At 49.6% G+C, this 251,838-nt stretch overlaps 1 protein-coding gene and 1 pseudogene across 3 annotated transcripts; one reads left to right on the forward strand and one right to left on the reverse strand.

The window, feature by feature from the left end:
- Positions 1 to 10,542: 10,542 nt before the first annotated feature.
- Positions 10,543 to 11,396, reverse strand: LOC127484631 (guided entry of tail-anchored proteins factor CAMLG pseudogene; annotated as a pseudogene).
- Positions 11,397 to 59,865: 48,469 nt separating this feature from the next.
- SMOC1 (SPARC related modular calcium binding 1) lies at positions 59,866 to 232,227 on the forward strand. 3 transcript variants are annotated; one of them, XM_008248569.4, is made up of 13 exons: positions 59,866 to 60,265; positions 136,423 to 136,588; positions 137,873 to 137,985; positions 163,470 to 163,569; positions 165,646 to 165,693; positions 183,283 to 183,372; positions 185,286 to 185,366; positions 209,503 to 209,695; positions 210,168 to 210,250; positions 214,118 to 214,223; positions 225,994 to 226,238; positions 231,285 to 231,338; positions 231,845 to 232,227. In XM_008248569.4, the coding sequence occupies exons 1-12, from the start codon at positions 60,167 to 60,169 to the stop codon at positions 231,317 to 231,319; spliced, it is 1,359 nt and encodes a 452-aa protein (XP_008246791.2). In that variant the 5' UTR covers positions 59,866 to 60,166; the 3' UTR covers positions 231,320 to 231,338; positions 231,845 to 232,227. The 3 variants fall into 3 exon arrangements, with proteins under 3 accessions (XP_008246791.2, XP_008246793.2, XP_008246792.2); XM_008248571.4 differs by having other exon boundaries at positions 183,316 to 183,372; XM_008248570.4 differs by lacking the exon at positions 231,285 to 231,338.
- Positions 232,228 to 251,838: the final 19,611 nt, after the last annotated feature.

Raw genomic sequence — 251,838 nt, forward strand, 5'->3', positions numbered from 1 at the left:
GAAATGACCATTCAGTACAATAGTAGGTTACACCACAGCCCCAGTGCTGTTTGAAGTCAGTAGAATTCTGAAACCAAAGAATTGTGGTGTAATGTTATCAATGACGGATGACTGATATCTGCATTTTAAGTCCTTACAGTTGCTCCTCAAAATATTCCCAATTAAGAGAATTAAAAAGGAACATATGAGTGACTATTGAACTTGAAACCTTTAAAAAAAAAAAAAAAAAAAAAAAAAAAGGAACATATGAGAGAAGAAATCTCAGAAAGTTGGAAATATTTTGCAGACTAAGTCAGAAAAAGAATTTTCGAGCCATTTTGGACATTGCTTTTTTTAAAATAGATCATTTAAAATGATTTATTTATTTATTTGAAAGTCAGAGTTAGAGGAGGAGGAGGAGGAGGAGGAGGAGAGAAAGGCCTTCCCCTGCTAGTTCACTCCCCAAATGGCCACAATGTCCAGGGCTTGGCCAATCCTAATCCGGAGCTAGGAGCCAGGAGCTTCATCTGGTTTTCCCATGTGGGTGCAGGAGCCCAGCACTTGGGCCATCTTCCACTGCTTTCCCAGGTGCATCATCAGGGAGCTGGACCAGAAGTAGAGCAGTGGGGACTTGAACCATTGCCCATAGGAAATGCTGGCGGTGGCTTAACCTGTTGTGCCACAGTGTTGGCCCTTGTACGTTGCTTTATATTTACTTCTTGTAAATGGTCTCCTTATTGGGTTAAATGTGAATGATTTAAGCTTTGTATCACTACCTGTAGGGAATTCCTTATGTGGGCCTAAGGGATTGTACAGTTTTGTTTTATTACATGGAGAATCCCTGCTCCTACAAAGCACATTAAATAGATTTGAAGGAATCCCACGTTATCAGCTGCCCAGAAGCCCTGATGTCACCATCTGATTCTGGAAAGGAGTGTGGGTTTTCCACCTTGCATTGCTGGGAGCTCCTAGAATGTTGTTGAATAAATGACAGAGTTGTGTGTGGTGGATCAACATCTGGTTACTGGAAGAGCCAAACCCCCGGACAAAACCTTAGTTGCTTTTCCCAATTCTGCCAGCAGATGGCAGTACGTCCCCTTTGATGAGATTGCCTTGCGCAGCTGGGACTTGTGGAGTTGGTGGCCTGGAGCTGCTAGATGTGGGGAAAGGGAGGGGGTGATGTTTGGGTATGGAGACTCCTTTGAGGAAGAGGGAAATAGCCTCACACAATCCACCGCTCCTTACAGCATGGCATAAATACAACCTTGCTAATTTTTCTATGCACCCATATTTCCCCTTGGTAGTTCTGAAATAATGTAAGATTCTCATGCTTACATGACTCAAATCTTTTCTTTCAAACTCCAAGACTTCTAATTGGTTCATAAGAGACGTCTAAGGATAGAAATGTGCCTTCTTCCCCATTTAAGGAGCATCTGTAACGTTGATTGAGGACCTACTGTGTGCCGGGTGTTTTGCTATAATGCACCTTTTATTTCTCACAACCACTCTGCACAATGGTTACCATTAACCTCATCCGAGGAAGAGAAACTGGAGGCGCAGAGAGACAGAACAGCTACAGAACAAGTCGGTACAGAGTCAGTGTCCGAACCCAGCCAGTCGGCTCCACCCTCAGACTGGCGTCCCGCGGCTGCTCAGCCTCAGCACCGCTGGGCAACTCTTTATTGGAGGGAGGCTGCTGTGTGTTGCGGGCTGTTTGGTAACATCGTGGGCGTCCACCCTCTGGATCCCAGTAGCTCCCTCTCCCCCAGTTGGGACAAGTGTAGTTTCTCCAGACGTCGGCAAACGTTCTCCCAGGGCCATGCTCAGTTGAGAACAGCCGATGTGTATGCAGAAGCTTGTGACGGCTCCCAGTGTCGCCTTAGAGCATGGTGGGGGGAGGATGCAGGGGCCTCTCCAGGCCTTCTCGGGTCTTGCTCTGTCTTCCTCCAGCAGCTGCCCCCTTACACGGTGAGGAGTCTGGGGAGCCGAGGAGACAGCCTACCCACTGCACCTCCCACCTTTCTGCACCATATCCCCTCTCCCAGGGCCTCCCTGGGCTTGATGCCAGTTCTGCTGGCCGCTGGACTGTGCACTTCTAATCTTGGAGTCCAGTTTATTGAGGGAGGAGGGTCATAGATGGGGGTGGGGTGGGAATTTGGTTGCCCAGACACAGGTGTGCACACAGGCTCCTCCCGTGGTTCTCCTCCCGATGGTGTTGGAGGTGGGATGAAAGGGGTGGTGGGCTATTGGCCAGCGGTCTCCACTTACATCTTGACTTCGTTTGTGTATTGTCGCTCCCCCTCTTCGTGGAGGAACGACACAGGACCCTGCGCTGTTCTTTCTGTCTGCTCGGCCCTCCCCGGGTTTGCTGCTGGTTCCTCCCGGGTTGGCCACCATCCCTTCCACCTCCGTGGAAGGGCAGTTCCCCCTGGCCGCATTCCCCACTTCCGCAGGGGAGCGGCACACCGCCGGCCGGCTCTCTCGGGGGCTGCACGGGTTCCCTTAGATGTTCCCCATAGATGTTCCTGGTGCATGCCGTCTCTCTCCTCCTTTATAGTCGTCCTCCGCCAATCCTAACTCGGCTGCCCACACGCCGAGTACGCTGCTCTCCTCCAATCAGGAGCAAGTCCTACAGTTAATTGGTTGAACTGGAGGCAGCTGTGCGGAAGCTGTTTACTTCTCTCCCAGCGCCATATTGTGGGAGAGCAGATGCATAGAATAAGTCTTAATTCCAGTAACAGTCTAGTCCGAGCTGCTCCCCACAGTGTATGAAGTAACACCTTGACAGTAGGGACTCCATTTTGGAGAACCTGAGACTCCATTCTGGGAAGGCCCCCCACCCCCCACCCCGTGAGACTCTGGTCTGAAACCATGATCTAAAACAGTTGAACAGTAGCAGTCCACTACACCACACTTGGCAGAGCATAGAAACCCCCTAGCATGATTGCTCAAGCTTGGAAGTGGATAGGCTGCACCTGGTTAATGATAAAAATGTAATTTGTCTATGTCCTACATATGATTTAAGCTAATACCTGGATTCATGTCAACATTATAATTGAAATTGTTAAGATTGTAACTGGTATTGTCAAGATTATAATTGATACTAGTTTCCCATAGGTTTTAGGTCAGCTTGACCCCAGTAACCATGTATTCCCCCCCGATCCTAGCAACCATGAATTCCCCTCCCAATTTTGCGGTTTTTGCCTTTATAAACCCTGTTGCTTTGGGCTTCAGGGTCAAGAGTTCTTAAGGGCATGAGCCCACTCTCCACTGCCGGCAATAAAGGACCGTCAAATTTTATCAATGTGTGGTGCTCCTTTGTTTACACTCACTCAGGTACAACACGTACAAAGGTATCAAAATTCTGTGCAAAAATATGGACTGAAGAGAGAAGTTTATTTCAGTGCTTAAAGTTGCAGGGTTACTAGTGTGCCGTAGGAATGGTGTGCTGTGTTGAGCACCCATTGCGTGTCAGGGGCACCAATACACATTTTCCCTGAACATTTTGAAGTGCACCTGCTGCTCGGGTAGCTGGCAGGAGATGCGGTCTTGCAGCTCACGCGTTTTTGTCATATTAGCGTCAAAACCTCAGAATCACCATATCTCTCAACACTGAAGGTTTGGGGGCTCCAGGCTTTCTCCTGAATCATACTTTTTAAGAGAAAATTTCACTACATTATACACTTGCTGATCATCTGCAAACAGTCATCATTTTATGGGCAGATAGGAGCCAAACAATGAAAGAACGTGGAGAAGGGGGCTCAGGCAGGCTCACCCACCTGCTGAGGGACCCTTGGCTGCAATCGCCTCTGGCCAAGGAGAGGCCAAAACCACAGCTTTTATCTGCCTTTACCAGGTGCTTTGAAATGACTTCAAGGTATACTCGGTCATGAGTAGCACTCGGACAGGTGTGGAAATGTGTGGACTCATTTGGAATCTCTTAAACTACAAAGTCTACTCATAACCCCCATTTGTGACCACTTATAATGCTGAGTTCAGTTTCCTGAACATTATAAATGATATAAAGGTACTTGAAAAAGCTGGCAGAAAGTGAAATTAAAAGCTAACTTTATTTGGGTGTAAAAATGTTGAAATGCATGCATACAAGGTTCTCAAATGTCCATGGAAAATGCATACTATGAAAAAATTGTGAATGAATTTCATTTTTTTGTGCTATATTAAATGTATTTTTTTTGACAGGCAGAGGGGACAGTGAGAGAGAGAGACAGAGAGAAAGGTCTTCCTTTTTCTGTTGGTTCACCCCTCAATGGCCGCTGCAGCCGGTGCTCTGCGGCCGGCGCACCGTGGCCGGCACACCGCACTGATCTGAAGCCAGGAGCCAGGTGCCTCTCCTGGTCTCCCTTGCGGGTGCAGGGCCCAAGGACCTGGGCCATCTTCCACTGCACTCCCAGGCCACAGTAGAAAGCTGGACTGGAAGAGGGGCAACTGGGACAGAATCCGGCGCCCCAACTGGGACTAGAACCCCGGGTGCTGGTGCCGCAGGCAGAAGATTAGCCTAGTGAGCCGCAGCGCCGGCCTAAATGTTTTTTTTTTTTTTTTTTTTTTTTTTTTTTTTTTTTTTTGACAGGCAGAGTGGACAGTGAGAGAGAGAGACAGAGAGAAAGGTCTTCCTTTGCCGTTGGTTCACCCTCCAATGGCCGCCGCGGCCGGCGCGCTGCGGCCGGCACACCGCGCTGATCCGATGGCAGGAGCCAGGAGCCAGGTGCTTTTCCTGGTCTCCCATGGGGTGCAGGGCCCAAGCACCTGGGCCATCCTCCACTGCACTCCCTGGCCACAGCAGAGAGCTGGCCTGGAAGAGGGGCAACCGGGACAGAATCCGGTGCCCCGACCGGGACTAGAACCCGGTGTGCCGGCGCCGCTAGGCGGAGGATTAGCCTAGTGAGCTGCGGCGCCGGCCTGTTTGTTTTTGTTTTTGACAGGCAGAGTGGACAGTGAGAGAGAGAGACAGAGAGAAAGGTCTTCCTTTTTGCCGTTGGTTCACTCTCCAATGGCTGCCGCGGCTGGCGCACCGCGCTGATCCGATGGCAGGAGCCAGGTGCTTCTCCTGGTCTCCCATGGGGTGCAGGGCCCAAGCACCTGGGCCATCCTCCACTGCACTCCCGGGCCACAGCAGAGAGCTGGCCTGGAAGAGTGGCAACCGGGACAGAATCCGGCGCCCTGACTGGGACTAGAACCCGGTGTGCCGGCGCCGCAAGGCGGAGGATTAGTCTATTGAGCCATGGCGGCCATAAATGTATCTTTTAATTCTATTTTCCACGCACTTTGTGAAGTCCCCTTGTACATGTCTGCCAGTTGAAGATCGCTCATTATCTTACAGAACTTCTGCATCCCGAAACCCAAAGCTAACCCCACAGCCATCATCAACTGTGGGATGAGCCAGGATTAATGTCTTCATTCACTCACATAACAACTATAGAGATTTATTTATTTATTTGAAAGGCAGAGTGATAGAGAGGGAGGAAGAAAGAGCTAGAGAGATCTTCTGTCTGCTGGTTTATTCCCTAAATGGCTGCAATGGCTGCGGCTGGGCCAGGCTGAAGCCAGGAGGCAGGAGCTCCATCCAGGTCTCCCACATGGGTGGCAGATGCCCAAGCTCTGAGGCCACCTTCCACCGCTTTCCCAGGTGCATTAGCAGGGAGCTGGATCGGAAGAAGGGCATCTGGGACTCTAACCAGTGCTGGGATACTATCGTCACCAGTGGCGGCTATCCTGCTGCACCACTTGGCAGCTCCAAGAACTATATTCTGAGCACGTAGTAGGTATCGATGCCATATTTAGCACTGTATAATGAAAACATGTGCTCTGATTTGCAGAGATGTTTATCGTAGAACATGAAGTTTAAAAAGCCAGCTTGGAGTGTGTATTACAGCCACACGTGTGGCTTCAGATAGTTATATGAAAGTCACAGTAACAATTTACTGATTACTGGGGTTCACTGTGCAGCAGATACTAGGCTAAGTTTTCACACACACGATCATTTAATCCTCGCCCATATGAGGTAGGTGTTAGTATTCTTTCCATTTTGCAAAAGAGACAGCTGAGGCTTGTGTGGGGCTGACACCGCACACGTGACCTTCAGCTGCAGAATTGGGGTCAACTCCGATTACAGAGCCTGAGGTCTTGTCTCCACCACTGTGCTTTTCCGAAGAAGTACGCACGGGGCTTCAAAAGCTCGTGGAAGTGGAATTAAAAGCTAAAGTCATTTTGGTGCCAAAGTTCTGAAATCCATGCATAGCTTTTTGCACAGATAACCATTCCCGTGAGCTGTCTGAAGATGCCTCACACACTCAGAAGACAGCAGAATGAGTCTGGTGAGAGAAGTTATCTGTGCTGCGGGCGATTAGGGGAAGTTGCAGTGAGGACACTTTGCATTTTCTAAATTTTTAATGAATGACGTAGGAAATTTGTCAAGTTCCAGAAAAAGTTGGGACTCTTGATAAAGATGGCATTTCATTTGTGGAGCACTGTGGGTAAAATTGCTCCCTGGACGTGCATGGCGGCCTAGTCACGTCATTTCTGCCGGCTCCTTTTTCTTGCAGTCCTTTACGTCCTGGTTTCAGTGCAGTGCGTGGATCTCATGCGTGTCTTGTTTAGTCCTAGATATTTCATTGTTTTGGTTGCTATTTTAAAATAGATTTTACCCCCATAATTTTCTTTTCTAATTGGATAGTTCTGTTCGATGTCAAGGTAATTGGTTCTTGAATATTAATTTTCTACTCAGTACTGTGTCGAACATCTTTTTTGATTAAGGTGAAATTCATGTAACATAAAATTAATCATTCTACAGGGAACAACTTAGTGAGAATTCACAAGCCATAATGTTGTGCACCACTGTCTCTGCCTGCTTCCAAAACATTTAATCATCTTCAAATAAAACCCGAGCCCATTATGCTGTTCTACTCTCCGCGAGCCATCTCCTTTCTTCGAATTGATTTTCTAGAAACTGGGGCTGTGAAACCCATGGATACCACCCAGTTCCATGGCATTACCCAGGGGAGGAGGGGGCTGTGTGGTGACAGGCTCGGGATCTCTGTGTCTCCTAAGGGTAGGAACGTGGGATTTTTCCACCACGGTGCCTCACTCAGATTCTAAGCTTCCTTCCTGGAAGCCAGCCCTTCCGGCTTCCCAGATAAGCTGAGCCTTGCTGGGCCTGTCCCCCGGGACTCCTTGCTTCTTCTCCTTTTAAGATGAATTCCTCGGAGCCTGCCTGGGAAACCCTGCATGTGAATTTTGCTATGAACCAGCAGGGAAAGCGAAATGAGTCTTAGGTTTCTCAAGTCTTAGACACAGCCCTACCCCCATCCTCAGCCTGCTCGGAAATAAATAGTTCAATAAATTCACACTGAGATGGCCTGCAGACCTCCTCTGTCCAGTCACGAGCCTGGGTCTCACGGCCAAGGGTAATCGGTGCTTCCGCACGGCTGGAGCCGAGCTACGTGCTGCCAGGGCTGGCCAAGAACCCCTTGGGGGCTTGGGGCAGGCGCAGGGGTGGGAGTGAGGGCGAACAAGCCTGGAAGGCCAGTTTGGTTTGCCGTGAACCATCCCAGGCACCAGCATTTGCACCAGGGGCCAACATTTGCATAAGGCTCTATATTATTTGTCTGAATTGAAAGTGAATCTTCAAAGTTCCTACATTCCTTAAAACATTTTTACATTTCATGACACAGTAATGCATGGAACCCTTTGCAATGTTTTGACTGCTATTGCAAATCTCTATTTTAGTCCATTTTCTGTTTGTCTATCGCTGGGTCCAGGAGTGTGTGTGTATGTGTGTGTGTGTGTGTTTTGCTCGGGGTACCATACCCTGGGCTAAGGCTGGCCTTTGTGGTCTCCCATTAGGGAGCACTGGAAACCCCACTGCCTTTAATACAAGCTAGGCAGGGAGCCGGTGAGCAGAGAAACTGAGAACCACACACTGCACCACCTTCTTCCCTATCAACCCAACAGGGCTGCAGGCTCTGCACACCCATTCCCCATCGTGCACCCGAGCCTCACCTCCCACCGCTCTGATGGCCATGTGTATGCCCACATGGAGATGCCATGACACCTTCTTGGAGACCACCATGTACACGGAAGGCCTGCCTAAACTCTGCCCCATTTGAATATTCAATTAAGGCATCCTTTGTACCCTATAAAGGGGTGACCCACACTTTGGTGAGTGCAGGAGCCAGTATTTTCTCATGGAGGGATATTGCCTGCATACACGCGTGAATGTGTACTACCTCTTTATTTATTTTATTTTTAAAGATGTATTTTTATTTATTTGAAAGACTTATAGAGAGAAGTAGACACACACACACACACACACAGACACACACAGAGGTCCTCCATCCACTGGTTTACTCCCCAAATGGCAGCTACAGTCGGAGCTGAACCCATCTGAAGCCAGGAGCCAGGAGCTTCTTCTGGGTCTCCCACGTTGGTGCAGGGGCCCAAGGACTTGGGCCATCTTCCACTGCTTTCCCAGGCCATAGCAGAGAGCTGGGTTGGAAGTGGAGCAGCTGGGACTTGAACTGGCATCCATATGGGATGTTGGCACTGCAGGCTGCGGCTTTACCTGCTATGTCACAGTGCTGGCCTCAAGTGTACTATCTCTTTAAATACATTTTTCCTTTCTGCACCTTTGCCTATGTCTCTGCTTTGAATTCTTTCACGCCTGAGACAAGAACTTGAGAATAAACCGGATCCCCCCGCAACACCTGATTTCAAGCTGATGCGCTGATGGCTCTCTTCGTCTATACCATGTGACTCTTCCCTCTCTTTCCACAGATAGAGCCATGGCCACGGTTTTGGCTTAATCACATGCAGCGTAGCTCAGGCGTGTGGCGAGGTGAACTTAGGTGAAGGAAGAGTCAGCTCACTGTGCCAGGACACTAGCGACTTCTCATACGTGTGTGCTGACCCTGGACCCTCTGAGCACTTGCCTTGGGTCCCCCAAGACTCTACAGTTGATGTCTTAGGTGTACCAAGGACTTGGCTCTGGGTGCCACCTGGATGCGGGTGGGAGTTCCGGGGTGGAGCATGGTGCTAGAAGACATTCTAGATCACGCCTGCACGGGGGTGCATCTCCCTTGCAGAGCAAACTCGCAGTCCCGAGCCACTGGCCTTTCTGGGCGACTGATCGCATAGTTCCTACCTTGCTCTCTCATTCCCTCCCTGTTTTCCAACTCCCTGTTTCCAGCTCTGTTTTCCAACCAGGTATTTTCTTTATTGATCATTTACATTCCAATTTACCTTCCAAATTCTTATTTATTTGAAAGGGAGAGAGAGGAGAGAGAGAGAGAGAGAGGTCTTGCATCTGTTGATTGATTCCCCAAATGTCCACAATAGCCCTGCCTAGCCAGCAGCCCAAAACTCCAAGTTTCCCCCATGGGTGGCAGGGACCCACCAACCTGAGCCATCACTGCTGCCTCCCAGGGTGCACATTAGCAGGAAGCTGGAGTTGGGAGTGGAGTCGGGGTGGGAGTCAGGACTCAAACCCAGAAGCTGTGAGAGGGGATACTGGCATCAGCTGGGCCAGATGTCCACTCCTAAACGGAAATCTCCATAAGATGTAGTGTGCTGATTAAATAAGGTTTCAACAATTTACCCCGACTTTCTGACAGTATTGTGGAAATTAATATCAACAGCAAAGCTCTGAGTGATAGAAAACAGAGTCGATGAAGGCTTAAAGCTGGATGAAGAAGCAGGAGGCTGGTGTGCAGCCCAAACACTTCACAGAGGGGAGAAGTAGAATCTGGGGCCTGGGTCATTGGGGTCTTAGCTATACAAGGTACCCCCCCTCACACAGCCCAGGCAACAGAAGATTTCTAGGAACACCTTTGACCATGATTTTAACTGCCATAGATTCACAATTATCTCATGTCATAAAGTGTTTGTAGAGAGCTGGTTCACTTCCCACATGGCCTCAGTAGCCGGAGCTGAGCTGATCTGAAGCCAGGAGCCAGGAGATTGGGCCATCTTCTGTTTTCCCAGGCCGTAGCAGAGAGCTGGACTGGAAGAGGAGCAACCGGGACTAGAACCAGCGCCCATGGGGTGCCGGCATTGCAGGAGGAGGATTAACCAAGTGAGCCACAGCGCTGGCCCATCTAATGTCTTTTTTACATTTCAGTTTCTGATCTTTTTGGTATACATCCTGGCTTATGGTAGAAGGAAAGGTTCCAACTGTATCTTTTCCTGTATGGTTACCTGGTCTCTCTCTTTTAGCTCCTTTCATTTGTAAAATGGCTTCATTTCTCAGGACAGATTGACACAAACACAAGAACAGTCAGAGGACTCCCTGAGACCCTTGTTTATCTGCTCTCCTAAAAGCACTAGCTCAGCCCCCAAACGCAGAATTACAGATCTGAGAAGGCGGGAAAGGCGTGGCCTGGAGACTCTATGTAAAGTAAGAAAAATCAACTCATGACACTGGGATTCCAGTCTTTGTGCCAGTACAATACAGCCCCAGGCCTTTTAAATCAGGGGACCTGCCATTTCATGCCTAATAATAAAGTGGCTTCACTAACCCGAAAGAGTAGCAGAATTCCATAAAGGTGTAAGCTAGTTTGCCTTCTTTAAGGACGCAGCGACACGGAAGAGAAACTGGGGTCCTGTGAGCTCCTTCTGCCATCTGCAGGCATCGCGGTCCTTCGGAGCCCAGCAGCCGAGCCGTGACGAAAGATCACCGTGAATGAGTGGACAGAGATCTGTGAAGACTTCCCGCGTTTTGCCACAGGTATCCATTGCTCCATTTATCATTCAGCCGGAATTCCAGATAACAGAAGTGCAGCAGCCCCCGCTGTTGTCTCGCTCTTCTTTTCACTCTTGGGACAATGCTTGACCTGTGCCCTGGACGCGAGCTGTAAGAAACGCAACTGCAGCAAACGTGGAGAAGTATTTGCAAACAGAAGCTCTGACGGCAAGAGCGAGAGGAGCCCCCGCCACCGATCGAAGCACTCGGGGCGAGCCGAATTCGTCTGTTGCACTTGCCTCGTCCTGACTGGGTTTTTCGTCCTTAGCTTCATTGCTTCTTCAGCTCTGGAGAGGCACCGTTCCAGCCCACGGTGAGAAGCCCTCTGCACGCCGTGTGCTGCCAGGTCGCCTCTGGTCCACACTCAGGTGGCTCACCAGAGTCCAGTTTGTCTCCCAGCTGAGTCCCCTTACCTCGGCCACACCGTCCTGCGGGTCGGTGTGACCGAATCACCCAGCAGCACTCGCTGTGGAATGCTGTAAGGGTTCGGTTTCTTCCTGTCCTGCTGCTTTGATTTTGCCTGACTTTCTCCTCCCATGCCGCTCCCAGGCCTGTGACAACCCACGAAGCTGTTGATGCGCTGGTCCGAGCGCGCCAGCAGCTTTCTCCACCCTGGGTCGGTCCCCGCTCCACGCCTCAGGCACAGTTTGGTTTCATCTAACATAAATAATGAACCATGATATTACTATAACTACATTACCACTAGATTACCATTAACGAGAGTCCATACTTTCTTAAGCTTTCCTTAGGATTCCTAAGGAATGCGTCAGAGATAAAGTGCCGCTCTCATGCCTTTATATCAAGGGTCCATTCTGTCAACGGACCTTGAGCCCCCGGACCAAAGGAACCCTGTTTGGTTTCTTCACTCTGAAGTTCCTTTTCTTCCTCTCCTCCCTTATAGCACCTTCTTTGGAAGGACGTCACGGTGCCCCACACTCACGTAGTGGGAAGCTGTGGTCCACCTTGTGGAGGGCAGAGTGTTCCATATTCTGCGTGGGATGCCCGTCTCTTCTCTAACATCTGTATTATTTATTCTGCTATTTATTTATATCAGTAGAGAGTCTGATTTTATACTTGTGGTTAGTCCAGTACTGGCTTATCTTGTTGATCCAATTGTTCCAGGCTGGGCATTGGTAGCTCTCTCAGTTGGTTCCCGTGTCCCTTCGACATCATGGTGCGTGTGTGTGTGCGTGTGTGTGCACTGCCTTTCTTTCTAGATGTTCTGAGCTCATCATTTGTTTCCTGTCTGAGTCTTTTTTATTTTTTTTATTTTTATTTTTATTTATTTATTTATTTTTTGACAGGCAGAGTGGACAGTGAGAGAGAGAGACAGAGAGAGAAAGGTCTTCCTTTGCCGTTGGTTCACCCTCCAATGGCCGCCGCTGCAGCCGGCGCACCGCGCTGATCCTGGCAGGAGCCAGGAGCCAGGTGCTTTTCCTGGTCTCCCATGGGGTGCAGGGCCCAAGCACCTGGGCCATCCTCCACTGCACTCCCTGGCCATAGCAGAGAGCTGGCCTGGAAGAGGGGCAACCGGGACAGAATCCGGCGCCCCAACCGGGACTAGAACCCAGTGTGTCGGTGCCGCAAGGCGGAGGATTAGCCTAGTGAGCCATGGCGCCGGCCCTGTCTGAGTCTTAGAAGTAGGGTTTTCAGAATTTTTCCTAGTGCCTTTGTTGGAGGACAGTATTAGAAAAAAGAGTTGGTGACAATCCCTTCTGGGCCTCCCCGCTTTCTCAGGGTACTGTTTTCTTCCTTCTTCACTCGTTGCCTGGATCCCATAGGCTGGACATTTCTGTTGCACCTTCTTCAATGTCCTCACCCCTGCCGTGCCCTGGCCATGCAGTGTGCTTGAGCACACAGTCATCATCTTGGACCCCTTTGACTTCGCTCCTGCCCTGAGGTTGCCAGGTGCTGAGATGTGTTGAGGTCTCAGCCTGGCTGGACACATTTCCCATTCGCTCTGAGGCTGTTCCATGCCACTGTGCCTGTCCTCCACCCTACCTCCTGCGCTTAGCAAGGATCATGGCCTCCCACTTCACCAAGAAAGTGGCAGCCAGTAGGGGGCGCAGTCTCTAAATTTCCCTCCCTGCAGTTCCAAACTCAGCTGACCTTTTTTTATCTACCTGCCACCCTCCCTGCCCTTCCCCCTCCCTGCCCTTCTCTTTTCTCATCTCAGACATACTTTTCTTTTTTTTTTTTTCCCAAAGAATTATTTAATGAGTACCAATTTGATAAGTACAACTTTAGGAATACAGTGATTCTTCCCACCATACCCGCCCTCCCACCTCCACTCCCACCTCACCTCCTCCTCCCTCTCTCATTCTCAGTCCCAGTCTCCATTAAGACTCATTTTCAGTTAACTTTATACACAGAAGACCAACTCTATGCTAAGTAAAGATTTCACCAATTTGCACACACGGACACACACAAAAAACCCTGAGAACAAGTTTTACAGTTACTTCTCATAGTACAACTCATTGAGGACAGAGGTCCTGCATGGGGAGTAAATGCACAGTGATTCCTGTTGTTAATTTAACAATTATCACTCTCACGTATGACGTCAGTGATCACCCAAGGCTCTAGACATGAGCTGCCAAGGCTATGGAAGCCTTTTGAATCCACAATCTCCGTCAGTATTTGGGCAGGGCCATAGCACAGTGGACGTTCTCTCCTCCCTTCAGAGAAAAACACCTCCTTCTTTGAGGCCCCTTCTTTCCACCGGGGTCTCTCTCCGAGACCCTTCATGGAGGACATTTTTTTTTTTTTTGCCACAGAGACAGCCTTTTCTGCCTTCCCTCCACGCCAATACCTGCGCCAGCTCAGATCACCGGGAGGAGGTTTCTGTCTTTGTCTCAGCTGCTCTAGAACTTGCTTCAGCAATGATGCACTTCCATGCACCCCCAAATGCTGCTGCACCTGCGCCTTTGTCTCTTTGCCCACAGCCGTGCCCGTGCCTGCCTCACCCTGAGCACACCCACCTGCAGGAGGTCCTCACCTCTTCTCTACTCTACCATTTCCCCTTCCTCCTTCCCTTCTTCTACCCCACTTTCGGAGAAAGCAAACTCCGTTAGCCAGATCATGGCCATAAACTTGTTTCTGTCTTTTCTGCCGCTTTTACAAGACCATGTCCAGCGATGTGCCACTGTCCTATGGGATCCCTTGCGGGACAGCCCTGCCCCTCCAGCCTCCTCCTCCTTCCAGGTTTCCAGGACAGGTGCGCCCCCTCCCAGTTCTCCTCTGCCTCTCTCTCTGCTCCACCTTGGCCTGTTTCCTTGGACCCTCTTTCTGGGGCTCTTCCTGAAACATCAGGCTGCCCGTTTTGATTCTCAGCCCTGTTCTCCCCGCACCTCCACTTCCCACTAGAGGAGATCATCGACTTTGAGGATTCGGAAAACACCCATCAGTGGTCCTCATCCTTGACAGAGCATCTGAATCCCCTGTTGAATTCCAGGTCCTTTGCTAGATCCATCAGATTTCCCGTAGACTCAACCCAGGTATCTCTGTTATCAGATCTCCCGAGGGGGTGGAGATCTCTGACTTCTGGGTTAATGATTCCCTGGAGGATCCCCCCACGCACTTCTCTCTGCTGAGCTCCAAACACATATTCCCATCTACTTAGAAGAACCTCGGGTTGGTGGGCCTGCAACAGAACTCCTCCTCCCCGGTCCCCCAGTCTCGCAGCGATCCGTGCCCTTCCAGCCCTTCTCTAAGACAGAACAGATACTCACCCTTGGCTTGGCTCCCCCTGCACCCCACTCCCACAGCCAGTTGCTGAACATGCCCTGCTCATTCTCAAATATTTCTCCGGCTCTCTGTCTCCTGGCCATTGCTTTAGGTCAGGTGCTCACCATCCTGCATCTGCGCTGTAGATTACGCCCCTCACTGGTCCGTCGCCTGTGGTTTTTCCACTCCTTGAACTCAAGCTTCCCTATTTTTCCATTTAGAATGCAAATCTAATGATCTTCTTCTTCCACTGTGAAAAGTCCTAGGACAGCCATCCCCCACCTGCTGGCTGTGCTCCAAGGGAATTCTTCAGCCCCTCGCATCAGAACGTGCTGTGCACTTGTTAAAAGGTCCATTCCATTTGGGGAGTGAAACAGAGGGTGGAAGGTCTCTCCCCCCCACCTCTCTCTGTTACTTTGCCTTTCAAATAAATAAATAAATCTCGGACAAATGCAGCTAGGCTTCAGCACAGACCCTGCCTTGCTGAAGAAGCTCCCTGGCAGGTCCTGACGTTCGCTGGGACTCCAGGAAGAAGGCCAACCTCCGGACCTGGCCCATAAAGCTGTTGCACGCCTGGGTGCCAGCGCTGGACGGCTTGGCCTCCATGGATCTCCGCGATGACCAATTAGCAAGCCCATGTCCTCCCTACCAAGGATTAAGGTCTTGCTCTGCTGGTCCACTTCCTTTCCCTTGAAAATGCCTTGCCCTCGGCTGTCTCTGTCTCCTTGCTCCTCTGCCCAGCTCCGAGAAACAAAGACTCAGGGTATCTAAAGCCGAGCAAGACCCCAGTTAAGCACAGGTTTGTCTTACCCCTAAGCACTGGCCGTGCTGGTTCTGGGGACTGATAAATGAGCTGAGTCAACACTCCACACCAGCCCAGCTCGGGCTCCTCCCTCCAGAGCCCCTCTCATCCAGGGGTCATGCACGTCCTTTTATCTTCACTTTAAACGGAAAATATCTACTCTTCCTCCCCGTCCAGAGGTCAGCCTGTTTTCCCCTTGCCCACCTCCTCCCATCAAGTTGCAAAGAGGCCCTGTGATGAATGAGAAGGGAAAGCGGAAGGAGAGGGAGGGAGGAGAGGGAGGGGAGGCAGAAGCAAGACAGGGTGAGGTGGAGTGCGAGCCGAGCGCCAGACCTTAATTTAATCACAGGCCCCATGCTCAATTGAACAGACACAAGGGCTCAGAATGGGTCCCTGGGTGGCGGTGGGGCAATCAGCCCGCTGCAGTTGCTGGGCAAGCATTAATTGCAGATGACAATGTGTAAACAGTGGGGAAGAATGGGGTGTGCAGGTGTGAGCGGCTGGGGCCGGCCTGGGCTGTTTTCACACACACTGCGGCTCCTCCAGGCTCCTCCACCACTGACCTGCTCCCAGATCTGGCTGAGTGGCTACAGTTGGGAGACTGTTGACCGTGTTGGAGCTCAGTGTCCAGCAAGTAGCCGGGGGCAGCGTGGAAGAAGGGAGGCATTGAGAGGGTAGAGGCCTGGGTGATGACCTAGGGGTTGCATGTGTGTGTGTGTGTGTGTGTGTGTGGTGTGCTGCCTGTGCCTGACCTAGACCGCAGCCTGGCCACTGGCTGTCTGGACAGCAAGGCAGGATGTTCAATAACAACGAAAGGTGTCAGGTTCTGCCATCCACCTCGGCAAAGGGAGCCAGCTGGCTGGGAAGCTGGAGAGAGTTCCCAGATGCCCTGTCTTCCTCTGTCTCCCAGCTGAGCTCTGAATGAGCTTGGGGAAGGCTGGGCAAGTCTGAGGCCCCCCTGAACCTGCACGGGAACCCTTTGTCTGATTAGGGAGGGAGTGTTGTTGGAGCCAAGTGGTGGGGGAGTGGGAGAGTTGCTGAAAGAGAAGTCCAGAGAAGCCTGGATATCTGAATATCTTTCATCCACAAAGTTCAAGGCTCTTTTCCAAACTATCTCTGCAAGCAAGCGCTGAAAATGAGGTGCAGAGTGTAGAAGAGGCGTGATTCTGGAAAGAGCCACTTAGAGCAAGCCCCACTAGGTGTCATAGAATGATGACATCACACCATATAATAATGATGAGGGGCTGGCACTATGGCATAGTGGGCTGAGCCTCCATCTGTGGCGCCAGCATCCCATGTGGACACCAGTTCGAGTCCCGGCTGCTCTACTTCTGATGTAGCTCCCTGCTAACGGCCTGGGAAAGTAGTAGAAGATGGCCCAACTTCTTGGGCCTCTGCACCCACATAGGAGACCTTGAAGAAGCTCCTGGCTTCAGATCAGCCCAGCTCTGGTTGTTGTGGCCATTTAGAGGGTGAACCAGTGGATGGAAGACCTTTCTCTCTGTCTCTCCTTCTCTCTGCCTGCACCTCTGCCTCTCAAATAAATAACTGAATCTTTAAAAAAAAGTGATGATGATAATTGTTACTATGAATGCTATTTATTGAGCTGTAATTAAGTGTTAGACACGCTGCTCAACACACTACTTACACCAGAGCACTTCTACAGGTTTGCACACAAAAAACCCAGGAATGAAATGGTAAGTTGATTTTGCTGCAAAATATTTTGAAATCCATGCATAGCTTTTTCATTCTATACATTTTCCATGAGCATTTGAGGGTCTGGGTTTGCTTCATGTGCAGCTTCCTGTTTCTCTTGTCCTCATAGCTCTATTGCAATTCTCTGGGAACAAAGGCAATACTCCCCCCCCCCCCATTTATCTTTCCTCTCCCATGATCCTTGGAATGAGAGATCCTCAGGAATCCTGGAGGTTCAGGCTTCATCTGTGGGCAGCGAGGGCCACAGACTATTTGAGATAGGTGGTTGTCCTTGGGGCTCAGAAAGATAATACTGCCCTCCACTAATGGCTCAGAGAATGGAGGGATGACTTGGAAGTAGAGTTTGAAGGAGTTGTGACAATGGAGTGAGGAGGGAGGAGGGGCTGAGCTGTGTGGACAGGTAGAGGCTTGGGGAGGAGCGGGCAGATTTGAGAGCCATGGAGGAGATGGATCCTCAGGGCTTGAGGCCTGGGAGGCAATGGGGAGTGAAGGGCCGGGGTTCTGGTCGGTGCGACTGGCTGGAGTGTGCAGGCAGCACCCGTGTTCCTGGTAGGGGTACAGTGGAGGAGTCGCTTTGTGGGCGAAGATGATGAGCTCTGATGATGACTGTGCACTCAACAAGGTGGTAGTGAAGAACTGAGACCCCAAAGTCCCCATGGAGACTTTCTGGGAGAGGTTCCGAGCGCTAGGTTCCCCGTGTCTGTTTCTTGGCTAAGGGCCAAGGTGAGTGCTACAGGGTGACGGGTGCTCCTGGGTGATGCCCATCTCATTCTGAACACCTGCTGGGCCTGGCCCTGAGCTGGGGAGAAGGCAGGGTAAACCGACCACACAAGCTGCCGACAGGCTCAGAGGAGGAAAGAAAATGAAGCTGGCTCTAAAACAGCTCACGCACATCCAAGAAACGATGCCAACGGAACTCACTACCATGGATCTGGGTTTTCTTTGGGTTGTCTGTTCAGTCCCTCCCCCTAGCTTGTTTTTATTTTCTGTTTGAGAGAGAAAGATTAATGGCTTTTTTTCCCTAAGGCTGAGGCACTTGAAATGAGATTAAAAACTTAAGTGACTGGGCCGGCGCCACGGCTCACTTGGCTGATCCTCCACCTGCAGCACCGGCAACCCTGGTTCTAGTCCCAGTCGGGGCACTGGATTCTGTCCCGGTTGCTCCTCTTCCAGGCCAGCTCTCTGCTGTGGCCCGGGAGTGCAGTGGAGGATGGCCCAAGTGCTTTGGCCCTGCACCCGCATGGGAGACCAGGAGGAAGCACGTGGCTCCTGGCTTCGGATTGGCACAGCGCACCGGCTGCAGCAGCCATTCGGGGGGTGAACCAACGGAAGGAAGACCTTTCTCTCTCTCTCTCTCTCTCTCTCTCTCTCTCTCTCTCTCTCTCACTGTCTAACTCTGCCTGTCAAAAAACAAAACAAACAAACAAACAAACAAAAAAAACAAAAACAAACCCAAAAACTTAAATGACTTTCCAATCGAAGGAAAGTGAATGGTGAATCAGAATTTAAAAACCCGGTTGAGAAGCCAGATATTATACTATTTGTGTTTGAGGGTCCTTTGCCTTTTTTAGATTCTTTTGAATTGTTGATCTATGTATTTGAGAAGCAGAAACAGACAGAGAGGGAGAGAGGGAGAGAGAGATGGAGGGTGAAGAGGGAGAGAGAGAGAGAGAGGGAGGGAGGGAGGGAGGGAGGGAGGGAGGGAGAGAGCTAGCTCTATCCACTGGTTCACCCCCCAAGTGCCTGCCACAGCTGGAGCTGTAGTGGGCCAAAGCCTGCATCGAAGCTGGGAATGGGGAACTCAGTCTGGGTCTTTCATGTGGGTGGCAGAGACCCCCTTACTCAATCCATCACCACAACCACCCAGGTTCTGCATTAACAAGAAGCTGGGGTCAGGAACCAGAGGCAAGTATTGAACCCAAGTACTCTAATATAGGATATGGGCATCCAGACCAGAGTCTTGACCTCTGGGCTGGAGCCCATTCCTTTAGTTTTTAATAATGATTTCTAGGTTAGTGATTATGGATCCAGAGCCTGAGATCATATCCCCACTCTACCACTTGCCAGCTGCCTGACTTGGGGCAAATTAAGTTCTCTATGCCTCAGTCTCCTCACCTACAAAATGGGTATAATAATACCTTCGACAGGGCACATTTGTTGGGATCAGATGAGTTCATACATAAGCTTGCTGGTAGTCAGCACAAGTTTATATCATTACGAGCACTCGGGGCTTCCAGACCCTCTTTGAGCCTTAGGGCTTCTTGGGGAGCACTCTTGGTTTCCTGCTCCATTGGGCCTTGTCCAGGCAGTCAGATACGTTTCTTGAGCTCTTAAGATGAGGTTTAAACAGAGAGCTGGATGGTCTGCAATTCATTGTCCCTGACTTCTCACCAAGGAGGCTTTAGTGCTAGGGCCAGACTTGGCAGTGGCTCCTCCATGTTGGTGTTTCTTGAATTAGTTATCAAAACTGATGGGTAGTTATAGATTAGCAACTTAATTTGTCAAGTAGGGATATTATTGTTATTAAGATTTATTTATTTGGAAAGCAGAGTTATATAGAGAAGGAGACAGAGAGAGAAATATTCTCCATCTCTCCATCTGCTGATTCACTCCCCAAAGGGCCACAATGCTGAAGCCAGGAGACTGGAATTCTATCTGGATCCCCCATGTGGGTAGTAGTGGGTCAAGCACTTGGGCCATCTTCTGCTGCTTTTCTAGGTGCATTAGCAGGGAACAGGACCAGAAATGGAGCAGCCAGGACTCAAACCGGTGCCCATACGGGATGCCAGCATCGCAGGTGGAAGCTTAACCCACTGTGCCACAAGGCTGGCCTCACAAGTAGGGATATTCAAGAAAGAATCATCACCATTTCATATTACATTTTTTTTGACAGGCAGAGTGGACAGTGAGAGAGAAAGACAGAAAGAAAGGTCTTCCTTTTTGCCATTGGTTCACCCTCCAATGGCCGCCGCCGGCGCGCTGCGGCCGTCGCACTGCGCTGATCTGAAGCCAGGAGCCAGGTGCTTCTCCTGGTCTCCCATGGGGTGCAGGGCCCCAAGTACTTGGGCCATCCTCCACTGCACTCCCTGGCCACAGCAGAGAGCTGGCCTGGAAGAGGGGCAACCGGACAGAACCCGGTGTACCGGTGCTGCAAGGCAGAGGATTAGCCTAGTGAGCCACGGCGCCGGCCCTCATATTACATTTTAGCACCAACATGTTGAAGGGGGCATAGAACAGTGATGGTTTTGGTCACCAAGCATCCGTTCTCCAGTTTTTCAGTGTGTCCATCTCTGTCCCACAATGAGCTCCTGACTCAGAGCTGAAGCACGTGGCAGATTTTAAATCAGTGAGGGCTTCTTGACATAGGGCTCAACCAGAAGTCAAGAGGCCCATGGGACTTCCTGGGAGTATGGGAAGAAGCACTGTTTCTTTCTGCTGAACTCTAACCAGACAGGACACAGTGGTGGAGGCCTTGCTCATATTGTTATCATGTAGAACCCAAGGCAGAGCCAAAAAGGTAGCATTATCGGAGCACTCAGTGCCACCAGCCTGATGCCCCTGGCTTTTATTTTTAAAATACTCCCTTTTATTAATAGCTCTCCCATTATTAATAGCTTACAGTAGTAGAAGATGCTTGTCATAATCAATACACTGATATTGATGCCTTATTACAAAATAAAGCTTATCTATTACTCGGGTTTTCTTAGTTTTCTCTACTTCCCGTTTGCTGTCCCAGGGTCCCATCTAGGACACTATGCAGTTGCCATGTTTCATGAGGCTCCTCTCGGTTGAGATAGTTTCAGATTTTCCTATTTTTTGGTGATTTTGACAGTTTTGAGTAGTGGTAAGGTATTTTTGCAAAAATGCTCATCGGTTGGAATTTGTATGACATTTTCCTCATAATTAGACAACTATATTGGTTGCAGGGAACCGAGTGCTTGAGTCATTCATTACCTGCTGCCTCCTAGGGTGTGCACTGGCAAGAAGCTGGAATGAGGAGGGAGGCTGGGACTGGAACCCAGGAGCTCCATATTGGGATGTGGATCTCCTGAGTAGCATCTTTTTTTTTTTTTTTTTTTTTTACAGGCAGAGTTAGACAGTGAGAGAGACAGAGACAGAGAGAAAGGTCTTCCTTCCGCTGGTTCACCCCCTGAATGGCTGCTACAGCTGGCGTGCTGCACCAATCCAAAGCCAGGAGCCAGGTGCTTCCTCCTGGTCTCCCATGCAGGTGCAGGGCCCAAGCACTTGGGCCATCCTCCACTGCACTCCCGGGCCACAGCAGAGAGCTGGCCTGGAAGAGGAGCAACAGGGACAGAATCCAGCACCCCAACCGGGACTAGAACCCGGTGTGCCGGCGCCACAAGGCGGAGGATTAGCCTAGTGAGCCGCGGCACCGAACCGAGTAGCATCTTAACCACTACATCCAATGTCCACTACCCCCACCTCCATGTCTTTAGTAAAGTATTTAAGTGCAAATCCTCCACCTTGCGGCGCCGGCACACCGGGTTCTAGTCCCGGTTGGGGCGCCGGATTCTGTCCCGGTTGCCCCTCTTCCAGGCCAGCTCTCTGCTATGGCCAGGGAGTGCAGTGGAGGATGGCCCAGGTGCTTGGGCCCTGCACCCCATGGGAGACCAGGAAAAGCACCTGGCTCCTGGCTCCTGCCAGGATCAGCGCGGTGCGCCGGCTGCAGCGGCGGCCATTGGAGGGTGAACCAGCGGCAAAGGAAGACCTTTCTCTCTCTGTCTCTCTCTCTCACTGTCCACTCTGCCTGTCAAAAAAAAAAAAAAAAAAAAAGTATTTAAGTGCAGACTCCTGGGTGTTTCTTTTATATTTGACTTGTTATCTAATACTGCTTAACTTTGTTGCTGAAATTGCTGCAGCCCTGAGCATTGGGAGATCTTTGAGTTGGCTACTGTGTCCCTTTGACAAGCCTCTCTCCCATTGCCACCCGCGCTTTGTGGTCAGCTAGATTTTTCAGCTCACATGAACTATCAATTCCTCTGTAATCTAATTCAGTTTAAGTTAAGTGTTCTGTCACCTGTAACCAAAGGATTCTTAACAAATCTTTAAAGAAGAGAAGCATCCTTATTAGGTAGAACATTTCATCTTGTTATTGTTATTATATACAAAAACCTTGCATTGTTTTTTATGTCAATGCTGCTGAATGATGATTTTAGATTGGAAAACACAGATCTTCATTGGGCTGTGGTGAGCACTTGCTGGGCACTGAAACAATTATAGTAGGCTCAGGAGACTGAGGCTGGGTGCAGTTCAAGTTCCAGCCTTGTGAGCTTGGGCTCCTCACCTAACCCCTGAGCTGGAAAAGGATCAGGTGGCACCATTTACTCTGATGTGATCCAGAGGCCTTTTTTTTTTTTTTTTAAAGATTTATTTATTTATTTATTTATTTGAAAGGCAGAATTAGAGAGAGGCAGAAGCAGAGACAGAGAGAGAGGTCTTCCATCCGCTGCTGGTTCACTCCCCTGTTGGCCGCAACAACTGGAGCTGTGCCGATCCGGAGCCAGGAGTATCTTCCGTGTCTTCCACATGAGTACAGGGTCCCAAGGACTTGGGCCATCCTCTACTGCTTTCCCAGGCCATAGCAGGGAGCTGGACTGGAAGTGGAGCAGCCAGGAAATGAATCCGCACCTGTATGGGATGCTGGCACTGCAGGTGGCGGCTTTACCTGCTATGCCACAGTGCTGGCCCCCAGAGGCCTCTCATCTGTTGAGCTGGCTGCTGGGGAGTGTAACAGAGCCTCCACATTAGGGTTGCCAGAGAAATACAGGTTCCAAGATTTCCTTTGAATTTCAGACAAATGATGAATAACTTCTAGTACATTTTTAAAAAAGATTTATTTATTTATTTGAAAGAGTGGCACAGAGAAAGAAGGAGAGGCAGAGAGAAAGAGAGAGAGGTCTTCCATCCACTGGTTCACTTCCCAATTGGCTGCAATGGCCAGAGCTGCGCCAATCTGAAGCCAGGAGCCAGGAGCTTCTTCTGGATCTCCCATGTGGGTGCAGGGGCCCAAGGACTTGGGCCATCCTCCACTGCTTTCCCAGGCCATAGCAGAGAGCTGGATCAGAAGTGGAGCAACCGGCATTAGAACCAGCGCCCATATGGGATGCTGGCAATGCAGGTGGTGGCTTTACCTGCTATGCCACAGTGCCGGCCCCCTCTAGTACATCTTTAAATATTGCGTGGGGGTACAGGTATTCTAAAAAAATTGTTGTTTGTCTGAAACTCTAAGTATTTTTATTTGCTTAACCTAGCAACCCTATCCCAAATGCCCTCCCATTTTTCATTTTTAGGTTTTTCTGGACGTATATTGTGGGGTTGGGGAGGCTGTCACTCCGCAGCTTCAACCTCACTGAGAGATATGGTGTCCTGGGAAGAGCAGGCCTCGGTGGGCAGCATCGGATCTCTGCTCTACCACTTCAGCAAATTGCTTAACCATCTTTCTATTTAAAGACTGTATGTATTTCAGAGGTAAGGATGGTGGAGAGTTGAGAGAGAGAAAGAGACCCATATGCTGTTTTCCCTCCCCCTAAAATGCTGCACCGGTTAGGGCAGGAGCTGGGAACTCCATCCAGGTCTCCCTGTGAGTGCCAGGAATCCAACTACCAGAGCTGTTGCTGCTGCCTCCCAGGCTCTGCATTAACGGAAGCTGGAGTTAGTATCTGCAGCTGGGTACTGAACCCAGGCAGCTTGAACTGTGGCTTAACTGCTAGGCCAAACACTCACCCCTGCTTAACCATTATTGTGTAATGGGTTAATAATTCACAGATGCCATTGTTAACACTTTGCAGGGCCGGGCTTCTGATGGGGATTCAGTCAATGGGGGCTGTTACTGATGTCACTCTTATCTGGACAAATAAGCAGAAAGTCCTGAGACGGCAAGAGAGGAGACTGAAGGTCACAGCAAGGCAGCCCCTCACTCCTCGCCAGTGAGAAGGCCCGATCCCAGAGGCAGCACCTGGCAGCGTGGGTGCTCTGAGGCCTGGGCTCTTGGCTGAAGTTTTGCATCTCATCCAGGGTCTTGCTTTCTGAGGGCTCCAGCTTGAAAGCCAAGCGAGGGAGTTGTGCTGATAACGGTGGGCAAGGGGCCAGGCCTGGCAGAGGGGACAGGAAGCAAGCTCCCGGGTGGGCGGGCCTCACTCTTCACAAGCAGGGTAGGCAGGCCCCCAGCAACCACAGCCGACGTTCCCGAGAACTTGGTGTTAGGCAGGAAGTTAGAAGTTAGCCTGTGCATGCCCAGCTCGGGTTTTAAGTATTACTTCATCAACACTTCACACCTTCCTACTATATAGGCAGGGAAATCGAGGCACGGAAGGACCAGGAAAAAACTGCCCAAGGTATACAGAGTTGGAAACGGGACAGCCAGACGGCTGTGTCCCTGTTACAGCTCAGCACACCGCGTTCTCGTTTGCTTGCCTTCTCAGGCAGCCGGCGGAGGTGGGTGTGATTGAATCCTCACTGTGTAGTGGAGATGCTGAGGTTTCTACAATTTTCCCAAGGCCATAATTCACGGGGGCCAGGGTTCCAATGTGGACGTCCAACTTGCAGGTGCCTGGAGGTGTCAGGCAGGGGAGCAGGTGGCCGGCGATGACCTTTCCCCTCACGCCAGCCCTAGGAAGAGGTGGAAGTGCCTGCCTTGTGCCTTTGATTTATGATGGGGTGGGGGTGGAGACCCAGCTGTCAACTTGGGCAGCCACTTGAGGATTCTATTAAAAAAGTTGCCTTGTGATTTATATTAGTGGGTGAAAAACACCACCACCACCCAAGCAAACAAGAAAACAATCTCAAAAATGGACAATGGCAGACCAGTTAAATTAATTGTGGTACCAACCCACGATGCTGGATTTTGCAGCTGTTTAAAACTATCACATTTTCAGAGACTATTAACATAGGAAAATGCCTCCAGATAGAAATAAAAACAGGAGATAAAACTGTATACACAATGTGATCCCAATTAAGCAACAATAATCTTGTAGATGACTCCGTGTACACAGAGAAAGACAAAAGGCAATTTAAATTTTCCCAATTATTCCATTCCGTGCTTGCCACATGTTGTAACCATCAGTGAGCGTATTGACTCACAGACCACTGTGGATGAAAGGCGCCCAGGTGGCATCCAATTGTAGCATTTCAAAGATGGGGAAACTGAGGCTCAGGTTTAGGAACGTGGTTCAGAGTGGCCGGGAAACCAGGGGTCTGCCCAGCGGACTCTGGGTGTCCAGAGGCGATGCCCACGCCTCCAACTCCGGGAGCAGCGGGGTGCGCTCCCCAAAGGGCACATCCCGAACAAGGAGGGGTGGGTGGGTGGAGGGGAAGAAGGGAAGCGAAGATTGGGGAACCTTTCAAAAATGGAAACCAGATGAGCGGTTCAAAGGGGAGCAAATTCTCCACGGCGCGCTCCTTTGTTGCGAGCGTGTGAGGCGGCGGCAGCTGCGCGCCTCGCCCCCAGCCCACGGCGCGATGGGGCGGACACGGATAACTGCATTAGATGCACTCAGCTCTTTTCAATAAAATGCCCTTGTTGGAGGCACAATAGGGGGAACGGGGCAGCCACCCCAGGCCGGCCCCGGGGGCGCCCTGTCCTCCCCCGGAGAGCAACGCCGAGCGCACTCATTTTTCAGGGCTCCGTTAATTGACGTTTGGCTGCCGCCGCCTTGAGTTCAAAAGAAAAGACCCAGCTCCCCAAGTCCACTTCCACCGGAAATGAGGCCGCCCTGGGTCGGTCTCTGGGGGCCCAGCCAGGGACCACAGCGCAGCTGTGGCGAGGGAGCCGGGCCGTGCGAGGTTTTCCAATGGGAGGCATCCCGAGCCTTCTCCCAGCCTTCCAGTGGCTGTGTGGGAAATACAGCCCCAGGAAGGGAGCAGGTGACAGCCGCACATGTAATCGGTGGTCTTGGGGCTGGAAGACTTGGTTAGTGATTACCCAAGTGCCACCTTCTGTTAGAGATTCCTATAAAGGTATCCCAGGAAATTCTTTCAAGTTAAAAAAAAGGAGGGGGGGGGAAGAATTAGTATTTCTTGGACTCCTCCAATGAGGTTGCTTTAACTAGGAGTGAGGGCTTTATCCTCCCTGTTTTATGGATATAGACACCCAGGCTTAGGTTCCTAGCTTGCTGAAATTGCTCAGGGAGGAGATGGGAGGAAGGGCTGGGGTTTGAACTCAGGTGTGTTTGCCTTTCAAAGCACTATTGACATTGTAGCCTGGGGTTGTGGGGGCTGTCCTGTGCAGTGTTGGATGTTTGACAGATTCCCTGGCCTCTGCCCTCCAGATGTGGTTGCCAAAAATGTGCCCAGACATTGCCAGATGTCCCCTGGTGAGAACCACTGTGCTAAGAAACCCTGGCACATTGCATGTGCTGGCACGCTTGTAGTTGTGGGCTCGGCAATTCCATCTTTTGGGGAAGCGAATTGACTAGCCAATTTTGCTTCTTAAATTTCAGCCCTGTGGTTTTTGGGGGGACAGTGTCAGGAGAAGAGTTGGCTGACTCAGACAAGGCCAAACAGTCTGTGTCCCAGATGCCAAAGGATTGTTGGGTGCAAGAAGCATTTTAAAATCGGTGTTCTGTCCACGTTTCTTGGAGTGCATTGGGTCAGCGTGACCCCAGTGCCTTCACCTGTTCTCCCCACGTCTGCCTCCAAGACAGTTCCCCACAGAGGGTGAGCCAGCTTTTCTTCCCCGCTCATGCCTAATGTCGAGAGCAGCCTTGGCTACTGGCGGAGTGCAGATGTCCGGGAAAGGAGCTGGGAAAGGCAATGAGAAGGAAGGGGAGGGACACTGTGCAACAGTGGAGCCTGGGCCCTGTCCTGAAATCCGTAGGGCGAGGACGCTGCTGACCCGCCATGCTTGGAAGGGGGCTTAACCTGATTTTCATTTTTGGCTGCAACCTGTGCAAGAGCCTGCCTCCACCTCCTCATATCACTGTGGTCTTCTGCGGCTTTAGCCTACTGGACAGCTCACTCTTTGGTCCCCAAAGCTACTTGGGCCACCCAAACGCCAGCCCCAGGCCCTAGGACCACACTGAGCTGAGCCTTGTTGCAGTTCAACTGCCCTACTCTCTCCCAGAGAGAGAGAGAGAGAGAGAGAGAGATTTATAACCAGGTTCCGCCATATGAGGGTAGTTCAAAAAGTTCTTGGAAAGTGGAATTAGATAAATTTGGTGCCAAAAATGCAGGTCTGCACAAAGGTCAGGGGAAGTGTTGTAATGAGAGAACTATGCATGCGTTTCCATCTTTTTTGGCACCAAAGTAAACTTATCTTTTAGCTCCCTGTAGCCCCTGATGATGTTTAGAAGTGCCTGCACGCTGTGTTTGTTTTTCTAATTCTGGCCTTCCTCCTCTGTGGCTGGCTGGCGCACTTGTGATTGGAAATGCCATGGACCAAGGGCAGCTCTGGAAGAGCAGCAGGGAAGTTAGAAGCTCTGAGGCCTGGGGGCCCTAAGATTTGTCCCCTGCGCCCTCCCCGGCTGCTCTTTATTGGGCTCGTTCATGGATCGAGGGTCCAGAGCCGTGGGGGTGGGGCTCATCATTTTCCTTGGAGGCTTCTCAAGAAAGCATAGAGGATGAGGGCTTTAGGAGTTCAAAGAGAGAAACAGACATCTGGAGAGAAAAGGAAACGGGAAATTGGCATCGTGCAGCGTAATCAACCTTCCAGATAATAAAAGGCTATGACTTTTAATCCTGGAAGTTTGTATCGCTCTCTTCCACAAGCTTTCGGGATAAGCATAAGCCCCCCCCCCCCCCGCGAGGGGGCTTCAAAAAAGCTCATGGAAAAGGGATGGAAAAACCAAGTTTATTTTGGTAAAAGGAATTTTGAAATTCATGCATAGTTTTTTCATCATGCCCATTTTCCATGAATTTTTTGAAGTCCCTTCTGTGTGCATCACTCACACACATGTGCACATGTGCACACACACACGTATGTTTTACTTGATCTGGTCTTCACATCCTTTCTGTTTCCCTTCTTAGCCAATGCCACCTGTGTGGTGGCTACAGTTTGCTTCTGAAAGGACCATTTCCAAAAGGAGGACACGCACACGCGTGTGTGAGAATGTGTGTGTGTCCACCGCATGCTGCCTTCTCCTCCCTTTGAATGCACCTCCTCTCGTTTACATTTGCCCTCTTTTTGCTGAGATCATTTGCACTCTCCAACTTCATTAGCTGCAGCCCCCGCCTGCCCTGGGACAAAAAGTAGGGCCGAACTGTTCAAAAGAACACATGGAGACCCCATTAACGATGGCCCTAATTGTGCCAATTCAACCCCCTCAATAACTCTAATTAAAACCTGTCTTGTACAGGGGCTCAATGGCAACACAGCTGCCACGCCGAACAATCACATCACAGGGCTTCGAGGGACAGGGTCTCTCTGTGCGGCTTTCATGGCGGTTGTTATGGGAAGGGTCAGTGGGCGAGGATTAAGGCAGGGGCGCAGTCCGAGTGGGGGACCTTGAAAGGGGCTGTGATGTCAGCTCACATTTGAAATCTGAAGACCTTTAGCTTTTTCCCTCCAGCCTTTCCCTCCCCCCGCCAGCCCCCCTCGCCCCCACAGGAACACCTGCAAACTGCCTGGAAGGGGCCGTGACCACCAGACACATGGATACCACAAGTGGACTGAAACCTCTGAGAGGAAGGGGAAAAAAATCCCAAAACCCATGTGCCCCCCTTCCAGCCCCCAAAACCAACCAGTAAAACCACACCCCCAAAACTCGGAAAGAGTTTTTTTTTCCTCTGCTTTCAACCTTGTCTTTTAGGATCCAGCTGCACTTTGCTGGGCACCATAAATAACTCTGCAATTACATTAATTGGTTGCATATTTGTTGACACTGAGGCAGGGCCCCGAAGGGTGGGGGAGGTGGCTTTCAGCTGGGGCTTAGCCCTGCTCCCCTGTGCTGTGCCTTCACGTCCCATTTCTAACCAACCCATTTAGTTTTTCGGGCCTGGAGGAAAGTAGTGGCTGACGGGCGCAGTCAGACTCTCGTCTCATCTCTTGGCTGTCCTGCACCTGTTGTTCCATTGTGCTTGGGAATTCAGTCCCTCTATGGGAGGGCTTGAGAAATGGATTCCAGGAAACACTCCATGGGGTTATATTTTCCTCTGGGGAAGGGGGTGTGGTGGGTTTACTGATGTGTATGTTGTTTGGAGCAAATGGTAACCGACCAGAGCTTTAGTCTGGATCCCCAAACTCATCTTGGATTCCTCCAATGGCTGGACCCACCCTAGGGGGTCCCTTGGATTCTGTTCCCTGGAGAACAATGGCATCCTGGTTACCTCATTCACTCTATTTCACTCAGTGGGCAAGAATTGGAGAGTTGAGCTTAAAAACCAACTCTTGGTTAGCCAGGGAGACTTCATAGAATGGGAGGAAGTGTTGAGTGGGGGCAGGTAGCAGAGACTGAGCCCCAGTTAGCAGCTCAAGGTTGGCAGAAAACCAGACCCAAGTCTCACTTTCCCTATGCCACAACTAAGATGGGAGGAATTGCTCTGGGCCCTGGCCTGGGGCTCCCCAGGAGCATGAGAAAGCATGAAGCCTGCTGACGATGTGTGTTTTGGAAGCTGTACCCACAGCTGGCCCTCTTGAGTAAGATCCTTGGGAAGTGCCTTGTTTGTTTTGCTCATCACCTTGTCCTTGTGGCATAAGCCTGGCACACAGAAGGCTCTCCGCTAATATCTGATGGATGGATGGTTAAATGCCTGGAGTTCTGGTTTCCAGGTGCACTGCGCTCTTAAGAAGGAAGGAATTACATCAATCTGAAGTCATATGGTTTACTTTTACATGGTACGGTGGAAAGAGTACAGGCTTTGGAGCCAGCCGACCATAACTTTAACACATCTACTTTTCAGTGCTGTTGCAAGAATAAATAAGCTTGTATAAGTCAACACAACACAATTATTTCTTTTCATTTCTCTGTGAAACCAGGGAAGAGAATAACTTTCTGAATCTAGTCCTCTGATTTTCTCACTGCAAAATAAGGATAATATAGTTCTGCTAATTAGCAAAGGGCAGCAGGCTTGAGAACTTACAAGCACGGGCCAACCTGGGCTGCAGGCATATTCTCACCCAAGAATGCTTTGGATAAGGGGTCTTCAAACAGTTCCTGGGAAATGCACAATATGAGGCCAGTGTCGAGCGCAGCAGGTTAAGCCGCCACTTGTGATGCTGACGTCCCACATCAGGGTGCTGGTTCGAGTCCCGGCTGCTTCACTTCTGAACCAGTTTCTAGCCAATGCTCTTGGGAAAGCAGTGGAAGACAGCTCAAGTGTTTGGGCGCCAGGCACCCCTGTAGGAAACCCAGGTGGAGCTCTGGGCTCCTGGCTTTGGCCTGGCCCAGACCTGGCTGTTGTGGCTATTTTTTGGTGGTGGGGGGAGTTAACCAGCAGATAGAAAATACCTCTTTTTCCCCTCCCCATCACTCTCCCTTTAAGTAAATAGAATAAATCTTTAAAAAATAAAGAAAATATATATTGTGAGAAAACTATACATGTTTGCACCAAACTTTTTTTTTAAAAAAATTATTTTAGAGGAAGAGAGAGAAACAGAATTCTGATTGGCTGATTCACTCCCCCAAAACTTGTGACAATCAGGACTGGGCCAGGCCAAAGCCAGGAACTGGGAGCTCGCTCCTGGTCTCCCACGTGGGAAGTAGGGACTCAACCACGGGAGCTATCAGCTGCTGACTCCCAGCATCTTCATCCGCAGGAAGCAGGAACTGGGGGCAGAACCAGGATTTGAACACTCGCCTGACCCAGGGCCCAGGCATCCCAGTCCACAGCTTAATCACTAGGCCAAACAACCTCCCCTAAGCTCTTCCTTTAATTCTGTTTTCCATGAGCTTGTTGAGGTAGCCTCTCATTTGCTCTTCCCTTGCCTGGAAGGCTCTTCTCCCAAGTCGCTGCCTGGCTCGCTCCCTACCCCTTGAGGCCTCTGCTCGAATGTCACCTTATCAAAGTGGTCTTCCTTGAGGACCTTACCCAAAACAGCAACGTGCCCTCCCCATCACTCTCCTTCTCCCTCACCGGCTTCATTTTTCCCCATGGTGCTGAACGCCTCGACACATTGCATATTAGTTTATTATCTATCTTTGCTTATTGCATTCTGCGTTTAATGAGAGTAGAAACTTACATTTTTTGTTCATGGCTTTATCCATATTACCTAGAGCAGTGCCTGACACATAGTAGATGGTAGTATTTCTGGGATGAAGGAACAGGTGGTGACACTCTCTGATGACCCAAAGGAAGAGACTGCCTGGCCTTAAATATTTGTTGGGTCAAGTTACTCCACAATGATTGGGTTGTGAAAGCGTGGCCCTTTTCTCCTTGGTTTCCAGCCTGGGGGGCCCTAGAGCAGTGATTAAGGTCATGGCCTTAGGAGCCCAATAGATCTGGATCCCAATAGATCTGGATTCCAATAGATCTGGATTCCAATGCTGGCTCCTCCCTTCAGTGGCAGTGTGAACTTGGGATGATTACTGAGCACTTTGAGCCTCAGGTTATTCATCTGAAGATAAGAATAACTGTTGCCTCACTGGAGGATTGGGTAAATTGAGATAATGTTTGAAAAGTTCTTGGCACAGAATACCTGCGCAAGTGGTGGATGCCATTGGCATTATTAGAGTCACTGTCATCCTCATTACCTTGACATTTAGGACCTCCCTTTAACTGAGAGTGGGGCTTATCTCATGGTTTCCATGGCACGCCTGGCCACACCATGTACTGAGCTGATGGAAGAAGTGTAGACTTTTATTCTGAAATACTGCCTCCCAACTAATCCCACTTAAGGAGGCCGAGTCAAGCCCTGTTTGGACGCTTCCATTCCTCTGCTCCCTTCTTTTTGAAACTTGCACTTGGTTGCCAATCACATCGTCACATAGAGACAGAAGGGCCACAAATTCCTTACTGAGTTTGTTTCCTGGAGCTTGGACAGCTGGTGCAGAAGCTCCCAAAGTGGTATTTGGGTCATTTTCACCTTGAAAAAGACTCTGATTCTTCTTCAAATCAGAACAGGTTTCTGTCTAAGACCAGAGCAAATGCCATCCCTTTAAAGAGGCCAGACTGATGAGTCAGGCGTGGACACATCTGAGTCTTATTTTACAGTTTTGCTGGAATTTTATGAGTTGGCACAATCTCTTTCTCTTGCCAGCTACCAAGAACCACCAGTTTTAGGAGCCTGCCCCAAGGGCTCTCTCAACTTGACAGTCCCTGTGTGGACTTGTGTCTTTTCTGGGTTGTGTCAACCTCACCCTAGTACAGTTGTTCATCTACCTGTTGCTTCATGTTCAACTACTTTGCATGAGTGTCTATTGTTAGACGTGACCCACTGGTGTATTTTCATAAGAACTCAGCTTACCCGTAGGACAGTCATGATGCCAAGGCCTGGTCCCCAGCTGCAAAGGGGGCTAAGTGGAAAAACCCAAAGTAGATCAGCTGATGAGCTGCTTAATGGTTCTTGTTCTCTTGTCTCAACCATGTGACCACAGAACGCTCATTACAAGTGCTCTCACATACCTGCCTGTGGGGAGCAATCCGGACTGGACTGAGTTGCTGAAATCGAGACTTATTCTGTGCATCTGCTCTCCCACAATATGGCGCTGGGAGAGAAATAAACAGCTTCCGCACAGCTGCCTCCAGTTCAACTGATAAACTGTAGGACTTGCTCCTGATTGGAGGAGAGCAGCGTACTCGGCGTGTGGGCAGCCGAGTTGGGATTGGCGGAGGAGGACTATAAAGGAGGAGAGAGACGGCATGCACCAGGAACATCTAAGGGGAACATCTAAGGGGAACACCTGTGCAGCCCCCGAGAAGAGCCGGCCGGCGGTGTGCCGCTCCCCTGCGGAAGTGGGGAATGTGGCCAGGGGGAACTGCCCTTCCACGGAGGTGGAAGGGATAGTAGCCAACCCGGGAAGAACCAGCAGCAAACCCGGGGAGGGCCGAGCAGACAGAAAGAACAGCGCAGGGTCCTGTGTCGCTCCTCCACGAAAACGGGGAGCGACACCTGCCCTTGGAATTGCTCAGAACAGATTTTTCTGTAACCACAGTATAAGCACCCCCTCCTCTATCCTACCTGCCCAGCAACACCCAACCCCCAGCGCCCCCCTCCCCTTGCTGTAGGCATCCTATGGTGTTTAGTTTGTGCCTCCCAAGTTACTCAACCAGTGAGTAACAGGAGAAGGGACCTCTGAGTGAGAGGGATAACAGAAGCTGCATGTCTGAGGGCAGTGCCTGCTTCCACCCACTGGTCACCACTCTTGAGATTGGGTGTAAATAAACACCTTGCTCTCTGCTTCCTTCGTGCTTCTGAGTCCAGCACTTGGTGGGTAGGTGGTCTCAGGGGGGCTTATTTCCTACATCTATGCATGTATGTTTATGTGCCTGTATGGGATCACATGACATACACACATGCCACAGTCATTCCTTGCTTTCGTTGAGCTGGAAACTGTAGGCTTTGTGCTGGTCTAGACTTCTACTTCCAATTCTGGCTTTGCCACGTGGTAGTTTTGTGAACCAGAAGCATAAAAAGATGGGAAGTCCAAGGTGGCCTCAGTTGTGTAAGCACCCTCTCACACAGCAAAACAGCCTTCTTTCCTCCTGTTTCCAAGTAGAAGAAGGGTTGGTGGAGCAAGGGGAATGTGACACCTGCTTTGGGAAGGGAGGGACATGAGGAGGAGGTTGGTATGGAGGAGGTTGTGCAGATGAGAGGGCAGTGGAGAACCATCCTTCAGAGCAAGATTGCCACAAGCTCTGGCCCACGGTGTGAGGCTGGACGCTGGGGCCCAGATATGGCTAAGGGTGCTAACGTAGCTCACCCTTGATACCTGCCCTTCACAGCTGGTAACCCTCAGTGCAAGAAGCGATTTTGGCTGTGGCTCAGTTCACAAGTAGGGAGTGTGGGCCAGCAGCAGGTGGATCTGAGAGCCAAGACGGATTCTGTCTACGGATGTACTGGAGAATCAGAGAGCTTTATTGATTTGTGGATCCCAGAGCAGTGGTCACTGAGGACGGCTTCGTGACCACCTCCGGGTGATGGGAAAGGAGTAGCAGCACATCTCGTATTTCTATCTAAAGCAAAACAAGAAACCCATGATAGATCCCAGAGTGCCCCTTCTTTCCCTGCTCCGCCCACACCTTAGACAGGTGCACACCACGCAGGATGTGTGGGTGGAAACACCCCCGACTCCACTCAAGAGTGGCTGCCCCCTTCCCTCCCTGGCTTTTCAGCCTGTTGTGATGTGTTACAGTGTATTTGTGCCTGTAGTACGTTGTTTATGTTTAACTAGCACCTATCCTCATAAAGTAGATAGGTAGCCTGAACAGTTTCTGCAAGAAACATTTTTAATATTGAATTGCAAAATCATGTTAAAACAACAACACTTCTCAAATGTCTCTTTTGAAGTCTCCTTTCTCCATAGCATGAGCTGAAAACAGTGATTTGGCAAAATAGCTGTAAGTAAAACAAATTGCAAAGATCCTGCAGTCTGTTTGGATGGAATGTGGATTTACAGCATCCATCATCCATGATGAGTCTTGCCCTAGCTGAAGATTTTACCTTGAAATATCAATGAGTGATGAATTGAAGGCATCATGATGAATAAAGCATAAAATTGTGGTGCATTTCATGTTTATTTGATTCTTTAAAATTCTCTATGCATTCTGCACATGGTATGTCTGAAGATTGTAGCAGCATGGAGTTTTGTTGTTGTTTATAAGGATATTATAGCTCCTAGCCTTGAAGCATTTGCTATGGATCATGGGAACAGCTTGGAGTGTTTCTTTTCCCCTCCGCGTTTTTAGCTATATCTATTTAAACAACAACAACACAAAGGAGGTGGCAGCGCCTAGGCCCAGATTCTCTCCGGGAAATGCTGATCACTCCCAGAGTGAGATTCTTTAATGGCAACACTTGTTCAGTAACAACCAATATTTGAGTTGCATTTTATTTGCTTCTATTAAAGATTTTCAGTGTCTTTAATACAGTGCCTTTAGAGAGGTTATCCTGTACCCTTTTTAGAGCCTAGTGTATATCCCAGAACCTAATAAAACGGAATTTCTTTACAAATATTCCATTTCTTAGGGTTTTCAGTAATCCCACTGCTTTCCTCAGTTAGGAAAGAAAGAAAAAAAAATCATTTACAGAGCTCAGAAAGTGCCGGAATGGAGAGGAGGCTGCGGAGCCAGAGCTGGAGGGAAGGAGGCAGGGGAGGAGTGGGAAGGGCACAGCAGCCAGAGGCAGAGCAGAGGGGAGGCCGAGCCAGGCCGTCTGGGAAGAGGGCTGAGCTTGCACACGGCTCAGGGAGGAGCAGGGGCCGGGCAAGTGGTGGGGAGGGGCGTCCCGGGAGGAAGGGCTCCGGGCTCACTCCCTCCCTGCTTCTATTAATCCAATTAAAGTGTTGAAAATCAGATCCCATGTGGGGCTTTGAACATGAACTTTTCATTACAGCCTTGGGGTGGGGAGGAGGACGGGGCGGAGTGGGGAGGGGAGGGGAGGGGAGGCACAGCAGCCTGAGGCGGGGGGTGGGGGGCGGGACAGACAGGCCTCCTCGTCTCCCCCAGGACTGACTGCTGCTCTTCTGGACTCATCAGCAGCTCTGGGCCCTCCCTCCCTCCCTCATGTAAATTCTGCCTTACTTTGATTTTCTTTGACTCACGCCAACTCCATGGTCTGGTGCATGACAGGTAGAGTCAAAAAGAGCCACTGAAGGCCCCCTGCTGTGGTCTCAGAAGGGACATCTCTGCCGTCTCCCCAAGGCTCCCCCCAGCATGAGGACAGTGAGCTCCCGAGGCAGAGGAGAAGGGGCTGAGACTCCAGTGCCCACTGCCATGCATTTAACACCTGTTTGCATCAAAACCTGGCGTGGGGGCAGCAGTTAAGCTCCTGGCTCCACTCCTGACTCCAGCTTCCTGCTGATGCGCACCCTGGGAGGCAGCAGGTGATGACTCAAGTTGCAAGTCCCTGCCACCCACGTGGGAGACTTGGCTGGGCTATTGCACGTATCTGGGGAGAGAACCACTGGATATGAGATCTCTTTGTCTCTCTGCCTCTCAAATAAATAAGACAAACAAAAACAAAACAAACTATTTGGTAGAGAAAAATAGTTGAGGAATGCCAAACACTGAAAAAATATCCCCTTCTGCTCTTGAGAAGGCTGCCAGTAGCATGACAGAGTGCCCAGGTGGGAGCACTGGCTCGTCCCCTGCACACCTGTCCTCCTGCAGTGCACCTTCCAGCCCACTGTTCCTCCCACTGAATAGTCTTCCTGGAGCCCTGCGCTGGTGCCTGGCACTGGGCGAGCTCCTGGGTCCCTGGTGCCGAGCCACACGGCAGAGTTGGACATTGTGGTGAGGCCGAGACACACCAGGAACAGCAAAGCAAACCAGCACGCTCCCTGCAGCTTGTCATCTCGACGGCACGGAAGAGAACCCATGCACGTGGTTCCTCTGCCTTTTCAGTCTTGGGATGCGGCCTCCCAGATTGGAAAAGTTGTCAGATGGCAAATGAGGCTGCGCACTGCCATCTGTGCCTGTGAGGTTGGCCGGTGGGATGGGGTGATCCCTCGTGTTGGACACACTACTCCTCAGGCTTCCCTTCAAACTGCATTTGCCATGTGGTCAGTAAATTTGTTTAGATTACAAAGAAAAAAAAATAAAGTCAAGGGGAGAGGCATGCTCCACCACATTCTATCAGCACCCCCACTCCTACCCCACCCTGGCCTTGCATTTGACCTCTGCCTCTGTCTGGGCTGACTGCAGGTGGATCTGAGGCTTGGCTCTGGGTGGATGGGAAAGGGCAGGGTTTCTCCCCAAACTCCCGTCTCAGCACTCAGCTTTGCCTCTGCACCAGGGGTTTCCCTGCCCACCTTCCCCACCACGTCCTCCCCCCTCACCATCCTGCCTGGGGTTTAATCTCCGCCAGGCCTCAGCACGCTGGGCTGCTGGTGTGTGGTCTTTCACACTGATGTGCCCCAGCAGCTGCAAACAGTGAGGAGGGAAGGGGGGACTTCCAGCATGAAACCCTGGCACTTCTCAAAACAAAACCAGCCACGCCAGCTTTTAATCAGTTTAGGGCTGCGCAAGAATTGTGTTTGGTTTTGCAGAGACACAGTCCTCTTTAGGTCTCTGCTTTCCAGGAAATCTGTGACAACCCTTTATGCAAATGACCCCAGCAGCAAGGGCTGGTGGGCTGTGGCTGCAGGGGCATGGGGGCGGAGAGTGGACTTTGTGGGGGGAGGGACAGGGTGGGAGGTGGCAGTGTGGCCTGCATCTGCCAGACCTGCTTTTAGTTGCTCCCCTCCTCTGGCTCCCAGAAGCCAGCAGAACCACAGCTCTGGGGCCATGGCCTGTTCTGCCGTGAAGTTTTGACAGGTGAGCTCATTCAACAGTGGGCTGCAAATTTAAGTTTTAAAAATTAACATCTGTGTCAAGACTATTAAAGGAATTTGCTATTTATGGAAACTCAACTGTAAGGAAATCAGTGTTTAGAAGAAGATTTATTTATTTGAAGAAGACACACACACACACACACACACACACACACACAGAGACAGATCTTTCATCTGTTGGTTCACTCTCCAGTTGACTGCTGGTAGCTTTGGGATCTGCAAGGAGAGAAGGCCTATACTTCTGGGAATGGAGAGTCCCTATTCGCACTTCCGGGGATGAAAAGTCCCTGTCAAGGTCCCCACAGGTGCCTAAAGGTCAACCAGTGAGGATCAGACCTGCCTCAACCTTTAACCCCCACGCCCTGTATCTATAAAAGGAGCCCTCCCAACCTCTGACCCCCGCTCTGTTGGGACCCAGGAACCTCGCCCGGGAGCGGAATCTCAACAAAAGCTTGTGAATTAATTGATTCGTCTGCCTGGGAAGATTTGTTACACGCCCGACACCCTGCAACTGCAACAGCTGGGTATGTTCCAGGCAGAAGCCAGGAACATACCCATCTGGGTCTCCCATGTAGGTGTTGGGGATCCAAGCACTTGGGCATCCTCCACTGCTTTCCCAGGTGCATTAACAGAGAGCTGGATCAGAAGCAAAGCAGCTGCCAGCATTGTAGGGCGCAGCTTGGCTCGCTGTGCTGCAACGCTGGGCCCAGAAAGAACCAATCTGCAAAGCAAAACGTCATGTTTCATCCTCTGCTCCCCAACCACAGCTCTCTAGACTTTTTGCAACCTGGTTGTTCTAGAATCTGCAATCATTCTAACGTTTCTTGATACAAAGCACTGAGGATGAGCCATGTATCTGGCCCAGGACTACCAGATTTAGTAAACAAAAATACAAGATGCCCAGTTGAATTTGAGTTTCTGGTGAACAATGAGTATGTTGTTAGTAAAAGCATGTCCCATGTAGTAAAATAGGGCTATACAATGTTTGGGATATACTTGGACTAAAAATGTTCATGTTGTTTGTCTATGTTCGTATTTTCCAGGCATCCTGCATTTTATCTGACAGCTCAGCTCTGGCACCCCTGCACACCCTCTTCCCTCCTGTCTCCCTTTTCCTGGGGTACTTTATGGACGTGGATCTTCCTGGGGTCCTATACTTCATCTCTCTTTCTGTCCAGTTGTAATCCCCTCATTTTGGGTCCAGTGTTGTGGCACAGAGGGTTAAGCTACCTCTGGTGACGCTAGCATCCCACCCAAGAGCGCTAAATTGAGCCCTGGCTGCTCCTCTTCTGATTCAGCTCCCTGTTAATCTGCCCGGGAAAGCAGTAGATGATGACCCAAGTCCTTGGGTCCCTGTCACCTACGTGGGAGACCTGGATGGAGTTCCTGACTCCTGGCTTTGTGCCATTTGAGGAGTGAACCAGCGGATGGAAGATCTCAATTTCTCCCTCTCTCAGTCAATTTGCCTTTGACATAAATAAAATAAATTATTTTTTATAAAAAGATCCCTTCATTTCTCACACGGGGGTTCTGTACTCTCCCTCTTCTCCTATCCAATCCCACTCGTAGGTCCTGGGTTGGTCAAGGCTCAGCTACTGCTTCTGAGGACGAATGGCAGCGACGGTGAGATCGGCAGCGTATTCAGCCTTCTTGCTCTGTGGCAGGTCCTGTTAGCTGCTTTACCAACATGAATCCACTTAGCCCTTAGCACAAAACCCCAAGGAACACATTTTTTAAGCTGTAGTGAAATGTATAAAATTTACCATTTTAATCTTCCTTAGGTGTCCAGTTCCGGGTGGTACGTATAATTGACTTTATTTGCAAGTGTCACCACTTCCATCTCCGGAATATCTTTATCTTCCGAACTGGAACCCTGCATGCATGCAGTCCATCCTCCGCTCCTGCCAGCTTCTCTTTTCTGTGTCTCTGAACTGGAAGAGCAGACGCATACAGAGTTCCTCTTTTTGGATCTGGCGTGTGTCCCCCAGCGTGATGTCTCCAGGGCTTATCTGTGTGGTAGCGTGTGTCAGGCTCTGCACCCTAAAGGCTGCACAGCATTCATTGAACATCTGCACCACGTTTTGGTTATCCCTTCATCTGTCAGTGGGCCTGTGGCTCGTGTCTACCTTTTGGCTATTGTGAACAAGACTGCTGTACACATTTGTGTATGCGTGTCTGTTGAGTCCAATTCTTTCGGGTATATACCCAGGACTGGAGTTGCTGGATCACATGGTAGTGCTGTGCTTATTTTCTGGGGGAAATGCTACTGTTTTGCATAGTAGCTGTGGTGTTTTAAACACTCTAACTAGCAATACACAAAAATTCTAATTTCTCTACATCTTTGCCTGTGTGTGTGTGTGTGTGTTGATATAAGTGTCCTAGTGGGTGTGAAGAGGAAGCCACTTTTTAAAAAAAGATTTATTTATGTATTTATTTGAAAAGCAGAGTTACAAAGAAGCAGAGGCAGAGAGAGAGAGAGAGAGAGAGAAAGGTCTTCCATTTGCTGGTTCACTCCCCAAAAGACTGCAATGGCCAGAGCTGAGCTGATCTGAAGCCAGGAGTCAGGAGCTTCTTCCAGGTCTCCCATGCGGGTTCAGGGGCCAAGGAAATGGGCCATCTTCTGCTTTCCCAGGCCATAGCAGAGAGCTGGATGGCAAGTGGAGCAGCCGGGACTCGTACCGGTGCCCATATGGGATGCCGGCAGTACAGGAGGTGGCTTTACCTGGTACTCCACAGCCCTGTCCCCAGGAAGGCACATTAAATTATTATTTCACAACTGAGAAAGCTAAGGCTCAGAGAGTGGAGTGATTTGTCTGTGGTCAGCCGGGCAGTCACAGAGATGGAATGTGAATCAAAGACGAATTCCCAAACTGGGGCTATTAACCATTATGTTTTGTTTTCTGCTTCTAATACAAGCATCCAAATGCAAATTTTTCTGTCTTTGGACAGATGTCTAATCGTGCAAGACATCTGGTAAAGGCATAAATATAAGAACAAAATATGTCCCAGGAATTTTTACATGTTATTGAAACGGCACCTCTCGTATGGGAAAACAGCAATAACAAATGATTTATTCTTAATTGCATCTCATCCTAGTTCATTTAAAAATAATCTGTTCAATGTGGCCACCCTGTAGTCCTTTGCTGCAATAGCCCCTGGCTATTTTCATGATCTAGCAAGTGTGTTCAAGCAAGGAGGTGGACCTTAGTGGGAGGGTAGGAGGATAGAGAAGCCAGAAAATAGAGGATAAGGCCTCACATCTCATTATGTTTGTGGTCCAGCTGGCCAGAGATATGGCCATCTGAGAGGTATTATCAAGCAGCACAAACATGTGGCCCACAGGAGGTACTGGGCCACTTGGAGGAGGAGATTCAGAAGGGCTGAGGCCTTGGGGTGTGGAGGAGTGGTTGCAGTGTGCTTGTGAGGCAGAAGGGTTCCTGGCCAAAGACACAGCTGCCTCTTTGGCTGGGTGCAAGGCCTGGCACGATTCCACAAAGTGCACTCAAGAGAAGGAGGCTGCGGCTGGTGTTGCCCTACTTCCCAGGCTCTGGTTCCTTCCGGAGTGCCACTTTGCCCAGAGGCCATGGCCCTCGGATTGCACCATGGACTTTGAACCAAGGTCCCGTGAAAACCACTTGGCTCTTGCCTCTGGTGCCAGCTGAGCCTCTGGACTGATTCTTAGGAAAAGTTCTGTCTGGTTGTCCAGTTCTTCCATCAGGCTAATGGCAGAGAACATGGGCTTGGGGTAAGACATGTTCAAATTCATAAACAACTGTTACTGGGGACTATGTAACCATAGGAAAGTGTCTTGGCCCCTGAGTTCCAGCTTCTTCCACGTCTTAAATATGAGAATAACATAGGGGATGATTGGATTGTCATGAAGGTGAAATGAGATATTTATAATATGTTATAAATGCTCAATAAATAACACCTGTTAAAATACATATATCTAGGAAGCCGGCGCTGCAGCTCACTAGGCTAATCCTCCGCCTTGCGGCGCCGGCACACCGGGTTCTAGTCCCAGTCAGGGCGCCGGATTCTGTCCCGGTTGCCCCTCTTCCAGGCCAGCTCTCTGCTGTGGCCCGGGAGTGCAGTGGAGGATGGCCCAGTGCTTGGGCCCTGCACCCCATGGGAGACCAGGAGAAGTACCTGGCTCCTGCCATCAGATCAGCGTGGTGCACTGGCCACAGCGCGCCGGCTGCAGCGGCCATTGGAGGGTGAACCAACGGCAAAGGAAGACCTTTCTCTCTGTCTCTCTCTCCCTGTCCACTCTGCCTGTCAAAAAAAAAAAAAAATACATATATCTGGGGCCAGAACTGTGGCATAGTGTGTTAAGCAGCCATCTGCAGAGTCAGCATCCCATATGAGCAGTGGTTTGAGTCTTGGCTGCTTCACTTCTGGTCCAGCTTTCTACTAATGTGCCTGGGAAAGCAGTGGAAGATGGGCCAAGTACTTAGGCCCCTGCACCCACATGGGAGACCTGGAAGAAGCTCCTGGCTTCAGCCTGACCTAGCCTTGGCCATTGCAGCCATTTGGGATGTGAACAAGTGAATGGAAGATTCTCTCTCCCTCTCTCTCTCTCTCTTTCTCTCTCTCTCTCCCTCTCTCCCCACTCCCCTCTTTGTAATTCTGACTTTCAAATAAATAAATAAATCTTAAAAATACATATTTATGTTAAACAGGAAAAACCATTAAATTTACCTTGATTTCTCCCGTCGTTGAACAGTTTGTCTATTTGCCTTCCCATCGCGGTCCAGCTCTGCGGGAGGAGGCTGGTTGCCTTGTTGAACAGCAGAGAGGATGACCTAGGGAAGGGGGGAAGCTGAATTCTATAACGTGTGCACCGTGCAGAGTGGGCACTCACTGGATCCACCAGTGTCTCTGTGGGATGGGAGATTCCTGATGGGGACTCAGGAGAGGGAGTGGGACAGAATTAATAAATCCATGTGCAGTGGGGAGGCAGAGGAGACTGGATTTGATCTTTCCTTTTTACATTTTAAATAACACTTCTGCCCTTATCACACATGTAGCATATTCCCATTGTAGAAAAAATAAAAAGTACAGGTTACGAGAGATCCTTGGACAGGGGAATGGTACGATAGAGATGAGTGTGATGAGACCTTTTTTCAGGAAACCCTCTGGAACTTGGGAAAGCCACACGGCAGAGTTGGGGGCAACAGATGCGGCAACTGGAAATGTCTGAGCAAAATGGGCAGGAGTTGGAAGAGATGAGGAGGGAGAGCTTTTGCGCCTGGAGGGTCAGGTGTTGGGAGCCACTGTGGGCAGTGGCCCAGGAAGGGGGGGAGGTGAGACTTCGGCGGGGCCATCCCCACGCACTGTGTTTACATGCAAGTTCAGGGAAAGAAGACCAAATAGAATGAGGAGAGGACTGAAGGGAAGATGAGGCACACGGGCTGAAGGCATTAGTGGAGAATCTCTAAAGCACATGTTGTCATTGAGGCTATGACAGTGAAGGAGCCTCCCGATGAAGGCAGTGAACCTAAGAAGAGAGAGAAAGGCCTGGAGTTGGTGACACTGCGGAGACAGGAAAGAGGGTGGGAGGGAGTCAGAAGGGGAAATGAGGTGTGGTGGAAGATAGGAGGCTTAGTAATGCCCCTTCCCCCGAAAGTTCACTGCCTAACCCCCAAATCCATGACTATGCTAGTTTATATGGCAAGAGAGACTTGGCAGATGTGATTAGTTCAATATCCTGAAGTGGAGAGATTGCCTTGGATTATCTGAGCAGGCCAACATAGCCACCACAGGGCAGTTCTAGGAGGGAGGCAGGAGGATCAGAGCCAGAATGGGACTGGAAGAGGCTGTGTTGCTGGCTTTGAGGGTGGAGGGTGGGGCTGTAAGCCAAGGGATGCAGGCAAGCTCCAGGGAAAAGGTGGGACAACACTTTCCCCCGAGAGCCTCTAGCAGGAATGTGGTCTCACAGACGCCTTGTTGAGGCCACTTACTCTGGTTTTGAACGTCCGGCTTCCACAACTGTGTGTGTCATTTTGTGCCACTAAATGTGTGTTAATTTGTTACAGCAGCCATAGCAAACTAACATGTGGATGGGATTAACACACTGAACACTGCCCAGGCATGGTGTGGGGCTTCACTGGGTGTATTAGTCAGTTTTTCATCATGACAACACAGTACCTGCTTGCGAAGGAAGGAAGTGTATGTCACCCCATGGTTTTGAAGGTTTACAGGCCAAGACTGGGTGGACGCCATTGGTTGCTGTCTGGTGAGGATGGAGTATGCCGATAGTAGCGTAGGTGAGGAAGATCAGTCCCACCATAAGCCGGGAAGCAGAGAGAGAGTGACTGGACCAGCTCGAATTTTATAACCCAACTTCTCACGAGAACCGCTTTCAGAGGACACATCCCCAGTGACTAAGGACCTCCCACCAGGCCCACCTACTAGACAGCATATTCTTTCTTCTTCTTCTTCATAATCATCATCATCATAATAATATTTTATGTGTTTGAAAGGCAGAGGTGCAGAGAGAGAGAGATCTTTCATCTGCTTGTTCACTCTCCAAATGGCTGCAACAGGTCGAAGCCAGGAGTCTGGAACTCCATCCAAGTCTCCCACATAGGTGACAGGGGCCCAAGAACTTGGACCATCTCTGTCACCTTCCCAGGTGGATTAGCAGGGAGCTAGATCAGAGTTGCTGCCACCGGGACTTGAACAGACACCCAAATGGGATGCAGGTGTTGCAGGCAGCACCTTAACCTGCTGGGTCCACAATGCTGGTCCCTAGAAAATAAAATTTGTTTAAGTTTTCATTCTCTTGGAACCCTCAATTTATCACTTTGGAATTTAACCATCTGCATGAGTCATGGAGCCAAACCCTATTCAAATAGTAGCCCTGGGTTACCGAGATGTCTTAGTACAGTTTGGGGGTATGGATAGAGCTGGAGACCCAGGGAAACCAATGGTTTTATTCTGTACTGAGCCTGAAGACAACCAGAGGAGCTGACGGTGCAGCTCCAGTCTGCCGGCTGGTGTCTCTGAAGGCCATGGGATGGCAAGAAGCTCCCTAGCTCAGGAGAGGCCAAGCCTTTCTGTTCCCTTCAGGCCATCAATGAATCAGAAGGCTCCCCTGTGGGGAGCAACTCGGACTAGACTAAGTTACTGGAATTAAGACTTATTCTATGCATCTGCTCTCCCACAATATGGCGCTGAGAAGGGAGTAAACAGCTTCTACGCAGCTGCCTCTCGCCAATTTGATTGACTGAGCTGCAGGAGCTGATCCTGCTCCTGATTGGAGGAGAGCAGCGTACTCGGCGTGTGGGTAGCAGAGTTGGGATTGGTGGAAGAGGACTATAAAGGAGGAGAGAGACAACATGCACCAGGAACATCTATCTGAAGGAACACCTGTGCAGCCCCCGAGAGAGCCGGCCGGCGGTGTGCCGCTCCCCCGCGGAAGTGGGGAAAGTGGCAGGGGGAACCGCCCTTCCACGGAGGTGGAAGGGTCGGTAGCCAACCCGGGAAGAACCAGCAGCAAACCCGGGAAGGGCCAAGCAGACGAAAGAACAGCGCAGGGTCCTGTGTCGTTCCTCTGCGAAGAGGGGGAGCGACACTCCCCCCACCTCGCCCCAGCCCTGACATCGGGGAGGGGGGGGGCAATCTGCTTTACTGAGTTGACTGATTCCAACCTCACCCCCAACACTGTCACAGACACACTCAGAATAACGTCGGGCCTGATGTTGGGACACCTTGACATGGAAGATCAGCCAGCACAGTGAGCGTGCCTGGGGCTGTCGTGAATATGCCCTCGCCTGCTGGGAACAGCAGCAAGTCTCCAGGGAGGCCATTCTTCCTCCTTTCCTACTATGCCCCTAGGGATCCCTTGGCACTTGCAGCCTTCACGTGGGGAGGAGTCACATCTGCCCCTTGGACTTCTCCGTGACTGAGAGACGCCAGAGTGACCGGTACGAAACTCAGAGAGGAAGGAGAGCGTTAGGTGCCTTCATCGGTCACCGCTGAAGAATGCTGGTTGGAGAGACCTGGAAGACCAGGTGCTTGTGCCCATGGAGCACAGTGCACAGGGTGCTCTGCGTGGAGAGGGATGTGGATAAGGCAGCCAGGAGGAGGGAACTCAGCAACTAAGCTGTGAGGTCCCCGGGGAAGAAGGCAGAGCGTGGGGCTGGCTGCTGCCCACCAGGCTGTTTCAAAAAGTCTTGTTATAGGGGCCGGCGCTGTGGTGTGGTGGGTAAAGCTGCCAGCTATGGTACCGGAATCCCATATGGGAACCGGTTCAAGTCCCTGCTGCTCCACTTCCAATCCAGCTCCCTGCTAATGTGCCTGGGAAAGCAGCAGAGGATGGCCCAAGGGCTTGGGCCCCTGCACCTGTGTTGGATTCCCAGAGGAAGCTTCTGGCTCCTGGCTTTGAATCCGCCCAGCTCCAGCCATTGTGGCCATTTGGGGAGTGAACCAGTGGATGGAAGACCTTTCTCTCTCTCTCTCCCCACCCTTTATTTTTCTCTCCCTCCCTCTCTCTCTCTCTTTGCCTCTCTGTAACTCTTTCAAATAAATAGATCTTAAAAAAGTCTTGTTCTAAGGCTTCTCTGCCTACTGACCCTTCATTTGCATAACAAAGGTGCCAGGTGACTTCCCAAACGAGGAAGATCTGCTTTGAGGTGATTTTTCTGCTCTAGCCCACATGCTAAGGTAGCAGGCAAATGTTTTGCTAAGTAAGATTGAAACACAAGCTTAACCTCTTGGAGGATTTTGCTGTAACCCATGATTTCATTGGTTATCTGCACCCATTTTGTGAAGACTTTCTAATGCTCCTTGGACTGAGGCAGCCATTGACATCAGAGGCATCGGCTGGAGCCAAGTCCTCCTTCCCCATGTTCAGGGCTACTCCACTGCCCCAAGCCTGTTTCTTAAATTAGAGCAGACTGCCCTTCCTTTGCCGGAGGAGCCCACTCCAACGCTGGCCGAGTGGACAAAGCGTTTCTGACAGCTCCTTGTCCTCCTGACCTTGGCAGGCAGGACTTCTGAGCTGCACTTGCCCAGTCCCAGCTGGTTTCCCTGCTGACGGGCTTCCCGGCTTCGTCCACTTTCTCTCTTCTGGACTGGTGGTGTCTCCAGAGCAGCCTTACCGAAGGTTTTATTTTATTTTAAGATTTTATTTATTTATTTGACAAGTAGAGTTACAGACACAGAGAGAGGTCTTCCATCTGCTGGTTTACTCCCCAAATGGCTGCAATGGCTAGAGCTGGGCCTATCTGAAGCCAGGAGCCAGGAGCTTCTTCCGGGTCTCCCACGTGGGTGCAGGGATCCAAGCACTTGGGCCGTCTTCCACTGCTTTCCAAGGCCATAGCAGGGAGCTGGATTGGAAGTGGAGCAGCCAGGAACTCGAACCTGCACCCATGTGGGATGCTGGCATTGCAGGCAGAGGCTTAGCCCACTACCCAGATGGCTATAATAGCTAGGGCTGGACCAGGAGCCAGGAGCGTCATCTGGATCTCCCATGTGGGTTGCAGAGACCCAAACACTTGGGCCATCTTTCACTGCTTTTCTCAGGCTGTTAGCAGGGAGCCAGATCAGAAATGGAGCAGCTGGGACTCGAACTGGTGCCCATATGGGATGCCAGCATCTCAGGTGGTGGCTTTACATGCTATGACACACACTGGCCTGGGTTTACGTTCTCTTGAGTAGCAGATTCTGAGACATGGAATTTTGGTTCAAGTAGTTTATATATGGAGATAATGCAAAGAAGCACAGTAACAGGGTGGGAAGTGCCCCAAGGAAGGGAGAAAGCCATTTAATTGTCCACTATGTGGGGAACTGGGGTTCACTCTTACAGCGACCTAAGGAAGTTAAGGGATGTGTCCATTACCTATGGTTCCCCATTGGTCAAGGTGGCTCCTGGCTTAATAGCTTCCAGGAGCTTCAGGCTTCTGGCTTGCCCTATGGATGAACACTGCCTGTAGCCGGAGGAAACGTCAGGCAAGAGAGGAAAGCATGAGAATTCAGAAGCTTGCTAGGGAGCTCGTGGGCTAAGGGGACGTGAGTGAGGCATGAATAGGTCTCCCTCAGGTGTGCCAGTAGGCCCACTTCTCCCAAATCCTTAGAGGAGTTCTAATACCACAGTTTTATCGTCCATTGGACCCAATTTTGGTTGATTCTTTAAAGCACTTGTAACTTTTGTATGAATCAATATTTCTTGTTACTGATTCTTTTCTAGATATCTTCCATGGTAAAGCTATGAAGTTTGCTTATTTTTTATTTTTAAAATCTTTAAAAAGATTTTATTTTATTTGAAAGGCAGAATTATATATAGAGAGGAACACACACACATACATACAGAGAGAGAGAGAGAGAAATTCCATTCCCTGATTTACTCTCCAAATGGCACAACAGTTGGAGCTGGGTCAGACCAAAGCCAGGAGCCAGGAGCTTCTTTTGGATCTCCCATGCAGGTGCAGGAGCCCAAGCACTTGGGCTATCCTCTACTGCTTTCCCAAGCACATTAGCAGGGAGCCGGATCAGAAGTGGAGCAGACAGGGCTCGAACCACTGTCCAGATGGGATGCTGGTGCTGCAGGCCGTGGCTTTACCCACTATGCCAAAGTGCTGGCCCCAAGGTTTGCTAATTTTTTAAAGATGGACTAAAACTCATTCTATCTTGTAATTATGACTTTGGATCATCTTTTAAATGTAAGATATGTAAGAAAATCTTAGTGATCATATTTTTTCCTATGTCTTGAAACATTCAGTTGTTTTGTCATCTTTGGGATCTTGTCACGATCAATTATTAGCCATCAATTATCAATTAGCCATCAGTTATTTCCAATTGTGCCCACAAAAAAGATGAAGATAAGCAATCTAAAGAATGATGGAATCACCTAGAATAATCATGATGGCAAATCATTGGAACTTTATTATCCTTTAGTTCTCCTAATGCACTGCCTAAAGTTTAAGAACATGTAAAGTAAGACAGAGGGCACCATCTTTACAATCAGCTTTTAGATTTCATTGAACAGAGCTGGGATGCTTGATTTTTACATTTTCTGCATATTACAGCAAAAACAAGAAAATTGATAGAGGAAGAGGTTTTACACAATCATTAGCTAAATAAAAAGATGAATTAAAAGAGATGGAAGGGTGAGTGGTATAAGAGTCAGGATGCTGCTTGGAATGCCCGCGGTCCACAGCAGAGTGCCTGGGTTTGAGCCTCCTGCTAACACACACCTGGGGAGGCAGCAGGTGGTGGCCCGGCTGCTTGAGTCTCTGCCATCCACGATGGAGACCTGAATGGAGTTCCAGGCTCCTGGACATGACAGTGTTGTTTAGTTTGGAAGATTTTCATGTAAAATTTATTTGAAATGGTTTGTAAATGGACAAAGGCTATAGGCAAGTGTGTATGTAAAGAACATATATGTGATATAGGCAAGAGAATATGAATTGGAGGGGCCGGCTCTGTGGTGTAGTGGGTAAAGCCGCCGCTGGCAGTGCCAGCATCCCTTATGGGCGCCAGTTCGAGACTCGGCTGACTTTCAAATAAGTAAATAAATTTCTTTTTTCAAAAAGAAAATATGAATTGGATTAAAAATTTTCAATTGTGATTACAGGGATCTAAATGTAAGAAATGAAAATGTTTTTGCAATGATGGGGCATAGAAAATGTCCATCCTCTCTCTTTTTTTAAAAAGATTTATTTATTTATTTGAAAATCAGAGTTACACAGAGAGAGGAGAGGCTGAGAGAGAGAGAGATCTTCCATTTGATGGTTCACTCCCCAACTGCTGCAACAGCCGGAGCTACACCAATCAGAAGTCAGGAGCCAGGAGCTCCTTCCAGGTCTCCCATGCAGATGCAGGGGCCCAAGGACTTGTGCCATCTTCTAGTGCTTTCCCTGGACATAGCAGATAGCTGGATAGGAAGCTGGATAGGAAGTGGAGCAGCTGGGTCTTTTTTTTTTTTTTTTTTTTTGACAGGCAGAGTGGACAGTGAGAGAGAGAGAGACAAAGTGAAAGGTCTTCCTTTGCCATTGGTTCACCCTCCAATGGCCGCCGCGGCTGGCGCACCGCGCTGATCCGATGGCAGGAGCCAGGTACTTATCCTGGTCTCCCAGGGGGTGCAGGGCCCAAGCACTTGGGCCATCCTCCACTGCACTCCCTGGCCACAGCAGAGAGCTGGCCTGGGAGAGGGGCAACCGGGACAGAATCCGGCGCCCCGACCGGGACTAGAACCCAGTGTGCCGGCGCCACAAGGTGGAGGATTAGCCTAGTGAGCTGCGGCACCGGCGCAGCTGGGTCTTGAACCGGTGCCCATATGGGAGGCCAGTGCTTCAGGCCAGGGTGTTAACCTGCTGCACTACCACCGGCCCCTATCCTCTCTTGAACAAAATTATGAGCCATGGAAGCTTTCAAAAGTATTGTCTTGCGATGATCCAAGTGTAAACACAAGAACTGCACGAAACGATAAGCTAGAACCAATTAGACATTCATTTGAAATCTAGAATAAATATTTGCAAGATGAGTGTGTTCCAGGCTCATGGTATTTGATGAGTGAGTGGATGGTTTTCATCAAAGTTTGTTTATTTCAGGCATGTTATCTTCAAAACTAGGACAATCTAGACTAAAACTTGAGTTTATTGTATTTGAATACTTGTTAACATTTTAAACAAAGTTGTCTTGCACTATCTGTGTTGCTCAGCTTCTGAGACAGCCTCCAGTGATGCTAGCTGCTAGGTACTTATGTGTTTGTCTTGTCTCATGCTGTATGGAGGTTGGTCTGGCAGCTGTTAGAACATGGGAAAGTGAAGTGCTACAGCCTGTGTTTCTTCCCCCAAAACTCATACTGACATTTAACTGATGTTGGGACAGTAGTAAGAGAGATCAGGCAGGGAGGGGTCCACCCTCAGCGGTGGAGTTGGTGCCCTCCTAAAAGGGCATCCCCCTCTTGTTCTCTGCCCTTCTGCCATGGGTGACACAGCACGAACACCCTTACCAGATGCTGCCTCTCTGTCTTGGACTTCCCAGCCTTCAAAACTGTGAGCCAGTGAATTTCTTTTCATAATAAATGACTTGTCTCAGATACTCTGTTCTAGCGGCAGAAGCTGAGCAAGACATGGTGGACCAAGTGTTGATGGTTTATCACTCTCCTGATTAGGTTACAAAAGACTGCAGCTTCCACCCTGGGCTCTCTGGCCAGCTGCTCTGGGCAGGAAGCCAGATGCCCTGGTGTGAGATCCGTGTGGAGGGGAACAGCAGTATCCGGCTAGCAGCCAGGGGGGAACTAAGGCCTGCTAACAAGCATGTAAGTGAACTTGGAAGTGGGCCCTACAGTCCTGGAGGACTGTGGCCCTGGTGAATGGTTTGCCTGCACCCAGTACTGGCTCCATAATTTATGGGTTCAGTGCAAAATGAAAATGGGAGCTCCTTGTCCAAAACTTATTAAAAATTTCAAGACAGCAGCAGCAGAGTATTGAGCCAAACGTGGGGCCTTTTGTGATTGCCCAGAGACCCTGAGCCAGAAACTGTGACAACAAAAACAACAACAAATGCTTGTTGTTTGAAGCCACCAAGTCTTGGGGCTGATTTGTTATGTGGCAATAGATAATGAACATACTATCCTACTTCCGTAAAGTATTTTAAAAAGAATTTAAAATATAAGAACATGAAGCCGGCGCCGTGGCTCAATAGGCTAATCCTCTGCCTGTGGCGCCGGCACACTGGATTCTAGTCCCGGCCGGGGCGCCGGATTCTGTCCCGGTTGCCCCTCTTCCAGGCCAGCTCTCTGCTGTGGCCAGGGAGTGCAGTGGAGGATGGCCCAAGTGCTTGGGCCCTGCACCCGCATGGGAGACCAGGAGATGCACCTGGCTTCTGCCTTCGGCTCAGCGCGGTGCGCTGGCCGCAGCAGCTATTGGGAGGTGAACCAACGGCAAAGGAAGACCTTTCTCCCTGTCTCTCTCTCTCACTGTCCACTCTGCCTGTCAAAAAAAAAATATATAAGAACATGAAATGGGCCCATCAAACTCAGATGGTAAATGGTGATAACTATTTTTTCATGGGCTACTGTGGAATAAAGGGCTACAATGATCTAGCTAGTCACAAATGTCATTCTTTGTTCTCTCTCTGTGGCAGTGCCCTTGCATTTGCTGCTTGCGATGTCCAGAATTCTATCTTTGCTTAAATCAGGCAGCCTTCAGGTCTCAACTAAGATATTACCTGCTTAGGAAAGTTGTTACTGACTCTTCAGACTGAATTAAGTACATTTTAAAACAAAATAACTCTGCTAGACACCCCGAACCTCTTTGCAGTAATGTGTGTGGACATGTGTAATGAGCGAATCAATGATTGATAGTTAGGTAACCTCTGTCTTTCCAGCAAGCTGTAAGTTCCTTGAAGTAAGTTGCCTTCTCTCTTTGTTCATGCTGTATATCTATCTTGTACTTACTGCGGTACTTGGTGCACAGTAGGGCTGAAAAAAGTGTTTTAAAATTTCATATGGCAAATTTATTCTTATAGGATGCTTTAATTGATGTTTAAAATTGATTCGTGAAACTGCATATTTGTGGAGTTTTGATAAATGTATACATTGTGTAATGCTCACATCAGGATAACCTATCTCCTAAAACATTGATCATTCCTTCATGGAGAAAGCAAAGTCTTTTCTTCTAGCTTTTTTGAGATACATTTGTGTAGTACATTATTGTTATCCATTGCCCCTCTCTTGTGTCATAGAATACCAGGACTTCTTTCTCTTGTCTATCTGTACCTTAACACCCACTGACCAACTCTTCTCCCTTCTTTCCTTCCCTTGGTCTGTCCCCAGCTTCTGGCAACCACTATTCCACTCTCAGCTTTATGATATCAACTCTCTTAGATTCCGTATGTGAGTGAGATCATGCGGTGTTTGCCTTTCTGTGTCTGGATTATTTCATTTAGCATAATATCCTGCAGTTCCAGCTCCATCCATGTTGTGACAAATTATAGGATTTCATCCTTTTTCTTGGCTGAATATGTTCAATTGTGTGTGTGTATATATATGTGTGTGTGTGTGTGTGAGTGTATATAATATATATATTTATTTATACACCGCACTGCCTTTATCCATTCATCAGCTGATGGACACAGGTTGTTTCCCGTTACTGGCTATTGAGCAGTGCTACAATAAACACGGATGTGTGGCTGTCTCTTTGACATACTGATTTCATTTTCTTTGAATATACACACCCAGAGTGGGGTTGCTGGATCATAAGGTAGCTGTATTTAATTTTTTGAGCAACCTCCACACTGTTTTCTATAACAGATATACTAATTTCTATTTCCACCAAGGGTATGTTACCTTTTTCTTTTTGATAATAGCCATTCTAACTGGAGTGGGGTGATACTTCATTATATTTTTGATTTGCATTAACTTGATTAGTCATGTTGAGCTTTTTTCTTTTCTTTTTTTTAAAAAGATTCATTTATTTATTTGAAAGGCTGAGTTAGAGAGAGAGAAAGAGAGGCAGAGACAGAGAGATCTTCCATCTGCTGGTTTTCTCTCAAAATGACTGTAACAGCTGAGGCTGGGCTGGAGTGAAGCCAGGAGCCAGGATCTTCTTCCAGGTCTCCTGCATGGGTGCCAGGACCCAAACACTTGGGCCATCTTCCGCTGCTTTGCCAGTCACATTAGCGGGGAGCTGGATCAGAAATGGAACAGCTGGGATATGAACCAGTACCCGTATGGGATGCCAGCATTGCAGGCAGCTGCTTAACCCACTATGCCACAACACCAGCCTGAACATTTTTTTCCATATATTTATTGGCCATTTTTATGTCTTCTGTTGAGAAATGTCTATTTAGATATTTGTCTATTTTTAAAAATTTTTTTTGACAGGCAGAGTGGACAGTGAGAGAGAGAGACAGAGAGAAAGGTCTTCCTTTGCCGTTGGTTCACCCTCTAATGGCCGCCGCGGCCGGCGCACTGCGGCCGGCGCACCGCGCTGATCCGAAGGCAGGAGCCAGGTGCTTCTCCTGGTCTCCCATGGGGTGCAGGGCCCAAGCACTTGGGCCATCCTCCACTGCACTCCCTGGCCACAGCAGAGAGCTGGCTTGGAAGAGGAGCAACCGGGACAGAATCCGGTGCCCTGACCGAGACTAGAACCCGGTGTGCCGGCGCCACTAGGCGGAGGTAGATATTTGTCTATTTTTTTAAAAAAGTTTATTTATTTATTTATTTGAAAGGCAAAGTTACAGAGAGAGAGAGGAAGAGAAAGAAAGAGAGATCTTCCATTCGCTGGTTCACTTCCCAAATGACTGCAATGCCGGAGCCAGGCCAGACCGAAGTCAGAGGCTGGGAGGTTCTCCCTGGTCTCCCATGTGGGTGCAGGGGCCCAAGCACTTGGGCCATCTTTTGTTGCTTTCTCAGGCCATTAGCAGGGAGCTGGATCAGAAGTGGAGCAGCCAGGACTTGAACTGGCACCCATATGGGATATTGGTGCTGCAGGTGGAGGCTTAAAGCTACTATGTCACAGCACCAACCCCACCCCCCCAAACCTTTTTTAAGGATTTATTTGAGAGGTAGAGTTACAGACAGAGGACAGAGAGAAAGGTCTTCCATCTGCTGGTTTACTCCCCAAATGGGTGCAATGGCCAAGGCTGGACCAGGTTGAAGCCAGGAGCCAGGAGGGTCTTCCAGGTCTCCCACCTGGGTGTAGGGGCCCAAGCACTTGGACCATCTTCTAATGCTTTCCCAGGTCATAGCAGAGAGCTGGATCAGAAGAGAAGTAACCAGGACATGAACCAGTGCTCATATGGGATGCTGGTGCTGCAGGCAGAGGCTTAGCCTATTATGCCACAGCGCCGACCCATCCAGTCCCTTTGTTTTCCATTTCTATGAAAACTGTTACTAACATTTTGACAGGGACTGCCTTGAATCCGCAAATTGTTTTGGGGAATATGGATGTTTTAATCATATCGATTCTTTCATGAATATATCTTTTTTAACCTCTTCAATTCTTTTCATCAATGTTTTATAGCTTTTATTGCATTTAAAATTTTTATTCTTTAAATTTATTCTTAGCTACTTTTAATAGCTTTTGTAAACTGGATTTATTTTCCTGATTTCTTTTTCAGATAATATACTACTGGCATATAGCAGTGCTACTGATTTTTTGTATGTTGAGTTTATAATGTGTAACTTTGCTGGATTCATTTATTAGTTTTAATAGTTTTTTTGGTGGAATATTTGTGGGTTTCTACATATAAGATCCTGTCATCTGCAACAGTGGAAAATCGCTAGTTACTTTTTGATTTGAATGCCCTTTATTTCTTCCTCTCGCCTGATTGCTCTGGCTGGAACTTTCAGTAGTATGTTGAATAAAAATGAACATGGGTACTTTGTCTTATTCCATATCTTAGAAAGTTTTCCGTTTTTTCTCCATTTGGTATATTAACTGTGGATACGTCATGATATTTGTTTGATTGACTGGTTTGCCTCTATACCAATGCAAATGATTGTGATGTGCAATGGAATATGAAGTCCCAGGCTGAATGAAGTCCCTGTAATAATGCTTTCTCTGGAGCACCCAAACGTGGAGGTTATGGAACTGGAGGCATGAGAAAGACCCCTTGTCTAATGGGCTCTGTTATAAATAATACAGGCCAATAAGGCAGGCAAATGAAAGATACAGTAGATTAAATACAGAAAATTCATAAACATAGAAATACAAGTGGGAGTTAAGTGTTAGTAATGCACAAAATATCATGTACAAATACAGCACGTGCTTCTGCCTCTTAGGAATGATAGATATAAGAGGACGCCAAAATTTTGGATTTGTCCAAAACCTAAGGACAGTTGTTGGTAAGGTTAACCTCTCTAGTTAAATGCCTCATCAGGGTGCCAGCTCTGTGGTGTAGTGGGTAAAGCCGCCGCCTGCAGCGCCAGCATCCCATATGGGTGCCGGTTCAAGACCCAGCTGCTCCACTTGCCATCCAGCTCTTCTGCTATGGCCTGGGAAAGCAGTAGAAGATGGCCCAAGCCCTTGAGCCCCTGTACCCATGTGGGAGAATTGGGTAAACTTCCTGGCTTCGTCCTGCCTCAGACCCAACCCTGGTTGATGTGGCCATCTGGGGAGTGAGCCAGAGAATGGAAGATTGCTCTCTCTCCCTTTGTCTCTGTAACTCTGACTTTAAAAAAAAAAAAAAAGAAAAGAAAAAGATCATATTTTTTAAACCCTTCTTTGAAGCTAGATGTGGGGACATCACTAAGTTCTAGCCAAAAAAATAAAACAAAATATGATTTCTGGGAGGTAGCATTGAAACGAAGAGTGTGCTCCCCTTTTTCCCTTTTCCTTCTGTCTATAAAGTAGATGTGATGGCTGGAGTTTGAGCAGCTATCCTGGACCACCAGGTAGAGCTGTTTACTATGAGAGAGAAACAGTAGAAGGAGCCTGGGTGAGAGGGAGTTGCTCTAGACTTTGAAAGAAATTTGTGTATAAAAGACATGAGCTTCTAAATCACCTGTTACTTTGATTATTTTTGTCATGTGTATTTAAAAGGTAAGGAGTGGTCTTGGTAAGAGTAACTGCTGTCTGTGTCAACAGTTGCTACGAAGTCTAATGCTAAGATTATAGCAAATCAACCATAAATCCAGAAACAGGACCCAGGATTCTTGGTGTTCCTAGCGTTTGGGCTCTGTGGTATATTTGACAAGTGTCCTGAACCTTCGACAGGGCTCTTCTCTCCCTGTTGGTGGCTGTTGTAACAGGTGAGGCCAACAAGAATCCACTGGGGTGTATACGTTACAGAAACTGTGCGCTACAGACCTGGCCAGGGTGCACCTCCTCCACTAGACTTTCTTGCCCATTCACTCGTGGTGTTCCTAAAACACATTGCAGCCTTAGCTGTTAGATATGGGCGCCAGGTGTCTGCTCTGTGTGAGTGTGTGTGTGTGTGTTAAAGATTTATTTATTTATTTGAAAGTCGGAGTTACACACAGAGAGAAGGAGAGGCAGAGAGAGAAAGAGATGTCTTCCATCAGCTGGTTCACTCCCCATATGGCTCCTGGCTTCAGATCAGTGCAGCTCTAGCCATTGCAGCCAGTTGGGGAAGGAACCAGTGGATGGAAGACCTCTCTTTCTCTCTCTGCCTCTCCTTCTCTCTCTGTGTAACTCTGACTTTCAATAAGTAAATAAATCTTAAAAAAATAAAATGACCATAAAATAGAGCAGTTGCTTGGTGCAGTGGTCACCACTTGGGACATCCGCATCCCATATCAGAGTGCCTGGTTTGAATCCTGGCTACTCTGCTTCCAGTCCAGCTTCTTGCTAATGTCCACCCTGAGATGAAATAGATGATGGCTAAAGCTCTTGAGTCCTTGCCACCATGTGGGAGGCCCAGATGGAGTTCTGGGCTCCTGGCTTCAGCCTGGCCCAGCTCTGGCTATTGAGGGCACTTGGGGAATGAGTCAGCATATGGAAGCTCTCTCAGTGGATCTGCCTTTCAAATCAAATGAAAATAAATCTAAAAATGTAAAAATCGAACAGAAAGTGCTATTCTGAATGTCAGATAGGGAAAGACTCCTCGGGATTGTGCAGAAACACAGATGGATTTGAAACTGGCATTCTTAGCTGGTACTAAATATTTGAGGCCCCAGACCTCAATATGTGATATAAAGTATGATTTTTCTCTTATGAAAATATCCCTTTGGAAATAGAAATTCTGCAGGACAAGGAGTACGACAGAAACTGGACAGTCCAGATGTGTGTGTTTTTTTGTTAGATAGATAGCTAGATTTACTTCTGGACTGTCAACCTGGCCTCCATGGAAAGAAGGAACTTGTCAATTTCACTTTTTGCTTGGATCAGAAGATTGAGCCTGGCAGAGAGATGCTGCCTGGGACTCACAGTTCTCTGGAATTTCTAACCTTCTCTTGGCGTGGGAGGAGTTGGGAGAAGAAACGGCATCATTTGAATGATGACCATGGTTACGACAGGGCCTGCATGCCAACCAGAGGGAAGGAAAACACTGCTGAGCAAAGTAACTGGAAGACAGTTGTTCATATTTTCACCTAAGCTCCATGGTTGAAATCCAGGATAATTTAGACGTTTGGACCAACGACCACTTGGAAATCAGCTTTCCTGGCTGCAAAGCAGTGTGTGGGGTTGGGGCTGGGGAGGTCTATTACAGTGCTTTTTCCCTAGGTGCTTTGTGCTGCCAGATACGGGGGGCCACCTCAAACATGTCTATGCTCCAGCAGATTTCTCAGCAAGTCCAGCAACAGAAAGCAGCAGACCAACTCGATGGGTGTCAGGCTGCCAAGCCGGATCCCACGAGCCCCTGTCGGGTGAACGATCAAGAGGGGACATGGAAACTGATGTAAGTGCGGCACGAGGTGCAGTCTGGGGCGGGTGTCTCAAGTCCAGAGTCCCGCCTTGCCAGATCACAGGGGCTGTTTCCTGGCCCGTGCTATCGACCCCCTCTTTCTCTGCAGCTCAGTGAGGTACCTTGCAGCCCCCCGAAGCAATGCCCACAGCACACAGCGAGCATCTGAGCCTGGAGATGGCAGTCACCACATGACACAGGCAGAATTAGACCCCCAAGCCCCAGCCTTGAGTCTCAGCTCTGTCACTGAGCAGACACAGGAGGCCGGGCGAGTCATAATGTCAGGGTGCCCCGTTCTCCTGCCAGGGGACTCACACAGGGAGAGCGGGGAGTGGGGAGGTCCTCGGGGTATGCAGTTCTTTTGCAGGAGTTCTCTGGGATGATGGCCTGAGTCCTGCAACAGTTGGCCCTATGAGAGCTGCCAGGGGGCAAGGTGAGGCCAGTGCTGGGCACTCAGCCCCTCAGAGGGCCCCTGTGGCTATGGTAATGCCCACCCTGACCCTGTGGGCCGCGCGCTCCGAGACTGCAACCCAGGTGTGTTCCCGTTCTGAACTGGGCAGCCCCTCTGTGACCCAGCATTTACTAAAGTGGGGATGTCTGACCCCGCTGTTTCTGAGGATGAAACGAGACAGAGCCTTTGCCCTGCCCTTCCCAAAAGCCAGCCATTTCTAACTTCATTCCAATGGTCTCATAGACCCCCTTTCCTCAAATCCCAGCGACATCTCCTGGCGTGGATTCTCTTTTTACTTGCCATTTTATGGAGGAGACAGGACCAAGGAGTGACGGCACTCGTTCAAGGTTACGCCACCAGGGGGCAGACCCAGGACTTGAGCCTGGCTGCCTTGCTCCAGAGTCTGACCCACTGCGCTAATTCACAGGAGGCGGAAAAGAGACGATTCTTTTAGACGTGCTCTTCGTTTGTATTTGGAGAACCGCCAAGTACTAAGTTACCGTCCCAGCTCCCAGCCCGAGAGCGCTGGGGACGGGCGAAGCCTGTCAGCGGAGGGTGGTGCATCCGGGGTTGCCGTTCAAGAGCGCGAGGACCCTGAATGGGGCCAGTCCCAGCGGTGGGAAAAACTGAATGCATTAGAAGAATTTGCTCATCTAATCCAGGAGACAGGCGCGACCAGAGCAGAGCTAATCCTCGGCGGGACCTCGCCTGCCAGACAGGAAGGAGTTAAATTCCAGCTGGAGCCAAGACTCCCTTCCCGGTGAAGTGAGTGGCCAGTGGCTTCGAAAGTTAAGCCCCGAGGACTGTGCCGAGGAAGGTAGCCTAGGCTCCTGGGGTGCAGACTCTCAGACGAAGCTGGGGCCGGGCCTGGGCAGGGCCCTCCAACGTCCGCTGCTGAGCTGCGGGCGGGCTCTCACTTCCCTCCCCCGCCCCTTTAATAGGATCTCTGCACCCACAGACTGTCCCTTGTCCCCCTTTCCTCCGGCCCACGGCGGATTAGGCCCACTCTGACCGCCTTTCCCAGCGCTGTAGATTTCAGAGAGGGGAGCTAGGACACCCGGGCTGCCGTCCCGGAGCACGTGGGACACAGGGCCACGGTGGGCATCACCACAGCCACTCGGACCTCCTCAGGGGACGCAGGCCCAGGGCGGGCTTCACCTTTGCCGCTGGAGAGGCGGGGGCGGGGCTGCAAGACTCGGGGTGTCACACCCAGGGAGAAGAGACTACTCCCACTCCCCACTCCCCAACCGGGCCACAGCCCACCCAGTGCTGCCCCACCCCCCACCCCCGGTGAAGTCCACGCAGCGGGAAGCGGATTTCTCAGTGTCTTCGTGCACGGCCTTCTCATCTGAAAAATGGGGCTAGGAGCACCTTTCCGCCCCCTCTCTGGGCTGTTTTGACAACTCCCGCACTTGAGGTAAAAGCTGTGACTGCCTGAGGCGTTTTTTTGCCAGCCAGGTGGGAAGCTGGCGCTCGCCGACTCCCTCAGACGGAAGGGCCAAGAGAAAGTTACGCTTTATCCCGGTCTCTCCTCTAGCCCTCTGGGGCGGAGCGACCGGTGTCGCGGCTCCGTGGCGGGGCTGGGGCGGGGGGGTGACCGCGAGTCTCCCCTCCAGCCCCTCTCCCATTGGCTTTCACCTGCCACAGGCTCGGCTGCTACAGGCCTCTCGGCCTGTCAGTCAGGCCGGCCGGGCTCCGCCCCGCCCCTCCCGGAGGTTTATAACGGGAATTCCCATGGCCCGGGCTCCGGCATCCAACCTGCTGCCGCTGCGCCGCGGCCGAGCGGAGCGAGCCCCGCGCGCCGAGCACACGCTCGCGCCGCACACAGCCCCTCTTCTCTCCTTCGCGGTTCATGACCGCGTCTCTCGGCCGCAGCCTCCGCGAGCGCTCGCCTCAGGACCGCTGCCTGTTCCCCGCCGCCGTCGCCGCCGCCAGGGCCCCGGCTCGCACCCAGGCAGGAAGGCAGGCGCGGCGTGCGCCCCGCCGAGCCCGCGACCCCTGCCCGCTGCCGGCTGCCCGGCCCGGCTGGCACCATGCTGCCCGCGCGCTGCGCCCGCCTGCTCACGCCCCCCTTGCTGCTCATGTTGGTGCAGCTGTCCCCGGCCCGCGCCCACCGCACCACGGGCCCCAGGGTAAGTGCGCCCCCCGGCCGCGCGCCCATCTGCCCGAGGGGGAGACGCGATCGCTGTGCCCTGCATCCCGGGGGTCGAGGGGAGGGGGTAGGGACGTGTCGGACCTCGTCCCCCACCCCGCCCCCATCGCTAACCCAGTCGCCCGCGAGCTTCACGAAGTTGCTGAAATAAAGTCTTCTCCCATTGTCTGCCCCCGCCCCCGGCCCCGGACTGTCACCGGTGGGGTCCCCTGCCCAACCTCTTCTCCCGTGGCATTTCGCTCCGAGACCCTCGCGGAGAAGGTCGCCCTCGGCTCGGGCAGGGCTTGCCTGGGTCTCCCCCAGCTCCCGATCCTGCGCGCCGGCGTTCTTGGCCGGCGGGGGGGGGGGGGGGGGGCAGCTCCGCCTGCAGAGTTTTAGGTTACCCGCGAGCTACACAAGGACCTTGTGTTGTTGTTGTTTTAAAGAGCGATCTCTGCTCGTAAAACCCACAGCAGATAATTTTAATGCTCGCTCCTGCTGGGCACGCACGGCCCTGGAGGAGGGGAGGAGGTGGGGAGGCTGTGTCCGTGTGCGTGTGTGTGCGCGCGCGTGTGCGTGGAGTGGGAAGGCGGGGAAGAGCTGCGCGCTGTTCACGGGGCTCTTCCCAGGCGGGGAAGAGCTGCGCGCTGTTCACGGGGCTCTTCCCCTGGCCTCGGCGCTGGGAGGTTGGATTACTTGTTGAACCTTGGTCCGATTGGAGTTTCTGAACGTCACGAAACGTGCCAATTCTGTGCACAGGACGGGCTGTCCAGGGCATTGTAAAAGTCTCCTGGAATCGACAGCATTGTGCTCATTTCTGGTCTAGGTCATCTCCCCCCCCCCCCCCCCCAGCTGTTCGAATAAATAATTTCACTTCCTTAAGAACCGACGTTAAACTATCTAGTGGTGCATCTGGCCGGCCTTAATCTTAAACGGCATCAGTGTACCACAAGGCAGTCACCTCTCCGCATAGCTGTTTGCTTGCTTGCACGGCCTCCGTGTGAAATAGCGGGGATCTTTGTGAATACAGCCTTGGCTCTTCAGACAGCTCAGGCTTTCCTGCCTGGGTATCCCTCGGCCTAGTCCCGTGACCACCTGTTCAGACGCAACTTCTTTATTCAGGGCTTTTGCCACGAGAATCATCTTTATAGCTGTCGAGGGTGGAGCCTTAATGACTGCCCAGATGCTGGGCTGATTGCATCCCAGCCCAGCTATCACTGTGAGATCAGATTTGCAGCCACTTAGGAAAGAAAAGTGTTTGTCCCGGTGTTGGGCTGCCCTTGCTTTTATGACCAGATGTGCAACAGCAGATTAGATCCAGGGTGTGTCATAAATCCTCGACAGCAGGCATTCCCCCAAGCCGGGCGAGTCAGGGCTCCGGGAGTGACTTTTATGGATGCAGATGAGGATGCCTTTTAAATGAAGCTGCTTGGTTTGATATTAGGGCTCTAGCTCTTAAACTCAGAGGTCAGGCGAGCCACGGCATTCCCTCCAATAATTAGGAACAGTCAAGACAGAGACGCAGACCAGAGCACCCCGGCTAAAATCTGGATGCCCGCCCACAGGAGGGTCGAAAGGAGAGCGGCTGGAGACAAATGGTGGGGGGCTCCGCCGCTGCTGGGCTGGCCTTGCATCTCAAGCCAGATGGCTCTTCTTCTGCGCTCCTGAAATTGAAGGAAGCAGCTTTGGGGGAGAAGCTTGGGGCTTCAGGGGAAAGCGGAGATGTGGGTTAGGTTTCCTTTTAGCTTCTTTAGTTTGTTATTTGATGGAAGAGACAGAACATACGCAGGGACTTAAATAGGCTTGTGTGTGAACTGCTTCTCTTTCTTCTTCCCTGCCTCTCTCTCTCTCTCTCTCACACACACACACACACACACACACACTTTTTTTTTTTTTTTTTTTTGAACCAAGGGTAAGCTCCTGTCTTGAGCACGCGCTTACCTGGCTTCATTTCTGTGCAACACCAGGTGCTGCCACGCATGAACCTTTGGGCTGGTCTCTGCCCAGAAGGGTGGGTCTGTTTAGTGCCATTTTGCAGATGAGGAAGCAAGACTGGAAGAGGCTACATGACATGCTCCAATCACCCGTGGAGCCAAGCCCAGCTTGCATGGATTTGAAGGTTGTGTGCTTTCCACACCGCCAGGCAGCTGGGGGTGTTCATCGGATCTGGGCTGCTGTTCCTGTCGAAGGAGGAGATGGCCCAGTGAGAAAATGCAGAACCAGGTGCATCACGGCAGTGTGCAGAGAAAGTATTAGGAGCAATCAGTTTTTAGTGTCTGCACGGCTAAAGGGTGAGGTTTGAATTTCAGCCTATCCCAAAAGACTCCAGCTCTCTCCGGCATGGCTTCTTGGTGGCCCCGGGTTGAGAGCGGTGGCGTCATAGGAAGAGCAAGAACATCTGGCTCGTTGCAGAATTCCCTTTGGGCACCCCCAGGTCTCTTCTGTTAATCTTTTGAGTGACAGCGGCTTAAGGATTGGCATCTTTTCCAGCTGGCTTTCTAGGAAGCCGAGAGCATGCCCTTTCAGTTTAACTCTATCTGGCTCACTAATTGAGCTCCCTGGAGGCCTAGACTTCAATCCTTGCCCCCTTATTTGCTTCCTGCCTTCCTTCATAAAATTCCTGACATTTGTTTGACTCTGGAAACCAGCAGCTATCAAGTATCAGATTGGAGACTATTATGTAGGAAGCACCTGATTTTGGGGTCTCTTGGCTCTAAGCAGCCGCTTGGCTTACCTGGGACGCTGGTCAGGATTCTTTCAATTACTGAGAAGCAGCTATTTCTGTAATCGTGCACAACTGACCAGAAACATTTCAGGGGGATGATAGGCTGGGGGAGGGGCGCTCTCCCATGCTGGTGAAGTCTGGCTGATGATGGTCAGGCCAAAGCAACTGTCTGTCTTTGTTGAATTCTCCATCTGCTTTTGAAGTCAGGGAACCTAACCTGATGAGGGCAGGAACTGTGCCCGTGTTGTCCCTCCACGTACTCTCAGAGCTCAGCACAGGGCCCAGCACCTGGTGGAGACCACTTTGTTAGTTTGGGCGATGAATGAAGAGATGCAGATAACGCGTGGTTAGCAGCGATCCGGGAATCTACTTCCCTGGTGCGTCAGCGTCGCTGGGAGCAGGAGAGACATCTGAGAAGTTTGAGAAAGAGAAGAAAATGGAAAGGTCAAGAGGTCTGAGTCAGAAACTGATTTCTTAATTGTTTTAGGCACCGTCTTTGTTTTCTCTCCTCTCCAGGACTTGGGTCGCCCTTCAAAACCCAGCTCTAACATCACTCTCTGGGAACTTTTCTATGCTTCCCAACTTCTGGCTAGAATTGGTCACTCTGACCGTGGAGCCACTTCCGGCTGTGATCCCCCGTGGCCTGACTTCTACTGGTCCATCTGCAGTGAGCACTTAGCATCAGGCCAGCATCTGCATCATCTTTGCAGTAAGCTGCCGCTTCCGCGCTTCTAGTTGAATGAACAAACCTGCAAGCCCCTTGAGGGCAGAATAGAGCTCAGGTCCACAGTGTGCTTGTTACCTTGCAAAGCACTCTATACATATTCTTTTTTTAATTTTTTTTTATTTTTATTTTTTTGGACAGGCAGAGTGGACAGTGAGAGAGACAGAGAAAGGTCTTCCTTTGCCGTTGGTTCACCCTCCAATGGCCGCAGCGGCCGGCGCACCGCACTGATCCGAAGCCAGGAACCAGGTGCCTCTCCTGGTCTCCCCTGGGGTGCAGGGCCCAAGCACCTGGGCCATCCTCCACTGCCTTCCCAGGCCACAGCAGAGAGCTGGCCTGGAAGAGGAGCAATCGGGACAGAATCCGGCGCCCTGACTGGGACTAGAACCCGGGGTGCCGGTGCTGCAGGTGGAGGATAAGCCTAGTGAGCCGTGGCGCCGGCTCTATACATATTCTTGAGATGATTGGATTGTATGGTGATGTCCAACCCAGACACCCTGCTCTCATTTAAGCTTGGTTACCCACAAACCGGATGTTCCATGTTTTGTTCTTAGTTTGAAAAAGAGCGCGTATGGTGGTACTAGGGAGGCTGGGGGAGGAGGATGGACTGGCTGGGAAATTGGCTTTAGCTCTGCTCCAGTGTCTTTTCACATCTTGCATTTCCTGAAGGCGAAGTGGTGTCTGTGGTGTTTCCGTCAACGTGAGTCGCCTGCCCTCGTGTCTGGACTGCTTGTGTCCCATGTCTGCTCAGATGCCCTTCTTGGTGTCCGTGTGTCTGATAAGAGCCCTCCTTCTCTGTAGGGGGGCTTTATCTGAGATGCTATTCAGATGTTAGGCCAAGAACATGATTTAAAATTTCAGGAAGCAAAATTGAGGAGGCTAGGATGAGGAAGCAATCATGTGGGAATCTCTTGGAGAGGCAATCACGATAGATAGGGGATGGGTGTTTTGCCCAGTGGTTAAGATACCACTTGGGGTGCCCACGTACCATGTGGGAGTACCTGGGTTTGAATCCCAGATCTATTCTCATTCCATCTTCCTGCTAATTCAGACTATGGGAGGCAGCAGGTGGTGGCTCAAATCGATGGGTTCCTACCATCCACAGGGGAGACGTGGATTGAGTTCTTAGCTCCTGGTTTTGGCTTTGCCCAGCCCTGACTGTGCAGGCGTTTGGGGAGTGAACTAGTGAGTGAAAGATCTCTATCTGTCTGCCTTTCAAATAAATAAAATATAAAATGGAAAAGACTTTGGTATTATACTACTCTCTCCTGGAGTTGAATCTTAACATTTTTAATGAAATAGCAATTCTACCCTTGGGTATAAATACCCAGAGAAACTCATGCAGGAGACACGTGCAACTGTGTTCGTCATACTACAAGCCAGGAAAGAGCCCAAATGCCTGTCAGTGTGAGGGCGGATGAGTAAACTATGATGTAGTCACACAGTGGAAAATCATATAAAACTAAACAAATGAACAACAGTGCCAGGCAGAAATCTGAATGACTGTTGGCCATATGAAATTAAGTAAAAGAAATGTACCAGAAAATAGAGTAGTATATCTTTTATAAACTCATTAATAATCAAAATTTAAAAAAAATTTAAGAATGTAAGTAGTCTTCAAAATTCATGGGAAATGGGCATTATGAAAAAACTATGCATACATTTCCAAAAAATTTGTTGTGCCACAAAGTAAACTTATCTTTAATTTAATTTAATTTTTCATATTCTAAGTACTTTTTTTTGACAGGCAGAGTTAGACAGTGAGAGAGAGAGACAGAGAGAAAGGTCCTCCTTTTCCCGTTGGTTCACCCCCCAAGTGGTCACTACGGCTGGCGAAGCCAGGAGTCAGGTGCTTCTCCTGGTCTCCCATGTGGGTGCAGGGCCCAAGCACTTGGGCCATCCTCCACTGCCTTTCCGGGCCACAGCAGAGAGCTGGACTGGAAGAGGAGCAACTGGGACAGAATCTGGCGCCCTGACCGGGACTAGAACCCGGCGCCGCAGGCAGAGGATTAGCCCAGCGAGCCGTGGCGCTGGCCTTGAAGTACTCTCTTACATTTAGTTGCAATAAAATGATATGAGAAGCAAAGCAAGGTAATGGTGGACACAGATTTTGGGTGAAGTCAGGGTGAGGCAGGGTGATGGATTGTTTGGGAAACCATGTGGTTGATGTGCGTTAGTGTCAATATTTTACCTTTCGGGGGAAAATGGGAGATGAGTTTGAAGATACTTGTTCACTATTGCAAATCTAACAGCTGATCAAAGACAAAATAAAAATGGTCTCTGCCTAAAGCAATGTTGAGTGTGACATGAAGCAAACATGATTAATTTAATTCTTTTCACCTGAGGTCAAACAAACAACGATTCCCGGAGTCAGGGACTCCTCTTTATACCTCGTCCTACTCTCATCTCCCCCTTTTCCAGATGTGCCTGTGGTCCTATCTAAACTTCCCCACTGGGGAATGATTATTGGCTTGTGCTTTAGTTGTTGCCTGGTTAGGCACAGAGCAGGCCCAGACCCTGCATGAACATGGATATCAGCGGGCTTGAGGCCTCCTGTGTAAAGCGGAGCCGGCGGTGGGCAGTCTCCATCTCCCTTGCTCAGAGGGCCCGAGTCTGTGTGTCTGAATCCTAGCGCTGCAGAGCAGAAGCCTCCACTAGCTGGTGTCTGGGTCAGAAGCCTAATGAAAGCATTTCAAAAAGTCCATGAAAAAATCAGATTAAAAGATCAATGTATTTGGTGCCAAAAAAGAACCTGAAAACCGTGTGTGTTTTTCATTGTACACATTTTCCATGAACTTTTGGAAGACCTTAATAAATTTACCTTTTTTTTTTTTTTTTTTTTTTTTTTTTTTTTTTTGACAGGCAGAGTGGACAGTGAGAGAGAGAGACAGAGAGAGAAAGGTCTTCCTTTTGCCGCTGGTTCACCCTCCAATGGCCGCCGCTGCAGCCGGCGCACCGCGCTGATCCTGGCAGGAGCCAGGAGCCAGGTGCTTTTCCTGGTCTCCCATGGGGTGCAGGGCCCAAGCACCTGGGCCATCCTCCACTGCACTCCCTGGCCATAGCAGAGAGCTGGCCTGGAAGAGGGGCAACCGGGACAGAATCCGGCGCCCCAACCGGGACTAGAACCCGGTGTGCCGGCGCCGCAAGGTGGAGGATTAGCCTATTGAGCCACGGCGCCGGCAAATTTACCTTTTAATTGCATTTCCACGAACTTTGTGAAGCTCCCTTGCATCTGCCAGGGGAGGGGGAGGTGCTGAGTGGGGCTTTCCAGTTTGATGCCTGTCTTCATTCCCACCGCTCCTTCTCACCCGTCTTCGCAGGCACTGCTGCCCGGGAGGGGGTGTTGCAAGGCCCTGCTCAGCAGGTACAGGGCCCCCTTTCTCTCCAGACCACATAGAGATGTATTGTTTAGGCAGCCAAGTTCTGGCATTGCTGCTGCTGGTGGGGGGGTGTCAGGTGGGGGCCCCCTCCATCCGTGTTTGTCACTATGGAGCTGTGTGGGAGAGGACAAGGGTTGAGTGGCTGATGAGAAATTGATCGAAGCAGCTTGTAAGGCTTGCCAAATAGGTCAGCGCTGTATACAATGTGTGCTCTGCCCCAGCCCTGAGTCAGCCAGGGAATAAGAGAATTGGATCTCCATGGACGCTTCCAACTGCCCCCCAGACCCCAAGACAGCGCCGGTCATCCTAGCAATTAATCGGGTTTTCCTTTGCATCTGACACCATTCTGAACTCAATTGCTAGATCACAAAGTCATCTTACCTTTGGCCACCACTGAAACTTGTGAGTGATGGAGAGCTGTGTCCTTCCTGGACGGTGCCTTGGTTAATCTCAGCCTTGTGTTTTGGAGCCAGAGTGGGACACAAGGCAGGGAAGGCCACTCTCATCTCAGCCTAGCCTCTCCCTGCTTGGAGGAGGAGCAGGACAGAGTAAGGCACTGGGAGCTAAGGTAGGGGTGCTTGGACACCAGACGGATACTCTACACACACACGTGTGAGCAGCTCGGCTCCTCCGCGCTAAAACCCTTTTGCACGACAGCACTGATGGCATGCTGCAAGGTAAGGGCTACTTTTTTCTTAAAATATTGACAGTAGAGGTGAACAGAACCTCCTTGCCAGAAGTGGCTATTTTTAGGACCAGATATGCATCTTTAGAACCCTGGTGGGAGTTCTCAATGCTGTCTGTAGATGTTTATTGTGCATCTGCTCTAGAAAAATTCTGTGAAGCCCCTGGAGATGACACAAGAGCAGGTGAGGAGAGGAGAGGGTGCAGCAGGGAGCGTCGTGACAGGACGTGAGGCCGCTGACCAGCTCAGGAGTTCTGTCACCACAGCGCTGTCCAGTTGAGCCTCTTGCAGAGGTAGAACATCACCCGGTGTTAGTCATCTGGAGCTACTGGCCACTAGAAATGGGATGAGTGTAATCAAGGAACTGAATATTCAATTATTTAATTTTAATTAATTAATTAATTTTTAAAATTTTTTAGATTTATTTATTTATTTGAAAGAGTTACACAGAGAGAGGAGAAGCAGAGAGACTGAGAGAGGTCTTCCATCCACTGGTTCACTCCCTAGTTGGCTGCAATAGCTGGAGCTGCGCCAATCCCAAGGCAGGAGCCAGGAGCTTCTTCCAGGTCTCCCGTATGGGCACAGGGGTCCAAAGACATGGGCTGTCTTCCACTGCTTTCCCAGGCCATAGCAGAGAGCTGGATCGGAAGTGGAGCAGGTGGGACATGAACCAGCGTCCATATGGGATGCCAGCACTGCAGACAGCGGCTTTACCTGCTACGCCACAGCACTGGCCCCGAATTTTAATTGATTTAAATGTAAATGTTAGTGGTTGCCCATGGCTGGCGGCTGGTGTATTCAACAGCACTAGTCTCTGGCGGTGCCCAGCCCTCCCTCCCATAGACACTTCCACCAACCCCAGGTTTCAGTTGCCTTGAGCCATTGAGCATGTCCTGATTCCTCCATCCCTCCCCTTTTCTGTTTGTTTTTTGTTTTAACTTCCTTTATTATTTTTAAACTTTATTTGCTTGAGAAGCAGAGAGAGATCGAGAGAGAGAGAGAGAGCTAGAGAGAGCTCTCATCTGCTGGCTCATTCCCCAAATGCCCATAACAGCTGGGACTGGACTAGTGCTGAAGCCAGGAGCTGGGAACACAGTCCAGATCTCCCATGTGGATGGCAGGAACCCAATTACTTGAGCTGTCACTGCTGTCTCCCAGGGTCTGCATTAGCAGCAAGCTGAAATCAGCAGCCAGAGCTGGGTAGGGATTGAACCAAGGCACTCTGATGTGGGATATGGGTGTCTTTTCCACTAGGCTGAATGCCCTCTCCTCTCTGCCCTTTTCTGTCTGTCTAAATCCTGCCCATCTTCCTAATGGTTCAAATCCTGTCTCACATAGTGCCCCCAGACTGGCCCTCGGTAGAATTCTGTGTCCCCACCTGCTCTATTTCAGCCAACCAGGAGTAGGGCAGCCCAGATTTGGGGGCAGATGGACTCAAGTGTGAATCTGAATCTGCCACTGTGAGCCTGGCTTTGTAATTCAACCTCTTGGGTCCCTAGTTCCTTGATTTGCCCAATGGAGTTCACAGCAACTATGTTCCAGAGTGGTGGGGAGGATGGATAATGTCTATTGTATTAGCTTGCTGTTGCTGCTGGGACAAATTGCCACCAATTTCGTGGCATGAACAATACATGTTTCTGGAGATCAGAAGTCTGACATGGGTCTCAGTGGGCTAAAGAACCAACAGGGCTGAGTTCCTCTCTGGAGGCTCCACGGGAGAACCCAGTTTCTTGTCCTCTCCAGCTTCGAGGTGCTGCCCAGTTCCCTGGCTTGTGGCCCCCTTCCACCTTCAAAGCTGGCAATGGCCAGTCAAGCCTGTCTCACATGCCCATCTCTACCTTTGGCCTCCCTCTTCCCCACTGAAAGATCCTTGTGATGATATTGGATCCACTTGGAGAATCCAGAATCCAGACTAGCCTCCTTGTTTTCACATTAGCTGATTAGCAATTCTACTTCCATCAGTAACCTGTGTTCCTCCTTGCGGTGTAACAGCATTGGTAGGATCAGAACACGAACATCGTTGGGGGGCATTATTCTGCTTCCCACCTTCCTTAAGTATCTAGTACCATAAGGACAGAGCATAATCATGACCTGCATCTGGTAGTTTCTTTCCTTTAGAGTGGGAGTCTCTTAGTGGTGAAGTTGCTTAGTTTTCTTTATAGAGTGCTGCCCGAGAGCAGGTGCTTAGTAAATGTTTATGGAATAACGGAATTCTCAACAAATGTAGATGGTTTCTTTCCTTGTAAAGACCTATTGGACAGTAAAAAGGAGTAAAATGTAAACCAGAATATATGATCCCTTTGTGTAAAAAAGTAAGGTTGAGCTGTATATTGAAAAATCTGGTGCCTTGTGTGTTTGGGGAGGCTATCATGAGACTATTTGATTTCTATGAGGTGTATCTTAGTAATTGTTAAAATAATTCTTAGTGGCAAATAACAATCTTAGAGGAAAATAACAAAGTTTTTTTTATTATTATTATTTTTTGACAGGCAGAGTGGACAGTGAGAGAGAGAGACAGAGAGAAAGGTCTTCCTTTGCTGTTGGTTCACCCTCCAAGGGCCGCCGTGGCTGGCGCGCTGCGGCCAGTGCACCGCGCTGATCCGATGGCAGGAGCCAGGTACTTCTCCTGGTCTCCCATGGGGTGCAGGGCCCAAGCACTTGGGCCATCCTCCACTGCACTCCCTGGCCACAGCAGAGAGCTGGCCTGGAAGAGGGGCAACTGGGACAGAATCCGGCGCCCCGACCGGGACTAGAACCCGGTGTGCCGGTGCTGCAAGGTGGAGGATTAGCCTAGTGAGCCGTGGTGCAGGCCACAAAGATTATTAAGGGCTGGAGTTGTGGCTCAGTAAGCCACTGCTTGCAACACTGATATTCTATATGAGTGCTTGTTCGAATCCCCACTGCACAGCTTTCAATCCACATCATTGCTAACACTCCTGGGAAGCAACAGAAGATGACCCAATTGCTTAGGTCCCTGCCACCCGTGTGAGAGACCGGTTGGACATCTTGACTCCTGACTTTGGCCTGTACCAGCCCCAGATGTTGTGGTCTTTTGGGGAGTTCACTCCCATCCAGTGAATGGAAGATATCTCTCTCTTTCTCCCTTTCTATGTCCTTCTCTCTCCCCTTCTTTCTGCCTTTGAAATAAATAAATCTTTTTAAAATATGCATGATTAGCATCCCCACCACACACACACCTGTTGCAATCCAACCTGATTCCTGAATAACCCCTGGATTCAGATTACATCTGAAGAGTGAGCCTGTGTGTATGTTGGTATGTTGGGCTGACTTTTAGGGCTAGTAACTATTAATACCAGGCCTCCTACTCATTTCAGCACACTTTGAACTCTGTCTGCTTTAGAGGAGAGTTTTCAATTAACCTCAGCAGGACATAACTGTAAAAAATGTATTTATTGCTGCTGGTGGGAATATAAATTAGTACGATCACTTTGTAGAATTATAGCTGGAGTTGCCCAGACTCTTTGACCTTGTAATTCTGCTCTGGTGTATCCCCTCGAGGAATGCACTTGAATGTATATGATGTTCAAGGACACTCATAGCAGCATTCTTTTGTGACAATGAAGCACTGGAAAGTAGCTAAATGCCCGTCAACAGGAAAATGGAAATATAAATTAAGATATATTGAAATGGACTACTCCATAGAACTAGCTATATTTATCATGGGTCAAATATTGAATGAAAAAAAGCGAGCTGCAAAAGAAAATACACATCATGCTACTATTTATATAAAAGTTTAAGTGGGGCTGGTGCTGTGATATAGTGGCTTCGGCATCCCACATGGGCACCAGTTCGAGCCCCAGCTGCTCCACTTCTGGTACAGCTCCCTGCTAATGCACCTGAGAAAGCAGCAGAAGATGGCCCAAGTGCTTGGGCCCTTGTACCTCTGTGGGAGACCAGGATGAAGCTCCTAGCTCCTGGCTGCTGGCTTCAGACTGGCCCAGCTCTGGCAGTTGTGGCCATTTGGGGAGTGAGCCAGTGAATGGAAGATCTCTCTGTTTCTGCCTCTTTCTCCTTCTCTCACTCTGTAACTCTGCCTTTCAAATAAATAAATAAATCAATCTTTAAAAAAGTTTAAAGCATGCAAAAACTTTATGTTGTTTAAGGGTGCAAACAGATGTAAAAATGTATGCGGCAATGAAAATCAGGTTCATGGTTACACAGGATATGAGGTGAAGTGGGAGAGGAATACATGAGAGAGGCACAGAGAAGGCTTGGTTGAATTGGTAATGTTTTTCTAATTGGGTGGTGGGTATTAAATCATATATGATAAAGTTTTCACAAAAGAGTAAAATATTGTTAGGTCACAGTGAAGTTTTAGGGACAAGTAATACAAGTGATGCTTGGGAGAATTTTCTCTGCTCAGTGATGCTAAACGTGTCTTTCCTTTCTCCAGAAGGACATGCTCGGGGACCTTCTACAAAGTTTACAACCTCTATTCCCCCATCTCTCCTGCTGGCCACCTCCTCCCATCCTCTTGAGGCCCTGAGGCCACACCTCCCCTGAGCTCTGTGTCAGGTGCAGCTGCTCCTCCTGTCTGCCTGCCTGGGCTGTGCCATGCGGATGTCCCTCTGCTTGTCCCAGGCCTCTGTTCTGCCCCTGGCTGATTATGAATGGCGCTCATCATGTTCTCAGTAATTGGCTGTAAATTTCGGATTTACCAAGTTAGAAAACAGAAATGCAGAATTCCCAGTTAGAGTTTCAGATAAACAACAAAGGACATTTTAGTATGAGTCTGACCCAATTGTTCACCAATTATCTGAATTTCAAATTTAATGAAGAACCCTCTCTCATTTTGGCTGAGGCTACATTAGTTCCTTTTCTTTTGTGAATTATCTGTCTTAAATTTTTGCTAATTTTAAAAATAGGGAAAGTAGGGTTTTCTTTTAAATAACACTAAGGATGTTTGTTTTCCTGTCAGATCTGGCCAGTGCCTTTCTCAGTATGTTATATACAAAGGCAGTGATTTTTAAATACTAAATGTACCTACCTTTATGTGGCTAATCATTACAGCTTCTATGTTTGCTGTCAGGCTGAGAAAAGCCTCCCCCATGAAGAACACAGAAATTAAGGTGAGGATGTTTCTCCAATCTTACATTGCAGAAACAGCAACAAACATATTGCACTCAGGTCAACTGGTCAACTACTGATGTTTGCTTTGAGTTTATATAGCATTTTCTGGGAACTAAACTTAATGTCATTCTATGGAGAGAGTGCTTGTTCTGTGTTTCAGAAATTTCCAAAAACATTTGCAAATATGTGTCCATTGGAAGTAGTCTGTGAAGGCAATTACAAGGGGGAAAATTCGTGTAAAAAGTGTTACTTACTAAGCAGGCTATGTTGGAAACGATGTTGGAACTTTGGAAAAGAATTAAGATACCCCTTGTTTTTGGGTTCTTTCCAACCATTAAAGAATCTTTTTAAAATTATGAAAAATATCAAAGATGTGTAAAAAGAGTAGTCTAATAAATCCCATGGCAGCCTCATATCACCAGCCTTGTTCCTCTAAACCATCTCCTTATTCTCCTGCTCAGTGTTTGAAGCAAATCTGACGTTACATCTTATCATTTGTAAAGATTTTCATGTGCAGATGGGCCCTGCCATAGAAGTGAACTGCATGAATTAAAAACCATACGCTGAATTTTGTCTTTTTTAAAAAAAAAACTATTTATTTATTTTATTTGAGAGACAGAGATGGACAGAGAGATAGAGAGAGCTTTCATCTACTGGCTTACTCCCCAGAAGCTTGCAGAGGCCAGGCCGGGCCAGGCCAGACTGAAGCCAGGAACTATAAAATAATCCAGGTCTCCCACGAGGGTGTCAGGGACCCAATGACTTGAGCCGTCACCTGCTGTCTCCCAAGGTGCACACTAGCAGGAAGCTGGAATCTGGAGCAGAGTGGGACCCAACCTCATGCTGTGTGATATGGGATGTGTTTGTCTCAACTGCTTTCCTGATTGCTTTGCCGAATGCCTATTCTGTAGTTAGAACGTGAATTTTGATCTTCCCCAGGGTTGTGGCTGTGTGGGTGGAAGTGTGGGTCTGCAGGGTAGGGCTCTCTCAACACACTGGGCAGCCCCTGCAGCTCCCCATCAGCCACACAGTCCTGAGGGAAGCAACCGATACTCTGCAGTGTACCTTGTTGCTAAGGTGTGATGTTCAGTAGGTGAAGTATAGTAAATGCATTTTCCACTTATGATATTTTCAACTCATGATGGGTTTATTGGGGCTCATTGTAAGTCGAGGAGCATCTATGTAGCTCTGAAAGTTTAGGTAGGATTTATTAAAAAAAAAAAAAAACTAACTGCAATACCAAATCCTAACCAAAGAATATTAACAATAATTCCTTAATATAATACCATCAGCTACTCAGTCAACATTCAAATCTTTCTAGTTGTCTCTTAGACGTGCTTTTCTGTTGGTTTGAATCAAGACACAGATAAATTCCACACATTATACTTGGTTGATCTGAATTTTAATCTATGAGTTGTCCCTCTACTACCTTAGTACTTTGTATTCTATGTGTTGAATAAAGAGGTTGTTCTAGGATTTTCCATACTACATTTTGCTTCTTGCATTCTGATGACACATTCCTCTGTCCTTTCTGTTTCTTGTAAAATGATAGATCAATAGTTTCGCTCAGGTGGAGATTTGGTGTATTTTTATTTTTGCAAGTATGTTTCATGGGAGTTGGTGTGTGATGATCATTGCTGTACCCAATAATTCATTGATTTTTAGGCGAGGAACAAACCGTGCTGAAAAGGACTCCTCTAACTTTTTTTTGTGGCATTGCTGTCCTCTTTCCTCCTTGTTTCTGACCTTGCCACAGGAGGGGGCATTGGTGTCAACGTTCCCCTCTCAGTGGTCTCTTGATGGGAGAGGGGCTGCATGCGACAGCAGAACTGTGAGAGGGAGGCCCTGGCCTGAGTCCTCGGCGGGTGGCTGTGGATGGGGAGCCACTGTGTTTGCTGGTGGCAGTGGTAAGAGCACTAGAGGGCTGGTTTTACTCTCTGGTGCTGATTGAGAGACTTTTAAGGTGTAACTATAGGTCAGCTTTGTGTGTGATCTTTGGTATATTTATATCACTTGGGAATTTATATGACAAGAAACAGATAACCCATTGTGAACTGACTTACACTGTCCATGACTTTTCCTTTCAAGGATGCCCTGGAACACTTGGAAAAGTGGCAGAATTCCAGCCAAGGGGAGGAAATAGCTTGAATTTTTGCAGCGGATTGTGTTTCTGAGTTGCCTTTGGCCAATTCAGCAATTTCCAGTGGTTGGGACGTGTGGCCAAAACCTCAGGACATGTGGAATCTTCACCATCCTTGTCACCTGACCATAAATGCATTTCATAGCATTCCTGTTGCCCTAAAACGGGCAAGTTTCTGGTTTCTGGAAATGCTGAGAGTTTAAGTAAAGAAGCATGAAGTGGAGCAGATAGAACAAGTAGCCAGCGACACAGTTTGAAGAAGTACAGGCTTAGTCTTGATGTCACACTCCCAGTGCTTGTTAATACCAGCGAGACCAGTGCAGGCATGCCCCAAAACCGAGTGGCAAATCTGGAACAGAAGGGACATGTTTGGTGGTCGGCGTAATGCTTTTCTGGGGTGGTTTTGAAAAATTCATCCCCTCCTTGGAGCAGAAGTGGGAATCCTTTGTTTGTCTTGAGTGGGGTCTGGCAGCCTCCGGGGCCTGCATGCTGTGGGCACTTCCTCCTGGCTTCTTGGGCAGTGGCTTCAGGACAGGACACAGCATTTCCGTCCTTCTCGTCTTCTCCCTGGCTTGGAGGACCAAGCTTGCTCCGGGTGCCTCATCAAGGTAGAGGCTCAGAGAAACACTGGGCTTGGAGCCTCCACCCCATCTGTTGCGGATTCCCAGGTAGTGCCTTGCCTTAAAGCCGCAGCTACCTGGGGAGTGACGTATACCTTGCATCTAACGGCTAGTGTCAGCAAAGTCTCGTCCCATACGTGGTCTGGGGCCATAAAGGCCTGCGATTAAGTCATAGCTCTGCTGCTTTCTGGCTGTGTGTTCTTGGGCAAATTCACCATGCTCTGAGCGTCAGCTTCTGTACATGGAAGATACTCTTTACCTCCTGGTCGAGCTTTAATGAAATACTGGCAGGATGGTTTGTAAATGTTAACTATTCATAAAAATAACAGATGTAGCCAGACAATGTGTGAGATCCACATGGGAAACCAAACTGTGGTTGTTTCTCTTTAGTTCCCCCCCTTGGAATGAACGCTTTAAAAAACCCGTCAATACATGGAAGATTTATAATCTGCGGGGTTATTCTCTTTTGTTTAAAATGAAGCTAGCTGGCTTTCTTTTGTTTTTGTGCAGTAAGTCAAGTTCCTTTCCTTTCCTAGCATGATATAAGTCAGCAGGATCCTCTCAAATGGAAACTGGTGGAGGAAGAATGCTCGTTGGCCCTGTCTCCCTCCACGTGCTGTGTGGCTACGTCTTTTCCTCCCGGCAGCGGCACCTTCTGTCTTTCCTGAAGTCTTTCATTTTTCTCTTCCTGGCATGGTGGCTTGTTCTCTGGATTTCTGCTTCTGCAAGAAGCTTGAGTTGTCTTGATTATCTTCTTGTAATTTCTGCGAGACTGTGAGAAACGTAGGGCTCTTGTTGTGGCACAGCAGGCTAGGCTGCCACCTCTGACAGCAGCACCCCTTATAGGAGTGCAGGTTGGAGTCTTGGGTGGTCAGCTTCCAAGCCAGCTCCCTGCTAATGCACCTGGGAAAACAGCAGGTGACCCAAGTGCTTGGGTCCCTGCCTCCTTCATGGGAGACGCAGATGGAGTTCTAGTTTCCAGGGAGTGAATCAGTAGATGGAAGATTCTCTCTCTCTCTGTCTCTCTCTGTCTCTCTGTATCTCTCTCTCTCATTCTGCCTTTCAAATAAATAAAACAAATCTTTAAAGAAAAAAAAGGCCATGAGAAACAGTTTGGCTGCTGGGGGCGAAGTGGGAACCCCCTGTGATAGTTCCTCCTGGGAACTTCTGGATTTGGGAGTCTGCCGGGTAGCTGCCAGTGTCTCCCTAGTGTCTGCCTGTGGTCTAGGAAGATCCCATGGAGCTCCAGGAGCAGGGCCTGGCTTTTCTAGCCCTCCTTCTCCTGCTCTCACTGCAATGGAGGCTCCCCTTTGTTGGTGCTGGAAAGCCCAGAACAGCAGGGGCTGTGGGTGTACCAGCGCAGCGTCTCCCAGGCTGCTTGCAGAACCCCAGGTCAGAAGCGGAACTCCTTGCTGTCAGCGAGACCTGCAGGAATGGTTCCAGAGAAGGTGGCTGATCCCAGCCACACTCACTTTCTTTTCCTTCAAAAATCCTAGTTGGTACATGTAATCCATTGACATGTAAGGTGATGACTGATGCAGTTCAATTAGTATCTGGCGTATTTGTCACCGTTTTCTATTTATTGCTCTTATTCTTTGTTCCTGTTTTTGTCTTTCCACATTTTCTGACTTTTGTGCTTTTAACTGAGCATTTTATATGATTCCATTTTCCCTCTTAGCCTGTCAGTTATACTCCTTCCTTTTTCCTTTTTAAAATGGGTGTCTGGGTTTGCTTCCTAGCTCTGCTCCTGGCTTCAGCTTGACGCCAATGCAGACCCTGGCAAGGTAGTGGTGATGGCTCAAGTTGTTGAGTTCTGACACGCACATGGGAGACCTGGATTGAGTTCCTGGATCTCAGCTGCAGTCCTAGCTATTGCCGACGTTTGGGAAGTGAACCAGCAGATGGCAGCTCTGTCTGTCTAGTTTTCTGCCTCTCAAAACAAAACAACAAAAACAAAACAAGCAAAAAAAAAAAAAAAAAAAAAAAAAAAGGTTGCCCTAGAGTTTGCAGTTAACATTTACAACTAATCCAAGTCCACTTTCGATTGACACTATACCACGTCTAGAAGAGTGCAAATGTTTTGCAATCCAACAAAGTATTCCTAATTCTTCCTTCCTGTTCCTTGTATTATTGCTGTCATTTATTTCATTTATATATGTCGTTTATTTAATTTAAACATTCACTATAACCATTGAATACCTTGTTGGTATTATTGTTTCCAACAAGTCGTTATCTGTTAGGTCAATTAAAAATAAAAAAACTAAAAGTTCAATTTTATATTCACTTACTCCTTCTCCGATGTTTTTTCTTTATATAGAACTAAGCTTCTGACATGTATCAATTACTTTCTCTATGACAGATTTATTTATTTTTTAAATTTATTTGACAGATAGAGTTAGACAGTGAGAGAGAGACAGAGAGAAAGGTCTTCCTTCCGTTGGTTCACCCCCTAAATGGCCGCTATGGCCGGAGCTATGCCTATCTGAAGCCAGGAGCCAGGTGCTTCTTCCTGGTCTCCCATGTGGGTGCAGGGTCCAAGCACTTGGACCATCCTCCACTGCCTTCCCAGGCCACAGCAGAGAGCTGGACTGGAAGAGGAGCAGCTGGGACTAGAACCCGGTGCCCATATGGGATGCAGGCGCTGCGGGCGGAGGATTAACCAAGTGAGCCACAGCTCCGGCCCCCAGACTTATTTTTTAAACACTTCTTGCTAGTGAGATCTGCTGACAACCAGTTTCCTGTTTTTGTTTGTTTGAAAAAAATCTATTTGTCCTTCACTTTTGAAATATAATTTTGTGGAACAAAGAATTCTAGGTTGGCATTTCTTTCTCTCTCTCAACATTTTCAAGTATTTTACTCTATTCTACTTTTTTATGATTTATTTTTATTTATTTGAAAGCAGAGTGTCAGGGGAGGAGAGAGAGAGAGAGAGAGAGAGAAAGAGAGAGAGAGAGAGAGAAAGAGAGAGAGAGAGAGAGAGAGAGATATCTTCCATCTGCTGGTTCATCCCCCTAAATGGCTACAACAGCCAGGGCGAGGCTGTGACAAAGCCAGGAGCCTGGAACTGTATCTGGGTCTCCTATGTGGGTGGCAGGGGCTCAGGTATGTGGACCATCTACTGCTGCCTTCCCATGGTGGGTAAGCAGGAAACTGGATCAGGAGTGGAACAGCTGGGGCATGAACCAGCACTCCGATATAGGATGCTGGTGTTGCCGGCAGCCGCTTAACCCATTGTACCACAATATTGGCTCCTGCATTCTATTTTCACTTGTGTAGTTTCTGAGTTAAAGTTGGATATAATTCTTATTTTTTGCTCTTCCATAGGGAAGGTGTTTTCTTTTCCTTTGTCTTTTTCAAGATTTTGCCTTATCTTTGATTTTTCTGTAGTTTGAATATAGCGTATTTGGAATGGTGTTTTTTTAAAAACCATTTATTTTGCTTGGTGTTTTCTGAGCTTCCCAGATTTGTGGTTTGGTAACCAATATGAATCTGGGGAAATTTTCAGCTATTGCTTAAAGTATTTATTTTGCTCTTTTCTTTCTTTCTTTCTTTGTGTCTTCTCCATCTAATATATGCATTATGCATTACGCATTGTGCCTTTTTTAATTGTCTCAAAGTTCTTGGAAATTCTGTTCTGTTTCTTTTCTCCTAGTTTTTTGTTTGTTTGTTTGTTTTTCTTTGCTCTTTAGTTCTTCCTCCTCTTCCACTTTTTCCTCCTCCTCCTCCTCTTCTTCTTCTTTAAAGATTTATTTATATTTGAAAGTCACAGCTGTGGGTGGGTGGGAGAGATATCTTCCATCCACTGGTTCACTTCTCAATTGGCTCAAGTCATAGCTGGGGCTGGGCTAGGCCAAAGCCAGGAGCCAAGAGTCTCCTCTGGGTCACCCCCATGGGTGCAAGGGCCCAAGTACTTGGGCTGTCTTCCACTGTCTTCCCAGACACATCAGCAGGGAGCTTGATCAGAAGTGGAGTAGCTGGGGCTGGCTTCACGGCTCACTAGGCTAATCCTCTGCCTGTGGCGCCGGCACCCCGGGTTCTAGTCCCAGTCGGGGCGCCGGATTCTGTCCCGGTTACTCCTCTTCCAGTCCAGCTCTCTGCTGTGGCCCGGGAAGGCAGTGGAGGATGGCCCAAGTGCTTGGGCCCTGCACCGTGTGGGATACCAGGAGGAAGCACCTGGCTCCTGGCTTTGGATTGATGCAGCGCGCCAGCCGTAGTGGCCATTAGAGGAGTGAACCAACGGAAGGAAGACTTTTCTCTCTCACTGTCTAACTCTGCCTGTCCAAAGAAGAAGAAGAAGGAGAAGAAGAAGAAGAAGTGGAGTAGCTGGGACTCAAACAGGTGTTCATATGGGATGCTGGCATTGCAGGTGGTGACCCAACTTGCTATACCACAATGTTGGCCTCTGCTCTTCAATTCTGGAAGTTTCTATCGATATATCCTCAAGCACAGAGATGCTTCTCTCTGTTATATCCAGGTCACTAATGAGATCATCCAAGGCACTCTTCATTTCTATTATAGTATTTTGATCTCTGGCGCTTCTTTTTTATTCTTAGAATTTCCATTTCTCTGCTTACATTATCCATCTGTTTTTCATGTTGTCTATTTTTGCATTGGAGCCTTTAGCATATGAACAATAGTTTAAAAGGATTCCTGATTTAATACTCCCCAAATTTCTGAGTCCATATCTGAGTCCAGTTCTGGTGCTTGTGCTGTCTCTTCAAATTGTGATTTTGGCCTTTTAGTATGCCTTGTAATTTTTTGTTGAAAGCCCCACATAATGTGTTGGGTAAAAGGCATCGTGGTAGATGGGACTTTGGTGGTGTGTAAGTAAGGGAAGCACTCTGGAATCTTATGATTAGTTCTTGGTCCTTGGTGAGTCTGGACCCCTTGGTTTCACAGTGCTTCTCAGTGTTTCTCCCACTTAGGTGGGACAGGCAAGCTAGAGTGGCCTGGAGTTGGATACTGCCATTTCTCCAGGTAGGTTAGGCTCTGATAAAACTCCAGTAGTCAGGGCTGGCGCTGTGGTATAGTGGGTAATGCTGCCGCCTGCAGTGCCGACATCCCATATGAGCCCTGGGTCAAGTGTCAGCTGTTCCACTTCCGATCCAGCTCTCTGCTATGGCCTGGGAAAGCAGTAGAAGATGACACAAGTCCTTGGGCCTCTGCACTCATTGTGGGAGCCCCGGAAGAAGCCCCTGGCTCCTGGCTTTGGATCAGAACAGCTCCAGCCATTGCTGCCAACTGGGGAGTGAACCAGCGGATGGAAGACCCCTCTGTCTTCCTCTCCTTCTCTCTCTCTGTAACTCTGACTTTCTTTCTTTCTTTCTTTCCTTCCTTCCTTCCTTCTTTCTTTCTTTCTTTCTTTCTTTCTTTCTTTCTTTCTTTCTTTCTTTCTTTCTTTCTTTCTTTCTTTCTTTCTTTCTTTGACAGGGAAAGTTAGACAGTGAGAGAGAGAGACAGAGAGAAAGATCTTCCTTCTGTTGGTTCACTCCCCTAATGGCCGCTACGGCTGGTGCACCGGTCAGAAGCCAGGACCCAGGTGCTTCCTCCTGGTCTCCCACATGGTGCAGGGGCCCAAGGACTTGGGCCATTCTCCACCACCTTCCTGGGCCACAGCAGAGAGCTGGACTGGAAGAGGAGTAACCGGGATAGAATCCGGCACCCCAACTGGGACTAGAATCCGGGGTGCTGGCGCCGCAGGCAGAGGATTAGCCTAGTGTGCCGTGGCGCCAGCCATGTAACTCTGACTTTCAAATAAATAAATAAGTCTTTAAAAAAATAAAAAACTCCAGCAGTTAGGGTAAAATAGTTTCTCTGGAGGGCAGCCTTGTTAAGAACAAAATGTTCTGGTGGTGTTTTAAAATGACTACTTCCCCTCTCCCTACTGGAAGCACAGGGGGATGTTTCTCTGGCGCTCATTGTGGGTTTCTGGTAGGGCTCCTGGAGGTGAAAGACATAAGAATGTGCAGGTCTCTTTAAGTAAGAGTGTGTCCTCCTGGAGTTTTTAATCTCTCAGGCCGGTCCACCCCAGCACATAGCAAGTCCTCAGTTCCTGTCCAGGTTTTGTTATTTGCCTGTTTAGGTTCAGGTACCAGTATAGGGTGTCCTGGCACACTGGTCTTGAGCAGGTTTCTTCTTGGTTGCATTATAATTCTCTGTACCTGCCCGGCTGTCTCTCCAATGCTGGGCTCATGGTTTGCCCTGTGACTTCACTTCTCTGGTGGATCTGAGAAGAGATGTTGATTTTCAGTCTGCTGTGTTACTTGTTGGGCTGGAGGGAGACTCCCAAGCTGCTTCTCTCTAAATGTACACAGAGAGTGTGCTCAGTAGTGGGTCATGGAACCCTTGTCCCAGTGCCTTGTAAAAACTTTATGAAAAAGGCATTGCTATCCCCACTTTAGAGATGAGCGTTCTGAGACACGGGGATACTCGTTGACCTGAGGCACTCGCCTTGGGTAGCAGGTATTTACATAAAACTTTAGGAGACAAACGTTCTTGCCTGTCCACAACACCCAAAGCTTCTCCCCTTGGGTTAATTACAAAGAAAAAAAAAATCCAACAGCTAGGTGTTACCCAGTGCTAAGTCGCTGTTTACTGTTTATCATTTCGAAGTGTACTTCCCCATCCTTGTGCTCACCCCCGCTGATTAGGCTTGTGACACTGTCACAATGGCCAGGTCAGACCAGCCTGTAACTGGACATGGTCAGCAGAATGTTGACTCTTAACCAGTGAACTGAAGCTTTGCAGTTGAGAATCTTGCTGCATCCTATGGACACATATTTTTCAGAGTATATTTCCTAAAGTATAGTCTAGCTGACTCAAGATACAGGGCCCCAGGAACTGTATTTATAAAAAGTGTTGCGGGTGATTCTTATTCACACTCTAAGACTGCTTCTTTAGGTTAAAATTGTAGAATGGAATAAAATCAGGCAGGAACTGGAACCCATGACCCATGCAGCTGTGACTTAAAAAGAACATGAATGACTCCAGGTTCTGTTTGCTTTTGCCAGTAGCTCCTTATATATGCCAAGACAAGCTTTCTTGGAAGAAAGGGAGCCCCTTGAAGTCTCTGGCCTCTTCTCTCCAGATGGTATGCTTATGTTTGAGTGTAGCGGAACATCTTGCTTTTAGGTTGGAGCTGTTCCTATACTGACATGAAACTGGGACTCTTAGCTGGGTAACCGCAGTTCTAAAAGAATGATGCCCAATTCCATGGAAGACCAAGTCTCCAGGGCCACATGCACCTGCTATACCATAAGATGAGATTTAAAATAAGATGTTTCCTTTCTCAGTTCCTTGTCCCATACGCAGGAGATGTCCAGGAAGATGAGAAGAGGTGCTACAGCATGAATTATTTAGTTCTAGGGATTCCCAAAAGGTGGGTGGGTTGGATTGCTAAGGTACCTTCGCTCCATTGACAGTTTTTGATTCAGAACCTGAGGACTTGGGCCTGAAGCACAGCTGTAATTAGGAGGAGCATTTTGGTTCACTCCCTCTCTCATTTGTTTCTCCTTTGACGCATTCACTCATTCACTTGTTGCAAAGGGTTGACTTTCTGTGGGTTATGCTGTAAATATTCTTGGTGATGAAAGTTTCTAAAGTGATTTGGGAGTTACTAATTTACTGATGCCCAGATCCTCATTGTCGCCCCTCAACCTTCCTATGGTGTTGACCCAGTTGCTTCCAAGATGTTATGAGTTGGCCTGTGTGGGACTGCAGGAGGCAAGGAGGAAGTAGTGTTTACATTCAAAACAGAAAAGCTACCGAGTTCATAGACAAAGCATTCTGATTCCTAGGAGGGTGGGGCATCTTAGGAGCGATTTGACAAATGTCTGAGGAAGGCTGTCTTTTGCCAGACTGAAGAATTGTGCAAGTGCATGTTGCAAAAGGCTTTGTCCTGTGTCTTTGTTCTTCAGATGCATAACAAGCTATTCAGTGGTGCACACACCACCCTGCTGGGAAACCGGGACCTGTCAGTTGGTAAAGTTGCATGATGCATTGGCAGAGAGAAATTTAGGGCATTCTGTGGTGGCTCTTTGCCCTGTCACCATCTTGAGAGGCCTATTGTAGGAAACATCTGTTGTTTTGATCTGCCTGCCATCTATTCTCTCTTTTCTGACAACAGAATTGCAACTTTCCTGTGGAGAACACCCCTCCCTCACTGTTAGGCCTCAGAATTTAGGGGCACTGATCCCACCTCCCCATCTCAGGGTAAATGTGTGACCCAGGCTTGATCAATCACTGTATGCCCCCCCCCCCTTTAAGGGATGATCATGTGACACAAACTTTTTTTTGTTGTGGTAAAGAGGAGCCCCAGGGTAGGTGCACCTTGAGGATGTAGGCTCTGGTGATTGGTGACCATTTGGCCACTATGAAGGACATTCTTGCTTCAGAACCAGAATAACACAGGAAAAACAAAACTGGAAGAGGGAAGAGCCAGGTTCCTTCCTTCCTCCCTCTCTCCCTTTCTTTCTTTCAAGATTTATTTATTTATTTGAGAGGCAGAGTTACTGACAGAAAGAGGAAGAGACAGAGAGAGACAGAGAAATCTTCCATCTACTGGTTCACTCCCCAAATGGCTGCAGTGCCCCGAGCTAGGCTGATCCAAAGCCATGAGCTTCTTCTGGGTTTCCCACGTGGGTACAGGGCTCCAAAGACTTGGGCCATCTTGCACTGGCTTCCCAGACCATAACAGAGAGCTGGATCCGAAGAGGAGCAGCAGGGACACAAGCTGACACCCATATGGGATGCCAGTTCCACAGGCAGAGACTTAACCTACTGTGCCACAGCGCTGGCCCCAGCTGGGTTTCTGATTATGAGCACTTGGATCAGCTATGCTTAAATCTTCCCAGAATCTTCCAAGCATATGAGCCAGTAACTTCTCATGGCAGATTAAATATGGCCACACGTTCTTTGTAGCTTCATGCGTTAAGACGTGGTGTCTTGTTTCCCTGCCTCTCAAATCTGGGCTGGCTTTGACTCCTAGAAGGTGGTGGGACTACCACTGGGTAGTCTATGGAGACTGGTGGGACTACCACTGGGTGGTCTATGGAGACTGGGTCTCAAAGGGCCTTGCAGCTTCTGATTCTACCCTCTTGCACCTCTGTCTTAAGACCAAGTAAGAAAGTCAGTGCATCCTACTGGAGGAGAATGGAAGTCCCCTAGCCAACTGCTAACACCCAACTGCCCAGCATGCCAGTGACTGTGCCATGTTGGACCTCCAGCTTAACTGACTGTCCATCCGAGTGCACCTGTGCTGGTATGCCCAGGTGAAACCAGCAGCTGAACCGTCCACATGACCCACAGGGTCAAACTGCTAAGGTTTGGGATGGTTGGTTTGTTATGCATCCATAAATAGCTGTGTCAACCTAAATAACAGAGGGATTCTCCAGAAGTTTATACATTGGTCCAGGAGTAGCGCTGCAGTGGGAACCCAGGGTAGACTGTGCACATTCAAAAAAGCTGAAGGAAGGAGGGTTTTTAAATACACAAGGAGGAGGGTTACATAAGTTATTTTGAAAGAATCATCCTTGGCTACAAGGATCAATAACAAGGGTGGCAGGCGTCCAGGATTTAGCAGGCAGAATTGGGCAGACGTCCTTGCAGAAGTATTTTCTGTGCAAGGTTGTGGTGGCCTTTGTGCAAGGCTGTGGTTCTGGCGCAGTCTGTTGTGGTGGTTCCTGTTATCAGGCACATGTGCATACGTGTTCCTAGCCTCCCAGTTGGCTTGCTTCTTTCCTTCCTTCCTTTTTTTTTTGGTCAGGGTTTGACACAAGTGACTCCATTTTGATTGTGACAGCTTTCCCAGCTGCGACATTTCCCTTCTTGGCTCAGGTCAGCTTGATGTGATGTTCTGTCATTCGTAAGAGCGAGTCGTGACTGGTACACTTATGTAACCGACTGGGCTTCACCAGCAATGTGCCTTTGCTGAACCTCTCCCCGTCTCTCAGTGACACCGGCTGCCTTGTGCGGAGCGGCCCTGGTCAAGTGTGTGTCTGTGAGTTCTTGGTGGATCCACTTCCTGTTCACGTTTGTGTGACTCATCTGAATGAATGTGCCTCTGTCTCCAAAATGGAGGATTTCTCCAGCACATGCCCCACAGGGAAAACCAGTCAACAACTTGTTCTCTACTGGCCACTTATGTGATTTAACACTTACTGTTCCTCTGCCTCAGCTCACAGCACCTTTTTAATAGGTTCTCACTCTTTTCACTTCGGGTCTGTTCTGAAAATGCCCAGGAGAGGGGACCAACCAGCTTGTTGAGACTTAGGAAGCTAGTAGAGACAGTGAAATAGCGCGGCCGTGGAGTTAGACATATGCGGGTCCAAAGGTTGGCTCTGCCACCTGCTAACTGAGGCTCTCATGCACATCCCTTAACCTCCTGAGACTTGGTTTCCTCACAGGTGAGGTGGGCGGCAGTAACACCTCCCTTGGGGGACTCTGGTAGCCATCACATGAAGCAGGCACATGGCAGGCCTTGGCGTGCGTGTGGGCAGCACAGGTTGCCCAGTGCCCCTTCAGTGTTCTTCAGTGCTGAATGAAGCAGCACAGCACAGAGCATCATCCGTACCCCGATCTCAGTTTGTACCCCAGAGGAGTCCTCCGGGTTGGTTTGGTATCCAGTTTGTCGTGGTTTGCCTATGATGAAAAAGACCATGTCTGGTAACATATTTGTTTATTTCCATTCAAGTATAGACTCATCAAGTCATGGTGGTCAGAATGGTGATCATAATATAAATAATTTATAACATCATGTGATAATTCCGTATGTAATAAAGATATGATGATGTCGGGAAGGGGTGGGTTTTATGGCAACCCAGGGACAGAGTGGCTAAGATTCTTCTAGAAGTAGAGTCAAAGTCGTCACACTTGATGTAGGTACCTGACACTGAGCAGGACTTTCTATGATAGGGCCTGGGGAGGAATTTCCAGGCTTGTGCCAAGGCACGGAGGTATGAGCAGGAGTGGTATGTTCTAGAGACTGTAAGAAGTGTCCTGTGCTGTGATGTCAGATGATTGTAAAGGATCAGGAAGGAGACTGGGAAGGGAGGGGTAACCCGTCAGGAGGCACAACATATCCATGCACTAAGGGACTGGGACTTGGAGCCGTGGGTAGTGGGCACCGCTGAAGGATCTTGAGAACAGCCAGGACGTGAGCAATGAGCGATGTTTTAGAAAGACTGGGAAGTGAGGAGCAGTGTGAATTAATTACAAAAGCCCATCTGGTGCTGATGAAGCACTGATTTAAGATGGTTGAGATGATAGTAGGGTTGGAAAAAGAAAGAATAAAAACATCCAGCAAGAAGCAAGCACAATGCTGAAAGTTGGTGTCCAGTTGGATGTGGAAAGATGAGAGTAAAGATAGGGAGCAGTTGAGGATGCCTACCTGTTTAGTCACTTATGTGGCTTTGCAAATTAGATGACGTCACAAATCACATGGGCGGTACAAGATGGAGGCTGTAACAAAATACCACAGACAGGCTAGGCTGGCTTATAAACAGCAGAACTGTATCTCTTAGAGTTCTGGAGTCTGGGAAGTCCGGGATGGAGGCACCAGCAGACTTAGAGTATGGTGAGGGTCTGCCTCATCACACATAGCTGTCTTCTCACTCTAACCTCACGTGGCAGAAGGGGTCAAGGTCTTTGTCCAGCCCCCTCCAAAGGCATTAATTCCATTCATAAGGGCTGTGCCCCAGGACCTAATCACCTCTCCCCAAAACCCCACCATTGAATACTGTCACCTTGGGTGTGGGGATTTCAGCATATGAATTTTGGAGGGACACAAACATGTTTATTGTAGTGGCAAGTGAATAAGTTATGGCATAGATCTCTGGCACAAAAAACTATAAACATGAGTTATCATATGGATAAGCTCACAATGAATTCAGTGTGAAAGAAAATTAGGTTAAATAACATTATATTACAGAGTCTCATTTTACAAATGACATATGCATTGAAAAATAAGTACACAGGGGCAAGTGATTGGTGCAGCAGTTAGGACACTGGTTGGGATGCCTGAACCCCATTTCAGAACCCCTGGGTTTGAGTCTTGGCTCTGCTCCCGATCCCAGCTCCCAGTTAAATGCACACCCTGGGAGGCAGCAGGTGATGGCTTAAGTAGTTGGGTCCCTGCCACCCATGTGGGAGACCCAGAAGGAGATCCTGGCTCCTGGCATCAGCCTGGCCTGGTTCCTGCCATTGTGGGCATTCAGGGAGTGAACCCATGGATAAAAAGTCTCTGTCTCTATGTTTCTGTCTTTCGAATAAATAACAAGTTTTAAAAACTATTTTGACAAAATAAAAAGGAGTACACACCAAAATGGTAACAGCTTTCTCTGGGCAGTGGTATGGTATAGATTTCCACTTCCTTTTTAAAAAGAAACATGTAATTCTCATAAATGTGACTGAATGTCATTCTTGAAAATGCAGCGACCCCTGAATCTGTGTTGGTGCATCTCAGACATGAAAGCTGACCTCTAACGTTGCACAGTCACCTATTTGCAGGTAGGTAAGTGGTGGCTGACCCTTCTGAAGTTCTGCACCCTTCGACAAGGTCACGTCACGTCGCCATGTCGCATTGTCACGGGGGCCGCTGCTCTAACGCAGAGTGGGAGCAGGCAGACTCTGCCAAGGGCGGGCTATGTTTAAACAAAGGAAAGAAAAGAACCTGTCTGGATTCTGCCTGAGGGTCTGCCGGCCAGGACTGGCAGGGCCTGGGCCACAGCATCCTCTCTACCCTCCTCGTTTGGCCTCTGTCCTGTGTGTATCTTGGACGCCCCTCTCATTCTGACGGTGCCTCAGGTTCTGTGGATGCTGTGCTGGCCTTCCGGTACCCTCCAGCAGTACTTCCTGTTAGTGTTGGAGGCTGGATGCTGAGACCATTCAGGCTGATTGTCGTTACCTCCTCAGGTAAAATGAGGGCTTGAGCAGGTGGGGGCTCAAAGCCGTGCAGGGGAGCTTTTTTTTTTTCCATTTTATTTTCTGTGATTCCCTCTGGTTTTTGGGGGTTGTTTTAAAAATTGAACTCACACACATACATACACACTCATACATACACACACACACACACACACACACAGCTCCCATCCACTGGTTCTCTCCAGATGTCCATGATGCAACAGGGCCAAAGCCAGGAGTTGGGGACTCAATCCTGCTCTGTCACTCATGTGCCAACTCCTTGAGTCATCACCACTGCCTCCCAAGATCTGCATTAGCAGGTAGCCTTAGCCTGGACTTGAACCCAGGCACCTGATACAGGTATGAGCATCTTAACTGCTAGGCCACCCCACCCCTTAGAACCTTAAGTATTGTCGTATTGTGTATGTGTGTGTGTGTGAGTGTGTGTCTGAGAAATGTATTTATTTAGGGGAGCCCTAGCCTCCCCATGGTTGGTTCGACATGTCCGTTTCTTCTTCCTCTCTGCCCCCAGTACTCTGTATTCACCGTGGCTAAAGCCCTCCCTGGGGCTGGATTGCTTTGTTCACTGTTTGTTCATGTCTTTGCCCAATGAGGCTGTGGGTGGGCTCCTCCCGGGTCAGGGGCTCTGTATTTCCAACCACATCACAAGGACTCAGAGGGCAACAGCCTGCCTTAGGTCTCTGTCCTCCTGGGCTTCAGCACCAGAGCCAGTACTGAATCGTTACCTGTTGGTATTGACATGAACTGAATTTCACCGTACGTCTGTGAGTCTCCTGTGACCCTGAGTCCCACTGCCGATTCATTCTGTGTAGGTTGTTTTTTTTTATTTCAGTGACTGCAATATTGCTGTATGATCTGAGCAGAACACTGTATCTGAGAGCAGGAAGTGCCTGAGCCCTTTCCTGTTTGTGATAAATTTCTCTAAGCAAACACATTTCCCCTGATGCACTTCACTTTGACTTTACAATGCTGACCCGTGAGGTTCCCGGTCCAAGCCGTGGAAATTGGGAGAGGGAGGGAGGCAAGTTTTAGTCCAGAGGACAGCCTTGCAGAAGTTGGATTATGGTGAAGATTTATGTAAAAGCTGTTCAAAATTGTGTCTATATCTTTAATGAATGTCCAGTCTTTTATTTTTGTGAAGAGTGATTTTCCCATTGGAAAACAATCCTGGATTTTAAGTTACGCTGTTCAAAAAGTTTCCATAAAATGTCAGGGCATTTTCCAAGGGCACCCTAGGAGGTAGGTGCAGTTAAACCACTTTTAAAAAAAATCTTGTCTTCTTATGGACATTGGCCACTTAATTTGTTTTTCATTGATTCTTGGGCCAAAAAGAATTCCAGTGGGCGTGAAGGAGGGCTGGGGGAGTAAGGGAGCCGAGGTTTGTCAGTGTGACACTCCCTAGGAAAGACTTGGTTTCTTAGTCAAACTTGGCGATTGGAGACAGAATGTCCTTTTTTTTTGCTCACAGAATCACTCCTTAAACCACAATTCCCCAATCCAGAGCAGCTGGGTCATGCCGGGGTCTGATTGTCACACACCTCTGTTTTCTGTGTTGGCTGTGCTTCCGGGCTTGTGTGGATAACCAGAAAGAGGCGTCAACTAGGGAAAGGAAAGATGCAACGTGATGAGTGTGTTTTAGGGATGCACCTCATGTTAGGCATTTCATAGAAACGCTGTCATTTATTTCTGTCAAGTGACCTGCAAAGGGAACTGATTATTATTCCCATTTACAAAGAGGCAAATTGAGGTGCAGAGCATTTCAGGAAGGTGCTTGGGGCCATTAGGTAGAGCCTGGGTTTGAACCCGAGTCGCTGGTTACAGAGTCCTTGGGCTTTCTGACACACCAGGCCGCTTCCGCAGCACGGTGCAGCAGTTTGGGTCACCTGCACAGGTTGGTGGAAAGAAACAGTGGGGGAAGGAACATTTCTGTGCAGGGTTTTATTATATTTTCAGCATCTAGGGTGGCATATATGAAGGCCAGGCAGGAGGCATGGAGTTGGCAAAGCCATTCTGGCACCTTCTGCCCACAAGACAGCCTCTGTTTATTTCATGCCAGCTAATGTGGAGGGTGGCGTAAATGATTTATGTTTGAAGGTTTTTTTTTCTTCGTCGACAAAAATGCCCCTATTGCAATAAGTCTTGGATGCTCAATTTTTAATAAACTAGGCTTAGCAGCTGCATAAAGTCAAGAGAGACAGCCTGTGTTTATGCTGGGAGGTGTCAAGTCGAATGCGCCCCTGGTCAGAATCCCTCCTGAGCAGATGGATTTTCCATGGCCCGACTCGTAGGAATTAACCCTGGACACTCAAGACTTCAGGGCACTCTGGCCTCCAGGAGTTCACCAACAGCAGCTCTTAGGAGGCCTGAAGCTGGGGGACTTCAGTATGAGTGGGTCTGCTGACTATATTATTGCCATGGAGTTTCCAGGCATCAAGAGAGAGTGTTATGAGCTATAGATTTAAGACTGACACATTGAACTGTATCCAGACTCCATGTTACCCTGGGCAGATCCTCAAGTCCTGGGAGTTGGGCAGCTGCAAAGGCCAGTAGCAGGGAGTCACCATGGAACTTGTTGCTAATGCTTATGCAGTGGCCTGTATGGGGCTGCATACAATATAGCTATTGTTCTGCTTCTCTGGAGTGCCAGTTAGCGGCTGGTGGATTTGGATGGGGAATCCTGGCCGCCTACCGCTACAGTGGATTTTGGAGGGTGCCTAGGGGTAGACAGTGGGGATGGGACAGATCAGGATAAACACTGAGACTGGGCCCTAAATGGACAGCCCTGGGAGAGTCATGTAGCCCAGGCCTGTTTTCCGGAAGGGTCTCTCATTCAAACTTGTTTAAAATTCATTTGAAAATTTATATGTGGGTAAATGCAAGCAAGTTTTAGTGCTGTGAGTTTGGACAAATGCACAGAGTTGTGTAACCACTAAAACCCAGATGCAGAGCAGATCCATCCCGTCCCCCATCCTAATTCTCTTGTGTGGCTTGGTCTAATCAACCCACTCCTTCTTAACCCCTGACAACGGGAGAGTCTGTTTTCTGTCTCCACGGTCTTGCGTTTTCCAGAAGAATGTCATGTAAGTGGAATGATGTAGCCTTTGGACTCTGGCTTCTTTCCTTTTTATGACAGTGCATTCGAGACTCATACGTGGTATTGCACACACGGGCATAACGGGTTAGTTCCTTTTTATTGCTGAATAGTAGTCCGTGGTGCTGGTGGGTCGTGGTCAGTTGGAGTATTCCTCAGTTGAAGGACATCTGGGTTGTTTCCAGTTGGGTGATTAAAGCTGTCAGAAACGTTCATATATGAGTTTTTGTATGAACCTAGGATTTTATTGCTCATGAGTCAGTATCTTGGGTGGGATTTCTGGATGTCTAACTTTATGAGGAGCAGCAAACTGCTTTCCAGAGTGGCTGACCATTTTGTATTCCCACCATCCATGCGTGAGGGCTCTTGTTGCTCCACGGCTTGCCAACAATTGGGATTGTCATTACTTTTTATTTATTTATATTTAGCAGTCTGATAGGTACGTGGTGTCTCATTGTGGTGGAAATTTGCGTTTCTATTTCAGTGTTCTGGATGCTGTTTTCCGATGAGGTCACGTGCGGTCACCATTTTCAGGACGGAAATCAAATGGCACAATTATCTTGAATTGTGTTTTTGTATATGGAAAAAGCCAATCATTTGTCTCGTGTATACATTTTCACATTTATCCTAGTTTGGGTAACTTTGATGTGGTGCATCTTTATGTTTTAATGTACCCTGGGCCTGTGGCACTTAGGAATGGTGCCTGGCTGCCATTAGCCGATGCTCAACCACAGTTGAGGTGTAATTATACAGACTTTGCAGAGAGGGACTCTGGCTGGAGACGGCTCGAGGCGGAGAACGGGGCTCCCCCAAGTCGTCGGGGACCCAGGGTGTTCTGTCCTTCGGTGCTGTCATCCTTCGAGTGTGGCTTGCTTTGGTAGAGTCCCAAGATGGGCTCTAGTGTTTGCTCCCCAGGCTGGAGAGAGGGACGAGGACAGCATCTCTCTTCTTTGGCAGGGTGGAGGAGCCCTGCACTCCGGCCTCGCCCTGTTTGTGCCCCTGCTCAGGTTGCCCTGGGCCTCCTCCAGGTGGGTGGCTGCCTTCCGTCCGGGAGAAATAGCAAGGAGTTTACTGCCACGTGTGCTTCACAAAGGTCTTGGAAAGAGGACCTAAAAGAAAGTTTAATGTGGTCCAAAAATCTTTCGGAACATGAGAGGTCTTCAAATGTTCGTGGGAAATGCGTATGTGTTGTGAAAAAACTATGGCGGCCGGCATTGTGGCATAGCAGTTTGGTTATGGCTTGCAATGCCAGCGTCCCATGTGGGTGCCTGTTGGAGTTCCCACTGCTCCACTCCGGATCCAGCTCCTTGCTACTGGCCTGGGCTTGGGCCCCTGCACCCAGTGGGAGAGTCAGATGAAGCTTCTGTCTCCTGGCTTCTGATCTGGCCCAGCCCTGGCAGTTGCAGCCATTTGGGTAGTGAACCAGCGGATGGAAGATCTCTCTTTCCCTTCCCCCTTTGTAACTCTGCCTTTCAAGTGAAAGAAATCTTTTTTAAAAAAAGCTGTGTATGGATTTCAAAATTTTTTTCTCATCAACATAAACTTATCTCCTTAATTCCATTTTTCCACAGACTTTGTAAAGTCCCCTAGTATGGCACAGGGAAGTATTCAGGCCTGTTTTTTGTCAGCTTTTAGCCAATTTGAACTATCACTTTAAACTTATTTGAAAACTGGAAGCATCAAATTACAAGTTGGGGGAGGGGTGGCTAAAGGCTGGCACGTGGAGATACTGATCAAAGACGTTTGACAATGAAAGAAGGGACAGGAAAAGAAACACCAGATGATAGCCCAAGGCCATCCAGGGTAGGGACACGTGGGCTGGGCTTGCCTCCATAGCCTCTGGCATCCGGATTGTGTAATGACACCTGCAGGGCCATCTTGCTGGGTAACACAATCCTTTCTGTATCTCTCTGCCTTCTCAGACTGTGTGTACCTGCCTGAGGGCAGGTATTGGTGGATTTTTCCACCAACACCCAAAGTTCTGTGTATTCCTTGTCAGCTTCCTAGGAAGACCAAATAAAGCAAAATATGGCTGGGTGCTCTGGGGAACCTTAGCGTTAGGGCTGCCAGATAAAATGTAGGACACCTAGTTAAATTTGAATTTCAGATGAGTATTTTTTAACTTTATTTAATAAATATAGATTTCCAAAATACAGCTTATGGATTACAATGGCTCCCCCCCCCCCATAACTTCCCTCCCACCTGCAACCCTCCCATCTCCCGCTCCCTCTCCCATTCCATTCGCATCAAGATTCATTTTCAATTATCAGATAAGTATTGAATTTTGAAGGATGGAAGTATGGCCCAAGTTGTGCATGGGACATACTTATACTAAAAATAATATTCATTACTTACCTGAAATTCAGATGAACTAATTATTCTGTATTTTTATTTGCTAAATTTGGTAATTCTTGGCTCATGTGAGTGTCAGGAGAGGACCCTGATATAGCTGGTGAGTGGAGAATCATTATCAATGAGCTACTCAGTCGTGTTACAATGGTGGAAACATTTGTTGATGGGATTTTTCTTTGAGTGTAGGACTTCTGATATTCTTCTGAAGCAAGGGAAGTACATCTCCCTTGTCCCAGCTGCTAACAAGATAACTCATTAGTACTGGAGCTCTTAGAGACAGTCTGGCTGGGTTTCAAGAGACCCAGCGACGGCATGAGGTTTATATTCTCTTATCTGCCTGGCTCATCCCTTGCATGCTTCCAGAACTTTTTTTTTTTTTTTTCAGGGTGTAGATCTTATATCTATATATGCACGCAGACCTAGAGTTGGAACTGGAAAGTTCACATTCATGACAGAGGCATGAATACAATGCTGATGATGTGAGCACCAGAGGCCAGCGTTCACATATTCAGGGCTTCCCTAAACCAGAGCTTCTCAAAGTGTGGGTCCTGGACCAGCAGCCTCGATATCAGCTAGGGACTTGTAAGGAATATAAATCTGGGCCCCACTGACCCTTTGAATCAAAAAGTCTGTGTGTGTGTGAGGCCCGCAGTCTGTCTCTAACAAGTTCTTTGGTTGATCTTGATGCATCCTGCAGTTTGACAACCACTGCTGTAAATTAGTGAGTCAGTGAACTTTTTCTGTAAGGGTCCAGGGAGTAAATCTTAGGTGTTGGGGTCTATAGGGTCTCTGTTGCAAATACCAACCTCTGTCCTTGTCGTGCAAAAGCAGCCATGGAGAATACGTTAACGATGGAAGGTGGCTGCGATACAAATCGAGTGAATAGAGCTCTGTATTGACAAAAGCAGGGAGCTAGGCTGTACGTGTCCCCCAGTCATTTGCTGGCTCCTGTAGAAACTAAGAGATACCTTGGGAGTAGTCAGACTGGCTTGTTGCTTGCCCCTTATCCACGGGCACGTGTGAAATGCTCCTGAACAGTCCCCCAAGCAGAAATGGGAGACACCAGAAAGAAGAACAAACAAAATCAAAAACAGTGCTGCTAGGTGTGGTGAAGGAGCTGCTATCATCAGGGAAGACTCCCAGTGAGCAGAAACTTCTCCATCTGTCAGTTTTACCCTGGTTCCCAATGTGACATTCATTAAGAAGACCACCCTGGCTGTTCTCACTGGCCGTTTGTTCCTGTTCATCCCAAGAGCTGCCTGGCTGTTCCGTGTGCCCCGTCTATAGTCCATTCAAGCTTCTATCATTCCAGAAGACTAAACTGCACATCCTTTCCTTAAGCCTGTAGCCCATTGGCCCTCCCTCCTCACGCTCGGCTGATGGAGCTATGGTCTTCCGTGTGGTGGTACCTTGAAGATGTGGGGTTCAGAAGGAGATCCCTAGGTCCTTGGGTTTGTACCCTTGAAAGGGACTGAGGGCTGGCGCCGTGGCTCACTAAGCTAATCCTCCACCTGCGGCTCCGGCACCCTGGGTTCTAGTCCCACTTGGGGCGCTGGGTACTAGTCCTGGTTGCTCCTCTTCCAGTCCAGCTCTCTGCTGTGGCCCGGGAGGGCAGCAGAGGATGGCCCAAGTGCTTGGGTCCCTGCACCCACAGGGGAGACCGGGAAGAAGTACCCGACTCCTGGCTTCGGATCGGCGCAGTGCTGGCCATAGTGGCCATTAGGGGAGTGAACCAATGGAAGGAAGACCTTTCTCTCTGTCTCTCTCACTGTCTATAACTCTCTGTCTCTGTCTCTGTCTCTCACTGTCTAACTCTGCCTGGAAAAAAAAAAAAAAAAAAAGGGACTGAGAAAGTTCTCATGGGACCCCAGTACAGTTTTCATGAGAAGTTTGGTATAAGAGAATGGCATGGACTCTGGTTTCCTTTTTTACAATGAGGTCTCTCTTTCCTTCACTTGCTTCTGCCACTGAGACGCCACCTGCCAGTGGACTTTACCAGAGCTAAGTGGGTGCCGGCACCATGCCCTGGAATTTCTATAAGTATGAGCTAAATAAGCCTCTTTTGCTTATAAAGTTACCCAGCTTTAGGTATTCTATTATAGTAATGGAAAATTGATTAATACTTGTACACATGACCCTTCTTCCTAGTTCACTGAGAAAATACAGGCAAGGGAAGAAAACTTCTACAGGCTGCCATTGCTACATCTCTGCACCAATCCATTGCTGTACCTGGATGCATCTGACGCTGTGAGGACTTCCACAGTTCCCACACACGCGTGCTGCTCCCCTTCCCCACCGGATTGCATCTCCCTGTTCTACTCCAGGGCGTTACTGCAGCAATTGCCTCCTTCGCCTCCTGACTGCTGGATCACTTTCCCACTGTCAAGCCTGCTGTAAGTTCTCCCATCACCTTCTTGTTACCACCCCATTCCTCTGCTGCCCTGATGGCGAAAACTCTCTGACATGGTTACCCATGCATGCGTTACCCGTTCCCTTGTCTCTGTCTTCTCTGGAGCTCACATCTTTCAGTCTCTTGTCTCTACCGCTTCCCCAAAACAACTTGTCAGTGTCATCAGGGACTAACCAAGGTGGTTGCTTCCATGACCAATGTTCATTGCTCCTCATACTGGGCTTTCAGCTGCCCTCAACACAGTTGATTGCTGCCTCCTTCCAGGCCATTCTCCTTAGTTTCTGGAACATCAACTCTCTCAGTCTCTTCCAAGCTTCTTGGCTGTTCTCACTTGGTCTCATCTTCTGGTTCCTCTTCCACCTCTAAATGTTGGAATTTCTCAGGGCTCAGCCCTTGGAACACAATTTGTACTCATTCCTTTGATGATATCAGTGTCTGTATGCAGAGCCGTCTCAAATCCAGGGCTCTAGTCTTGATGTATCCATATCGACGTATTTCTGTTCTTACTCAGCACCTCCGTTTGGATGTCTAATAGATATTTGAAAATAAAAATGAAACCAAAAGCTCCAGGTTTCTCCCACCAACTGTACCAAGCTCATTTACCCTGTAGTCTTCTCCAACTCAATAAATGACAGCTTTGTCCTTACATTTGTGACAAAACCTTTGGAGTTGGAGTGAGGGCATTTCCCTCTACTCTCTGAGGTCTCAGTAATTGAGACTATGAAATAAACTAACAGTAGACAGATTAACAGGAGAAAAGATACACAAATTTATTTTTAGGAAATGTATTTACTCACAATATTTGAGAGGTAGAGAGACAGAAAGAGACAAAGACAGAGAGATGGAGAGAGTTCCTATTCATTGGTTCACTTTGCAAATGTCCACAATGGATGAGGTTGGACCTGAGCCAAGGACCTGACACTCAATGCAGGTCTCCCACATGGGTGGCAGAGACCCAACTATTTGGCCCATCACCCCACTCCCTCTCAGGGTCTGCATTAGCAGGAAGCCCAGAAGCTCACACATCCTTTTTTCAGGGGAAAGGGGAGGGGGGTATAGCTAGCTTAGGGGAGAGTAAATAACGGTTTTGGGGGAAAATGAATGAGTCTGCAGAAGACTGGCAGCAGCCTGTGGCAGTCTGGGTGTGGTTTTGTCCTCCAATCTCTTCTCCTGTGATGTGACTTTAATCTTCCCGGCTTGATGGGTTCCCTGACAGGCAAACCTCATTACTGAGTTCATTCTGGAGGTTCTGTCTTTAGGAGACAGGGAGAGTTCAGGGAACCCCCTTCCCTTCACTGGCTGTTCCCCTAACCCCCTTAGTTTGAAGTTCAAAGTGGCATGTTTTGGGGTGGCATTTCCTGAACTCCGTGAGGGTCATCCTTGTCCCTTGTCCTTCTATCATGTCCCACCAGCACATCACATGTAGCAGCACATCCTGGTAAGTCAGCTTTCAAAATGCATCCAGAACCTACCCACCTCTTACCACTTTGCTGCTATGCCATGGTCCTAGCCATGGATTATTGCAATTGCTGCCACACTGGGCTCCTTTGTTCAGCCATGGCCCACTGTGCTGGCTCTCCCAGCCTTTTATAACACAGATCAGAGCAGTGACTGTGGCTTCTAGGCCCACTTTCCTGTGGCTTCTAGGCCCCTTCTGATTTTCTCCCTGCTGCCTCTCCCATCTGACTTTCATTCCGCCCTGTTTGATCCAGTGGCTCTGGCTGCCTTGCTGTTTCCTAAAATGCTGGGTACGTTCCCTCTTTAGGGCCATTGTTCTTGCTGTTCCTCTGTAGGGAGTGCTCTCTCCCTAGAAACCCGCCTGGCTTGCTTGTTCACTTCCTTCAGCCCTTGGCCGAGATGTTGCCTTTTCAGAGACTCTCCCTGACCAGCCTATGGATAAGAACTTCCATCCCCAACCTCATCCACCCTTTGCCTTTCCTCAGGCTTCCTTTTTCTCCATAGCACACACCACCACCTCTAGGTTATTCATGGGCTTGTTTTTTGGCCCTGATCTTTCACTGTAACAAAAGCTCCGTGACAGCAGGGATCCCAGTGCTTGCAACAGTGCTCGAGATTTAGAACATGCTTGAAGCTTTTTGAATGACTGATTTCCTACTTCTCAGACGTATGTTGGCTGCGTTATAATAAGGCAGTAGTTTCCATACTTTTAAAAAATTACTTCTTCGAGAGGCGCGCACACACACACACACACACACGTGCGTGCACACATGCAGAGACAGAGAGGGTGTGTGCTCACATCTACTGGTTCATTCTGCAAATGCTTACAATGGCTGGGACTAGGCTGGGCCAAAGCCAGGAATTGGGAATTCAATCCAGCACTCTTGCATGGGTGGCAGGTGAGCTATCACTGCTGGCTTCCAGGATCTGCATTAACAGGAAGCCGGAGCCAGGAGTCAGAGCTGGGTACGGAAAGTGGGCACTCTGGTGTGGGGTTCAGACATCTCAACCCAAGTCTTGACTGCTGGGCTAAGTGCCTGTCCCAGTTTCATGCTTTCACGTAGCAGGGTAACTGTTTTTCCAAATAAATTCAAAATTTCCAAATAAATTAAAAAATGAGCCTCAATTTGTAGGGCATATATCAGTGATATTTGATTCGCTTGAATTTATCTAACTTTTATGTTGCTTTTGGTATATTTTTGTAGTGTTGAGAAAGTCTTGATTTGCATTGCAAATAGTAGTAGTTCACTTTGCAATTGTAGAATACTTTTCAGTTAAACTGACCCAGATGTTTGAAAGCAGGATAATAAGAGACCTTTATTTCCAAGCTGAGCATTCACGGGGTCTTTGCTGACCGTGAGCATGTGTGCCTGGGCACTGCCTAGCATCTGACCGTGGTGCACATAAGCTCTTGCCGCGAACTCGATCTGCTTCTCACATGAACAGCCATGTGCTGCCTGAACTGGAAACAAAACACATAGAGCTATAGCTTCTTAATCAATGACACATTTAGAAAACATTTAAATAAGCCCACAGTGAGATGATCTGAGAAAAATTTTGTCAGTGTTGCATAAAACCTTGGAAGCACGAGACAGTGTATTAGCAGAACTGCTAGTCCTAGCTGCTCCACTTCCAGTCCTGCTTCCTGCTAGCGCATCTGGGGAGGCAGTGGAAGGTGGCCCAAGTATTTGGGCCCCTGCCATCCACATGGGAGACCAGGATGAAGTTCCTGGCTCCTGGTTTCGGCCTGGCCCAGTCCTGGCAGTTGTGGCCATTGGAGAAGGGAGCCAGCAGATGGAAGATCCCTGTCTTCCCTCTCTGGTGAGCAGCATGCAGTTAGCCATTGACCAAGGTGCCGTCTTTTCCAAAGGGCTGCTGGAATGGTGCTCCAGACAGCTTGTGTGCTCATTAGTGAGTGCTGTATGCTGAACCAACGCAGCCGTAGTCAGAAGGCGGAGACAACATTCAGTGTCCTCTTTAAAAAACAAAATGAGGGTGAACATTTGACCTAGTGGTTAAGACACTGGTCACGATGCGCACATCCCACATCGCAGTGCCTGGGTCCGGTACCCACTTCCAGCTCCCAGTTCTAGCTCCCCGTCATAGGTACCATGGGAGGCAGTGGTGATGACTCAAGTAGTTGGGTCCCTACCATCCATGTGAGAGACCGGTATTGAATTCCCAGCTCCTGGTATCAGCCCCGACCCATTCCAAGGCCAGCCTTGGCTATTGTGGACATGTGGGGAACCAGCCAATGGGGGCTTGTTCCTTTCTCTGTCTCTCAAATAAATAAACAAAACCCTACCTCTTCTTTGTACCTGTCTGCAGTGATGCAGCCTCTTACCCTCTCTGCTTTCTACTTGTAGCTTCATAAGAAGCCATCGCAAAACTTGTGGAAAAAGGAATTAATAGATAAGCTTATTTTGACACCAAGAAATTTGAAGTCTGTGAAGTTTTTTCATGATTCACATTTCCCATGAACTTTCTGAGACTTCTCCTAAGCACGGTTGTTTCAATGTATGTATAAGTCGTGAAATGCTTAAATCGAGCTAATTAACATATTCTTCACCTCATATCCTTGTCGTTTTTTGCATTTGTGGTGAGAAGATTTAAGATCCAATTTCAGCAATTCTCAAGCATATGACAGTATTAACTACAGTCACCATGCTGTGCAATAGATCTCTACAACTTACTCATCCTGTCTGTTTTGACCATGAACCCTAGGGCCAGTCCGGCTGGATTTCATGCCCGGCTCCATCACTTACAAGCTGGTCACCATGGCCCTTCCTGAGCCTCAGTTTCTTTACCTTTGAAGTCTGTAAAAGGTTTCAATTTCAGAGCACTGTTCTGAGGCTTAAGGACCTAGAAGGGTAGCTAGCACTAGTTATTACTGCTGTTGTTCTGATTCTGGGAGATGATCCTTTCCCAGAAGAGAGGGAAAGACCCCGGGACACTGAGCTGAGAAGAGCGCCTCTGAACTGCAGTGCATCGTCAGGACGTCACACAGCCCAGGCCAGGGGTCCAGGCATGGGAAACAGCCCTTCCTGTTGGTGTGGTCTTTGGAGCTTGGTGGTTGTGTCTTTGTCTGATTCCTGCTTCTCTGAGTTAAGCTGTGTGTTTTCTTTGCTGCTGTCTCTGAGGAGACACACATACCTAAGGTGGAGTGGAGAAGGCTGACTTCTGGTTATGTTTTGTAGAAGGGCTTAGATCTTGTTTTCTGTGGGGCAGGTGCCTCCTATTGGGATACCCTGCTGCTGCCTCCTATAGCCAGGCCAGGCCCATGGAAGAGCCAGGTTTTTTTGATTTATTTGAAAGGCAAAGAGAGAGAGAAAAAGAGAGGTCTCCCATCTGCTGGTTCACTCCTATAATAGCCACAGCATCTGGGGCTGGCCAGGATGAAGTTAGGAGCCCAGAACTCAATCTGGGTCTCCCATGCGGTGGCAGAGACCCAACTACTTCAGCCATCACTGCTGCCTCCCGAGGTGCACCTTAGCAGGAAGCTTGAATGGGGAGTGAAGCTGGGACTTGGACTCAGGCTCACTGTGATACGGGATACAGGCACCCCAAGTGGCAGCTTAACTGCCATACCAAATGCCTACTCCATTAAAAATTTTTTTATTGGTTTTGTTTTTTTTCTTTTCTGTACCTTAAAAATGATAATGATTTCTCTTTTAACCACAGCAATGATTGCTACTATACTAATATTTACTAAGACCTAGAAGGTGCCAGGCACTTGTAATATCATAACATGCTTGTGATGATTTATGTTTTATGGACATGCAGAGGAAACTGGGGTATTAAACCTGACCTAGGCCACAGGCACTTGGCCCATGAATGTAAAGTTGAGGCTCAGGCTCCGACTGTTTGATTCCAAATCTCCTGCTTTTAACTCACAGTCCTCAAAGATACAGTGGGAATGGGGTGGGGGCTGAGACCCACAAAGAATAGTGGATCATTTACTCTCCGAGTTTTGGCAAAATCAATGGAAATCTACCAGAGGTAGACTTTTCAAAAACTATATTTTAGCTATACAGATATTCAACATAGTGTGGACAACTTATGCTGAATAAGGATTATCTAATATAACATTAATGTAATTATCTCAGCTAAATCATTCTGTTAACATGAATACTTCTATCTGTCTTCCTTGGAGTATGTGTAAAAGCTGCACATAATTTATGTTATTAATTTACTTGCAAGGCAGAAAGACACAGAGAGCTCCTCTCTGCTGATTTACTCTTCACATGCCTGCAACAGTCTCATCTGGGCCAGGGCCAAATCTAGGAACTGGGGACCCAAACTAGGTCTCTTACAAAAGTGGCAGGGACCCAAGCACATCTGCCTCCCAGGGGGTGCATTAGCAGAAAGCCATCATCTGGAGCCACAGCCAGGACTCGGACCAGGCACTCCAATATGGGATGCAGGTGTCTCCGTTGGGGTGTTAGCTGCTAGGCTGAATGTCTACACCCACACACCGTATGTCCACTGTCATCCACTGCTCTTCTGGCAGGAGTGGATGTAGTTACTCTCTCACTGCTGGCTGCCTGGGCTATTGCTGTGGATTGGATTCAGTTTAACGGATCTCATCAGAGCCAGACTCAGAGCCTCCACTAGGGACTTGACCTACAAAGAACAGCATGCACCCTTGCAGTGGGAGCAAGTGCTGGGGGGTCCTGGGCACCCCTGAGCTCTTGCATGCTGTAGTGGGGACCTCCTTTGTAATCTCCAGGGCCTTGCTATGATCGGCTGTGTGAGTGAGTGAACCCAGATGTGTTAATCCTGCATGTGATTAGTGCCAGTGTTGGCCCTGTTACTGCCATCCACCTGCTGTAGGTTTATGACTGTACAAATCAGGTGGTGCAGATGAGGTGTGGGGCCCTCACTGGGAGCAAACAGCCCCCGTGTTATTACTGACAAGGGGCCAATGCCAGAACCAGAACTTGGAGTCTTAATTCTCAACAGCTTCCTGCCATATTCCAACGATTTGCTCTACCCCAAAAGTCGTTATTCTGTCCTCTTGCCCCAACTCAATCCCTCTTTCAGCAGACGTACCCTGAACTTCTGATCTGTGCCACACACAGCTTCAGGTGAGGACTCAATGGTGACTGCAAAACCTGACCCAGGTGTTGCCATCATGGAGTTGATAGTCTTGTGCAGGAGGCAATAATGGAGTCATATCAATAAGAAAACACTTCACCTGTAGTGAGAGATACAGAGATGTGCTTTGCCCCGGGCTTTGGCTGGGACTGGTGGGTTGGAGAGGCCAGGACTTCCCTGAAGTCTTGTGGCTAGGTCTGGAGGTGGAGGCATTTGCTTGGTGGAGACAGGGGAGGAGCTGTAGCTGGAAGGCATGGCTCAGGAAAAGGCCCAGTGGCTAGAGGTGGACACTTGAGATTCTCCTCATTCATCAAGCCAGTTCACAGTCACCATTCAGCTGGGGATCCTTGCTCTATGAGCCTGACCCTGGATTTCTTAGGGTGCTGATACACCTGGCTTCTGTGAGAACTCAGTTCCTTGGTGAGGAAGGCCATACTTGGTCGCCTGGCATGCAAGGTCCTCCTGGGTTGCTTGAGGGCTCTTCAGAGTACCTGGGCCATGCACTGCTGTCTGTCATACCAACTTCTGCATGGGCTGACCAGATGCCTCCCATGTGAGTCACAACCTGGGGAACCCAGGGCCAGGGAAGGGAGTGAGCATGACCTGCAGCCCCCAGTGCTGTTGCTGACTTCTGCCTTGGTCCTTATATCATGAGTTAGATTATTTTTCTTAAATTATGCATTTCTTTTTTCAGAGGTATTTATTATTTATTTAAAAGGCAGAGTTACAGAGGGAGAGGGAAAGGCAGGGAGAGAGAGCGAGAGAGAGAGAGAGAGAGAGAGCTTCCATTGCTAGTTCATTCCCCAAATGCAACAGCCAGGGCTGGGCCAGGCTGAAGCCAGAAGCCAGGAGCTTTATCTGGGTCTCCCATGTGGGTATGGGGTACCTAGCACTTGTCTCATCCTCTGTTGCTTTCCCAGGCACATTAGCAGGGAGCTGGCTCAGAAGTGGAGCAGGTGAGACTCAAATCTGCGCCCACATGGAATGCCGGTGCTGCAGGTGGTGGCTTAACCCACTGTGCCACAGTGCTGGACCCATGAGTAAGATCTTGAAGGCCGGTTCCACACAGTATGCATGAACCTTCTCAGGGTCCACTGGGACATGAGGCTCACAGCCTGTGTCATTTCCACTTATTCACTACAAAATTTAGAGTTGCATTCTTCTGTGGTTTGGGCCAAGTTTCCCAATAGAGTGGGACATCATTCAATAAACAGCTGTTGTATTTCCCCCTGATATGTCACTCTGGGCTGTGGGTTCTGGGGCTTCAGAGGTGAATGGGCTCTGTCCCCTGTCTTCAGGGTGCCTGCAGCCTGGTGGCAATGCCATGCTCTGCCTCTCCCAGGTCTAGTCTTTGAGAAGGGCGAATGGAAGGCCATATCTGTGCAGGGCCTTGGTGTTCTGGACTGGGAGAGGGCTGACTTAAACCCTAGGAAATACTTTTTGTGTGTGTGTGTGTGTGTGTGTTTAAAGATTTTTTTATTTGTTTGAGGGGTAGAGTTATAGACGGTGAGAGAGAGAGAGACAGAGAAAGGTCTTCCTTCCGTTGGTTCACTCCCCAAATAGCTGCTATGGCCGGCGCTGCGCCTATCTGAAGTCGGAGCTGGGAACTTCTTCCGGGTCTCCCACATGGGTGCAGGGGCCCAAGGACTTGGGCCATCTTCTACTGCTTTCCCAAGCCAAAGCAGAGAGCTGGATTGGAAGAGGAGCAGCCAGGACTAGAACCGGTGCCCACATGGGATGCTGGCACCTCAGGTGGAAGATTAACCTACTGCACCACAGCGCCAGACCCTATTTGTGTGTTTCTTAATCCATTTTCTGTTGCTATGACAGAATACTTGAGACTAGGTATTGATAACAAGCAAGTTACTTGTCAAGGTTCTGGGAGCTGGGAAGTCTAAGACACCGAATCTGGTGTAGGTCTTTGGGCTGTGTCATCCCATGGCAGAAGGTAGAAGGGCAAGAGAGGCCCAAAGGGAGAGGAAGGGCTCCAGGCCCATCATTTACTTAGGAACCCACTCCCTGAGAACTCACAGCAGGAATGTAGTCACAAGGAGGGAGCCCTTAGGTTCCAAACATCTTTTAAATGTCCCACCTCTCATCATTGTTGTATCGGGATTAAGTTCCCCACACATGAGCTCCAGGAGGCACATTCAAACCATAGCGGTTTTTAACAAAGGGCTGTGACCAGGGCTGGGCTGGGGCCCTAATGTGGGTGGTCTCACCGCGTGGTCCAGCTGCAGAGCAAACCCCTGCTTCTTGTGTTTGGTTCCTTTTTCTCAGAGGGTCTTGAAGTAACTAGTGCTTTGTGTTGGGAACCAGAAGCAGCAGGTTGGGAATGCAGATGAATCCGAGGGAAGGAGACCTCCCCGCAGCTCCCCGGGACACTTCCAGAGCTCCGGATGAATGTGGCCAACTGTGATGGTGGGAACCTGAGTTCTTCCTCCCCTAAGTCAGCGATCTGAGAGACTGGGTTTCCTACTGGGTTAGCTCATCCGAGTGGTGGCTCAGCTGTTGGGATACAGAGTTCTCGCTCTGATGTGGGACCGCCTGGGTACTGGCCACGTTGTCCCAGGCACTATAGCAATGTCGCTGCTGGAGCTTTCTCGCTGGTACCAGATAAGTGCACATACCACTAGTTGTGAGGATAGACAGAAGAATGCGCTTAGTGTCTTTAGTGTAGTCCTCGGCGTCGAGTCCATGAGCTCAGTAAACAGTGGCGATGCTGTTATCTGTTTTTTTTTTTTTTTTTTTTACTCTTCCCGTCATGATTCAGATGTAAAGGTCTCGTGCTTCATTGTCGGCTAAGCGCAGTACGTGCTGCTGCTCCAAGTGTTGGAGCGCGGCCCAGGGTCCGCGGAACCCTTCCTGCTGCAGGAACTGGCTTTCTGGGGAAAAGTCACAGCTCAGGCTGACCTCCTGCTGTCACCCTTGACTGCTGCTGTTGTCTGCCCATGACATTTTCTCTATGCCTTGGGTATGCAGAGTGCAGGCCTCGGCCCAGGATTGCTGGCATCACTCAGAAGCGTATTAGTAAGGCAGCATCCTGGGACGATTCCAAACCTATTGAATGGGAAGCTTCACGTTAGCAAAACCTGCAGGTGACTTGTGGGCACCTTTAAGTTTCAGCCATGCTGCCTGACATGGGACTAGATCTCTCTCTCTCTCTCTCTCTCTCTCTCTCTCTCTGGGTGTGTAGGGCAGAGGGCAGCAGAGCAGAAGGAAGTGAGCAGAGGGAGAGCTGAGAGCCAACAGAACTTGGTCTGTGACTTTGTGAACCCCCTCAGCCACACTGCATCTTGTCCACCTGTTGGCTTCTCTCCGAGGTGAGCTTGGGGGCAGCGTCTGAGTGGTCTTTACCATATACCTCTCACCCTAGCTCTCCGGTTGGCTCACAACAGGACTCAATGCATGTTTGAATAAATGCAGTAAAACTATTTCCATGTAAATGTGAGTTCCCTCTCATTCGTTCTGAAGCCTAGGCCCACTGCATGTGCAGAATCAACCAACCACAAATCAAAGAGATTAAAAACAATGTTTGTCTTGAACATGTACAGCCTTTTTTCCTTGTCATTATTCCCTAACTAATACAGAAAAACAGCTATTTACATGTCATTTACTTTGCATTAGGTGCTGTAAGTAATCTAGAGGTGATTTAACATCTGTGTTTGGCTATGCGTAGGTTATAGGGAAATACCGCGGATTTCTAAGTAAGGGGCTTGAGCTTTTGTGGGTTTTGGCATCCACCATGGCTCCTAGAACTCCTGCCTTCAAGTTCCTGAGGGATGAGGGGTGATGGAATAGGGGTTGGGGTGGTGGGAGCACCCGGGACCATTGGTGTGGGCTGGATGGAGAGGGGGATTCACTTGGCTGTGTCTGTATCTTACTGGGTTTTCCTTCTTAGCCTCGTGTCTGCTCCATCTCCGTGTGGGCTTGGCCCATGCTTTTGCCCCTGGCTTTCTGACGCCAGTGATGCCCTTTGCCCCAGATGGTTTCTCTCGTGGCTTTAAACCCATGCCCTGGGATTCTCACATTTCTTTCTCTAGCCCTTCCCTCTAGACTCCACTTGCCTGGCTGGCATCTTCACGCAGCCGTTGTGTTAGCTGGGTTTCCTGGTTGCAGGTGGAGTCTGAGACGGACACCTGGGGTTGACTGAGGGCAGGAGAGGAGGCTCCACAGCAATGTGGTGCCAGGTCACGTTTGGCCGTGGCCTGATCTGCTAGGAGGGGTGGACAGGTTGGGAAGTATAACCTCCCAGATGTCCCCTAGGGGGAGGTGGTCTTCACCAAGGAAGCTCTTCAGAGAGAAGAAATGCAGCGGGTTCAGCAACCGGGGATGCTGTACCAGCCAGAAAAGAGGCCTGGGCGGGGGCCAACAGCACCTACTGCCGATGTCCAATGAGTGTCCGTCTAGGGCTCCATAGGCCTCAGCTTGCTGGTGCCTGCCTCGGGAAATGGTGCCACCCCCACCCATTCACTCGAGCCCAGAAATCCAGGAACCATTGTCAGTACTGTTTTGCTTCAACCCCCCACATCTGGACAATGAGCACATCTTGTTGATTCTGCCTCCAAGATACACCCCATCTGCCCACACCATCTCTCTCCCTCTCCTTCTCTTTCCAGTTGCGCCTTCCTGTTCCCAGCCTCCTGACCATTGCACCCGGGTAGCCTCTGCGGCCTCAATGTTGATCTCCCTGCGTCTCTTCTTCCTTCTTAAAAAAGGAATTTGTAAGAAATCGACAAAAATAGACTGTTTACTATGCACATGTTGATTTGAAATCTGTGTACATTGTAGCAGGTCTAAATCAAGCTGATTAACACATGCATTTTCTCTCATTTTTTTTTAAAGATCTATTTATTTATTTTAAAGTCAGAGTTACACAGAGAGAGGAGAGGCAGAGAGTGGGAGAGGTCCTCCTATCTCTCATTTTTATATGGTGAGAACACTTAAACTCTTCTGAGCAATCACAATATCGTTATTAAGCATGAGTGTAGTCCCCACACTGTACAATAGATCTCTTGAAATCACTCCTCTTATATAATTAAAATTTTGTACCCTTTTTGCCAACATCTCTACACCTTCTACCCACCCCTGGTAACCGTTACTATGGTCTCTACTCCCTTCCCTATCCTTCCTCACACACAATAGCTGGGGTGAGGTTTTTAATTTTTAATTTTTTTTTAACTTGGGAGGCAAAGAGATACACAGGAGAGCTGCTGTCTACAGGTCCGCTCCTCAGACACCCAGGACAGCTGGGGCTGGAGCTAGGCTGGCCTGAAGCTGGCAGCTGGGAACTCAATCTGAGTTTCTCATGGGCGTGGCAGGGACCGATCCCCAGAGCTGTCACTGCTACCTTCCAGGGTCTACGTTAGTGGAAAGTTGGAGTCTGGAGCCAGAGCTGGGGAGTGGAACCCAGCTTCTCGCATCTGGAACTCTGGTGTCTTAACTGTCAGGTTAACCACTGGGCCACATGCCAGCCCCTGGGCTGAATCTTTTGAAAAATGTGTACCAAATCACACCATCCCCTTGTGTCAGCCCTTTCAACGCCTTCTCACGGCTCTGGGGAGTGAAATCCATGCTCCACATCTCGCCCTTTGCATCGTCCTACATACTCTGACCTGTGTTCCTTCCCTCTCCCCATCCTGTCCCATCCAACCTGAGCAAAGGTGGGTATGGTGAGGTGGGTAAGGTGGGATGTGACTCTCATGTTTGTGCCTCTTGCGGGACTAGGGGGCTCTTGAGGGGAGGAGCCATGGTCTTCCCTGGAAGTTTTGTGGGCAGCACCCAAAGTTGTTCAAGTGTGCTTAGATATCACCGCCCTGCCCCAGGGGATTTCTTCCTCAACCCCTGACCCAGTCTCTTGCTATGCCATTGCCCTGTCTGAAATTGCTTTGTCTGTGCATTTGTCTGCCTGCCCCGAGCCCCTAGGAGAGCAGAGGCCAGTGGGTACTGCTAGGCACATAGTAGGTTCAAAGACAGGGACGCACTTCAAAAAGTTCATAGGACCTGGAATTCAAAGATAGTTTTATTATTTCAAAAGTTTTCCCAGCAGAATGAAGCTTTTAGCTCCATTTTCCACAGATGTCTTGAAGCACCCTCATTATTTGTTGGCTGAGTGAGCGAACCCTGGGAGAAGGGAACAAAGAGACACGAGGGCTGCCAGCTCCGTGGAATCTGGAAGGGCCCCCCTTTAAGGTCAGGCAGGCTCCAGGGCTCTGTCCAGAGAGTTCACTGTAGGCTGGAGCTTCTTTTCCCGGCTTTTCTCTTATCGGGAAGAGCAGGGCAGGAAGCAACGCCCAGCCTCCCGCTTATCCCCCAGAGCACGAGGAAGCACAGAGGAACCGGGACAGAAAGGAACGTGCACTGAAGAGGCTCCCTGGCTCCCCCCAGACTCCCCGGAGATGCGGCAGCTTCTCAGGAGCCCTCAGGCACCAAGGCCTAGGAAGCTGGGTGATATCACAAGGTCTTTTCCCCCTGAGTTGACATGACCCAGCCCCGCCAACAGCCGGGAGCTGCACGTCCAGGGAGCAGACGCAGAGGGACGGTGTTGTGCTGGGTGACAACTGTGTTTCAAGCCTGAGAAGCAGGATTTTCCCATTGGGGGATGCCGAGGGCAGCCACGGAGTTCAGCCGTTCCGACGTGAGCCGTGCTCCGTGGAGAAGTGTCCCAGGAGAGGGCTCAGCACAGGGCTCCTGGCTCCCCTGCACACAGCTCGGTTGGTCCCTGCATTTGGTTTTGTGTCAGGGGTCAGAGAGGACCGAGCCATCACCTCGGCTTCAGGCTGTGGGTCAGGCCATGGGGCAGGGGCTGGTCCTGTAAGCTTTCAGGGCCTGGGCAGGAGAAAGTCGGACAAATGAAGCTACAGGGGCCGGGAGACATTTGGAGGTCCCTCTTGCTGAATCGCTGTCTCTCTCGTGGACTTGTGTTGCAGAGGCTCTGCCAGGGTCAGTGGCCTTTCATTCGGAGGCTGCTGAGTCCCGCTCTGCCCTGTGACCGCCCCGTCCCATTGCTTGGGAGCCGTGTCCCTCTCCTCGCACTGTTCCTTCATGGGGCCCGGTAAGGGGCCGTGCTTGTGCTCACTGTAGGAGCCCAGGGCAGGAGATAGAAACGGAGGCCCCTGATAAGAGGCACGGGGTGTGGGATGGCGGGAGCGTGCTGAGGTCAGGAGACACCCCCGAAGGCCAGGCTGAGGGCTTCTCTCCCCACGGCCACCGTGAGGAAGTCACCGGACCTTTCTGAGCCTCAATTCATTTCCCCTGATTGGTTGGAGGACTTTGTAAGCTCCCAGATGACAATGATGACGGTAATGATTCGTGTTAACTGAGCACGCGCAGTCTGCGTCAGGCACCACTCTAAATTCTTTATAGGCCTTCACTTGCACATCTCTTTGCTTAGCACAGCCCTTATGTGGTGGGTCCATTATCACGTCCATTTTGCAGATGTGGGAACTGAGGCACAGGTGAGTCAAACAGCACATCTCAGAGCTGGGGATCGAACCCACATATTTATTTCATGTGACCAGCCAAGCTCAGAGATGCAGGACATGCTTTGAAAAGTGCCCACTGGCTTCCAAGTGCAATGTGAGACACTGTTGCTTGGGTTCGGCTTGGAAGGTCATTGACTTGGGAGCATTCGCTGTGCGTCTGTGCTGCCGTCCACAGATGCTACACAGGGAGGGCTGAGCAATGGCTGCTGAACGTCGGGGGTCTGGCAGGACAGTGAGTCAGGCTTGGGAAGCCGGGATGAAGAAAGCTGCGACCCGTGCTGTGGACCCTCAGAAGTGCAGGACTGCATGGGCTGCGGACACAGCTCTAGCTGCCGCTCTGCTTTGCTGAAGGGAGGCGAGACGGGCCTGGCCCTTCTTGCCTGCACATAGCTGAACCAAGCACTTGGCATGACCGAGTACCAGCAAGGACTTCCAAGCTACCTCGGCCAGTGGTAATGGAGCAGAGTTCCCTCCTGTGCTGAAACATAAAGCCGAGACAGAGCCATGGAGGACCCAAGGAGGGGGGATACACAGAAAGGGGGCAGGGGCAGTGCAGGAACGAGAAGGCGACGGGGTCCCCGGCAGAAGGGGAGCCAGGATGCTGGGCTCCATGCAGTGGGCAGCCTGCCGAAGAGAAGGGATGGCTGGAACGAGATCCCAGCAGCTTCAGACCAGGGCTCCTGCAGGGAGAAGAGGCTTGCCCAAGGCCAGGCCTGGAGGGGGATTTGTCATCCTGAGTGTTTCGGGCTGGCACCTGGCAGCTGGTACGGGCCACTGGCTCGTTGGGCTGAGAGGCAGCAGGCTGGGCTGACCTGGAGTCAGTCCTCCTCCTCCAGGAAGCAGGCGGGCTTCCTCGGCTGGGCCGTGCCTGTGTGCCGCTCTGATTTATTTCGAGATTTTCCTTGTCTGAATCAGAGATGGTTTTTCTTGGCAAATCGCGACTTCTTCAGAAAGCAAAAATGCAGTCTCCTCGTAGTCTGGGTCAGTGTAATCCCCTGTTTGTTTATGCAGGCTCAGAATGTTTGAGGCCAGAGCCAGAGCCAGCCGGGGGTGAGGGTCCAGCCCAGCCCAGACAGCTTCAGAGCTGGATTTGCCCACCCCAGTGAGGCTCCAGCCTGGGCCCTTCTGACCCCTGGTGCGGTGTGGCTGGTGCTGTGGGCCTCCTGCGTGGAGGGGCTCTTTTGGTCTCTCCCCAACCCCCACCAGCTCTCTCTTTGCCTCCTGGAACCTTCATTTCAGAGTGCAAGTGGAACAAGAGCCTGCTGCACATGCCAACTTGTGAGAAAAATCTAGATGAATCCAGAATGCCTGCTCCTCCATCTTGCCCAGTGAACATCCCACCCGACTGGAGTTTTTCTTACTACAGCTCTCCAAAGCCCGAATGGTAAAATCATGCATCAAGGTGGTACTTCGAAAAGTTCATGGAAAGTGGAATGGCAAGAAAAAGAATGGAAAGAAAAGTTTATTTTGGTGCAAAAAAATGCGTAGTTTTTTCATGATGTGCTTTTTCCGTGAACTTTTTGAAGTCCCCTCGTGTGTGCTTGCTTGTGTTTATTTGACCCCTTTATCTTAAATTCCCCAAAGGTGAGTCAGGAAAACATACCTTCAACTCTCCAGTGTTTGATGGTGTGGGTGCTGGGGTTATCGGGCAAAGGCGGAGACCTTTCTTTCTAGAAAGGGAGCGATGTCTCCCTGTATTGGAGTGGGGACTCTAGGGAGGAACTCGGGGCCTCTCAAGGAGCAGCAAGCTTGCAGGCTGCAGAGAGAGAGGGCACGATGAGGTGGCAGGTCCCGGCCTTGTAGCAGCTGGCTAGCATGTGCCACATCAGAGGCCCTGGAGTGTGCATGCTGACCTGTTATAGGAGGTCGAGGAAAGAGCCAGCCAGAGCCACCCCGTTTGCTAAGTCTTTCTCTTCCTCTCCCTCCTCCTTCTCCCTCCCCCATCCAGTTTCCCTCTGAGGATTGTGGCACTGTCCTGATAAACACAGCTCCGGTTTATTGAGTGTTTATAGTGCATCAGGCTTTGTGCTAAGGTCTCTACGCCCATCATCTCACCAGTCCTCTTGACCAATCTATGCACTGGGCATGAGTCTTATTTTATAGAAACTCAGAGAGGTTAAGTGACTTGCCCAAGGTCACACAGCGAGTAAATCGTGGAGCAGGGATTTGAAACCCTGGTCTGTCTGATTCTGAAGGCCACACTCTTAAATCCTGGGCAACGCTGGCCTTAGAGATGGCTGGGAAACCGAGTGCTCTCCAGGGCACTGGGGTGTTTGTTCTGGAGAGATGTTCTGGAAGCCACGTGAGTTAAGCCTGAGACTTAGGGAAGCCAGAGTGCTGGATCTTGGAGGAATCTGAGCCTCCAGAAATGGTGGGAGGGGGAGAGACATGATCTGCAAGGGAGAAGGATGGATCAGTAAAGAGCCTCTTGGGTGTGGATTAAACACAGGAGGATTTGCTTCTTCCTGGCAGCTGGAAGTTCAGCCAGACGCTATGGGCCGTGTTTCTCAGGGCGGGCAGGGAAGAGGCAGCCCCAGGGTCCCTGGGCTGGTGAAGAGGAGAGAAGCCTTCCTTTTTTTTTTTTTTTTTTTTTTTTTTTTTTTTTTTTGACAGGAAGAGTGGATAGTGAGAGAGAGACAGAGAGAAAGGTCTTCCTTTGCCATTGGTTCACCCTCCAATGGCCGCCGTGGCCTGCGCGCTGCGGCCGGCACACCGTGCTGATCCGATGGCAGGAGCCAGGTACTTATCCTGGTCTCCCATGGGGTGCAGGGCCCAGGTACTTGGGCCATCCTCCACTGCACTCCGGGCCACAGCAGAGAGCTAGAGAAGCCTTCCTACAAGGATGTCTCTTCCTAGGGTCTGGGCCCAGCTTCACCATTTCGTTTCCTGGAGCTTCGAGCAGGGTTTGATGCAGACCGTGATGCGTTAGGGTGATGCCTACAATGGTCCTTGCACTAAGGAGGTGACTGGAGGAGCAGTCCCTGCCCCCAAATCTACCCCAGAGACCGTCTGCCCACTCCACGTGGGTGCTACTGTCCTGTGTCTGGATCATTCCTAGCTATGTTCCAACCTCCACTTCCACCTCTCCTTGTCCCCAGAGATGCCTCCTCCCCATGGTGTCCTGCTCGCCTCTGCATAGCTCCAGCTGGGCTGCTACAGCCAGGGACCGCCCTGGGGGACACAGGCCCCTTGAGGGTACCCCAGCTGTTTCTGAGGTTTAGAGGGATGTGCCTTGGGGATGAAGCTGGCAGATCCCAAGTCCTGTTTCATGGGACCTGGTGTTTAAATTGCCTGGACCAACTGTGGTTTTGGGGAAGGGTTCTTTACCCCTGGCAGCTGGCTGGCTGTAGAGTGACAACACTCGCTCAGGCCAGATGTGTTTTGTGGGTGGGAAGAGCAGCCGGGTCCCTGGGCTGGAGTTTCAGGGGAGGCCCCACCGTGGCAGTTGCTGGGCCTCTGGGCTTGGGCCCTGAGAAAGCTCACTGTCAGGGAGGGCCCGGAGAGATGGTACGGCAAGGGGTCTGCGTGGCCAGAGAGCAGCTTCTGAAGGTCCCAGGCAAGCCCCCTCCCACCCGCCGTGCTCCTGGCAGGCCTGAAGCCTCTGTTGGCCTGCAGCAGGGAACACAGGAGGTGACCCAGTTCCATCGCATTTAGTGAAGCAGCTGATTCGAGGATGGTGACAGCCATTTTCAGAATGTCCCTCTAAGCCATCTCCTAGATTGACTCTTTCCAGTCCCACTGCCACGGGGTCGCTCGGGCCCCTGTCAACACCTCCTGCTGGGTTTGGTGCCAGCGCCTCTTCACTGTCCATTCTGCCTGTGTTTTCTTTCCCCTTCGGTCTGTTCTGTCCACTGCAGCCGGCTGGGAACACCAGGGTTACACAGCGACCTTCCACTCAGGCCTCCACGCTTCCCTGTGGCCCACAGGATGGGGGCCAGTGGTCCTGAGGGACCACCTTTAGGCACCCTACACATGCTCGGTCACTCTGTCCAAGGTACCCCTCCTGTCCACCTCCAGTGCCCAGGACATTTATCTTGGAAGGGCGGCCCAAGCCCCACTCGCTCTGCAGGCTCCTTGCAGCTCCTTCTGCAAGACCTCCAGTGTCGGCTCGCAGCCCTCCGGGCACAGGGCTGCTGAGATGGCTGGTGTACAGCTCGCTCTTGTTTGCATCTTCTCCTCAACCAGAGCCTTGGCTGCTGGAAGGAGGGAGCCCGATGGAGTCCCGTGGCCCTGGGGGGCGGACCTCCTGTGGGTACCCGAAAGTCACTGTTGAATTGATCGACAGGAAACGAGCTTCCACTGCAGCCGGGGGGGTTCAGATGAGATTCAGGAGGGTTTCTAGAGAGTGGGTAGAAGTTTGGCAAGGAAGATCGAGGGAGGACGTAGAAGGCCCAGGTCTTGAGACATCGATGGAAAATGAGAAAGTCTGCCGAGAAATGCCGTCAGGGGATGCGGCGGCGTGGGTGGCGGAGGTCCAGCTCTCTGTGGAGAAAGGGGCGTGGGGAGGAGAGAGAAATGGCCAGATGGCGACGCCCGGGTTAAGGACTCCAGACTTTTGACTAGGACCTGCTTTTCTACTCATTTTTTTTTTTAAGAGCTATTCATTTATTTGAAAGGTAGAGTTACAGAAAGAGAGAGAGAGAGAGAGAGAGAGAGAGAGAGAGAGAGAGAAAGAGAGATACCTTCCGTCTGCTGGTTCACTTTCCTAATGGCTGGATCTGGGCCAGGATGAAGCCAGGAGCCTGGAACTCTCTGGGTCTCCCTGCGGGGTGGCAGGGGCCCAGGCACTCAGGCCATCTCCCAGTGCTTTCCCAGGCACATTAGCAGGGAGCTGGATCGGCAAGTGGTGCACACATGGGATGCAGCGCGGGCCCCTACCTTTCTACTTCTGATCTTGTTGTTGGCTCAGGGCCCTTTTCTCCCATTATGCAACTTAAACCAGGCTCTGAGGCAAGGTGAGAGAAGCGAAGTGCTGTAGGCGTCCAGCAGGGAGGGGACACCAGCCCCATCAGGGCCACAGCCACGGAGCCCTTCCCCTCTTCTGGAAGTCCCCAGCCAAGAGTGGCTTCGCCGTCTTGTTTTCCGAAACCCAAACTTCCCCCCAGCCCTTGGCCGGGTGCAGTGGGCTGTACAGGGTGGGCACGCTCGAAGGCTGGAAACACCTGCCCTCACCACGTTCCCCCGGGGTTCTTAAAACACAAGTTCGCCAGCCCGTGCTCTTTGGCTTGCCTGGAGATGTGAGGAGCAGTGGTGCAGCTCCTAAAGGCACCCTGGAGGGGTAGGGGGGACGTTGGTTCGTAGGACACTTGGCTGTGGCTGGCAGTGGGGTGCATGCCTGGTGGTGCCGCTGGAATACCGGCTGAGATGCAGGGCTTGAGCCTCCTCCTTGTCTTGGGCGCCTGGCAGAGCCGGAGGCTGTGCTGTCCTCAGCCCTGGGGCCTCCTTCTGCCTCCCCCGGGGGTGCGGGTTGCCCTAGGGGAGAGGAGCGGCGGAAGGAAGGAACAAAGAGCCACAAAGGAGTCAGGAGGAAAGGGGGCAGTGGGAGCCCGAGAGGGACCTTTCGGTGCCCGTGTGGGCTTCAGATACAGCATTGTTCCTACAGGTGCAGCTCTCTGCCTGGCTCTCAAAGGCCGGATTAGGCACATTCAGCCTTTGTTCCCACCGCAGCCGGCTCTCTATTCATTCAAAGGCAGCTTTGTGGGCCCGGGGACTGAGCTTGGGGGGGAAGATGGAGAGACGCTGGCGAGCCCGGCAGCTCTTCCTGGTGACCGCGCACAGGAGTTGGGATGGGTGCACAGGAGCACGGGCTGCTCTGTCCTCCTGAAAGTAGCAGGCCTTTGGAATGTTTGTGGAAAACAGATGGAAAGGTAACTATTTTGGAGCAAAAGATGTTAAAATCCAGGCATTCTCTTTTTCATAATACATGTTCTTTGACCACTTTTTGAAGACCCCTCACATATGCCTACATTTTAACATTTTTTTAAAAAGCACCTGGGATGTGAACCCATTTCTTTTCTGTGGACATTTTGTTTTATTTTAAGATTTATTTTATTTATTTAAAGGGCAGAGTTATAGAAATAGAGAGGGCAAGGGAGGGAGTTCACTGCCCAAATGGCTGCAACAGCCGGGGCTGGGCCAAAGTTACGAGCCAGGAGCTTCTTCCAGTTCTCCTACATGGGTCCAGGGGCTCAAGGACTTGGACCATTTTTTGCTGTTTTCCCAGGCCATAGCAGAGCTGGATTTGGAGTGGAGCAGCCAGGACTCTAACCGGTGCCCACGTGGGATGCTGGCGGCTGCTTTACCCGCTACGCCACAACATTGGCCCCTATTTCAGTGTTGTTTTTTTTTGGACAGGCAGAGTGGTGGACAGTGAGAGAGAGAGACAGAGAGAAGGTCTTCCTTTGCCGTTGGTTCACCCTCCAATGGCTGCCGCTGCCGGCACACTGTGGCTAGCACACTGTGGCTGGCACACCGCGCTGATCCGGAGGCAGGACCCAGGTGCTTCTCCTGGTCTCCCATTCGGGTGCAGGGCCCAAGCACTTGGGCCATCCTCCACTGCACTCCCGGGCCACAGCAGAGAGCTGGCCTGGAAGAGGGGCAACCAAGACAGAATCTGGTACCCCGACCGGGACTAGAACCCGGTGTGCCGGCGCCGCAGGTGGAGGATTAGCCTATTGAGCCGCGGTGCCGGCCTTCAGCATTTTTTGCACCAAAATAAACTTATCTTTCAATTACATTGTCTGTGAATTTAGAAATTGTGTTTGAATTTTTATTCGATTTATTTTGAAAGGCAAAGAGGTAGGCAGACAGAAGGAGGCAGGGGGAGCTTCCACCTCCTAGTTCACTCCCCAGATGCCTGCGATAGCTGTAGAAGGGGCAGGCAGAAGCCAGGATCCCTCCTGTGGGTGGCAGGGCCCCAGCCACTCCAGGTGTCACCTTCTGCCTCTCAGGATATGCATTAGCAGGAAGCCACTAGGAGTGGAGTTGAGACTTGAACCCAGGTACTCTGATATGGGATGCTGGCATCCCAAGTGGTATCTTAACCACTGTGCCAAATGCCTACCTCTTCCATGAGCTTTTTGGAGCACATTCGTACTGGGGCATGGTGGCACTGGTTCTGTTCCCCGCTGTTGCCCTTGAGGCCATCTGAGTCCTTCTGAGAGGAGCTAAGCAAGACTAGACCAGCCTGGGCCAGCGGTTTGCAAACTCCCTGCAGACATGGCGCTCTTGTTGCATCCAGTCAAACGGCCTGCTCTGAAGCAAGACTATGGGGAGCGTTTGCAGGGCTGGGACATGCAGGCTGACGTGCGCATCATGGTGTGGAAAGAACTTGACACTGATATCTTTTTTACCCACAGCAGAGCCCAAGCAAAAAAGTGTGAGTTTAAAAAAAAAAAAAAAGCCAGCGCCACGACTCAATAGGCTAATCCTCCGCCTTGCGGCGCCGGCACACCAGGTTCTAGTCCTGGTTGGGACACTGGATTCTGTCCCGGTTGCCCCTCTTCCAGGCCAGCTCTCTGCTGTGGCCAGGGAGTGCAGTGGAGGATGGCCCAGGTGCTTGGGCCCTGCACCCCATGGGAGACCAGGAGAAGCACCTGGCTCCTGCCTTCGGATGGGCGCAGTGCACCGGCCGCAGCGCGCCAGTCGTGGCGGCCATTGGAGGGTGAACCAACGGCAAAGGAAGACCTTTCTCTCTCTCTCTCTCTCTCACTGTCCACTCTGCCTGTCCAAAAAAAAAAAAAAAAAAGTGTGAGTTTTTCTTCTTCTTTTTTTTTTTTTCAAAATGCATCTTTCAGATAAAGTTCTTTTCAAGTGTTACTCTTTTATTCCTTCAAGCCACGGAAGCAAATTTATTCTGACTTGAAGCCAGTGACCTCTTATTGGAAAGGTCTAAGACAGAAAGTAAATGGGGAGGCAAGTGGTATTAATTCATTGTAAGATCCTGGATGGCAATTGTGGCCTTGAAATAATATTGGTCTCCTCTTTAAAATATTCATTATTGCCATCTCTGCAAAACAAATAAGACATTTTTCACTATAGTTAGCAACCGTTGTACTGTTTTTTAATTTAAAAATTTTTGGAACTTAAAATATTTTCCACTTCTTTTTGCCATGGTTTTTATGCTGCTGTGGGTTGAAAATCACTGTAATGTGAAATTAGAGAGAAAGAAAGGCACTCACACAAACGTAACGTACAAAGAAAATTGGCTATTTCACAAAATACCCAAAGTTTAGCTTTGATTGCAAACCAATCCTGAGAATCGTTGCTGGCCTCAGTGAAAATATGTTGAACTATGGGACACAGCTTGAAGAACTCTTGATTTAGTTGATAATAGAAGTCATAATATAGTGAGATCTCAGACTTGTCAGACACTTTTTAAAAAGATTTTATTTATTTATTTGAGAGTCACAGTGGAGAGAGGGAGAGACACAGAGAAAGCTTTCCAAACATCCGCTGGTTCACTCCCCAGATGGCTGCAAAGGCTGGAGTTGGGCCGATCTGAAGTTTGGAGCCAGGAGCTTCTTCCGAGTCTCCTACGTAGGTGCAGGGGCCCAAGCACTTGGGCCGTCTTCACTGCTTTCCCATAACATAGCAGAGCAGCCAGGAGTAGAACCAGCGCTCATAAGGGATGCTGGCACTGCGGACGGAGGCTTAGTCCACTACACCACAGCGCCAGCCCCCTATCAGATGCTTCTTGGAAGCCAATCCCCTCTCTGATCCTCTGAACAGCCTTTGGTATTGGACCTGCTGTAGTCCTTTGTCTCACAGAAGAGGACACCGAGGGTCAGAGAGGGAGGCATGGTGACCAGGGCCATGGTGATCCCAGGCCTGTGCCACTGAAAGTCCATGCTTTTAACACTTTGCTGCCCAGGGCAGGGGGCATTCCCAGGGCACACCTTCTCTGCCATGTCCTGCAAAGGCTCAGATCAGGTTTCTGTTGGAAATGTCACAATGGATTGGCCACTGGGGGACTGGGCTGATCTGGCGTTCATCTTTCTCCCTGACCCCTACGTGAGGACAGCCCCTTTCTCTCCCATCAGAAACAGAGCTGGGAGTAGGTAGTTAGCTTAGTGGTGAAGGTACCTGCGTCCCACACCAGGGTGTCTGGGTTTGATTCCTGGCTCTGGCTCCTGACTCCGGCTTCCTGCTAATGCAGATGCTGGAAGGCAGTGGTGATGGCTCAGGCAGTCGGGTCTGTGCAATCCACATGGGAGAGCTGGATTGGATTCCTGGGTTATTGTGTGTCCTGCACCATCAGGGCTCCTAACAAATGCAGCCCGTCCCTTGCCTCACAGACGGGATCTGCTAAGTGCAGAGGTAATGTCCTCTCTGTCAGCTCACCCTATGCCATGTTGGAGGGACATCTGACATTTGAGCTTCTCAGTGTCTGGTTTAACAGCAAAAGAGCCTCAAAAATCAAAAACAAGTTTTGATCCTCCAAAGAAAGACATCTTTTCTGTCTCGGAACCAGAAGGGTTAGAAATGGAAGAATCATTCCTTCTGTCCCTCAGGAGTGGGTTTACTTTGGTTTTCCACTGATCTCCCATTGCTGCCTGCAGAATTTGACATGGTTTTATTTACTTTTCCTTGGCCCAGTGTGAGTCAACAGGAATTCTCTCCTGCTCAGAACAGCCTCACACTTGTGTGAAGTAAGACGTGAGCCTGGGCCCTGGACAGCGGTCATCAATCCTTGTCCAGGCGACTCGGTGGGGATTTTTAGCTTGAGATAGTCTGGCGGCACCAGAATTTACGTGGCACACGGTGGTTCCACACGGGCCATCCTGTTTTGTTTGTCTGACTTTGCAGGCGCTTTGTGTGTGCATGTGTGTGCACATGTGCACAGTCACATGCATGCATGTATGTGCTCATGTGTTTGGTGACCTCAAGCTGGGCACCAGGATAGCAGCATCTCAGAAAGACAGTGGAACTAGCAATAAAAGGAAACATGCGATTTGAACACAAACAGCTGCAACTGCATTCGGGGCTATAGCAAGACTGGGATTTCCTCTTCTGTTTGTTTTGGTCTGCACTTGCTCAGCTTCATCCCCAGAGCTTAGAGCCGTGAGGGAGTGGATTTCCTCAAGTGCCATGGATAAAGCATTTCTTCCTCTGTTATCGCCCTTGTCGGTGTAAGTCACTCCACTGTGTAAGTGGGGGACAAAGAGGAGCCTGAATGGGCGCCACAGGATCTTGCCCAAAAAAAGTGGACACTGAAATGATAATATTCCTTTATGATAATCCTATGACGTTGGAATCATACCAGTTTCTCTATTTTTGTTTTGTTTTGTTTGTTTTTATGAAATCATGAACTAGTTCTCAAGGTCCAGGAGGGTATAAAACTCCTGCCTCTTCCTCCTGCTCTGTTTGGAGTTTGCTTGGAAGTCTTTTATCGTGGGTGGGCTCTGGAGAGGCTGTTTTGGACCCCTCTGTGTTGATAAGGAGAACAGTAAGTGGCATGAGCAGGAGGACTTTGAAAAGTTCATGGGAAAATAGAATTAAAAGACAAAGTTATTTTGTTGAAAAAAACTTTTGAAATCCAGGTGTAGTTTTTTCATAATCCACATTTTCTATGGGCTTTTTGAATGTGAACAGACAGGTATCCCCCAATATCAGAAAACCAACAGCAGCAACGCCAAGAATTGCAAATGGTGGACTTGTGTGGGCGAAGGGCAGCCCTCCAGCACGGTGAGGAAGAAGACGAGGCTGGCACGAGAGTCTCTGTTTCAGGTTCAGTGTCTCAGTCCTGAGGGTGGCCTACCACCAAGGATGCTGTGTTGGGGGCGGGGCAGGAAGCCAGCTGCTGGGGCTCACCCAGCACAACTGGTCTGATGGAGGAAGGACTGGCAGTGCCTGTGACTTCTGTGGGTGCTGTGAGGGGTCACTAAGCAGGGTCTCCATTCACCTCCTTTGGGAAACAAGGGGGGATATCCTCGGGCTTACATCTGAGACTGCAGGGTAGGCCCACGGGAAGAGGAAAGCACACACTTCCCACGCTATTATTTTTGCAAGTAACTTAGCTAGCAGCTTTCTCCATCCATGTCCCTGATGGCCAACTCTTGAACAAGAGGTAGCAATTGACTGTGCCCCCCCATGGATTACTTCCACAGGGCTCTTCCAAGCCAAGTCTTCTGGGTCTGTGTGCACATACACCTGCTCATGTGCCCAATGACGGACATACACCTGCCACAGCCTAGGGACAAGCTCAGCTGACGGCCCATTTCATTTGGGGGCCTGGCCAACTCCCAAATTCTGTTGATGTTCTTCCCTTTATTTCAGCCACATTATGATTTACTGGGGGCACTTGGTTGGTCAGCATGGGAGCTTAACAACTATTTCCAATGTATTCTTTATGGAAGATTGACCTCTGAATCCACAGCCAGTCTTGGCAAAGTTCTTCCTAAGTTCCAGGCTGCCTGTTTGAATCTCACCACCTTCCACCTGCACGCTCATTACCGTCTGTTCTTCTAACTGGACTTTCCAGGCCTCTCCTACATGTGCCACATTTACTCCCAAATCGCAATGACTCTAAGACCCTTGTCTACTCAAGCAGTCACCCGTCTTAGTCCCTCGTTTGGGGTTCCTTCAGTACTTTCACAAACTTGTCATCGTTTTTCCATTTGCCCACAAGAAACTCATTGCTGGCCATGGGCTTCGTGAGAGCACTGGGTCTGGTGGAGGCAACTCCATCCCAAGCTGTGGATTCGGGTGCCAGAGCAGGGCTGGGTCTCATGCAGAGGTGAGGAAAAGGCCCTGCCTCGTCCTGTGTCTCTGTCACCTAGGCCCTGTAATAGCTGTGAGTGCCCCGGATTTCTGCCAAGGGTCTTGAGTCTCTTGAACACCCCTTCCAGCTTCTGCACCTCCTATTTTGCCCAGAATCTCACCAAACAATTCTGGCTGTTCGGGGACCTTGACCTTCTAATCATCGGGACCCCCAGTCACTGCCCAGCACTCAGCTAGATCAGAACCAATCCCAGTCACCCCCTTCCAAAGTCATTAACCCCACTTCCAACCACACTCCTCCCTCAGTCCCCCAGTTGTAAAACACACATCACAGATCTCTGGGCACACATGCTGTACTGATGGTAGGAGAGGGTGTGGGGGACGGGGCAGGGATGTGGCAGTGTCCGGGCCTTGCTGTCATCCAGGCTGCTCGGTGACATGTGAGATGTTTCTGTTCTTGGCAGGCTCAGTGCAAACTTGGAGCATGTTGCTGGGCAGAACTTGTAGGAATGTTCAAGGTGGCCTTGTAAGGAGCCACTAATCTTGGCTGAATAGGGTGCCTTTGCCAGTTGGAGAGATTTGCTAATCTGACAAACCTTCACTACCAGACGCATGTGCCCTGAGGATGAAGGGCAGGGCCCTTAGAGCCATACAGGCCCCAAGGGACATCTTCCTCCTCCTCTTCACCTTTGTAGCCCTGCAAGTCCGAGCCCTCTCTTAAACTCCGCAGTCTCCTGGATGCGCCCAAGTACAAGACCACTTTGTGGCTCCTTATGAATTCTGTCAGCTTCATCTTATGTTTTTCCCCAGTGCTAGTGGGTTGAGAGGATTGGAAAATGCTGGGTCCTGGGACCAGAAGAGCCCTGTGTTTGCTTTGCAGTAGGGAAGTTTTTATTGACGTTGATGGCAGAATTGGAGGGATGAAGGGGAGGAAGGGCACTCGGCTTTCTTCCAGCACTTGCTTTGTGAGTTCTGTTGGTTGATATGTAGTGGTGGGGGGTATTGGGAGGGGGCAGTGAAAACAGGAAACAACAATACATGCTTTTTTCTGATGAAAAGATCTAGGGTGGTGTTTGGCACGGTGGTTAAGACACCTCTTGGGACCCCTTCATCCCGTATTTCAAGTGCCTGGGGTCAAGTTCCAGATCTGATATAGGCAGGCATATAAGATAAAATCGACTAAGTGTGGGAGCTGGAAGACCACACCTTCACCACGCTCCTGTGTGATCTCATGCCCCTACCTGACCCCACCTGTGTGCCCACCTGCCAGTCAGACTAATTAACCACTCCCCTTTGGAAGTGGATTAAAGGCCTGGAGCACAGTGGGTCCAGACCCTTCTTTTTTCCTTCCCTGCCCTTGATCCCCTTGCTGGCCCGCGCCTTCGGGGCACGTGGCTTTTGGGCCACCTGCTCCATGTTTCTGGCCTCCATGCTCCTCCACGTGGCTGGCTCCTGGTGTTTGGTATGGGTCTAGATTTCCTTTTCTCTCTTAAATAATGCCATCACTCTCCTGTGCATTTCTCTCACTGAATAAACAACTTAAAAACTTACCACCCTGCCTGGTTTATTTGAGCCAGTATTCAGAATTCTTCTCTGAACTCCATGGCAAGAGCCCACACAGCTTATTAGTGTTGGGAAATACTAATAAGCAAATCAGTATCAGCTCTGCTCCTGATTTCAGCTTCCCACTAATGCACACCCTGGAAGGCAGCAGGTAATGGCTCAAGTACTTGGGTCCCTGTCACCCATGTGACAGACCTAGATGGAATTCTGGGCTCCTGGCTTCAGCCTGGCCCAACCTGGCTGTTGTGGGCATTTGGGGAGTGAACCAGTGGATGGGAGATCTCTGTCTGAGTTTCTTCTGTGTCTCTCTGCTTTTAAAGCAAATAAAATAAATTTTAAAAATTAAAAAAAAAAATTAAAGATTTTACGTCCTATTGTTGCTAAAGGAAGGCTAAAACCAAAAGGGTCTTTAAAGCATAGAACTCCACTCATTCAAAGAAAGTTTCTTCTCCCTAAGATGCACGCTTGCAGCGACCCAGCTGTCCCTTCCCAGCCTCGGGGACGGGCTGCAGGGCTGTCACGTACCACACCGCTCATCTCCCATGTGGCTGCATGGGTCTGGTCATTGCTTCTCCGCATGCATCCGGTGGCTTCGGACTCCACCTGGCACATTTACTTTTCAGCCCCGGGATGGCCAGCTCCTGGGGACCGAGCCACGATGGTCGCTTGCCTATAGAGAGGCTGCTGTTCCTGGGGGTGCTGATGTGTTTGGGTTTGCTGAGTGTGGGCTCATTGTCTACAAGGCCATGCTCATTTCCCAGGCCCCCGCCTCTTCCCTGCCCCCAACATGCCCCTTCTTTCCTCCCCACTCATGCCATGCTCTGGCATAGGGACCCCCTTTTTGGCCTTGCTCTGTACCTTCTGCCCGAGATGTCTAAAGCTTGGGTCTGATCTTGTCTTTTGCTTCACTATCTTCCGATTCTTTAAAAATTTAAAAGAGAAAAAGAGACAGCTGGGAATTTTCAAGATCTTTCATGGTCTTGCCCCCAAGCGCTGGCGTAGAGCCTCATTGCTTCTATCAACGGTCGTTTCTGAATTATATTCTGAATTGAGTTTGCTCGTCCATTTGGGTGTATCCGCTACCGTGGCTTGGGATGTCCCAGGACATCCCTTTGTACTTCTAGGAATCTTTCCTGACAGTGCTCATGGCCCTTTTTCTGAGAAATCCTCCCTGGTCCTTCTAGGCTGAGCTATGCTGCCATTGTGACCCGTGGAGCCCAGGCTCAGCGCCCAGCACTCAGTACAACTTGGGAACACGCAAAGCTCTCAGCAGCTCTTTGCTGAATGGGAGCCTCGTTTTCCCCGTCTTCTTCTCTCCCTTCCTTTCTTTTCCTTTTTAAAAGTTAGCTATGGCCCTCTTACCTCTTAGACTTCGTGGCACCCTCTTGTCTGTTTATGACTTTGGATTTGCTTCCTGGTTGCTGGCTTCAAAAACACAGTCCCGGTGGAGTTAACCATATGCATGTCAGTCTTGCAACCAGATTAGCTTTGGGGGATTCTGTTCATGTTTATTTTCGTAACCCCCAATGCACCTTGCACAATGCCTTGTAATTGAAGGAGGCAGACAGAGAAATCGCCAGAAACCTCTGAGTACGTGTGTGTGTGTGTATGTGCGTGTATGTGTGTGTGTATGGGGGGGATTGGGAACATGCTGTGCCCTTCAAAGCACTCATTACTTGGAATTTCTTTTCTTTTTAGTTTTGTGTTTTATATTTTCTCTATTTATTGTGATATAACTTACATGCTATATAATTCTCTTTTTAGCTGCACACTTTTATGAATTTTAACAAATGTGTACAGTCATGTAATGACTACCATAATCAAGATATGGAATATTTTCATTGCCTCCAGACATCCCCATGTACTGCCCTACACTCCCGGCCCCGGTGGTCACTGATCTGATTTCTGTCCCTTTAGTTTGGCCTTTTCCAGAATGTCACAGAAACGGAATTGTATTGTGTGTAGTGTTTTGAATCCGGCTTCTTTAACTTCAAATAATGCTTCATTTTCTGGTAGCTATGACCTGAGTCCTGGCGCTTGCTTTGTGTGCACCTGCTCTTCTAAAAGGTTGGCATGGGACCTGGTTTTGGGGGTGCAGAGGGGGTCTGTGTGAGTTGGAAGCACCTGAGTAAGCATCCCATTTCTGTAGACTGGGGTCCCAGCTGCCTCATCTAACCCACGGACCCCCTTCCTCATGCTTCTCTGCCTTCTCCCACCGGGGCACCCCTGGGCCTTGATCGCTGGTCTCTTTGGCTGTGGGGGAACAGTGAGGCGGGAACTGGGCAATTGGGTGAAGTGACCACTAAATTCCTCCCCTGGGGCGGGGGTGGCGGCAGGGTGACAGAGGTCAGGCAGGGCCTGGCTAAAACAACAGAAGTGGTTCCAGCTGCCCAACAGCTGGAGGGGGTGTCTGCTTTCCCTCTGCAGCGTGAAAAGCCCCTTAATCGGGCATGCGGCTGTCAGGCCCCTGGGCGAGGTGTGTGGAGGAAGAACAGACGCTGCCTGGCAGCCAGGCCTCCCCTTCCCTTTGACCTCCCTTATCTCCCCTCCTCCCTCCTGGCGGAGTCCAAGCTGGCCGCCTTTGCACCTGTGTAAATGCAGTGGTCGCGGGGTCAGGCAAGGGTGAGAGCCGGCTGGCAGAAAAGAGGGCCGTGGCTTTTCAGTGCGGGTGACGGATTCCATGGCGGGTGGGTGGGTGATGCTTTCATGTGAAGCTGCTCCTCGGGAAAAGGGCCCACGTTGGGCTTTTGTAGATGGGGAGGCGGACGGTGCGGGGTTGGAGCGTCCCCGGCTGGGCCGCAGCGAGACGTCTGGAATGTGGGTCTCCACTTTTCGTTCCAGGCATCAGCTCCAGGAGTGGTGTTCTCCCCCTTTCAATAGCAGATTTACCTCCAGAAATGCTTTTCAGGTGCTTGAGCTGGGCTTTGACGTCCAAACAAGACAGAAAAGTTAACCCCTCTGTCAGGAAAGTGCTTTTTGTTTCCAGAGACCTTCTCCACTCCTGCCTGCCGGAGGGGCCCCTGCCAGAAGGGACCTCAACCACGGTTGCCAGAGGCAACAGCAGATCCCCCTCTGCTTCTTGGCCAGCTTTGGTCTCAGCGCTTGATAGCCTTACACTGAGGGAGCCATGTGGTGTAGCAGAAAGAATCTGGGTTGTTAAAATCAGAACAAAAGTAGGGGTCCCAGTAGTTAATAGTCCAACCTCGCTGAGCCTCAGTTTCCTCCCCATTTGTTTGAGCCATAAACACTATAGAAGGCCCACTTTGGACAAGGCCTCTGTTGGGCACTGGACATCCAGAAATGTGGCTCCCAGATCTTGGTTCCTGCCTGCAGGGAGCTTACAGCCTAGGGATAGAGGAGGAGCAAGATCAAGACCAAGATGGGTGTAATTGAACAATGGGTCATTTAATAATCACAGCTGTGGCACAGGTCCCAACTTCCTCTGGAAGTCAGATGCCCAGATGGCCCGATGCCCCGAGGCTGCAGCCTCTGCACAGGGGCTGAAAGGGTGACTAGGACTTTGAGAGTGGAAGCACATTTCAGGGAGAGGGGCCAGCCTGTGCAAAGTGCTGGGGTGGGAAGGAGCAGAACAGGGTTGCAATCTGCTGGCCCTGTTACCCGCCTGGCAGGAATACAGGCAACGATTGTTTTCCTTTCCTTCCCTTCCAAGTGGGCATTTGCAGGTGGAGAACACTCGTTGTTATTTATAACAGTGAAGCTGTGGAAAAATGAAATCAGGATGTCAAAAACTGACTTGTAAATGAATCCATTTAATCACCTGGTTGCTGCTCTTACTCCAGTGCATGCATTTCCTAGCCACTAGGAAAAACAGGCTGCTAATTGCATTGGCTGCTTAACTGTAGAATTTTCTACCCTGATGCATGCTAACTTCAGGCTCAGCACCCAGACTGTCTCAGGTTACTGCCTGACTTATGGGTGAGATGCCTTAGCTCCAAGGTGGTGGAAAGATTTCCTGGAGGGCTGTGTGAGGAGGCTAAGGCCAGGATCATTGGGTCCAGATTCCAAGATCACTTAGTGATGGCTGCTGTGGGTATATGGGCATTGTCTTAGCTACACTGGTGCATTCTTTTCAATGACTCAGGGATTTTTTTTTCCAGTGCTATGTTTAATGTATGGCTTTCCTTATCTAATAGATGTTCTTTAAAAATCTTATTTATTTATTTGAGATAGAGGGAGAGAGAGAGAGAATTCCCATCTGCCAGTTCACTCCCCAAAGCCAGGCTGAAGCTGGAAGCTGGGAAGTCAATCTAAGTCTCCAACCTGGGTGGCAAGGAATCAACCTCTTGAGCCATTATCTGCTACCTCCTAGGGTCTCCATTAATAGGACGCTGGAGTCAGCAGCCTGAGCCAGGTACAAACCCAGGTACTCTGCTAAGCCAAATACCTGCCTCAAATAGATGCCCTTTAAAAAAAATGAGCAGATAGCTTCCCTCACTTTATAACCTTGAAAGTTTTAAGTTTTTTTGTAATGTTGGACTAAGGTATTTCTTTTCACAGTGGTAGAAAAAGGAGTATTTATGATATATTTTAGATAAGGTTTGCTATTCCTCCATTCATTCTTCAAACAGGTACTGAACAACTGCTTTGGGTGAGTCACTGTGTTAAGCCTTAGTAAGACACTGTCTTTTTTATTGACTTGTAAGCAGATAAATGATACTGCAGGGCACTGAGGGCTTTGAAAGGAGTGTAAACACAGTGTGGTAGAAGCACCAAGGAAGCTGATGGTGGTGTGTAGAGCATGAAAGCGTTTGCTCTGTAGGTTGATGATGTCAGTAGCAATGTGGAATTTGAACCTGAATGGTGGAGGGTTGAAGGTTGATGGCAGAGTCAAACATCTAGGCAAGAGATAAAGGGCTAAATGAAGTTGTCATGGATCAGAGAGGAAAGCCTGCACTAGACAGAAGCCCAGCTGGTCCCCAGGCATTTCAGGGCTCCCAACTGAAGCTGCAGTGAGTGAAGCCATCACAGATGTTCTAGCCCCAAACAAGCTCCCAACTGAATGCAGTCAAATGTCTTACCTCAGTTGCTACACGTGGAGCAGATGAACCTCCCAGCTGAGCCCAGCCATCCCACAGAATTATGAGAAATCATGAACCACTGCTCAAAGCTACTAGGTTTATCAGTCATTTGTTTGTAAGTGAAGCAGAGGTGTTGAAAGTGAGTACTTGAAGACGTGTTACATATGAATTTACTTCTTTAAAATTTTATTTATCTTACTTGAAAGGCAGAGAGATAGAGACATCTTCTATCCACTGGTTCACTCCCTATATGTCCACAATAGCTGAGACTTGGCCAAATTGAAGCTCTAGGAGCTAGGAATTCAATCTAGGTCTCCCATGTGGATGACACAAACCCAAGTCCTCGAGCCATCACAGCTGCCTCCCAAGGTATGCATTAGTTGCAATAGGGAGCAGAGCTGGAACTCGATCCCAAGCACTCTGAGATGGGATGTGGGTATACAAGTGGTGTCTTAACTGCTGCATCAAATTGTCTTTCCACATATGAATTTATTAAAGAAAAACCTTAAATTAGTTTGAGATTAGCCTGTGTTTTTTTGAGTACAGTTTCATAACAAGATATGTTGCTTGGTGCTCCTCCATTCTCCCAAAGCCTGTGGAAGAGCCAGTGATGCAGTTGTTGAATATAGCTCCTGTTCCTCTCTGTAATTGGGAAAAGTATACAATTATGCATGTTCCTAGAAAAATACTTGATTAAAATTTTAGCCTGGTTATATTAGTATGGTACTAGCAGGTGGAATTTAAGACTGTGAGGACAGCTCTACAGATGGGTCCTAGATGGACCCTTAGGCTGACTCTGTTGGTCCCTGCATTGGCGCGGAAACTTGGCAGTCAGTCCAACCCGACACAGCTTGTGGTCTTGGGGTGGTCTCCCTGAGCACAACCTATGGAAAGGTTTGTGTTGTACTCTGCTGGAGACTGAAGGACAGGGACCAGTGAGTGTGCATTGCAGACAGGAGGGATTGTGGGTCTTACATAGGTTTTGTCTGCCCTGATCTCTATTGCATACGCAGCCTTCAGTCAGCGGCTTCCTTTCTCAATAGAAAGAACGACTTGTTTCTATGTATATCAAGTGCCTGTCCTATTTTATAAATGTGAGTGAAACACTAGATGCTTAGAGCCATCCATTCCCCCAGGGGAGAGACAACTACATATGCACAGTTGTTTCAGCCTTTTGTGTTTGGCTTCCGTATTTCACAATCATATTTAACATAGTTATTTTGTTTTTATTGTCTCTTCACTAGGAAGAAGGAAGGGAATCCATGTGAGGATTTTTATAAAAATGCTATTTCCTCCCTAGAGGGAAATGCCTCAGTGTTTGGTTTGTTGGGAGACAGTTTGCTCAACACCAAAACTTTCCACCACCCATGGTTGCTCTTCTGTGACTCAGGGGTTCAAGTCCCAGCAGGGAGATTCCAATTCTTTGAGTTTTGCCTCTGTGCTGAGCAAACTGACCGGGGCCACAGACTGAGGCTGAGGACTTGTAGCCTGGACCTCCTGTCCCCTGCAAAGAAAGGAAAGGCCATCTCTGTGACTCCAGTGGACTGTGACAAGCTCCTGAGATATCCTGGCTGTTGATCTAGAAGTCATGTACTGATTTCCTATCTAGTTTGAAAATGAAGACAGTGTTTTCTGGATCCGCTTCTTTTCCCCTTAGTCCACTCAGCCTGGCGAGGACTAGGGATGACCCCTCCCCTACTTCCATTCCCTCTTCCCACATCCCTTCTTGGTTTGTTTGCTTTATAGCTGGCCTGGTGCATGATAGCTGCCACTAACCACACGTGGTCATGTGCGTTTTTTTTTTTTTTTAATTTTATTTATTTATTTGAAAGGCAGAGTTACAGAAAGGCAGAGGCAGAGAGAGAGAGAGAGGTCTTCCATCTGCTAGTTCACTTCCTAGATGGCCGCAACTGCTGGCGTTGCACCCATCCAAACCCAGGAGCCAGGAGCTTCTTCCCAGTCTCCCACATGGGTGGGAGGGACCCAAGGACTTGGGTCATCCTCCACTGCTTTCCCAGGCCATAGCAGAGAGCTGGATCAGAAGTGGAGCACCAGGACTAGAACTGGTGCCTATATAGGATGCCGGCACTGCAGGCGTTGCCTTTACCCATTACGCACCACAACCCGGCCCCTGTCATGTGCATTTAAATCAACTAAAGGGAAACACAACTACACATTAGGTTATTCAGTTGCATTAGCAACATGTCAGTGTGTAATAACCATGATGGTTTTGGACAGCACAGATATAGGACATTTCCATCATGGTGGGAGTTCTGTCCGATTGGCTTGGTAGAATTTTGGGGTCCCTAGGATGGTGTTCTAAGTTTCTCTGTCTTACTCTCTCTGTGGTGCCCTCCTAACGTACTGCGTGGTTACTGCTTGCTCTTTATCTCTATGCTAGGGGGCAGGCTCATGGAGAGCAGGGACCATAGTGGTTGTGTAGTGCTGCCTACTCTTGGTACGGGACAGGGCTCATGGTTGGTGTTCCCAACCTGAGCATGCGGAAGATGAAGAGTTAGTGTTTGGAGCCGGGGAGGTCTGGATGATCCTTGTATGGCAAAGTTGCCCTCTGAAAGCTGCATTTTAGAGAGTTCACTGCCTTTTCTGGAGAGCAGTGCCAAGAATACGTAGTTCCTAAAAATGAGATGCCAGGCTGCCGAAGATGGTCATTAGCAACGGCCCGAGCGGTCTCTGACCTTTTTACATGGCCTCAGGGGTCAGTAATTTCTGGATGGGAGTCCTCTGGGAGCTCTTCTGAGACCGGGAAGGGTCTCCACGTGTTGGGGTGGGTGGGGCTTCTGAGGCTCTTCAACCTGCCTGTTTGCAGACAGTGTCTTCTGGTTACTCAGCTGGTCTCTGGCAGCTGCTGTGGTCTCTCTGCTGGCACACAGCAAACCATTTCCAAGCCGGATTTATGGGCTGAAGCTCAATGCATGGTGAGGTACGAAGCTCTCCTCCCCAACTGGCTGTGGAGCAGACAAGGCAACTTCCCCAAGTTTGAAAACCAACTTTGTCTTTCTCTTCCTCCTCCTCCTCCTCTTCTTCTTCATATATTCTCTTAACAAAAAGAATAAAATAACAATAATAATAATAATAATAATAATAATAATAAATTTCTCCATTTAAATTCCAGAGGAAGATGAGGAAGAAATTATCTAACTCACAATATATCAACTAACTGTGTTACTGCCATAGCCCTAGGGCCCAGGGTATGTCGCTGTCCTCATTTTACTGGTGAGAAAACCAGAGTCCAGAGCAGTCAAGCAACTTCCCAAGAATAAACAGCATGCAAGTGTTGGCACTGGGCTTGGACCCCGGTGTGGGTCCAGAGCTGTGACTCTCGCCCCTGGGCAGTGCTGCTGGTCCTGGTGACTGTGACCTTGCAAACAGAAGAAGGGATGAACTCACAAAGGGAAAGCTGCTTCCCTGCAGCATCCTGTGCAGGTAGCCCCACTTTCTGGGCACCCCCGCACCCTGTGAGCAGCTTCTGCTAGGCGTTCTTAGCCTGCGCCCGAGCGAGGGCAGGGAGCTCTGGCCCACCTCTGCCTGCATAACGCGGGCGGGAGCTTGGAGGGGAGGACATAGCTCGAGGAAGGCAAGGCTCAGGGCTGGGGGCTGGGGGAGTGGCTCCAGGGGACCCCCCCCCCCCCGCCCCGGGAGTGTCAGGAGCGTGGGAGGCCAGGCTGGGCAGGTGGCACCAGCAGGTTGTGAGGCAGTGCCGCTGCAGGGATGCTGAGGAAGCATTCACAGGCGGAGTAGACATCAGCCTTGTCTTCACAGAGCCCAGAGTTGGCCCTGTGCTGTCCCGCACATCACACAAAGATGTTTGTCTATACAAAACGTATTACAAACCAGGAAGGAAAACAGAGGTGTGGGAGATGACCCCAGGGACGCGCCTCGCCTGTGAGAGGCAGGGCAAACCCCCAGAAGACATGGGGTTCCTGATGCCTGGAGCGAGGGACAAATGCAGTTTGTGGGAGAAACAGAAGCAGAGCAGTGGGCCTGCCAGTGCTGAGCACGGCAGCAGAAGACTAGCAGCTGAGGCCAGGGAGGGGGCGGGGCAGGCTCTGCAGGGCCTGGGACACCATGGGGAGGTCTCCTGGCAGGGGAACATCACTTAAGGGTTTTAAGGAGGGACAACTTGGGGGGGGAGGCGAGGCCACAGATCCAGTGCAGGGGTTGACATGTGGACAACGTGCCCCCTCCTGTATTGCCATGAGTTCATCTCTCTCTCTCTCTCTTTTTTTTTTTTTGACAAGGCAGAGTGGACAGTGAGAGAGAGAGACAGAGAGAAAGGTCTTCCTTTGCCGTTGGTTCACCCTCCAATGGCCACCGCGGCCGGCGCGCTGCGACCGGCGCACCGCACTGATCCGATGGCAGGAGCCAGGTACATATCCTGGTCTCCCATGGGGTGCAGGGCTCAAGTACTTGGGCCATCCTCCACTGCACTCCCTGGCCACAGCAGAGAGCTGGCCTAGAAGAGGGGCAACCGGGACAGAATCCGGTGCCCCGACCGGGACTAGAACCCAGTGTGCCAGTGCTGCAAGACAGAGGATTAGCCTAGTGAACTGCGGCGCCGGCCAGTTCATCCCTCTTGCACATGGCAGCCTGGGATGCAATGGATTACTGTGGATATGGCTTTATATATTTCTCATTTTAACCCCAGAACACTAGACCCTAACACATGCTGTGCTCCTTTTTTAATTTTAATTTTTAAAGAATATTTGTTTGTTTGAAAGGCTGACACAGAGAGGGGGAGAGACACAGAGAGGTCTTCCATCTACTGGTTCATTCCCCAAATAGTTAAGTCTGGGCCAGGCAGAAGCCAGGAGCCAGGAACTCCATCTGGGTCTCTCACATAGATGGCAGGGGCTCAACTATTTGGGCCATCTTCTGTTGCTTCCTCAGGCTCATTAGCAGGGAGCTGGATCAGAAGTAGAGCAGGCAAGACTCGAACCTGCCTTCCAGTATAGGCTGCTGGATTAACCCATTGCACATCACTGGCCCAGGGCTGTGCTCCTGAGGCACTGTCAGGGCGTTTCTCCTGGGCCTCAGGCAGGACTCAGGTTTAACTGTGAGTGTGGGGAGCTCAGGGCAACCGAGGAGAGGGCCAGATGGCACTGTCCTTCCTGGCAAGGCTCGTGCTGGGGCTTCTGCCCTCAGCTGCTCCTCCTAGTGCTGAGTACACTACCCAGGAAGGAGTTCAGGTAGTGGGAGAGGCTGGCTGTATAGCTGGGATGTGGTCTGTGTGTTCACAGGCAGGCTTGGACTCTCTTGGAGTTTGGCCAGTGTGGGCTGTGTGTTTCCAGCACTCCCATGAAGGGTGTGGTTCCACCGCTGGACCTTTCTCTGCTATTCTGGAGAAGAGTCAACAAGTGCTCATCTTTTTGCTTCACCCAAAGGGCCTGCAAATACATTTGAAACAGAGCATGTCATCAGACCTTCCCCAAACCTCTTTGAGTCTGGTGTGATTATATGGCCAACTGTAGCATTCCTGGTGGCCAGATGTGTGCTCATGACCTCACTGTACGTCGTGGTACAGTGTGTGGATAGTCACACCCTCCACACGGCTGATAAAGAGCCTCTAGAGTGCCCAGGCCTCTGCTATGCAGGGGAGGGGCACTAGGAGTGGACTTGGCTCTCAAGGCCCCTGTGGTCTAGGTATCGGTTATTGAACAGGAGCTCATGGATTCTAACAGCCCGCTTGTTGTTCTCTACTTTTCTTTTTTTAATTATTTGACAGGTAGAGTTATAGGCAGTGAGAGAGAGAGACAGAGAGAAAGGTCTTCCTTCCATTGGTTCACTCCCCAAATGACTGCTATGGCCGAAACTATGCCGATCTGAAGCCTGAAGCCAGGAGCCAGGAGCTTCTTCCTGGTTTCCCATGCGGGCGCAGGGGCCCAAGCACTTGGGCCATCCTCCACTGCCTTCCTGGGCCACAGCAGAGAGCTGGACTGGAAGAGAAGCAGCTGGGACTAGAACCTGGCGCCCATATGGGATGCCGGCGCCACAGGCGGAGGATTAACCAAGTGAGCCATGGTGCCAGCCTCTGTTCTCTACTTGTGTTCTATAGTTGTTAACAAGGGGTTCAGGGATAAAGCGTTCATGGTCAGAGAGAGAGAGAGAGAGAGAGAGAGGAGATCCCTTCCATTCGTTCACTCTCCAAATGCCTCCAGTGGCAGAGCCAGGAACTCAATCCAAGTCTCCCATACAGGTAGGAGGAACCCAAACACTTGATCCATCACCTGCTGCCTCCCAGGGTCTTCATTAGCAGGAAGCTGGAATCAGAAATGGAGCTGGGAATCAAACCCAGGCACTCTGATGTGGGATGCAGGCATTTTTACCAGTGCTAGGCCAAACACCTTCCCCTCAGTCAAATTTGGAAGCTGCTTTATCCTTTGTACTCTCATCTGGTTATTGATTTCTGTGTAACAAGATACTATAAAACTTAGCAGCTTAAAACCAACAGCATAGTACTGTTATCTGTTATAGTTCCATATGCTGACTGGGCTCAGCCCAGTGGTTCTCACTTGGGGTCTCTCAGGCAAGTACTTACTTCTGTCTCTGTCAACTAGAGTCAGTTGACAGCTGGGGCTAGACTCAACGTGAAGGCTTCTACACTCATGTGTTTCTGTGCCTGGGTGGGCTGGGGGTGTCTCTTTCCACATGGTTTTGCCACCTGCTAACTTGGGCTTCCTCACAGTATGGCAGCCTCATGGTTGTGGTTGCTAAGCTTCCTATCTGGTGGCCGGTTTCCCCCAGGGCGAGTATAGCAAGAGGCCTAGGTGGAAGCCTCAAGGCTCTGTCTGACCTGTCTTCCAAGTCCCCAGACCCTGCTTCCACAGCAAGTTACGGAGGCCAAGCTAGATTCAAGCAGGAGGAAATCAGACTCTGCAGCTGTGGGCGGGGCAAATAATCTGTAGCTGTCTCCAGTTTACTGTGCCTCCTGGAGTTCGCGAGGCCTAAGAATGTGCCAATGGTATCCGAGAAGTCCGGTGCTAAAGAGATCTGTTTCACTCGGCATTCTCCAAGCTGATTATTATTGCTGTTTTTTTAAAATCAGGAAACCCTTTTCTTATGGAAAAAAAATCATTTGTTTTCTTCCAGAGAGCAGATTTGGGGCTCAATACAATTAGCTGATGAGTAACACTTTTCAAAGATGAAATTTGGTTTCTGATTTGAGGAAGCACCCAAATAGAGGTGGTGTGACCATTTGCAAGGAGGGAGACGCCAAGTGTCCTAGAAGTTAAAGGTTTGATTACACTTCTGGGAGATCTAGGTTCAAATTCAACCTCCCCCACTTCCAGATATGTGACACTGGGCAGGCCTCCACTCTCCTGGCTCTGGCTCCCTCAGCTACGTACTGGTTTCTACTTCAGAGGGTTGCTGTGAGGACTAAGGGGATCCCGTCTGTGAATTTCTTGGCACAGTGCCTGTTAACGGTCCCTGAGACATTGTTGGGCTTATGATGCATGGACAGTGCCTTCCTTGGTGAGACTCTGTGGCTGCAGAGCCCCCTTCACCTCTAAGGTTTTATAACTTTGGGTTTATTTGGGACTTGTTTTCCTAAGGGCCAACCAGTCCTATAAGTCATGGACTTTCCCCTACTTTTCTTGGCAAAAGTAACCTCTCTACCCTTTCACTTTTTTTTTCCAACCAGTTCCTAATAAGTGACCGTGATCCTCAATGCAACCTTCACTGCTCCAGGACTCAGCCCAAACCCATCTGTGCCTCTGACGGCAGGTCCTATGAGTCCATGTGCGAGTACCAGCGAGCCAAGTGCCGAGACCCAAACCTGGGTGTAGTCCATCGAGGGAGATGCAAAGGTGAGTGTGCACCTGCGTATGGCCTAGGAGAGGCTCCTGGCATCACTTTCAGCAAATCCCCTTCCCCCACCCGCTCCCCGGAGCTCCAGATGAGTTGGTTCATTTGGTTTGCTCACCCATCCTGCCTCTCTGCCCCTTCCTCCTGGGTGTAGAGGAAGGAGAACTGGCCTATACCTAGGCAGAGGTGGGGACCATATGGGCCATGGGCTGTGTAAGGCCCACAAAATCATTTGGTCTGGCCCTGCCAAGGCAACCACAGGCAGGACTCTAAATACCCTAAGTCTATAGCAGGCTAATTTTTAAGTGGTTAATTTTGTATGGCCCACGAATGATGTTACAAATCTCCAAATGGCAGAATAAAGGTTCCCCACCCCTGAAGGGATGAGCACTTCTCTGTCTTTCAGATGCTCCCACCAGGCAAGAGCTGAGAGCCTCCTGCTGCCATCTGTCTGGTGCTTTGTTTGTTTGTCTGTTTTCTCGATGGAGTTGTAAGCATTACTGCTGGCTCCTGAACAGGGATTTCAAGTTGTTGGCCAACAGATGTATTTTGTTGGATCTGCTCACATGTCTAAAAATGTGAAGAACATTTGAGAACACATTTAAAAATTGGGAGATTCCACATGAAAATCTGGCCAGTTGCACCTCTCTTCCAAAATCGGAAGTCCTGGTAATTTTTGGTCTATGTTTCTGCAAAGCCTGTACCTATCTATGGCTGCACCTGGGTCATAGTCTCTCCCAGAGGAGCCTGTTTTCCGGTTTGCCACAGTCCTCAGCACTCCTGGTAGTATCTCAGCCATGCCTCTCTAATTTACATCAGCTTCCTTAGTCCTGTAGAGACTTGTGTCTGTGCCTCTGGATTGCTAGAGCCATCGCAAAAGTTGTAGGAGGCTCAGCAGGCAGCCTGGGAGCCTTTGACTTTATGAAGAAAGTGCTTGTGATTCTTGAATGACAAACCATCTTTGAGACCCCTCGGGCCTACTAGTTTTAGAATAAACTCAGTAAAAAACAATGGAAGTGAAACTTTTTTTTTTCCTAGATGAGGGTGGGGGCACTTGGGACACAAAATAAGCAGAACCTGATATAAACCATGAACCCCATCGCCCACTTTTCTGAGAATCACCTTAAGGGGAAGAGGAGGCTGTGTGTGTGTGAGGTGGGGTTGGGGGGGTGTGAGTTGAGGGCTTCCGGGAGGTGGAGTGGTTTCCTCTCATGGGGCAGCCATTTTGTCCAGGCCTTAGCGAGGAACCCGAGTGCAACGAGAAAGACGCCCCTCTCACCTTGCAGATGCCGGCCAGAGCAAGTGTCGCCTGGAGCGGGCTCAAGCCCTGGAGCAGGCCAAGAAGCCGCAGGAGGCCGTGTTTGTCCCAGAGTGTGGCGAGGATGGCTCCTTTACCCAGGTGAGGCCTTGGATAGTTCTCTGAGCGCTGCTTCTGGGACAGAGGAGAGGGGAGGTGTCCCCGGGGGCGTGGAGGGCCGCTTGGCACCTTTGCTTTCTGGGACACAGCTCCCCTGTGCTGCTTCCCCGCCCCGTGGCCCCCCATGCCACCTCCTGCCAGCTGGCAGTGGGCCCTGAGAAGACTTGTGCAAGTCTGCAAGTCTGAGCCAGGAAACTGGCATTGCTGGGTGCCCGTCTTCCCTGCTGGCTGTCTCTGCCCAGGGCCAGACCTGCATTTTTCTCTTCTGTCAAATGTGGGCTGATTATTTTTTCTTATCCATGCCAGTTTCCATGGGCAACCCTGGTATTCCCGTCTCTGTTTATTGCTGGCCCCCTGCATCCTCTGGCTTGTTACTCCCTGTCCTTGAGTGCAGTGGAGTCGGTCCTCTTAGAGTACTGAGTGTACCAGAGGTCTCCGTGTGTGTGTGTGTGTGTGTGTGTGTACACGCGAGAGAGAGCGGGGGAGGGGGAAGGGGAGGGGAGAGGGAGGAGAGGAGGAGGGGAGGGAAGCCGGGAGAGGGACCAGGCTCAGACTCTAAAGTCTCTTTTTAGGCAGTCCCACCTCTCATCCTGCATGGTCTCCTGGTTAGTACTTTGTGTAAACCACACTGATGTTGGCATGAACTGTTTCTGAAACAGGGCATCATTGGGACAACAAAGTGCTCCTTAGGGAAACTTCTAGACTGTCCCTTTTCGCATAAGGGCTTGTGCTGGGGGTGGGGCTGTAGTCTGGGAGGCAGGAGGCTTCTGGCGCTGGCTGATGAAGGTTCTGTCTGGATGGCAGTGGGGAAGGTCACTGGACGAGGGTGAACTCAGCCAGGTGATTGGTAACGTCCTGGTGCCACTCCCAGTGGAGTGGCATTTCGGGGATCTCATTGTCTGGGGACAATGGCTTCAGGAGTTTTGATGCTTCTCTATTAATTCTGATTTAGTGGGACAAAGAGTATGGGCAGCCTTTGGTCCAAGGGGTTTTAGGCTTTGTTTCTGGGCTGGGCGTGGGGTTGCTGTTCAGACCGAATGTCTGTTGGGGTAGAGCTGTGGAGGGGGTTGGGCAGGTATCACACAGCAGTGCTTTATTTATTTATTTATTTATTTTTAAGCTTTATTTTACTTGCAAGTCAGAGCTACACAGAGAGAAGGAAAGGCAGAGAGAGAGAGAGAGAGAGAGAGAGAGAGGTCTTCTATTCTGCTGGTTCACTCCCCAGTTGGCTGCAACGGCCAGAGCTGCGCCGATCTGAAGCCAGGAGCCAGGAGCTTCTTCTGGGTCTCCCACGTGGGCACAGGGGCCCAAGGACTTGGGCCATCTCCCACTGCTTTCCCACGCCATAGCAGAGAGCTTGATTGGAAGTGGAGCAGCCGGGTCTTGAACCAGCACCCATATGGGATGCTGGCTCTGCAAGTGGTACCTTTACCTGCTGCGCCACAGCGCCAGCCCCAACAGCAGCATTTTCAATGTCTCCTGTTTGATTAAAATGTTCAGCTAGGCTTGAGAGCCACTGGGTTAAACAGACTTGGCTGGGAAAGGTGTCTTTTTAATTTGCTTTCTTGTTTAAACTGTCCCACAAGCCAGAGGGTGAGGGAGGTGTCATTATTAACATGCGCAGTTGAAGGACCAACAGAGGGACATGGAGTAGCCAAGCTAGGGTTCAACTCAAGATCCCTCCCAAGTCCTCCATATTCTGCTGTTCTCTGAACTGGTGGCTTTGCAGGAGGCCCTGAGGTGTGCACTGGTAGGAGGTAGTGTGGTGCTATGGTTAGCACCTGGCTGCTGGAGTCAAACCAGGGCCTATGTGTGAAGGCCTGTCCCTACCACCGAGGGTGAGTCCCTGAGCCTCCTTGTCTGGGAGATGAAGATGCTTGTCCCCATTCATCATCATTATTATATATAATAATAATCATTATGATACCTACTTATGTGTATGTTTGTTGCGCATTATTGCATATTACTGTTATGAACTTATTGTTGTAGCTTTCCTCGTAAGGCTGTGGTGAGGATTAGTGAGTTAACACATGTGAAGCACTTGGGACTCACAGCTGCTCTGTAGACAGCTGCCATTAATGCTGTCCTGACTCCCAGCCCCACAGTGGCCCCACCACTTGCATCTTCCTGAGATTTTGTGGACGATACCACTTAAGGTGAAAAAACATAAAACCAAAACCTTTTGTTGAAACTTGGTAAGTTTGCAAACCAATGAGCTCTCTCATCTGTCCTTTATTTGTGATTTGTTCTAGTGAAAAGAACATGATGGATGATCTTTGTATGCATTTGAGACTGCACTGTTGAGCACTCGTGTCTGGGGAGGGGGAAGCAAACCTCGCCCAGGCTCTTTTGGGGCCGAGACAGGGTAAAGGCGGTGTTGGAGAGGAGGACGAAGCCAATGGGAGGCATTTTTTTTTCTTTCTCTGGGCTTGTGTAATCCTGGGTGTGTTGCTGATGAGAACGGTTGACCCCGGCCCCCCACCCCTCACTCCCCCTCAGTTCCAAAGTGTTTGCCACCTCGTGACAGACAGCCCACTCTGGCCAGCCTTTGTTTAGGCGAGATCAGGCTGGACCAGGTGGTGTTTGCTGGGGGAAAGGAACTTCCAGATTAGTCCAGCCTGAATTGCTAAATGAGAGGGCCCCTGAAGTTCAGCAAAGGTTGTATAGACAATCAGGCACCTCCTTGTTAGTTTGACATGCTAAGCACTGCCATGTGTCCGCAGGCTCAGGGCTGGCTCACCCCGGTGGGCAGCCAGACAGCCAGACAGCAGGCCCACACCAGCTACACTGATCGAAATGGATGTGTCTTTCCCCTGATCAAAGGCACGGCAATCACTTCACAAGCTGAGGCTGCCTCTTCGCGTGTGCTTCAGTCACATGGACAGGCTTCCAAGATGCTGTGAAACAAAGGGGGATGCTCTCCCCCTCCCCCTGACCTCCACCATCACTTAGCTGAACACTTTTTGTTTTCAAGACCAAAACTCAGAGACAAGCTACACTGCTTTAATATCCTGTAGAATACTGACACGCACACATCCTGGTGTTCATAACAAGTTCTTTAGCCTTGGGAATTATTATCCATAACACCCTCGCAAGGTTGTGATGGGATGCTAATGGGATTGGAATTGTCTGGCATGGGGCGCAGCTTGCGACCACATGACTCAGTTGGCTTTAATGGGGTTCATGTGGGACTCTAGGGCTTCTGTTCTCTTCCTTTGTCTTCCCTTAGCCTCTTCCCTCCCTGTTCCCACACACAAGAGGGGCTCTCCCTTCTACATTATAACGCCAGGGCTGCACAGTAAGTCACATGAGATTTTTGAAAGTCTCAGTACATGGGCCACATCCCAGACCATTAAATCAAATTCTGGGAGTGGGATCCAAGACACTGTATTTTTTAGAGCTCCCCAGGTGACACCAGTGTTTGGCTACAGTTGTGAGCCTCTGTTGGAAGGACTTTGCCACGCTTGTTTCTTGATTCCGTCATTGGAATGTGGAGCAAAGGCTCTTTGATGACCTGGGGAGTAAGGCCAGGAGTTACAGCTTTGCCCTTTGCTGTCTTAGATTCTTTCTCTTCTGAGTCTCAGGAACACAATTCCTGGCATCTGCTCTACCAAGTCTCCTGCCAGGCGGTTGTCTGGTGCCCAAACTGATGAACTGGAATCTCAGTTGTGGTGCAAAGGTGTTGGATTGCTACCATCAGGAAATGCTGGCTGGAGCTAGCTTGTCAAGCGCGTGTATCACTGCATGATAATGATGTGGCTCTTGACTGGGTGCCACTAGGTGCAAGACAGAATTTCACACCCATTAATCTTCACGGGAACCTTTTGAGGTCATTATTAATACCATTATTATAAAGGGGAACTGAGTTTCTGAGGAGCTGAAAAGCTGATTTGAGGTCACTAAGCTAGAAAGGATTTGTGCTGAAGCCTTTGTGACTTTAAGGCCTGTGCTCTTAACTTTTTTTGTGTGCTACGAAAGAGTCCTTGATGCATATGTATTTCATTTTCATCACCATTGTTATTCCAGAAGTTCTTCTGATGCTGTTACCCAATCAATCCAACCCACATTAAAAAATATCTTTTGATTATAGAAAATTTTAAAAAGACAAAAAAAAAAAGCAGAAATAAAGCATAACGGACTCCATGTACTCATCACCCGGCTTCAATAATGACTGACACGTGACCAGTTCTGTTTCATCTTTACCCCATTTTCATCTTCCACCCCAAACCGGACTGCTTCAAAGAAAATCCCCAGGCACAGGATTTTTTCATCCCAAACATGTTCCACTATGTTCTGGGTTGTGTGCTGGTTGCTACTGGAGAATTATAAAACACAGTGTCCTCTGCCTTGAAGGAGTTTATATGCAGAAAGAATATCGAGATATATTATAGAGTGACAGTATCAAGGACCATACATTTGCATTTACAATTGTAGTACCTATTTCTCTCTCCTTCCTTCCTTCCTTCCTTCCTTCCTTCCTTCCTTCCTTCCTTCCTTCCTTCCTTTTTTTTTTTTTTTTTTTTTTTTTAACAGGCAGAGTGGATAGTGAGAGAGAGAGACAGAGAGAAAGGTCTTCCTTTGCCGTGGCCACCACAGCCAGCATGCTGCGGCCGGTGCACTGCGCTGATCCGAAGCCAGGAGCCAGGTGCTTCTCCTGGTCTCCCATGGGGTGCAGGGCCCAAGCACTTGGGCCATCCTCCACTGCACTCCCTGGCCACAGCAGAGAGCTGGCCTGGAAGAGGGGCAACCGGGACAGAATCCAGTGCCCCGACCGGGACTAGAACCCGGTGTGCCGGCGCCGCAAGGCGGAGGATTAGCCTGTTGAGCCGTGGCGCCGGCCTTTTTTTTTTTTTTTTTTTTTTTTTTTTACAACCTTCCTTTCTTTCTTTCCTTCTTTCTTTCTACGATTTTCTTTCTTTCCTTCCTTCCTTCCTTCCTTCCTTCCTTCCTTCCTTCCTTCCTTCCTTCCTTCCTTCCTTCCTTCCTTCCTTCTTTCTTTCTACGATTTTCTTTCTTTCTTTCTTTCTTTCTTTCTTTCTTTCTTTCTTTCTTTCTTTCTTTCTACGATTTTCTTTCTTTCTTTCTTTCTTTCTTTCTTTCTTTCTTTCTTTCTTTCTTTCTTTCTTTCTTTCTTTCTTTCTTTCTTTCTTTCTTTCTTTCTTTCTTTCTTTCTTTCTTTCTTTCTTTCTTTCTTTCTTCAATTTACTTATTTACTTGAAAGTCAGAGTTACACAGAGAGAAGGAGAGGCAGAGAGAGAGAGGCAGAGAGAGAGAGAGGTCTCCCAATTGGCCGCAACAGCTGGAACTGTGCTGATCTGAAGCCAGGAGCCAGGAGCTTCCTCTGGATCTCCCACGCGGGCGCAGGGGCCCAAGGACTTGGGTCATCCTCCACTGCTTTCCCAGGCCATAGCAGAGAGCTGGGTTGGAAGTGGAGCAGCCGAGACTTGAACCAGTGCCCATATGGGATACCAGCACTGCAGGTGGTGGCTTTACCTGCTACACCACTGTAGTAGGCCCCTGTAGTATTTGTTTCAAAATTTCACAAACTAGTTGGAGTTCTGATGTCATTGAGAAAATATAAATAAATTAAAATTTCAGAACAGAAACACCTTAAGCAAAACTAAAAGCAAAGGATACACAGTAGCCTAAATAAAAAGCTAATCTTATATAAAGAATTCTTCCAGGCCGGTGCTATGGCGCAGTGGATTAACACCCTGGCCTCAAGTGCCGGCATCCCCGTTCTACTTCCGATCCAGCTCTCTGCTATGGCTTGGGAAAGCAGTGGAAGATGGCCCAAGTCCTTGGGCCCCTGTACCCACGTGGGAGACCCGGAAGAGGCTCCAGACTCCTGGCTTCAGATTGGCGCAGCTCCGGCCGTGTGGCCATCTTAGGGAGTGAGCCAGCAGATGGAAGACCTCTCTCTCTCTCTGCTTCTCCTCTCTCTGTGTAACTCTGACTTTCAAATAAATAAATAAATCTTAAAAAAAAAAAAAGAATTCTTCCAATTCAGAAAGAAAAAAGATCCTAGTAGAAAAATTAGCAAGAGCTATCAGGCAGACACCACAATTATAATGAATAGTCAGTAAGTGATATGAATCATGTGTGATTGAGGAAGCCCAAACAAAAAAAGATGATAGACCATTTTTCTTAACAAATTGGTAAAAAAATTTGGGAAATAGGATAATATCCAGAATTAGATGAAGGGAAAAGACTACTCCCATGTTGTCCTTGGGAAAGTATATTAGCACCAGCTTTTTAATGGGATAATTTTGCAATCTGGGGCAAAAGTGCTTAATTGTGTCCACATTTCAGATCTGTAATTCTGCTTTAGGAATTTATTCTAAGAAAGTTATTAAAATATGTTAAAATGTTTAGCCACAAAGATTTCTATATATGTTCTGTTTATAATAGTGACAATCCATACACAATATAAATATTCAACAATAAAGAATAACTTAGGTAAGTTATGACACAGCTACACTATGCAACTATCAAAATGCTGTGTGAAGATCATTTTATGTATGTATGTGTGTGTGTATGTATATGTATATTAGCAACTTAAATAATAAAAAATATATTTTTCATTTTTAAAAATATTTGTTTACTTGAAAGTCAGAGTTACACAGAGAGAGAAGGAGAGGCAGAGAGAGAGAGAGGCCTTCCATCCACTAGTTCACTCCCAATTGGCTGCAATGGCCAGAGCTGCACTGATCCTAAGCCAGGAGCCAGGAGCTTCCTCCGGGTCTCCCATGCGAGTGCAGGGGCCCAAGGACTTGGGCCATCTTCTACTGCTTTCCCAGGCCATAGCAGAGAGCTGGATCGGAAGTGGAACAGCCAGGACATGAATGGGCGCCCATATGGGATGCCGGCACTGCAGGCAGCAGCTTTACCACTACGCCACAGCGCTGGCTCCACTTTTTTCTAAATAGAAAAGTTATACACACCCTGTAAAAAATTTTATGACAATGCAGAAATATGTAAGGCAGAAAGATAAAACCAGCAATTTCCTCTTCCTGAGATAGCAACAACTTAATCTGTAAGCCTCTCCGTTTTCTTTCTCTTGTATACTGATTATCATTATTTAGGACAGAAGGGAATTGTATTATATCATATATTGTTTTATAACACTTTCTCATCTAATTATATTGTGAACTTGTTTCCAGGTAGATTGTATACGGCTCTACTTCGTTTTCTAGAATAACTACATTGTGTTCCATTGTGTGAATGTACCTTGGATCCTAGAAATTTGAGGATTAAATTTCCAGAAGCCTTATACTGGGTTAAAAGGACATGCACTTAGAAAATTCATTCATTTATTTATTTAGGAGACTTTGAGAAGGGTAAGTCCTGGTGTTTCTAAAGTTTCCTTATATCTGCTAAACTCTGGGAGATAGAACACTTAACTTCCTAATGGCCCGTTTTCAGCTATGGAGTGGGTCTCGTTCCTTTTTAGCTTGCCCTGGAAGCACTTTAGCTTATTCCTTTCAGATTCACTCTTCAGATACCCACAATGGCCCCGGGCCACATTGGGAAACCAAAGCTAGGAGCTGGGAACTCAATCCAGATCTCCCATGTGGGAGGCAGGAATCCAACCACTTGAGCCATCACCGCTAGCTCCGAGGGTCTACATTAGCAGGACGCGGGAGTCAGGAGTTGGACCCTGGTATCAAATCTTAGGCACTCTAGTATGGGATACAGGCATCTTAACTGGTGTCGTAACTGCTAGGCCAGACACTCACCCTGACGTGCACTTTTTAAGACATTTGGTACAGACTACCAAAATTGCTGTCCATGTTGAGCAACATGGTGGTTGATTAGTGGTTGTCAGACACTTTCTTATATAGATGGATTATAGTTTTAACAATATTGTACATTATGAAATACCATTTACTATGTTACTTCTATGTGAAAAAATGCATTTCCTGTCTTTCAGCTCCCTGTTCCAGGAACAGTCTTTCTTGATATAGCTCTGTAGGCACTAATATTTTTCCTGTTTTTACTCTAGCCGTTGCTTCCCACATCAATGCACACATACAAAGATGCTTCAAAAAGTTCATGGAAAATGGGATAAAAAGATAAGTTTATTTGGTATCCCCCCAAAAGGTGGTCTAGCCATCTGATTTTGTTCTTTAAAATAACAACCCTCTTTGTTATCATTTACACATTATAAGTTGAAATTTATGCCTATAAGAGGTCTTCAAAACATGCATGAAAGATGCACATTAATGAGGAAAACCTTTTGTGGATTATGGATTCCAGCCTTTTTTGCACCAAAATAAACATATCTTTTAGTTCTATTTCCCCCCGAACCTTCTGAAGTACCTTCATAGTCCCTAAAACTTGGGAGCCGGAACACTTATTTCCCCGGGGGTGGAGGGTTGGAGTAGGTCTCGTTCCTTTTGTGCTCGCCCTGGAAGCACCTTGGCTTAACTCTCCTATTTCCCATGAGTACCACAGGCATGGATGATTGACACCAGCTGTGAGCCTTTGTTGACCTGGGCTGATTACACATTGGCAGGCTGGCGGGCTAAGCACCCTCATGGGGTAGAAAGGGTTTGTCCTTTCTTTGATGAGCCTAGAGCCCAGGGTACTGGTCTTTTATGCCTTAATGTGGAAAGATGTTTGCCCAGGGAGGCACTATAGGGTCTACCTGGACAGTGTAGAGGGCTCTGTAGGTCAAGTATCAAGGCCTGGGGTGCACCTGTAAACTGGAGAGTCCCTGACCTTCTCAAGGCACAGATGGGCCCTTTGGATGCCCAAACAAAGCCTTTTCTGTGTGTTTGGGTGGATGGTGCCCTGAGTTAGGCCTCTTCAGCTTCTGGGACATACACAATGCCAATTCTTTTTTTTTTTTTAAAGTGGTCATATTGTTAAAAATTCAAGTCCATCCTTTATGTATAGAGGACATATATGGTAAATGGACTTTACTGTTGGGCAAGTTGTATTTCTTTCTCCTCTTTTGTTAAGTACTCAATAAACATGTTATTATTACATTTAAATATCTGCTTTGAACTGGGCATCTTAGTGCTTATTTCACATGTGTTTTTCATTGAATTGCTTTTTTTCCAAACAACTAGATATTGCATATAGTAATATTTACAAAAAAAACCCCTCTATTTAACACATACTTGCTGCTTAGCAAATGTTAGTTTTCTTCTCAGTAGGTCTCAGTTTGCCTCAGTGTAATATGGGAGAGGTGAGCTAGTCCACAGGTTGGCCTAGTGTGATCTGTGGTCTAGCTATCCGGTTTTCTTCTTTGAAACAACAACCCTCTTTGTTATCGTTTGCACATTCTAAGTTTTACCTTTTCTAAGTATGCAGTTGAGTTTAGGGTACTCACAGTGTTGTGCAACCATCGCTGCTCTCCAATGCCAGAACATTGTCATCACCCAAGAAGAAATCCTGTACCTATTGGAAGTCACTCCCTATTACCTCTCTCCTCAGCCCCTGGCAACTGCTGACCTACTTTCACTTCTATTATTTGCTTCTTCTGGACAGTTCATGTAGATGGAATCAAAATGCATGCCTTCTTATGTCTGGCTTATTGTAGTTAGCATAATGTTTTTAAAGTCTATCTATGTTGTAGCCTGAATCAATATTTAATTCCTTTTTCTTGTCAAATAATATTCTATTGTAGTATATATATCCAAATTTGTTTACATGTTCATCAGTGGATGGATACCTGGATTGTTTTCATATTTTGGGTATTCTAAATAATACTGTTGTGACCATTTGTGTATGTTTTTGTGTAGATATTTTATTTCAGTTCTCTTGGTGTATACCTAGAAAGTAGAATTTTTCTATGACCTATGGTAGGTCATATAGTAACTCAATATTTAAGCTTCTGAGGAAATTTTTTAAAGATTTATTTACTTATTTAAAAGGACAAGTTACAGACACAGAGGCAGAGAGAGAGAGAGAGAGTGAGAGAAGAGAGAGAGAGAGTGAGAGAAGAGAGAGAGAGAGAGGTCTTCCATCTGTTGGTTCATTTCCCAAAGAGCCGCAATGGCCAGAGCCGTCCCAGTTCAAAACCAGGAGCCTGGAGCTTCTTCTGGTCTCCCACACAAGTGCAGGAGCCCGAGCACTTGGGCCATCTTCTGTTGCTTTCCCAGGCCATAGCAGAGAGCTGGATTGGAAGAGGAGTGGCTGGGACTCAAACCAGTGCCCATGTGGGATGACAGCACTAAAGGTGGTAGCTTTACTCACTATGCCACAGTGCTGGCTCCTTGATGAATGTTTTAAAACATGGCTGGACCTTTTTTTTTTTTTTTAAAGATTTATTTACTTATTTGAAAGTCAGAGTTACACAGAGAGAGGAGAGGCAGAGAGAGAGAAGTCCTCCATCCTATGGGTCACTCCCCAGATGGCAGCAACAGCCAGAGCTACGCAGATCCGAAGCCAGGAGCCAGGAACTTCCTCCGGGTCTCCCATGAAAGTGCAGGGGCCCAAAGACTTGAGCCACCCTCCACTGCTTTCCCAGGCCATAGCAGAGAGCCGAATTGGAAGTGGAGCAGCCAGGTCTCGAACCAGCGCCCATATGGAATGCCAGCGCTTCAGGCCAAGGCGTTAACCTGCTGAGCCACAGCGCCAGACTCGACCATTTTACATTCCCATAAGCAATATATGAATTCTCCAACTTCTCTATGTCTTTGCCAACACTTATTATTATCTATGTTAATATAGCCATCTTGGTGGGTATGGAGTAGTATCTCATGATTTTAATTTGTAATTCCCTAATGACTAATGATATTAAGCATCTTTCCATGTGCTTTTTGGCAATTTTTATATCTCTGGAGAAATGCTTATTTAGATCCTCCAGCCATTTATTTTTAATTTTTTTTAAAAGATTTACTTATTTACTTGAAAGTCAGAATTACACAAAGAGAGAAGGAGAGGCAGAGAGAGGGAGAAAGGTTTTCCATCTGCTGGTTCACTCCCCAGATGGACACAACGGTTGGAACTGCGCCAATCCGAAGCCAGGAGCCAGGAGCTTTTTCCAGATCTCCTACGCGGGTGCAGGGGCCCAAGGACTTGGGCCATCTTCTACTGCTTTCCCAGACTGTTAGCAGAGAGCTGGATAGAAAGTGGAGCAGCTGGGACCAGAACCTGCGCCCATATGGGATGCCAGCACTGCAGCCTGCAGCTTTACTCGCTACGCCACAGTGCCGGCCCCTCCATCCATTTATTAACTCAGTTATTTTCTACCTTATTGAGTTGTAACAGCTCTTTATATGTTCTAGATATGAGTCTTAGCAGAGAGATGATTCACAAATGTTTCCTCCCATCCTATGATTTGTCTTTTCACTTTCTCAATAATGTTCTTTGAGACACAAAGTTTTAATTTTGAAGTTCAACTTATCTTTCTTTCTTTTATTGCTTTTTCTTTTTTGTCATACCTAAGAAACTATTCCTTAATCCAAGATAATAAAGATTTACTCTCACTTTTTTTGTTTGCTTTTGAGAATTTTATAGTTTTACATTTAGGTCTTTGGTCCATTTTGAATTAGTTTTTGTGCACAGTGTGAGGTAGGGGTCCAACTTCATCCTCTTGCCTGTGGATATTCAGTTATCTCAGCACTACTTCCTCCCTGAACCATTGGTACCTTTGTTGAAAATCAGTTGACTGTTACTGTGATGACTTATTTTGGACTCTCAGTTCTATCCCATTGATCCACATGTCCAGCCTTTTGCTGGTGCCACCCTCTCTTGATTATCATAACATTGAAGTAAGTTTGGAATACTTTTTCCCTCCCCAAGTGAGCAGTGAGGGGAGTGCTGCACCACACCCACGTGTAGATTGATGCCAGCTCCTCTTACCAGGAGCAGGTCGCCTGGACTGTGGCCGGAGATGGTGTGACAGTTTCGGTCTCTGTGCTTTGATACCGTCAAAGGAAGGGAAAGGTCAGAGAGAGAAAAGTGCAAATTGGAGGTAAGAAGCTCTACAGAATTACCAAAGATGAGAGACTTGTATAACACCAAGAGCTCTCTATCTTTGAGAGGCTAATATTTCTTTAGAATTTATAAGCAGGGGAAAATGTTTGTTTTTGCAATTAGCACCCATGAGGTATAGTGAGGAAACGTGTTGCTGCTTGTCCGTGTAGAGCAATGGGCGTCTGCTGGCTCCTCTCTTGGTAGTCAGTCCTCTGTGGCCTCTAAAGTTCTCAGCACATGGAGAGCTAGGAAGACATGGAAGCCGGTGAGTGGCAGCCAGCAGGCAGCCTTTCTGATGGGAGATACAGGTGGCATATAATTTGCGATGAGTAAGCAAGTTAAGTTATACAGCTGTAAAAGTAATATTTTAATTATGTAAATGACGGCAGGGTCAGGGCCTGGTCCATTCATGTGTAGGAAGGATTCGTCTAATCTTCTGCACATGGTGGGCCCAGGGTTGCTCATCAGTTGCAGGCATGTGCAGTAAGTTGAGGGTGGATGGAGCACGTTTTGTGCTCCTGACAGTGTTTCCATTGTGCTCTGTGGGGACTGCCTACCCCAGGCTCTGCTCTGTCCTATTCATCAATGGCTCTTCTTGTGCTGAATGGTTGCTCTGCGTCTTCTCCCAGATTGGCTGGTGTCGTCCGCTTTGGAGCGAGCATGCAGGGTCTGGGTGCGCCCAGCTGGGCCTCTGAGCTCCCCGGAGCCCATGGTGATTCTGTCCCTACAGTTTGTCTATTATGAACATGAAAGGAGCAAGCTCTGGGCGGTATCTGCAGCTGTCCTGCGGCAAGGGGGTGCACTTGGGAGGGAGGGAAAGATGGAAGCTGCTTCTCTGGTCTTCCTGCTGGCTGTGGAAGGGGAGAGGCTCTGGGATGGGAAGCTCCTGCCAGATAATCAGCATCATCATAACAATGGCATTTTCTTGCTTATGTAGCACTCACAGTGTTTCAGGCTGACACGTGTTAAGTTATTCAATCCTCACTACACTTATTTTTAATTTTTTTTTTTACTGCCTGGCTGCAGAATTCCTGGCCCTACTCTCCACTCCCACAGCCCCTACCAAGGAGGTTACCATCTTTTAAAGTGCTGTTGCCATCCTAGGGCATACCTGGGAGGTTGATTCCCAGGAGTAAGTCAGGGAAGACTGTCACCAGGGGAATTTTCAGTGGAGCCACAGATGTTTGGTCTGGAAATGAAGACACAGAGAATGAATGGAAAAGAGATGACCCAAGGGCTCCATGAGAGCCATCTTCAGACCTGTGTCTGAGAATGACAATAGCCTTTTATTATGTGCTCACAGAGAGGCCCACATGAAGAATAGCACCCTGACTCAGAGAAGGGAAGGCATTTTTACAAGTAGAGCAGTCCACAGATGGAATGTCTGACACAAAGGGGACTTACCTTCCTTTTAGTTTTTAAAACATTATTTGAGAGGAGAGGGAGAGAGAGAGAGAAAGAGAGAGAGAGAGAGAGAGAGAGAGAGAGAGAGATCGTCATCTGCTGGTTCACCCCTCAATTGCATGCAACAACTGGGCTGGGCCAGGCTGAAGCCCAGAGATGGAGACTCAGTTCACATCTCCCATGGGAGTGGCAGGAACCTAATTACTTAAACCATCAGTGCTGCCGCCTGAAGTCTGCATTAGCAGGAAGCTGGAGTCAGGAGCCGGAGCCAGCATTTGAACCCAGGTTCTTTGATATGGGATGCAGGTGTCTTAACCTCTAGGCTAAACATCTGCTCCCAGGACTTCTTATCCCAGGAAGTGGACAAGCAGAAACCAAATGGACATCCTGCCAGGAAGCCATGGGGTGTGGAGAGGGGGTGTCACTGCCTTAGGAAAGGGGTTAAATTGGTAACCTCTGAGGGAGAAAACTACACTTTTTAGGATTTTATGAGGTGGTCTGGCACACAGTAGGCCCGCAACAAACCCTTATTGAGGAAACTTCCAGGCAGAGCCATTAATGCACACACGTTTAGGGCTATTCCTACTGTACCGTGAGTCCGTGTAGCAAGCCAGGAGGTGACCTGCAGGGCAGTCAGAGGAGTTTTCTGCAAAATGGAAGGGATCAGAGTTTTTGTTTTTGCTTTTGCTTTTGTTTTGATATCAAAATAGGGAAGGGGATAGGAACAAAGGAGGGAGGTAGGGAGACAGGAAAGTTGAACTGAAGTGAAAGTGAAAGTGAAGTCAGACACATGAAGGAAGAAGGGGCATCCCCTCCCATGGGCTAACTCTGATTGCCACCAGCCGGCTTGCTAACAGTTCTGACTTGAACAGAGCTCTGGCATATCGGGAACTTTCTTTTTTAAAAAAATTTTTATAGAAAGCTTTTATTTAATAAACAGAAATTTTGTAAGTACAACTTTTGGATTATAGCAATTCTTCCCCACATACCCACCTTCCCACCCCCAAACCATCCCACCACCTACTCTCTCTCCCATCCCATTCTTCCTTAAGATTCATTTTCAATTATCTTTATACACAGAAGATCAACTTTATACTAAGTAAAGATTCCAACAGATTGCACCCACACAGACACACACAGTATAAAGTACTGTTTGAAGACTAGTTTTACTGTTAATTCTCATAATACAACACATTAAGGACAGAGGTCTCACATTTTGGAGCAAGTGCAGGAACTTTCTTATTGGATGTTCTCGAAATGGAACTAGAAGTAAACAAGTAAAAGCCACCATGCTCGCTGCTTGCCAAGCCTGGGCCATTATAGGCACAGAACAGGAGTAGAAGTCAAGAAAATAAAAGTCCTTGGGACCCTGAAGCCCTAACACTCTGGTGTTTCTAATACCTTTATGCATGTGTTGGGAGGATAGGTCATACTTTTTTGGAAAATACATACAAAAATATTCTTCATCATATATTTGGAATAGCGGTGCTAACACTGATAATCAGGGACTAGTTCATAAATTTCCACCTTACTCTTAAATAGCAAAAATTCAGAGAACTGCAGTCCTTCCGGGGTGACCTCAGAAATGCCTGGTTTATCTTCTCCTTCCTCTCCCCTTCCCCTTTCCAACCCGGGCTCAGGCTCTGCTTGTCACCTCTAACCAGTGGTCCCCCACCTCTGCTGATGCCACCAGAGACAGGGAGCTCAATTCCCACAGTGACAAAATTCATACTCCAGTTGGGATCAAGTTTGTGGAAAGTCGTTTTTCACACTGACTTGAAGGCTGTCTTCCCATTATTTCCAATAGACGACCCCAGTTCCAGTGATAGGACTTACAGAACCCACAGAAATCCCACTTCCTGCAGGAAGATCTGAAGATGGACAATGTTATGTCCTCATGTAATTCTCATTTTCTAAAAAAGATTTGGGGCCAGCGCTGTGGTGTAGTGGGTAAACTACCGCCTGCAGTGCCAGTATCCCTTATGGGTGCCAGTTCGTGTCTCGGCTGCTCCACTTCCGATCCAGCTCTCTGCTATGGCCTGGGAAAGCAGTAGAAGGTGACCCAAGTCCTTGGCTCTTGAACCCAGATGGGAGACCTAGAAGAAGCTCCTGGCTTCAGATCAGCGCAGCTCCGGCCGTTGCAGCCATCTAGGGAGTGAACCAGCGGTTGGAAGATCTTTCTCTCTCTCTCTCTCTGCCTCGCTGTACTCTGCCTTTCACACAGAGAGGTAGAAAGAGAATTTCCATCTGCTGGTTCACTTCCCAGATGGCTGCAACAGCCTGTACTGAGCCAGGCTGAAGCCAGGAGCCATAAGCTTCTTCCGGGTCTCCTGTGTGTGTGGCAGGAGCCCAACTACTTGGGCCATCTTCTGCTGCTTTTCTCAGGCCATTAATAGCAGGGAGCTAGATGGGAAGTAGAGCAGCCAGAACACGAACTGGAACCCATGTGGGATGCCAGTGTTGCAGGTGGTGGCTTTACTCACTGTGTCACAATGCCAGCCCCGGAATTCTTATTCTTTACCAACAAATATTTGTTTTTCCCTGGCAAAAATACTTGGATCTCCTACTCATTCTCATGTCATAAGGGCTTATACCTCTCCTCCTGGCCTCTTTACTTCTGAATCTGACCTTCCAAGACCCTCTTTTTTTAAAATATCTTTTCCTCTACTTGAAAGGCAAGGAGAGAGAGAGAGAGAGAGAGAGAGAGAGAGAGAGACCAACTTCCATTTGGTGGTTCACTCCCCCAGTGTAATAGCTAGGCTGGGTCAGGCTGAAGCCAGATGCCTGGTGCTCTACTTGTGTCCTTCCTGGATCAGAAGTGAAGTAGCTGGGACTTGAACTAGCACTCCAAGATAGGATGTGGGTGGCCCAAGTGTCAGCTTAACCCATTGTACCACAAAGCCCACCCTGACAAGGCCCTTCTTATAAAGCAAACTTCCCCAAACTGGACACAAGATTTCAGATGTGGTCATGAACAGCCTGAGGGAGAACAGGGATGCCCCTTGTTCTTAGCCCACCACTTCCAACTAATGTCGTGTTGACAGCCATGCCACACCATCAAATCCTAAAAATTATAGTCAACAAGGACCCCTGCATTTATTAGGAGGATTTGAAATTGAAGGATGATTTTTCTTCCCAGGATCCCCTCTTCAATTCTGGAATGTGAGGTAAATATTGTAAAAGGAAAATCCCTGGTTCTCCAATAGACTTTGCTCCCTCAACTTGGCATAAGGAGATCATGTCTAACAAGATGTCCAAGAACAACAGTGCATTGAATCTATAGCCTCTCTCCTCCCTGCAAAGGAGGAGTAACACATGAAATTAGTGTGTGTGGGGGGGCACATTCGACATGTGATGCTCTTTGGTTGCATTGCTTGTCTTGTCACGGTTCATCTCAATAACCTTCTTGGTGGTGTCTCAGCACTGTTTCTGAGATAGGATCAGTGAAGTTAAGAGCAGCAGGCAGACTAAAAAGAGAAAACGTCTCAGACACTCACTGCTAAAAGAGAGTTGGAGAAACATCCTCATGCCTTCTGCTTTCAGTTAACTTTTCCCACTACCAAATGTTCAGGTACATAACAGTGGTCACTCTTTGCTTGTGTAAAATACGCAGTCAAGCCTGTTCCTTTGCCCGTGGTTCATGCTTTCTATTTTTATAAAGCAGGCACAGAAAACTAGATGGGGGTGGGAGTAAGTCATGGGGTAAGAATGCCCTGTGCCTTGGTGGAGATTCCAATTGTCCTTGAAGTTCTGAGGCAAATCAAAAGTGAATATTGTAATAGAATGGCTGTAAGAAAAAAGGAATATGTCTTGTTCCATCACTGACAGCTTGAGAAAATGTTGCAAAAAAGAAAAGAGGGGTTGTTGTTGTTGGAGGGAAATAGTTTTGAACACAGTGAACTAAATGGGGTCTTGCTATCTAGACCGTAGAAAGTAGGACTAGCAAGGCCAAGAGTGAGACCAGCAAGGCTTGCAGCTCACTGTCTTGTGCTCCCTTCCCAACCGTGTTTCAGAGAATACAAGGAGCATCAAGTGCTCTGCTCACAAAAATGAAGGGTGAGTCCCCTACATGAATACGTGTGGGAATTGCTGAAAACGGCACTGTTGTCTTAAGGCTCAACCATTCATTGATTTAAAGCCAGGAGAAATTCTGCAGTAGAGAAGTTTTCTGAGTTTGTTTAACCCAGGATTTCCAGGGCTAGTTGTCCAGAGACCACTTTTGTCCCCAGTAGCTCCTATTCATGCCCTAGAGAACACCAGTGCATCAACACTGTATCATTAAGACGGTGGGGATATCGGCTCCACATTCCGGGGAGACAGAGAAGAAAGGGGGCGCATGCAGGGGACCGTTTTCATTGTGGGCATCCTGGGGAAGTGGAGTGCCTAGTAGGAAGGAGAGAAAAAGAGCAAACAGCTAAAGGATTGCTCTGAGAAGCGAGGTCTGACCCCTGCCAGAGAAGCCCTAAAGAAGAGCTGAGGGTGGGCGAGTATTTGCTGTGGCAGTTAAGATGTGACTCGGGATACCTACATCCCATATAGCAGTGTCTGGGTTTGAGGCCTGCCTCCATTTCTGGTTCCAGCTTCCTGCTAGTGTGCACCTTGGGAAGCAACAGGTGAGATGGCTCAAGTACTTGGGACCCTGCCTGTGGGAGGTCCAGACTGAGGGCCTGGTTCCTGACTTGGTTTTAGCCCAGCCATGGCTGTTGAAGACATTTGGAGGAGTGAGCCAGCAGATATTGTCTTAGTCTCTTTCTCTCTGTCTCTCAGGTAAAAAGAAAATAATAAGTGTTTAAAAATTAAAAATTGGGCCGGTGCCATGGCTCACTTGGTTAATCCTCTGCCTGCGGCGCCGGCATCCCATATGGGCACCGGGTTCTGGTCCTGGTTACTCTTCTTCCAGTCCAGCTCTCTGCTGTGGCTCGGGAGGGCAGTGGAGGATGGCCCAAGTGCTTGGGCCCTGCACCCCATGGGAGACCAGGAGAAGCACCTGGCTCCTGGCTTTGGATCAGTGCAGCGATGGCCGTAGCGGCCATTTGGGGAGTGAACCAATGGAAGGAAGACCTCTCACTGTCTGTAACTCTGTCTCTCTGTCTCTCCCTCTCACTGTCTGTAACTCTACCTGTCAAATAAAATAAAAATTAAAAATTAAATAAATAATTGAATAAAAGAAGAACCAAGGGAAAGCCAGCCAGTGGGTGTGGTGGAAGCCACCATGCTGTTGTCCAAGCCATGCTAGAAAAGCCCTCGTAGTCCTCTCTTCCTATAGCCTTGTCGAGAAGAGTTTTCACACCCAAAGGAATTGTATCTGCCAGACAATCAAAAAGCAAAAAGAGCCTCAGTCAGTTCCCTCAGACTCCAGTGCTGGCGCCCACTTCCTTTCCCCTTCTCCCTTCTAGATCAGAGATTTCCAGGGCTGGGTACCATGGTACGGCTCTGTCCCCGAGGTGGTCAGGTGTCTGGGTCAGACTGGTGATTGCTAAGGCTTCTTCCAGCTCTGTGGGATCTGAAATGATCTGAGCACTTGGAGGCGACTTCTGCTGCCTGTGCCTCTGCTGTCTAAAGGCTGTGCACACGGGGTGACTTTGAGGCCCAATGAGATAACCCACAGACCCTCAGTGGGGATCGAGAAGCTGGTGTCATGGCAGTGGGCAGTCGTTTCCATGAGAGGTGCAGCCCCTGTGCGTGACAGTTATCTGAGCGCATGGTCCCTCTGTCCCTCTGCTTTTCCCAGTGCTGCCCTCCCCTTGCTCCCCCAGCTGGCTTCCCTGTGAGCTTATCTTCTGTCTGCTCCTCTCTATTCATCCATCACCCAACTGCCTCTGTCGGGAGCACTGGCCTCCCATGTTCTCCCAGGTGTCTGACTGTTGGACTAATCTTGAGGATAAGCAGGCTTAAAATAATTTCACATTTGTCTTCATTTGGACACTGGGCTGTTTGCATAAAGGACTTCTTGCCAGAAATGTTAAACTCTGTGAGCCAGAGATGAAACTTATCTGAGAACACACTGTTTTAAAGGACAAGGACCTTTCAGAAGAGAGCGTGGAAAAGCAGGATTACAGGATAAGTTCGGGTAGTGAGCATTTTGCTTAGTGGTTAAGGCAACTGCGTCCCATATAGGATGGAATGCTTGGGTTTGATCCCTGTTAGATATTAATGTTAGCCATCGCAAAATACACTGAGCACCAGAGTAAGGGAAAGGGTTTATTGGGGAACACCCAACAGACTGGAGTGAAGGGGTGGGGAAGGAAAAAGAGAGAGAAAGAGTATAAGAGAGAGAGCCAGAGGAGAGGAGCTAGTGAGGAGAGAAGATAGAGCAGAGAGACAAGAGACGAGAGGAGGAGAGGAACCAAGAGAGAGAGCCAAGAGAGAAGAACCAAGAGAGCACGTGTTCAGGAACAGGCCCTTTTAAAACTTTGCCTGAGGGTGGGCAGGGAAGCAGGAGCAGCGAATCCCATTAGGATGGGGGTGGAGCTTGACCACAGAGGTTGGGCCATGTGGCCACCTGGCTAAAATTGCGCCAGTTTCCTAACCATGCCTGGTTCTGGCTCCGGATTCCAGCTTCCTGCTAGTGCAGACCCTGGGAGCAGCAGGGATGACTTAGCGACTAGGCTTTTGCCGCCCATGTGGGAGACCTGAACCGCGTTTCCAGCTCTAGCTCTGGCCCTGGCCCACCCCTGGCCATTGCAGGCATTCGGGAGCTAGAATAGCAGAAGGGAACTCCTTCTCTCATATCTTTGCCTCTCAGATAAATAAGTGTTTATTATTTAATTCCATTTTCTATGAACTTAAAAAAATTATTTAGTTAGTTGTCAGAGAGAGAAAAAGAGAGAAAGTGCTTCCATCTTCTGGTTCACTCTCCAAGTACCCACAACAACTAAGAAAGGGCTGGGCTAAAACCAGGAGCTGGGCATTCAGTCTGGGTCTTCCACGTGGGTGACAGGAACCCAGGTACTCCAGTCATTACCTGCTGCCTTCCAGGGTGTGCATTAGCAGGAAGCCGGAATCAGGCCTGGAGGCAGGACTTGAACCCAGGCATCCAGATATGGGATGTGGGCATCCCAAGTGGAAGACAAATGCCTGGCCCTCCACAAACCCTTTGAAGTATCCAAGTGCCCTTAGGAATACATTTGTATTCAGCAGGACGGTTACAATGGAAGCAGGATGGTGACAATGGAAGAAGACACTTTTTATGTCTTAAGGAAGACCCACCAATGGACACTGCAGCCTCCCCAGGGTGCTGCAGTGTGGAATTGGAGCAAGTTCCATGATTTGTATCCATATCTTTGGGGCTGGAACAACCCTGAGTTTTGAGGACTGTGCAGAAAGATAGTAGAAATGGCCGACTGCCTTATCATTCCTCTTGACCCAAACTTCCCATAGCTCAATTTGAGGCTCTCAGAGAAACAAAACGGTTGTTTTAAATCAAAACTTATTGATTTAAATAGTAAATCTGCAGAGGAGGAAGATACACCAGGTAGAATTTACATCTTGATGGTACAATTCAAAACATTCCTGGAGAAACAGAATTGAGAGATACATTTATTTTTTTTTATCTTTTATTTAATGAATATAAATTTCCAAAGTACGACTCATGGGTTACAATGGCTTCCCCCCCCCCCCATACCATCCCTCCCACCCACAACCCTCCCCTTTCCCACTCCCTCTCCCCTTCCATTCACATCAAGATTCATTTTCGATTAGAGAGATACATTTATTTTAATGCAAAAACACTTTTTAAATCCATGCATAATTTTCCCACAAGATGTATTTTCCATGAACTTATAAAAGATCACTCTATGCATGGATTTCAAAAATAATTTTGCACAAAAATAAACTTATCTTTTAATTCTATTTCCCATGAACTTTTTGAAGTACTGTTATATGACAGCCATGAATTTGACAGAATTCACACCCCTATTGCTTTTCTGTAAGAAACCTTGCTTCTCTCCTTTGAGAGTAGTAGGACTATTTCTATTTGAAAACAAACTTCCCATTCCTCCATCCAAACTTTAAAAATGTTTTACTGATGCAGATCATTCTGTCCTCTCAGCTGGTCACAGTAGGAAGTTTTTTGCTCCTCATCAGATAATGCAGCTCTGGTCTGTTTTAGTGTACGGATGGTTTGCTATAAAACAGCACAATGATGGTACAAATAAATAGGCACGGTTAACCGAGCACTCACCCTGTGAGCTAAATGCTTTATTTACATAATCTAAATCTCTCTACCACTGGGATAGGTACTATTATCTTTTTTTTTCCCTTTTTTAAAATTTATTTATTTGACAGGCAGAGTGGATAGTGAGAGAAAGAGACAGAGAGAAAGGTCTTCCTTTTGCCATTGGTTCACCCTCCAATGGCCGCCGCGGCCGGCGCACCGCGCTGATCCGAAGCCAGGAGCCAGGTGCTTATTCTGGTCTCTCATGGGGTGCAGGGCCCAAGCACTTGGGCCATCCTCCACTGCACTCCCTGGCCACAGCAGAGAGCTGGCCTGAAAGAGGGGTGCCTGACCGGGACTAGAACCTGGTGTGCTGGCGCCGCAAGGCGGAGGATTAGCCTAGTGAGCCACGGCGCCGGCTGGTACTATTATCTTTAATAGTTGTAACATCTGTCCTTTTACAAAAACATTTTTAAGTGTCTTTACTCTTTATTTGAAAGCCAGAGAGAGAGAGAGAGAGATCTCCCAACTGTTGGTTCACTCCCCAGATGACCACCGTGGCCCAGGCTGGGATGAGGCTGAAACCATGGACCTGGAACCCAGTCCAGGTGTCCTGTGTGGGTGGCAGTGATCCAACTGCTGGAACCATCGCTGCTGCCTCGCTGGGTCTGCATTAGCAGGAAGCTGGAATCACCAGTGGAGCTGGGTCTCAAACCTGGTCTGATATAGGATGCAGGTATCCCAGTCATTGTCTTTAACACTGTGCAAGTGTTCACTCTCTTCCATTTGACATAGATGCAGACAGTCTGAGGCTTGGCCCGATGAAGACGCTTTCCCAGGCTGCAGAAGGAGTTACGTGGGAAAGCTGGGAGGTGAAACAAAGCAGGCTGCAGTCTGTCCTCATGTAACTTTCCTTTTTCTGCAAGAAGATGTCTTAAAAATTCCCCAAGAGACCTTGAAAGCCACCTGGCATTGAAGATCACAGACAAATCCACTCAGGAATCCTGCGCTCAGCCATCTCCTGCAGTTTTTCTTGCGGTCTGAGACCTTGCTGGTGGCTCCTTTTGCTGCCAGTTGCTCCCCCCCGCCACCCACCTGGGGCAGATGTGCCCATCACTGTGTGTCCCAGGTGCCCGGGGAACATGGCCACAATTCCTCATTCTATTGTGGTTTTGTGGGACTTGGAAGGAGCTCCCAGCCTGAGGATTTTGGAAGCCAGGGTCATTCCTTGAGCCTGGAGAGAAAGGAGCTGTGTTTGGGCTTCTGGGCCTGGCTGGGGGCTGGGAGGCAGTGCCCATGTGCCTGCAGGGATACAATGGGCACTCTCAGTGCGAATATGGCCCCCGGGTCCTCTGAGCCCAGAGGTCAGATTATATTCCCTGAAACAAAGCTTTGGGCTTAGGCTCTTACTCATGCATTGGTTTTCCCCTCAGTAGCCGGAGCTGGGCTCTGTGCAGGCTCCAAGTCAGCCCCTCTACAGCCTGCGTGACTGCAGTGCCTGGCTCCAGTGGTGCAGTACTAAGCACAGCTTCAGGCACCATCCTGGGGGTAGGGGCACAGTCTTCACAGAGAGAGAAGCCAAGGGGCCTGGGAGTGTGTGGCTGCCTGGTCCCTGGGACAAATTTCCCCAGAGATGATTGTTGGCTAAGGAGGAGAAAGCCGCCAGCCAGACTCCATGAAGATGCTGCCGCTGATGAGGAAACATCCCTAGGAAATATTCCCTGCAGGGCTGACAGACCCTGCAGGGGTCAACGCCAAGTTTCCAGCAGCATTGCCCACTCAAGCCTCTGCAGGTTCCTAGAGGAGCCCTGGCCCAGGAGGGGGACGTTGGCCAGGTGTTTCTGACAGCGGAGAGCAGTCACTGCTGCAGCCACTGTAGGTCTGGGCTGCCTCACCAGAGCCCTCCAGGTTGGACATCAGTGTCCTGATTTCGTAGGTGGAGGTCAAAGAGCCAAGTCATCAGTTTGCATCAGACTGGCTGAGGATTCAAACCCAGGTCTATTTAGATTTCATTCTGTTTCACCATTGGGCTTTCTCAGAAGGTAGCACTGACCCAGCCCAAGACCTTGAACTTGGGGGAGCACCTGGGGTGGCATCCATGACCATGGGATCTTAGGAGTGGAATATGGTACTAGGTACAGGCAACAAGCGCAGTCCTTGCATAGGTCGTAGAGGTGAGCACCTCCCTCCTACAGCAGCCATTCCACTGGTAGGAAGAAGGAACCCTCTGTGTTGTCTTGTTCTTGTTTCTGCAACTGGGTCCACAGGAAAACAACTTATCTGGGTGAGAAATTAAGGTGTCTGGTACCATCCAAGAGCAGAAGGCTGTCTGTAACCCTTCTGCCTTAGTGATAACTTCTGGATTTCCCCCAGGCTGTCAGATTTCTTTTTCACTCTGTTCCCTTCTGTACCTCACTGCTCAATTTCTGTTATCCCTGTCTAGCCTCCCTTCCAATATGTCCTTGATTCCAAGAGACACATTTTCCTGTACCTAATATCTTTGCAGTTGGCACATGTCTTGTCACTGAGATCTCCATTTAATGTGGTGGGACTGTTGAAACCTATGCTGTACTTTTGGAATTGATAGAGACCAAGAATGGAAGGACTATGATAACTCATGCCTTTACTCAACTCGTCAATTACCTGTAATAAATTTTAGGCATTCCACTAGATGCTGGGAATCTAGAAATAACTAGTGTTAGCTCTTGAGGTCACTGTCTAGAGCAGGGCACATGGACAACACAAACCCACAGCCTGAGCTCCCTGTGACAAGGGTTCTGGAGCTGAGGAATCCTGACTGTGTGGAGGAACAGAGGAAGGAGCAAGGGGAAGCAGCAGAGGCTGGGACTGCCTTGAGGAAAGGAGGGAGGCTGGGAACGGAGAGTGGGCTAGGAGTAGATTGGGAAATGGTATTCCAGACAAATGCATAGTTGGAGCAAGCAAAGCTTCATAATCCTGGGAAAGGAGGGTGTGCTTGGGGCCTCAAAGTGTTCCTTGTGGCCAGAGTGGACAGTGTGCGTGGAGACAGAGTAGCAGAATGACCTTGCAGATAGATGGGCAGACATGGGGGACCTTGGGTGCCATGTCAGCAAGTTCAATCTCTAGCCTGAGTCCAAAAGTGAATCATTAAGGGGTTGTCTGGAGGACAGTGTGCTTCCATGTGTATTTAGGAACTCCATGGAGGAAGCAGATGGGAAGAGGGGAGTGGGGTAGTGTGGGACGAGGTGGGTGGGGTGACAGCTATTGGAAGAAGCAGGGTTATGCTGAAGGATGCAGAATACCTTGTTTTCCTTCACTATTCCAAGATAGGTGCACCTGACCACGGAGGCTTGAGTAAGACCACACACACAGTGGTGCAGAGGGGCTTCTAGAAGTAGCACTCACAGCTACAAGCGACTCTGCCCTTTCCTGAACCCCGTGATGCATGTCCTTGTCTCAGAGAGGCACGTGGTCAGTGTTAGGCAGGCTGACCTAAGAGTGGGTGCTTGGAAAAGCTACGAGACGAAGAAAAGCTTACTGTTTGCCTTCACTTGTTAAAGAAGTGTTGTCTGAAACCTATAGTGCTGATACTCTAACTTGTACTTGCCAAATGAAGCTCACTGATCAGGATCTTTTAATAATCAGATGAGAGTGTGTACCAGCACTTGGGGAAAAAGTACTGATGTTGATGGGCACTAACACAGGAAAAACACAAGGGACGTCTCTCAGGATGGTGGCAGATGTTCAGCGTTAAGACAGAAGCAGATAAATTGCTGAGGGTGTGCGTGCATGGCACACAGCTAACATGTCCTTGGTGCTGTCGGCTGATGGGTCCACCTGAGAGAACACTCTGGGGACAGAGGTAGGAGTGAGACGTGGACAGAATTCTTCCCGCACTGTATGGGCAGCATGCCCATGCTTGGACAGAGGTGGGACATGACTCTTGATATTGACCCAAAGACTTATGGTTCTCTTCTCGTCCCAATTCCCTGAACAGGTGCAGTGCCACACTTACACAGGCTACTGCTGGTGTGTCACCCCGGATGGGAAGCCCATCAGTGGCTCGTCTGTGCAGAACAAAACTCCTGTATGTTCAGGTACCGTAGAGAGGGCGGGAAGAATGGAAAGGGTTGGAGAGAGACCTCCTGCATGGTCTCCTGCATCTTTCGGGGGCACCTCCGAAAGGTTATTGGTGGTTTTAAGCCCGTTCTCAGGTCAGGTTGGACCCTGACACACCTGCCCCGTGGTCAGCTGGGTGATGAGGATCAGTATATGCCTGTGTACAGGTATTTATTACTTCTGAGTGTAGATTTCTGGTTTGATGCTCTTTGTCTAAGTATTGGCTATCACCTCTGGAGCTGGGATGACAGACATGTCTTCAGCTTGTCTGCTGACTCATTGCTACTGACCCTTGAAGCACTTTACCGAGATGGATTTTGAGACCACCCAGGAGTTCAGCATTGAAGGTTGTAGTGATCAATTAGTGATGTCTGTCCTGGGTACAAGAAAGGAGGGTGGTGGCCCGTGTGCAGCCCTTTCACAGTGTTACATAGACTCATGGACAGCTTTTGTAGCCGCAGCCTTTACATCTGCCTGAGCATCAACAGTGCCTGGGGAAATGGGAAGCCCCTTAGGCTGAAGATCCATCCTCCTTCTCTGTTCCGATCCAGCAGGTCTAGAGTAGACCTGAGGTCCTTATTTGATGACACTTTGCAGATGACAAGACGAGTAGGAAATCACTGCTCTAGTGACCCATTCATTGGGTTAGTCCACAGCAAAAATTAACCCCTTTCTATTGCCAGCTTCATAAACACAGAGAAGTGTTGGTCCAGGGTCAGATTCTCCAGCTTGTGAATTACGGATTTACACAAGCTCCACACTTCCCTTACACTCGGAGGGTTAGGGACTCTCCAACTGCTCCTGGTAGCCGCCGTGGCTCAGCCCCCATTCAGAAGAACCTGTCTTGCTCTGTACTTCTCCACATCTGTGTATCTTCAGATTTTGTTTACTTACTTATTTTTAATTTTAAGTGCAAATCAAGTCTAAAACATGATGCTAAATCTTATGGGGAAGTTCTGAAATCTAGCAGTCTTGCTACAGTAACTTTTTCCTTTCTTAAGGAAATTAAGCTATGTGAAAGGAAGAGTGGAAAGGGCAGTAAGAATCTCCATCAGGAAACCCAATTTGCAGGTCACAAAGGGAAGTTTACTTTATTTGTAGTTTACATGGAAATTGGAAACCTTAATTGGGGTTGGAGTGAGGAGGGGCAGGAATTAGCCCTCCTTACAAATGACCTGGAAAGTTTCATTTCAAGCAAACAAATGCACTAGAAACAAGCCATGCAGGGTAATATAATTGAATTCTCACAGAACCGCTAGTGGATGGAGACAGGGTGTGACATGGAAATATGGATTCCTCCTTTTATTTTGTTGGTGGACCCTCTGCAGGTGCCCTTCTGTGGATGAACTGACTTTGCCCTGCTTGTGTGAGGCTGAGATTCATGGGGAAGACAGGTGCCACAGGGTCAGGCCCAGAGGATGGGGGACACATGGCATCCCAGTATTTGCAGGGCAAATGTTTGGCCAAACACACATGCTGCTCACTTCTTGAGGAACAGGCTGTGTCTAGAAAATTGCTTCCATGCCTCAGACTGTTTTTGCCCATTCAGTACAATTGGGCCAACAATTTTCTACTTAATGTAGATGGAAAATCGCCGATTTCCTGCCCTGACCAAGGGACGTCAATCATTGCATTTGCAGTAAGAGGGGGTTTCTTTGCAGTTGGCCCTGCTGACTGGACATGGCTCAGAACATGGACTTGGTGAGAAGAGGGGGAAATGGGGCAGTGGAGGCGAGGGGAAGATATTGGAATGTTCAACAAGGGAGTTATGTAGATGTATAATTTTGAAAAAAAATCTGGTCCAGACCATTGCTAAGAAACTTGGAAATCACAGTTCGTCTCAACAGTGCTGGGTTATCAGTGACATTGATGTTAAACAAACCCCACTCGGCAGGGATGTATGTACTAACTTTGTATATAATATCCCCCAGTGTGTATACAATACATATATACATGACCATATGCTCATAACCTCAGGCTCTGCCAACTCTTTGAAAGAAACCAACCACGATTCATTCTAAATGGCTATGTTTTTGTTTCCCCTCTCATCCAAGGTTCAGTCACCGACAAGCCCTTGAACCAGGGTAACTCAGGAAGGAAAGGTGAGTGGAGTTTTATGCTTTATCTAAATGTTTGCGTCCAAAGCCAGTGCAAGCAGGAGTTCTTGGACAAGAGAGGAGCCTGGGGTGCAAGCTACAGTGCTCTGCAGAAGGTCTTCTCCATTCTTACTCTGTGGTTTCCTCCCAGAAGCATCGGAGGTAAGCAAGGCTCGTGTGGTGGTGGAGACTCAGCCCCCAGAATTTAGAAGGGAGGTAGGGAGAGTGTAGACTGTGAAACTGGCAGAGCCTTTGTGTGAGCCCTGAGAATCTTGACTCCTTGGAGGAGTTTGGTCAATCAGCTACAAAGGGAGCCAGCCTATAAGCAGAGAGGATGATGAAGGTAGGGGTCAACTCTTGGGTCTCTTGGTTCATAAACCCACTTGAGTATCCTCCCACTCCCTGCCGACTCTCTTTAATAGTTGCTCCAGCAGCCCCGGATTGTCTTCACTAAGATTAGATTGGCTTCCTGAGCAAGCGACCAGTCCAGTTGTTGTTCTGCTTTTGCTTTGTGTCGGATGCAACAGTGAAGCATGCAACTGTGAGAGCAGGGGGTGCCACCCAGACTCCTCACCTCATTAACATGCAGCTTTTGTGATGTGTGCCTTGTGATTTCCGTAGCCTGCTTATAATCCTAATTTTTCTTTACCTCAAGCAACATTAAATAGCAAATTAAAAAAATCATAAGAAAAAGAAATTATCGAAGAGAGATAAAGGTTTTAGATTTTAGTGCCTGAACAGTAGGTTACTCCTGCTTTTTGAACAAAGAGCCCTATGTTTTTGTTTTACACTGGGCCCCCAGAATTGTGGAGCTGGCATATGTCTGAGTGCTATTTAATGGACAAGCCAACATAAGCAATAGGTCCCTGGGATATGCTGTCCACAATTTCCGGTGTGGAAGAGAGTCTGAAGCCTCAGATTCACTGCTGCTTCCCTCTGGGACAGCATACACAGAGAACTGAGTGGAGGTTTCAATTCCATTGCATGTGCAAGCACTCCTGACTCCCATCCCAGACTGAGCATGAGGCTTCCCACCACATCTAGGCTTTGGAACTACGTGCTCATCTCTCTGTGATGTGGAAAGTTGGGTCCAGGGTCTGCTCAGGGTCACTGTGAACTTTGCAGACTTCCTGGGAGACCAAGACCAAGGCCAGGCCCTGGACCCTGCCCTGGTGCTTATGTCATGGGGACAGAAAGAAAAGAAAAAGTTGCCTGCTCCAACTACAGGAGATAAGAATCCAGAGAACCTGATGCTCCAAGATGCAGGTGCTCTGAGATGTGGAAGTAGATCATGGTGATGCCATCACCCAACTAGGAAACGTGGAGCAATGGACCAGACAGCCTGCCCGCTTCCCTGGGTGGGAGTGAGTGAGTCCAAAGAAGGGAGGGCGTGTTTTTCCAGACCCTTTTGGGAGGGTAAGGGGAGAGCCACGAGTGCTGGTGGTTGCCTCCCCGATAAAAGTGGGGAGAGGAACACGAAGGCCTCTCTCTGCAAAGACTTGAAGTCCTCAACCCTGTGAATGCTGTGTGTCCATTCGGGTGAGGAAAAGGAGTCACCTTCAGGTTTGCTTGTGGCCACAGAAATCTCCAGAACCATCACCTTTGTTCATGGGTGTAGGAAAAGCACATTGGAACTCACGTGCAGTTGACCGCTTAGATTTTCCCCAACAGGAGCAGAGTGTAGGCTGCTGAATGAAGCAGGCGACTCAGGAAGGCCCTGCAGTGGATTTCGGCTCTTAAGCTGGACAGAGAAGTGCTTTCAGGTTGATGTGATTTTGTATCCTGTAGATAACAGTGAAGGACAAACCTGCGGTTATCTGGGGTCTCATAGACCCAGCTGGAAGAGGGCGGGTGAGCCGGGACCGTCAGCTCACAATGAACAGCAGTGAGCACCCTGTGCTCCTTTCTAGTTCTAGGGTTAGCTGGCAGAGCAGTGAGAGGGCAGAGGAGCCTGCTTCCTCTGGGGGAGGGTGCTGGGGGGGGGTGATGCAGGGGCTAGAAGGGGAAACCTCCTCTCTGAGGCATGACTTGCTGTCAGCTCCCTGCTCTTTGTTCCCCAACTTGGGATGGGTCCCCTCACCCCGATGGTCCTTCAAGGGCTTCCTCTTTGGTGCAAAGTTTGGGACAAGGCCTGAGGGTGGGGCTGAGGGCCGTGCTGGTGCTCAGTCTGTCCTGGAGGCTTGAATGCTGCCCCTTGGTGTCTCTTTCCTTCTACTTTGAAGGATCAAATTAGGTGCTGGATACTCTTCTCTTTGTCTGCCATGGGCAGTGCAGTGAAGAGCAGATTGGGGCCACCTGTAGAAAGGGCTACCTGAAGCCACACCTGCCCAGGAAACGGGGGTTTGAATCGGGACAGGGTGCGAGAGGGCATTCGTAATATCCTGTGTCGACCCGCCACCAGGTTCCTCTTTCAGCCGCCACTTAAGAAAGGAATGTGCTCTGCAGGGCAGCAGGTGGGAAGACACAAAGGCCCCTTGTCTGAGCTCAGCCCACACGTGGGCTGTCCTGGAAGGCATCTCCCTAGGGCTGCAGCGCACAGCCCTGAGGCCTGCCACAAAGAAGTGCTAGGCCTGGGCCCTTGTGCGGGCTGAGGCTGGTGGTCTGGGCATGTGAGCGGTGGTGGGGACAGCGGGCGAGGACCAGATTTTTTTTTCTCTGCCCCCTCTCCCCCACCCCTTGCCTATTTGAATATGCCCCACGACAAGGCTGGGCAGTGTTGGGGGGGTGGTGGTGGAAACAGTTCTCTGCCTGGAAGGAATGAAAAGACGCATTGTGTGACCACAGAGTCTGGGTGCTGGCCAGGAACTGGTCCTCCAAAGGAGAGGAGAAAGTCAGAGTGTTTGGAGGCTGGGGGAGGAGGCCCAGGGAGATAGCAGGAGAAAGGGAGGTGGGAGGGAGGCCAGGTGCGCGCAGGTCACAGCCGTTTGGCCTGAGGACCGGAGGCCTGGGTGGCTTCGGTGCCTGGGTCCACAGGTGTGGGGCCCAAATGAAGTGGGGGAGGAGGAGGGAGGCACTGTCATCTTACCCACACGCACGTGCTCCGTGGGGGGAGGGGCATCACAACTTAAGACTGTTTACCTAATCCCTTGGGATGTCCTTTCCTCGCTCTGTTCTTTGGGCCCCTTGTGTTTAACGGACTCCTTTATGGGCACATGTGTGGTCATTAACACGTGCAGTGTAGGTCCCAGGCCATGTGTTTGAGTTTCAAATATCCATTGATCTGGCGCAATCGCATCCTGGCTGCCCCCTCCCCTTTGGTCCTTGCCCTAGGAGTGAGATGGAAGGGGCGCGTGTGCTTCAGAGGTGGTGCACACGTGCACTCGTATGTGTTTTATTGATGCCACAGAGGAGAATCTGCAGAGGGAGAGGGCCTCCGGCAGCCCCTGTGACTCTGAAAACCTGCCGCAGAGGCTGCGAGAGATTGGTGCTTTGGTTTTCCCTGAAGTAGCCCCGAAGGAAAGTGATTGCAGAGATTGCGAACTTGCCCCGTGCAGATTTACCTGGTCATCCCCAGGCCCGTGGACTTTTCTGCAGCGCCTCTTTGCAGGGTCTGGATGCTAGTTACTGTCGGTGATTGGAGGGGCTTCTGGAGTAACTGAAAGTCCGGGGCTGGCCCTCATCGCTATGCGTGACGTTCGCAGGCTCAGGGGTGGGGGAGTGCAGCACCCCGGCGTCACAGAGGGCTGTGCTGGAGGGAAGAAGGATTGAATGAGGGTGTGTGGGGTCGCACTTGGAAGATCTCTGGCTGTCCCCTGGGAGCTTTGTCTTCTGAGTGCTCAGGCGCTCAGAGGCTCTGGGGCGATGCTGTAACAGACGGCAAGTGGACCTTTAGGGTCATCAGAAGTTTGCTGTTTTTCTGTAAGAGTTGGTTGTTTCAGGAAAGTGAGAGAAAAATAAAGGCATTAACACATCCTGCCTTCGTTTCCTGCATGACGACTGTGTTTGTCAAGCCAGTCTTGGAGACAGGCAGAATTTCCAGAATCCAACTCACCTTCGATTGCAAAGGCTTTTTAATTTTTTAATCCCCTCCACCCCGGTCCCATATATAAGCGCTCCAAGTCGAAAGTGAGGCACACGTGTTTCTCCAGGGTCCCCCTCCTCCACATCTGTGTCCCAATTTCTAGAATCTCTCATGGAGCCTGGTCTTCAGGTGGCTGTCAGCTTGGAGACTGTGTCACTCAGGTGGTGGATCAGACAGCACTGAGCTTTGGCTTGGCGGTTGTCGCAGATGAAGGGACAGGGAGAGCTCCAGCCTCAGCGCTCCTGGGAACTTAGCACGACTTCGGTGCCCTGAGCTTGGCTGAGGGGTGCCAGGCTGCCTTTCGGGGTACATCCTGCATGGGAATGACTTCAAACTCTTCCCAGTTATTCCACTTCCTCTTTCCCTATCATGGAGGTGGAGGCTGGACCAGAAGTTGGATCTTTCGGCACTGCACCTTTCGCATGGCAAAGGTCTGATGACGTCCCAGCCTGGGCTGGGTTTGGATGGAGTCGGTATTGACCTCTACTCCCATGGCTCTTCCTTGGTGGAGAAGCGTTCCCTGGAGACTGTGTCAGCTGCAATGGAGCTGTGGGCTGGCAGCATGCATCTTGCTGCTGCTGTCTCATGTGCTGAGCCGTCTTGACTGTGTCTGGCATGTCAGTGCTCCGGCATCATGGGGGGCACCTTCGGGAAGGGCTGTGCTAGAGTCCCGGGCCCACATGATGTGTCCCTCCTTCCACAGCTAACGGCTCCTGCAGCGTGGTTCCCCCCTCCACCCCGCTCCCATGTCAGCACTTATTCTAGGTCTCTGAAAGGAAGTTTATGCATGAAGAGTGCAAAACTAAGAGTTTGAATCCTTGCCATATCCCCATCTCTGAGGCCTGGAGAGCAAACGGGATTTAAGGATTTAAGGAAACACTTCTTAGCCATAGATTCATTTGCGTCTCTGGTGGTATTTGTAACCACTGGCATTTATATTTGGTGTATACATATATATATATATATATATTCAGTATATATGAGGGAACTTTAAAAAGTGCATAGAAAAATGGAATTAAAAGAAGTTTATTTTGGTGTAAAAAAGTCTAAAGTCTAATTTTTTATAAAAGGATTTACTTATTTTATTTGAAAGGCAGAGTTACAGAGAGAGGGAGAGACAGAGAGAAAGAATGAGAGAGAGAGAGAGAGAGAGAGAGAGAGAGAGAATCTTCTATCTGCTGGTTAATTCCTGAAATGGCTGCATGGGCTAGAGCTGGATCAGGCTGAAACCAGGAGCCAGGAGCTTCACCTGGGTCTCCCACATGGCAGCAGGGGTCCAAGTTCTTGGGCTATCTTCCCTAGCTTTTTCCAGATGTATTAGCAGGAAGCTGGATGAGAAGTGGAGCAGCCGGGACATGAACCAGTGTTCACAGGGGATGCCACTGTTGCAGGTGGCAGCTTAACCTGCTACACTACAACACCAGTCCCTAATTTTTGAGATAAATTATTTTTAATGTAATTTATGGTCAGAGAGAGAGAAAGAAAAAGAGAAAGAGAGAAAAGTAGAAAAGAAGGAAGGGAGAAATGAAGGAAGGAAGGAAGGAAAGAAAGAAAGAAAAAGAAAGGTGGATGGAGGAATGAAAAGAGGGAGGGAGGAAGGGAAGTATCATTATTATATTCTTAGATTGTATCTGTGAACTACATTAAATCTGTTCTCTCTATATTAAATGAACAAAGCAAAATTAAATAAATGAAAATTTAAAGCTTTGAGGTCCACACATACAAGTGGTCTTCAAAAAGTTCACAAAAATGTGCACCATGAAAAAACTATGCATGGGTTTAACAAATTTTTTTTGAAAGACAGAGGCTCAGGGAGGAGAGAGAGAAGGAGTGAGAGGGAGAGCACTAGCTCTCCCATTCATTGGTCCATTCCCCAGATGCCTGCAACAGCCAGGGCCAGGGCCAAAACCAGCAGCTGGGATGCAATCCAGGTATCCCACATGAGTGACAGGAACACAATCACTTGAGTCATTGCTGTTGTGTCTCAGGGTCTGCATTGGCAGGAAGCTGGAGTCAGGAGCCAGAGCCAGGAATCCAACTCAAGTACTTCAATATGGGCCACAGGCATGTTAACTGGTGTCCTAACCACTAGGCCAAATGCTAACCTCTCAAAGGTTTTGTTTGCACAAAAAATAAACTTATCATTTTGGTAAATTCATAGGCTGTTTTTGTTGGTGACTTAAAAAAAAAAAACTTCCAGAAAAGTTTTAAATTTTCCCTTTTTAAAGATTTATTTATGTATTTGAAAATAGAGTTACACAGAGAGGAAGAGAGACACACACGGTGGGGGGGAGGGGGGAGAGAGAGAGAGAGAGAGAGAGAGAGAACCTTCTATCTGGTTCACTCCCCAAAGAGCCACAATGGCTGGAGCTGGACCAGACCAAAGCCAGGAGCCAGGAGCTTCATGTGGGTCTCCCACGTGGGTGCAGAGTCCCAAGCACTTGGGCCATCTTCTACTGCTTTCCCAGGTGCATTAGCAGGGAGCTGGACAGGAAATGGAACAGCTGAGTCTCGAATTTGCTATACTACGCCAGCCCACAAGTTTTAAATTTTTAAAACAAAAATTGCGAGACAGTAATACAAAGAGTTTCCATACATCCCTTCTCCCACTTCGCCTATTATTAGCATCTCATATTTGCATATTTGTCACAATTAATGAACCACACTCAGCTTCCCCTAATTTTTTTAAATCTGAAGTCCTTTTATCCCTCCCACTTTCCCACCTTCTAATAATCAGCATTCTATGTTCAGATTGAGGTTTTTTTTTCTTTTTTTAAATTTTAGCTCCCACATACCAGAGAGAATATGTGGCTTTTGTCTTTCTATGTCTGGCTTATTTCACTCAACATGATGTCCTCTGGTTCCATCCATTTGCTGCAAATGACAGGATTACATTCCTTTTTATGACTGAATATTGTTCCATTGTGTATATATGCCACGTTTTCTTCATTCATCTGATAATGGGCATGTTGGTTGATTGTGTATTTTGGCTATTGTGAACAGTGCTGCTATAAACATGGTGGAGCAGGTGTGTCTCTTTGATACAGTATGTTCATGTTTTTTGGGTATACACCCAGGAGTGGGATTGCCGGATCATATGGCAGTTCCATTTCTAGTTTTTAATGAGATCTCCATATTGTTTTTTTTTATTTTAATAAAAGACATTTGTTTATTTGAAAGTCAGAGTTACACAGAGAGAAAAGGAGAGGCAGAGAGAAACAGAGAGAGAGAGAGGTCTTCCATCCACTGGTTTACTCCCCAATTGGCCGCAACAGCTGGAGCTGCGCCAATCTGAAGCCAGGAGGCAGGAGCTTCTTCCGGGTCTCCCACATGGGTTCAAGGGCTCAAGGACTTGGGCCATCTTCTACTGTTTTCCAAGGCCACAGCAGAAAGCTGGATCAAAATTGGAGCAACTGGGACTTGAACTGGCACCTATATGGGATGCTGGCACTACAGGCGGCAGCTTTGCCAGTGCCACAGCACCGGCCCCAGCTCCATATTGTTTTCCACAGTGGCTGTGCTATTTACATTCCCACCAACAGTGTGGTGGGAATCCATATCCTCCCTGGCATTTGCTGCTTGCTGTCTTTTGGATAACAGCCATTCTGGCAGGGATCAGGTGACATCTCATTGTGGTTTTGATTTGCTTTTCCCTGACGGCTAGTGATGTTGACCAGTTTTTCATATATTTGTTGGCCATTTACATTGCTTTTTTGATAACTGTCTATTTAGGTCCTTTGCCCATTTCTTAACTGGATTGGGTTTTGTTTGTTTGCTATTGACTTTTTTGAGTTCCTGATATAATTTTGCATATTAATCCTATGTTGAATAAATAGATTGCAAATATTTTCTCCCATTCTGTCAGATGTCTCTTCACTATTGTTTCCTTTTTTTTTTTTTTTTTTTTTTTTTTTTTTTTTTTTTTGACAGGCAGAGTGGACAGTGAGAGAGAGAGACAGAGAGAGAAAGGTCTTCCTTTGCCGTTGGTTCACCCTCCAATGGCCGCCGCTGCAGCCGGCGCACCGCGCTGATCCTGGCAGGAGCCAGGAGCCAGGTGCTTTTCCTGGTCTCCCATGGGGTGCAGGGCCCAAGCACCTGGGCCATCCTCCACTGCACTCCCTGGCCATAGCAGAGAGCTGGCCTGGAAGAGGGGCAACCGGGACAGAATCCGGCGCCCCAACCGGGACTAGAACCCGGTGTGCCGGCGCCGCAAGGTGGAGGATTAGCCTATTGAGCCACGGCGCCGGCTTATTGTTTCCTTTTCTTTTAGTTTGATATAATTGATTTTGTCTATTTTACTTTTGTTGCCTGCACTTATCATTTTTTAGAAAAAGATTTATTTATTTATTTGAAAGGCAGAGTTACAGAAAGAGACAGAGATCTTGCATCCACTGGTTCACACCCCAAAAGGCCACAACAGCCAGGGCTGGGCCAGGCCAGAGTCAGGAGCCTGGAACTCTATCAGGGTCTCCCACATGGGTGTAGGAGCCCAAGTACTCAGTCATCTTCTGCGGCTTTTCCAGGCACATTAACAGAGAGCTGGGTGGGAAGCAGGCCAGCTTCCCCAGCTGGGACTTGAACTGGCACACGGATCTGCTGTCACAGGGGCAGCTTAGCCCACGGCAGCACAACACTGGTCCCTGAACTCTCTCTCTCTTTCTTTTTAAAGATTTTATTTACTTATTTGAAAGTCAGAGTTACACAAAGAGAGAAGGAGAGGCAGAGAGAGAGAGAGAGGTCTTCTATCCACTGGTTCACTCCCTAAATGGCTGCAATGGCCAGCGCTGTGCCAATCCGAAGCCAGTAGCCAGGAGCTTCTTCCGGGTCTCCCACATGGGTGCAGGAGCCCAAGCACTTGGCCCATCTTCTACTGCTTTCCCAGGCCATAGCAGAGAACTGGATCGGGAGTGGAGTAGCTGGAACTTGAACCGGCGCTCATATGGGATGCTGGCACTGCAGATAGCGGCTTTACCTGCTACACCACAGCACTGGTCCCCAAGCTTATCTTTTAATTCCATTTTCCCATGAACATTTTGATGCATCCTCATGTTTATTTAGAATTTACTAAGTGCCAGACTGGTTATAGTCACTGAGAATCCAGCTGTAAGTGAAACCTAACATAGGAGCCCCAGCCTTAGCTCAGGAAACTCACATTCTAATAGTCCTCAGCCTTTATTAGGGAGATTAAGGTAGCGATAAACCTCCCAGAGGACAGCAGAATTCTAGAAACTCCAAAGTTGTCATTTCTACAAAGGGAGGTGGGGAAGGCAGGTGGCCTTGGCTGGTGGCTCCTGTAGCCAGAGTCCCTAGGGAAAGCCCCTTGGACTTCTATCCATTGGTTCACTCCCCAAATGCCCACAGCAGGCAGGGCTGGGCCAGACCAAAGCCAGGAGCCAGGAACTCGATCCAGATTTCTCACAGGGTTCCAGGGACCCAAGCACCTGGGCCATCATTTACTACCTCCCAGGGTGTCCATTAACAGGAAGCTGAATGGCAATTGAGTGTCTGGGACTTGAACCGGCACTCTGATATGGGATGTCGTTCAAAGCAGAGAAACAGATACACAGAAAGATTTTCCATCTGCTGGTTCCCTCTTCAAATGCCCAAAGCTAGAGTGATTAAGACAGTGTGGTACTGGCAATGGGATAGAAACATAAACTGATGAAACAGAATAGAGAACCTAGAAGGTCAACTGATTTTTGACAATGGTTCAAAAGCAATTCAATAGGGAAAAGATGGTCATTTTGATAAACGGTGCTGTGGCAGCTGGACATCGGTGAGCCCAGAAAGACGAGCAAAACCAATGAATCAACCTGAACTCTCAACCGGCACTCCATGTGGACGCTGGTTTCAGTCTTAGCAGCTCCACTTCCAGTCCAGCTCCATGCTAATGGCCTTGGAAAAGAAACAGAGGATGACCCAAGTGAATGGGCCCCTGCACCTACATGGGAGACCTGGAAGAAGCTCCTGGCTTCAGCCTGGCCCAGCGCTGGCTTTTGCGGCCATCTAGGGAGTGAACTAGTGGATGGAAGATCTCTCTCTCTGTCTCTCCTTCTCTCTCTCGCTCTGTAACTCTTTCAAGTAAATAAATAAACCTTTAAAAAATCAAAATAAATTATATATAAATTGAGTTTCAAATAAAAAAATGTTGCTCTACAAAATACTCTATAAAGGGAATGAAAATGCTGCAGGTTGGGAGATGTATTTACCAACCACACATCTGACATAGGACTTTTTTCAAAAATAAATGAAGAACTCTCAAAATTCAACAGATAGTTCAATTAAAAAATTGGCAAAATATACCAATAAACATCTTACCAAAGTATATATACAGAAGGCAAATGAGCACAAGAGAAGAGGTTCAACATCACTGGACACAGGAAATGCAAATAAAGACCATGGTAAGATATCGCTCCATACCTACCAGATGAATTAAAATAAAAAATAGCGATAATACCAAATGTTAGTGAGGCTGCAGAGAAAGTGAACTTCTCATATATTGCTGGTAAGAATGTAAAATGCTAAGAACTCTGGAAAATACTTTGTAAGTTTGTTTAAAAAAAAAAAAAAAAAAACCTAGGTGCAGACTTTGTGGCATAGCAGGTTAACCTACCGCCTACGATGCTTGGATCCCATATGGGCACTGGATTGTGCCCCAGCTGCTTCATTTCTCATCCAGCTCCTGGCAAATTTGGGAAAAGCCGCAAAAGATGGCCCAAGTGCTTGGGCTCCCACCAGCAATGTGGTGACCCCTGGCTTCGACCTGGCCCAGCCCTGTCTGTTGCAGCCACTTGGGGAGTGAGCCAATAGATGAAAGATTTGTCTTTTTCTTTCCCTCTCTCTCTGTAACTCTGACTTCCAAATAAATAAATAAATCTTAAAAAATAAACTAAACATAAATTTACCATAATCTAATAGTTGTAACCCTGAAAGTTTATTTCAGAGAAATAAAAAGTTATGTCCACACAAAAACTGGTGAGTAGCAGCTTTATCTGTCATAGCCAAAACAATGGAAACTATCTAAATAGTGGATGAAACAAATGATGGTCCATCCGTACCACAGAGATAGCTGAACAAGAAGCTGTTGACACATGCAGCTACCCGGATGCTGTCACAGGCATCAGGCAAAGTAAAAGGAAGATCATACATCAAAAGGTCATCTATAACATTATCCATTCACATGTCATTCTAGGACTGACACAGTTAGAGAGATGGGAAACAGATTGGTGGATGCCAGTTGTGTTGGATGGAGTGAAGGAGGAGAAGTGTTGAGGAGAAAGGATAGCACAAGGGAGATCTTTGTGATGATGGGATCATTCTGCATCGATTGTGTTGGTGGTTTCATGACACTGTGTAGAGCTACACACACACACACACACACACACGCATATGTAATTGCATGCAAAGCTAGTGGAGTTTGGGGCAAGTGTTTGGCCTAGTGCTCAAGATGCCTGAATCCTACATCGGAGTGCCTGGATTTAATACCTGGCCCCATCTCCTGATTCCAGCTTCCTGCCAATACAGACCAGGGTGGGAGGCTATAATGATGGCTCAAGCAAGATTGAATTTCTGGCTGTCAGCTCCTGACCCAGCCCATGCTATTGAGGACAACTGGGGAGTGAACCAGTGGATAGGAGTTCTCTGTGTGTGTGTCTCTCTGCTTCTCAAATTAGTTAATTGATTATTAATTAAAAACAATAACCAGTGGACTCTGAATAAGGCCCATGGTTATACCAACTTCCTGACTCTGATGCAGTAGTAGTGTTACCTACATATTGCTATATGACCTATGTAATTATGTTAACCCTTGGGAGAAACAGGATAAAGGGTACACAGAGCCTCTCTGTATTATTTTTATAACTTCCTGTGAGTCTACAGTCATGTCAAAACAGAGTTAAAAGCATGAGCGGAACCTTCTGTGGGGACCCAGCCCTCAACCCAGTCTACTGCTGCCAGTGCCTGCCTCTCCCCTCCCACCTGGGTCACCCTTTTCCCGCACCTCCTGGTTTTGTTCTTCCTGGGGGAACCTAGAGCTTGAGGACATGGGGAGCTGTTTGCAAAAAGCTGGCATGAAGGTTGTTTTCACTCAGGGGAGGGAGTGAGCAGATGTGTAAACAGAAGGGTGGACATTGCCCTCGTGTTCTGGAAAGGAGCTGAAGTGCCCAGGTCCCTTCCGCTGTCACAGGTCAGGTGGATCACAGGCCATACCTGGGCCTCGCTGGTCACAGGACGTGCGTCTCAGGCAACTCTGAGTCTGATGAGCATCCCACCTGCTGCTGGTGTGATGCAGGGACTTTTGCACACAGGCGCGTGGGTATCTCCCTCTGGAACCCAGAATAAGTCACCTTGATTCCACACTGGGCCCCGACTCACATGTTGGATGGGAAGGGTGTCAATGTGGTCCCCTCATTTTACCAGGTTGAAGTGCAACTCCTTGTCTTTGAAAAAAGGTGGACAGTGGCGACCTAGAAGAATATGATGGTGGCTTGCCAGGGATGGCTGTGGTTTCGAAGGGTCTACTTGGAATTATTGAGAGCTTCTCCAAACCTCGGGATGGGGGTGGTGGTTTCTTTTTCCCTCATTCTCCAAGGCTCCTCCATCTCGGAGACCCCAAGAGATGCCATTAATACGGATTCCTCCTCTGGCCCCTTTGACACACTTGCTTTTGAAGGACCTGGAAGAGAAAGCTCTTTGTTTGTGGTCAGAATAAACTCATTGTACACCCAAACAATTAACTCCTCAATGGACTTGCCAGCCCCTTGAAAGGGCTGGCCCTGCGTCCCTGGACCTCTCCGGCTCTATTCAGTGCCTTAAGCACACCAATGTTTTTGGGGTTTTGTTTTGTTTTGTTTGTTATTCTGAAAAGTCTTTCCCTGAGAATAGTCAGAGCGGATCAACATTGTCCTCAGCCCCGCATTTATCTCCCCTAGCCAGCGAACGTCAATCAGGAATCAAAAAGCCAAACAGAGGAGGCTTTGAACAGTGTCATCGGGGGTCGAAGTGACTTCCAGCTGTCTGTGCGTGGGCCAGGCCTCCTCGCAGGGCAAGGAATTGTGCTGTCACACAAGCCCACTGTCTGTATAGGCTCCCAGAGCCCTTGCAGGGGCCGCGACTTTCTGGGCCTGCACCTGCGAGGACAAGGCCTGGTGGGGGCTGGGGAATCTTGGAAGGACAAACGCCAAGGCTCTGGGTCTGGGCAGTTTCCAGAGCTGCTTCGCTGCTGTTGAGGCCTTGAGCAAATCACTGCTTGTGTTGAAACTCAGTTATTTTTTTTATCTGTGTGGCGATATCCTCTGCCTTGATGGTGGTGAGAATAGATGTGGAGAGCCACCTGCCAGGAGCGGAGCACGGCAAAATGTTTATTGTGTATTATGTTTATTACATTTATTATGTTTATTACATTTATTGTTAATCTTGACATCATCCTTGAGAAATTCTTTCAAGTTTACCTTCTTTCTTTATTTCAGTGTTTCCAGATTTACTTCTGTTTCTCTTGCCCTGGTGTTTTTTTTTTTTTTTTTTTTAAACTAGCCTTTGAATTGATTGTTCTGGGAGCTCTGTCTCCTTTAGTCTGGGAGAGCATTATGGTATTAAAGAGAAATAAAGCCTTCCTGTTTGAGGTCCAGAAGAATCACCAAGAATCAGCATCAGGCACCAAATCGTCATATGTATCTGTGTAAACTAAGATTCAGATATCTTTCATTCAAATATGTGTGAGAGCCCCCCCCCCCACACCGTGTAAGGGGTTTCTGTTCCCTGATGGTTACTTGTGATAACCTTAAAACCCTCTCCTTTTTGTTTTAACGGCTTTATTAAAGGATAATTTACTTACCATAAAATTTGCTCAATATGGAATTTAGTAATTTATAGAGCCATGCAGCCATCGCCAGAGAACATTTCCACCATCCCCAAAAGAAACCTGGAGCCCAGTTACGATTGCACCCCACTCCTAGCCCAGCCCCAGAAAATCAGTCAGAGATCAGTCCTCTGCCCCAGTAGGTTCCCCTTCCCTAGACGTTCCATATGAATGCGACTGGATGCCACGGAGCAGTTGCCTCTGGCTTCTGAGCTTCACCTAGCACAGTGTTTATGAGGTTCTTCGTATACTGTCATTTCTTTTAATTTCTGAATAGTATTCCTGGATGAATACTTCACAGTGCGCCAATCCATAGCTGCCAGGTGTTTAGATTGCTTTCCGTGTGAGGCATTTGGAATACTGCTATGACTATTTGTATCCCTGTCTTTGTGTGGACACCTTTTTATTGCCCCTGGAGAGATTTCTAGGAGTGCGACTTTTGGGTTGACTGGTAAGTTTATGTTTAGCTTTTGAAAGAAATTTCTAGACACTTCCAAAGTGTCTGCCCAATTTTATGTTCCCACCAGTGATGGAGGAAGGTTCCAGTTTCTCCACATCCTTGCCAACACTTGATGTTATCTATGTTTTTGATGGTGAGCATTCCAGTGGGTGGTTAGTTATATCTCACTGTGGTTCTACTTTGTCTCTCCCTAACAACTAATGATGTTGAGCACGTGTCATGTATTTATGTATCCGTAAATCTTCTTGGGAGAAATGTGTATTAAAATAGTTTTCCCATTTTAAAGGTAAGGCTGTTTGTCATCTTACTGGGTTTATAATTTAATTTTAAAGCTTTGATTAGATTTCATTTTATAAATCCAAATTTGAACATAAGCAGTTGAGTAAGATGGCTAAGACTTGTGGAATTATATACTCCCTTTAGTAGGTCTTTAAAGGCTTTTACACCTACACAATGTCCTGGAACTTGGGAGGCAGGCATCTTTCATCTTTTATGTTGCTGCCCAGAAAAGTAAACTGAGGGGTTTGGGTTACCCAGCTTATTGGATGTAAAGCAGGAATCGGTGTGATCCCACTTGAGACTGTGGGGCCAGGAGCACATAGAGAACTTTACTCTCTCTCTCCAGGGCCTGGTGTGGGGCCTGGGGCTGCTCCAAGGCTTGCCTGGAAGCAGAACTGATGTGGACCTTGGACCCAGGCCCTGGACCTCTGCTGGGGAGAAGAGGTGTGCTTATTTGCTGGGTCAGAAGCCAGGTGTCCAGGTGCCCGGAGATGATGGCTAGAGGGCCCTGTTGGCTTTGGCCTGGCCTCCTGGCCGTTGGGCCTGCTGGATATCACAGGTGGCTCCTGGCAGCAGGGCGTCTTGTCTTTTCTCACTTCGTAAAGATTTCTACCTCGGGCCTCCCTGTGGCAGAGCAGCTGTATCTTGTGACCCTCGGTGACCCTACCCTGCAGGAGGACTCCCTCTCTGTAGGTGGCTTCGTGCTCCCTGGGCTTCCATGCCTGCAGCTGGGCATGCTGTGGAAGTCAACACCTGCAGAGTGAGGGCTTCCCTAGGAAACTACCGTGATCTCCTGGAGCACCGACCTCCGATGCTGATGGCTGGGCCAGAAGGGTATCTGGATGATAGGAGCAAAAGGCGGGATGTTTTCAGTTATCTTGTTCCAGAGAGACACACAGCTTTTGAAATACAGGAGGATTTTAATGTCTATACTGAATGTTAAAATATTGCATAAGCCATTTCGCAACAAAGTTCTCACCGTTGTCTGTCTTGAGATATTTGAGTTCTCACTTGTCCTTTGTAAGCCTGTAAGACTCCTAAGACGAAGCCAGCCAGGGTGGAGGGCTGAGCATACTGTGCTGGGTTATTTACGCTGTGAACTCTGCATCCGGCAGGAGCAACCAAGTGTGCCTTGCAGCTGCCAAAAGACTCCATTCAGTGGCTCCTTGAATTCAATGGAAAGAGGTGTTAATGGAGTCGGGGAAGTGATGCGATTTTAAAAATGATATTGTGTGGCTCTGCTGTGTGTATCCCTCCTCAGTGACCTCCAGATCAAACTCACACAGTCTGGCATCTAAAGGTGCCTGCTCTGGACTCCAGTTTGAGGCAAATAAGATATCCAGCTTAGTCACCCCTCTGTGGATGCTACACCTCTCTCCTGGGGATGATTGTCAGTTCAGGATCACTGGGTCCGCTTGGAGAGCTGGGTCTTGGTGTCAGCCAATGATACTTTCACATGATTGTTAGGTTGTTCGCCTCTGCCTCCAGCCAGGGTTGGAGTTTCTACAGCTCTTGAATCTTAAGATCCCGGTGAGATCTTGAGTCAAGAAAGATTGATTCATCTTACCCCTTCCAGATAAGATGCAGGGTGGTCAGCCAGAGGCACCGGGAGGGATGTTACTGACCATCTCCGACTGCCAACAGAGTCTACTTGAGAACTTGCATTCTCCATAAATAGTTCCGTTCCCAAGACCTCCGAGGGGGGAGTGGGCTGGGAAGAGGACGATGGTGAGATCATCAAACCTTCTGGGACAACAGTAACAATAGTGCTCTCCTTCTCCGCTCCTAACCCTGAGGGAGAAAACAGAGGGAAATCTCTAAGCCGGGTTTTCTCAAGATGGGTGAAGATCCCCGCTCTCAGCCTTCACCAAGGGGTGAAATTGTTTCTCGATGGATGGGAGAAAATTTACTCTTCACACACAAAGCATGCACACGTGCACATGCACAGACACACACACTCACACACATCACGTGAGATGATGCAGCTTAGCTGTCATATGGAAATTTCGTTAGGGAGGTGATCAGGAAAAAAATTGTCTACAGAATGCCTCTTATAAGTACAATAATGGAAAAGAAGATTGGGAACCGTGCTTTAAGTTGAGGTTTTTGGGGCCTTAGTGACAGTAATTCAGAGTCCTGGGAGGCCTATAAACAAAGGCCATGCTAATTCTGACCTGCAGAGGTCCCTGCTCTGCAGAGAGCTGTCAAAGTGCTGGAGTGGTAAGCATTAGAACTTTGTTACTGAGAACTCTCTGCTCCCACCACCTGTGTCAGAAATTTCAAAGCAAGCGTAGGGAATAGCTGCAATTTCCCATTTTGCTTGCCTGCACCTTGTACTAGGAGTTGGGGTGCATGCTGTTCCGTTGCCAGAAAGGTTCGAAGGATTCCTGAACCTCTTCAGTTCATCATGCTGGACCGAGATTGGTCATTCCTACCTTCTCATCCTCTTTAGGTGAGGGTGGAGAAACAGCTGGAGTTTGGAAAGGAATAGCACCCAAGTCTCTCGTTTGTCTTAAGCTCGTTTCAATCAAGGAAACTAGAAAAATATTCTGAGTTGACCCCTTTCATAAGAGGCAGGAACAGAACTGGGGACATCAGAATTTGATACCCTAAAATTGTCAACCTTACTCTAACAAGCTTGGCTGGAGCTCAGGGCTGCTGGGGAAGGTACCTCCTCCCGGCTCTCCTGTGGGGAGCAACAGGGCTGACAGAGTCACACCAGTGTCCTCCGACTTCAGAGAAGGGGTCCCCAAAGCCGTGAAAACTGGCTTGCTTTTTGTTCTGTCCCCTGGGAGGGTGTGCGCACAACTGGAATTGTTCTATTGTTGGTGTTTCTCTGTGGGTTTTCTTTCTTTCTTATTCTTGCCTCCTTTCTTTTCTCTTCTTTGGATTCTTCACTGGGCCTTGGCCGGGCCATGTACAAACCCCAACCATTCAACAGTGCTGGAGAGTAGATAGTATTTACCTCAATAATGGTAGTCTCTTTTCGCTTTTTTTTAACCCTCAATTCAGATGACGGATCAAAGCCGACACCCACGATGGAGACCCAGCCGGTGTTTGATGGAGATGGTAAGCCCTTGATTTACTCCAAGGTCTCGTTTTCCCACCCATTTTCAGGTTTGGGAGAGGTCTTAACTTTGGATATTTGCTTAAGCTTTATTATTATTATTATTCATTTTTTTAAATTTCAGATTTTCTCAGTGTAAGTTGGGTTGTTTTAAGCTTTTAACAAATGTAAATTCTCCAAGGTATGGAGACGCTCTCCACTTCTGGGAAGGTCCTCCATTCTCTCCTGGCTTCCTGACTTTCTCCCCATGTCCAACATCAACACAACCTGGACAGACCCTGTGAACTGCCAAGGTCATGTCCAGGAATGTCCCTTTAGTAAATGAATCAACACTTACATGTCTAGCACTGTGCAAGGTCCCTGGGGATGAAAAGGAAGTCTATGAATGTCAGCCTTCGCTCTTATCATGCTGGCAACTGTTACAGAGCTTAATGTGCTGAATTCTACGATTTTGATAGTTTTTAATGACTTCTTTATTTGTTTGAAAGTCAGAGTTACAGAAAGAGAGGGAGAAAGAGAGAGAGAGAGCTTCAGTCCACTGGTTCACTCCCCAGATGGCTGCAATGGCCAGGGCTGGGCCAAGTAGAAGCCAGGAGCCAGCCTGGCTGTTGTGCCCACCTAGGGAATGAACCAGTAGATGGAAGATCTTCTCTCTCTCTCTCTTTCTTTCTCTCTCTCTCTCTCTAAATCTGCTTTTCAAATAAATAAATAAATCTTTTTTTTTTCCTTAAAATACATTTGGGAGGGAAGAAATCCTGGGTTAAGGGAAATAGTGCATGACTGGTGGCAAAATAAAGGCTGGAGGCCCCTGGACAGCTGTGGAGCGGACAGAAAGGACAGGCTGAGCTGCTCAGGGCCTGTATTCTTGAGTGTATGTGACTGAGCATCCCAGATCTCCATGGGGAGGAGCAGGAAGTTGGCAGAGTGAGGTCTCTTAAAAATCTAAGCACAAGGTGTAGCTCTTGGTGTGAGATGCAGCAAACTTTCAGCAGCTCTTAGCTCAGTGCATCTGGGCCTGCACCTTGAGACTGGACAGAGAAGCAGGAGGAGAAAAACAGGTTATGCCATGGTTAGTCCCATGGCCGGGGATGTCCCTAGCGTGGCTCAGCTTTGGGGACAAGGATTGATATGTGAGCCATCTTTGCCACTGGCTCCTTTGGTGGAGTATTTGTATGTTTGTGCTTGCAAGTGCAAATGTCTGTGTGATCCACAAAGGTCATTGGAGCGGGGAGTGGAGACCATGTCATTGTGGGAGACCTCCCCAACACCCTCACTGAAGATCTTGTCACCCCAAAGTATGTTCAGCGTCATTTGCTACATGCCCTCCTTACTGGGTACCCAAGTCCAGAGAGGGCCTGAGGCACCCGGAGCGCCCTGGAAGCGGCACGCATCTCTGTTCCGTGACAGGTTGTCAGAAGGGGGTTGACACCGCGACAGGCCTGCTCGTCTCTGCCCTGTCTGAGGCAGAGTCCCAGCATGATGAATCTGCTGTGGCTCAGCTGTTTCCTCTAGAATGGTCGCTGTGGTTGGTTTGGCGGTCATTTGTTGATTTATCCCCTTTAAATCTTCTCCCAGGGAAGCAACTGAGAGGGACTTGGCTTGGCCCATGTCCCTCCCATCCTGGGATAATATTTTTGTTCCTGGATGGAGTGGCTTGGTGCCTCTGCACTCTGACCACTCTGCCTCCCCACACAGGATGCTCTGGTTGGCTCCTAGGAGCTGGTGGGGAGACGAGCTTCCGTCATGAGGAAGGGAGAGGGCGTTGGGACAGGGTGGATGTGGAATGAGATAGCTGAAGCTTTGGTGCCTCAGGCTTTTTATAAAAGCTATAAAAATAAGTCTGGGTTATATACCATGTCAATACTTCTCTGTGCTCACACCTTTTTTCTTTCCTTTTATTTTTATATTTTTTCAGAAATCACCGCTCCCACTCTATGGATTAAACACTTGGTGATCAAGGACTCCAAAATGAACAACACCAACATAAGAAATTCAGGTAACAACCATCCTTGGATTAGATGTGTACCCAGTATGTGCCTGGTTGCCCCACGGCGACCTATCCTATGGGTTTGAGCAAGCCATTGGATCAGTCTCGTCTTCACTTTCTACACCTATCAAGTAAGGAGACTGAATGGGCTAATCCCTTATAATTTTAATTATCTTTGGTTATCATCACAGGGATCATCTTTCATGAGTAGTTGATCCTTTTAGCTGAAAAGTTTTGACTGTATATTTTAATTTTTGATTTACTTTCTATATGCCAGTCAGAAGAGTTTGAAAGAAGAATGGCTAGCACAAAGAAGTTGGACCTCAAGTCTAGAGAGACCTGTTGGTATGCATATCCAAGGCTCTAAGTAACTGCTTACAGTGATGCCTTTTCTTGTCTGATCTTCGGGGAGCTTGCGAGTAAGGTTAGGGTTTTTTTTTTTTTAAGATTTATTTATTTATTTGAAAGGCAGAGTTACAGAGAGGTAGAGGAAGAGACAGAGAGAGGGAGAGAGAGAGAGAGAGAGAGGTCTTCCATCCACTGGTTCACTCCCCAAATGGCTGCAACGGCTGGGCTGAGCCAATCTGAAGCCAAGAGCCAGGAGCTTCTTCCAGGTCTCCCACATGGGTGCAGGGACCCAAGGACTTGGGCCATCTTCTACTGCTTTCCCAGGCCATAGCAGAGAGCTGGATTGGAAGAGGAGCAGTCAGGACTCGAACTGGTGCCTATATGGGATGCCAGCTCCACAGGAAGTGGCTTTATCCGCTACACCACAGCACCAGCCCGGAGGTTAGGTTTTGACTCTGACTGAAATCTCTGTAGAAAGGTAATGATAATAGAGCTTATTTATTATGGATACAGACCAAAGTCATTAACATTCACTTACTATCAATTAAGATGCAATGTTCATAAACAAGAAAATGTGTTAACAAATCAAATCTGGGTTTCTATCAGGGAGGATTTCTTTCTACAGCTCAAGACTTCGTTGTGAGAAATATTACTAGGCATAATTTATGCCTGGTTATTGAATTTAACCATATAATATTTTCCTTATAGCTGGTAAAGACTAGGAACAAAGGGGCTTTGAATGGAGAGGCAGTTTTACATGGCCGTTAATGAATTGCACTGTCATCCCCGCGCCCCCCACACCCTGCCTTAGGTTTTTCCTGTGTTCCATCTCTGCCCTACAGGTGGCGGTATGGGGGCTGGAGTGCTGGGGCTGATCTAGATCCAGGTGTGAATCATGTGGCATTTTGAATTTCTCTGTGACTTAGTACCTCTCCATGTGTCTCGTTCACTGATAAAAGCTGAAAGTTCGGGATGGGGGTGGTGGTAGAAGGAAATCATGGGAATTCCCTTGGCTCACAATCTTTGGTGGAAAAGGGCAGTGATTAAAGCATAGACTGGGAATTGGGAAAACTGGGGTTTGTATTTTGGTTCCAACACTTAGTGAATGACCCCTGTCAGTTCAATCTCATCTATAAAATGGGATTATGGTCTCTCCCTCAAGAGACTGTGGTCAAAGGTTGGCTAAGTCAATGTCAATATGGTACTTAATAAATGCCTGGCTTAATGATAGTCTGTGCATGTTAAATTTTAAGTCTATCGATGTATTAATCATCACTGTTGGTAGGAATAAGGGGGTGTTAATTTTAGCACTTATTGTGGGAGTTTTTCAATCAGGAAAGAATTGATGATTGTGGACCCAAGTGGAGGCATCTGGTAGGCAGTCTCCTTAGGACCTCCCTCCACACTCTCCTCACTCCTAGGCAAATAGGATAAGAGAGAGAGAGAGGTGGTTTGGTGCCTATAGTATCTGGTGCTGGAAGGAACATTTGGAAATGGTCTCCCTAGGGGCCGGTGTGGTGGCACACTAGGTTAATCCTCCACCTGTGGCATCGGCATCCCAAATGGATGCCGGGTTCTAGTCCCGGTTGCTCCTCTTCCAGTCCAGCTCTCTGCTGTGGCCTGGGAGGCCGTGGAGGATGGCCCAAGTGCTTGGGACCCTGCACCCACATGGCCATTTGGCGTAGCTCTGGCCATAGCGGCCATTTGGGGAGTGAATCAACGGAACGAAGACCTTTCTCTCTCTCTCTCACTGTCTGTAACTCTACCTGTCAAATAAAAAAAAAAAGAAAGAAAATGGTCTCCCTAGTTCCTGAAACTCTGGAAGACTGCCGAGTCCCAGAGAGAGGGATAATCCTCATTCCGTGATTACATGGTAGACATGGAAGTGAACTTTCTGAATTGTGCAGCACCTGATTGAGAATAGGGTCATGGTGGGAAATGGTTTCCAGGCAGGTATAGCCACTTCTTCTTATTGGGGTGGCACAGTCGTGTTAACTTTTCCCCAGTTGACCCAAGTTATGTCTGGATGGTTAATGTGCAGGACAGGACAGCTGGGAGAGAACTAACAATCCCCCTGGGAGGAATTGACACCAGGACCAATTACTAGGTATTGATAACTTAGAACTGTCCGAATGAACTGGGACATCCTCCATCATCATCAGCTGATAATGCTGCTGAGTGCCTGTCAACCTTTTTGAGGTGATTGTATGGAAAAGGTGTCCTACCACAAAGGCATATAGCAAGGGTTGGCAGATGACAGCCTGCCCATTTTTGCAGATAACGTTTTATTGGAACACAGCCACAACCACTTATCTACATATTGTCCATAGCTGGGTTTTTTTGTTTGGTTGGTTGGTTGGTTTCAACCATGAGAGTAGAGAGAAATAATTGTGACAGAGCCTGGATGGCCTGAAAAGCTTAAAATATAAAAGTACATAAAAATGTTCATGGAAAAATAGAATTAAAAGATAAGTTTGGGTCCAAAAAATATTTAAAATTCAGGCAATGAGTATGATGAAAAAGAAGCTTTGGATGGGAGTGTGTAGGTGGTTGTCTTACCCAAATCTTTGGCATCTTGTCGACCAAGCAGAAGTAGGGCTGTAGCTCCTGGGATGTTTCCTGATAGGACCAAGTACACCTGTATCAGCACAAGAATTCTCGAGACGCCTCTCAAAGCTCTTCACCATCTCACATACACCTTTTTCAAGCTTTGCTAACCTGTTCTGTGCATGCTCTCATGGATGAGTTGCCAAGGAAGCAGCCTGAGGCTTGGCTTTCATAGGCAGAAGGGTTGGGAATCTTTGCCTATGGAATGGCAAATGCATGGACTTTGCCTTTTTTTTTTTTTTTTTTTGACAGGCAGAGTTAGACAGTGAGGGAGAGAGAGAGAAGAGAGAAAGGTCTTCCTTTTTCCGTTGGCTCACCCCACAAAGTGGCCGCTACAGCCAGTGTGTTGCGGCTGGTGCGCTGCGTTGATCTGAAGCCAGGAGCCAGGTGCTTCCTCCTGGTCTCCCATGTGGGTGCAGGGCCCAAAGACCTGGGCCATCCTCCACTGCCTTCCCGGGCCACAGCAGAGAGCTGGACTGGAAGAGGAGCAACCAGGACAGGACCGGCGCCCCAACCGGGACTAGAACCCTGGGTGCTAGTGCCGCAGGCGGAGGATTAGCCTAGTGAGCCGTGGCGCCAGCCTTTTGCCTTTCATTTTTAAAATTTGTTGCTTTTCATTTAAAAAAGAATTTTTTTCTCCTTTGAAAGGCAGAGTTACACACACATAAACAGAGAAATCTTCCATCCACTGGTTCACGCCCCCAATGGCCATAATCGCCAGGGCTGGGCTAGGCTGAAACCAAGAACCGAGAACTCCATCTGGATCTCCAAAATGGGTGGCCAGAGCCTTAGCACTTGGAGCATCATCTACTGCCTTCCCAGGTGCATTAGCAGGAAGCTGGATCAGAAGTGGAGCAGCCAGGGCATATACCACATTCATATGAGACGCTGGATTCATTGGCAGTGGTTAACTGATTGTGCCACAACACTGGCCCCAGACAAACCTTTCAATTTGGCTTCCAATGCTAGCTTCCTTCGGAGGTTTGGTGAGCTTGGGGAAGTTAAATTCCTTGAGCTTAGATTTCCTAATAAGAGGGTGCTTCAGCAAGTTCATGGAAAATGGAATTAAAAGATAAATTTTCTTTGGTGCAAAAAGTGTTTGAAATCCACGCACATGTGAGGTTATGAAAACTCTGTGTTATGAAAAAGCTATGCATGGATTTAAAAAGTTTTTTGCACTAAGATAAACATAGCTTTTTTTTTTTTCTTTTTTTTTTTGACAGACAGAGTGGACAGTGAGAGAGAGAGACAGAGAGAGAGAAAGGTCTTCCTTTTGCCATTGGTTCACCCTCCAATGGCTACCGCAGCCAGTGCACTGTGGCCGGCGCATCGCGCTGATCCAAAGGCAGGAGCCAGGTGCTTCTCCTGGTCTCCCATGCGGGTGCAGGGCCCAAGGACTTGGGCCATCCTCCACTGCACTCCCGGGCCATAGCAGAGAGCTGGCCTGGAAGAGGGGCAACCGGGACAGAATCCGGCACCCCAACCAGGACTAGAACCCAGTGTGCTGGCGCCGCAAGGCAGAGGATTAGCCTAGTGAGCTGCGGTGCCGGCCTAAACATAGCTTTTAACTTTGTTGTTTCACAAACTTCTTTAAGTATCTTAGTATGTAAAAGAAAGTGATTAGAGGGGTCAGCACTTGGTTAATCCTCCACCTGCGGTGCTGGCATCCCATATGGGCGCCGGGTTCTAGTACTGGTTGCATCCTCTTCCAGTCCAGCTCTCTGCTGTGGCCTTGGAAGGCAGTGGAGGATAGCCCAAGTGCTTGGGTCCCTGCACCTGCATGGGAGACCAGGAGGAGGCACCTGGCACCTGGCTCCTAGCTCTTGGCTTCAGATCAGCGCAGCGCTGGCTGTGGCGGCCATTTGTGGAGTGAACTAATGGAAGGAAGACCTTTCTGTCTCTCTCTCTCACTGTCTATGACTCTACCAGTCAAATAATAAAAAAAAAAAGTGATTAGTGTCCTGTAGCATTTTTTTTTTTGAGGATTTAATGATAATGATAGATATACAATACATGGCACATATTAGTTGTACTATAAATTAGTTTTTAAAAATCCTATAAGAATGACTATTTTTTTAAAAAATTATTTATTTACTTATTTATTTTAAAGGCAGAGAGAGAGAGAGAGAGAGAGAGAGAGATCCTCTATCCGCTGGTTCACTTCCCACATGGCTGCAATAGCCAGGGCTGGGCCAGGCAGAAGCCCAAAGTCAGGAGCTCCATCCAGGTCTCCCCACAGAGGGGACAGGGACTCAAGCACTCGAGTCATCTTTGCCTGTGTTCTCAGGTGCATTAGCAGGAAGCTAGGTTAGAAACGGAGCAGCTGGGACTCAAATCAGTGCTCGTATGGGATGTTGGCGTCACGGGCAGCAGCTTAACCTGCTGCACCACAATACCAACCGCAAGAATTTCTGCTCTTGATGGAATATCTTAATGTAACGTGTTAGCCAATTTTCACATTATTGCATTTGATTTAATGAGAAGCTCGCTAGACTTTAACACTAACTCAAGTCTGGGCACCTGGCTCTGGCAAGGCCCTGAATCTGTGATCAAACACCTGAGACTGTTTTCCATTAGAGTTTGATGGACGCTTCCGGGTTCAGGTGCGCTTCAGCTGCCTGTAAGGAGAGGCTGGCATTGGAGAGAGATTGCTTCTTCTCAGCTGACTCTCAGAGGAAAAAGAAGATCCCAGCTTCTTTTACACCCCAAACATCCTTTTTCACACTCAGACCCTGTGACGCCAGGTTTGTTTTCTGGCCTGGGGACTGTTGATGTTGGAAAGGTTCCACTGGGCAGCTGCAGTTTTGCAATAACATGACACACAGGCCTGCAGACATATCCAGTCTCTTTGCCTCCTCCTGGAAGCTTCGGTCCTTGTTTTTAAGGCTTCGTCGTGGGTTCAATGTGGTCAGTGCTGCCCTTGGAGTTCTTGGCAGGTTCAGCAGTGACAGGTCGGCTTCTCTGGTCTTCTCTTCTCTTCTCACCTCTGCTGCACCCTTCCTCTCTTGCCTTTTCACTGCCCTGGCAATTCTTTTCATATCCAAGGAGATGATGTACCTGAGCAGCTAACACTTTGAACTTGATAGCAGCATCCTTTCACAGATACGCGTTGGCCAGAACTTCTGTGCAGCTTCCATAAGGAAATATGAACTCCTGCTGAGTTTTGTACCCGAAGCTAGTTACCAAGGCGTTTCTTAATATACCTAGAGTGTAAGATATTTTTAAAACCATTTTTTTTCAACAAGAGGGTAAAGAGATGAAATAAATGAGAATTAGACTTCATATAATTCTTCATTGCATACCCCATGGCTTCCAATCTGACTATATGCAGACACTTTCTTACAGCTGTGATTTATATGTCTTTTTGTTTCTGCCCAACAAAATTCTCCCCTGGGAAAATGTGATCTCTCGAGAAACAAGGTCATACAAGCCTTAGCTCTTCTCTTTGTGCAGCTTGTAATGCTACCAGGGCCTACAGCCCAATTTCCCTCTGCGCCGGGGGGTCAAGAGTTAAAGTTAGCTCTTGTAGCCTCTAGTGGAGAGATTTGACTTCCCTGTCTGCCTCCCTGTCTCTTCTTGCTTTTATCCCTGTCTTTCCTAGTTAACTTCCTTCATATATGGTCAGGGATTTCAAGAAGGTTCTAGAACCTGAGCCTGTGATTTCAGTGCAAAAAGATCATGCCTTCCTTTTTTTTTTTTTTTTTCTTTTTTTTTGGACAGGCAGAGTTAGACAGTGAGAGAGAGAGACAGAGAAAAAGGTCTTCCTTCCGTTGGTTCACTCCCCAAATGGTTGCCACGGCCAGCATGCTGCGCCGATCCAAAGCCAGGAGCCAGGTACTTCCTCCCAGTCTTCCATTCGGGTGCAGTTACCAAGGCGTGTGTGCCCTCCCGGGCCACAGCAGAGAGCTGGACTGGAAGAGGAGCAACCGGGACAGGATCCGGTGCCCCAACCGGGACTAGAACCTGGGGTGCTGGCGCTGCAGGCAGAGGATTAACCTAGTGAGCCACAGTGCCGGCCACCTTCCTCTCTTGACTGTCTGACCAGTAGAACTTCTTTCTGTACATCAAAGAATGGAGCAACTGGGGCCAGCATTGTGGCCGGTTAAACCACTGGCTACACCGTTGGCATCGCATATGGGTGCCAGTTCAAGTCCTGACTGCTCCAGCTCAAATCCAGTTCCCTTCTTCTTCTTCTTCCTCTTCTTCCTCTTCTTCCTCCTCTTCCTCCTCTTCCTCCTCTTCCTCCTCTTCCTCCTCTTCTTCTTCTTCTTCTTCTTCTTCTTCTTCTTCTTCTTCTTCTTCTTCTTCTTTTTTTTCAGGCAGAGTTAGTGAGAGAGAGAGACAGAGAGAAAGGTCTTCCTTCCGTTGGTGCACCCTCAAATGGCTGCTACAGCCGGCGTGCTACGCCGATCCGAGGCCAGGAGCCAAGTGCTTCCTCTGGTCTCCCATGCGGATGCAGGGACCCAAGCACTTGGGCCATCCTCCACTGCCTTCCCGGGCCACAGCAGAGAGCTAGACTGGAAGAGGAGCAACCAGGACAGAACCAGCGCCCCAACTGGGACTAGAACCCGGGGTGCAGGTGCCGCAGACAGAGGATAAGCCTAGTGAGCCACGGCGCCAGCCTCCAGCTCCCTTCTGATACACCTGTAAGGCAGTGGAAGATGACCCAAGTACTTTAGGCCTCTGCCACCTACATGGGAGTCTGGATGAAGGAGCTCCTGGCTCCTGATTTTAGCCTCGCCCAGCCCTCGTTGCAGCCATTCGGGAAATGAGCCAGTGAGTAGAAGATCTCTCTCTCTCTCTCCTGCCCCTGTCATTCTGCCTTTCAAAAAAATAGATCTCTTTAAAAATGGAACAGTTGTGCTCCCTGCAGACAGAGCCATCAGAGGGGACACAAGACGGAAATTGGTTTCTTAGGAGTTCTGCCATGAAAATGACAACCTGTCTTCTCGTCTGTTAGAGTCTCTGCTTGCCCAAGGCATCGTCCCTGTCCCTGTCTCTACCAGCCTCTGTCAGGCCTTGATATTCTAGCCCTAACCCCCTTGGCCACCGTTTGGATGCCCCTCCCTCATCCAGGAGTGTTCCTGTCGGGACAGCAGCTAGGATTGAGACTTGGGGGTCAGTGAGGCAACAGCATCTCCTGGCTGGATCCCCACCCCCAGTCCAGCAGTCTAGGCCCGCCTAGAAACCACGAGCTGATGTAATGACCTGAGGCCTGGAAAAATAAACAGCTCACAAGGAAACCAGCGGTAGCCGTCGTAAGCAAATACCCCACAGCCACCTGGACTCTTGTACATGACGTGATTGGAAGGAAGAATGAGTAATACAGCAACGTTAGCAGCTGAGGACGGGCCTGGGCTTGTGTGTGTTTAAAATATCTATATGAAAACAAACCCTGGATGTTTATTTCTGTAACTGACCTTCTGAGTGTCTTGCCCGTGTATCCTATGCAGGTGCCTTGGCCAATAGTGGCCGGTAGAGTTGGGCTGGGAACAAGTGATCATCTCTGTGACTCTCTCCGAGGCAACGAAGGCCTTGCTCTTTCTCAAACGTTTCCTTTGCCAAGAGGAGCAGCCAATGTGTTTAGAGGCCCCCAAGAGCTTAGCCTCACAGTCCATTTGACTTGACTGTAAAATTAGCTTTCCCAGTTGCCTGGCTCCTTTGCTGTGTTGTCTGTCTGCAAAGGTGGCACGAGTGATAGGTGACTGCATGATCCTGCCTTTGGGGCTTCTGGACTTGTACACCTTTTGGTATTTGATGGCAAAACCACGCCTCCTAATATTTCTCTTAGGGCCTCTGCTGTAAAACATCTGAAGATCAGGACCGGCGTTGTGGCACAGCAGGTCAGGCTGCTGCCTGTGGTGCCAGCGTCCCGTACCAGAGTGCCAGTTCGAGTCCCAGCTGCTGTGCTTTCCATCCAGCTCCCTGAATGCACCTGGGAAGACACAAATGATGACCCAAGCATTTGGGCCACTTCCATCCATGCATGGAGTTCTTGGCTCCTGGCTTCAGCCTGGCCCACCCTTGACCACTATGGCCATTGAGGGAGTGAACCAGTGGATTGAAGATCTCTCTCTCTCTCTCTCTTTCTGTCTCTGCCTCTCTCTCTTTATCAGTCTGCCTTTCAAATAAATAAATAATTAAAAAATAAACCTCTTAAGGTCCTGCTCATGTATTGTAATGTTTGCTAGAAGCCAAAGGCAGTCTCTGTTTTGCTCTGAGGGCCTTCATCCTGTGTTTCTTTGCAAAATGAATTTGGAAGTGGGCCATCCATCTTATAAACACACTCACACTTGCAACATTGGTCTAGAGAGTGGAGTATGATTCTTTATTTTGACAAACTTAAAAATACAAAGGTACTTGAAAAAGCTCATGTAAGTTTATTTCGGTGCAAAAGGATTTTGAAATCCATGCATAATTTTTTTTTCATGAAACACATTTTCCGCGAGCTTTCTGAAGCTCTGCTTATCTGTTCCATCTCACCCCCTGTGTCTTTGTCTCCCTTCTCATTTGAATTTTTGTTGATCAGCTCTTGCTCCTTAAAGTACAGACCCTTCTGGGCCAAGGTCAAGGGAGTTACCGAGAAAAGCTAGAAAGAGGACTGTTTCTCAGTACCAGTCATGGCAAAAATGTTGTGAGGCATTTCCTATTCTTTTTGGAGGAAGGTTTGTATCTACTCACTTAATGGTGTGAGTCAGCAGAGATGGGAACCCCGAGTGGGTATGAGTCAGCGATGCTTTGGAGGAAATGTTAAAAAGAAAAATGCCTCCATGCACTCTTGGGCCAGTCCAGCCTGGAGGACAATTCTCTACAGTGTTTATATCTTCCTCTCCTTGGCCCCTAGGTGCTCAGCTCTGCCTGAGAGGGAAGTGGTCACCCCCGCAGACCGTGGCGAGCCATGCATGACCATTTTAGGTGCTGCAGAGAGACAGTGTTCAGGCTGATAGGTTTGTAATTTTCCCTCACACCGCCTCACCCATGACACTTCATCCCAATAACTTGCCCTATTTACAGTGCCAAATGCAAACACCCCTGTGAGTAGCCGCGCAGCCAGTGCCGGGGATGTGGGCTGGCTGGTGTTCGTTTTGCTCTGAAGATGGGGCCTCTGAGACACACAGGTTAGGTGGGGCTCACAGATCGCATAGCAACGCTGGAGAGAGGCATGAGGTAGGAGGGGAGCCTGGAAGCCTGAGGCAGGCTTGCCCTTGACTCGGCCCCTTCCTGGTTGCAGTGAGTCTTGGGAAACTAAGTTGCAGTTTGGCCCCTGAGCTGTGGGGAGGGGCACCTGATCCTGTCTAGTTGGCAGGTTGTGGGCCATTAGAGTGAGAAGGGACTGGGGGTCATGTAGGATCTTAAAGTTCAATGGGAACCAGCCTGCTGAGGTTTTTGTACACAGTCATGCAGGTGCATCAACAGCTTTTATGTGTCAGGGTCTATATGGAACCAGGCGGGTCCAGGAAAGCAATAAGGCATATCTAAGGAAGGGGCTGCCCGTCGGGCAGTGGTATACCAAAGGAAGCGACGTGGGGCAGAGTGGGGGGAGGGCAGGGGAAGTGCCATACCCGGGACAGAAATATATTTTTTCTATTTGACAGGCAGAGTCATGACAGTGAGAGAGAGAGAGAGAGACAGAGAGAAAGGTCTTCCTTCCGTTGGTTCACTTCCCAAATGGATGCTACGGCCGGTGCGCTGCGCCGATCCAAAGCCAGGAGCCAGGTGCTTCCTCCTGGTCTCCCATGTGGGTGCAGGGCCCAAGCACTTGGGCCACCCTCCACTGCCTTCCAAGGCCACAGCAGAGAGCTGGACTGGAAGAGGAACAGCCGGGACTAGAACCCGGTGTCCATATGGGATGCTGGCGCCACATGCGGAGGATCAACCAAATGAGCCACTGCCCTGGCCCCAGGGACAGAAATATTTTATCATTGGCATTATTTTGGTTTTCTGGCACAATGGTTGTAAAGAGAAGTCTGATTCTTAGTTTATGTCTATATGTCTATGTCTATGTCTATGTCTATATATCTATATCTATATCTATATCTATATCTATATCTATATCTATATCTATATCTAGGTGTGAGTCATTGTGGGCCAGTAGAGAACAGTCATTCACAGGGAGAGGTCAGGAGCACTGGATTGACTTTACATTTGTTGAGGACACTGCTCCCTAGGACCAGTTAATCACCATAGAAGTGATTTATCTGCTTACTATGGCCCCAGGTTAAATGCTTTGTATGTACAAGGGTACTCCAAAAAGCTTGTTAAAAATGTGATTAAAAGATAAGTTCATTTTTTTGCAAAATAAAATTGAAACCCATGCAGTTTTTTTCATAATATACATTTCATGAACTTTTGGGAGACCTCTCATCTATATGATTTTTTAAAAAGATTTATTTATTTATTTGAAAGAGTTACACACACAGAGAGAAGGAGAGGCAGAGAGAGAGAGAGAGAGAGAGAGAGAGGTCTTCCATCCGCTGGTTCATGCCCCAGTTGGCCACAATGGCTGGAGATGTGCCAATCTGAAGCCAGGAGCCAGGAGCTTCCTCTGGGTCTTTCCATGTGGGTGCAGGGGCCCAAGGACTTGGGCCATCTTCTACTGCTTTTCCAGGCCACAGCAGAGAGCTGGATTGGAAGAGGAGCAGCCGGAACTCGAACCAGTGCCCATATGGGATGGCGGCACTGCAGGCGGTAGCTTTACCCATTAAGCCACAGCGCCGGCCCCATCATCTATATAATATTAAATTTTTTTGCACAAAAATAAGCTTATATTTTTTTAAAAAATTGTTCATTTATATATTTGAAAGGCAGAGTGACAGAGCAGGAAAGACAGAGAGAGATCTTCCATGTGCTGGTTCACTCCCCAAATGGCAGCAACAGCCAGGGCTGGACCAGGCTGCATCCAGGAGCCTGGAACTCCATCTGTGTCTCACACATGGGTGACAGGGACCCCAAGCACTTGGGCCATCTTCCACTTCCTTCGAAGTACATTAGCAGGAAGCTGGACCAGAAGTGCGGAGTAACCAGGACTCACACCAGTACTCTGATACGGAATGTGGACGTCCCTAGTGACATCTTAACCTGCTGAGCCACAACACCTGCCCCTAAATATACCTTACTTTTTACTTCTGTTTTCCATGGGGTTTTACAAATATCCCCAAGCTATTTCATTTAATTTTCACAATGACCCCATGAAGAATGTGCTAAGGTTATCCTGTTCTTCAAGGAAGGAATGTAGGATTTCAAGAAGTTAAATTAGGGGCTGGCGCTGTGGCATAACGGTAAGGCTGCTGCCTGCAGTGTAGGCATCCCATATGGGCGCCGGTTCGAGACCCGGCTGCTCCACTTCCAATCCAGCTCTCTGCTATGGCCTGGGAAAGCAGCAGAAGATGGCCCAAGTGCTTGGGCCCCTGCACCCACATGAGAGACCTGGAAGAAGCTCCTGACTCCTGGCTTCAGATGGGCGCAGCTCCAGCTGTTGCGGCCAGCTGGGGAGTGAACCAGCGGATGGAAGACCTCTCTCTCTCTCTCTCTCTCTGCCTCTCCTTCTCTGTGTATAACTCTGACTTTCAAGTAAAATAAATAAATCTTAAAAAAAAAAAAAAAAAAGCCAGCGCCGCGGCTCACTAGGCTAATCCTCCGCCTTGCGGCGCCAGCACACCAGGTTCTAGTCCCGGCTGGGGCGCCAGATTCTGTCCCGGTTGCCCCTTTTCCAGGTCAGCTCTCTGCTGTGGCCAGGGAGTGCAGTGGAGGATGGCCCAAGTCCTTGGGCCCTGCACCCCATGGGAGACCAGGAGAAGTACCTGGCTCCTGCCATCCGAGCAGCATGGTGCGCCGGCCGCAGCGTGCCGGCTGCGGCAGCCATTGGAGGGTGAACCAACGGCAAAGGAAGATCTTTCTCTCTGTCTCTCTCTCTCACTGTCCACTCTGTCTGTCAAAAAAAAACAAAAAACAAAAAACAAAACAAAAAAAAACAAAGAAGTTAAATTAACTGGCCAAAGTCACAGAGCTAACCGGGGATAAGTAACTCTAAAGCCTGGGTCAGTGACCACCAAATCACATGCTCTTTTTTTTTTTTTTTAAAGATTTATTTATTTATTTAAGAGGCAGAATTACAGAGAGAGACAGACAGACAGACAGACACACACACAGAATCTTTCATCCACTGGCTTACTCCCTAAATAGTTGCTATGGCCAGGCCTGGGCCATGGGAAAGCCAGGAGCTAAGAGCTTCATCCAGGTCTCCCATGTGGGTGCAGGGTCCCAAGGACTTGGGCCATCTTCCCATTATCAGGGAGGTGAGTTGGAGGTGGAGCAGCTGGGACTTGAACTGGTGCCCACATGGGATGCCATTGTCACAGGTGGCAGTTTAGTGTGCTATGCCACAGCATTGGCCCTCGTGCATTCTCTTGATTGCCATGCTACATGCCTCTCTTCTGAGGGCTGTTGACTTCTGTGAAATGGTGGCAGAAGCCTCCATTGTGCCAGACCCGTGGGTGGAGTGTGCAGAAATAGGAGTGACAGGCACTGACTGTGGCTGCAGCCTGGGCAAGCAAGCCCAGGTATCCCTTATCCACCCCAGTTCCAGGAACATCTTCCCTGTGCGGCCCTCGGTTCCAGCTGGCAATGGGAAACAGCCATCCCGCAGAGCGCCAGCCTCTCCTCCCCATCTGGGCTGGGACTGCAGACAGCTCTTCTCTGGCCAGGCAGTCAGTCAAAAGGAATGCCTTCTCCAGGGAGTTCTCCAAGGTCCTCTTGTAGGTTACGCCTGGGGGCTGAGGTTGCCTTTAAAATTTGCACCGATTCTCCCCACCCCTCCTCAACTGGACACACACCTGAGCACGATTCCAGGGCCTGTTGCATCTGCCAGCGACTTTCGCTTTGCCCAGCCCCGGCAGGCCCTCGCTTCTGGGTCTTTCCTTCTAGGGTCAGTTGTATGCCGGGCAGAGGCTCGTGTGGGCCCTCCTCCCCCTGAGGGGTTCTTGAATGACTTTGAGTCACGTGGACGCTGAGACTCTGGAATTGCCTGCGGCCACGTGGTGCCCAGTGCTGTGCATGAGGAGAAGTCCGTGTGGAAGGGCAGAGCCGGCCTGGCAGACTAGGGGCTGGACATATGAGTCTCTGGGGGCCACTTATTCCCTCCTGTGAAAAAGTGCAAAATCCACAAGCAAGAAAAATAACCGATTCACATAGTTGGCTTGAAACCATAGGTGCTAAAAACCCCATGGAGCTAAGCACACAGAAAGCGCCTGCACAGTGGTGTCCCATAAATCACTCCCGGAGATTACTCACTCCAGCAGGGCCCTTGCTGGAGCCCCGCATCTCCTCTCCCTGTGCTTGCCCTGCCCAGACAGCCAACTCCATTCCCCGAAACTCGGCCCTGCCTTTCCCTCCTTTGCTTCTGCAATTTTTCCACCAAATTTGCAGCCGTCCAGCAGTTCCGGAAAGGTTTAGATACCAGCTGCTTGCAGAGGCAGGCACACCTGCACGGACTAGGAGAATCCTGAGCAGAAGCCGCACCATGCCTATGCCTCTAGTTTCATATTGTGGTGTAGGAAGGCTGTTTTTTAACACACAGTTTGTTGTCTGGGGTTTTCTTTGAGCATTTCACTTGTTTCTGGTAAGACGCTAGGTGGGTAGGAAGTATTTGAAGGGGTGTCAGGGTTATTGAAGGTGACAGAACCCTGGTGGTTCCTTTAATGATCTTGGCCCAGTGGGATGAATCCTTTTGCCATGAAACATATCAGTGCCTCTCACTTTTCAGGCTGGGTAAACCTTTATTGATTTTTTTCCCCTAGGAAAATCTAATGCTTCATGGTCTGAGGGTTGAGTGTGTAGCATTTCCCAGGATGAGTCAAGGGGAGAGATATTGTTTTCCCAGCCCCTATGGTCTCATTCCCATCATATGAGAATCTGTTTGGCTGTGGACAGCCCCATCTCTGAGGCATCAGATTAGAATAGAATTCTGTAGGTGGGACCGCATAGTGGGATGCTTGGATTAAATACTCTTAATGGATCCTTGATCCCCAAGATTCCTTGGTTCTCCTGTGAGTTGGGAGCTGGGTGCCAGGGATGGGTGTGTGGCAAAGGATTGGGAGAGATGTGACAGATTCCTGGCTCTCAGGAGTGGACAGTCCAGTGAAGTCAAGGCCAAGGGGAGAGATGTGGGAGGGGCACTGGTGCTCAGCAGGGGTCTCACTGCTCCTTGGATCACTCCAGGGTGTGGGTTCTTGGGGAAAGCTTCAGGGATGAAGGAAGGCTTTGCATGGGGGTTGATTGAGAGCTCATGGCTAGTTCTTTCTGCTTGCTATATGTTTATAGAGCTTTTTCTGTTCTCTCTGCTGCCTGACATGGCACCAGCATTGAGTGCACACCCAGTAACAGCCATGGTGAGAACCTAGGTCCACCAAGACCCCAGATCTTATTTTCCTCCTCCTGGGTCCCAACCTCTTTTGTTCCTCTGATTCCTGCTTTGGGCTCCCTCTCCCTCAGGACTCCGTCTTGAGACTTGTCAGCTCCCCACTTCTTTGTCTATACTGCAAGCAACTTGTCTGGGGGGCCTGGACTGCCCTTAATGCCAACACAGCTTCCTCTAGGAGAGCTTCTTTCTCTGGGGAGATTGCCTCATTCATCCGGGCGTCCACCCAGCCCACATTTTTATGGCCCATGATGCTTCTCAGCTCTTCCGCACACAGTTCTCTGAGACACTGGCCTTTTGCTTGCCCTAGTTTATCCTGTGCGCCATTTTATGTGTCAACTTGACTTGGCTACTGTGCCCAGTTTTATGGTCAAACATGAATCTAGATTTTGTTGTGGAGGTTGACTGTAGACAGGCAAGCATTTACAGTCAATATCAAATTTTTAAAGAAAATTTTTAATGAAAATGTTTGATTACCATGTTTTACTTGTGTATTTTTATGGGGCACAGTGCAAGATTTCAACACCTATGTAGAGCGTAAACTGAGCAAACTTAAACATTGCATTCTGCAGTGTGGGAAGGCCTCATCTAAACAGCTGAAGGGATTCAGAGCAAAGATTGAGGTTTCCCAAAGAAGTAGGAATTCTACCTCCGAATCTCACGTAGAATTCTTGCTTGACTTTGCAGATGGCTGCCCTCCCCTGCTGATTCTGGACTAGGCTGCCCATCACTTCTACCTGAATTTCCAGCCTCCTTGCGTGCCCCATACATTTCAGGATTGACAGTGCCCACAACCACTTGAGCCAATTTCATAAAATCTTTCTCTCTCTCTTTCTCTCTCTCTTTCTCTCTGTATGTATGTGTTCATGCACAAACATTCGGAAGTCCGTTTTTATCCACAAGGGGATACATTCCAAGTGCCCAATGGGTGCCTGAAACTGTGGTTAGGACCAAATCCTGTACACATTATGTTTTTTCCTCTACATCCATACACATGGTTAAGTCTAATTTATAAATTAGGCACCATAAGAGAGTAGCAACTGTAACATAATAAAATAGAACAATTACAGCAGGATACTGTAATAAAAGTTATGTGAATGCAGTCCCTTTCTACTGCTGTGGGATGTGAAACAAGGCATACAAGGTCCATGTCCCAAGGGATATGACATGAGAGTTGATCACACTACTCAGAACAGCAATTTAAAACTTCGAATTGTTTATTTCTAACATTTTCCATTTAATATTTTCAAGCCATAGTTGACCATGGATAATGGATATTGCTGAAAATAAGACTGTGGCTAAGTGGGAGACTATTATACACCCTTCCCCACCCCTCCCCACCCCCCACACATGGGGATTTCAAAAAGCTTGTGGAAGGAGCACACATTTAGCTTAGCACTTAGGATGCCTGCATCCCATATCAGAATGCCTGGGTTTGATTCCCAGCTCTAGCTTCTGACTCCAGCTTCCTGCTAATGCAGACCAGGGAAGGCAGCAGTGACAGCTCAAGTAAGTGAGTTTCTGCCACTCGTGAAGGAGACCTGGATTCTGTTCCCGGCTCCTGGCTTTGGCCTCAGTCTAGTCCTGGCCCCTGGAACTGGATGCTGTAAGCATCTGAGGAGTGAACCAACAAGTGGAGCCTTCTTTGTTTCTCTTTTTCTGCCTCCCTCTGTGTCTCTTTCTGTCTCAAATAACTGAATAAGTTCATAGAAAATGTACATTATTTTTAAATTGCCTTTTCCCATGAATACTTTGAAGTAACCTCTTACATATTTCCTATTGGTCCTCTTTCTCTGGGTGATACAGACCTGCCCTAACCATTACTTTTTTCCCTCCACCCTTCTCACCTCCTGCCCCCAGAATTGTGAGGTTCCCATCCCCTTGCTTCAAAAAGTTCACACCGTGACTGGCCCAGTAGTAACTGACAGCATTTTTCAGGTGCTTGGGCATTAGTTTACCAGGACTTTGGCTTTTCTTTTCTTTTGGAAAAAATGTTATTTATTTTCTTTTTATTTGAGGGAGAGAGAAAGAGAGAGATAGAGCGAGCGAGCTTCCATCTTCTGGTTCAGTCCCCAAATGCTCACAATAGTTGGGACAAAGCCAGGCCAAAGCTGGAACTTAATCCAATGGTCATTTGGGTGGCACTTGGCGCTGTCACCGGCTGCATCTCAGTGTGTGCATTAGCAGGAATCTGGAATGGAGAGTGGAGCCTGGACTTGGCCTCAGGCACTCTGAGATGGGATGTGGACGTCTTAACTGCTGTGCCAAATGCCTGCACCAGACCCCAGCAGTTCCCTGAACTAGAAGCAGCCATCAGAAAGAAAGACCAGCCCAAGCAGCTCAAACTCAAATCTTGTGATGTTTATGTTTGTTGGCTGCTTTTGCTAAAAAAAAAAAAAAAAAAAAGGTAAAGAAAAAGATGATGAAGGAGGACAGATCCCCAGGACAGAAGGATAAAGTCTGGGCATTAATTGAGGATTAGGTTCTCCATCTCCTATTTGTTCCTAATTACCAGGCGGAATGGAGAGGCACAGGGGCCCAGGCCAGCCGCAGCAGTCAGCCATTCTCCACGCTGGCCTGTTTTGGTGGAGTGTGTGAGGACCCAGGCCCTGGGCCTGCACACAGGGTTTGTATCTGTCTGGCTCCCCATCACCGTTTCTCTCCTGTCTGCTGCTCCACCACAGGCCCGCTTACCCGGTGCCACGTGGAGTTGGAGGACCAGCGGACCATATGTTCTCTAGCGGCAGTTGCTTGCATTTCTTGCTCAGGATGCTTTTTCTATTGTGTTTCTTCTCGGAGGCCATCAGAGGTTTGTGAGTGAAGCTTGTTGCACCATTCCAGGGGAAGGATTATCAGGGGCAGGTGTGCAAGTGTGTGTGGCTCCACAAGCTCACACCAGCCCCCTCCCCCCAGACAGCCCCTGGTTTGGCCTCTTCCCTGCAGTTGATTGCGTCTTCTGAGTGTGTGGATGGTCCGGCTTCCTTCCTTAGGCTTTCCTAAGGTGAGGGTGACTGTGCTGTAACAGTGTGTGTCCGTGTCTAGAGAGCCGCCTCTCTGAACTGATGGTCAGGACAAGACCTTTGAAATACAGCTCTGTCTTGCAACCAGGAAGATGATTTCTTGGCACTAGGAAAAATGATAGATGTGGTTTTGCAGATTGATTTGGGGGGTGATTGACAAGGGCAGAGGGTGACAGCAGTCCCAAGGACGGGCTGGCTTCTGGGTACTCATATATCACATGAGCTTATGCTTCTTGATGCTAACCGATTAGCTTTTGCATGAATAATTGATTTAGGAGAAGCACTGCAAGAATAATCAGTTGGTTAATCGATTGAAGGGCTTTGCAGGGGCCACGACGACACTCATGGGGTAGATTGATGAAGAGGTTTCAGTTAGCTATTGCTGTGTGGCCGCCCATCCCAAAGCTTCCTGGCCCACCATGGGAATGACTCATTCTTTCTAATGTGGCTGTGAGGTTGCTGGGAGACCGTGATTGGTTTTACCTGGATTCGCTCCTGGATGCCTCCAGGTAGAGGATCAGTGAGGCTGGAATGCACAAGATGACCTCCTGCACCCATCAGCAGCTGGTGTGGGTGTGGGCAGAGCTGCTCCTCTTCTTCTCGGTGGCCTCTCCTGCTCCAGGTTGCACCTGTTTCTCTTCGTGCTGGCCTCAGGACGGCTTCCAAGAAAGTGCAAGTGGAAGTGCAAGCGTCTGCAGACCTCGGCCTGGTCCCATTGTCACTCAGCCGTTCCATTGGCCCTAGCAAATCAGAATCAATGTGGCGGAGTCTACACAAGGGCCTGAGGTCAGGTGCAGTCACTGGGGTCATTTTGCAATGAGCCACCATACTGGTAAAGGAAGATATAGGCCGGAGTGAAAGTCAGACTTGCCTATGGCAATGAGAGGATATTGCAGAGGTAAAGACCGGAGGCGGGTTAGACTCCCAGCTCTGCCACTTCCTGTGGCTGTCTGACCTGGATGGAACTGGCCGATCTGTCTTGGCATCCTCCTGTTCAGCGAGGATCACAGCCACACGTCTCCTAAAGCCTTCCGACGAGCCTGAAATGAGTTAACACACGTGCCTCATCCTGAGTCTGGCACACGGTAAATACCCAAAGAAGGGTCGCTTATTTAAGTTGCTCAATTTACAGTTTTCTCGTGCTGGGAGAGTTACAGATGCGGTTTTGAGTTTTCCAGTTCTGAGGCAAAGAGAGAGAAGCACTCAGGCACGAGACTGTCAGCAGGGAGGGAACCGTCAATTAAGAAGCAGCCAGGCTGTGCCCAGCACAGCAGATCTGGGGGAGTCTGCAAAGAGCTCCCTGCAACAGTAAGTGCGTCTCCCCCACAGTGATTGGTGAGCGGTGATGACGTCTCGGGTTAGCAGTTTGGGCTTCACCATCCGAAGCCCTAGACTGGAATCCTTAGCCCTCCTCTCTTCCTGCTGGGTGAACTTGGGAAAATTCACGAATCTCTCCCAAGTTAAGCTTCCTTGTTTATCTCGGCTAGGCAAAGAGACAAGACAAGTACAGCCCTTAGTCTCTTGCCCGGCACATTTTACGAATCTGCTTGTGTGGTTATTAGGGTAAACATGATTGCAAGAGAGATTTTCTCTTTGTTGGAAAACGAACTGTGTGCTCCTCAGCGGTTGGTGCTGTTGTGACAAACCATCCCTGTCTCTTTCTTAAAGGGCTTCATAAAGAACAAAATGGGGAAATTAACATCAAGTATAAGCCCCGCCTTCAGCCTTCTCTCTAACACTATGCTGATCAGCATGCTTCCACATTAGGGAGCTTTATCCTTTTATGACTATATTCTCTCTAGAACTTTACAGAAGCTGACTTTAAGCATTTCAGAACAGTCTTCAAGGACTTCCTGAACTGCATTAGGAGGGCCGACACCAAGCACGTGCACCCCCAGGATGGCCCTGGTGCACGTGTCGGTGGGTTGCGGGCCCCCCGGGGGAGTGAAGTCAGTTCATCGCTCGCTGGGCCCCGGGAAGTGTCCTCCCCTGCTCTCTCTCTGCATCTGGCCCTCAGTCTGATTTACGACTTGAGAAGGTCGGCCTGCAGAGTCCTAATTTAAAGCCTGTCAGAGGTTGTTACCCGAACGTGGGCACCAGTAAGAAGCTGTTTTCCTTTGGTTTTGCTCTTCTGTCTCCTCTTTCATGGGGTGAAATACGAGGTAGGAAAATAAGGCTACCAAATTGGGGTTGGTGGGAGCTGTTGAAAAAACCTCTAAGTTGCCATGGCACCACCCTGGCCAGGGGCTGAAGTCAGAATCTTTGAGGCAGATTCCTGCGGGCCCCTCTGCCACTGTTTCTCTCTTTCCTGAGCAGCCCCTCAGTGTTGCTCTGGTGGGGCTTACTTGGGGCTGCGGGCAGAATCCCGACCCCGATGCTTTTCACCTTCCTATAGCCAGTGGGATTCTGTTCAGCTCTGTGTGCTTCCATTATGAAAACAAGAGATTATTTTTTCATTTTCCAAAGTCAGACTATCTTTTAGAAGTGAATGTGTGGGGCCAGCGCTGTGGCACAGCAGGTTAAAGCCGCAGCCTGCAGTGCCAGCATCCCATATGGGCACCTGTTCAAGTCCCAGCTGCTCCTCTTCCGATCCAACTCTCTGCTATGGCCTGGGAAAGCAGTAGAAGATGGCCCAAGTCCTTGGGCCCCTGCCCCCACGTGGGAGGCCCGGAAGAAGCTCCTGGCTCCTGGCTTCAGATCAGATCAGCCCAGCTCCAGCCATTGTGGTCATTTGGGGAGTAAAGCCGTGGAAGAGAAGACCTCTCTCTCCCTCTCTCTCTGGTTCTACCTTTCTCTGAAACTCTTTCAAATAAATAAAAAATTCTAAAAAGAAGAAGGAGGAGGAGGAGGAGAAGAAGTGAATGTGCTACACATCCCTGCCCCCTGGCCCTCAAATATGTTTGTGCCCCGAGGAAGTATCGCCTTACCCCGCAGTGAGCATCGCTGGGCTGCTGTCTGTCGTATTCTTCCTGACTGGGAGACGAAGAGCGGCTTTTTCATCTGACTTCTCTCTAAAACCACGTTGAGCTACCTTGTGCCCTGTGCACACACTTGCAGATTGTTCAAGCATATGTGCTTTTCCTATACGGGAGGTGGCCCCAAAAGTTTGTGGAAAAACAGAATTGAAACATGTTTATTTTGGAGGCCGGCGCTGTGGCGCAATGGGTTAATGCCCTGGCCTAAGGCGCCAGCATCCCATATGGGCGCTGGTTCTAGTCCCAGCAGCTCCACTTCCGATCCAGCTCTCTGCTATGGCCTGGGAAAGCAGTAGAAGATGGCCCAAGTCCTTGGGTCCCTGCACCCGCGTGGGAGACCCAGAAGAAGCTCCTGGCTCCTGGCTTCAGATTGGCGCAGCTCCAGCCATGTGGCCATCTTAGGGAGTGAACCAGCAGATGGAAGACCTCTCTCTCTGTCTCTACTTCTCTCTGTAACTCTGTCTTTCAAAGAAATAAAATAAATCTTAAAAAAAAATGTTTATTTTGACACAAATCTTTGAAATCCATGCATAGCTTTTTTTTCTTTTTTTCTTTTTTTTTTTTTTGACAGGCAGAGTGGACAGTGAGAGAGAGAGACAGGTGAGAAAGGTCTTCCTTTTGCCGTTGGTTCACCCTCCAATGGCCGCCGCGGCCGGCGCGCTGCGGCCGGCGCACCGCGCTGATCCGATGGCAGGAGCTAGGAGCCAGGTGCTTTTCCTGGTCTCCCATGGGGTGCAGGGCCCAAGCACCTGGGCCATCCTCCACTGCACTCCCTGGCCACAGCAGAGAGCTGGCCTGGAAGAGGGGCAACCGGGACAGAATCCGGCGCCCTGACCGGGACTAGAACCCGGTGTGCCGGCGCCGCTAGGCGGAGGATTAGCCTAGTGAGCCGCGGCGCCGGCCGCTTTTTTTTCTTAATATACAATTTCCATGAACTTTTTAAGGATCCCCCTCCATGTGTGAATTTCAAACATTTTACACCAAATTAAATCCTATTTTAATTCTACTTTCTATGAACTTTTTGAAGAACCCAGCAGAGCCATTATTTCAAGGAGTCAGGGTCCTTTAAGGTGGAGCTGAGTTTCTGTGATTTTGATCTTTTCTGCTGTTGTCAGGGAGTGGTGTGGGTCTCCAGGCTGCTGATATCAAGAACTTGCGTCAAGAATGGTATTTTTGTAACACTCTGCAAAAATTCCCTGGGATTCCTGTCAATTTCAAGAGCAAAGTTGTAGAATAATATTTTTATCTTTTTAAATTTTTTATTTTATTTTATTTTTTATTTATTTGACACAGTTAGACAGTGAGGGAGAGAGACAGAGAGAAAGGTCTTTATTCCATTGGTTCACCCCCCAAATGGCTGCAACGGCCGGCGCTGTGCCAATCTGAAGCCAGGAGCCAGGTGCTTCTCCTGGTCTCCCACGCAGGTGCAGGGCCCAAGCACTTGGGACATCCTCCACTGCCCTCCCGGTCCACAGCAGAGAGATGGACTGGAAGAGGAGCAACCGGGACTAGAACCCGGTGCCCATATGGGATGCTGGCACTGCAGGTAGAGGATTAGCCAAGTGAGCCACGGCGCTGGCCCCTGAATAATATTTTTTAAAAAGTCACAATATGGTAAGTAAATGAATTAATTAAATGAAGATAAGGTAATAGTATAGCTTATGATGTGATCTTTTTCATTGTAAAAAAAAAAAAAAAAAGTGTGTGTTACTGTGTGTGCCTGTGTGTCCTGCGGTCTTCAGAAAGTTCCTGGGAAGTGCATTTATGAAAAGCTACGTGTGGATTTCAAAGACTTTGCACTGAAATGAACTTATCTTTAACTCCATTTTCCCATGGGCTGTTGGACCTGTCCTTTTGTGTCCACAGCAGAAAGTCTAGGGAAGTCATGGTGTTTAACTTTGATAGGATTATGGGATTTTGAAACTTCCCTTTTTAAAAATTTCTTTATAATAAGAAACCCAGCGCTACTTATTTTTAATACTTGAAACAACACCACCAAATTAAGCAAAGCCAGGCAGGTTGACGGGCATTTTCAGATAAGGGGCCAAGCAGGTGTGAGGCCCCCTTGGGCTGGCCATGCCTAGCACAAGGCCCTGTTTCGGTGTGGCCTTGGCTCAGGGGCAACCAAGTGTGGCAGTTGAGCCATGCTCATGCGCTCCTACGTTCCTGAGTGCAGTCCCCTGCCCCCGGACCTGTTCTCATTGCCACTGGATGGATGCAGCGCGGAGTCAGATCAATGCCATTCAGCCTACTTTGTCCCACTGGGGCAGAGCTGGACTTGGCCCCTCCTCTTCTCCTCCTGGAGCATCCCTGTACAGGAGGCCAGTGGCCTTGTCTCTGTCCTACTGCGTCCAGGCTTGGCAGTGTCCACATGCCTGGGCTTTCCTGTGCAGGCCAACCAGGCTCCTGCCCCTGCCTCTCCTGCAGCCCGTAGACCATGCATCGGTAGGAACCAAGCTGACAGCAGGGAGAAAGTTCCAGCCCCAGGGCAAACTGCTGCTCTAAGAAGGGGCAGCCCAGGAGGCCCTGGCTGGCTTGTTGTTGGCAGGGAGGCTGAGGGCTGGCAGTAGAGGTGGCCACAGAGAGGGTCTGGGCATCCAGCCCTCTCACCTGTCTGGTGTGGGAGACACAGCTCGCTCTCTGCTGATTTGCCAGCCAACCCATCAGTTGCCTGGGGCCAGGCCTAGTTCTTGCTATGTACTTAGGGTGCCGGGCAGAGCAGACGGCAGTGGTAAGTCGCAGGAGTGAGAGTCACGGCCAGGCTGTCTGTTCTCTTGCAGAGAAAGTCCACTCTTGTGACCAGGAAAGGCAGAGCGCCCTGGAAGAGGCCCGGCAGAATCCCCGCGAGGGCATTGTCATTCCGGAGTGTGCCCCTGGGGGCCTCTATAAGCCGGTGCAGTGCCACCAGTCTACTGGCTACTGCTGGTGTGTGCTGGTGGATACAGGGCGCCCGCTGCCCGGGACGTCCACACGGTAAGCCCACGCAGAGCCTGTCCTGCAGCTCAGACTGGGTCCTGGGCCAAGCGGGCCAGCTTCTTGTCCCTCCGGCACCTCCCAGCTTCCCTGCCCTGGTTTGGTGGCAGTGGAGACGGTAGGGGAACAAATGAGGGTCTGGTAGAAAGACTCTGGAATGTGGATTCTGGTCACAGATCTGCTCCTTCCTTGCTGGGGGCCTTGGAAAAGAACTTGACCTCTGAATGTCAGTTTTCTGTTTCAAAAAAGATCCTGTGTGTAGACCTAAGGTGACACGATGGTTGTGCTTGAGTGGTTAAAGTGGCATCAACGGGAGCCTCTCTGCTGGAGCTGTCTGTGGCTGCTGGGCAATAACGGGAGGTTTTGCTGGCCGACCTGGGTACTGCAGGCTTGGTGACAACACTGGGCAGCCGTGGGTGAGCAGGGCTCAGTCGCCAGCCCCTCCCAACTCTCTCTCCCCCTCTCCTCCCAGCTACGTGATGCCCAGTTGTGAGAGCGACGCCAGAGCCAAGAGCGCCGAGGTGGATGACCCCTTCAAGGACAGGGAGCTACCAGGTGGGAGATGCGCGGCCTCTGCTTGGCTTTCGCCTCTGCCTGTCCCTGCACCCACTCCTCCTGCAGAAGCTGCTCTCTGCCGGTCTTCCTGGTCTGTGAGATGGAGCCGGGACTGCTGAGCAGGCCAGCGAACTGGGGCTCTGCATCCTGGGTACTCTGGGATTTGTCCCTAGCTTCTCCCATGCGCTTGAGTGCGTTGCTTCTCTTCCTTGCTCTGGCCTCTTTATCTTTAAAATGTAGTCACTGGGGCCAGTGTTGTAGTACAGCTGGGTTACACTGCTGCTTGCAACACCAGCACCCAACTACTGGAGCACAGGTTTGAGTTCCAGCTGCTCCACTTCCAATGCAGCCCCCTGCTAATGAGCCTAGGAAAGCAGGAGAAAGTGGCCCAAGTGCTTGGGCCCCTGCACCCATGTGAGAGACCCTTATGGAGTTCATGGCTTCTGGCTTCAGTCTGGTCCAGCCCCAATCATTGCAGGCATTGGGGAGTGAACCAGTGGATGGAAGATTCTCTCTCTCTCCTCCTCCTCTCTTTTCCCTCCCTCTGTCTTTTTTTTTTTTTTTTTTTTTTGACAGGCATAGTGGACAGTGAGAGAGAGAGAGAGAGCCTCCCTCTGTCTTTTAAATAAATATATTTTTCTAAAAAAAAAAGCCACAGTCATTGGGTTAAAACGCTGACTCTGCAATTCTAAGTAATTTTCCACCTGTGGGGTATAGTACTGAGGTCTGGGAATCACTTTTTTCCAGGACTGTGAAGAGAATATAGCCTACAGGCAGGGGCTGTCCTGGTGGGTGGGGCAGTGTCTGTCACTTGCCCTGTAGAGTACTTACACGATGGTCCCTGGTGACATAGGACGGCCAAAGGGGTGACCGGGGACCTAAGACACACAGGAAGACTCAGGACCTCCTAATGACCGGGTGCTGGGCTTTTCCTTCTTTGTGGCGACCTCTGCCTGCAAGTGACAGTAAGATTACTAGAGATGAGGGCCTTAGAATCTCCGAGTCTTTACTGCACACAGATTTGCAGCAGTGCTGGTGGGAACTAGAGCCCCTTTCCATACACATCAGGGCTCCAGAGGGGGAACTGAGAGTGGTGAGTCCTGGAGTCAGAGGGTTTCCTCACGACGTGGTAGAAGCCTCCCTGTCACAGGAGCACAGTCGTGGAGGCCAGGGCACCTCCCTCTAGTCACCCCCTCCACCGGTGTGAGCTGAGACTCTGCTTTGTGCCTGGCACTGGGTTTAATCTACTGAGCTGTATCGGCGTTAGGCTTACAGAGTGAGGGAGACAGATTACATACAAATAAATGAATCCATCCATACACTAGGACACATGAAAGTGTTTGTTCTTACAATTAAGAGAGATTTATTTTGGTGCAAAAGAAGATTTGAAATTTATTTTTTTAAAGACTCATTTGAGGGGCCGGTACTATGGCGTAGGACGTAAAGCTGCTGTCTGCAGTGCCTGTATCCCATATAGGTGAGGGTTCGAGTCTCGACTGTTCCACTTCCAATCCAGCCCTCTGCTATGGCCTAGGAAAGCAGTGGAGGATGACCCAAGTCTTTGGGTCCCTGCACCCGATGGGAGACCCAGAAGAAGCTCCTAGCTTCATATTGGCTCAACTCCAGCCGCTATGGCCATTTGGGGAGTGAACCAGCGGATGGAAGACCTCTCTCTCTCTCTCTCTGACTCTGCCTTTCAAATCAATCAATCAATCTTAAAAAAAAAAAAATTACTTATTTGATTGATTTGAAAGGCAGAGTCAGAGAGAGAAAAGAAGAGACGGAGAAAGAGATCTTCTATCTGGTGATTCACTTCCCAAATGGTCACAATGGCAGTGACTGGGCGAGGCTGATGCCAGGAGCCAGGAATTCAATCCATGTCTCCCACTTGGGTGGCAGAGACCCAAGTACCTGGACCATCTGCTGCTGCTGTTGCAGACGCATTAGCAGGGTGCTGGATCTAAAGCAGAGTAGCCAGGACTTGAATGGGTGCTCATATAAGATGCCGGCATCACAGGCAGAGGCTTAACCTGCTGTGCCACATGCCAGTCCCTGAAGATTTGAAGTTCATGAACAGTTTTCCATCATACGTATTTTCCATGAACTCTTTGAAGAACACTCTGTGCATGGATTTCAATTTTTTTTTGCACAAAAATACACATATATTTTATTTCCATTTTCCCACAAAAATTTTTTGAAGTGCCCTGGTGTAAATAGCTCTGATGAGCCTCTGACAGAGGACAGCCAAGGACTGTGAGGACGTGAGCGAGAGGCCACCTTGTATTTCATGGCTTCTCTGACAAGTGTGTTTAACCTGACACCTGGAGTGTTTGGAAAGAGAAGAGAACAAACTACTGGTGCAGAGAGGACTGTGGGCCATGTTGAGGGTACACTTGTACCGGTGAGCGTGAATTTCTGAGGACACCCATATACCCAGTTGTGCCATGGTGTTTTCCCTGGCAATGCTCAGCTGTGTGGGGGTGGACATGGAAAAGGCCTGTGCACCAGGAGGCCCATCTGTGCTTGCTGGAGTAGTGCAGTGAGGACAAGGAGAACAAAGGACTTGGAGTATTTACAAGGGAGCCTCTGTAATGGTAGTCCATGCTGGGTGGGGAGGGTAGCGACAAAAAGAGGAGGTTTTTGGACAAAGTGAAGGTCTCTGTAAGTCATCTACCCTTGGGAATTCTTTATTTTTTTTCTTTTTTAAGATTTCTTTATTCATTGGAAAATGGCACAAAAGAGAGAGATCAATAAATAGAGTTAAGCCGGCGCCGTGGCTCAATAGGCTAATCCTCCACCTTGCGGCGCCGGCACACCGGGTTCTAGTCCCGGTCGGGGCACCGGATTCTGTCCCGGTTGCCCCTCTTCCAGGCCAGCTCTCTGCTATGGCCAGGGAGTGCAGTGGAGGATGGCCCAGGTGCTTGGGCCCTGCACCCCATGGGAGACCAGGAAAAGCACCTGGCTCCTGGCTCCTGCCAGGATCAGCGCGGTGCGCCGGCTGCAGCGGTGGCCATTGGAGGGTGGACCAGCGGCAAGGGAAGACCTTTCTCTCTCTGTCTCTCTCTCACTGTCCACTCTGCCTGTCAAAAAAAAAAAAAAATAAATAAATAAATAGAGTTAGATGATGGGGTAGATAGGTGATAGGGTAGATAAGATAGATAGAGAAATAGATAAAGACACAGATACCTTCCACCTACTAGTTCACTACCCAGATGGCTGCAACAGCCAGGTCTGGACCAGGTTGAAGCCAGGAGCCTGGAACTCCATCCAGATCTGCCACATGAATGGCAGGGGCCCAAGTGCTTGGGCATCTTCCACAGCCTTCCCAGGTGCAATGGCAGGCAGCTGGATCAGAAGCAGAGTAGCCAGGACTCAAACCAGCACTCTGATATGGGATGCTGGCATCGAAAGCAACGGCTTAACCTTCTGGGCCACAGTGCCCGCTCCAACCCCTAGTTGTGCATCCATAGCACTTAGTTCCTACTTCTTGAGTGGCATTTTTAATACTCTAGGAGGACTGCCTGCCCTTCTGAGTGAGCCCCCAAAATCTTGTGAACTTCACAAGGACAAGGACCCTGTGTATTGTTCACTGTTGTATCCGCAGTTTTGAACGTAGCGTCTGAGTTGGTTCTCAGCCAAAATGTGTGGACTGGAAGAAAATTTAAAGCATTATTATCCATTTGGTCCCCCGGGGGTGGAGGAATTAGGGAGGTTTATAAGAATCATCTGAGCAGTAAACAAATCCTAAAAGTGGATTTGGCTGGACAAGAAGGACTTGCAGAGGTCTGGGAACGGATGGTAGTTGAGAAAGCTGTTTTCTTTGATTATTTGCCTGGCGTCTGTCTTCAAACTCATTTTATCTTTTAGGCTGTCCAGAAGAGAAGAAACTGGAGTTTATCACCAGCCTCCTGGACGCTCTCACCACCGACATGGTTCAGGCCATTAACTCAGCAGCGCCCACTGGAGGTGGGAGGTGAGAATGTGAGCAGGACTGGGCCTAGTAGGGAGTGTGGGGGCCCTTGACTTTGCTGATGGGAGAGCAGGGAGGACTGCGTAGGGAAGAGCCGGAAGTCTGGTGTTTTCCTGGAACTGTGTCCCCATGGCTCTGTCTCACCTTCCAGCTCCTCCCTTTTCCGGAGCCTTTGGGAGCTTTGTGACTCCAGCTTTCAGTTACCTGCCTTGCAGAGTTGTCTGGAAAGTTCCAGCTGTTTGGTCTCAGAAGAGGGATGTGTTAGAGTGTGAGCCCTGCATAGGAGGAAGGGTGCGGGGCACCTGATGGGGACAGGGGGGGTGGGGGTGGGGGAGAGTTCAAAGCCCGTAGTGACTTTCTTCTCTTCTGAGAAGCCAGGGGCTAGCTGCCTCTCTGGGCTCCTGACAGTCCCAAGGGCTCTGGTCTCTCCCAAAGCCAAGTCAAACTTCGTTCAGGAGTGAGGCCGTCCTGACGTGCAGCCGCCACGCACACGCTTCCTCGGAACCAGCACCGCTGGGGTCGCTGGTTGGGCCGTCAGGTCAGCTGCCTGCGTGCCTGCGTCCACTTGGCACCTCACAGGGATGTGCGATGTTCTAAGTACTGGGATCCGGACTCAGTGCCCAGGGATATACACGTCCCTGCCTTCAAGGAAAGCATCCAAGTGGGGACGCTAGACCGTGCTCTATACCTCCAAACCTTGTGGAGAGTGCTAGGACGGAGGTGGAAGACTGGAGAGCGGCTTTCTAACAGTCTGGAGGAATCAGAGAAGTCTTCCTGGAGGAGGTGCCAGCAGAGCTGAGTGTTGAAGCACAGCGGGGGCTCAACCAGTCAAAGGAGGAAGAAGGCCCTTTCAGGAAGGAGGAAGGAACTAGTGGCTCTAAGAAAGAGCACCTCTCAGCTCAGTATGGCTGGGGGTGGGGCCGGGACGGGGCAGGAACGGGGTGGGGGAGGGGGAGAGGAGGAGGAGGGTGGTAGTGATGGGATGGAAGAGGCAGGCAGGAGCTGCATCCCGGTGAGACTTCCAGTTAGGAAGCCAGAGGGGAGGCGGGTGGGGGAGGGGGCCCTGGGAGGGAGCAGAGGAGTTGCCAGCCGCTGGGCAGGGACGGGCAGCTGGTCCCCCAGCATCGGCCTCAGCCAGGGCTGCCACCACGAGGACAGGCCCAGGCCCCCTCAGCGGCCATCGCCAGCACCGCTGGGTGTGGATTTAGGGCGGGGCGCTAGGCTCTGAGCGCAGCTGTCAAGCCTCCTGCATCTGGGGCAGAAGAAGGCAGCCATCTTGGAAACCCAGCGCGTGTCGTAGCAACGTGAGCGCCCACGGAGCCGCCTGGTGGAAACAGCCAGGATGCAAGGGTGGCGGAGTGGTCGTCAGTCCTAACCTAGGAAGGAAGTCCTGCCCTGTGGAGACCCGGTGCTGAGCGACACCGCGTGGGGCCGCTTCCCTGGGGCCCCCGAAACCGTCAAGCCCACAGAATCAGAGATGACGGCTTCCAGCGCGGAGCTGAGTCACCAGGCATCTCCAGCCGGTGGCCCACGTGGATGTCACTGGGTGGTGTTTTGTTTTGTTTTGTTTTTGTTTTTTTGCACCAAACTAAGCTTATCTTTTAGTTTCATTTTTCCATGAGTTTTGGAAGTCCCTGGACGTAGCATGGGCGAAACATGGTCTGTACTGAGATGGGTGCTATCTGGGGTTTCAGGCATCCCCCGGGCATCTTGGGCCATATCTGCTGTGGTCTGGGCTTGAAAAGGTCGGGTCTGGGGGCTGCCGGCTCGCAGGTCCTGCTGCGCTGCTCCGCCTCAGCCCGCCGGAGCCAGCTGTCCAGCCGCAGCCTGCGTTCTCCTGGGGGAGCCCTGGGCTATGGCGTGGTAGTGACTACAGGTAGGGGAACGTGGCCAAGTCTTGCTACTGGGGAAGTCAGAATGGGGGTCCTACCCTCCAATCATGGGCTGAAGGAGTTTTTACAGAAAACGGAAACTAGGATATTTATTTATATATTCTTATAACATGGGGTCTTTCCTCATAGCATAATGTTGTGTGTGTTTTTTTTTTTTTTTTTTTTTTTTTACAGGCAAAGTGGACAGTGAGAAAGAGAGAAGACAGAGAGAACAGAGAGAAAGGTCTTCCTTTTTGCCGTTGGTTCACCCTCCAATGGCCGCCACGGCCGGTGCACTGCGGCCGGCGCACTGCGCTGATCTGATGGCAGGAGCCAGGTACTTATCCTGGTCTCCCATGGGGTGCAGGGCCCAAGCACTTGGGCCATCCTCCACTACACTCCCTGGCCACAGCAGAGAGCTGGCCTGGAAGAGGGGCAACCGGGACAGAATCCGGCGCCCTGACCGGGACTAGAACCTGGTGTGCCGGCGCTGCAAGGCAGAGGATTAGCCTAGTGAGCCGTGGCGCTGGCCAGCATAATGTTTTTTTTAAAGATTTATTTTATTTATTTGACAGAGTTACAGAGAGAGATTGAGAGAGAGAGAGAGAGAGAGAGAGAGAGATTTTCCATCCACTGGTTCACTCCCTATATGGCCGCAGTGGCTGGAGCTGAGCTGATCCAAAGCCAGGAGCCAGGGATTTCTTCTGGGTCTCCCATGTGGGTACAGGGGCCCAAGGACTTGGGCTATCTTCTGTAGCTTTCCCGGGAGCATTATCAGGGAGCTGGATCAGAAGTGGAGTAGCCAGGACTTTAACTGGCACCCATATGGTGCCAGGATAAGTACCAGCTCTCTGCTGTGGCCAGGGAGTGTAGTGGAGGATGGCCCAAGTGCTTGGGCCCTGCACCCCATGGGAGACCAGGATAAGTACCTGCACCATAGGCTGGGGCTTTAACCCTCTGTGCCATAGCACCGACCCCAAAACTAGGACATTTATAATGTTTATAATAGCCATGTGTCCTAGGGAGAGGACTCCCTTCACCCTTCTCTTCTAGGTGTAATTTAGAGTTGAGAGAAATTTTTAAAAACTATTCTTTTCAAAAATGTGGTTTTGATTTTGGGCTCATCTTAGCCTGACCATGCTTGGAATGAGAGGTTGCAACTGCTTGGGTAGTTGTGTTTCCTAGAGGCTTGGACAAGAGGGCCTGAGTGATAATTTAGAAATCAAGGGAGGGGGTGAGAGGAGGGGGAAAGAAGGAGAGAGAGAGAAGCAGTGTTACAGGTGCGGGGTAGGGGACGGTAGCTGGCCGGGGCTGCTGGTTTTCTGGGGCTAAAGTCCTCCAGGACCCTCCCCTCATGTTTGGCATAAGCCCTCCTGCAGGATGGCCTTGCTGGCCTCTGGCCCTCCTCTCCTCTCATGTTCCCTTCCCTCCCATGCTCATGTGCCGGGCACTGATGCCCCGGTTCCTCCGAAGGTCAAGCTCTTGTCTGCCTTAGGCTTTCCATCCCTGCTGCTCCTTTAGCCTAGAATGCAATTCCTCAGCTTCCCTGACTGCCCCCTGCTTCTCCATTTAAATGTTGCCTTCTTGGAGACCACCTACCCTGAAGGAGCTGCCCCATCATCCTCTGCCATGGCACCTCCTCCCTCTATTTTTCATCATTTGAGAAGGAGTAGGGGAGGAGAGAGGGAGAGAGAGAGCTCCCATCTGCTGATTCACTCAGCAGATGCCCACAATGGCTGGGACTGGGCCAGGCCAAAGCCAGCAGCCAGGAACCCGGACCAGGTCCTTCATATGCGTGGAAAGAATCCAACCACTTGAGCTATTACCTGCTGCCTCCTGGAGTCTTCCTTCGCAGAGCTGGAATTGAGATCCAGAGCCCAGACTCAAATCCAGCACTCCGAAGTGAAATGTGGGTGTGTGCCTTACCCTCTAGGCCAAGTGCTCTTCCCAGCAGCCCTGTGTGGTGCCCAGCCTAGCTAGTGCCTGTCACGCTGTGATCTTTTCCTGCTGCTTTCTGTGTTGTCTGCTGCACCCTCCCCACCCCTCACACACAAGAACTGAAGTTCTATGAGAGAGGGAGCACGCACTGCCTTATTCTCTGCTGTGTTCCCCGAACTTAGTACCCGGCACACAGTAGGCACTCAACAGTATGTGCTAAGTGAATGAAGAGCTAGAAATACCGGTGGGGGATGGCTGGGTGCCCCGTGTGATATTTCCTGATGAGGCCTCTGTATCAGGCACACATCAGAGGGCCCACTGACTACTGCACAACTCGGTGTAGGGGCCAGATGCAGCAGTCAAGTTCATGGTGGCACGTCTTTGTAACCAGAGCTCTGTAATGCCCTGGCTGGGCCCGAGGGGCTTGGGGGCACTGTGTGGACGGAACCCGGCCAGTTGTTCCCCTTCCACGATGTAGGAGCAGCTGGAGATCTGGTGGCAATCTGGGACAGGGCTGAGGAAGCAAATTAGGAAGTCCAGGCCTCCTGGATTTTGGCCTTCACTTTGGAATTCATGCGCGATTGGGGGGGGGGTGGTTGCAGACACGGGGCAAGGACACCACACCTGATCTTGCCTGCATCTGTCTGAGGTCTGGCAGTTGGAGCTGTCCCTGAGCCGAGGCCCACGGGAGACAGTGAGAAGAGACAGGGAGTGCGTTTGAACAACGCGGAGAAGGTGTCTCCCTCCTGCCTCCTCACTCCCCGACCTCTAAGACACGGACGTTTTGCTTTGCATCAACGCTGGCATCGCAGCCCCTCCCTGGGATGAGCTCCATGCTGGGTTCTGGGGACATCTGAGGGAGAGGGCACAGTCCCGTCTGGAGGAGACACATGGAACCACAGGACCGCACTGCGAAGCCGGCGTGGTCACTGACCCTGCGAGAGCACTCTGGGGAGGAAGGGCAGCAAGAGCGTTGAGGGTCTGTTTGACATAGGAGGTGACATCTGAGCCACCTCGTCACTCACAAATGCGACAGCGCCCTCCCTTAGATGGCCAGGGGCACACTCATCTCAGCAGAGGGGAACGCTCAGTCTTGAGGATGAAGGAGCCAGGGCATGTGGGAGGCATTGCAAGAGGCGTAGGTTTGAGGGCAGGCTGTGGACAAGCGGGAGATGAGGCTGCAGAGTGGGCAGAGCCCAGAGCTTGCCAGTCCCCTGAGTCATGCCAAAGGGCAGCAGGGGGCCACCAGACGAGATGGGCTATGCAAGCGGGACTGGAGGGGCATGAGGCCGGGGCATGAAGGGAACAGTACTCCTCAGTGTGGATTGTGAGGGGTGGGGGGCGGGGTGCTGAGCTTCTGCAATGCAATCAATAGCATTTCCAGATGTGTTAGATGTAGGCAGTGGAAGAGGAGGAGGCGTCTGCTCCCTTTTCTGGCCCTCTAGCCTGATTTAGTGGCGAATGCAGCGCTGCCCAAGTCTAAAAATAGGCAAAGTGGAATGGGGGCATTGGCGGAAACCTCTGGGGCTGGTGCATGGCAAAGAACACCCTGCAGATAGCCTGTTGAGTTATCCCGGGCCCCTCCAGCAGGAGGCAGCACTCCCCTTAGACCGGCCCTCCCGTTTATCAGTGTCAAGGAAGAGCTCTGTGACCGCAGTTGGTGGAGCCTTCTGGAGCCCGGGAGAGCTCTCCCTGCTCCAGGTGGCCCAGGGGAAGTCAGCTGGGAGGGGAGGGGATGGGCCTCCCAGCCCTTCCCGTGCTCCCCTGGGGCTTCATCCTCCCTGCCTGGTGTTGTTGCCCACCAGTGGCTGTGCTAGCAAGAGGCTGGCACGGGGCTGACTTGGCATTTCCCAGCCCCACCTGCACGGCTGGCAGAGCCCAGACCCGACTCCAGGTGGGGCTCTGTGGGTGTGCGTGGCTTGGCTGCTGCCTGCAGCCCATCCCGCCTTACCTTCTCTGAAGCTGCTGAGCACAGCAGTCCTGGGCCCAAGATCTTGGCCGAAAGAGGTTTCCTCGTGGTGGACGGGGCTGGCTCGCCAGCAGTGCATTGCAGCCAAGGCTGGCAGGGCTGAGGCTGCAGAAACAAAACCGAAAGTGCTGCAGAAGGCGGCCTGTGCCTCTCTCTTGAGGTGGGGAGAGGGCTCCGTGGGGCCAGTCTAGGGAGGACCCTGGATCCTGTAGATTTCGCCGTCCCTGCAGGTGCAACAGGGCAGCCACTGAGAGCCCAGGGGCACAGCACCTACTGGTGTGGAACTGCACCTTTGCCTTCCAAACTCTGAAATTTGGTACCTTTTGGGTGTTTCTACGCCACACCCAAGGGAACTTGGTCATTCTACCTTCCCAGAGAATGCTTTTAGTAGTACCCCACCTATGGAGAGACCCACAGTGTAGCTCAGGGAGTGTAGTGATAGTGATCGTAAGGGGCATGACGTGCTCAGTGTAGGACCCCAGCCCTGGCCTGAATGAATACAGCAAGCTTGGTGTGCAGTGGGTATCTGTGTGAGAATGTGTGAAACAGGGTCCCGGGGCTGAGGCTAGCGGCAACCTAGAGCTGGAAGTGAGAGTTACCGAGGTTTATTTAAAAGTTGCAAGAGCTAGAGTGGGCAGAGGGGCATGGCTTCCAGGTCAGGGTGTAAGTGGCAGTCTGGAGTGGAAAGGACCCCAGAAAAGATGGCTTAAGACACTCCTGGGGACAGTGGGGGAGGCCGCCTTGCCCCACTCCAATCCCACACTCCTCTCTGGAGAAGTCGCAGATTCTGTGCAGCTGACAAAGACTTTTTGTGCCCTCTTTCAGACATGCACACTGCTTGTCGTCTACACCAGGAACCAGATAGGGCCCAGTCTTAACCAAAGCTTGCATAAAACGTGATAGGCACCCTGCTGTCTGCCTTGCCTGTGAATTAAGGCTACTGCCAAATCAGAAACGTATAGGGTTTTATTTTTTAAGATTTATTTTATTTATTTGAAAGTCAGAGTTACACAGAAAGAGGAGAGGCAGAGAGAGAGAGAAAGGTCTTCCATCTGCTGGTTCACTCCCCAGTTGGCCGCAACGGACGGAGCTGCACTGATCCAAAGCCAGGAGCTTCCTCCAGGTCTTTCCATGAGGGTGCAGGGGCCCAAGGACTTGGACCATCGTCTACTGCTTTCCCAGGCCATAGCAGGGAGCTGGATCAGAAGTGGAGCAGCTGGGACTCAAACTGGCACCCATATGGGATACCAGCACTGCAGGCGGTGACTTTACCCATTTCATCACAGTGCCGGCCCCGGAAATGTACAGGATTTTAAATTAGATGGCTTCAGCAGTTTTCTTATTTCTCTCCTAGCTGCTGCCTTTTGTCTCATTCCATCTTCCAGAAGCGTCATGCTTCAGTATTCTTCTGGACCATGGCTAGAGTGTCTGTCTCTCTAGATCAGGGTCCTTTTTATTTTTATTTTGTATTTATATGAGAGTCAGAGAGAGAGAGAGAGAGAGAGAGAGTTAGTTCCCATCTGCTGGTTATTCCCTAAATGCCTGCAATGCCTGGGGCTGGATCAAAGCCAAAGCTGGGATCTAAGAATTCAATCCAGGTCTCCCACATGGGTGGCAGGACCCCAATTACTTGAGCTATCATTGTTGCCTCCCAATGTCTGTAGTATGAGGAAACTGGAGTCAAGAGGAAGAATCAGCAGTTGAACCCAGACACTCCAGTGGGATGTAGGCATTTTAACCAGCGTCTTTCCCCCCATTATTTATTTATTTAAAAGGCAGAGCAACAGAGAAAGAGAGTAGAGACAGAGAGGGAAACGCAAAGAGAGAAGGGGAGAAGCACACTCATATACACACATACACAAAGAGGGAAAGGGAGAGAGTGTGTGAGAGACAGGGGAGAGGGAGAGAGAAGGAGAGACAGGGGGTCTTCCATCTGCTGATTCACTGCCTAAATGGCCATAACAGCCAGGTCTGGGCCAGGCCAGAGCCAGGAGCCAGGACCTCCATCTGGATCTCCCATAAAGGTGGAAGGGACCAAGTACTGGCGCCATCACCCTCTGCCTACCCAGGTGCCTTATCAAGAAGTAGCAGCAGGGACTCAAAATGACACTGATATCAGACGCTGGCTCACAAGCAGTGGCTTAACCCGCCGTGCTACAATGCTGGCCCCTTAACCAGCATCTTAACCTCCAGGCCAAAGAGCTGCTCTTAAATCATGGTTCTTGACTCGAGGCCGTGGATTTTGGATGGGCTTTAGGAAACCCAGTCACCCCCTAAAATCTGCAATGCGTGTGCCCATACATTTTTCTAGAGAAGGAGCCTATAGCTTTGCTTGGATTCTTAGGTGGACCCATGGTCCTCCCTGGACCTCCATGGACCCAAAGCTAAGAAGCTTTTACTCCAAATGCATTTGGGGTTTGGCCTGGCCAAGGTGTATAGTTCCAAAGTACAGCCCCAGTGCTCACTGACTTACAGGTAGAGCCGGGCTGAGTTACACAGAGGCTGGGAGAGTGGTTCTGATTGTCAAGGGTCTCCAGAGAGCCCCCATGCCAGCGGGCAAGGAGGTGACAGAGGCAGGACGCTCAGGCCCCAGGGCAGGGTGTCGGTGCTGTGAGGAGCCCTGGGCAGTGCTGGGAGTGGCCGTCCTGAGGAAGTGCAAGTGCGCTCTGCAGCCCCTGAGGCGCCCAGGCCGGGGCTGGGACCAGGAGGCCACAGTTGGAGCTGCAGCTGCTCTGTGCTGTGAGCCCTGGTGGGAGTGGGGAGAGCCGGGACCCGTCTCCTGATGAGGGGGACGGGGCAGGAAGGGAGGGCCGGAGCTGAACGAGGATGGTGATGATCGCTCTCTGGCATGGGAAGAAGCTCTCAGAGGCTGCAGTGTGGGGAGCCACTGCTTCTTGCCTTTGGCAGGGGCGGCTGGGGCGGGGGTGGGCTCTCTCAATGGCATGCTTGAGAACTGGACAGACAGGAGCCCCGGGAGCGCACGTTGGAGGCCGCGAGCCTTCCCTGGCAGGGCCTCTGGAGGGATGACCTCATCCCTTCCCGTCTCAGCAGCTGGAGGCTTATTATTCCAGCACCTGGGCAGACATGACGCGATGCCGTGCCTAAAGGTTAAAGGAAGAGCCGCCTTCGCCTGGAGCACTCGCGGTCCCCTGGCAGGAGGGGCGGGAGGGGAGGTACCCAGCTGCCCAGGGCGGCGGGGAGACCACCCCCTCCTGCACCACCTGTGTCCTTCCTGACGTCTAGAGGAAGGCAGAGGCCGTGGGGTGCTCCATGTCCATCCTGCATCCCGCAGAGAGCCTCCCGCCGCCCACCTGCTGTGCACTGCGCAGGGGGGAGGGGGCGCTCCCAAGAGAGGCAGTGTTGCAGGTGCACAGGTGAAGAGTCCGAGCACTCACAAGCCGTGTGTGCTGCACATGACAAAATGCAAGCTGTGTAGCTAGCAACTTCATGCCTGCTTCAAAGACCTCCCGAGCCTGGTTTCCATGACGGATGAAGCAGATTCGTGAAGAACCACAGGCGGCTGGCGGCTCTGCGTGGCTCCCTCACACTGTCCCCAGGCTCTCCCTGGGTCAGCCCTGTTAGGGTGAGGGCCGCCTGGCAGAGCTGCTCATTGTGCCCTCTTGGAATCCGTCCAGAATGTCCAGGGGAACCTGTCCAAGACGGAAATGCACTTAACTAGGGGCGGGCATACAGCAGGGATGACTGACTTTCCATTTTTCTTTATTTTTTAGAAAGATTTATTTGTTTATTTGAAAAACAGAGTGGCAGGAAGAGAGGGAGAGCCAGAGAAGGGGCTGGGGGAGAGGTCTTCCATCCACTGGTTCATTCCCCCAAATGCCCGCAACATCCCGGGCTAGGCCAGGCTGAAGTCAGGAGCCCTGAACTCCATCTGTGTCTCCTACATGCGAGACAGATACCCAAGTCCTTGGCCACCATCTGCTGCCTCCCAGGCTCATTAGCAGGAAGCTGGATCAGAGGCATGGAGTAGCCCAGACTCAAACCAAGCATTCTGATACAGGGTGTGGGCATCCTAAGTGGTGGCTTAACCTGCTGGGCCACAAAGCACTCCCTCTCTACTTTTTTTTGTAATAAAATTTCTTTTTCCTTGAACTCTGAGGTCACTTAAAGGGTGAGGTGGGCAGGGAGTTTGCTGGATCTTTCACAGGGGATAGGTCGCAGATGGGCCCCTCCCTTCTGGAAAAATCTGCAAACTCCAGAGAAAAGAGGGTGGCTTTGGCCAGCACCTTGAATAGTTTCTTACTATGAGCAGCTTCCGAGTGTGCAGGCAGTCCCTGACCCCTGCTTCAGGTCCCTGTGTAACAGCAGCCCCCCGTGCCCTCTTCTGAACCCTGGCACAAATGTGCTGTATCCCAGTGCCCCGCACATAAAGTATTTGGAAGCGTGGGACTCCCAGGCTCAACCGTGTTCCCCTTCCCAAAGGAAGCTGCTCAGGAATTTGAACGCTAGGGCCTAGATGATATTTGCTCAGGGCCAAGCCATGGGACCTGGAGCATTGAGAGTTGTGCGGCTCCATCCAGTCCCCCTTCTGGAATGGACACATCCTCTAAAGCTTATAAATGTTAGCTAGCACCTTAATCCTTTCGGGAAAAAGAAGGGGCAGACATAAATAGATAAGACAGATGGATGGGTCATTGCATGGGGTTATACAAGTGGGCACTGGACTCGTAGCCTCACAGTCAGATGCATGGCCTTGCTGGACGTGACCTTTACTGTGCATCTGGACAGCAGGAGGTGTTCCTGGTAACTCTAGTTCTGTATTTCTCAGTGGAATCCCCAGGGGGTGCTGGTTTACCCGTGGTTCCCTAGGTCCACTCCTGACCTCCCATCGGATAACCATGGGCTAGAGACTCCCTCTAAGAGGGCCTGGGATTGTCTGGTTTTAGAAGCTCTGCTTTTGTACATCTCGGTTGCCTTCTTCTCTCAATTCCTGCCCTCCTGGTGCCTGGCAGTAAAGGCCATGAACATTTCATCCTTTGCTTGTACCTGTCACTGGCTATTGTCACACCGCTGGCTCCGTCTCACACAGACAGTGGGCAGCTGGAGGACGTGGGTGCCCTCCCAGGACCGGGCCCGGCACTGAGTTGTGCGGTGGCCATAGAGCACCCTTTTCCATGGTTGCATCCAACCGGGCACACACATTTGTCTTCAGTGAGCACAAGGCCAGGAGAAGGGCAGCCCGGAACCCAGCTGTGGCTTACTCAGGTGAATTAAATCCAGCCAAGTTATTCTAAGCACCCGTCAGGTGCAAGAACTTTCCTGGCTGTGGCAGGTTCGTAAGGAGCACATCTGTGGCGTCCCTGGGAAAAGAATGGTCCAGTCCCGAGACAAGGGGAGAGGCCGTCTCCATGCTGCCCCGAGCTGAGTGCATCTGGGGTCTGTGGCTTGCAGAAGTCATTTCTTCCTGACGCCTGGCGGCCCAGCATGAGTGCTCTCTTAGTCCATTTTCTGTTACTGTAACAGAATGCCGGGTACTGAGTAATTTATAAAGGAAAGAGGTTTATTTTGGCTCCCGGTTCTGGAAGTTCAAGGGAATGAAGCTGGCATCTGGCAAGAGGAGGGCCTTTAGTGAAAGGCGAAAGATTTATATGATTTGAAGAGCAACCAGAGTACGAGAGGAGGGCCTGTACAGCTTAAACTCATGGCAGAGAGTAGGAGGACAACAGGTGCATCCAAAGAGGAGGGGGCACAAAGGAAGCCAGATGCTTTATAACAGTCTGCTCCTGGGAGAACAAATTCATTCCTGCGAGAACTAACCTTTTACTGCAATAAAGACTAAACTCTCTTAAAGGCTCCACCTCCCAACACCATTTCATTGGCAAGCAAATTGCAGCATGAGTTTTGGTGGAGACAAATCACATTCAAACTACAGCAAGCGCCCTGGCGACTGACCACCTGGGAGAGAATCGTGGCGGGATGGGTGGGTGGAGTGGCCGATGGTCCCTGCCAGATGCTAAGCTGTGTTCTCTGGGCCCAGATTCTCAGAGCCAGATCCCACCCACACCCTGGAGGAGCGAGTGGTGCACTGGTACTTCAGCCAGCTGGACAGCAACAGCAGCAGTGACATTAACAAGCGGGAGATGAAGCCCTTCAAGCGCTACGTGAAGAAGAAAGCCAAGCCCAAGAAATGTGCCCGGCGCTTCACCGACTACTGTGACCTGAACAAGGACAAGGTCATCTCGCTGCCTGAGCTAAAGGGCTGCCTGGGTGTTAGCAAAGAAGGTGAGTGGGCCCCTGGCCTTTCTGTACAGGGACCCAGGGCTCTGAAATGTCATTTATTCAGTGAGCGCTGGAGTCTTACGTGTTCCACAACTATTTCCTGGGATTCTGCTGTGTTTCATGCTAGATGCCTGTTACTGTGGTGGAGCAGACAGGTAAGGCCCTGTGTTCTCACAGTCTACTGAGGAGACAGGTTTTTAGTAAGTATTCCCATGCATTGTGATGAGGGTGTGAGGGTGTATTAGTTACGGCAGGCTGCAGTAACAAGTAGACCCACATGTATCCTGGCTCAGCAGAGTGGAGATGTTTTGTCGTGCCCATGGCATAGTTCAGCATGGTGGTGGTAGTTGTGTGTGTGTGTGTGTGTGTGTGTGTGTGTAGAGAAAGCCCTCGGAGTGGGGATGATCTCCTGTAGTCACCCTGAGATCCAGGCTGAGAGTGACTCAGCATCTCCACCATGTGGCTCCAAAGGTCACCCTTGGAGTCATCTGCGTTCCCAGTCAACCAGATGGAGTCAGCGTGGAGCAGTGGAGGGAGTGAGTTTCATGGCCGGTCTTGGGAAGGACATGCATTAGTTCTCCTATTTCGCTGGCTGGAACTCAGTCACAAGACCACAGCCAACTGTAAGGAGACTGGGAAGCCAGGAGGAGGAAGCAAGCATGGATTTTGGTGAACACCTACCTAGAAACCTCCGTCACAGTAGAACAGGTGGAGAGGATTGTGGGAACATACAGAGGTGGGTAGACAGCCTCAGGACACTTTGTGAATGGAAATGTCTAAACCAGGGCTCAGCAAACCACGGCTCACGTGCCTAATCTAGTCCGTGACCTGTTTTTGTGTGATCTTGCATTTTAAATATTTAGGTACTATTTTATTTATTTCAGAGACACCTAGGGCAGGGCCTGGGGGAGAGAAAGCTCTAGTGTCCACCGTTTCACTCTCCAATGCCTGCAACAGCCTAGGCTGAACCAGACTGAAGCCAGGAGCCCAGAACTCAATTCATGTCTCCTGTGTGCGTGTCAGGGACCCAAATGCTTGAATCCCCTCCTGCTGCCTCCCAGGGTGCAGCCTTTGCAGGCACCAGGTGTCTGCCCCTCCAGCACGGAATGAAGCAGCCAGGGAAAAGTGCGGGTCAGACGTGGTGTTTAGGGCACACCGGCCACCTCGAAGTCCCTCCTCACCCCACACTCAGCTGGGGACAGGACGGAGGTTCAGGTTACCTTCACAGCTTTGCCCATGGAGGCCTCTAGGGTGCGTTGCAATGCAGCTGTCATCCTTCTTGGCCCAACCTCTCTCCTGACTCCCACCGCAAGGCGAGACTGGGGAGACCAGAAGCTTAGGACGGTTGTTTGAACCCTGAACCTACTGCGTAGTTAAAAGTGCATCTGTATGTATGTGCACACGTATGTGTGTGTCTCTGTGTGCGTGGCTGTGTCTCTGTGTGCATGGCTGCGTCTGTGTGTGCATGGTCTGCGTAGTGTCTGTGCACACGTCTTTAGGCATTGTCTGAGGGTGCACATGTGCATGTCTGTATATGCACTGTCTAATATGTCTGCCTGTCTGTGCGTGTGTGTGTGGGGTGGGACAGAGTACGGCAGCAGGGGATGGAGGGTTAGTTTGTCGAATGGGTTGGGCAGGAGGCTGTGTGGATGCAAAGCCCACGGGGAAGTCCCGCCAGGCCGCAATTCTGCGCACACCACAGGGTGCGCGGCTCTAGGTGCACGGCTGCCAAGAGCGAGAAGCCCCTCTACATCCTCTAGTGTGTTCTGCAGGCAAGGACCTAGATGAGCCTGCAGAGGGCTCGCTGTTTCCTCCAGGCTGCTCGTGACACAGCGACCTTGCTGGCACTTGGCCCAGCCTCAGGCATCCTGGGTGACTGCTGTCCCTCCACGAGGAGCAGCCCAGACTGTTGAAGACAGTGCCTTGTGTGTCCAGGCCAGGCTTGAGGAAGCCTGAAGAAGCCAACGGGGTGGCTGGCTATCAGTGCGTCTGAGGAAACAGGGAGCAGACCCAGCCTTGCGATGGTGTGTGCAGGCAGAGAGGTGCAAGTTATCTGAACTCCCCGAGTCTCAGTGTTCCTATCTGTAGAATGGGAAGGAAAGCATCAACACCTAGATTTGGTTGAGGCTTTACCGAGTTGCAGCATGCCGAGGACATAGCACAGTGCCTGGTACACAGACAACGCACAGAAGGGGTGAGCACCAGAGGATCCCTCCAGCCTGCACTGAGGACAGGCCTGGTGGCTTCCCCGTGTCCGTCTGCTCAGGAGGTGGGCAGAAAAGCGGCTTGGGTAGATGCCATCTGTGCGGCTGCTCCGCGCCATGAAGCCTACACACTGGTCATCTGGTGTCATGGGGCGCCCTCTGGTGGGCTGACAAGGGCTTGCACTCAGGGGGGCGGGGTAAAAGCTAGCTAGGGGCCGGCTGTAGAGTATAGGAATGAGTGGAGTTTAGTTTAGACTGAATTTTTGGAAATGCCTTGGGATCTCAGATTCTTTTACCATCAAGAACCCTTGCCGGAGAAGTCTGGGTAGCACGGGAAGAGGCCATTCTGAGGCCCGGGCCTGTGTCTGCACTGGCCCTTCCCTATTTATAAAGCACCTGCGTCAGGGTGATTATCAGTACCTGGCCTAGTGCTCCCGTATTTCAGGAATGCTAACCCTCCCTCTGACCTGCCCGAGGATGCTGGCTGCCCTGGGCTCAGGCTTATCCTCTCGTCTGCCCTCCCTGGTGGTCAGAGTGTGGTTCTGCAGGCGGATGGCCAGGTGCGCGTTCACTTCCCCACGAGAAACCTGTGCCATCTGCGCGAGGCTCCTCGGCGTCTGTGAGCCTCAGTGCCATCCTCACAACGTGGGGACAGTTTTATCACTGTCAAATAGAGGCACTGAGGATTCAGTGATGGGACCAGGTACGGGGACCAGCAGTGTGCGCCTCTACGAAAGGGAACTGGTTTTATGCCTGGTGATCCATTTGGTTTCCTGAGCCTCATTGCTGTGGGGGACTTTGAAAAGTTTGTGGAAAATAGAATTATAGGATAAGTTTATACTGATGCAACAAATTCAGAAAGCTAAGTGTAGGAGGTGTTGCTCCCCCTCTTTGTGGAGGAACAACACTAAACCCTGCCTAGGCTTCATATCCGAGTCACGGCACCATTATGTCGCTCCCCGTCTTCGTGGGGGAACAACACAGGACCCTGCGCTGTTCTTTCGTCTGCTTGGCCCTTCCCGGGTTTGCTGCTGGTTCTTCCCGGGTTGGCTACCGACCCTTCCACCTTTGTGGAAGGGCGGTTCCCCCTGCCACTTTCCCCACTTCCGCGGGGGAGCGGCACACCGCCGGCCAGCTCTCTCGGGGGCTGCACAGGTGTTCCTTCAGATAGATGTTCCTGGTGCATGTTGTCTCTCTCCTCCTTTATAGTCCTCTTCCACCAATCCCAACTCTGCTACCCACACGCCGAGTACGCTGCTCTCCTCCAATCAGGAGCAGGTCCTGCTGTTTATTGGTTGAACTGGAGGCAGCTGTGTAGAAGCTGTTACTCCCTTCTCAGCGCCATATTGTGGGAGAGCGGATGCATACAATAAGTCTTAATTCGAGTAACAGTCTAGTCCGAGTTGCTCCCAGTTGCTCCCCACAGGAGGGCCTTCCAAAAGCACATGACAAAGTGTGTATTAAGAAAAACCTGGGTTTCGCCAGCACCGCAGCTCAATAGGCTAATCCTCCACCTAGCGGTGCCTGCACACTGGGTTCTAGTCCCGGTCGGGGCGCCGGATTCTGTCCCGGTTGCCCCTCTTCCAGGCCAGCTCTCTGCTGTGGCCCGGGAGTGCAGTGGAGGATGACCCAAGTGCTTGGGCCCTGCACCCCATGGGAGACCAGGAGAAGCACCTGGCTCCTGCCTTCGGATAGGCGCGGTGTGCCAGCCGCAGCACGCCGGCCACGGCGGCCATTGGAGGGTGAACCAACGGCAAAGGAAGACCTTTCTCTCTGTCTCTCTCTCTCACTGTCCACTCTGCCTGTCAAAAAGAAAGAAAGAAAGAGAGAGAGAGAAAAGAAAAACCTGGGTTTCAAAACTTGTTTGTCCCCAAATAAACTTTCTTAGTTCCATTCTCCACAGACTCCTTGAAGGCCCCTCATATGCACTGACCTCTCTGCCCACCACTGGGAGGAGCAGCTGTGGGTGCAGCTCAGCGGGGAGGGGCGGGCAGCCAGCCTGGCTCTGCCGCTGCCCCCTGCCCCCCAGGCAAGCCACTGGAGCGTTCTGAGTGTTCTCATCTGCAAGGTTGGACGCACCAATGCGCCTGCGTCCACTTCACCCCATGGTCTGCGCCTCTGTCTCGGGGCATAAGCCATGTTGGCATAGCTAGAGGGACACGGAGCCATGGCGTCATCACACAAACGCACAGCAATGAACGCTCCCCACGTCTTTCTCCTCCCGCAAGAGTTCAGGCTGCTCCCCAGGCGAGCCTGGGCAGGAGGCGGAGCTGAAACAGCACAGCCGAGGTCCTAATTCCCACTGCACAGAACAACCCACGGCTGGCCCGGCTTCTGGTGTGCAGGCCTCTGCACTCCCTGCCTCTCCATCAGGAGGCCTGAGCCCTGCAGAAGCAGGCTCAATAGCATCCAAGACCTCTCGGCACCCTCTGGGGAGGAGTGGGTGTTAGCGGAAGTGGGTTTGGACCTTCTGTAAGTCACTCAGCTGCCTGCGCCTCTGCTTCCACGATCTGTCAACTGGAGGCACCAGACTGGTTTGAAGACTCCACCTCCGGCGTTCTGGGACTTGAAGGTCTTGTAGATGTCCAGGAGCTGCTCACTGAGGGGCTTCCAAAGAGGCGCCTCAGCAGGGCCTGGCTTTGGAAGGGGGCTTTGCTTGGAGGTGTTGGTCAGCCACGGCGCACCCACGCAGACAGGACGGAAGCACAGCCACGCACCGCCTGGCTGTTTCCCCACCTCATTCTTCATTCTCGGGATAGAGAGGGCCAGGACCAGGCGCGGGCGAAGCCCTGCCAGCTCCCTGGGTCAAGGACCCTGCAGTGTCATGTGTTCCTATTCGTTGCAGGTGGTAGCCTTGGCAGCCTCCCCCAGGGAAAATGAGCAGGCACAAACCCTCTCAGTAAGTCGCCCCCGCCTGGCCTCCCTCTTCACTCCACAGCCCCCGCGAGGAAGCTTGGTGAAGGGATCGGCCCTTATTAGATTACCCCCGAGACAGTCATTTTCCGTTTTTGTTCGCTGAGGACAAGAGAGAAAGGCTGAAGTAGCGCTAAGAGGACGCTGCCGTCCCCACCGGTCACTGCCATCCTTGTCATTGCAGCGCAGCCTGGGGTAGTGTGATTTGTACAGAGTGCACAGCCCTGACCTGTGTGTACCAGGAGAGCCCTGTTCTCTGGAACCTCCGATAGCCATTGTGTGGCCCAGAGTCGATGGATACGCTGGGCGGATGTGCTAATGTGCACAGTTAGGCCACCTGTGCCCCACCCCGCCCGTGTCTGACAGCAGGTGGACAAGGCTGCTCCTGTGGGGAGTTGACACACAGTTGCATTTCTCATACCCCCAACGCTAACTTCTTTTTGCTTATACCCCCCCCCCTTTTCTGTACTCTCCTCCTCCTCCTCCCGGTAGGACGCCTCGTCTAAGGAGCAGAAACCAGAGGGCAGGTGCAGAGCCGAGGGAAACAAGATGTACCATCAGACCCCTGACCTCAGCGCTGCCCACGGCCCCGCCACATCCCCTGTAACATAAGTGACGCCCACCATGTTTGCACTTTTAATAACTCCTATTTGCGTGTCTTGTGTTCGGTTTCATTTTTAAACACCAGTATCTAACACCACAGTGGGAACAGGAAGGGGAAGAAAGACTGCTTCTTCTCTCTCTCATTGTAAGTTTTTGGATCTGCTACTGACAACTTTTAGGGGATTTTTTTAGGGGGGAGGCGGGGAAGGGTGTTGTTGGAACTGAGAAGAAAGAGATTTATATACTGTACATAAATATATATGTAAATTGTATAGTTCCGTTGTACAGGCGTTGGCACTGCTCTTCGTTACCCCCTCCCTCTCCCTGCTGCCGGTTGTGGACGCTTTCTAGAACCCAGGACTGTGTCTTCAGCTGGCCTGGACTCCGCTTGGAGACTCGCCTGGTGCCCGTACAGATGGGAGCCTGCGATGCTGTTGCAGACTCCAGCTGTTCGCTTCTGGTGGGAGGAGTGCACTGCTCCGGGCCATCGGCTGGTGAAGTCGGCAGGCCGCTTGGCCCTTGGCCTTCTCCAGGGCTGCTGGGTTGGGGGTAGATGGGCATTGCTCCGCGGGAGGAGGAGAGGCCGGGCGAGCGGGGCAGCCAGCGCAGGCCCCAACTCTCGCCTGATCCATTTGCTTCTGCGCTACAGACCTCCTGGGGCCTGGTTTGTTACCCACCAAGCAAATGACCCTCCAAGAACTTGCATTAGGAGAGGTTAAACATCTTCCACGTGGCAGGCATGAGAAGGGAGCCAAAGAAGAAAAGCACACGCAGCGGGGCCTTGATTTAGTGCGTTTAGCAGGGGTGGGGACGGTCCGGCCGCGGGGCGTCTCAGGCCTGTGAAATCACTGGGTCTGGCCCTGCCAAGGCAACCGCAGGCGGGACGCGCAATGCAATAAATCCCTAGCAGGCTAATTTTTAAGTTGCTGATCTTGTACGGCCCACGAACGATGCTATAAATATCCAGACGGCCCTTGGCAGAAAAGGGCCCCCCCACGCCCGCAGCGCGGGGCGGGGGACAGAAGGCCCGTTCTGGGGGGCGGAGCCCGCGGGAAGACGTCTAAGTCCCCGCAAACCTCCACACGGGGCTCCGGGACTTCAGATGGAGCCGCTGCCTCCGCTCGCCCGTCTCCCGCGTTGTCCTCAGCGCGGGCCACAGCCCGAGGGAGCTCCGTACCCAGCAGTTGTGTGTGTGTGTGTGTGTGTGTGTAACCCAAACTGAGGTTGCTCTTGTTCCCTTACATTTTCCTCTGAGCTCCCAGGCTTCGGGCCAATTCTAGAAGGAAAACTCTCGGGCCTTCTGCTTCTGCCTGCCCTAAAAGGACAGGGATACTAAGCAGGCTCTGGGGAAACCCAGGCCTGGCTTGGCAAGGCTCTGACCCGGTAGGGCTCAGGGAGATGCGCTGTGACCTCTCCGAATTCAGATGACCTTCAGACACAGCGCCAAGTGACAGCGCAGCGCCTCTTCCCGTGGGCAGCCCCTGCGGCGCGGAGGGAGCGTGGGGAGCCCAGGACCGCTGCCCTCATCCCACGCAAAACCTGGCTCATCTTTGCTTCCCGCCCAGTGTCCCTGGAAGGGCACCCACCTCGGCAGCAGGTGTGTCTGCCACACAGACAGGCTTGCAAGGCAGTGGTCTGTGAGCACTGCCCCCCCCGGGGGGCCCATGGCCTTCTGGGAATAGGATCTGATAGGGTCTCAGGCCAGAGAAGGTTCCAGCTGTCCTGCAGAAAGTCCTCGAGGGTGTCTCAGGGTGACATGTGGCAGGGTAGAGAGCAAGCCCTCGCTTTGGGCCTCAGCCAGAAAACTCGGCACGCTGGAGCTGGATGGAGGAGACCCCAGCCCCATTTCCCGGCTTGGAGGAAGCGTGTCCACATGGAGAGGGGCCCCCTTAGGGAGGCCAAAATCTTCCCCAGGCGTCGTCTTCGCTTGTGCGTGTAGGCCGCGTTGTGGTTTTCCTTTGTGAGGGAGGGGCGGGGTGGGGAGGGAGGGAGGGAATCTATTTGTAGCTTGTTTTATATAAAATAAAAATGGATGCACCTTGCCGTGGTTGCCGCGTTCTTTGGGTGGTCTCTGGGGGGTGAGACTCTGGTTTCTCCAAGCGCAGTCTTCCTCCCTGGCCGGGGTTGCTCGCTCCTCTCCTCCTTGCTGTCAAGGACCGTCCCAGCAGGGAGCCTGCAGGTGGCCCACTTTGTGGGAGGAGCCGGGCCCACCCCTTTGGGCTTTGCCTCCAATATGTGTGCATTGTCGGTCATGGTCATTCTTCCTCTTATCTCCGCCATGCAGCTGCCCCATGGGGTCCCCCGCCCCGTCCACCTCAGACCATCACTGGTGTGTGGGGAATGCTGCAGACAGAGCTTTGGGGGCAAAGCCAAGGGAAGCCGAGTCCATGGCCAGCGGGAGTTGGGAGCGAGGCCTGATCTGAAGACCCTAGGCTTGGCTCAGCGGGCTTCCTGCAGCTCTGGGTTGGGAGCAGACTCCCGGTGGGGCTCACGCAGTCCGTGGCCCAGTTCTGCAGGGAGTGAGCCCGGGCAGAGCCTGCTGGTCTGGTTTACGAAGCTGCAGGTCCACAGGCCGGGGCTCAGCAGTGGGCCCGGGCGGGGGGCGGGGAGGGCTGTCCAGCGCCCTCTATGTGACTGCCCTCTTTCCACACACAGCTGTCCGTGATGAAGACCTCTACACCCAGCCCCTTGAGAACCTTCTCCAGGTTCCTTTGGCCACACCCTGCCCCCTTGACCTCCGTCAGCGAGTAGAAGAGAATTCCCTCTGTAAAATCTCCCCCTAACGTTTCTCCCACTAAGTGTGGCCGCACTGCGCCCCTGCCCCCACCCAGGGCTGGGCTTTCCTTGCCCCCAGGCTCTCCACAGCCGCCAGCACTGTGACGTAGCAGGTAAACCCAATCCCATATGGGTGCCTGTTCATGTCCTGGCTGCTTCACTTCTGATCCAGCTCTCTGCTATGGCCTGGGAAAGCAGTAGAAGGTGGCCCAAGTCCTTGGAAGCTCCTGGCTCCTGACTTGGGATCGACCCAGCTCCAGCCATTGTGGCTATTTGGGGAGTAAACCAGTGGGTAGAAGAAGACACTTCTCTCTCTCTCTCTTTCTCTCTCTCTCTCTGCAACTCTGCCCTTCAAATAAATAAGTAAATATTAAAAAAAAAAAAAAGTCATTGCTCTGCCTACTGCAGGCTTCGGGGATCTGGAAAAGAAACAGGAAGGCACTCTCTCCCACAGGACCTCGTTGGCAGATTTGGGTTGTCCTTGCCCCCGGCACAAAGTCCACCTGGAGTAGGAAGGGGACAGGGCTGCAGGACGAGCGGCAGCCTCCCTCCTCCATGCTCTCCAAGGACGGAAGGGCGAGACTCAACAGTGCAAGACAGGTCCCCCCGTCCCTCCCTTCACCTGGAGGCTCCGGAGCCACTCTTGGTCTCTGGGAAGGGGGAGACCAGGCCCATGTTTAGTTGGGATGTTCAGAGGTGGATACTGATGGAACCAGCCGTTTTTTTCAGGGCCCTCGTGATGCCAACAGAGAAGGGGCCCCAGATCAGTGCTCGCCCCTGGCTCCCAAGGGCATCCAACTGGGTTGAGAAGCTGGCAGCACCAACCCCCTTGTAGAGAAACCCCAAGATAGCCAGGCTGGTCGTCTGGCCATTTGTTCCTGGTTGGTGGGACTGTACAGGGGAGGACAGCAGAACTCCATCTTTTCATGCAGCGCCACCTAGTGGAGGCCCCAGTCCTAGGGCCTGGATCTCTACTACCCTTTGTGTGACATGCACAAGTTGACCTTGGAGGCCGGCACCGCGGCTCACTAGGCTAATCCTCCGCCTTGCAGCGCCGGCACACCCGGTCGGGGCGCCAGATTCTGTCCCGGTTGCCCCTCTTCCAGTCCAGCTCTCTGCTGTGGCCTGGGAGTGCAGTGGAGGATGGCCCAAGTGCTTGGGCCTTGCACCCCATGGGAGACCAGGAGAAACACCTGGCTCCTGGCTTTGGATCAGCACGCTGCGCCGGCCACAGCAGCTATTGGAGGGTGAACCAATGGTAAAGGAAGACCTTTCTCTCTGTCTCTCTCTCTCTCACTGTCCACTCTGCCTGTCAAAAAATAAATAATAATAATAATAATAATAAAAGCAAATTGACCTTGGTTCTGTGCCTGCCTGCTCCTCCCAAATACCTGTGCTAGCTATGTCACACACACTCTTGTCAAACCCAGGCAGAGCATTCTGGCTGATTCTTACTCTCCTAAACCACTCACACAGCACATTATCAGTGCAGCCTCAGCACGCTTCCCTGGCCTGTACCCCTCCTTTTTCCTTTAAGGGGGAGCACTCCATGAAAGCCCCTTTGCTTATGTCCTCCTAGCCAAAGCACTGCCTGGAGCCTGGAGCTGGTGATCAGGTGTGTGGCACCCTGGACCAGGCCTGTCGGCAAGTCCAGAGCCACGCTCAGAATCCACACACCTGACAGCGGAGGAGAACATTACAGACGTGGGTGTGACCACTCTACCAATCAGCCAGGGGAGACAAGGATGAGCTGCAGGAACACCAGCCCCTCCCAACCTCAGGGCTTAAAGCTCAATGGTGTTTTCCTCTCTTGCAACAGCCAATGAGCATCAGCTGGGCTCCTCTCTGCATTGTCCCCACTCAGGGCCCCTGGCTGAGAGAGTCTGACTCCCCTGGGTGTGGAGACAGGGAAAAGGGAGCTGGGTATATCGCAGCCTGATTCTTAGAACTTCCATCCAGAAGCGACGTGTGTTATTTTGCTCACGTTCCAATGCCGAAAGCAAATGCATGATCCCACCTAAGTCAAAGACAAGGTGTAATTACCCAGACATAAAATCAGAATATCACTGAATGACTCTGGTGACAGCCACCACACCAATTGTGTTTTCTATCGTGATTAAAAACTTGCAATCTGGGGTCTGGGCGTTTGGCACAGTGGCTAAGTTGCCACTTAGGATGCCTGCATTCCATTTTGGAGTGCCTGGTTTCAGTCCCATGTACTCCACTTCCAATCCAGCTTCCTGCTAATGCACACTCTGGGAGACAGCAAATGATAGTCCAACTACTTGGGTCCCTGCCACCCAAGTGGGAGACCTGGATGGAATTCTGTGCTCCTGGCTTCTGCCTGGCCCAGCCCTGGCTGTTGCATGCAGGCATTTGGGGAGTGAGCTAGCAGATAGGAGATCTCTCTGCCTTTAAAATAAAATAAACATGAATACATCAACATTATTTTAAAAATTGAAATTCTTGCATTGTGGAAAAACAGAAAGACTCCCTTGTCCCAGTTTGCATGATGCATTTTATGTAAATCACTTCTGACAGGGCTATCACGTTGTCGGCTATTATCTCCTCCCCAGTGAGGTGGAAGGGGAAAGCCCCCACCCGGAAGCTGGTTCCGGGATAACTGAAGCCCTCTCCTCCTCCCCCTCCCCCTCCCCCTCTCCCTGTGCAAGCATTGCCTTCAGCTGCGCTGCAGTGACTCGCCCTTGCAAGGTGCCTGGATCCACGACTCGCGACTTGGGTAGTTCCCATCATTTCCTGGCCTCTTCAGCTACGTATCAGCTCCATCTCTAGCTGGATTTAAATCCTTCTGTCCTCACTGCCTTGCTGCCACCTTGTGCAGGTCCCTGGCCATCATCCCAGGGAATGATGGAGCTATTACTGCCCCTGTGATGCCTCCTCGTCCACTCCATTGTGCCTCAGCTCTTCTGAGGTGGGGGGGGGGGGGTAAGGAGGAGGGAGAGAAAAACCAGGAGAGTTTCTGAACAAACAGCAGCTCTAGCCCTCTCTGTTCTTTGTGGCAGCTTCTCAGATCAACACTGCCTTTCCCTCTGTGTGGCAGGTGCCAGAGAGTCTTGGTGTGGGCAGTCCAGTTCTGGCTTCACCTTTTCCATAACTCACCATACCAATACCAGTTTAGTGCCACCCCTACCCCCTACTTTGTTCTAAGGATGCTGCCCGTGGTTTGGTGCCTAGGCTCCAGCTGTGCCCAACTCACAGGAAACTCATACCTACTGGCCATGCCCAGTGGAAGGGGTACAGGCTGATGCTCAACTGCTTCCTGGCTTGGCTCTGCGTCTCTGTCCACCCGACACTTGACAGTGCCTGCCCCAGGGAATTTCCTCCGCACTCAAGGCGTGAACTCTGCTTTCTTCAAGGGTCACTCGAGATTCAGGGCGGGGCCGTGCTGACCCCAGAAGGTTTGATAGGATTTCTTGAACCTTTCAAAATGCATGACTATTGTGAAATGGTCCCGGTGGGGACTCTCCCAGGACACTGCAAACCCCAGAAACCAGAGCAGGGCAGCTGGCTGGGGCAGGTGGTCCAGGAAAGCTTTGTAGCAATCCCTTGGGGAGAGGGGAGAGGCCTCAGTGGGAGATGGTGGAGAGGACTACAGGAGCCCAGACAAGGTGGGAGCGGGGGTCTGCATACACCCAGCCATTCTGGTTTTGTTAGTTTCCCAGTTGTCTCAGAACGAGTCCTGGACTTAGAGCCAGGAGATCAGCTTCTCATACTGGCTCAGCCATTGACCTGCCTTTGTCCTTGAGTTACTCCCTCCACCTTCTGCAGAACTAGATTCTTCCGTGTGGGCCCTTCCCTCTGCTGCACACAGGGTAAGTGGGTCTTGCTCTGATGGGGACTTGTTCTACAAGAGGGGGAGGAATGGGTGTTTGCATAGTGGTGAAGATGCACCCTGGGACACCCATATCCTATATTGAAGTGCCTGGGTCCGAGTCCTGGCTCCACTTTCAACTCCAACTTCCTGTTAATGCACACCCTGGGAGGCAGCAGATGATGGTTCAAGTACTTGGGTTCCTGCCACTCACATGGAAGATTCAATTCGAGGGGCTGGTGCTGTGGTGTGGCATGTAAAGCTGTTGTCTGTGATGCTGGCATCCCATATGGGCGCCAGTTCAAGTCTGAGCTGCTCCACTTCCAATCCAAGTCTCTGCTATGGCCCAGGAAAGCAGTAGAGGATGGCCTAAGTGCTTGGGCCCCTGCACCCATGTGAGAGACCTGGAAGAAGCTCCTGGCTCCCGGTTTTGTACTGGCTCAGCTCCAGCCATTGTGGCCATTTGGGGAGTGAACCAGCAGATGAAAGACCCCCGCTCCCCCCTGCCCCAGGCCTTTCAAATAAATAAATACATCTTTAAAAAAAAAGATTCAATTTGAGTTCCAAACCCCTAGCTTTAACCAGCCCAGCCCTGCTATTGCAAGCATTTGGGGAGCGAGCCAATGGATGGGAAATCTCTGTCTCTATGCTTTTCAAATCAATCGATGAATACATTAAAAAAAAAAAAAGAATTGGGGAAGTTGCATGCAGAGAGGGAAGCAGCTGTAGACACGATGAGGGTCAACAGGGCAGAGCGGGGCCAGCGCAGAGTGGGGACGGTGCAGGGGACGCGGCTTTAGGAGAGGGAGCAGACCTGAGGGCACCTCCTTGAAGGGGACCCACATCGCAGGGGCTGGGCTGGGCAGGACGGGGCGGAACCCACGACGGTGTGAATGTGTGTTAGAGAGGAAATGAGTGCCAATGGGGCAAGAGGGAAGGGGAGGGGCAGAGAAGAGAGGCAGAGAGGAAGAGAGGAATGGTACGAAGAGCGCTGAGGGCGTCCTGGAAGGGGAAACAGCCCCGGGGAAGGAGGGGCCAAGCAGGAGAGGAGTCCAAGGTGGAGGCGGGGGTGGGTGGGGGGAGAAGGGGGAACGGCGAGGGCTTGGGAGGACTGAGGCATCTGAATTCATGGCAAGAGCCCACACAGCTTATTAATTTCAGAAATATTAATAAGCAAATTGGTTTCATCCCAGGGTGCCTGCTTTTGGAGAAAGGGCCTTTAAGAAGGCAACAATGAAGGTTAAATGAGGTCACGAGGCTGGATTCCTATCTGGAATGGCGCCCTTATAAGAGGAAGAGACGCCCCAGTCCTGCCCACTCCTGCGACTCTGCTCTGTCACGGGCACACAGGAAAGATCGTGTGAGGACACATCAAGAACATGGCTGTCTACCAGCCTCACCAGAACCCAACCTGAAGCACCTTGCCCTTCTAGCCTCCAGGGCAACAAGGAAATAAATTTCTGTTGTGTAAGCCACTCAGTCCGTGTCATCTAGTTAGGGCAGCCTGAGCTGACCTAACACAATGGTTTTGGGGATTATGATTCCCTTAGTTTAGCCCAAAAGGCTAAGTAAACATCCTACTGACCTAAACCACCGCTTCCATACACACATCCCAGTGAGACATCCACATCTCATTGTGACACTGACTCACTGCACTCGTATACAGCCATTGAAACCCTGCAGCTTGCATGTTCAAGCTCCTCTTCGAGTCATGCATGTTATACCACTGTGTACCACGTGTTGTTCAAGGCCTAACACTTCTTGCTTTTGCCCAGAACAACGATGTCAGCCATGACACAACCACAAATCTACTAGGCAGCGTGATGCATGACTTATAGCAATTATGTATTTATTTCCCCCAAACTCAACAGTAGGTAATAGTATCTTAATTATGCAACTGAGTGGAAACAGCCAGGCTTCAGGACCTTTGGTGACACGGTCAAGGTCATCTTGTGGTCATCCGAGAGCTGGGGCTATGCAAGTAAGACATTCTCTGCTCTCAGCCACTTCCTGCAGCACTGATGAACTGCCGGGAAGCTGCGTAGTCTGTTTTCTGTGTCCGATCCTCCACACACAGCTCTGACATCACTCATCTGCTCTGAATCTCCCAGGTCTCCTCCCGAATGCCCCAGACTCTCCTCTTCCTACCTTAGCTGGGAGCTTTCTGAAGGAATGTGCTGATAATTAGAGTCTATTTTAGGATCTTAAGTTATCACAGGGGGAATGGTCAGCTAAAATCTTGGAGTTGGTACGAAAGCTGATCTCTGTGTTTGACTTTGTTTAAAGTAACTAAGATCAAAGCAAAACACAGTAACCATTCTCCTGCTGGAGACTTCCCGGAGCGTGCCTTCCTTTACAAAGAATCCCCAACTTCTTTGTTACTCATTGCTGCAGAATCTAATGCTTTAGCCCCAGGCTCCTGGGTGTCTTCCCCTGCTCCTCCCCATAGCCTAGTCAGTTATTTTCTTATCTGTTCGCTCTGACTGGCCTGGAGTCACCACTGTAAGCCTTAGCATGCCTTGTATCCTGAGTGAGAACAGTGAAACGAAACCACTTAAAGGATGTATACGCTCGACTGAGATGTCTGTGTGAGAGTAATTCTGTGATCAGCATATTTAAAGATGAAATTGGATATACAAACACTGGCACTGTGTTTAAATAGCAGTTTTGTTTGTTTGTTTGTTTGTTCGTTTGATTGTTTTTTGCCAGACAGAGTTAGACAGTGAGAGAGAGAGAGACACACAGAGAGAGTTATAGACAGTGAGACAGAGACAGAGAGAAAGGTCTTCCTTCCATTGTTTCGCTCCCCTAATGGACACTACGGCCAGAACTGGGATGATCCGAAGCCAGGAGCCAGGTACTTCCTCTGGGTCTCCCATGTGGGTGCAGGGACCCAAGCACTTGGGCCATCCTCCACTGCCCTCCCAGGCCACAGCAGAGAGCTGGACTGGAAGAGGAGCAACCGGGACTAGAACCTGGCACCCCAACTGGGACTAGATCCTGGGGTGCTGGTGCCACAGGTGGAGGGTTAGCCAAGTGAGCCAGGGCACCGGCCTAAATAGCAGTATTGATATCTGCATGAGCATGTTACGTACATGGTAAGAGAGGAGACAGAGACAGAGAAACAGGGACACACACTCACAGGCAGACAGCATAATGTGTTAACAGTGGCTGTCACCGTGGGGTTGTATCACATTTCCTTGGAGGAGGACTACCAGGATCCATTGTTAGAGGACGGCAGGGTGTCTGGGGGTGGGGCTTGAGAGTTTGCATTTCTAATATATTCCCAAGTGATGCTGTGGGCCAGATAAAACCAATGAGAATCATTGCTTTAGAATTTGGTCTCCAATATTGGATGAATCCAAGTATGCATTACGGCATTCTACTAAGTAGTTGTATGGATTCTGAGCAAATCAGTTGTCTGCTCTGAGCCTCAGCTCCTTTGTCTGTAAAATGGGTTTAATGATCCCTTCTCATGGGGTAGCTGTGGTGGGTCAGTGAGATAATGATTGGTCCTGGGCACAGTGCCTGGTATAAGGCTGTCTCCGAGTCTGGGGCATCCTCCTCTTGCTCTTCCTTTGTGTCCCTGGTGAGCATTGGCACTGGGAGGAGCCTAAACACCACCTGGTCTAATGTTTATACAGAAAGCTAAGTGGCCTTCCCCAGTTCAAGCTGTCAGTTAGTTGTAGAGCCAGGATTGGAAGCCATTTCTTCCAATGTCTAATTTGGTATTCTTGGTCACAATTACTTTTCTCTACATCTAAAGAAGGGTATGACATTTTTGAATGGGAAAGTCCAATAATGTGGAAGAAAGAGTACCTACTGGGATCTTGAGTAGTGCGTTGTCAGTAGCTAGCAATGAAACATTTAGGGAATATTTTGTCTACCTTCTACAGCAGTGAAACAAGGTATAGACAGCATTGATGAGATGCACACACCACTACAGGGTAGGATGAGGAGTTGTATTACGGGGACAGAAATACTGGAGGAGGACATTTGTATGACTAACTTACACCTGATGTTTTTACTTATAAAATACTTCCCCCTCCAAGAAAGTTTTTCCTCTCTTAAGAGCTAAGACATGATGTTTGCAAAGGAAAAATGAAATTATTTTCCTTTAGCTTTTTTTTTTTAAGTACAATAGCTTTATACTTTGTTATTGTGGTAACAGACAGAAAATTACATCCACATATTCTGGTATTCCTTTTACTAGTTGGTATCAAGCCATCTGAACTACCACCCAAGAGGTTTTTGAGCTTCTTAGCTGTTTTGAACACCAGGTTCAATATGACGCAGTATGGATATAAAATGTTTCAAAGGACAGGAAGTGGATACTCACTAATTTTTAGAGTCCAAGCAAGTAATATGCCAACATTTTTAAAAAAGTCATAGAAAAATATTCTGTGCTATACTTAAGTATTGGCTGGTTTTTGATGTTTTCTTACTTTAAAGTGATCATTTTCTTGCACTGTGAAATTTTTACATGAAGATGTTAAAGGGGACGTTTATCTTCTTATTTTGTACAATGTTTTCTAAATGGCAATAAACTGAAAGCATGGACCAAAAATAATAATAAAAATAAAATAAAAGAGAGAGGCGGAGGCCTAAGTATTTGGGTCATCGTTTGTTGCCTTCCCAGGTCCAGTAGCAGGAATCTGGTTCAAAAGCAGAGCAGCCAGAATGTGAAGTGGCACTGTTATAGGAGATGCTGGTGTCTCAAGCGATGGCTTAACCTGGTGTACCACAATGCCAGCCCTTGGATTTGTTCTCTTGATAGTATCTCCATGTGTGGACTCAGAGTGCCTCAGCCATTGCCATGGTCACTTTCTTTTTTTTTTTTTTTCTTTTTGACAGGCAGAGTCAGACAGTGAGCGAGAGAGAGAGAGAGAGAGAGAGAGAGAGAAAGGTCTTCTTTTTCTGTTGGTTCACCCCCCAAGTGGTCATTACCGCCGGCGCGCTGCACCAATCTGAAGCCAGGAGCCAGGTGCTTCCTCCTGGTCTCCCATGCGGGTGCAGGGCCCAAGCACTTAAGCCATCCTCCACTGCCTTCCCGGGCCACAGCAGAAAGCTGGAGTGGAAGAGGAGCGACTAGGACAGAATCCGGTGCCCCAGCTGGGACTAGAACCCAGGGTGCTGGCGCCACAGGCGGAGGATTAACCAAGTGAGCCAAGGCGCCGGCCGCCATGGTCACTTTTGCAAGATCGTCTCTGAGCAGGTTAAACCAGTGGGTTTAACTGCATATCTCCTTACCCAAAGGTGGCTTGACATAACTGTAGAATCACCTGCTGCAAACTTAATTACAGCACCAGCTAGAAGATACTATTTTGTGGTATTAAAATGCTATCCTACTGGATGCAGTAAAAAGCTTTAACTGAGGATCAATTTTTAGCTGTCTGGCCCTAGATGAGATGCACATGTCTGGAGACCGAGGGTTGGGTGGAGTGATTCATCTCCTTATTATACCTAATAACCCACTTGAAGAATTTTGCATTCTGTTTCTCTAACCACAGGCTCCAAAGTCGCAATGCCCAAGGGAGAAATACTCCCACCAAGGAACAGTCATGGGTCTGAAACATTAGAAGCTGAGGTGCCCCTGCTTATTCTGGGTTCACTGAGCTGGTTGGGGTGATTGTCCTGCACAAAGGAAATCAGATAGTTGCTGCACAGTGAGGGCAGGAGGACTGTGTTTGAAACCTGGAGGCTAATTTTGTGCACTTTTCCCACCCCCTGGCCTGAAAGTACCACCAATGAAAACTGAGCCACATGGCAAGAATTCAAATTTTGTAGGAATGAAGCTTCTCTCACCAGTAAAGAACTTCATGTTGGCGGGTGCCGCAGCTCACTAGGCTAATCCTCCACCTGCGGCGCCGGCACACTGCGTTCTAGTCCCGGTTGGGGCGCCGGATTCTGTCCCGGTTGCCCCTCTTCCAGGCCAGCTCTCTGCTGTGGCCCGGGAGTACAGTGGAGGATGGTCCAAGTGCTTGGGCTCTGCACCTGCATGGGAGACCAGGAGAGGCTCCTGGCTTCGGATCAGCGCGATGCGCCGGCCGCAGCACACCGGCCGCAGCACGCCGGCCGCAGCAACCATTGGAGGGTGAACCAACGGTGAAAGGAAGACCTTTCTCTCTGTCTCTCTCTCTCACTGTCCACTCTGCATGTCAAAAATAAATAAATAAAAAATTAAAAAAAAGAACTTCATATAATGAGATGCTGACAAAGATAATGGGGCATGGGTGATTGGAGAATATGACAGCATGGAACAGTAGAAAGTGCACATATGAGTCTGCCACTTGCAAGCTATGCAAGACTCAAAATAATACAGGGTGACCAACCATGCATTTCTCAGGACACGGGACTTCCATGCTAAAGCCATAATCCTATTTATGGTCTTCAATTTCATCTTCAGCAGTGTGACCATAACGATGACTGTTTTACATACATGCCCGACAGGTACATGGGAAGATAATGAGTAATTAGTTTGGAATCCAAGTAGACCTAGATGTTACGTCCAGCTCTCGGGTAGATTACTTAACTTCACTTCTCATGAGGTTTCACTTTCTTTTTAAAATTTAGTTATTTATTTTGAAAGAGTTACAGAGAGAGAGAGAGAGAGAAAGAGACAGAGGGAGAGAGGGGGAGAGAGAATCTTCCCTCCACTGGTTCACTCCCCAGATGGCCACTTTGGCCAGTGCTGGGACAGGCCAAAGCCAGGAGCCTGGAGCTTCACCCGTCTCCCATGTGGGTGGCAGGGACCAAGCACTTGGGCCATCTTCCACTGCTATTTCTAGGCCATTAGCAGGGAGGTGGATTGGAAGTAGAGCAGCCAGGATATGAAATGGTGCCCATATGGGATGCCGGTGTCACAGGCAGTGGCTTTACCCACTACTCCACAATGCTGGCCCTGGGTTTTTCCTTCTTGAAAGCCAAAAGTAGTTTCTGCTTATTATCACTTAGGTAGGCAGTACATTATTCCTTCCTACATTACTCTTTCTCTGACACTAAACATGTATATGTCACCTATCTGCAGTTCCTTGAGGTTCACCTGACGGAGGTCCTGCTGCTCATTGGGCATATGTCGAAGTCTTGACTTCCAAGTCTAACATTTCTAGGGTGTATGGTACGTGTTAGATACTATGACCATTGACTTGAAAATGGTTCATTTAGTCTATGTAACGTTGCATTTTTGGACTGGGGAAACTGAGGCTTAGGGAAGTAGTCACTTGTTTAAAATTCCACAACTCAAACCCCATGCAGCATGAAAGGCAAGCACAAGAAGTCAAGATGTAATACTTCATACCTTCATTCCATTGCTGGTATCACATGCACAAATGGCTATCGGCCTCAGTGGTCACTTGGATGAGAGAGCAAGGCAGGTACTCTGGTGAACGGAGAGCATGAGTCATACGTGCATGGGTGGCCACTTATCAGCTCCACTGGATTGTTTCCATGTAGGAATGTCCACCCGGCACATCCAGAGAAGCCCAAATCCAGATTTTTACACAAAATATCTCAGTTTTAAGACATTAACAGGGCCGGTGCTTCACATACTTGGGTAAAGCCACCTCCTGCAGTGCTAATATTCCTTGTGGGCGCCGGTTCAAGTCCCAGCTGCTCCACTTCCGATCCAGCTTTCTGCTATGGCCTAGGAAAACAGTAGAAGATGGCCCAAGCCATTGGGGCCCTGCACTGTCGTGGGGAGACCTGGAGGAGGCTCCTGGCTCCTGGCTTCAGATTGGCACAGCTCCGGCCATTGCGGCCATCTGGGGAGCAACAGATGGAAGACCTCTCTCTCTCTCTCTCTCTCTCTCTCTCTCCGCCTTTCTGTAACTCTGCCTTTCAAATATATAAATAAATCTTTAAAAAAACATTCACAACTATTCCAGTTTTTGAAAAACACTACCTGGATCAAATACATTGAGCCTGTTGGCCACCAGGTTTTAACTTCTGCACCACAGTCATGAAAGAGAACTTTATTGAATGAGGGCCCAGCCAGAGGCACCTGTCACCGCCAAAGGATCATTAGTCATCACATAGTGTAGAAGCAATCCCGCTGATGTTTAAGTTGTAATGAAGATGAAGGTGACTAAAAGCTCACATTGTGTTTCCACTGAGATAAATGTTAGGAAGTACTTGGGACACTGCAGAAAAGATTAGTATAAATCAGAATCCAAAGATTTTGAGGCACCAGGATAGTTTATCTTGAGTACTCTTTCTCAGATTTTTTTTTTTTTTTTTTTGACAGGCAGAGCGGATAGTGAGAGAGAGAGACAGAGAGAAAGGTCTTCCTTTTGCCGTTGGTTCACCCTCCGTCTTTCTCAGATTTTTAAGAAGAAATGATGCAACCCTACTTCCTGGTCATATTAAAAATACATGAAATCAGTATCTCAAAGAACCATCTATGTACTCATGTTCAGTGCAAGCATTACTCACGCACAGTAGCCAGAATATGGTGTTTGTTGATGGATGAGTGGATAAGGAAATTATGGCATTTATACACACTGGAATATTGTTCAGCTTTTAAAAATTCTGCCATCTGTATAACATAGCTGGCCCTCGAGAAGACATTTATACTGAACGAAATAAGGCAGGCACAGAAATATCTCACGTCTATGTGAAATCTATAAAAGTCAAGTTCGTGGAACAGAGTTGAAGGGTGGTTACCAGGGGTTGGAGTGGGGGAAGAAGGGAGATGTCTGTCACAGGGTAAAGTCTTGCAGTTATACGATGACTACGTTTTGGGGGTTTACTGTACAGCATGGCGTCTGCAGTTCTAGCAAAGTTTGCAGGTTATATATTTAACATTTGCTAAGAGTGGATCGCAAGCGTTTTCATCACACAAAAGGCAACTCTACGAGGGAACAGATATGTTACTTAGCTTGATTGTGGCAATGATTTTACAGTATATATGTATATCAAAGCAGCATTCTGTACACCTTGAATATATATGTATATTTATATATAATTTTCGTCTATTATTCCTTAAAGCAATAGAAGTGTAATGAAGAACAGGAGCCATGTCTGGCCTAGTGGTTAGGATACCTGAGTCCCAGTTTGGGCTCCTGGATTTGATTCCCAGCTCCAGGTCTTGGCTTCAGCTTCCCGCTAATGCAGATCCTGGGACGCAGCAGTGGTGGTGTAAGTATTGGGTTCCTGTCACTGACTTAGGAGGCCTGGATAGCAACTCCAGCTCCTGGCTTCTGTCCTGGCTCAGCTTCAGCCATCACAAGCATTTGGAGAGTGAACCCATAGATGGGAGTGCACTCTCTCTCAAATAAATAAGTTATTTTAAAAGGAAAAGAAAGGGAGAATGATGAATTACTTTCAGGTTTATGAGAAAGTGCTAATCTCATTTGTACAAAGTCAGTTTGATACCCTCACTCCTGTTCCCTTCTGAAAATGCCATAGATACCACACAACATACCTACCAGGAAGTTTCCTGATAGTCTCTTTTGGATATTTTTCCTAAGAAGATATCTTTGGATCCCTGCTCCCTGGAAACAGATCATTAGTGATCATTAATCATTAACGATCAGTAACTATGTTCTTCAAACTAAATCACTTTGTCATGGTGAGATTGCCCCCAGTCTGCCGCTGGCTGCTAGTGGTATGCTGGTCCATTCAGGTGCCCCTGGAGGAAGCTCCTCACCCAGCCAGGATGGAGACAAAGGAGAGGAGGAGGAAACCGTAGGAGTACAAGAGAATGCTTTGCCTGGCGGCCTCTGGCGCTCTGCTCCTTGGACACCGGCTGCTCTCTTCAGGACATTGGCCCTGGCTGGACCTACTTTCCTACGGGTCTCAGCTTTGGTTCTGGAGTTCACAGGAAGCCATGGTGTTCTGGCAAGAGTTTGGAGTTGGAATCAGACGATCATTGTTAGCACCTGTCTTTTACTAGTCTCGTGTTCCTGGCAGACCGCTAACCTTTTGGGAATTCATTGAAAAAATGGGCAATAATATCTACCTCTTGTGGATCTTATTAGACTCAAACACATATATGGGAGAGGTTTTTCTGTAAACCATGGAAGTTCACAGATACAGGTCAGATTGCTTTTGGTCATTGATGTTAATACTATGTGTTTTGCATCACAAAGGGATTGTGGCAGAGGCAAACATTCATAAAATCCTACCCTTTTACAGCACAGAGGTCATCGGGAAGTGGCTGCCCAGCCAGGACTCTCCTCCTCTCCTCTGAACTAGGGGGTTAAAGTGAAAGTTCTTCACCAACAGAAGATGAGCAAGAGTGGCAAGTACTAATCTGGAACCAAGGAAGCTGGAAGCATGAATGTCTTCTCTCGTTTTCTTTCCCTCTGCCGCCGGATGAAGAGAACAGCAAGGCTCCCGGGGCTGGCAGAGTCCAAGAACGGGAGGAACCCAAGTCCCTGGGTCACCCCGTGGAAGCCGCCTGCTGAACAAGAACATCTGCACTGTATGATCACAGGAGGGAGACACTTGAAGTTTGCAAAGCCACTGAAATATTAGGGCTTACTTGTTACAGTTGTTAACGTTAAAAAGAAATGAGCCAAGGGGATGAGACGTGGCTCAGTTGGTACAAAGTGCTGAAAATGAACTCGTGCACAATGGCTGGCAATATTTCCTTCGTTCTAATGCATAGGCTACAGAGCCAGTGCTGGTCAAGTGTGGTTCCCAGGCGGTTTGTCACCACCTTTATCTTCTAGAACCCCAGAGTTGAAGCTACAAGTAATGGGCTTCAGAGGCCAACTATTTTTTTTTTTTTTTTGACAGGCAGAGTGGACAGTGAGAGAGAGAGACAGAGAGAAAGGTCTTCCTTTTGCCGTTGGTTCACCCTCCAATGGCCGCTGTGGTCGGTGCGCTGCGGCTGGCACACTGCGCTGATCCGATGGCAGGAGCCAGGTGCTTTTCCTGGTCTCCCATGGGGTGCAGGGCCCAAGCACTTGGGCCATCCTCCACTGCACTCCCTGGCCACAGCAGAGAGCTGGCCTGGAAGAGGGGCAACCGGGACAGAATCCGGCACCCCGACTGGGACTAGAACCCGGTGTGCCAGCGCCACAAGGCGGAGGATTAGCCAGCCTAGTGAGCTGTGGCGCCGGCCTCAGAGGCCAACTATTAAAACCTCACTTAGGCAGGGTGGGTGTTTCGTGCAGTGGTTAGGATGCCACTTGGAATGCTGGCATCCAATACCACAGCACCTGGGTGCAAGTCCTGGCTGCACTCCTAACTCCAGTTTCCTGCGAATGTGCACCTCGGGAGGCAGCAGTGATGGCTCAAGCTGTTGGGTTCCTGTCACCCAAGTGGGACACTTGGTTGAGTTCCTGCTCCTTGCTTTGGCCTGACCTAGCCCACCCATTACAGACGCTTTGGGAGTGAACCAGTGGATGGGAGTGTTGCACACGTGTGTGTGTGTGTGTGTGTGTGTATTGTCTTACTGCCTTTCAAATAAATAAAATAAATAGAAATAGAAACCACTCCCAAGATAGCTCAGGCAACTGTGATGGGAGGGGGAGATGGCCCGGCTCAAGGTCACAGACCCAGACAGTAGTGGCATCTGGACCAGTACCCAGGCACCCAGATTCTGGGCTGCTCCCCTCAGCTCTCCTCCCCCCTCCCTGTGGCTCATCCCAGTTTCTCTCTTGACAAAGCCTAACATCTGGATAATCCAGAAAGGACTAAAAAGCAGAGGCAAAAATGGATTTCATAATTTTGCATCTCTCATTTAATCACCTAAAAGGCAGTTTTCATTTCAACTTAATGCTTGGCAATAAAACCGGATGAACCTTTAAGCCAAACCCTTCTCTCCCTGCCTGCTTTTTTGTGCTGTTCTGTTTTACTTGCAAGTCCTATACTGTCTAGTTCTGTCTCGTTATCCTGGTCACAGCAGGACTTGTATGCACTCCTGATCCTGCTTTCTAGGCCTACCACAGAGCCTTGCAAAGATTTTCTAGTACCCACTCCCTGGCCTAAAATGCCCTCAGGAACCCACTGAAGGCAGATCCGGGTCCCAGCAGAGTGCACAAGGGGTCCACAGTTAGGATCCACCTCCCTCTGTTCTTCCTATTGACCCCACACTCTAGCTGGGACCACGCTGCACCTGGTTTCATTCTTGCGCCTTTGTTCCTTTTCTGTCTTGTCTTTCTACACCAAAATGAATCCCTATTTATGCTTCCTTCAAGCTCCTACTTACATTTTGTGTTCTGTAAAGTCTTTTCCCTGACTCCTCAAGGCAGTTAGTCTTTCTTTTTAAGACGTATTTATTTGAAAGGCAGAGGATAGACAGAGACAGAGAGACAGAAAGATCTATCCACTGGTTCACTCCTTAAATGGCCACAACAGCTGAGGCCGGGTGAGGCTGAAGCCAGGAGACTGGAACTCCATCTGGGTCTCCCATGCAGGTGGCAGGGGACCAAGTACTTCGACCATCTTCTGCAGCTTTCCCAGGAGCATTAACAGAAAGTTATATAGGAAGCAGTGCAGCCAAGACTTGAACCAGTGCTATTGTGGGATGCTAGTGTTGCAACTGGTGGCTTAACCCACTGCACCACCATGCTGGACTCAGTGTCTCTTTCCACGGTGTCCTAGGGCACTGTTAATGCCACCGTGGGGCACTCGTGGCTTAGAGCTGCTGTTGATTTGCACCTGAGTGTTCAGTTGTTCCAGGGCTCCTGCCCAGCACTTAGCTTGTGGGAGGGGCAGTAGTCCACGCAATCACCACCCCCCTCTCCTTACCTGAGTTGTTGGGGCCAGGGGTGGACACTCCGCCCACAGCAACCAAAACATGGCTGCCCCAGCCACCACGACAGCCTTCTACCAATGAGTCTGTCTTCTGGGACTGACCCTCTGGGGATGGGCACTGGGTGATATTCTCTCAACTGAGAAGCTGCACTCACAGAAGAGGGACGCTCCAGTTAGTCCTGGGGAGTGGAACTCCGAGGTCATGACAGTGCAGGGCTGTGACAGTGCTGGGCTGAAGGGAAGCAGAGGCAGCCACTTGGGAGACAGAGGAAGATGAGAGGCCCAATAGGAAGAGGGGGGTGTGGACAGGAGTGACCACGTGGTACTGGGGCGGTGGGGAGCTGCCTTGGTTCCTGCGGCTTTATTTTTTTCAATATTTATTTATTTGCAAGTCAGAGTTACACAGAGAGAGGAGAGGCAGAGAGAGAGAGAGAGAGAGAGAGAGAGTGAGAAAGAGGTCTTCCATCTGATGGTTCATTCCCCAACTGGCCACAATGGCTGGAGCTGCACCAATCCGAAGGCAGCAACTAGCAGCTTCCTCTGGGTCTCCCACGCGGGTGCAGGGACCCAA

This window comes from Oryctolagus cuniculus, chromosome 20, assembly GCF_964237555.1.
Source record: "Oryctolagus cuniculus chromosome 20, mOryCun1.1, whole genome shotgun sequence".
In the NCBI taxonomy this organism is placed as follows: Eukaryota; Metazoa; Chordata; class Mammalia; order Lagomorpha; family Leporidae; genus Oryctolagus; species Oryctolagus cuniculus.

Coding starts and splice junctions, on each gene's coding strand:
- SMOC1 (XM_008248569.4), top strand. CDS start 60,167: ATGCTGCCCGCGCGCTGCGCCCGCCTGCTCACGCCCCCCTTGCTGCTC. Junction 136,589..137,872: donor CCATCGAGGGAGATGCAAAG/GTGAGTGTGCAC, acceptor CTCACCTTGCAG/ATGCCGGCCAGAGCAAGTGT. Junction 210,251..214,117: donor CAAGGACAGGGAGCTACCAG/GTGGGAGATGCG, acceptor TTTATCTTTTAG/GCTGTCCAGAAGAGAAGAAA.